The sequence below is a fragment of the Heteronotia binoei genome, chromosome 19 (genome assembly GCF_032191835.1).
Source record: "Heteronotia binoei isolate CCM8104 ecotype False Entrance Well chromosome 19, APGP_CSIRO_Hbin_v1, whole genome shotgun sequence".
NCBI lineage: Eukaryota > Metazoa > Chordata > Lepidosauria > Squamata > Gekkonidae > Heteronotia > Heteronotia binoei.
This window is the reverse complement of record NC_083241.1, coordinates 27,175,102-27,432,419: the sequence shown is the minus strand read 5'-3', so window position 1 is coordinate 27,432,419 and position 257,318 is coordinate 27,175,102. Positions and strand designations below refer to the sequence as shown.

Here is a 257,318-nt window from a genome sequence, read left to right as displayed (position 1 = left end):
CAGTGTGTATGCGGAAAAATAAACAAAATACAAAACCTTTTGTCTCTGTGTCAATTTCTCTATTACATATACAGACACCACATCACACAGTAGGAATTAATTTCATTCACAAGGAAAGGTTCCACTGCAAGAATAAGACAGTCCACTTTCACTGATGAAATCCAGGTTCAAATACAAAAGTTCATATAGGCCACAGTCTCATGTAAAATTCAATAATTTCTGCGTGGAATCTTGTAACTTCCTAAAGAGATTTGGCTCCAGAGGTAAAGGTTCTCCTTATGTGTCAGTCGACTCAGGACCATGTTTTGTATAACAATGCTTTTTCTAGAGCCAATCTGTTCTATTGCATTCACAATTTAACGTCAAGCAAGAAGTCTTAATACATTTCCAGTAGGCACAAGCTTGGATTTCATCAGTGAAAGTGGACTGTTTTATTCTCGCAGTGGAACCTTTCCTTGTGAATGAAATTAATTCTATAATAGAGAAATTGACACATAGACTAAAGGTTTTGTATTTTGTTTATTTTCCTGCATACACAGTTGTTTGCTCTTTTCTTCTCTCTCTCACCTGGAGTTTAGCAGATGTGTCCTAAGAAGAAGGCACAGGAAGGAATCCCTGATCTAGATCAGGCCCAAGCACCAGGGAAGAGGAAATTAACATCTCCCATCCACCAAGAGCCCCATGGGGCAGAGTGTTAAAGCTGCAGTACTGCAGTCAGAGCCCTCTGCTCACAACCTGAGTTCAATCCCAGCAGAAGCTGGGTTTTCAGGTAGCTGGCTCGAGGTTGACTCAGTCTTCCATCCTTCCGAGGTCAGTAAAAGGAGTACCCAGCTTGCTGGGGGGAAAGCGTAGATGACTGGGGAAGGCAATGGCAAACCACCCCGTAAAAAGTCTGCCGTGAAAACATTGTGAAAGCAACATCACCCCAGAGTTGGAAACGACTGGTGCTTGCACAGGGCACTACCTTTACCTTTTCCCCCCTTTTATCTACCACTTCCCCAATTGAAACGTTGCCTGTCTGTCCCCCCACCCATCTCTGAGCAGTGGAGAGCTAGCCTTCCCATCACCAGGGCTCTGATCCATACTGGAGCTCCCTGCAGCTGCTTGCTACGGCTGGAAGACTCACCTGCAGTTGCACCCAGGCCTCGGATTCAGCAGGAGCTCACAGGAGCACAGCTCCTGAACCTTTCTGAGGGTTCCCCCTCCTCCTCCCCACCTTGTCCATTGAATAGTAGGTGCAGCTGCATAACAATCCCTGGATGAGCTCCACTGCCTTGACCAGTTCCGCAGGGCCTGCAAGACCACTCTTTTCAGGATGGCCTTTGCCGGCTGAGCGACTGATGCTAGGTGACCTCTACCACCATTATTTTTATGAACAGAATTAGCACCTGAAATGTTTTTGTTTTAAATTGGAATGTTTTAAGATTAATGTGATTTTAAACGCTTGTATAATTATATGGACATGTTGTTAGCCGCCCTGAGCCTGCTTCGGCGGGGAGGGCGGGATAGAAATAAAATTTATTATTATTATTATTATTATTATTATTATTATTATTATTATTATTATTATTATTATTATTATTATTATTATTATTATACAAAACGACCCCTGGTTGCACCCATGGCACTCCAATATAGGTCAGCCTGTTTTTGTTCGGTTTCTTCCTCTCTGCTATCTGGCCCTTGTTCCGAGAGGTTTCTTGGCCTTGAATTCCTCAGAGATGGTGCTCTGGTGCTCTGGTTGAAGAAGAATTGCTGGGGGAAGCCACTGATCCTTTACGTCTCAGTTGAATTTGTATTTCGGGACGTGGTGTTCTCAGTTTTCAATTATAAGCTATGCAGAAAGAAGGCTGGGGTCTCTCGCATGAGTAAAATCTGAATGCTGAAGGAGACAGCATAAAGTACAATTTGAAACCAGCTTCGAATCACCCAAAGGATATTACTTGGAGAATTTGAGTTGACAAAGGAAATGTTTGGCAGGTAACCGTTAGCTATGGGGTTTTGCTCTGTGGGCTGGGTTCAGTCAAAGGGCATAACCAACCATAGTTCAGCTCCATGGGGGAGTTTCAGTGCAGTCCAAAGGACCAGGGGTCATTTTGTAGAAAAATAGGTGGTGGAGCTCATCCAGGGATTGTTCTGCAGCTGCACCTACTATTCAATGGAGAAGGTGGGGAGGAGGAGGGGGAACCCTCCGAAAGGTTCAGGAGCTGCGTTCTTGTGAGCTCCTGCTGAATCTGAGGCCTGCTAAGGACACTTTCCTGGAAGTAAGCCCTACTGAATAGACCATGGTAAAATTCAGAGTAGACCTGCATAGGATTGTTCTCCTTGGCTGATTCTGCACTCACCTTTCTCTGGGGCAGGCTCCCGTTTCTGGGCGGAGCAAAATGGCGATTTCGCACCAATTGCTCCACGCTGGCATTGTGCATGGGACAAACCTGTGATTTGCCCCGCCACAGTGTAAACCTGTTTTTTTCAGGTTTACATTGTGGCGAGGCAAATCGTGGGTTTGCCCCACACGAAATGCCAGCACGGAGCAACTGGTGTGAAATCACTAGTTTGCTCCGCCCAGAAACGGAAGCCTGCCCCAGAGAAAGGTGAGTGCGGATTCAGCCCTTGTGTTTTAAAAATGAGACAGGGGAGCTTTAATTCTGGAATTTTTCATGACTGTAATGAGAAGATCTGCGATTTGTAGACTTTGAAGATCTTGCTTTGGCCTGCTTTTTTTATAGCCACATTATATGAGTTGCATCTTTAGGATGACTGGAGCTCTGGTGTCAATTTCAGATCCTTGGCCCAAATCCTGCTGTCCCATGGCTGTAGAAATGAGATTCACCGGGCAACCAGAAACAAGGCTTTTTCAGTGGTGACTCCTCGACCCTGGAAGGCTCTCCCCCTTGAGCCTCACCTGCTGCCTGTCTTTCTGTCCTTTAGGCACCAGGCTCAAACATATCTCTTTACCTAAGTTCTTAATTGAAGGGTCCTATCTTTTCAGTGATTTGTCAGGAAGAACCACAGTCACTCCTAGACAAGCCTCGGGGATAGGGGTTGTTCTCAGTGGAATGCCTTCTCCTGTTCTACCCTCATCATTGGTTCAAGTAAGTCTTTATTGATAACCAGGGGTGGAATTCTAGCAGAAGCTCCTTTGCATATTAGGCCACACACCCCTGATGTAGCCAATCCTCCAAGAGCTTACAAGGCTCTTTTTTTTAAGCTCTTGGAGGACTGGCTACATCAGGGGTGTGTGGCCTAATATGCATTGAGCTCCTGCTAGAATTCCACCCCTGTTGATAACTATGGGTACTTTACAATAAACATGGTCTGCCTCTTTAAACATGGGCTCTCCAGCTCTTCTTCCTAAATCTGGAGCCTGCCCTCACCAGAGACTCTGCCCACCTAAGCATCGCAGCTGAGATGCTCAGGTCTTTAGAAGAGTGCTCCTCTATACTAAAGCCCTCCTTGTCTCTCAAGAGCCATGCTGAGACCAGTTGTCTCCCTCCTTCTCCTAGCAGCTCCTGGTCTGTTGGAAACATGCACAGAAACTTCAGACTAGTCTGTTTTGGTTGGATAATGTCACCAGGGTTTGTTTTGTAGAAAAATAGGTGGTGGAGCCCATTAGCATATGCCGCCCCGCCTCCCAGCCAAAAGCAGCCGGATGCAAGAGAGCCTCAGGCGAGTGAGGCCTGCTTGGGCTGGCAAGAGATCCAGCCAGCCCAAGCAGGCCCCACTCTCCTGGGGATCTCTTTGGGCTTGACGGAGGGTTGCCAGCTCCAGGTTGGGAAACATCTGGAGATTTTGGAGACGGAGCCTGAGGAGGGCAGAGTTTGGGGAGGGGAGGGGTTTCGATGGGGTATAATTCCATAGAGTCTCTCTCTGGTATTTTTCGTATTTTGTATTTGTGTGTGTGTGTGCAAGCCTAAAAGTCAAGGCAACGTCTGGTGACCCCTACTGGGGTATGGAGGATGTTCAGAGAAATGGTATGATATAGCCTGCCTCTGCCTCCCACTCCTGGTATTTCCATCCAAGTACTCGCCAGAGTCTCCCATCCAAGTACTTGCCAGGGTTGACCCTGCTTAGCTTCTGAGACTAGGCTTGCCTGGGCTATCCAGGTAAGGGCAAAGCAGCCATTTTCTCCAGACGGACATCCGTTGTCATCCCAGGAGATCTCCAGCCAATACCTGGAGGCGTGCAACAAACAGAGAAACAGCCAAGAGTCACGGCAAGACTTTTTGAAAATTGTAACTTAATTGTGTGCAAAGAATTGGAATCTTGCCGTGCTCTGATAGAGTTATTGGAAGCTGGTCAAAGCTTCTAGTGAAACGAGGGAATACAAAGTACTACCTCGTTGCTGTGTTATGCTGTGTACATAACATATTTGGAATTGGGACTATTCAGAAACACAAGGGGTCTCCTCAGGAGCAACTGGACTGAGGATGCCTTTGAATGTGGAAGGACTGAATGTTGACTAGGTGGGGCTGCTTATTATTAACTTTCTAGATTGTGTCCTTCCTTTGTTTTCACTTTAGGTGTTCTGTATATCAGGGTATGTTTATAAGATGGTTGGTCTGAGAGTGTTTGTAATAGTATAGAAGTGTGTTTTGCATATCTGTATAAGTGTCTTTATGCTTCTTTGGAGGCTGGTTATCACGGAACCTTAGAGTTTTCTCCCGTCAACACTTGGGGGCTGACAATGCTAGCTAAATAGCTCCACTGCATACTTTGACATAATACCAGTATCTAAGTTAGAAATGATGCAAGGGATCTAACCCACAAATAACTTCATAAAAGTACGGCCCTCTGAGTTCCGTATGAGATTTGTATCTGTCCCCTATCATGAAACCGTGTCTTCTTTTCCCTACTTCTGGAAAGGACAGAGTACATTGAAGCATCCCAGTTCAATGAGAATTGACATGAACAGAATTTTTTTTTAATCAGAAGAGGCCACCAGGAGATGGAGGAGAAAAGTCTAATGGAGGCAAAGACCTTCCCATGAACTGGCCTGCTGAATGCAGGCGGTCTCTTCCATACATAATGCTTGCTGGGCTAATTTTAGATTGGATATCTTTGCATTTCCGTTATGCATCCGGAGGGCAGCCTTGTGTCTGAAATGGAACGTCGAATCTCTGACTGCCGCTATTTGTAGCCAGATTGATTCCTTTGTCAAAAATATGAATGTGAGCTCTTTGGATTGCTGCCCCCCCTCCCCCCTCAAGCATGAAACCCGTCCATTCCCCCGCCACGCACCTTGCGTCAGGCTTCACTCCAAGGCATAATTTATTTTCCATGTGTGGAAAATCAATGTTGCTGGTTTTACTTTAATGGGCAACCTCATACGTTTTCTGGGAGGCTTGGTGAAAAATGGGACTTAGTGAGGGCCTCACGTCCCACTGTTAAATGGGAGGTCTGTGATACATCAATCGCTGAATCCCCCTCTTGAATAATGGGCCCATTTAAAGTTTTATTTTTTGTGGGCTTTAGCCTCTCGCTTGAATGTGTCATAAGAAGCTCTTCGTGGAGTGAAGGAAAGAGGCACTTCTGGGTTTAAATGAATACAGCTAAGCAGGGCTTTCTTTGTAGCAGGAGCTCCTTTGCCTATTAGGCCACACACCCCTGATGTAGCCACTCCTCCTGGAGCTCACAGGGCTCTTAGTACAGGGCCTACTGTAAGCTCCAGGAGGATTGGCTACGTTGGAGGTGTGTGGCCTAATATGCAAAGGAGCTCCTGCTACAAAAAAATGCTCTGCAGCTGAGTATCTTTTTTCGTGTATTTGCAGAGATGTTCTGGGACGCCCTTGAGGAGGGGTCCGTTATTTGGTACCCAGCCTTTTCTGGGGATCTCTCAGTTTCCCGTTGTGGCCGTTATGCCGTTCAGTATCAGGTAGAAATGGTGACCATTAGGACTTTTTTTGGTAGTAGGAACTCCTTTGCATATTAGGCCACACATTCCTGATGTAGCTAATCCTCCTGGAGCTTACAGTAGGCCCTGTGCTAAGAGCCCTGTAAACTCTTGGAAGATTGGCTACATCAGGGGTGTGTGGCCTAATATGCAAAGGAGTTCCTGCTACCCAAAAAAAAAGCCCTGGTGACCATGCGCCATTTCAGCCAGTTCAGTCCAGTGGCTAGTTACAGGAAGAATTGCCAGGTGGCCACCACCCATGGCAAGTGAATACCTGCTCTCAACCTCTATTCAACTGAGTGATCAGTGGGGGAGAAATGGACGAGACATCAGGAATCAGTGATGCCATAGCCCTCTCCTTCGTGATGCTGTAGGAATGCTTCTAATCTCTATAGTGATTGGAGAAATTTACAAATTGTGTGTTGGGAGGGAGTCTTCTGTCAGTTTGGTGTAGTGGTTAAGTGTGTGGACTCTTATCTGGGAGAACCGGGTTTGATTCCCCACTGCTCCACAAGCAACTGCTGGAATGACTTTGGGTCAGTCTGTCAGAGGCTGTTTCAGAAAGGATAGTTTCTGTCAGAGCTCTCTCAGCCCCACCTACCTCACAGGGTGTCTGTTTTGGGGAGGGAAAGGGAAAGGAGCTTGTAAGCCACTCTGAAACCAATTCCCCACTCGCCTTGCACCATTCTGACACTCCTCTTCTCTGTGGGGCTCTCCTCCGATTTCACACTATCTGCCCTGGGGCTGCAACTAGCGTTGGCTTTTTTGCGCAGCAAACAGAAACCTCTGAAAATCAGTTCCTGTTTGCTGCATGAAACAGCCGATGCTAGTTGCAGCCTCGGGGCAGATATTGTGAAATTGGACGGAAGCCCTGCTGAGAAGAGGAGTGTCAGAGCGGCATAAGGTGAGTGGGAAATCGGTCTGAGACTCCTTTGGGTAGTGAAGGGCAGGGTATAAGTCCCATCTCCTCCTCTTCCTCATCCTTCTTTTTCTTCTTCGCAAAAAGAGGTTCCTAGGAAAGTGGTCTGTTTTAGAGGGTTAGCAACTAAGCAGGAAATGTCTGTGATATTATTATGAATTCCAGGGAGGTGGTTGTATATTAGTCTGCTTTGACCAAAATAACAAAGACTCTTGTGGCACCTTGAGCAAATCCTGCAGCAAATGCCTTCTGTTCTTAAGGTTCTGCAGGTTCCTTAGGTTTTTGTTTTTCAGCATTGTTGTAGGACTCTCGAGTTGTTCTCAAAGGTTCGTGAAGCACAGTATCAGTTTTAGTGGCTTGCTCTCTGCTGGTCGTTGGGTTGTGGGCCGATCAGACCAATGATGATCAAATTCACCCTCACCCTTTGCTTTTAAAAAAAGAATCATTCTTTTGTTTTCTCTCTGAAGTCAGTTTGGGAAGGGGGAAAAGCCTTCATCTCTGGCTGGGTCGCAGCTTTACGAAGGGAAAGATGCTATGGAAAGAACCTGTCACCAGGGGGCACTGAAGTTTGATAAGCCCGAGAACAATGCACTTTAGACACCTCTTTCTTCGCTCAGCATTCTCGGCTATGAAGGTTGAGTTCAATCACGAGGGGGAGATGTGATTTTAATGTCTGTTGAAATTGAGAATTAAAGCATTCTGTGACATGATAGAGGCACAGATGAGCTAGGGGGATCCTCAGACTTGTGTCTTCTCTCCTCCCTCTCCATCCTTGAGGAATGAGCCAATGTTTCCTAATTCATTGGTTTAAATACCCATTTATATCGTTGTCCGTAGTTTCAAGTCTGTATGCTTGCCGCTGTTTAGTAGTAGGGTTGCCAACCCCCAGTTTGGGGCAGGGGATCCCCCAGTTTGGAGTGATCAGAAAATGGGGATGGGTGGGAAATGTCTGCTACGCACTCCATTATACCCTGTGGAGACCGATAGGGTATAATGGAGAATCGATCTGTGCGTTTCTGGGGCTCTGGGGGCTGCTCTTTGAAGTAGAGGCACCAGATTTTCAACATAGCATCTGGTACCTGTTCTAAAAACAACCTTCAAGTTTCTAAAAGATTGGACCAGGGGGTCCAATTCTATGAGTCCTCCCAAAAAAAGTGCCACATCCTTCATTATGAGCCTGCTTTGGTGGGGAGGGCAGGATATAAATTTAAAAAAAAAAATTCCAAATGGAGGAAAGGCATTTAAAAGGTGTGCAGTCCCTTTAAATGTGATGGCCAGAACTCCCTTTGGAGTTCAATCATGCTTGTCACATCCTTGCTCCTGGCTCCACCCCCCAAAGTTCCCAGATATTTCTTCAGTTTGGACCTGGCAACCCTATTTAAGTAGGTTTGTTTTCTAATCAGTGCGGTATATTGTACATTTTTAATAATGTAAGCGATACACATAAACATAGGTCATGTATATGTAATATATACAGGATATAATTCATATTATGCATCTAGGGTTGGATCCAGACTCAGTTGGCAATCCCCATGGATCCTCACTCGTTGCTATAGAACAGGGGTGGCCAAACTGTGGCTCTTTCACACATATTGTGTGGCTCTTGGCCTGCTTGGAGAATGCATTTAAAGCTAAAGTTAGTTTCTTTCCATCTCTCCTCCCCATCTATTTCCTTCCTTCCTTCCTTCCTCCCTCCCTCCCTCCCTCCTTCCTTCCTTCCTTCCTTCCTTCCTTCCTTCCTTCCTTCCTTCCTTCCTTCCTTCCTTCCTTCCTTCCTTCCTTCCTTCCTTCCTTCCTTCCTCCCTCCCTCCCTCCCTCCCTCCCTCCCTCCCTCCTTCCTTCCTTCCTTCCTTCCTTCCTTCCTTCCTTCCTTCCTTCCCACTCTCAAACATCTGACAGTCATGTCTTGTGGCTCTCAAACATCTATGCCGCTCTTACGTTAAGCAAGTTTGTCCACCGCTGCTATAGCGGCACCTGGTGTTTTTCCTCTGGCTCTCCTGTTTGCCCAGAGCAAAGCTTCATGAAGGTCAATTGGCCGCCTTTGGAGGAGGGAGGCAGAGAAGTTCTGTTCCAGCAATGAAAAATCTAGCTGAGATCCAGCCTGTAATATGTCTATTTTGACTGCTTTTCAACAGTTTACAGTTACTTTTGGCGGCTCAGTCTGTGTAACTGCTGTGTGATCAAGGCTGAAGAACATAATAAGAACATAAGAGAAGCCGTGTTGGATCAGGCCAATGGCCCATCCAGTCCAACATCCTGTGTCACACAGTGGCCAAAAAAATTTATATATACACACACACTGTGGCTAATAGCCACTGATGGACCTCTGCTCCATATTTTTATCTAACCCCCTCTTGAAGCTGTCTATGCTTGTAGTCGCCACCACCTCCTGTGCCAGTGAATTCCACATGTTAATCACCCTTAGTCACATACACTAAATAATGCACTTTCAATTAGGGTTGCCAGTCCCCAGGTGGGGGCAGGGGATCCCCCAGTTTGGAGGCCCTCCCCCCACTTCAGGGTCGTCAGAAAGCGGGGGGAGGGGAGGGAAATGTCTGCTGGGAACTCTGTCATTCCCTATGGAGATTTATTCCCATAGAAAATAATGGAGAATTGATCCGCGGGTATCTGGGGCTCTGTGGGGGCTGTTTTTTGAGGTAGAGACACCAAATTTTCAGTACAGCATCTAGTGCTTCTCCCCAAAATATCCCCCAAGTTTCAAATAGATTGGACCAGGGGGTCCAATTCTATGAGCCCAAAAAGAAAGTGCCCCTATCCTTCATTATTTCCTATGGAAGGAAGGCATTGAAAAGGTGTGCCGTCCCTTTAAATGTGATGGCCAGCACTCCCTTTGGAGTTCAGTTATGCTTGTCACAGCCTTGATCTTGGCTCCACCCTCAAAGTCTCCTAGCTCCACCCCCAAAGTCCCCATATGTTTCTTAAATTGGACTTGGCAACCCTACTTTCAATCCACTTTCAATGCACTTTCCAAGTGGATTTTACTGTGTGAAATGGCAAAATCCAGTTGGAAAGTGCATTGGAAGTGGCTTGAAAGTGCATTATCTAGTGTGTGTGGTTGCAGTCAAAGATGGGTAGCCATGTTAGAAATAGAAAAGAGCTAGAGTCCAAGAACGCCTTCACGACTAACAAAGTTTGTGGCAAGGAATGAGATTTTCTGAGAAGTGAGCAGCGTTTCACAGAAGTTCCTATCTTGCCACAAATCTTGTCCATCTTTAAGATGCTCCTGGACTCCAGCTCTTGTCCTTGCTGTCAGGGCCGGATTGAACCCTGTGGAGGCCCTGGGCAGTCAAAATCTCAGGAGCCCCCCCTTGCAAATTATCTTTGAGTTGGAGTGGCCGCCCCACTGCCTGAGGCCCCTGGTGCAGCCTGCAGGCACCTTCTCAAAAGCCCCTTTGACAAAGCTGCATCAGCCGCACCAGGCAAGTCGGGCAAAGAGTGGCTCCGTTGCTGGCTGCGTGTGCAGGCTGGGAGGGCTGCAAGCAGGGGGGAAACGGGGAGGGATGCCAGCCCTGGGTGCCTAAAGCCATGGGGGCCCATAGGCCAGTGCCTGCTTGACCTAATTGTTAATCTGGCCCTGCTTGCTGTGTGTGTTGCTAAAAGTATTTTAAGCATTGGCGATATGCAGGTTATTGTTTTAAATGCGGGGGAGGGGGTGTCAGACATTATTTTGTTGTTTCAACTGCTGCTTGGGCTGTAAATTTGTTTTGCAAGCTACCTCAAATATGCTGCAAATAGAAGAGTAGAATATAAGGGTTTTCCTTTATATTTTGTTGGTGTAGTTTGGTGTAGTGGTTAAGTGTGCAGACTCTTATCTGGGAGAACCCGGTTTGATTCCCCACTCCTCCACTTGCACCTGCTAGCATGGCCTTGGGTCAGCCATAGCTCTGGCAGAAGTTGTCCTTGAAAGGGCAGCTGCTGTGAGAGCCCTCTCAGCCGCACCCACCTCACAGGGTGTCTGTTGTGGGGGAGGAAGATAAAGGAGATTGTGAGCCGCTCTGAGACTCTGAGATTCGGAATGGAGGGCGGGATATAAATCCAATATCTTTTTTCATCTTCATCCTCCCTTACTACTTTATTGGCTGATTTGTTTTCAGTTTACTTCCTTGCTTTCCAGGATCTCTGGCCAAGGTCTTCCCATCCCCTGCTGCTCCTTTAAAGCTAGAAGTACCAGCCATGGAACCTTCTGCATGAACATGTGAAACTGACTTACACTTGAATCAGGGCCATGGTCCATCAAACTCAGAACTGACCTCAGAATGGCAGCTGCTTTCCAGGGTTTCCGGCAGAGATCTTTCACAGCATTTGTTGCCAGATCTTTTAACTGGTGATGCCAGGGATTGAACCTGGGACCTTCTGCATGCCAAAGCAGATTCTCTACCAATGAGCCATGGCTTTCCCTGAACACCTACAGCTGCCTTATACAGAGTCAGACCATTGATCTCTCAAGGTTAGTGTTGTCTTAATGTAAGAGCCGCATAGAATAAATGCCAGATGTTTGAGAGCTGCAAAACAGGAAGGAAGGGAGGGAGGGAGGAAAATAGATGGGAGAGAGAGAGAGAGAGGTGGAAAGAAAGCAACTTTAAATACATTCTCCAAGTTGCCGGCTGGCTTGTCTTGGTGAAGTGAGTTAAAGAGAGAAATGTCTTCTTCAAGATGGCTGATGGGATGGTGGGGGCTTTGAAAGCCACACAATATGTGTGAAAGAGCCACAGTTTGGCCACCCCTGGTGTAGTCTATTCCAACTGGTAGTGGCTCTCCAAGGTCAGGCAGGGGTCTTTTCCATCGTGTACTACTGAATCTGCAGCCACAGAGTCCATTAGGCCAATCACCCTCTCTCAACCTCACGGGGATCTTCTGAGGGCAAAACCTTCATACATGCTGAACATACATGCACTTTCAATCCACTTTCAATACACTTTGCAACTGGCCTTTAGTTTGTGTGAAACTGCAAAATCCACTTGCGGGCAGTTGGTAGAATGCATCAGAAGTGCAATGAAAGTGTGTTACTCAGAATGCGTGAAAGTATCCATGGCAGAAAGGTGGACTTTTCTCCTCCTCTAAATACAATGAGAACAGAGCTTCCTTCCTTCCTTTCTGCTGGGTTTTGCCACAATGAGGCCCAGAGAGCGTGTAGACACAGCTGGAGAGACTCGTCTTGCAGTTCCAGCACTATAAGGTCATGACCCAGTTCCCTCTTTCTCTCTCTCGGATCTTGTAGTATTTCCTGCATATGTAGTGGATGATCCTCAGTCAACTGAGATGACTCATACACACATTTAGGAGTGCAGCCTTGGATTGTGTTGCCGCTTGGAATAGTCCCTTACAAATGCCATGAAATAGTCTTTTGCTGTACCTTGGACAGAGCTGCCCTGCGGCTTACTGAGTGTTAGCATTTCCCACAAATCTTCTAAAATGTAATGCAACAGCTTTTTTAAAAATCTGAACATGGCATAGAAAGGCAATTTGGTCTGTTTCAATGGGAGATGGAAGAGTTTAAACCAAGAAAAGATTGGATCGTTGCCCTGCCCTTCACTCAGAGTCTCAGAGCAGCTTACACCCTCCTTCCCTTCCTCTCCCCACAACAGACACGCTGTGAGGTAGGTGGGGCTGAGAGAGCTCTGCAAGAACTGCTCTTGAGCAGAACAGCTCTTTCAGGAACTGTGACTTACCCAAGGTCACTCAGCTGGCTGCATGTGGAGGAGTGGGGAATCCAACCCGGTTCTCTAGATTAGAGTCCACAGCTCTTAACCACTACTCCAAACCACTAAAAGGTAAAAGGTATTTATTTATTTATTTATTTATTTGATGGACTTATATCCCGCCCTTCTCACCGAAGTGTCTCAGGGCGGCTCACAACACAATGATTCATACAATTCCATTTAAAACATTTACAGATACAATAAAAGCATAGTTAATAAAACAAGATAAAATAAAGGCAGCGGTCTATAAGAGCATTTTGTTCCATCCAAAGATGTTCCATCCAAAATATCAGTTAGGTGTTATAGGCCTGCCGGAAGAGGGCTGTCTTGCAGGCCCTGCGGAACTGCCCTAGGTCCCGCAGGGCCCGCACCTCCTCCGGCAGCTGGTTCCACCAGTAAGGTGCCGCTGTTGAGAAGGCCCGATCCCTGGTGGATTTTAGGCGGGCCTCCTTTGGTCCAGGGACTACCAGCAGATTTTGTGAGCCGGAACGTAGTACTCTCTGGGGAACGTGTGGGGAGAGACGGTCCCTAAGGTAGGCAGGTCCTAGGCCATACAGGGCTTTAAAGGTAATGACCAACACCTTGTACTGGACTCGGAATGTTACTGGCAGCCAGTGCAGATCCCGGAGCCCCGGCCGAATGTGCTCCCATCTTGGGAGCCCTAATAGCAGCCGGGCAGCAGCGTTCTGCACCAACTGCAGTTTCCGGGTCCGGCACAAGGGTAGCCCCATGTAGAGGGCATTACAGTAGTCCAGCCTCGAGGTGACCGTAGCATGAATCACTGTTGCTAGGTCGTCGCGTTCCAGGAAGGGGGCCAACTGTCTCGCCCGCCTAAGGTGAAAAAAAGCGGACTTGGCAGTGGCTGCTATCTGAGCCTCCATCGTCAGAGAAGGCTCCAACAGCACCCCCAGGCTCTTGACCCTGCCCGACGCTGTCAGTGGTGCGCCGTCAAAAACTGGCAGGGGGATTTCCCTTCCCGGGCCGCAGCGACCCAAGCAAAGGACCTCTGTCTTCGCTGGGTTCAGCTTCAGCCCGCTCAGCCTAAGCCACCTAGCCACTGCCTGTAACGCCCGGTCCAGATTTTCTGGGACGCAGGCGGGCCGGCCGTCCATAAGCAGATAGAGCTGGGTGTCGTCTGCATATTGATGACAACCCAGCCCATACCTTCGGGCAATCTGGGCAAGGGGGCGCATATAGATGTTGAATAACATCGGGGAAAGTACCGCCCCTTGAGGCACGCCGCAGTCAAGCGTGTGCCTCTGGGACAGTTCCTCCCCAATCGCCACCCTTTGTCCCCGACCGTCAAGGAAAGAGGAAAGCCATTGCAAGGCCAGCCCCTGAATCCCAGCGTCGGCAAGGCGGCGCGCCAGAAGCCGATGGTCGACCGTATCGAACGCTGCCGATAGGTCCAACAACATCAGCACCGCCGAGCCACCTTGATCCAGATGCCGCTGAAGGTCATCCGCCAGGGCGACCAGCACCGTCTCCGTCCCATGGCCCGGGCGGAAGCCAGATTGGTAGGGGTCAAGGACAGAAGCATCCTCCAGGAAACTCTGTAGCTGCAACGCCACTGCCCTCTCAATAAGTTTGCCCAAAAAGGGCAAATTCGAGACCGGCCGATAGTGTGCCAATTCGGCCGGATCTAATGTTGTTTTCTTCAAGAGGGGACGGACCACCGCCTCCTTAAGCGCTGATGGAAAATGCCCCTCCAGTAGGGATCTGTTTATGATATCCCGTATAGGATATCTTAGCTCCCTCTGGCAGGTCTTAATAAGCCAAGAGGGGCATGGGTCCAATTTACAAGTTGTCGGGCGTGCAGATAGGAGGATCCTGTCAACTTCTTCCAGGCTGAGCGCACTGAAGCCGTCCAGTACACAGTCCGAAGACAGGCACGGAGCCTCAGGTTCGCTAACTGTATCTAATATGACAGGGGAGTCGGAACGGAGCGATGCGATTTTATCCGCAAAAAAATTCGCAAAAGCCTCACAGCCAATTTCCAATTCATTAGCGTTTGGTCTGCCCTGTGGCAGTGTTGTAAGGGTCCGAATTGTGTTGAACAGTTGTGCCGGGCGCGAAATTGCGGACGCAATCTCCGCCGCAAAGTATGTTTTCTTTGCGGCCTTGACTGCCATCTCATAGGACTTCATAAACTCTCTATAAGATGTTCGAGTCGCTTCGTCTCGAGTACGCCGCCATTGCCTCTCTAGTCGTCTGAGTCCCCGTTTCAACCGCCGCAACTCCTGGTTATACCAGGGTGTCGGCCTTGAACGAGGGCGCAGAGGACGCCTAGGTGCGATCTCGTCGATGGCCCCAGCGAGCCTGTTATTCCAGGACTCCACCAGGTCATCGAGGGAATCGCCAGGGGGGCAGGGATCCCGCAGAGCCGTCAGGAACCGTTCCGGGTCCATCAGGCTCCGCGGGCGAGCTAAAATAAGCTCGCCGCCCAAACGGGTTTGGGGTGGGACGTCCACACGAGCCTTGAGGGCATAGTGATCCGACCATGGCACTGCTATAGAAGCAAGATCGTTCACTAAGACTCCCGACGCGAAGATCAAGTCTAACATGTGACCTGCCTGGTGGGTGGGTGTCGTAACTACTTGGGAGAGTCCTAGTGTCGCCATGGAAGACACTAGGTCCATCGCCTGATTGGAGGCCACGTCATCGGCATGAACATTGAAGTCACCCAGGATCAAAAGCCTCGGGTGCTCCAATGCCCATCCTGCTGCGGCCTCCATCAGGGATAGTAAGGCGCTGGCCGGTGCGTTAGGCGGTCGGTACACCAGCCAGATCGCCAACCCCTCCCCAACATCCCACGCCAGGCCGGCACATTCAATGCCCCCGATCTCCGGAGTCGGGAGGGCCCGGAAGGAGTAAGCCTCTCGAATGAACAGGGCCACCCCTCCCCCCCGCCCGCTAGTACGCGACTGGTGAAAGACCGAGTATCCTGGGGGCGCCATCTGGGAGAGAGCTACAGTCTCCCCATCGCGGACCCAGGTCTCGGTCACGCATGCCAGGTCCATGTCCTGCTCAAGCAGGAATTCCCGAAGGATGGAGGTCTTATTATTGATGGACCTGGCATTACATAACACCAGTGACGGAGGCGAGTAATTTCGCCTTGTCCCCCTACCTGTCACCATCGGGATGGGACGCAGGCTGGAAGGTGGTCGAGCACTATCTTGTCTCGATCCCCTTCCCTTCCATCTCCGCCTGTTCCCACCGTCATACCTTCCCCTCCCCAGGAGTACCGGAATCCCCAGACCAGTCATCTCTCACTGGTACCACCAGTCCTTCTACTGACAGATATTCAAAAATTTGTCTCTTCTCCGCCCTCCCACCTCCAGTTGGCCTATCAATAAGTTACCCACTAATATTCTAGTAGTTATTTAATATACATTCATCCCGGCCCATCCAATTCACTAGCTAACAATAATAAATTATAAATCCAATTGGCTCCTTAGTTGAAATCTGCAATCATTATCCCCTTTTTCTATTAATTTGCCACAAAAAAGGTAGTCCCCTGTGCAAGCACCAGTTGTTTTCGACTCTGGGGTGATGTTGCATCACGATGTTTTCACAGCAGACTTTTTAATGGGGTGGTTTGCCATTGCCTTCCCCAGTCATCTACACTTTCCCCCTAGCCAACAGGGTACTCATTTTACCGACCTCGGAAGGATGGAAGGCTAAGTCAACCTTGAGCCAGCTACCTGAACCCAGCTTCTGCTGGGATTGAACTCAGGTCATGAGCAGAGAGTTCAGACTGCAGTACTGCAGCTTTACCACTGTGCCACGGGGCTGCACCAAACCACTACACCATAGCAAAACAACCAGAGAGCTTCAAGACGGAAGTGTCAGATGTTTGAGAGCCCATGAGTCGGGATGGATGGAAGGAAGGAAGGAAGGAAGGAAGGAAGGAAGGAAGGAAGGAAGGAAGGAAGGAAGGAAGGAAGGAAGGAAGGAAGGAAGGAAGGAAGGAAAATAGATGGGAGAGGGAGAGGTGGAAAGAAAGCAATTTTAACTTTAAATGCATTCTCCATGCTGCCAGCTGGCTTGGCTTGGAAAAGTGATTAGAGACAAATGCCTTTTCCAAGATAGCTGATGGGGTGGTGGGGACTTCGAGAGCCATACAATATGTGTGAAAGAGCCACACGTGGCTCACAGTTTGGCCACCCCTGATCTAGCAGTTCTTAAAGAGAGAGAGACACAAAGAGTCCAGTGCCCTCTCCTCCAAAGGAAGAAAACATTTGGTAGTTTGGTCCTGGATTCCCTCATCTCTAGGGGAAGTGTTTAAATGTTGGTGTATATCCAGCCATTCACAGACTTCTCTGAGTGAGGCTTTCCTTCTTCTGCCTCCCTCCACAGTCCCCTAAAATGCTGTTCCCGGGGTGGGGGTATCTGTGGATTCTCAGCACCACCCAAGTAGGGGTCTGCAGCAGGAGGGGGAACCAGCTAAGATTGTCTTCCCCTCTTCTGCAAGCAGAGAAGCCATAAGAACATAAGAGAAGCCATGTTGGATCAGGCCAATAGCCCAACCAGTCCAACACTCTGTGTCACACAGTGGTCAAAAAACCCAAGTGCCATCAGGAGGTCCATCAGTGGGACCAGGACATTAGAAGCCCTCCCACTCCTGCCCACCCCCTGCAAGGACCAAGGATACAGAGCACCACTGCCCCAGACAGAGAGTTCCAATGATAAGCTGTGGCTAATAGCCACTGATGGACCTCTGCTCCATATGCTTATCCAATCCCCTCTTGAAGCTGTCCGTGCTTGTATGGCATTCTTTTGGAGGAACCGTGTGATTGCATATGTACCAATATACATCTGAAATCTTGGCACAAATTCTGGGTGCTGTTGTTTTGTTTCCAGCCCTCCAAACCATGCAGGCTGTGGGGGTCACACCTGCAGCATCACGGAGAAGGGTGTACAAAGTGTGAGTTTTCTAGCTCCCCCATCCTGTTGGCAACTTGGCAGCCAATGACCATCTTTTTTTTTTTTAAAACTATGCCAGTCACTGGGAGCTCAATGGCTATTATTTACATCACACCGACCTGTGAAGTGTGGTACAAGACATGCTGTTCAGAAGCTTGGCATGATAAATAACTAATTGCCTGAATGATGCCGTCTCTCTCCCTCTCTTTGCCTTTTGAAAGAAGAAGAATACAGCAAAATGAAAGATTGGCAGGATGTTCCGCCTGGAGGTCCCCTCATTCCACAGTGATAACTTTTTAACGCTCTCCAAAAGCACAGGCTATGATGCCCAACTTTGACACCTTTTCAGATTTTTTAAAAAAGAGACCCTCTGAGTAATCACAAAGAATGACTTCCCTGATGGACGATGATTTCAAGTTGTACCTGTTTTGTTCCAACCAATTTTTCCCCCAAATGGAGAACTGGAGGATCATTAGCCCGTAATAGCCATTGAACAGAGAATTAGAAGCCGGTGTGCTCGCTGGGAAAGAATCTACAGACACCTACACAGCTGCTTGCCCTCTCCCCCCCATTAAAGCCCCCTCCCCCAAACCTGCCCTCTAATCTCTAAGCTTCTTCCTCCATTTGAGATTTGAATCATTATCTGCTATAACATAATTCGTCATTATCGCTCCCACTTGCTGTTCTGAAAGAAGACTGCAGATTTATACCCTGCCCTTCTCTCTGAATTAGAGACCACTGTGAATAGCTTGAAAGTTTGTAGAAAGTTCGTGCCAGTTGATCTGCCACAAACTTCAGCTTGCAAACCACAAACCAGCCAAAATCCAAAATCAACTTTTGTCCGTGAGCCAGTTCGTGACCATCCTCACTTACTGAATAGAACGAGACTTCTTAGGTATTGTTGCAAGAATGCACAAAGAAGATGATGATATTGGATTTATACCCTGCCCTTCTCTCTGAATCAGAGACTCAGAGGGGCTCACAATCTCCTATATCTTCCCCCCCCACAACAGACACCCTGTGAGGGGGGTGGAGCTGAGAGGGCTCTCCCAGCAGCTGCCCTTTCAAGGACAACTCCTGCGAGAGCTATGGCTGACCCAAGGCCATTCCAGCAGCTGCAAGTGGAGGAGTGGAGAATCAAACCCGGTTCTCTCAGATAAGAGTCCGCGCACTTATCCACTACACCAAACTGGCTGAAAATCTCTTCCATAATAACCATCAAAAAGTTCATTTTCAAAGGGCAGGAAGGGCCCTCCGTGCTTCTCTTTCATTCACTGTGCAATGATCCCCTTTCTGCCTCCACCGGTCAACGGGCTTAGAAGGCTGTAACTCTGCTTAGGATGGCACCGTAGATTTTCTCTAATGACAGGGAGTTTTGTTCCCCTCAGGGTTAAAGACATGAAAAGCACAAAGAATCCTGGAGCAGGCTCTACCTGAACTAAAGAAGAGGGCTAGTCCACAGAGAGACTATTTATAGTGCGGTTACACCAGGCTAAATCCATAGAAAACAAAGCAATACACCATTAACATTTCTCCTCCAGACTTCATTTTTTTAGCTCAGAATCCCCTTTCCCAGCCTGGTTTTTCTCCTATGGGGGCGGGGGCGAGGAGAGATGATGAAGATTGGATTTATACCCTGCCCTTCACTTGGAGTCTCAGAGTGGTTTACAATCTCCTTTCCCTTCCCCTCCCCACAGAAGATACCCTGTGAGGTAGGTGGGGCTGAAGGAGCTCTTGAAAGAACTTGAGACTGACCCAAGGTCACACCAGCAGGTGCATGTAGAAAATTGGGGAATCAAACACGGTTCTCCCAAATTAGGATGTGTACTCTTAACCACCACACCAAACTAGGTCCATAGGACCTGTGGTTGTTCCCCTTGACCTCTTCTCCCATGAGAGAAAAAACACACGGGAGGGGGATTTTGAGCTGAAGGACAACAGTAAGGGATAAAGTTAAACCACCTTTCCCCACCCACCCTTCTTCATGCATCCTACATTAGCCTGAAGAGCCCCGTGGCACAGAGTGTTAATGCTGCAGTACTGCAGTCTTAAGCTCTGCTCACGTCCTGAGTTTGATCCCGGCGGAAGCTGGGTTTCAGACAGCTGGCTCAAGTTTGACTCAGCCTTCCATCCTTCCGAGGTTGGTAAAATGAGTACCCAGCTTGCTGGGGGGGGTGGGGGAGGGGGAAGTGTAGATGACGGGGGAAGGCAATGGCAAACCACTCTGTAAAAAGTCTGCCATGAAAATGTTGTGTAAGCAATGTCACTCCAGAGTCAGAAACAGCTGGTGATTCCACAGGAGACTACCTTTACCTTTTTTTACATTAGGCTGCTTTGTGTTGAGAATATAAACAGGTGAAAGAATCTGAAATGCTGCCGAATGAGACTGCTAACTCAATGGTGCACATCTTATGTTCAAAGTTGTTTTCCAGCACAGGCAACAACACTGAACAGGCACAATCACTCCATAAAACCTCTGCTCTCTCCCTCTCTCTGCCATCTCCTGAAATTTGGATTTTGCCAGTGGAACTCTCAAGTGTCTTTTGCTTTGTTCAAAACACTTTATCATCAACTCCCCCTTTTCTCTTCCCATAACAGGACAACAGATTAAAGCAAAGTAATCAGAAGCAGTTTGTAAAGACTTCCAGAATGATTTGCATTCAGTGGACGATCTTTCTTGCAAGCTTCATCTTTTTGATGTGTACACTGGTTTTTCTAAGCTTGGCTTCAAGCCAGTACCTCGTTTTAGTAACCAAATGAATATATCCAAACTAGGAAGAACAGAAATACCAAAACAACAAAATTAACTTTTACTTGGAATCAGAAGAGAGGAAATTCAGTTTAGGAATTGCCCCTTGTCCTATGGAAGAGGCTAACTCACATTGTCCAAAAACAGAGAACATCACATAAAGACAAGTCTATAGGTAGCCTCCCAAACCATCATTTGAGGATCATCAGATCTTTATACCTCTCCAAGTCCTCTTTTGCCCGAGAATCTTGTAACAAACATGAATGGTGTCGATTACAGAAACAGAAGTTTCTGTTTCATTAACTCCTGCTTGAACCTCCCCCTTTCAATTTAAATCACCTTTGGAGGAACATTGCACTCATTGGAATTTGTGTAGGATGAACCCTCCAAAAGCTTATTTTTTTTGACTAATGGAAATAAATAGAAAAAAAATGCAAAAAATAACAAAGCAGTTTGGACATCCCATGCCTGCAAAATACCTCTAGGTTAAAAGTTACAGAATTACAGTGCAACCCTAATATGTATATTCAGGAGTAAATCAATAGGACTTACTCTCTAGTAAGTGTGTTAAGAGTTGCATCCTAAGCCTCTTCTAATTTCAGCTCAAGAAGACCTGAGCAGGAGAAATCCTTTCTGCTCTGAGCCCAAAGGAAGCTTAGAAACAAATGCTGGTCTTCTTTCAATCATAGAGTCAGCCTTGCACAAAAGAAAGTTAGCTATATCAAGACAACTTAAAAAAAGAGACAGAGAGAAAGAGCTACAGAGACCCCAATAGCTTTGCATTGTGGCTTTTCATCTGAAATAGAAAAAGTTTAAATCAAGTTACCTTCTTCTTCTCCCACTTTCCTTATGTTTAGGTCCTATTCTGGAAGTCGGCTACCTTTGCTAATGATTCGGTCCTGTTTAAAGATCAGAAAAAGACTTTCTGATGATCACTCTTTGTGAAGCATCTTTTTATGAAGGTGCTTCTTGTTGCTAAGAGATTGGTTGCTATGAGATTATTTTGTGTATGTCTGTGTGTGTGTGTATGTCTGTGTGTGTAGGCATGTATGTGTTAGGGCAGGGGGCTTTGCAGCTAAAGATAGGGTTTTGGTTGTTTTTGTAATTTAACCTCTAGAGCAGAATGTACTTAAGCCAAAGTAGCAAGTGTGAAGGGGAGGGAGAAGAAACTAGTTGGGTGTGAATCAACCTGTTGGAACACTCAAAAGCTTGAGGAAAGTTGGTTAAAAAGGCTGAGATTGTTCCAGGGGAAGGGAAGACGAAGACCAATGGGATAATGTCAGTTTGACAGAAACTTTGAAGCGACTCATGGAAGATGGATCTAGAAGTCTTTGGATCGCCTCATATTCTTTCCCTTTCGTAGCACAGTGTGATGCAAAACTCATGACGTCATGGCATTGCGAGTTTCCCTAGTGAAGTGGAGGACAGGAAGGGACCACACTATATGATGATGTCATATAACATGCTTTGCATTGCTTAACCTTATACAGACAGAGGGAGTGGGAGGGGTCGTGATTTAACTTCCTGTCGCACAGAAAGTCCCCAGTTCCATTCTCAGTGTCCCCCATTGTGAAGGAGCGTCCCAGGCAGCTGGTGATAGAGAAGCGCATTCTCTTTTTGGGACCTTCCCAACCAAAGGGCACAATACTGATCTTGATGGATCAATAGTCCAACCAGGACTTTTTTTGTTGCAGGAACTCCTTTGCATATTAGGCCACACACCCCTGATGTAGCCAATCCCCCAAGAACTTACAGGGCTCTTCTTACAGGGCCTGCTGTAAGCTCCAGGAGGATTGGCTACACCAGGGGTGTGTAGCCTAATATGCAAAGGAGGTCCTGCTACAAAAAAAGCCCTGAGTCCAATTAAGGATAAGACTTCTTCATAGTTTAGAGTAGTAAGCCACCTAGAGCTGCAAGGGAAAGGTGGAGCCTTAGCAGTTTAATAAATAAACAAGGCAGCCTTCTAGGAAATCCATTTGGGATGTAAATAGGTGGCATGAATTTTGCATGCAAGACTTTTGAGAATCAAGCGCTCCTTGTTTGCAGTGCCCATTTTCTCTCAAGCCAATCACTTCCTACGAAGGCTGCCAACCCCAGGTGGGGCCTGGAGATCTCCTGGAATTACAACTCATCTCCAGATGACAGAGATCAGTTCCCCCGGAGAACGTGGCTGCTTTGGAGAGTGGACTCTGGCATTGTAGCCCCCTGAAGTCCCTCCCCAGTTTCCACTCACAGAATTTCTTGGAATTTCCCAACGCAACAGTCCTATATTCATATTGACATGGTGTGTTTTGAGTAACTGTGCATCTGTGCAACAGTGACATTCAGCATGGCAGTGTTTGCTGATGCAGACACGCGATTTACTCACGTGCTGGACTTACGTGTGCCCTCTCTGGTCATCCAGCTACTCTGAAGAACAGCTGTGTTTCAAAGGCATGTGCTGTTTTGCATCTGTGCAGCTGACAACATTAATCGCTTGGCAGCATTCCTTTGATTCCGTTCTTAAAAGTATTCTTATCCTGCCTTCCTCCTCCCCTCGAAGAGGGACTTAAAGCAATTCATAAAACATACCTGAAATAGCAACTATTTGCAACTGCTAAGGCCCCAGCACATGTAGTTGTTACTGACACAAGATAACACACTGCCAGCAAAACTCTGGCTGTCTTCCTCCCTAGCAAAATGCCCTCCTGAACAAAAGGATGGGACAGCAGAAAGGTATTTCCATGGACAGCATGTGTTCGTTCGTTCACTGTTCTGGCATATGCTCCGGATTTCCTGGTAGGCACAAACTGGGAAAATGTGGTTCCATCGTGGTTCATGGCATGCCCAGGTCATGAGCCACAACCCATCCCGAACTTTCAGGCACCAAGCGAACCGGTTCGGTAAATGAGATTCGTGATGTGGTAGAACACCCTCCCCCTCCTCGTGTACTAGAGACAGCAAACTCGCCAGGGATCTCTGGCTGACTCTCCTGCACCTGTCCTCCGAGTTTGGTGAAGATTAGATTTACAGGGGCCAAGTTCCACCCCTGCTCCAAAGAAGGTGCCTCCAGGGAAGTGCTTTCTGAGAATATGATAGGTGCAGGTTCAGGAGTATATAGGATGGACCCTGTGCAAGCTGGAGAAATCAAACTCCCAAGGGAATTCCCCTGATGCTCCTCTACACGCCCTCCAACTTACGTACAGATTGGATTTAGGGAGTTTATGGTGGCCCCCCCAAAGAAGAGGCCCCTGGAAAGTGCTTTTGGGGAAAATGTCAGGAACGAGTTGAAAACTGCAAGTCACACACACCAAATGCACAGGGAACCTCACCCTGCTGCCCACTCCTCTACAATCTCTCCCCTGTTGCTTGGAAGTTTGGTAAACATTTTGACTGAGCAGATGCTGTCTGCTGGAAATGTATCCATTCACAAATTGCCACGAACCGCTATGCATCACTTGAAAGTCTGTGGAAAGTTCATGCCGGTGGACCAGCCACAAACCTCAGTTTGCAAACCACAAGCCAGCCGAAATCCAAAACGAACTTTCATCCGTGAGCCAATTCGTGCCCATTCCCACTTACTGAATAGAACTAGTCTTCTCAGGTATTATTGCAAGAATGCACAAACAAGATGATGACAGTGGATTTTATACCCCACCCTCCACTCTGAATCTCAGAGTTTCAGAGCGGCTCACAATCGTCTTTATCTTCCTCCCCCACAACAGACACCCTGTGAGGGGGGTGGGGCTGAGAGGGCTCTCACAGCAGCCGCCCTTTCAAGGACAACTCTGCGAGAGCTATGGCTGACCCAAGGCCATCTCAGCAGGTGCAAGTGGAGGAGTGGGGAATCAAACCCGGTTCTCCCAGATAAGAGTCCGCACACTTAACCACGACACCAGACTGGCTCTCCAGTTTAGAACATGGTTAATATGAACATGCTCAACTTTGGGAGCTAGGCAGGCAACAAAGACAAGCCTGGAATGCCATTGAGAGAGAGCAACACTGTTTTCTCCAAGCCAAAACAGGCACCAGATAACGGAGGACAACAATCTTTCATAAGGTGATTTGTTTTCTATTGGCTGGCTGATAGTGGAAGGTGGGCAGGAAACAAGGGCAGACTTGGGAAAGCAGTGTGAGAATGCACACACACAAGATTCACAGTACAATTCCTGGTATTCCAAAAGTGAGTAATTTCCCAAGTGTTCATGAGTGGTGCTCACAACTTGCAAACATCCTGTGATTTGAACGAAGGCGTATTCAATCCATTAGTAATGTGAATTGTATTTGTGGAGGATGGAGACACGGACAACCAAGGGAAAGCAGTACATGTTTGCACAAGAAGCCTGCAACACAGTTTTTAGCATTATAGTTTTTAGCATTCACAGTTTTTAGTGAATGACTTTTCGAGCGTTCGAAGCCGGGCCTCGCACTTTGCGAACAAAGTGCAATGCATTAATGTATTAGAAAAATGTATACGCTGCTTCTCTAGAGAAACTGCTTAGTTTGAACAGAGGGGGCATTCACTTGGATATGAATATCAATTCTGTCTCGTTACAATGAGGGAAAAAGTTGAACAGTTCAAAGTGGCATCTTTGGGGGGAGCTGCTGCTAAATTTCCAGCATGTTTCTGATAAGCAAACAACATGAAAAGAAAACACATCATTGAGCATCCCTGGGAAGGCAAACAGGATGCTAAACCTTGGATGCCTCGGCATAACAGCATATTATTCCCGCTTTCTGAAAATACTCCATACATGTGATCATTTCGCCTCCTCTCCCCCTGCCCCTATTGCGGCTTTCTTATTCCCTGGATCAGCACAGCTGTGACCACCCAGATCAAAATAGACAATGTGGCAGCTGTATAAAAATTGTTTAGCGGCACAGAATAATTGTTGGTATTGCATTCCCATTGTCCGAGCGTTCCATTTACTTATCTCTGCGGAAAGATGTCATTTGGGGACCGCGATGACACGAGGGAGGGGGAAGTATCTTTGAATGCATCTCGTAAGGTCAGCATTAAAGAGGTTAAATAATGTGAAAACTTTTTTTGTGTTGTTTTAACAAAACTCGGTTGAGCAAAGGCTCCTTTCACACCAAAGAATTCCTGGAACTTTGTATCATAAAATCCGAATAACTGGTGTTTTGTTTGCCGCAAAAGATCTCTGGCTCAGTTTGAGAAAATTCTTCAGTGTGTGTAGGCTTGCGAGAGAATTCACAAAGTTCCTTCTTATGCTATTAAAAAAAAATGAGGCAGGTCTCTTCTAAGTTTACAATGGACCTTTGTGGCACAAAGATGCAAGTGGTTTTCTGTTATGGCAATGATAGCGCTCCCCGCCATTCCATAGTATTTTGCTGGTCTTTAACTCTGAATGGCACAAGGTACTGATTGGAGCTCCAGATGTGGCCCAACAGAACAAGCGTAAGTGAGACCTAGTCTGGAGCCATGGTTGGGGCTGCCAAGCCCCTGGTCCGGGGGGGGTTGCCCCGCCCAGGAGGTTCCCATCCTGCCAGCCCACATTGGGCCAGTGAAAGGAACCTCCCTCGACATTGGTGCAATGACATCACCTGGAAGTGATGTCATCGCACCAGCGATGTTGCACCGCGACTGCTCTAGGCGTTTCCGGGAAACTCTATGGTTTTCCCAGATGCTCTAGCCATTTGGGAGGGGAAACTCTATGGTAAAGTCCCTCGCCGGAGACTTAAAGGAACTTGGCAACCCTAGCCATGGTAGTAGGCATTTCTCCTATTGGAAATGTCCCCACCCCCCACCTCCCAAACTGGGCTGTTTTAGTCTCAATGTGTACAGTCCCATTAAGTCATAGTTGGCTAATGGGAAAGCTCCATAGGTAAGGGCAGGACTTGAATTCAGCAGGGGCTCGCAGGAGCAGAGCTCCTGAACTTTTCTGATGCCCCCCTCCCCACCTACCTTGTCCATTGAATAGTAGGTACAGCTGCATAACTATCCCTGAATTAGGAGAGCGGGTAGCCAGCCAGCCACCAGGTTCTTTGCCACATCCCCAGCAGCCCTCATTAAGCCCTGGAGAAGCTCGCACCACCCTTTCTCCACTTCTTATTTGATTTTGGGCAGTGGGTGGCTTGCTGGTCTTTTGACTGTGGGGGAGGCAGGCCAAGGAGAGCCCTAAGTGAGCGAGGCCTGTTTGGGCTGGCTGGATCTCTAGCCTGCCCAAGCAGGCCTTGCTCGTCTGGGGCTCTCCTTTCTTGCATTGGGCTGCTTTGGGCTGGAGGTGGGGGCAGCATATGCTAATGAATCATGCTAATGAACTCCATCACCTATTTTTTCTACAAAACGACCCCTGGGTAAGGGGCATTCAGAGGTGGTTTGCCATCCCCTGCCTCTGCATAGAAACCCTGGTGGTTTCCCACCCAGTAACCAGGGCCAACCCTGCCTAGCTTCTGAGAGCTGATAAGATGAGGCTAGCCTGGGCCGTCCAGTTCAAGGTATAGCCTCAGTTGAGGGGAATAAAAGAAAGACAGCACATAGCAGGGGTCATTTTGTAGAAAAAGAGGTGCCAGAGCTCATTAGCATGTTCCCCAGAGAGCACCGCGATCAAGCTCTCGAAATCTTCTGGCTGTACCTGGGCTAAAGGAGGCTTGGCTCAACTCCACCAGAGCAAGAGCCTTCTCAGTTGCGGCCCCAATACTTTGGAACACCCTTCCAGAAGCCATCAGGGCCCTCCGGGATTTATCGCAGTTCCGCAGGACCTGCAAGACTGAACTGCTTCGGATGGCATGGGGGGGGGGGCGGGTTTAGAAAGAAAAAGCACAATAAAATGTAGAGGTTCCAGAGCTCTGCTCCTGAGCCCATTAAGTCATTCCAGAGCTGAGCTCCTGCCCAAAATGAGGCCTGCCATATAGTTATTAAGAAGAAGACGACGACTGCAGATTTCTACCCCACCCTTCTCTCTGAATCAGAGACTCAGAGCGGCTTACAATCTCCTATATCTTCTCCCCCCACAACAGACACCCTGTGAGGTAGGTGGGGCTGAGAGGGCTCTCACAGCAGCTGCCCTTTTTTCTTTTTTAGAATGCAGAGTGTAGAAAGAAGTAGAGCCGGTGGCTGACTTTTGGCCATTTAAAAATGGCGATTGAAATGCTGAGGCTTGGAAAGAGCGGGATCAGGAAGTAGCTGCCTCTGCTGGCATTCCCGATCCACCGCTCCAACTCCCCTGCTTTCTGGGACCCTCCCTGGGCCCCAGAGTCGAGTCTGCCTTCGGGGCGACCCCTCAACGCAGCAATCTGAAGGCGGCTCAGGATGCGACGGTCCGAGCCGCTTTCAAAAGCAAGCCGCCGAAACCGGAAGTCCCCAGCAACTGCCCTTTCAAGGACAACTCCTGCGATAGCTATGGCTGACCCAAGGCCATTCCAGCAGCTGCAAGTGGAGGAGTGGGGAAGCCAACCCGGTTCTCCCAGATAAGAGTCCGCATACTTAGCTGCTACACCAAACGGGCTCTCAGGGTATGCTCTTTGTGCTTTAAACTGTTGCTCCTTCCCTTTATTAAGGAGAAAGGTGGGCTTAATATTTCAGTAAATAAAGCCCTTGCCTCTGGTCCCTGCCAGGGTTTGAGCTGCCCTGGGGGAGGGTGCAAGCAGGGAAACGCTGCCTTCGCTCACACTCGGAAGCAAGCTTTCTTGGCCTTAAAGGTGCCACTGGACTCCAGTTTTGTTCTGTTGCTTCCGACCAACATGGCTGGCTGCCCGCCTGAACCTATCTGCGCGGAAGAAGAAGGGGTCCTTCTTTTCTCCAGTCCTATGGCCTCAGTCCAGGTGCTTGCAGCTGCTCTGCTACAAGCCCTCAGAAGACAAAGCACAGTTTGGTGAAGGTGCCAACAATTCTGTTAGGTACTGTTAACCTTCTTGACAGAATACTGTTTCCCAAGGTTCCCAGCAGAAGTTTACTGTCAACCCGGGGTGAGTCTGTAGCAAAATAACGTAAGGTTGCTGGATCATATGCTTCTACTTAGGGGTGTGGAAATTGGATAGATCCTACCCGTATCCTGTCACTTGAGTGAGTAATGTTTATGTAGGTATAAGGTTACCAGCTCTGGACTGGGAAATAGCTGGAGATTTTGTGGGTAGAGACTGGGGAGGGTGAGGTTTGGGAAGAGGAGAGGCCTCAGGAGGCTATGGCTCCATACAGGGGTGGAATTCTAGCAGGAGCTCCTTTGCATATTAGGCCACACACCCCTGATGTAGCCAATCCTTCCAAGAGTTTACAAAAAAGAGCCTTGTAAGCTCTTGGAGGATTGGCTCCATCGGGGGAGTGGCCTAATATACAAAGGAGCTCCTGCTAGAATTCCATCCCCGACTCCATATAGTCCACCCTCCAAAGCAGCCGTTTTCTCCAGGGGATTTGATTTCTGTAGTCTGGAGATCAGTTTTTAAGAATGGGGGATTTCCAGGCTATACCTGGAGGTTGGCAACTCTAATACACACACACGTGCCTTATACTGAATCAGACCATTCGTCCACTAGAGTCAGTATTGTCCACTCAGACTGGCAGTGGTTCTGCAAGATCTCAGGCCTAGAGGTCTTTCCCATCACCTACTGAATGGTCCTTTTAATGGAAATGCTGGGAATTGATCCTGGGATCTTCTACACGCCAGACAGAAGTTCTTCCAGTGAGCTACAGCCCCTCCTCTATTAAGATATTTAAATTGATTATTATAATTATTAAAACATTTATACCCCGCCTTTCCTATTATCTATTGCCAATCCTATTGCCTATCCTGGGGCTTTCAAGGCAAGTGAGAAGCAGAGGCGGTTGATCCTTGCCTTCCTCTGCAGAGTCTTTCTTGGTGGGTACTCATTTTACTGATCTCGGAAGGATGGAAGGCTGAGTCTACCTCGAGCCGACTACCTGAAAACCCAGTTTCCACCAGGGATCAAACTCAGGTCGTGAGCAGAGCTTAGGACTGCAGTACTATTTATTGTCCGTCCGATCCCTTTATTAAAGCATTCTTTCTGAACTATTGTGTTGTAATAAAGCTCTTTTACCTTTACAAAAATGCCCTCCTGAATAATTTAGTTTTTTGCATAGTTGGTGACCTGCCAGCCCAGTGGGAGCCTTCTTGTGACCCGGCTCCACTTTGCAAAATCTTGAATTGTTCACTAAAGGAACCAGATATTAGGAAGACAACGGCAAGCCCAGAGCAGAAGCAATTTCTTTCTGATGTTGCACGAGTAGCTCTCTGCTCACAAGGAGGGCCTCTCTGGGTTGCAAGCCAAGTACAGTAAATCTAATTTGCTTTTCAGAGCAAAAAAAAACGCCCCCCCCCCCCACTTGTATCAATTTCTCCCCTCTCCAATCAACAGTTGGAAGGTTTAAGCATACTTCTTCTGGCTTTTTATTTTACCAAAATATAATGCTTTGCATTCTTCAACGCGTGGTCCTCAAGTTGTATTATTCTCCCCCCTCTTAAAAAGTTGTCATTTCCCTCTCTTTTTCAAGGTGCAGTTTTACTCTCCAGGTATTTTTTTTCCCTTCTCTGCTTTCTTGTTCAAAATTACTTTCATACTTCATGAGCTCAGCGGAGGTCGAGATGACCTCTGACAAAATCTGGCACTCAGCATCTTCTGCGGGGACCTCTCCTTCCATTTCGTCCCGTTCTTCCCTCTAATAGGTATCTTTGGCCTCTTACTACCTCGAGAAACGGGTGGCCTTGTAAGCTGTATTTCAGGGCGCGTTTCTATAATCAGGTATATGTACTTAATAATAAAATCTTAATGCAGTGTAAGCTTTGATCTATGACTAATAGGTTCATCCTAAATGGGAACTCTTCCTTCAATCGCATGTAATGTATCCTGAAATAGACCCACAGCAGGATCATTGTTTCAGTGCAATTTTCCAAGCAGAAGAGGAAGAATAGTTGCTTTTATACCCTGCTTTTCTCTATTGTAAGGGAGTCTCAAGGCAATTTACAATTCCCTTCCTCTCCCTGCAACAGGCACCCTATGAGGTAGGTAGAAGAAAAGTAGTCTTTTATATCCTGCCCTTCTCTACCTGAAGGAGTACCAGGGCGGCTTACAATTCCCTTCCTCTTCCCACAACAGACGCCATGTGAAGCAGGTGTGGCTGAGAGAGCCCTGAGAGAACTGCTCTTGAGAGAACAGCTCTGAGAGAACTTGTGACTGATCCAAGGTCACCCAGCAGCTGAATGTGGAGGTGTGGGGAATCAAACCCGGTTCTCCAGATTAGAGTCTGCCGCTCTTAACCACTTCACCATGCTGGCAGGGAGCAAATGCCCTTTACGACCTAGAACCCACTTATCCAAAAGACCATTTCTCCCCATATCAACCCCCATGCCTACTATATCCCAAAGGGAGTTCTGGCCATCGCATTTAAAGGAAGCAGACATCTTTTAAATGCCTTCCCTCCATTAGCAATAATGAAGGCTAGGGACACCTTTTTTTGGAGCTCATAAAACTGGACCCCCTGGTCCAATCTTTTTGAAACTTGGAGGGTCTTTTGAGGAGGGGCATTGGATGCTATGCTGAAAATTTAGCTTCTGATTGGCCACTGGAAATCTGATTGGCTGTGTAAATTAAACTAACATTGCTTTGATAGCAGCTACCACTACAGAGTTGGTTCTGCTCTCCTTGCCAGTTTGGTGTAGTGGTTAAGTGCATGGACTCTTATCTGGGAGAACTGGGTTTGATTCCCCACTCTTCCACTTGCACTTGCTGGAATGGCCTTGGGTCAGCCATAGCTCTCGCAGAGTTGTCCTTGAAAGGGCAGCTTCTGTGAGAGTGCTCTCAGCCACACCTACCTCACGGGGTGTCTGTTCTGGGGGAAGAAGATAAAGGAGATTGTAAGCAGCTCTGACTCAGAGAAAGGGGTGGGGTATAAATTTACGGTGGTCTTCTTCTTCTTCCCAGTGTATTTTTAAAAGTTACTTATTTTGCCTCTTGCACTTGGGCTTCCTTTTTATGTGGCCCCACCTCTCCTGGCAGCCATTTTTTTGACTGGCACCACCTTTCATGGTGGTCATTCTGTGGTTACGCCCACCAACGTGCCTGGTTTCCAAATGTGTCCACAAGCTCAAAAAGTTGGAGACCCCCGGTCTAAGGAAATATGGGGATACATCCAACCTTCCTCCAGCTTAAGAAGTTCCATCAATTTCAGCGGCTTTTCCTCAAGTGGAAGAGCCAGTTAATTTGGAGGAGGAAGGCTTGATACTTGAGCCAAAAGGAAAGGAGGAGAATAAATAATTAGTAAGACAAACACACTTTTGTTGGTGGAGTTGTGGGAGAGGGGGTAGGAGCCACCCCTTGCTGTGCTATCAGTGTTCTGAATGCATAGCCATCTAGTTTCATTTGTACCGAATCTTTTTGCAGTAAGGCTAGAAGGGGCTATGCTTCTATGATCAATATGCAGAACCGCACTGAGAAAAAGTGGGTGTCCTGCATAATCTCTCCCCCTTGGACCCTGAATAGAAGAGGAGGAGGAGGAGAGATTGGATTTATACCCCACTCTTCACTTGGAGTCTCGGAGCAGTTTACAGTCTCCTTTCCCTTCTTGTTCCCACAACAGACACCCTGTGAAGTAGGCGGGGGTGAGAGAGCTCTTGAGAGAACAGCTCTGAGAGAACCGTGACTGACCCAAGGTCACCCAGCAGCTGCATGTGGAGGAGGAGTGGGAAATCAAACAAATATCACAGATTGGGATGGATATCTATTCTATTACACAAGGCTTGTGGGAGATGGATATCTGTTCTATTACACAAGCACCACTGCCAAAGCTTGTTCCCCTTTTGGGAGGGGAACTATCCAAACAATTTCATTTATTTATTTCATTTGTATTCCACCTCTCTCCCAGTCGGGGATCCAAAGCGGCTTCCATCATTATCATCTCCATGGTTTCCCTGCACAACGATCCTGTGAGGTAGGTTAGACTGAAAGGGCGTGACTGGCCCAAGGTCGCCCAGCAAGCTGACATGGCAGAGCAAGGATTCAAACCTGGGCCTCCCAGATCCTAATGCAATGCTCTAATTATGAGATCACGCTACCTCTCAGCAACATGGGCTGAAAGAAGGGACCTTGCCAGTGCAGCTGGTTGTTCATTTGAAGTTGCCATGAGAGCCTGCCGATTCTGTGAACTTAGGCAGATCGTGAGAGGGAGGGCAAGAAGGGCTGCGTCGGCGCTTCGTTCTCCTGGCCCTTTCTGACATGCCCAGGGAAATGCTGATGGCCACTTTGGGGTCAGACAGATCCTGGAGGGGTTTTTGCCATCTTCTGGGCATGGAGCCTGCAGGGGTCACTGGGGATGTATGTATGGGGAAAGGTATTTTTAAATCTCCTGCATTGTGCAGGGGGTTGGACTAGATGACCCTGTAGGTCCCTTCCAACTCTATGATTCTATGATTCCGGTCCAGAGAAAGATAGAAATGAGCTCTTCTCCTCATGCACATATTCCTTCATTGGACCCTGGCTATTGGAAACAATGGTCTACTCAACGCCTTTGACTTTGTGCCGAGAACACCTGCCTATCTGCGACTGCAGCAAAAACATCTTCGCATGTCCGACACAGCCTGCCAAACAGATGTCTCAACGGCAAGGCCATTTTTGGTCCCTGCCCAAACTACACCACGTTTATACTGCTGACCCAGGGTCAAAAGGTCCTCTCGCTCGTCCACTCCCTGCACTGTTCTCCCCGCAGTTCCTCTTTGCACGCAAGAATCTTGACATTTTGATTTTCGTCTCCTACTCCTGCCTCTTTGCTGCTTCCCTGGCACAGGAGAGGGAGGAAGAAAATGCTGCCCAGACGGCTTTTTATCGCCCTTTCCCCAGCATTGTCGAGGCTGCTGTTAGACCGCAGCTGCTAAGAATACTTGACTCGAGCCAAACAGCTGGGCTCCCATCTGCAGCACAGAGAAGCGGCATTTTCGCACACTTTCCTCTCGAGGGTACTCCCTTGGTGAGAAGTTCTTCAAAGCACGTTCCAGCGGCAGACAAGAAGGAAGAGGAGTATTTGGGGCTTATCTCCTTGAGTAAACAGCCAACAAAACCTGTTCCCCATAATTAATCTCGAGCTACAAGAAAGACTCGTGCCGTCAACAGGAAGGTGCTTGGAGTCCTTAGCAGGTTAGAAAGGAGCTTCGAGTATCCAAATGGCCTCCTAGAATGGAGGGAGAATAAAAAGGAAACCTAACAAGAAGGTGCCCTTCGTAGATCTTCTGGTCTGCCTTGTTAAGAGACTGGTTTTCTAAGAGCACTTGAGAACTTTCCTGCCATTTCCTAGGATAAGTTCTGCAGAAAGAAAGAAAACTTCTAAGAGTTTGAAAGGAACTCTGGGATACGAGCTGGGGCCGTTGCTGTGGCTGGGGAAACGTTGACAATTTTCTGTGTCTAAATTATAGTGTGTGTGGGGGTGGTGGTGGTGGTGGTGGTGCTGGGTTGTCATCTGATTTGAATCCCAGTGGGGAGAAGGACAGGATATTAATTAATTGCAACCATACTTAGGCCACTGTATTTGGTCACATGATGATAAGACAAGACTCCCCGGAAAAGACAATCATGACTGAGGCGAACCAACACATTCAGAGGCCTCAGTCCTTTAAATCTCGGAGCCAGGAGGCAACATCGGGAGAAGGCTTGTTGGCCCTCCAGAGGAACTGGCTGGCCACTGTGTGAGACAGGATGCTGGAGTAGATGGACCACTGGTCTGATCCAGCAGGGGCTCTTCTGATGTTCTTAGAATCATAGAGACGGAAGAGACCTCCAGGGTTATCTAGTGCAACCCCCTGCACAATGCAGAAAATTCACAAATAGCTTTCCCCCACCCCCCACCCCAGTTACTCCTGCTCGATGCCCGGAAGATGCCCCTTCCCAGGGGTGGAATTCTAGCAGGAGCTCCTTTGCATATTAGGCCACACACACCTGATGTAGCCAATCCTCCAAGAGTTTACAAGGCTCTTTTTTGTAAGCTCTTAGATTGGCTACATCAGGGGGTGTGACCTAATATGCAAAGGAGCTCCTGCTAGTTCACAGAATCAGCATTGCTGTCAGATGGCCTTCTAGCCTCTGTTTGAAAAAATTCCAAAGAAGGAGAGCCCACCACCTCCCGAGAAAGCCTGTTTCACAGAGGTACTAATTGTCAGCTCTGTCAGGAAGTTCTTCCTAATGTTTAGCCCAAACCGCTGGTTCTGGTCCAACCTTCTGGGGGAACAGAAAACAACTTTGCACCATCGTCTATATGACAGCGTTTTATGCTAGGAAAAGGTGAAGGCTGCAGGAAAGAGGAAGACCCAACGTGAGATGGGTTGACTTAGTCAAGGAAGCCACAGCCCTCAGTTTGCAAGGACCCGAGCAAAGCTGTAAACGGTAGGAGGATTTGGAAGTCATTCATTCCTAGGATTGCCATAAGTCAGAAGGATTTGAGGCATGTGAACACAGGCAGACAACCGTGTTGGGTTGGGCCATGGGTGTTATAAAATGTAATACCAGGTAGTAGAGATATAAACTTTATAAGGGACACAGACAAAAACAATTAAAGATGTTTTAAAAACTTAAAAATGCTTAAAAGATTAACACTCTTGCAATATTATGCTTATTTAACAGTCTCTGATAACTAACGCCTCTTGCTCTGAATTATTGCATCAAAATCTGGAAACAATGTTTGTGCTGTAGCAATCTTGAGTATGCTGTCCAGGTGTTTATCTGTAAGTTGCAAACCTACTTTTGATTTAGAATCATAGAGTTGGAAGGGACCTCCAGGGTCATCTAGTCCAGCCCCCTGCACAATGCAGGAAACTCACAAACTTTAAATGATAGGTAGATTTTTGTCCTCAGGAATTAGGAAATCAGTTGTTAGCACTGAAAAATGTTGCCCAGCTTCAGAGAACTACCAGGATGGCTGAGGGGGAGGGAATCTTTCACAACTAACAGCAATTGTAAGAGTCTGAACTGGGCCTTGAGAAGGGTTCTAAAACTTCAATTTGTACAGAATGCTGCAGCCAGGATGTTGACTGGTGGGTCATTGGGATGGCAGCAGGTTTAAACCCCTGCTTTCTGCTCTTCACGAACCACCGTGAACTGTATCAACATTGGCAAAAGTTTGTGGTGGCTCTTCAGTTCGCGAACGTTGCTTCGGGAACCACAAACCTGCCCAAATGCATGCAATTTTTAGTTTGTGAGCCAGTTCATGCCCATTCTTATAGTCGGGAAACTACTGGAGATTTGGGGATGGACCCTGGGGAGGGCAGGGACCTCAGTGGGGTGCCATGCCATAGAGTCCATCCTCCAAAGCAGTGGCTCCCAGCCTTTTTGGTACCAGGCACCGGTTTCGTGGAAGACAATTTTTCCACAGACCAGTGGGGGGAGTGGCGCTGGGGTTTTTGCCACCCCAAGCTGCCCCCATGCCCCGTCCCTGCCGCCATGGGGGTCTCTAAATGGGGGGGGGGAGATTGGGGCTGTTTCTGCTGCCTCCCTGCTAGGTGGCCAGGAGGCAGAAGGCAAATCTGCCTCCCCCTCCCATTTAAAGACTCCCGCCTGAGGCTGCGCTGCTCTTTCGTCTGCCCAGGTCCTGGGTGGGTGGGGGCAGTGCAGTGCCTCTGCCTTGCTCTATGGCCAAGTTGCTAGCAGGCCATGGACCGGTACCAGTCTGTGGCCCTGTGGTTGGGGGACCCCTGCTTCAAAGCATCTGTTTTATCCAAGTAAATTGATTTCCTGTAGTATGAAAATGAACTGGGGTTCCCAAGTCCCACCTGGAGTCTGGCATCTCTACTAACGCCCCTTTGGCCTCAGAAGGACTTACCTTTGAGTAAGCATACATAGAAGACGAAAGGTATTTTACACCTGGAACTCTTGCATTGATGCAGGGTCACCTGGTCGCTCCAAGCAACCGGTGTGTGTGGGGGGGCTTACTTGAAAGAGAAAGGCCCAGGTCTCGTCAGTGTTGCACAGGAAGTGACATCGTCATGCTGTGATGTTCAGATGACGCTCTGGTATTTGGGAGGAAAGCTCTATGGTAAAACCAGTTTCTACAATAGATTTCTTTGCCAAGATACCAGAGTGTCACCTGGACATCCTTGGTGTGAGGACGTCACTTCCCGTGCAACACTGGCAATGAGCCCTGAGCCTATTTTTTTGCCAGTTAAGTTCCCCCCGCCCACCAGCTGATTGCCTCCACACGGGAGGGGGGGTTATCTAGCAGCACTACATTGATACATCCCAAATATTAAACAAAGGGTTAAAAATTCAGAGGTCTTTTTAAAACTGAAAGTAGTCACATTACAATTTTGTCTGTTTTGCCTAACCACACAGGATGGTCAAATGGTTGTGTAGCAATCAAATGGAAAGATTGGCGCGCCCTTTTAGAATGTTTCCAGCCAGTGTTCTGCGCAAAGGAAGTCATTGTGCTAATTGGATCACTTTATCTGTCTAGATGCCGCAGCTTGGCTGCATTATCTCTGAACTGGGCCAGGGTTCAGGAGGAAACGATTCCTTTGGATGCCTTCTAACAACACAGCCTGAAGGGAGAGCAGGTTTCTCAAGGGCTTTCTCAGCACTGAACACGACTGCTTACCATGTTCAGATTCTTCAAAGTGGCACTTCCCGTGATAGAAACTTGTATTACAATTTTGGCACTGGTTTGGTGTAAGGGCCTTTTTTCATATTAGGACACCCCCCCCGACATCACCATTGTTTAGCATAGGCCTAGCAGATGTTCATTTGCATATTAGGCCACACCCTCTGATGCCAAGCCAGCATCGTTATTTCACACATGACTTTTTGGTAGAAAAAGCCCAGCAGAAACACTTAGTATTTGCATATTAAGCCACACCCCCTGACACCAAGCCAGCCAGAATTGCGCTCCTGTGTGTGCCTGCTCCAAAAAAGCCCCAAGGGTTGCAAATGAGGCTGCACTGTAAATCTACACAAGGGGGTTAGATTTTTTACTTTCACCCTGGACTTTTTTTGAGTAGGAACGCAAAGGAACGCATTTCCGGCTGGCTTGGTGTCAGGGGTGTGTGGCCTAATATGTAAATAAGTTCCTGCTGGAATTTTTCTTCAAAACAGGCCTGTGGGAAACAATGGTGGTGTCAGAGGTGTGGCCTAATATGCAAATTAGTTCCTGATGGGCTCTCTCTATTTTTTTTACAAAAAAGCCCTGCTTTTACCTACCGGGAAGCTTGAGCCAGTATCAAAGGCGTGGTGGTGGTTCATAACTATTAGATATTATTGGCAGGTCAGCTTAAATTGGGAATTGATAGATTGGCTAGAGAAGGGAGGGTTGAGGAGGGAGTTGGATCAGCTTATTTCACTGGTCTGAAGCTGTGGTGGACACCGGCAGGAGACGATTGGCCTGGGGATTCCAGTACTCCTGGGGAGGCGAAGGTATGACGGTGGGAACAGGCAGAATTATAAGGGAAGGAGGCCGAGACATGACTGTGCTCGACCCCCTTCCAGCCTGTGTCTCATCCCAACCCCTCCCCAACATCCCACGCCAGACCGGCACATTCAATGTCCTTGATCTCCGGGGCTGGAAGAGCCCGGAAGGAGTAAGCAGGTGGCAGGTAGTGAGGCCAGGTTGAACTACTCGCCTCCGTCACTGGTGTTATGCAATGCCAGGTCCATAAACAATAAGACCTCTACCCTTCGGGAGTTCCTGCTTGAGCAGGATGTGGACCTGGCATGCGTGACCGAGACCTGGGTGTGTGATGGGGAGACTGTAGCTCTCTCCCAGATGGCTCCCCCAGGATACTTGGTCTTTCACCAGTCACGGACTAGCGGGCGGGGGGGAGGGGTGGCTCTATTCATACGAGAGGCTTACTCCTTCCGGGCTCTTCCGGCCCTGGAGATCAAGGGCATTGAATGTGCCGGTCTGGCGTGGGATGTTGGGGAGGGGTTGGAGATCTGGCTGGTGTACCGACCGCCTAATGCACCAGCTGGCGTCTTACCGTCCCTGATGGAGACCGCAACAGGCTGGGCATTGAAGAACCCAAGGCTTTTGATCCTGGGTGACTTCAATGTCCATGCCGATGACATGACCTCCAGTCAGGCGATGGACCTATGTCATCCATGGCGACTCTAGGACTTTCCCAAATTGTTACAACGCCCACTCACCAGGCGGGGCACATGTTAGACTTGGTCTTCGCAGTGGGAGTTTTAGTAGATGATATTACTGCTGAAGCAGTGCTGTGGTCGGACCACTACGCCCTCAAGGCTTGTGTGGATGTCCCACCCCAAGCCCGTTTAGGCGGCGAGCGTATTTTAGCTCGCCCGTGGAGCCAGATGGATCCGGAATGGTTCCAGATGGCTCTATGGGATCCCTGGCCTCCTGGTGATTCCTTGGGTGACCTAACGGAGTCTTGGAATGACAGACTCTCCAGAGCCATCGACAAGATCACACCTAGGTGTCCTCTGCGCCCTCGCCCAAAGCCGGCACCTTGGTATAACCAGGAGTTGCAGCAATTAAAGTGAGGACTCAGACGACTAGAGAGGCATACTCGAGACAAAGTGACTAGAACATCTTATAGAGAGTTTATGAGGTCCTATGAGACGGCAGTCAAAGCCACAAAGTAAACATACTTTGTGGCTAAGATTGTGTCTGCAATTTCGTGCCTGGCACAATTGTTCAATACAATTCGGACTCTTACAACGCTGCCACAAGGCAGACCAAATTCTAAGGAATTGGAGATCGGCTGTGAGGCTTTTGCGAATTTCTTTGCAGATAAGATTGCGTCGCTCCGCCATGACCTCCCCGCCACATTGGAGACAGTATGCAAACTCGAGGCCCCGTGCCTGTCTTCCAATTGTGTTCTGGATTGTTTCAATACTCTCAGCCTAGAGGAAGTTGACAGGATCCTCTTGTCTGCACGCCCTACAACTTGTGATCTGGACCCTTGCCCCTCCTGGCTTATCAAAGCTTGCCAGAGGGAGCTCAGATATCCTGTATGGGATATCGTGAATAGATCCCTTATGGAAGGGCATTTTCCAGAATCTCTTAAAGAGGCGGTGGTCCTCCCTCTCCTGAAAAAATCAACACTAGATCTGGCCAAATTGGCACATTATTGGCTGGTCTCAAATTTACCCTTTTTAGGTAAAATTATTGAGAGGACAGTGGCGTTGCAGTTACAGAGTTTTCTGGAGGATGCTTCCGTTCTCAATCCCCATCAGTCTGGCTTTCGCCCGGGCCATGGGACGGAGACAGTGCTGGTTTCTCTGGTGGATGACCTTTAGCTGCATCTGGACCAAGGTAGCTCGGCAGTACTGATGTTGTTAGACCTATCGGCAGTGTTCGATACGGTCGACCATCGGTTGCTGACTTGCCATCTCGCTGACGCGGGGATTCAGGGGTTGGCCTTACAATGGCTTTCCTCTTTCCTTGATGGTCGGGGACAAAGGGTGGTGATTGGGGATGAATGTCGTGCCTGCCCCTGCTGACTCAGAGCAGGTGCCTGCTGCTGACCCCGCCCCTGCTGTGCAGATGCCTTCAGCAACAGAGGACGTAAGTCCTGAAGGAGCCAGCCAGCAGCAGGGGCCACCTGAAACCAATCTGGCCACACCAGGTACTAGCTCATCTCCCCCAGACTCACCAACACCTGGGGCCCGCCTGCGCGAGAGGAGACGCCTGGAATTCAGGAACAGGCGTAGAGAGGCGCGCATGCGGGCTAGAAGAGATCTGAGCCCGGAGTTCTAACGAGCCAATTAGCCAGCAGTATATCTGGGATCCTGGCCTCAGGCCAAACTGTGCTGGCAGCAAGCGAACACCCTTGGATGTGTCTGCGTCTCGCACCCCTTGCTTCGGAAAGAACCTGTGCATTCCTGACCCGGCCTGACCCATAGACTGGTATTCTGGACTCTGGCTTTGCTTATCGGACTGGCTTAGGTATCGTTTGATCTCGGCTTTGCTTCCCGGCTTCTGACTCTCGGCTCTGTTTCCCGGCTTCTGACTTTCGGCTCGGCTCCCCGGCTCCTGACTCTCGGCTTCCCTGACCAAGCTTCCGTCTCACCCTCCAGCCTGCCTGTTTACGTTATCAATCAACTGGACTGTTTTACGACCACTCCCTGTGCTTCGCCTGGGCTGTCTGCGAGAGGTCCGGGCTCGTTGCCAGGACGATAGCAGCCGCAGCTTCGTGTCAGAGACTCGGGCCGTGACAGCTTGCCAGCACCCAAAACTCACCAGGCACGCTCATGACGGACCAAGCGGCAGGAGGCATGGACCCCTTGCCGGGGCTCCTAGACCAGGTGCAGCAATTAACCCAAGCGGTGATTACTCTGCAGCAGCAGACTGCGTCCAATGCCGTGGCCTTGGCTGCCGCCGCTGCTCCCCGCTCTCGCTGCCCGGTGAGCATTCCTGAGAAATTCGCAGGAAACTTGGAAGAGTTCCCTGCCTTCCTCGCCCAGTGTGAACTATACATGGAGATAAGGCAGGGCGACTTCCCTACAGACAAAACAAAAGTCTGTTTTATCCTGAGCCTGCTTAAAGGGCCAGCGGCCAAGTGGGCCACTCCTCTGCTGCTAGAGCCCTCGCCGCTGCTAGCAGACTACACACGGTTCAAGGCACACTTCCAGGCCGCCTATGCCAACCCTGTGCGTGCTGAGACAGCTAATCGCAAGATACGGGCTCTGCACCAAGGCCAGAACTCTGTGTCTCAGTATACCACAGAGTTCCAGCTGCTGGCTCAAGACCTGGCCTGGAATGAAGCTGCCTTGGTGGACCAGTACACTGAAGGCCTCTCCGATGCCGTCCTGGACGAACTGGCACGCACCGACCGCCCAGCCGCCCTCCAGGACCTGATCCTGCTGTGTCTACGCATTGATGGGCGACTGCAAGGTCGGCGCCAGAGGCAGAAGAGGGGCACTACTCCAACAAGGCCCCCCCCGGCGGCTCCCGTTCCAGGTACCCCAGCTTTACCGCCGGCTGTAGAACCCATGCAGCTGGGCGGCGCCCGCCCTCGCCTGACCCCTGAGGAGAAGAACCGACGGCGCACCCACAACCTGTGCCTGTATTGTGGAGGGGACGGGCATTTTGCAAGCTCCTGCCCGGCCAAATCAAAGCGCACCCCGAGCTCCGCTGCCTCGGTAAAAGGCCAGCCCCAGGTCTAGCCGGATCTCCTGGCCTGGGGCACTCCTTGAGGTCCTCTAGCTCCGTCCATCCACCACCCACCCCGTTCCTGGTCCCGATCCGCCTGCAGCTTCCCGACGACCGGTGGATCTTCGTCCATGCCATGTTGGACTCAGGGGCTGCCTGCTGCTACATGGACAGCCACTTTGCCAAGGAGCATGGCGTCCCCGTTCGGGAAAAGGGAACTCCTACACTGGTCGAGGCAGTGGATGGTCGTCTGCTGCGCTCGGGGCCGGTCCGCCACGAAACTCTACCACTCGTTTTGTGGGTCCAACAGCGCCAAGGGAAGCAGACCTTCGATTTGGCCCGCATGCCACGCTTCCCTGTTATCTTGGGCCTGTCCTGGCTGCAAGCCCACAACCCCCATGTGGACTGGGTGCAACGTGAACTGAGCTTTTCGAGTACCCTCGCACCCTGTTCCCCGCTACCACCCGACTCGACTCAGGTGCCGCCTGTCAACCAACCCGGTTCCCCACGCACCACCAGCCTCCTGGGGGCCGCCACCACACTCCCAACTCCCTACCAGGAGTTCGCGGACGTCTTCAATGAGAAGGAAGCAGACCAGCTTCCCCCACATCGGCCCTACGATTGCGCCATCGACCTGGTGCCCGGCGCTCCGCTACCCGCGGGCCGCCTGTACCCCATGGCAGACCCGGAACTGGCTGCCCTCCGGGAGTACTTGGACAAGAACTTGGCCCGAGGGTTCATTAGACCCTCCACCTCGCCCCTGTCTTCACCTGTCCTGTTCGTTAAGAAGAAGACCGGGGACCTGCGACTCTGCAACGACTACCGGGCCCTCAATAAGATTACCATTCGGAACCGCTACCCGCTCCCACTGATCCCTGAGCTCCTCGACCGCGTCAAAGGGGCCACGATCTACACCAAGCTCGACCTTCGCGGGGCCTACAACTTGGTTCGTATCAAAGCCGGGGATGAGTGGAAGACCGCTTTTGGCACCAGGTATGGCCAATACGAACATCTGGTCATGCCCTTTGGGCTCACCAATGCCCCCGCCGTCTTCCAACATTTTATGAATGACGTTTTCCGTGACCTGCTAGACCGGTTCCTGATCATTTATTTAGATGACATTTTGGTCTACTCTGCATCCGAACAGGAGCACATCCACCACGTCCGCCAGGTGCTACAGCGACTCCGAGCCAATCGCCTGTATGCCAAGCTGGAGAAATGTGCTTTCCACCTCCAGTCCGTTGAGTTCCTGGGGCACATCATTTCCCCCCAGGGAACCCAGATGGATCCGCGGAAGGTCGACGCCATCCTTCAATGGCAGGCCCCTCGAAGTCGGAAGGACATCCAGCGCCTCCTGGGCTTCGCCAATTATTACAGGCAATTCATCGCGGGCTACGCCGACCTCACCAAGCCCTTGACCAGACTCCTCCGACCGAAGGAGCCCTTTCAGTGGACCCCCGAAGCCGACCGGGCCTTCCGCCAGCTCAAGCAGAGTTTTTCCTCCAGTCCCCTTCTGCGGTACCCTGACCCGAGCTTGCCCTTCATGGTGGAAGCGGACGCCTCCAATGTGGCCCTCGGAGCCGTGCTCTCCCAGCGGGACGAGCCTAGCCAGCCATGGCAGCCCTGCGCCTACTACTCCCGGCAGCTCTCGGCTGCCGAACGCAATTACACCATTTGGGAGAGAGAGCTCCTGGCTATCAAGGTGGCCTTTGAGGTCTGGCGCCACCACCTTGAGGGGGCCAGGCATCCGGTCCAAGTCTTCACCGACCATCGTAACCTGGAACATTTGCAGACCACCCGCCGGCTGAACCAGCGGCAGATCCGGTGGTCCCTGTTCTTCTCACGATTTGACTTTACCATCACCTACGTCCCGCACTCCCAGAACCAGAGAGCCGACGCTCTGTCCCGCCGGCCGGACTATAACACCTCTAGTGCCACCGAAGCCCCCAGGGCTAGTATTCTGCCACCCTCGGTCTTTGCCGCCACTCTGACCGCACCCGCCCTGGTGGCCGAGATACAGGCCAGCCAAGACACCGACCCGTGGGCGCAGAAACACCTGCAGGAACCGCAGCAAGACCCTGCCGGAGAACTATCCACCCGGGATGGGCTGCTCTACCATCGGGAGCAGTTGTACGTCCCTCCCGGGCCTCTCCGATCCCGCATCCTCCGGCTGGCCCACGATGCCCCCCCGGCTGGGCACTTCGGGCAGCACAAGACCGCCCATCTGTTGACCCGGGACTTCTGGTGGCCTCGCGTCCGAGCGGACGTTAGTCGCTACGTGGCTTCTTGCGAGGTCTGCCGCCGAGCCAAGAACGTACCGGCCAAGCCCTCCGGTCTCCTGCAACCCCTGCCGACTCCCGCCGGTCCCTGGGACGTGGTGTCCATGGACTTTATCGTAGACCTGCCACGATCCCAGGGCCACACCTGCATTTTCGTTGTGGTGGACCTGTTCACCAAAATGGCCCACTTCGTCCCCTGTGCCAGAGTACCATCCGGGCCGGAGACTGCCCAGCTGTACCTAAACCACGTCTTCCGCCTGCACGGGTTACCCACGCAGGTCATCTCGGATCGGGGCCCACAATTCACATCCCGCTTTTGGCAGGCCTTCCAGCACGGTTTGGGGACAGAACTACACCTGTCTTCCGCCTACCATCCCCAGACCGACGGGCAGACCGAGCGGACCAACGCCACCTTGGAGCAGTACTTGCGCTGCTATACCAGCTATCAGCAAGACAACTGGGCCACTCTGCTACCCCTGGCAGAGTTCGCGTATAACAACGCAGTCCACAGCTCTACGCGGACCACGCCGTTTGCCGCCAACTATGGACTGCACCCCCGATTCTTCCCTCCGCTCGGCCCCTCCGCCAACGTTCCCGCAGCCACCGACCGACTTGAGGAACTCCACGCGCTCCACGCCCTCCTGCGCACTCAGCTCCAGCGCGCCAAGGACGCTTACAAACTGGCCGCGGACCGACATCGCCAGGACGGAGCCCCCCTCAAGGTCGGAGATTCTGTCTGGCTCTCGACCCGGTACCTCCGGACTCCTGGCCGGTCCTCCAAGCTAACCGATCGGTTCATCGGGCCCTTCCCCATAGAGGCGCAAGTCAACCCCGTGGCATTCCGCCTACGCCTTCCGGCCCACCTCCGGATACACCCCGTATTCCACCGCTCCCTCCTCCAACCAGCGGCAGCGCCGGACCCAAACAGGGACGTTCCACCACCGCCTCCGCCACCGGTGCTGGTGGACGATGAGGAAGAGTTTGAAGTCCACCAGATCCTAGACTCCCGGCTGCACCGAGGTCAACTCCAGTACCTGGTGGACTGGGAAGGCTACCCTCCCGAGGATCGCTCCTGGGAACCGGCTGCCCACCTGCATACCCCTGACCTGCTCCGGCAGTTTCATGAGGCCTACCCAGATAAGCCAGGCGGCTTGGATGAGGGGGGGCCTGAGGGGGGGGATAGTGTCGTGCCTGCCCCTGCTGACTCAGAGCAGGTGCCTGCTGCTGACCCCGCCCCTGCTGTGCAGATGCCTTCAGCAACAGAGGACGTAAGTCCTGAAGGAGCCAGCCAGCAGCAGGGGCCACCTGAAACCAATCTGGCCACACCAGGTACTAGCTCATCTCCCCCAGACTCACCAACACCTGGGGCCCGCCTGCGCGAGAGGAGACGCCTGGAATTCAGGAACAGGCGTAGAGAGGCGCGCATGCGGGCTAGAAGAGATCTGAGCCCGGAGTTCTAACGAGCCAATTAGCCAGCAGTATATCTGGGATCCTGGCCTCAGGCCAAACTGTGCTGGCAACAAGCGAACACCCTTGGATGTGTCTGCGTCTCGCACCCCTTGCTTCGGAAAGAACCTGTGCATTCCTGACCCGGCCTGACCCATAGACTGGTATTCTGGACTCTGGCTTTGCTTATCGGACTGGCTTAGGTATCGTTTGATCTCGGCTTTGCTTCCCGGCTTCTGACTCTCGGCTCTGTTTCCCGGCTTCTGACTTTCGGCTCGGCTCCCCGGCTCCTGACTCTCGGCTTCCCTGACCAAGCTTCCGTCTCACCCTCCAGCCTGCCTGTTTACGTTATCAATCAACTGGACTGTTTTACGACCACTCCCTGTGCTTCGCCTGGGCTGTCTGCGAGAGGTCCTGGCTCGTTGCCAGGACGATAGCAGCCGCAGCTTCGTGTCAGAGACTCGGGCCGTGACAATGAACTGTACCGGAGACACACGCTTGATTGCGGGGTGCCTCGGGGGGCGGTGCTTTCCCTGATGTTGTTCAACATCTACATGCACCCCCTAGCCCAGATTGCCCGGAGGTATGGGTTGGGTTGTCACCAGTATGCTGATGACACCCAGCTCTATCTACTAATGGACAGCTGGCCTGACTGTGTTCCAGAAAATCTGGACCTGGCGTTACAAGCCGTGGCTAGATGGCTTAGGCTGAGTAGATTGAAACTAAATCCAGCGAAGACAGAGGTCCTCTGCTTGGGTCAACGTGGTCCAGGAAGGAAAATTCCCCTACCAGCCTTTGACGGTGTGCCACTGACCATGGCACACAGGGTCAAGAGCTTGGGGGTACTACTGGAGCCTGCCTTGACAATGGAGGCTCAGATAGCAGCCACTGCTAAGTCCGCATTCTTTCATCTTAGGCGGGCGAGGCAGTTGGCTCCTTTCCTGGAGCATGGCGATCTGGCAACAGTGATCCATGCAACAGTCACCTCAAGGTTGGACTACTGTAATGCCCTCTACATGGGGCTGCCCCTGTGCCGAACCTGGAAGTTGCAGCTAATGCAGAATGCCGCTGCCCGGCTGTTATTAGGGCTCCCCAGGTGGGAGCACATTCAGCCAGGGCTCCGGGGACTGCACTGGCTGCCAATAATATACCAGGTTTGGTACAAGGTGCTGGTTATCACCTTTAAAGCCCTATATGGCCTAGGACCTACCTACCTTAGGGACCGTCTCTCCCCACATGTTCCCCAGAGAGTGTTTAGATCTGGTTCCCAAAATCTGCTAGTAATCCCCGGGCCGAAGGAGGCCCGTCTGAAGTCAACCAGGGATAGGGCCTTTTCAATTACAGCCCCCTGCTGGTGGTACCAGCTACCGGTTAGAGGTGAGGGCTTTGCAGAACCTTGGGCAGTTCCGCAAGGCCTGTACGACAGTCCTCTTCCAGTTGGCATATAACTGACTGGTACCTAAAAACTGCGAAGGAAGGTTGTAGAATAGCACCGCACTGTTAGATCGTTTTCTTGTTTTAACTGCTGTAAATTATTCAATTGTATTTTAATATTTATTAACCTTATTGTTTTGAATTTTATGTTGTAAGCCGCCCTGAGCCTGCCTCGGCGGGGAGGGCAGGATATAAATCGAACAAATAAATAAATACTAGAAGATATGAGCTACGATTGCTCTCTCTCAGGAGCAGTCGTACAGTCCCATTGACTTCAATGGGATTAGAAGGGTGGGACTGTTTAGTATTGAACTGTAAGATGCCCCTATCACAATAATGAGATCTTCTCTCTCTTTTCCTCCAATCCATGGTTTCATAATTCAGTCCACGGTTGCTTTTTAGACCTCCTGGCTTCTGTGTGGAGAATCCCAGGATTTGATTTGGTCGCCAAGCATGTACGACTGGCACTTGAGGAGGGGAGGAATTTAACTCCACCCTACAATAAGAGCCCCGTGGCGCAGAGTGTTAAAGCTGCAGTACTGCAGTCCTAAGCTCTGCTCACGACCTGAGTTCGATCCCCGGTGGAAGCTGGGTTTTCAGATAGCCGGCTTGAGGTTGACTCAGCCTTCCATCCTTCCGAGGTTGGGAAAATGAGTCCCCAGCTTGCTGGGGGGAAAGTGTAGATGACTGGGGAAGGCAATGGCAAGCCACCCTGTAAAAAGTCCGCTGTGAAAACATTGTGAAAGCAACGTCACCCCAGAGTCGGAAATGACTGGTGCTTGCACAGGGGACCTTTCCTTTCCTTATAATAACAGCAAAAGAGAGGCAGTTTGGTGTAGTGGTTAAGGGCAGCGGACTTTGATCTGGAGAAATGTGTTTGATTCCCCCCTTCTCCACATGCAGACAGCAGGGTGACAGTACTGGGGTGGCTGCTGATCCCGAAACAATGTTAATTAATCTACAGTATGTAGATGAACACATCTTTAGAAGAGGTTGGATTTATACCCCACCCTTCACGACCCGAAGGAGTTTCAGAGTGGCTTACAAATCTCCTTTCCCTTCCCTTCCCCACAACAGACAGCCTGTGAGGTAGGTGGGGAGAGCTCCGACAGAAACTGCTCTTGAGAGAACAGCTCTGACAGAATTTGTGGCTGACCCAAGGTCACCCAGCAGGTGCATGTGGAGGAGTGAGGAATCAAACCAGGTTCTCCCACTTAACTACTACATCAAACTGGCTTTAGTGGCAAGAGCTGCACCTGGCCCCACCCACTTTGTAAAAACACTTGGTGGGCACCAAGAAAGATGGCGGCAGGTGCCACGATGCCCATTGGCACCACATTGGACACCCGTGATCTATACAACTCAGAGTAAGGAGATGCATTGTAGATATCTCATATGTTAAATACTGAACAGTTTGCTTGGTATCCTGTAAATGTACAGTCATGGTTCACAGTCTTTAAGAGCCGCAGGTAGAAGAAAAGGTAGTCCCCTGTGCAAGCGCCAGTCGTTTCTGACTCCGGGGTGACATCGCATCATGATGTTTTCACGGCAGACTTTTTCCGGGGTGGCTTGCCATTGCTTTCCCCGGTCATCTACACTTTCCTCCCAGCAAGCTGGGGACTCATTTTACTGACCTTGGAAGGATGGAAGGCTGAGTAAACCCTGAGCCGGCTACCTGAGCCCAGCTTCTGCCGGAATTGAACTCAGGTTGTGAGCAGAGGGCTCTGACTGCAGTGCTGCAGCTTTACCACTCTGCACCATGGGTAGAAAAGCTGCCTGTTAAGACCAGCATGTTCTTTCGTACGCCTTAATTAACTCAGGATGAGCCAAGTTTTGGAGGGTTTAGGACACTCTGCTTATCATCTCTTGCCAGTTTAAAAAGAAGTCTGAAGAACCTCCTTTCAAAGAGGCTCCCTGAATCTTTCAGCAGACACTTCACTGGGGAAGAAGAAAATGCACAAGAATAAGTTCAGATTCACACTCTCCCCAAAAATCAGCTGAACAGCTACAAACGGATGACCTGATCTCGTGGAAAGAAACAGCAAGCGATTTTTTTTTCTGACTTCGCCTCCCCAAACAAATCCAAGGCTTTAGATTTGGATCCAATCACTATTAGACTGCTGTTTTACTTTGGCTGACAAAGTACATCCAGGGGGTGGGTCTGCAAACATCCAAACAACAGCGCCCCATTTTAAATGGGGGAGCTTGCTGCAAGGAACCACTAAAAGACAACTTGCTAACCTTTACAGGAGACCATTGTCCCCTCACTGTGAAAACAGTCATAGCAATTTAAAGGTAAAGGTAGTCCCCTGTGCAAGCACCGAGTTGTCATGGACCCATGGGGTGACATCACCACAGTGTTCCCTCTAAGCTGAGTTAGTGTGAGCTAGCTCACCGATTTTTAGCCTCCAGCTCACACATTTTTGTCTTAGCTCAGGAAGGAGGACCCCAAAGCACACTAATTTACGTAGTAGCTCACAACTTTAATGCCAGTAGCTCACAAAGTAGAATTTTTGCTCACAAGACTCTGCAGCTTAGAGGGAACATTGGACACATAGCTATTCACCAGCAGATACATGTAATTTCTTAAAAAAATTACTGGACTTATTACAGAAGACTCTAGATGCCCACAACCAGGAGATATTGAACCTTACCTCCCTCCCCCGGAACTTGCGATGGAATTGTGGCAAGACCGACTATACCGACTGGTCGACACCCCCCAGCTCAAAGCTTGCAGAAACCACACAGCAAGTGTTTGGGAGGAGACAGGAGCGAGGGAAGGAAAATATTTGGTTCTGTGCGGTGCCTCCAAAGAAAACCGGTTGCTCTGTATATAGCTGAAAATCACCTAAATAGAGGCCACTGGACAGATGAGCCAGTGTTCTCTTTGAGTCAACTGCGAAGATCGGAGGTGCAGTCTATTGGTCTCAGGAAAAGTGAAAAACTTACGAAAGCACCTAATTTGAATTTTCCTGACCTTCGGCCACCCCATAATTCTGACAATGCTGCTTAATATGTGGAGATTCCTCACCACATTTCAAATCCTTGTTAATAGAATTTTTGTCCATGGATGTGTCCACCTGCTAATGCCTGCCCAAAGAGGCAGAATATCTGTCTCCTCTGACCTTGAGGCTGTAGCTAAGGGAAGCCTGGCTCTTCTGTGTCTACCAAGCTTCATGCTTCAATTATCACCCTTGACCCATGTGGCCCTTAGGCCCAGGCAAAGGTTATTAAATCTAACCATCATAGCATCATGGTTGTTAATTAATATCTATCTTCCTTTGGACATCAGACAGAGTTCAAGAAATCTGGACCACCTTTGAGGAGCATCTAAATAAGCGCTTGTTCTTCCTTCCATAAAGAGCCCCCTGGCGCAGAGTGTTAAAGCTGCAGTACTGCAGTCCTAAGCTCTGCTCACGACCTGAGTTCGATCCCCAGTGGAAGCTGGGTTTTCAGGTAGCCGACTCAAGGTTGACTCAGCTTTCCATCCTTCCGAGGCCGGTCAAATGAATCCCCAGCTTGCTGGGGGGGAAGTGTAGATGACTGGGGAAGGCAATGGCAAACCACCCTGTAAAAAGTCTGTCGTGAAAACGTTGTGAAAGCAGCATCACCCCAGAGTCGGAAACGACTGGTGCTTGCACAGGGGACCTTTCCTCCTCTTCCTTCCAGATGCTTTCATCGTAGTTACGGGTGATTTTCATGTCAGACTTGAATCCTCAGATGAAGCACTTTATACTCATTTTAACTGCATCCCCCTTCTATGAACCGGCAAGAACGCTGCCTCCCAGATCTTCTAAGGATGTTAAATCAAACTGGAAGGGCCTTTGCCTCGTACAGGGGTGTAAGAGCTTAATGTAAGAGCCACATAGAATAAGCCTCAGATGTTTGAGAGCCACACAAACATCAGATGTTTGAGAGCAGGGAGGGAGGAAGATAGATTTAAGAGGGAGGAGGGAAGGAAAGGTGGAAAGAAAGCAACTTTAACTTTAAATGTATTCTTCAAGCTGCCAGCTGGCTTGGCTTGGAGGAGTAGTTTAAAGAGACAAATGTCTTCTCCAAGCCAGCCGACATGGTGGTGGGGACTTTGAGAGCCTCACACAAATGTGCAAAAGACCCACATGTGGCTCCCAAGCTGCATTTTGGCCACCCCTGGCCTGGTACAACTGGCATACAGGCTAGATCACTTCATTCTCAATGGAGCAAAAGAGGGTTCCTGGCCCTGATAAGGCTGCCAGCCTCCGGGTGGGGCCTGGAGATCTCTGGCTTTTACAACTGAGCTCCAGCTGCAGAGATCAGCTCCCCTGGAGAAAACTGGTATTCTAACAAAAGGGAAAACTGTATGGAAGTAACAATTGTTAATACAAGTCTTTGCTTCCTGTTCTATATTTTGAAACGAGCAATTTAATATCAGTATTATTAACAAAAACCCTTGATGCCAGAATTTAACAATTGGCAGAATTACAAGAGAAGGTTGAGATTACAGCAACGGCAGCAATGGATTGCTTAGGTAACATTGCATTTCATTCGCCTTCTTCAAGCTGCAGTACACTAGGTAAAACCTTGAGTTCACTGACTGAATAAGCCAGAATTTCCTACAAATTTGTGCTAAGGACACTCTCCAGCTTTTACAGTTGCTGTGCAGATAGTTGCAGTTGGAGCCTCAGAGATCAACAGTCTTCCATTAGGGGTTACCCTTTGTCAGAATCAAAATGTCTCCGTGTTCTAGGCTGCTTTGAAGGGTGGACTGTAGGGCCTTGTACCCTGCTGAGGCCCCTCCCCTCCCAAAACTCCACCCTCTCCCAGATCCACCCCCAAAGTCTACAGAGGTATTTTCCAACACAGACCTGGGATCTCTAGGCCCCGGCACAATGAATCTGCTAGCCTTTAAGGCAGGGATATCCAACGCGGTGCCCTGGAGTGCTACGGTGCCCATCAGCACTTTTCCTGGGCCCATCAAGTGTTTTTAGAATGTGGGGGTGGCCAAGTGGCGCAAAGGCTCCAATGGACCACCGGAGAATTGATTGGCTGTACAGATTTTTAGAAATGTTGCTTTGGTGGCACCTGCCACCATGGCACGAAGATCTTCCCATGCAACTGAAGGTAAACTGCAGCAGCCATTTTGTTGCTGGCTCCGCCTCCTGCGGTAGCCATTTTGTGGCTGTGCCAACCATGTTGCATCAGAATTCCAAAAGTACCTGCAGGCTTAAAAAAGGTTGGGGGCTCCTGGTTTAAGTCGCCAGACTCCCCACCAATGGTCCTTCTAAGCTGTGGAGTCTTGTGAGCAAAAATTCGACTTTGTGAGCTACCGGCATTAAAACCATGAGCAAGTGATTTGGCTACTGCATAACTTAGTTTGCTCTGGGGCCATTCTTCCTGAGCTAAGACAAAAATGTGTGAGATGGAGGCTAAAAAACTGTGAGCTAGCTCACACTAACTCTAACTTAGGGGGAACGTTGCTCCCCACATCATATGGGCCTCCGTGCTACATGCTTGTGACTTGGTGCTGGTACAACAGAGGTTGAGATCAAGCCAGAAATCAGCTCAATTCTAGACTATTTTGTCGGCTGCGCCCCCAATGAAGTCACGGAATGCAGTTGGACATAGCACCTCTGCATCAAGCCCTTTCATTCCGTTTTGTGACCCGACTGCTTTCATCCCTTGGTTTGAATCCATGAATAGGCGAGTTATAATCCTGGCTTTGGGTTCCGTTTGATTCATTCATTTGCATGGTGCACTTTGCTCCTGTCTGATTGCTCCCCCCTGGGTCACCTTTCCTGTCTGATTCATCTTTCCTTTTTGTGAACAAACGGCCAATTGTTTGCAGGAATTCTGTGCAAGTTTTCTGGGAAAAGTGTCCTCTGGCTGCCAGGGAGCTGGGTCTTATTTTTAACCATAACATCCAAGTTCTTTGTTCTCTGGACACTTGCTCCACTGAATAACTGGCTTTCTTCGATGTATCCCTTCTGCAGCTTTGCACTGAACTTTAATGGCAGTTTGGGACATTTTTAGTTTTGGGGTAGGGAGATTTAAAGGGGTATGAAATGTTAGGTGATAATGGGAGGGGAATGAAAGTTTTCTTGCTGTCTCCTAAAACCAGTACTCTTTACTAATGGCTGCCCAAAGAAAGTATGGCCCTTTTCACACTTACCAGTGGAAGCCGGAAGGGAGTCGGTATTGTGCCGCCTTGCAGTAATCCGAGACAGGGATGGGAGTTTTCAGACATGTTTTTTTTTCCCGGTAGGGTTCCGTGATTGAAGCAAGCCATTTCACACTGTTCCGCTTTTATCTCGCTTCCACCAGCGCCAGCCGTTTTCGCCTGCCGGCGCGCAATCTCCGGCTTATTTTTTTTTTGGAACATCGGGCAAAGATCGCTATAGTGCTATAACATCGTATCACAACAGCAACACCATAGAGGTGGCTAGGCTCCATTGAGATAAGTTACCAAGTTTCAGCGGTGGCGATCTATGGTGATGCTGTTGTGATATGTCGCTATAGCGCTATAGCGATTTTAGCCGACGTTCCAACCCCCCCCCCAAAAAACCGAAGATCGCGCGCCGGTGGGAGAAAAAGGGCGCGGAAACTGCTCCCGGTTTAGATACTGGACATTTCCCACAGCGCCCCATAGCGATTTCAACCCGGAAGGAGGGGATGAAAAGTGGAAGAAGCTGCTCTTTGTTAGTAACGACTCAGGCATGCCTCACCATCGGGACAGCCGCGGGACTGTGTGAAAAGGTGAGAGTATTCCGGTAGCAGCCAGTTACTGAATCGGGTCTGTCTGAAATGCCAACAGAAACCCATTACTGTTCAGTAACTGACCAGCTGCCATACCGGAATACTTAGGCTGTGTGAAAAAGATCTATGTCTGCGAGCTGATGGAACTCACTGCCACAAGGTATTAGCCTGGAGAGGAGGGAGCTGAGAGGTGATATGATCGCCATCTTCAAGTATTTGAAGGGCTGTCATCGATGGTGTGGAATTGTTTTCTGTGGCCCCAGAAGGTAGGACCAGAACCAATGGGTTGAAATTAAATCAGAAGAGTTTCTGGCTCAACATTAGGAAGAACGTCCTGTTAGAGCAGTTCCTCAGTGGAACAGGCTTCCTCAGGATGTGGTGGGCTCTCTTTCCTTGGAGGTTTTTAAACAGAGGCTAGATGGCCATCTGACAGCAATGAAGATCCTGTGAATTTAGGGGGAAGTATTTGTGAGTTTCCTGCTTGTGCAGGGGGTTGGACTAGATGACCCTTTCAGCTCCATGATTCTATGTATGGTGACAGTCATCAGCTTAAATGGCTTGAACATCAGAAGAGCCCTGCTGGATCAGACCAGTAAGGGTCCATCTAGTCCAGCATCCTGTCTCACACAGTGGCCAGCCAGTTCCTCTGGAGGGCCAACAACAGGGCAGAGAGGCTGCGGCCTTCATAAGAACATGGCCCTGCTGGATAAGAGACCAATAGTCCATCTAGTCCAGCATCCTATCTCACAGTGGCCAACCAGTTCCTCTGGAGGGGCAACAACAGGGCATAGAGGCTGAGACCTTCATAAAAACATCAGAAGAGCCCGGCTGGATCAGACCAGTGAGAGTCCATCTAGTCCAGCATCCTGTCTCACACAGAGGCCAACTAGTTCCTCTGGAGGGCCAACCACAGGGCAGAGAGGCTGAGGCCTTCATAAGAACATCAGAAGAGCCTTGCTGGATCAGACCAGTGGGCCATTTAGTTCAGCATCCTCACACAGTGGCCAACCAGTTCCTCTGGAGGGCCAACAACAGGCTGAAGCCTTCCCGATGTTACCTTCTGGCACCAAGATTCAGAGGTTTAGTGCCTCTCAAAGTGAAGGTTCCCCTCAGTCACCATGGCCAGACTTAATCCTCCATGAATCTTATCTAATCCCCCTGGCCCTCTCAACATCCGCTGGCAGCAAATCCCACACTTTAATCAGCCTCTGCTTGAAAAGGGGGAAGTGACAATTATGGTGGAGGCCTGTTAACTATTATGATGACTACATGGGACCGACTTTTGATACACCATGCGGGGAACAGACAATAGTTTTCACCCCCATGTCCTATTTCAGAGCATCCAGGCAAGCAGATAGATTGTGTGAAGTAATGGCTGGGGTACCAGGCAGGAGAGACCTGGGTTCAAATCCTGGCTCAGCTATGAAACTCCACTGCTCAGTCTGAATTCAGTAGGGCTTGCTCCCATGTAATGATGTGCAGGACTTCAGTCTTCGTTTCTTTCCCTGGTCATATCCTTTTCTTTGCTCCCTGATGAAGACCTAGAGCAGCTTGCAGCATCCTTCTCCCCTCCCCACTTGATCCTCACAACCACCACCCTGTGAGGTAGGCTAGGCTTTGGCAGTGTCCTGCCGCAGCACAGTGGAGAGTTCAACCGGGCTCTTCCAGATCCTAGCCCAACATGCCACATCTGGTCCAAATTTTATTAGCTTAAAATATTTGGATGCTTTTCAGTATATATCCCACCCTTCTCACAACAAGCCTGTGAGGTAGGCAGAGCTGAGATGCAGTTTCAGAGTTTTACTCAACACTGTAGCTGGTTTCAGAGCTTTCTGAGAAGGGATCTGAGATCAGGTTACCTCCTGTTGGGCATCCTCATCGCTGCAGCACCGTTTTGTCAACAGAATGGAATTTGTCTAAAGTGGGGCAGGTTTTCAACAGCTGTTAGCTAGGGTAGCAAAATTGATCCTCCGCAGCTAAATGCAGTATACCTGGGAAACTGCAAATGCTAAACACAGGAACATTTGAAATCCAAAGGGCAGGTAAGATGTGTGGCTGCTGTCTTGTTTCATTTGTCTACAACTGAGGGGTTGGGTGATAATGCACTCTTTTAAATACAGATGAAGGTGGGTAGCCGTGTTGGTCTGAAGCAGCAGAACAAAAGTGTGAGTCCAGTAGCACCTTTAAGACCAGCAAAGGCAGGCACACTTCATCAGATACTAATAAAATGTGCTTGCCCATGAGAGCTTATATCTAGAATTAAACTTTGTTGGTCTTGAAAGGCACCACTGGACTTAAACTCTGTTCTTGTAAATATGTATAGTATTTAGAAAACATGTGATTTTTTTTTTTTAAAAAGCCAGATCTACCCCCAGATTAGACAGATGGGAAATCTGGAGTGCTATTTCCCTCCTGCTATGCTCCAAATGGCAACCTGTGATAACTATTTTTTGCCTAACCCTGTGCTTTAAAATGGATAATAAAAAGATTTAGAATATCAAGAATCCAATCTCAAATGTAGCCCAATTTAAGGTTTGCTTGTGAACTAAAAGTACTTTTACTCAGCACCTCTGGTGGGTCTGTATTGCTTTTGTTATTAGCAAGAAATAAATATATGCTTTACTGGTTTAGCTATGTATACTCTGTTCACAGTTGTATTTCTGGTTAGTTTTTGCAGGGCTAATGCAGAATCATGCTCAGGGGGTAATGGGTTTCAATGGAAGAGGATAACCACTGTGCAAATGAAATACATTTTCATCAGTAGCTCTAAACAGGTGAAACCTCTGGATGGGTGGGAAGTTCCCACCTGCTGGGAAGTCTCCACTTTGTGCTCCAAATGCAATTTTTCATTTGGAAAAAATATGTAATCTCATCTAAAGTTGTCCATTGGCCCATCTACTTCAGCTGAGTTCTCTGATTGGCAAGGGCTCTTCAGCAGACTTCAATTCTTCAGGCTGCCTGGACCAATCACAGATCACATTGTGTCTTGGAAACCACCTGTTATATAGCAAGGTGGCCAAACTGTGGCTTGGGAGCCGCATGTGGCTCTTTCACACATATTATGCGGCTCTTGAAGCCCCTACTGCCCCATTGAAGAAGACTGCAGATTTATACCCCACCCTTCTCTCTGAATCAGGGACTCAGAGCAGCTTAGTCTTCCCCCCCTCCCCCCACAACAGACACCCTGTGAGGTAGGTGGGGCTGAGAGGGCTCTCACAGCAGCTGCCCTTTCAAGGACAACTTCTGCGATAGCTATGGCTAATCCAAGGCCATTCCAACAGCTGCAAGTGGAGGACTGGGGAATCAAACCCGGTGCTCCCAGATAAGAGTCCGCACACTTAACCACTACACCAAACTGGCTCTCCAAAACTGGCCAGCTTGGAGAATGCATTTAAAGTTGCTTTCTTTTCACCTCTTTCTAGTTGCTTCCTTCCCTCCCGTCTTGTGGCTTTCAAACATCTGATGTTCATGTCTTGCAGTTTTCAAACATCTGACATTTATTCTATGTGGCTCTTTTTACGTTCAGCAAGTTTGGCTACTCATATGGGGTGAGCTACAAAACTTCCACATAAACAATACCTGTATATATATATGCAGAAGTCAGCCCCAAATGGGCAAGCCAGAAAATCCTTTCCCATGAGCCCCATTGAATAAAATGACTTGCTTTTGAGGTGACCTGCTCAGGTCTGCTCTCTAAATGTTTGCAGGAGCGTGAACTTTATTTCACCTTTTACACATTCAGGGTAGCTTAAATGCACAGAGCATCCAGGCGGGCTCTGATTCTTGCAGGTCTGTGAAGTTGCTACTGTATTCTGGAGAGGTAAGCTGTGATCCATGCAACGGTCACCTCAAGGTTGGATTACTGTAATGCCCTCTACATGGGGCTGCCTCTGTGCCAAACCCAGAAGCTGCAGCTGGTGCAGAACGCGGCAGCTAGACTGTTATTAGGGCTCCCGAAATGGGAGCACATACAGCCGGGGCTGCGCGGACTGCACTGGCTGCCAGTTGTATACCGGGTTCATTACAAAGTGCTGGTTATCACCTTTAAAGCCCTATATGGTCGAGGACCTGCCTACCTGAAGGACCGTCTCTCCCCATATGAACCCCAGAGAGCACTGAGGTCAGCTGGGAAGAACCAGCTGACTACCCCCAGGCTGAAGGAAGCAAAATTAAAGAATACCCGTACACAGGCCTTCTCCATTGCTGCTCCACATCTATGGAACCAGCTCCTGGAAGAAGTGCGGGCCCTGCGGAGCCTTGAACAGTTCCGCAGGGCCTGCAAGACCATCCTTTTTTAAGATGGCCTTTACCTGACAACAACTGATGATTTGCCTTAAGTGATTCCACAATAATATTTATACCTAATAGAATAGCACCAGGAATGTTAATTTTAAGTGGAATGTTTTAAGTGAATGTGATTTTAAAACCTGTTGTATAATTTATTGTACAGATTGAGATGTTGTTAGCCGCCCTGAGCCTGCTTCGGCAGGGAGGGCGGGATGTAAATGTTGTTATTATTATTATTATTATTACAGAACATCATCTCCTCAGATGCCAAGATCGACAAGGAGATTGACAACAGGCCGACTGCACAAAAGAGTGTGGAGCAACAAGCATCTGAAAAAAGGCACAAAGATCAATGTTTACAAAGCGGTTGTGATGACAACCCTCATCTATGGCTCCGAATCGTGGGTTTTATACCGTCATCACCTGCGACTCCTTGAGCGCTTTCATCAGCGCTGCCTTCGCACCATCCTCAACATCCACTGGAGTGACTTTGTGACCAACACTGAAGTCCTCAAGTGGGCAGAGGTTACCAGCATCGAGGCACTGCTGTTGAAGACGCAGCTGCGCTGGGCAGGGCATATTTCTAGGATGGAAAACCACCGCCTTCCCAAGATTGCCCTGTATGGCGAACTCTCCACCGGCCATCGAAATAGAGGGGCACCAAAGAAGAGGTACAAGGACTCCCTGAAGAAATCCCTTAGCACCTGTCACATCAACCATCACCAGTGGTCTGACCTAGCCTCAGATCGCAAAGCATGGAGGCACACCATCCACCAGGCTGTCTCTTCCTTTGAGAATACACGCATAGCTGGTCTTGAGGACAAAAGGAGATTGAGGAAGAATCGCACTGCTACAGGACCAACGCTAAATCAGACTTTTCCCTGCAGCCGCTGTGGCCGGACCTGCCTGTCCCACATTGGTCTTGTCAGCCACCAGCGAGCCTGCAGCAAACGTGGACTATTGCACCTTTCTTAAATCTTCGTTCGCGAAGCCAAGCCGAGAGAGAGAGAACAGAACATCACTTGCAAGTCCTCCTCAGGCACCACTGGCTGGGGCTGGCGAAAAATACAGTATATACCCGAAAAGGTGGTATTTGGGGTTTCTGAACCGAAAGGGTTAAAATGACGCCCACCTCCAATAGGGACTATCAAAGCCAGGTTTTTGTTCTTGACAATCCACCTGCAGATTCCAGGCTCCCACTGCAAGCCTTACCTAAGAGTAAGCCCCACTGAGCGACATGCAACTCACTTCTGAGTAAAGATAAGCAGTTTGACTCTTTTCTGCTGGCTTGTGTGTGTGGGTAAGCGTTCTACAATGCTGTTCTATCTACAGTGGGTTTAGACAAGGGCTGTCAACTTTGGCTTGGGAACTTCCTGAAGGGAGATTTGGAGGGGGGGGTGGAGCCTGGGGACAGCAGGTTTTGGGGAGGGGAGGGCTCACAGCTGATATAAGTCCACCTTCTGAAGTAGTCAAGAGAACCAAGCTCTGTAGCCAAACTTGCTTAAGGTAAGAGCCACACAGAATAAATGTCAGATGTTTAAGAGCCACAAGACAAGGAAGGGAGGGAGGCAAATAGATGGGGGAGGAAGAGGTGGAAAGAAAGCAACTTTAACTTCAAATGAATTTCCAAGCCACTGGCTGGCTTGGTGAAGTGATTTAAAGAGGCAAACGCCTTCTCCAAGCCAGCCGACAGGGCGGTGGGGGCTTTGAGAGCCACACAATATGTGTGAAAGAGCCACAGTTTGGCCTCCTCTGCTCTGTAGCATGTGGAGGAGTTGTGTTGGTCTGCAGAGAGCAGCTTGATTCAAGCCCAGCAGCACCTTTAGAGACCTCACGAGATGTTCAGGGCATCAGCTTTTGAAAGTCAAAGCACCCTTGATCAGACGGACATTGTGACCCCAGATCTCCAGACCCCACCTGGAGGCTGGCATCCCTAGTTTAGATGGGAGAACCCTGGCATGGGCAGGTACATTTAAATAAGGTTGCCAACCTCCAGGGGGGTGCCTGGAGATCACCCAGAATTACAACCGATCTGAAGACTAAAGAGATCACTTCCCTGGACCAAAGGGCTGCTTTGGAGGCTGGACTCTACCACACTGTGCCCAGCTGAGCGGCCTCTCCAAGCTCTGTCCTCCCCAATTCTCCTGGAATGTCCCAACCAGTGTTCCCTCTAAGCTGAGTTAGCGTGAGCTAGCTCACAGATATTTTTGTCATAGCTCAGGAAGGATGACCCCAGAGCACAATAATTTATGTAGGAGCTCCCAACTTTAACACCAGGAGCTCACAAGGTAGAATTTTTGCTCACAAGACTCTGCAAGGTAGAGGGAACATAGGTCATGACCCCTTCCCCTGCAGCAATTGGCTCATTGGTGGAAGTGCTGATTTTGTCAATTCTTGAATTTAAAGTGAACCACCAGCACCAGTTGCCACCTCAGGAGGCATTCCCTCTTCTCTCACACAGACCAAACGGCCAAGCCACAGTTTTCTGTGGCCATGTGATCAGTTAGTTTGCCCTCTTAAATCAACAGACTGCATGTATTCCAGCCGCAATACCTGATCCCCTCGTCTGATGAAGTGTGCTTAGAGAGCACACGAAAGATTACGTTCTAAATAAAACTTGGTTGGCCTTAAAGGTGCCACTTGACTCCTGCTTTGTTCATCAGCTTAAAGGGAACGCTAAGAGTTGAGCCCCCGAGGCAGGTGGGCGAAGCGCCTTGCAAGTAGTTGAGCCAAGCGGCTGCCCGCTGGCTCCCCCGGCCTTCTCACGCCCGCTCTTCCCGGTCGGGGGGGCTCGCCGCGTGCTGACTCCTTGGCCGTCCGGCCTCTCCCTCCCGGGGCCAGGCGCCCGCCTCTCCCGTTCATTCCGGCCGGGCCAGCCGCCCACGGGGCCTAAGACCCTCCCCGGGGCGCAGCGCAGCGCCCAGGGCGCGCCTCGGGCCAGACGTCGCTGGGCAGGCGGGCAGGAGTGCGCACGATGCGGGCCCAGGCGGCGGCGGCAGAGGGCGGCGTCCGGGCGCTGCGCTGCCTCGTGGCGGCGGCGGGGCTGCTGGCGGCGCTGAGCGCGGCCGGCACCGTCTTCCTGCTGGGCCAGTGGCGGGAGCTGAGCGCGGCCGTGCGCCAACTGCAGCAGGACGCGGCGCTTCGACCGCCCTCGGAGCCGCCACCGCCTTCGGAGCCGGCCTTGGCCAGCGCGCTGTTGCGGCACCGGGCCGAGCAGCCCACCGCCCCGTCGGGCAGCGACCCCACGGCTACGGCGGGCAGGAGGAAGCGGAGCCAGCGGGGCCGCGGCTGTGGCAAGCTGCGCGGGGCGGAGAACGACGACGCCTTCCTGCTGATGAGCTACTCCGTGGTGCCGGTAGGGGGCACTCTGGGCTGGCTGCCCTCTCCCAAGGTTCGGGTCGCCGCCGCCGCCGCCGCCTTCCCTGGCAGAGCCAAACCCCCGGGGCCCGGCGGGGGTGGGAAGGCCAGGTAGGGTTGGGAAATACTTGGAGGCTTCGGGGGTGGGGTTTGGAGAGAGGAGGGTGTCTCTGCAGGGTACCGTGCCATGGCAGACAGGTCACCCTTCCAAGCAGCCATTTTCTCCAGGGGAGCTGATCTCTGCCAGCGGGAGATCAGTTGGAAACAGGGCCAGCTCTACCGCTAGGCAAACTAGGCGGGTACCAAATTGGGCACCCCCAGTGTGACTTGGTGACGTTGCCAGTGCAGGGGGACACCAGAAGTTAGCCTTGCCTAGGGTGCCAGACAGTCGAGGGCCGGCCCTGTAGGGAAAAGCAGGATATCTCCAGGCTCCACCTGGAGTTTGACAACCCTGGGCGAGGTGGACTTCCGCCCTGTGGGCAGGAGCCGTGGAAAGCACAAGAGCGGGGCCAGGTCGCAGCCCTGAGACAGGAAAAACCAGGGATGGTGGCTTTGCCAGGATTCTTGGGCAGGGCTATTCTGGTGGGCTTTGCCTGTTGGTAGCAAAATTGGGATGGAATCATAGAATCATAGAGTTGGAAGGGACCTCTAGGGTCATCTAGTTCAACCCCCTGCACAATGCAGGAAACTCACAAATACCTCCCCCTAAATTCACAGGATCTTCATTGCTGTCAAATGGCCATCTAGCCTCTGTTTAAAAACCTCCAAGGAAGGAGAGCCCACCATCCCCCAAGGAAGCCTGTTCCACTGAGGAACCCCTCTAACGGTCAGGAAGTTCTTCCTAATGTTGAGCCTCTTTTGATTTAATTTCAACTCACTGGTTCTGGTTCTGCCTTCTGTGGCCACAGAAAACAATTCCACACCACCCTCTAGATGACAAACCTTCAAGTACTTGAAGATGGTGATCATATCACCAAAGCTGGCGGAATGGCATAGAGAGCCCTGGGCTGGGGCTTGGGGATCTCCCGGAACTACAACTGGTCTTCAGATTACAGAGATCACTTACCCTAGAGAAAATGAACCAAGTAGGAGTCCAGTAGCACCTTTAAGACAGAGTTTTATTCAGAATGTAAGCTTTTGTATGCATGCACACTTCTTTAGACAAGGGAGCCCCATTCCCTCATCTTAAGAGTGCATGCATACGAAAGCTTACATTCTGAATAAAACTTTGTTGGTCTTAAAGGTGCTACTGGACTCCTACTTTGTTCTAATGCTTCAGACCAACATGGTTGCCCACCTGGACCTATCTACCTGGAGAAAATGGTTGCTTTGGAGGGAGGCATTAGGCCCCAGTGAGACATGCTCCCCCCTCCCCCAAACCCTGCTTTCTTCAGGCTCCATCCTCAAACCTCCAGGAATTTTCCAATCCAGAGTTGGTAACCGTATGAGTGGGAACAAGCAGGTGCTAAGCTGCAGAGTCTTCTGAACAAAAATTCTACTTTGTGAGCTACTGGCATTAAAGTTGAGAGCTACTACATAAATTAGTGTGCTCTGGGGTCATCCTTCCTGAGCTAAGATAAAAATGTGTGAGCCGGAGGCTAAAAATCTGAGCTAGTTCACGCTAACTCAGCTTAGAGGGAACACTCGTGCCCACCTTTTTCCTTGCTGGAGAGTGCTGGCCCTGTTGAACTGCTACCTGCTATGTCCTGGCTAGAAGCCCTATTGAAGCCCCATATCTGGAATTGCCTGTCCACCCCCCCCCCCCTTGGGGAAGAGCCCCGTGGCACAGAGTGGTAAAGCTGCAGTTGGAGCCCTCTGCTCACGACCTGAGTTTGATCCCCACGGAAGCTGGTTCAGGTAGCCGGCTCCAAGTTGACTCAGCCTTCCATTCTTCCGAGGTGGGTAAAATGAGTCCCCAGCTTGCTGGGGGGAAAGTGTAGATGATTGGGGAAGGCAATGGCAAACCACCCCGTAAAAAGTCTGCCGTGAAAATGTTGTGAAAGCAACATCACCCCAGAGTCGAAAACGACTGGTGCTTGCACAGGGGACTACCTTTTTTTTTAACCTTTACCCCACTTGGGGACTGGAAGTAGTGCAGCTTGAATCCGATTGGTTAAGCAGCACAGACAGCTTGTCCTACCCAATCTGGTTATTCCCCCTCTCCTCCCAGGCCTTGCAGGGTTCCAGGTGTGCTGCTCAGAAGGTACAAGAAGCTACAAGATGATGTGTCTGCCGCATAATCAGTGGTTTTGAATAGACAGCCAATCTCTGGGTTGAAGTTTTCAGCAGGTACAGCTCGTTCTGTACCTCACAGAGGAGAAGCAAATACTTTCTTATTAATGGCCAAAAGCACAAGAGCCCTGCCTTCTTGTCTTGCTGGTCTCCTGCTGGGCAGGTGCACGTGGAAGGACACTTGTTGGGGCCCGGGGTTATGATTGAGCTAGAGACACCACCGTGCAATCTGTTTGGGGGCCAGAAAGTTGGCTGTTAACAGTAGAAGTGTTCCTCTGTCCATCCCTCGAAAAACCCCACACTAATGTTATCCAAAGAGAGCCCCGTGGTGCAGAGTGGTAAAGCTGCAGTACTGCACTCCAAGCTCTGCTCACGACCTGAGTTTGATCCTGGCAGAAGCTGGGTTCAGGTAGCCAGTTCAAGGTTGACTCAGCCTTCCATCCTTCCGAGGTCAGTAAAATGAGCATCCAGCTTGTAGATGACTGGGGAAGGCAATGGCAAACCACCCTATTAAAAGTCTGCTGTGAAAACTTCGTGATGCGACGTCACCCCAGAGTCGGAAACGACTGGTGCTTGCACAGGTGACTGCCTTTACCTTTTTAAAAACTTTGGATCTTATCCAATCTGATGCTGTACATACTCATAATCTGAAAATATTGCCCTGGGAGAGGCAGTCTTTGGTTCCAAAGCTGCAACAGGTAGGTGCTTCTCCTGGCAGACGTTCAAAACAATTGCCAGCTCTTCAGCTGTCCCTTAAGGCCTACTGAAGAAGTTTCTCATAGGATAGAGGTAAATATTTTTAAAAGGTAAAGGTAAAGATAGTCCCCTGTGCAGGAAGCTGTCATTTCCGACCCTGGGGTAACGTCACATCATGACGTTTTCACGGCAGACTTTTTACAGGGTGGTTTGCCACTGCCTTCCCCTGTCATCTACACTTCCCCCCCAGCAAGTTGGGTACTCATTTGACCGACCTCAGAAGGATGGACGGCTGTGTCAACCTTGAGCTGGCTACTTGAACCCAGCTTCCACCAGGATCGAACTCAGGTCGTGAGCAGAGAGCTCAGATTGCAGTACTGCAGCTTTACCACTCTGCGCCACGGGGGTTCCTCTAGGTAAATATTAGCACTTATGTCAGGCAGATCAAATAGAACAAAGTTAGAGTCCTGCGGCACCTTTTAGACCAACCAAATTTTAATCGGGGTGAGCTTTTGTGTGCCGAGCACGCTTCGTCAAAATGGAATGGAATTAGCCATTGTGTTGTTTGATGAAGTGTGCTTGGCACACAAAAGCTCACCCTAAATAAAGTTTTGCAGGTCTTAGAGGTGCCACTGGACTCGTAACTTTGTTCTGGTGCTTTAGACCAACACAGCTACCCACATGACAGATCAAATGCTAAAGACACAGTAGCAGAAGCTGGTTTAAGGTGGCATCCCTAATGTAAATGATCCCTTGGATTTTTGGCTTCTCCCCAGTGAGATCCATCCCACCAACATTTAGTGTTCAATGCTCATGAGTGGATTTTCATATCCTACCTGTGAATGCTGAAAGTCTGCAAATTTGACTTTGTGACTTAAGCAAAGTTAGACCTGTTGAAGTCCACTGATTTCAGTGGTGTGTCTGTGCTTAAGATGGCACCTTTAATGCCTTAATTAATATCCATCATCAATCTGCAAAAAAGCCCCACGTGAAGCAATGGTGACATCAGGAGGTATGGCATAATATGCAAATGAGTTCCGGCTAGGCGGTTTTTACAAAAAAGCCCTGTGCGAAACAATGGTGGCATCAGGGGGTGTGGCCTAATATGCAAAGGAGCTCCTGCTAGAATTCCACCCCTGGTTTTAGGTAAAAGCAGATTCCCAGTGGCTTGTCACGCTGGGTACTTTTTGCTTCTCTAAATCTGGATGACTCAGGCTGGCCTGATCTTGGAAGCGAGGCAGGACGGGCCGTGGTTAATATTTGGGTGGGAGACCACCAAGGAAGTCCAAGGTCACAATGCAGAGGCTGGTAATGGCAAACCACTCTTAACATCACTTGCCTTGAAAATCTCACCTGGGGTTGCCATTAAGTCAGCTGTGACTTGATGGCACTTTCCACCACCAAATGCTGGAGAGGACTAAGCAGATGTGTTGGATCGTTTGATCAATGCTTATAGGCAAAACTGGTCAGGGATGCTCTAGGCTGATCCCGCATTGAGCAGGGGTTTGGACTAGATGGCCTCAATGGTCCCTCCCAACTCTGTGGTTCTATGAACATCAATAAACTAAAACGCAGCAGCTCAGAATAGTCCTAACCAGGGTCACTAGGAAGGAAGGTGCTCAGATTATTTTACCAGAGCATTTATTTGCTTCTACCACCTGCCTTCTGTCCTGTCTGCTTTCTGGCATCTAAACCTGAGCTCTCTTCTCTTGCTCACTCAAGTTTTCGCCCATGAAGGTGGGTTGTCTCCTTAATTGGAGCAAGCTGTATTTGCTAAGTTCTTTTTGTCTTGTCCACTCCCTGAGTCATATAAACTATACATAACACTTGTACAGCCTGTGCACATAGGGTAACCCAACCTGCAAACCAGTGGTCAAAAGCAGAGGATGGAAACCATTCCCAGAAACAAAGATGGGGAATGTTTGCTTGTCTTTCAACTTACACCCCATGAGAGTTGTATTATTTATTTAATTTACTTGTACTCCACCTTTCTTCCCAGTGGAACCCAAAGTGGTTTACATCCTTCTCCTCCAATTTTCCCTCACAACACCCCTATGAGGTAGGTTAGATAGGGAGTGTGTGATTGAGCCAGTTTGGTGTAGTGGTTAAGAGCAGTGAGCTCTGATCTGGAGAACAGGGTTTGATTCCCCACTCTTCCACATGCAGCTGCCGAAGTGACCTTGGGTCAGTCACAAGTTTTCACAGAGCTGTTTTCTCAAGAGCAGTTTTCAAAAGAGCTCTCTCAGCCCCACCTGCCTCACTGGGTGTCTGCTGTGAGGAGAGGGAGGGAAAGAAGATTGTAAGCTGCTCTGATACTCCAAGTGAAGGATGGGGTATAAATCCAATCTCCTTCTTCTCCTCCTCTTCCTCCCCCTCCCAAGTCACCCATGGCACAAGTGGGTAGGGTTGCCAATCCCCAGGTGGGGGCAGGGGATCCCCAGTTTGGAGGCCCTCCCCCCGCTTCAGGGTCATCAAAAATGAGGAGGGGGGAGGGAAATGCCTGCTGGGCACTCCATTATTCCTTATGGAGGCTAATTCCCATAGGGTATAATGAAGAATTGATCTGTGGGTATCTGGGGCTCTGGCAGGGCCTTTTTTTTGAAGTAGATGCACCAGATTTTCAGCATAGCATCCATTGCCTCTCCCCAAAATACTCTCCAAGTTTCAAAAAGATTGGACCAGGGGGTCCAAATCTATGAGCCCCCAAAGAAAGTGCCCCTAGCCTTCATTATTTCCAATTAAAAGGTGTGCGGTCCATTTAATTGTGATGGCCAGAACTCCCTTTGGAGTTCAATTATACTTGTGACAACCTTGCTCCTGGCTCCACCCCCAATGTCTCTTGGCTCCACCCCCAAAGTCCCAGATGTTTTTTGAATTGGACCTGGCAACCCTACAAGTGGGGATTTGAAGTCTGGTCTCCCAGATATTAGTCTAACCCCCTTAGCCTCTACACCACACTGGTTCTTAAAGCCCTATTAATGTTAAAGCCCTTACAGTTAAATCAGACAATCATTTGCCTTCACATATGAAGATATGAAGCTGCCTTTTACTGAATCAGACCCCCCTCGGTCCATCAAAGTCAGTATTGTCTACTCAGACTGGCAGCGGCTCTCCAGGGTCTCAAGCTGAGGTTTTTCACGCCTACTTGCCTGGACTCTTTTTAGTTGGAGATGCCGGGGATTGAACCTGGGACCTTCAGATGCTCTTCCACTGTCCCTCCCCAATCATGCATAAACAAAAAAGACAGTTATCTGATTGTGTCTATTTTATTGTGTTGTTTTTGTTTGGCACCGCCACAACCAGGTGTCTGAGGAGGCAGCATATATATTTTCTAAACAGAGCAGTTTGACCAGGCTTTTAGATTCTCTGGTTGGAATGTGTCTCCTTTTACTGTCAGAGCCAGTGGAGGGGCTGCAGGGTGCCCCCTTGTGGCCACAGATCTCTGCATTAGCAGGGTTGTCTCGCATGCTTCTGGGGTGACTTGAGTTTTTCATCGGGAGGAATTGGTGTTCACTCCAAAACAAGTGGCGGTCAAGGGCCTCTCTTGTGGCTTGCATAACTTGCACAGAGCTCTGGGGGAACGCCTCGTTCTCAGGGCTGAATATTCAAACCAGATGCTGCCTGGTGGCTTCCGATTTGCGAACCTGGGACGGATGATGGAGTTGACGCTTTGGTTAGTTGTGGGGGCTTCAGCAGCTGCTGTGCGCATTGAGAAATGAGGGCCGCTGTGCCAGGAGTGGGCGCCATTGAGGTAGTTGGCAGGCCAGGTCTTTGGGCACGGTGGTAAGCCTCAGGGACTATTGCTCTGCCGTGATTTGCAGAGATGCCAACTTTAAAACTGATTCCCCAGGACTTTCAGTAATAGTTCGAGCCTTCAGCAGTTCACGAAGGAGGAGATTCAGCGATTGCCACGCGACAGGAGTAAGCCGAGCTGGTTTCCTTATCTTTTCCTGTCCACTTTTTGCTTATTTTACTTCATTTATACCATGCTTTTCTCCCCACCAGCTCTGGGTGGGGAAATACGTAGAGATTTGGGGTGTGGAGCCTGGGGAGTACAGGGCTTGGGAAGGGAAGGGATTTCAGCAGGCTACAATGCCATAGGATCCACCACTAAGGCAGCCATTTTCAATAGGGGAACTGATTTCTATTGCCTGGAGATCATTTATAATAAGGAGAGATTTCCAGGCCCAACCTGGAGATTGGCAAGCCTACCGATGGAGCTGTCATGTTCAAGATGCTAGGGGCTCATGCATCTATGCTAGGGGCTCATGCATAGACAGCAAGATCACTGCCTCTTTTCTCACGCACTCTTGGGAAAGTAGTGGATACTCCCTACAGACACATAGTTGATAACTTGTGAGGTCTTTTGAAGTCCTTCCTACTCCAACAAGGTACAGGAGAGCCAGGATTGACTCTTTGTTTTAAGGAAGAAGGAAGTGAGAATCATGCTGTTCTCCTCTCCTCTGTTTTATCCTCACAACAACTCTGTGAGGTAGGCTAGGTCGAGAGTGGGTGACTGCCCCAAGGCCGCCCAGCAAGTTTCATCACTGAGTGAGGATTTGAACTCCGATCTCCTAGTCTGGCCTTCTAACCACTGCACCACCCTGGCTCTCTGGGGAATGTGTTTGACTGCCCCTATTTGTGTATTTCAAACATGCTCTACCCTGCTTTCCTGGGACAATGCTTTTGAGTCAGCCTCAGTACACAATAAGGCAGAAGAAGAATAAAATGCAGGCTTGTGGGCCGTTACGGTCAGCAGTTATAGCAGCACTGCAGAAGAAACATAATGATGGAGAAAGTGTAGTGCCTGAACAAATCGGAACAGGGAGGGAAGCAGCTGGAGAGAAGGGCCCTCCCACACCAAACAAAACATCTGGGAGAAAAGGGCTGTTTTTGTCTTGCTGTCTGAACACCAAAACGTTAAGGGCCAGGGGAACATCTGTTTACTGACCTCAGATATCTGTTCTGCATTGGCATGACTTGGGGGCACCAGGCTGCTAAAAATTCCACATTTTCTCTTGTCAACCAAGCTGAGGCGACAACAGGGGCAACACAAAAGGGGATGTTGTTCCAGGGATAGGTAGAAAGAAGGCAGAAGTTGAACATCTGTTGTGTGGGGAATAGAGACGTCATCTGAGACACCCCTCTTCTGGACTAATAACTTTGTTGACTAGAATTCTCTAGAGACATCCAGGGTAAAAGACAAGACAAACTTACTCAACGTAAGAACCACATAGAATAAACGTCAGATGTCTGAGATTCGTAAGAAATGAACATCAGATGTTTGAGAGCCGGAAGGAAGGAAAATAGATGTGGGAGGAGGTAGTGGAAAGAAAGCAACTTTAAATGCAGTCTCCAAGCTGCTTGCTGGCTTGGCTTGGAGAAGTGATTTAAAAATGCCTTCTCCAAGCCGGCTGATAGGGCAGGGGAGCTTTGAGAGCCACACAATATGTGTGAAAGAGCCACATGTGGCTCCCAAGCCACAGTTTGGCCATCCCTGGACCAGGAGTTCCTAATGTTGTACCAGTGGACACCACAGTGCATGCCAACACTTTTCTTGGTGCCCCCCAAGTGCTTGTAGAAAGTGGGTGGAGCTAGGCGGGCATTTGCCTAGCAAGACTTCTAATTGGGTGTGCACATAAGAACATAAGAGAAGCCATGTTGGATCAGGCCAGTGGCCCATCCAGTCCAACACTCTGTGTCACACAGTGGCCAAGAAAAACCCCAGATGCCCTCAAGAGGTCCATCAGTGGGGTCAGGACAGTAGAAACCCTCCTACTGTGCCCCTCCCCAAGCACCAAATTAAATGTAGATTAAAAAATTCCCTGTTAAGCAGGGGTTCTACCTGAAATGTTGAAAGGGTACTATTAGAGTTATATAGGACCTCAGTCCTGGACATCTTGTGCTTGGCTCCATCAACTGTGGCCTTTTGTTTGTGATTGTGCCCACCACCTTGTGGCAGAAATCCAGAAGTGCCTGTAGGATTAAAAAATTGAGGACCCCTAACTTAGATTGGTGCAGTTGACCACAAAACAATTATTTTATTCCTGACTTCTCCAACATCACCATCTCCAGCTGCTTTTAGAATGTGGGCAGGGCCAGGTAAGGCTTTTGCCCAGCAGGGCTTCTGATTGGCTGCACAGATTAATAGGCATCTTGTCAAGCTTCTTCCTGAAATGTTAAAGACTTACTGTTAGCATTATACATCACCTTGCTCCTTGTGGCGTCGGAGAGGTGATATGATCACCATCAAGTACTTGAAGGGCTGTCATGTTGAGGATGGTGTGGAATTATGGTCTGTGGCCCCAGAAGGTAGGACCAGAAGCATTGGGTTGAAATTAAATCAGAAGATCTTCCGGTTCAACATTAGGAAGAACTTCCTGACTGTTAGAGCAGTTCCTCTGTGGAACAGGCTTCCTCAGGAGGTGGTGGGCTTTCCTTCCATGGAGGTTTTTAAACAGAGGCTAGATGTCCATCTGACAGCAATGCAGATCCTGTGAATTTAGGAGGAAGTATTTGTGAATTTCCTGCGTTGTGCAAGGGGTTGAACTAGATGACCCAGGAGGTCCTTTCCATTATTCTGTGATTCTATCGTTGGCTCTGCCTCCCGTGGCAGCCATTTTGTTGTTGCAACCACTGTCCTATGTCAGAATTCTCAAGGTGCCACAGGTCCCAAAAGACTGAGGACCTCTGGTCTAGCTCCTCCTGTGTCCCTTGAGGTGAAAAATGCAGCGTCAGCTGCTGCCTGAAAGCTGCGTGCACATTGCTAACTCATGGCTCTGCAAGGGCTGTAAAACTGCTTGAATTCAATAGCGGCAGCCTGAAAAGCGTTCTGAGTGCAGGATTGAGATGAGCACTAAGACACATCTTAACTTTCTTCCTTTACAGCGGGCTCTTCTCCTATGCCTTCAATAGCAGCCTAATACAGAGTACATAGTGCAGTATTCAAACCAGAATCATAATGCCCCTGTATAAATCGATGGTGTGGTCTCATTTGGAGAACTGTGTTCAGTTCTGGTCACCACACCTCAGAAAAGATATTATATTGGAAAAAGTGCAGAAAAGGACAACTAGAATGATTAAAGGGCTGGAACACTATCTCTATGAAGAAAGGTTAAAGCGCTTGGAGCTCTTTAGCTTGGAGAAACGTTGACTGTGGGGTGACATGATAGAGGTTTGCAAGATTATGCATGGGATGGAGAAAGTAGAGAAAGAAGTACTTTTCTCCCTCTCTCACAATATAAGAACTCGTGGGCATTCAATGAAATTGCTGAGCAGTTGGGTTAGAACTGATAAAAGGAAGTAGTTCTTCACCCAAAGGGTGATTAACACATGGAATTCACTGCCACAGGAGGTGGCGGCAGCTACAAGCATAGACAGCTTCAAGAGGGGATTGGATAAGCATATGGAGCACAGGTCCATCAGTGGCTATTAGCCACAGGGTATTGATGGAACTCTCTGTCTGGGACAGTGATGCTCTGTATTCTTGGTGCTTGCGGGGGGGCGGAGCAACAGGGGACAACAGGCTTCTAGTCTTGGCCCCACTCGTGGCCCTCCTGATGGCACGTGGGGTTTGGCCACTGTATGACACAGAGTGTTGGACTGGATGGGCCACTGGCCTGATCCAACATGGCTTCTCTTATGTTCTTATGTGACACAGAGTGTTGGACTGGATGGGCCACTGGCCTGATCCAACATGGCTTCTCTTATGTTCCTATGTACAGACTTTTTAGCAGGCAAAACTGTTCTTGGTGTGGAGATAATTGGTGGGGGAAGCAAAGTCAGGCACTGTTCCCCGCCCTCCCCGATTCTTTTGCCAACACCACACAGCCAGGCAAATCCCGCCCACCTTTTTATGCTTTCTTTTAACACAATCTCACAGCCATTGCCATTGACAAAATACCCTGATGAGGAGGCGCTCCTAAGAGTGAGCAATCACACTGCCATTGTGTGCAAAGGCGGGCAGATCAAAAGGCGCAAGGGATCCGGAGTTCACCCGGCGTCCCGACAATGACGGTCTTGGCGGCTGTGAATGTTCTGCCTGTGGAAAAAGGAAGGCCCAAATTTGCAATAAGTTGCCCATTGTTAGTTAGGCAAAAAGCGCAGGCTGGAATGTAAAGTGGGGGCACAGCCCTGATGCAATGCTCATCACAGCGATCTGTTTGCTTTTTGTTATGTCAGTGAATATCACTCACTCGATCTTTGTTCTCTTCTCAAAGCCAGCCGAAGGAGAAGAGCAGAAAAGGTTGCCCAGTGTGGCAGAGTGGGCAGAGTGATGTAGTGTGCCCTGCAGGAGATCAGGGTTCGAATCCCTCCGCCTCCGCTATTCCGGGAAGCTTGCTGGAAGACCTTGGGCTAGGCTGAGAGGGGCTGTGGTGTGAACAAAATGGAGGCAGAGGAACATGTCTGCTGGCCTGAGCTTCTGGGAGGGAGGGAAGGTGGGCTCGACATGTATGAACTAAACGCGTTTCGTAAATGAGCAGAAGAGAGATTCAGCCCCTGGGATCTCCAGTGTGGTGTAGTGGTTAAGAGTGACAAGACTCTAATTTGGAGAACCGGGTTGAATTCCCCACTTCTCCACTTGCAGCTGCTGGGTGATCTTGGGTTCGTCACAAGCTCTCTCAGAGCTGTTCTCTCCAGAGCAGTTGTCTCAGAGCTCTGTCAGCCCCAGTGACCTACCTCACAGGGTGTCTGTTGTGGGAAGAGGAAGGGAAGGGGACTGTAAGCTGCTCCAAGACTCCGAGTGAAGGGTGGGGTATAAATCCAACTCCTCCTCCTCCTCCTCCTCCTCACGATGACATGAAAGGCGTCTCCTCTCCCTGAGAACCTGGAGAGCTGCTGCCAGCCAGAGTGGGCAACACTAACCATAATAAACCAGGGGTTCAACTCAGAAGGCAGCTTTGTAAGTTATAAGATGGAACTGACGTTCCCTTGCAAGGCTTAGTTAACATGCGGTGAGAGAGTTGTACCCAGAAACGTATGAACCCCTCTCCCCCCCCCAAAATATGCTCACAGTTCTTCAATTTGTAATTATGCACACTTCTTGACATCTTCTTGACGACTGAAGCAATCAAAATTTTGCAAGCATGTGCATCCTAGGGAATGCTGTGCAAGGGTGTGTGTTCACTAGCACCACTAGGGAGCCCTGTGTAATGAAACCAAGAAAACCGGAAAAAAGTGGGGGAGGGAAGTTTGGTGTAGTGGTTAAGTGCACAGACTCTTACCTGGGAGAACTGGGTTTGATTCCCCACTCCTCCATTTGCACCTGCTGGAATGGTCTTGAGTCAGCCAGAGCTCTGGCAGAGGTTGTCCTTGAAAGGGCAGCTGCTGGGAGAGCCCTCTCAGCCCCATCCACCTCACCAGGGTGTCTGTCGTGGGGGAAGGAGATAAAGGAGATTGTGAGCTGCTCTGAGACTCTGAGATTCGGAGTGGAGGGCGGGATATAAATCCAATATCATCATTATCATAATCATCTCCTCCTTCTGACATGACTCCCAGGCTTTCTCTTAGTCATGCAGCGAAGAATGCAGTGGCCTTCCTGTGCAGTTGCCTTCCAAGCAACTGCTGTTTTAAGGTATACTACCTTTGAATATTCAGGTTCAATTTAGCCATTGCAGCTAATCAATCAATGGCTTTCCCGTATGGATTTCTCTCTTCTACTATTGAATGCCTATTCAATAAACGGTCTGCCTTTGGGAACCTTTTGGCCACATTAGTGTGATTTTGGAGGAAGCCCTGTGCGCTACAGATGCTGGGGGGCTGGGGGTGGGTGGGTGGGGAGACACGCTCTTGAGTTATGTGTGGGTCCAGCCTAGCTTCTCATTATAACCTTTCAGTAGTTTATTCAAATGTGCAGCTTCAGCCCCACCCCCACCCCAAGGAGGGTGTGTGTGTTATTCTGGAGTGTGCCGAACATCCTGGTCCAAGCCACAACATCACACGCCACAGCACTGCAAGTCACAACACTGAGGAAATTGCTAGGACTTTACTCAGGCATGTATGTTTGACCTAATCATTGCGTGGTTGGATTTTAAAACATGGCACTTTTTTTTAAACGGCCTTAGTGAATAAGGTCAGCCGGTGGCCTTCTTTCAAAAGTTAGTTTGGCTTCTACGTGAAAGCATGGCCAAACGTGCCCTTATTTGGGGTCGTTACAATTTGTTCCATGTAAGCGCTGATATCTGCACAAAGAGCAACCGCCACAACCTTCCGGAGGAAATAAGCCATGGCCGTAGGGGGGTTTGGGGACCACTGATGGATGTCAAGTGGGAGATCCAACCAGCGGCTCAAGTTTGCACCACCTTTATGGCGAAAACTGTAAAAGTTACTAGTCCTCAACAGGTCTTTTTTTGTAGCAGGAACTCTTTTGCATATTAGGCCACACACCCCTGATGTAGCCAATCTTCCTGGAGCTTACAGTAGGCCCTGCAAAATGAGCCCTGTACGTGATTGGTGGATTGGCTACATCGGGGGTGAGTGTGTGTGTGTGGCCTAATATGCAAAGGAGTTCCTGCTACAAAGAAAGCCCTGGTCCTCAGTAACAAATTACTGGCCTATCTGCTAATGCACGGTATGGTAAAAGGATGAGTTATCTTTTGTTTCTTAAACATAGGCTTTTTCTGGAGGGAGAATCAGCTTTTAGCTATTAACGGTTGGCTTTGTACATCGGGTTATACCTTGTGGCCTAAACCTATATGCTACATAAATAATTTGATCACCATGACTGGTTCGAGGGGAGATGAGGGTCAGCCTTCTAAAAAGAAACAGGCTTTCAGTTCAAAGCTGAGTGGCTAAGAGTTGTTGTAACAAAACGTTAATGTTCAAGGTGGCAAATGGTCGTGAGTAGATGGATAGTTAAGCCTGGTATGGTGACAAGGCCCAGGGGTTTCATAAGAAGCCCAGGAGGAACACATTGTATATTAGCCCGCACCCCCTGACACCACGTCTGTCAGAACTGCGTTCCTGCTCAAAAAAAGCCCTGAGTTTTCATAATGTTATATTGTGTTTAAGTCAGCGTTTCCCAAATGACAGCAGCTAGGTCAGTGTTTCCCAACTGTTGTGTATTTAAGTCAGTGTTTCACAAGTGATGGCAAGTGTCAGTGTTACCCAAATGATGGCAGGTCAGTGTTTCCAAGCGATGGCACTTAAGTCGGTGTTTCCCAAATGATGGCAGTTAGCTCAGCATTTTCTTATTTATTTATTTGGATGAGAAGAAGAAGAAGAAGATGATGATGATATTGGATTTATATCCCACCCTATACTCTGAATCTCAGAGTCTCAGAGCAGTCACAATCTCCTTTAGCTTCCCCTCCCCCCCCCACAACAGACACCCTGTGAGGTGGGTGGGGCTGAGAGAGCTCTCCCAGGAGTTGCCCTTTCAAGGACAACCTCTGCAAGAGCTATGGCTGACTCAAGGTAATTCCAGCAGCTGTGAGTGGAGGAGTGGGGAATCAAACCCGGTTCTCCCAATAAGAGTCCCCGCGCTTAACCACCACACCAAATTAGCTGTTTATTTAGATGTTTACACACACTTTTCTCCCAAAATGGGGTCCCAGTGAGGCTTAAATCTTTCCTCCTCCAGTTTGTTCTCACAACAACAACCCTGTGAGGAAGTTCAGGCTGAGTGAGTGGCCTCCAGTCACCCAGCAGGCTTCCTTAGCAGACTGGGGATTTGAACTGACATATCCCAGATCTTGGTCTGACATTTTAACTGCTCCATGACAGGGGTGATCTAATCAAAGAGGGTTTTTAAAAAGTAATAATACCCAAAGTGTGAAAGCAATAGTTTCAGATAATAATAATCAGTTAATAGATAAGTCAAAAGTATTACTGAAAGTAAGTTTTAAAAAAACACAAGTAACAAGAAAATGTAAGCCAGCGGAGATAATAGAAATGAAAACCACTGAATTAAAATAACCCCCAACAATCAGAGAGCCTTCAGTGAAAATCCCCATTGAAGTCTGTCAGCATCTGTTAAAATCGGTCAGCACCTAAAACATCCCATTCAAAACAAAGATACTAAGAGGAAAGTCTTAATGTATCTTTTAAAAGACAGGAGAAATGATGCCAGGGGGGTGTCCATGAGATGAAATTCCATAAAGCTGAGGTGATGGCAGACAGATGCTTTTATTCTGTATTCTAAAAAGGAGATCTCTGTCATCTTTGCACTTCAAAGAGTTTAGTTTTAGAGCAAGGAAGAAAAAAAACCTGCCTATTTTCATAGGAGCCTACCTGTTGGATATCTGCTTGAGCTGTGCATCTGGAAGCCTCCAATTTCGGGAAGGCAAGAACAGAGACACATGCAGAGACTCAACAGGGAACCTCCTCCAAAGGTGGTCTGTTCAGGAGTAATCTAATCATCTGATTACACCTGATGCAAAGTCAAGGTGCTGTGACTTTCTACATGCTGTAACAGATCAGAAGGAAGGCAGCATGTACAGAGATGGTAATCATGCAGAGATGCAGTAGGGTAGCCTCCTGTGTGTATGGATACTGTCCACAGGAGCCTTTAAGGAAGTGAATGAATTTATGTCTTGTGGCATGTTGGCATGCCCTCAGGGCCTGCTGGAGAACTACAGCATTAGAGGCTAGAATTGAGGTCCAGCAGAGGGAGAGGTCTCTATGAAATGTTTACCCTGGAACCTATGAAATGTTTGCCTTGGAACACTAACCTTGTGTCTTGCTTTCACGCTTTTAGGTCCGAGTGATGTTGGAGCTCTGCAATGGCACCAAAGGACTATGTTTAACAGGTAGGTTGTCAAAAAAGGGCCCTATGAACTGATGGGCATTCTTTGTCCCATTGACATTGCCACTTAGAGCTCAAACCAATAAGACAATCATCATGTGTCCTTGGCCCATCCCTAACTTGCAGATTGCCGCCTCAGTTTGCCTTAGGACTGTGCAAGAAAGCGGTTTAATCCTTTAGCCTCTCATCGGCTCTTGGCACTGTTCTACTTTGGCAGCGTTTAAATTTTGCTGTGCTGCGAGGCAAGGTGCAGAGAGCTGGTTCAGGGGCACAAGATAACCGAAGCAGAATAGTTATTTGGGTGGCTTTGGGCGGTGTCTGTGGAAAGGCACATGTGCCCTGACCTCCAGAGCAATTGGTTTCACTGCCATGAGTCTCCCTTGCAGAACATGTGCTCTGTCCAGGCGAGGTAGGTGGCCGGCTGGGGTGCCACCTTGCCTACAGGGCACGGCTGGGCGCCCCCTCCACCCTCCCTGCCGCTCTCAGCTTCCCAGGTCATAGACGGTCATAGAGAGCGACCAGACGGTGCACCAGTGTACACTCTCCTCCAAGTCTGGCTTCCTAGCAGAACGGCCTCACTCCGAGGCTGCCTCCTCTTGCAGGGGAGACAGCCTGGGAGTGAGGCAGAACAGCCCCGTGGCCCCTTTCGCCCACCCGAGACTCTGGCAGACAAAAGCGGCTGCGTGGCCTCACTCCTGGCTGCCTCCCCTTGCAAGGGAGACAGCCCTCGGAGCAAGACAACAGCCCTGCTGCCGCTTTTGCCTGCCAGGACCCCAGTGGACTAAAGAGGTGGCATGGCCTCACCCTGACACCCATGGGGAGTTGCAGGCATGCGGGTGGCCTGGGGTGGCAAAATTCCCACCACCGCCCCTGACTCTGTCCAAGAGCAGCCCACTGAAATATAAGTTGCCTCTGATCTGGGGATTGAGTGTGAGTTGTTTGCTTGCGTTTAAAGATTAGCTTTCAATGAGCAGCGTTTTTTCAAAAGGACTTAACGCTTTTTCTGTCCCTCCCTCCCCTCGCATGCTGTATTGTCCTGCTTAGGTTCCATAGTTCTCTGTACAAGTGAAGCAGGAAATACATGTTTCTTGACAGTTAAACCAATTGTGGATGGCTCCTTTATCAAATCGTAATCACCATGATTTTCTGGTTGGTTGCTATGAAGTGAACCAGTTTGGAAATAAAGCTGGGCTCCTCAGCGTGGTGGCGTGGGTGCCATGGCGTCCACAGGCACCGTTCTGGGGTCTCCAGCTTTAGAGCATGTCTGCATACTGAAATGCAATGACACCGGGGTGGAATTCTAGCAGGAGCTCCTTTGCATATTAGGCCACACCCCCGATGTAGCAGAAACTCCCAAGAGCTTACAAAAAAGAGCCTTGTAAGCTCTTGGAGGATTGGCTGTATCATAGGATGTGGCCTAATAGGCAAAGGAGCTCCTGCTAGGATTCCACCCCTGAACAGCCCCTTAATTGGTGCCTGCTGAGTGTTTCCAGAAAGTGGGTGGAGCCACTTCTGATTGGCCATTGGACATCTGATTGGCGTGCTGATGAAAATAATGTTTCAGCAGCCGCCGCCGCTGCAGTGTTAGTTTTGTCCTCTGTGTCATTCCTCTTTCCCAGGATATTTTAAAAATTGCCCCTCTATCCCCTTGCACTTGGACTTCCTGCGTGCCTGTGTATGGCTCCACTTCCTGTGGCAGCCATTTTGTGGTTGCGCTCTCCACCCTGTGTCAGAACTCCAAAGCTCCCCACAGGCTCAGAAGGGTTGGGGATTCCTGCTCTAAAGCTTACGGGTATGTGAAAGTTAGGGATTCCTTTTCGAACTACTGTGAACTCCTATTCAGTATTTGTCTGGTGCATGCTCTCCAATTCAGCTGGCACAGACCTCACCAGTAAGAACCTTCTTCTCAGTTTCAGTATCATGTCATGCCTGCTGTTTAATTTCTGTTCTTTGTTTGGTTTTGTTCTAGGGTCCCCAGGATTGCCAGGTAATTTGCCTTTTTTCCTCTTGTGTTACTGTCAAACTGTTGATGTAGCTTGTACAGTGGATATTTGAGGTGAGTTGCTGACGCCCCAATCCCATGGGAGAGCCGGCCACTATACAGCAACAGAGATCACAGCCTGCCCTTCTTCTCTCTGAATGGCTGTAGTGCTGGCATTAGACTAGGGTTGTCAGCCCTGCACCAGTGAATGCTGAGAGTTTTTTGAAGTGGTGCCTGTGGAGAGTGGAATTTTGGAGAAACGTGGTATCACTTTCTAGGTGATGCTCTAGGAATTTTCATAATTTCTATGGTCTTTACCATAGAGACTTGGGAAATTCCTAGAAATTCGCAATTGGCACCATCTCCCCCATTTTCCTTCAAATTATCGAAGGCCGATGAAAAACCCACTTTTTCTTCTTTCTAAAAGTGGTTCCTGAGTGTTTCTTCTTCTTTGGGAACGGAATGTTTTCTAAATGACCTCTGGGAAAAAAAAAGTTGTCAACAGAGTATCAGTAAATGTCTTTGCACAATGTAGTACTCAGAGTCTTCACAATGGGTTTTAACCACCGATATTACAGAACCATCCGAAACTGCCAACTCCCACCCAAAGCCATTTGAAAGCAAGCTGAGTAGATCTGCTTTCAATTTCTACTGCAGACGGTGTCCTTTCCCTCCATAAGGCGTCAATTAAAATCCCAGATATTATGAAACTCTAAGGATGCAATTACTGTGTTGGCACGGCTTAAGAAGCAGTTCTTCCTTTCATTGCTGCTTGCTTCATAACATTCAATGCTCCTTCCCTGTCCTTCAGTCTTATATGGGGATTCATACATTTAACAATCACATCACACATCCTGGGGGAAGGGAGGTGCGGGGGGTTGTATGGTTCTGCAGAATCCATAGAGATCCCAGATGCATGGTGGTGGTGACGTCAGTGTTGATGATGGGAGAGGAGGAGAGGGTCATTCCCCATCTACTTGGTGGGTTTTGCTCTTCAGAGTTTGCTAACTTAAAGTGAAGATGTTGGAATGCATCTCCAGCAGTCAAAAAACAGATTGACCCAGAAGAAGAAGATGCAGACGAAGAAGAAGATGATGATGATGGATTTATATCCCACCCTATACTCTGAATCTCAGAGTGGTCATAATCTCCTTTACCTTCCCCCCCCCCCCACAACAGACACCCTGTGAGGTGGGTGGGGCTGGGAGGGCTTTCACAGCAGCTGCCCTCTCAAGGACAACCTCTGTGAGATCTATGGCTGACCCAAGGCCATACCAGCAGGTGCAAGTACAGAAGTGGGGAATCAAACCCGGTTCTCCCAGATAAGAGTCCACGCACTTAACCACGACACCACACTGGATCTCTTAAAATAGGTGGAAATGGGGGAATCTGATCATCCTTAGTGAAGGTGCTTCTTGTGGAAACATAGAACATGGAGCTGGAAGGAACCCCAAAGCTCATCAAGCCCAACCCCCTGCACAATGCAGGAAATTCACAGCTACCCTCCCCCAGTGCCCCCTGCTCTGTGCCCAGAGGAAAGCAAAAAACCTCCAGGATCCTTAGGCCAATCTGGCCAGGGGGGAAAATTCTTTCCTGAAATACCCAAAGTGTCGATCAGCATTACCCTGGGCATATAAGAAAGGGTCACAAGGGCGGAGCACTGGCTCATTTCTTCCTGCCCTCCCTCTCATGATCTGCCTAAATTCACAGAATCAGCCATCTAGCCTCTGCTTTAAAACCTCCAAGGAAGGAGAGCCCACCACCTCCCCAGGAAGCCTGTTCCACCGAGGAATCGCTTTAACGGTCAGGAAGTTCTTCCTAACTTTTAGCCAAAAATTCTTTTGATTTAATTTTGACTTGTTGCCTCTGGTCCATCCTTCTGGGGCAACAGAAAACAACTCTGCTCCATCCTCTACATGACGACAGCCCTTCAAATACTTGAAGATGGCTGTCATATCACCTCCTCCTCCTCTTCTGTTGCTTTAGGTAAAACAAGGAAATACTGGAGGAAAAACGGCACACGGTTAATGCCACATGTCCTTTGAGCTCAAAACAAATCCATGAATGAACACGTGAAATTACATCTTTATTCAAGGCTTGTAAATAGGGCTTTTTTTGTAGCTGGAACTCCTTAGCATATTAGGACACACACCCTTGATGTAGCCAATCCTCCAAGAGCCAGTTTGGTGTAGTGGTTAAGTGCATGAACTCTTATCTGGGAGAACCGGGTTTGATTCTCCACTCCTCCACTTGTAACTGCTGGAATGGCCTTGGGTCAGCCATAGCTCTGGCAGAGGTTGTCCTTGAAAGGGCGGCTTCTGGGAGAGCCCTCTCAGCCCCACCCACCTCACAGGGTGTCCGTTGTGGAGGGAGAGGATATAGGAGATTGTAAGCCACTCTGAGTCTCTGATTCAGAGAGAACGGCAGGGTATAAATCTGCTATTCTTCTTCTTCTTGCAGGGGCTCTTAATGCAGGGCCTACTGTAAGCTCTTGGAGGATTGGCCATATCAGGGGTGCGTGGCCTAATATGCAAAGGAGGTCCTGGTACAAAAAAAAAAAAAGCCTTTCTTGTAAACAGTTCCTTTCTGGTTCACCTGCTGACAACCAAGCAGGGAAGTCTATTTTGATTATGAGAAAGCTGATTCTTTTTCTTTTTAGACTCTCAAAGGATCACACATAAATATGTGCGCAGTCTGTCTGTGAAAGTTTTCCTTTCATTCTTTACCGTTGGGCTCTGGGCTGGAAAAGTCCTGGAGCTGCTGGGGGTGGAGCCATGGAGAGGGGATGGACTCCAGCAGGGCATAATGCCACAGAGGCCAACCTCCAAAGAGGAACTGATCTCTGTTGTCTGGAGAACATGTGTAATTCTGGGAGATCTCCATCTGCCACCTAGAAGTTGGCAACCTTATTTGCTGTATGGAAGCCCCTTCCCCTGCTTGCTTTTGAGAGGGTGTGGGGGGGGGAATAGCATCCGTTTCCCCCAGCTTTCTTGGATTATCCCACAGGCAGGACAAAAACAGGTTGTCCCTGAGTACATTTACGAGTTTGCTTTGCACAGAGCTCCTCCAGACGTGGCATTTAATGAACTTCCTATTTCTTGGAAAAGGTTCGCGTTCCACCCACTTGCGTTTCCCCAGCGCACTCGAGAGTGTGAGTAAATTGTGCTCGGAATATGTAATTGGGACAGATGTCAGGACAGCGAAGCTTTTCTTCCTCTCCTCTAAGGATATTGGATCAGATCCCAACTGGATCCAACTCTTCAGTCCTTGTGAGACCAGGCTCGTGTTATCCTGCATCTGTCTGCTTGACCAATGATGGCTCAGCTGCAGCACAGCATCCTTCTTGTTTGGTTGTTCAGTATATTTTCATCCTACCAGTCCCCAAGGAGTTCAAAGGGGCCTTGTTCTTTCCTCCCCCCCCCCCCCCATGCAACAGCCCCTGTGAGGGGAGGGACGGTGGCTCAGTGGTAGAGCATCTGCTTGGTATGGTCCCAGGTTCAATCCCTGGCATCTCCAACTAAAAAGGGTCCAGGCAAATAGGTGTGAAAAACCTCAGCTTGAGAAGGTCCCATGTTCAATCCCTGGCAACTCCAACTAAAAAGAGTCCAGGCAAATAGGTATGAAAAACCTCAGCTTGAGAAGGTCCCAGGTTCAATCCCCGGCAACTCCAACTAAAAAGGGTCCAGGCAAATAGGTGTGAAAAACTTCAGCTTGAGAAGGTCCCAGGTTCAATCCCCGGCAACTCCAACTAAAAAGGGTCCAGGCAAATAGGTGTGAAAAACCTCAGCTTGAGAAGGTCCCAGGTTCAATCCCCGGCAACTCCAACTAAAAAGGGTCCAGGCAAATAGGTATGAAAAACCTCAGCTTGAGAAGGTCCCAGGTTCAATCCCCGGCAACTCCAACTAAAAAGGGTCCAGGCAAGTAGGTATGAAAAACCTCAGCTTGAGAAGGTCCCAGGTTCAATCCCCGGCAACTCCAACTAAAAAGGGTCCAGGCAAATAGCCGTGAAAAACCTCCGCTTGAGACCCTGGAGAGCCGCTGCCAGTCTGAGTAGACAATACTGACTTTGATGGACCCAGGGTCTGATTCAGTACAAGTCAGCTTCATATGTGAGGTAGGTTCAGCTAAGCGAGAATGGCCCAAGATCACCCCCGCAAGGTTTGTGGTTAAATTTGGGGAGGGGGCACAGTTTTGTGCAAGTTTTGATGGAGGGCATCAGATTGAGGGTCCTTCTAGCTCAGCATCTTGTTTCCAATGATGGTCTGCCAAAGGGTCCTGAGCAGGGCTTTTTTTGAGCAGGAACACACAGAAACGCAGTTCCGGCTGGCTTGGTGTCAGGGGGTGTGGCCTGATATGCAAATGAGTTCCTGCTGGGCTTTTTCTATGAAAGAAGCCCAGGTCCTGAACGCATGAAAGCACCTGCCTTCCCCGTTGGCAGCTTTTTCCATGGAGCCTTCTGAAGCAGAAGCTTCCGATTTCAGTATTCTAGCTGATAGCTGCTGATGGATTTCACATTTGTAAATGTTTTTAGTCCCCCTTTAAAGGCACCTAAGCCAATTTACCATCCTCATATGCTTGGGTTACCAGATGCCCTCGTTTTAGAGGTCATGCCCTCTGTTTCTGGTGTCTGTGCTCTTTTGGGCTTTTTTTAAAAAAATGGTTGAAAATGTCCTCTTTTTGGAACGTTAGGAATATTCCTATTAAGTACAATGACCGCAGCTTAAATAGTAAGGGTAATTAACATGAGATTTGTCATAGTGATCACTCGTTTAAAGTAGTCAGTCGGGAAAGATGTCCTCTTTTGGGGGTTTTGAAATGTGGTAGCCCTGGCATATGATTATTTACTTTTGTTATTTATAGTAATTTATTTATGTATGTTATGTTATTTATAGTCTGCCTTTTATCACTGAGGCTACAGGGGAATTATGTAATGTAAATATATGAGAGCAGTTTGGTGTGTTGGTTAAGTGTACAGACGCTTATATGGGAGAACCAGGTTTGATTCCTCACTTCTCCACCTATACCTGCAGGTATCACCTTGGGTCAGTCATAATTCTCTCAGAACTGTTTTGCTCAAGAGTGGTTCTGTAACTCAGCCCCACCTGCCTCACTGGGTGTCTGTTGTGGGGAGGGGAAGGGAAAGGCGATTGTAAGCTGCTCTGAGACTCCAAGTGAAGGGTGGGGGCATACATCCAATCTCCTCCTCTTCTTCTCAGTATAATCAGTGGGATGAGGAGACATCTAATAAGCAATGTAACAGGACTGCGGCTTCAGAAGTCTGAAACAAGGCATAAGTATTAAGCTTGACATGTTAATGTGAGGAATGGTATGGCATTAAGTAGAAATATAACACAATGAGAGCTGCATAAAAATATGCATCAACAGTACTTTGAAAGGCTGTATTTGAAGGGCTGTCATATAGAGGATGGTGCAAAATAGTTTTCTGTTGCCCCAGAAGGTCAGACCAGAACCATTGGGTTGAAATTAAAGAGTTTTGACTAAACATTCGGAAGAGCTTCCAAACAGAGTGGTTCCTCAGTGGAACAGGCTTCCTCAGGAGGTGGTGGGCTCTCCTTCTTTGGAGGTTTTCAAACAGAGGCTAGATGGCCACCTGACAGCAATGCTGATTTTGTGAACTTAGGCAGATCACAAGAAGGAGGACAGGAAGGGTTGCATCAGTGCTTAGTTCTCATGGGCCTTTCTTACACACCCAGGGAAATGCTGGTTGCCACTTTGGGGTCAGTCAGCAATTTGTCTCCAGGCCAGTTTGGCAAGGGATCCTGGAGATTTTTTGCCATGCTCTGGGCATGGAACAGGGTGTGTATGTGTGTGTGGGAGGTATCTATGAATTTCCTGTATTGTGCAGGGGGTTGGACTAGATGATGCTGAAGGTCCCTTCCAACTCTGGTTCTGTGAACAGATAATACATGTTAGTAGTATAGTCCTCAGTCTTGTTCCTTGCATTTCTGTGTCTTCCTGAATCATTCTGTTCCAGTGCAGCTCAGTTACCTTTATAAGAATGGCTTCCCGCACGGTTCTTTTTTATGTAGTTGGCAGAAAGCCGAAAGGGTGGGGGTCTTCCAGACTTCTTCAGACAGGCCATTCCATAGCGTGGGGGCTACTACAGAGAATGCACATGTTTAGGCAACTGTTGATCTTGCCTATTTGCAGGATTGCCTAAGCTACTCCAAAATAACAAGGCATGAGTCCTTTGGGGCCAATTTTAAACTGAAATATTCTGGCTTGATTAGTTTGTGTGTGGCTGATTTTCATGACTTTGGAGATCCCATGTTGGCTTCCATTGACTCTCAAACCAGAATGCTGAAGCTTGTGTGGTGTAAGATTTCCTGTTCTCTGGGGTGGGATTCTCAGATATCACATTTTCTTGATTTCATCAGGTCCTCCTGGTCTTGATGGAATGCCTGGTTTTAATGGATCTGATGGAATTCCTGGCATTCCTGGGCAAAAGGGAGAACCCGGAAGACGAGGGAAACCAGGTACGTTTCCATGTGGACAATACTATTTCCTTTCTCTCCGTTTTCCCCTCTTCCAGTTCCTTGAGGCTGACTCAGAACTCTAGCAAAATCACACAGTATTGCCCTCCTTTGTATCACTTTCGTCTGCATGCAGTGGACAGCATGTTGGACTAACACAGTAGAATCTCCACCCCCATCCCTTGGAGTCAACAGTGTTGAGAGCATCCAGGCAAAATCTCAAGTCTGATTCCCCACTAGCCTTACCCCACTCACACTCTCCTCTTCTCCGCGGGGCATCCGTGGGATTTCGCACAAGCTGCCCTGAGGCTGCAACTTGCTCCGCCTCTTTTGTGCAGCAAACAAGATCCTCTAAAAACCAGTTTCTGTTTGCCACGGGAAAGAGGCAAAACAAGTTGCAGCCCCGGGGCAGCTTGTGCGAAATCCAACAGAAGCCCTGAGGAGAAGAGGAGAGTGAGAGCAGGGTAAGGCTAGTGGGAAACAGTCTGAGTCTTGGAAGACAGTTGTATTTCCAGGTGAGGGGGAGCCAGTGGCCAGCCTGCGTGAGCAGAGTCACTTCAGGGCTTAAGGGCCCCACTTTTTCCCGGGGATATATTCTTAAGTCCCAATGTACTCATTCCACTGAGTAAATACAATGCTGATTCATAATGAAACATCTAGCAAAGGAGGTTTAAATCAGGCATTTATTTATTTATTGCACTTGTATCCCACCCTCCCCAAACGGGCTCAGGGCGGCTAACAACAGTCGTAATTCGATGACAGATTCACATTATAACAATAAAACATTATTAAAACATTAAAATATTTTGCTGGGACTTCATCTGAGCCAGGTTCTTCAATGTCAGAAGTCTGCAAATAAGGCCCGAAATTTATTGCTAATTCCAAGATTCTTAGAAAATATGAAGTGCCAGAAAATATGAAGTACCTGTGAACCTGCCTCTAAATATATGCAGAGTGAATTTCCTTTGTCAATGAGCATATGATGGGCTTTAATAAATCCAGGGGTGGAATTCTAGCAGGAGCTCTTTTGCATATTAGGCCATACACTCCTGATGCAGCCAATCCTCCATGAGTTTACAAGGCTCTTTTTTGTAAGCTGTTGGAGGATTGGCTACATCGGGTGTGTGGCCTAATATGCAAAGGAGCTCCTGCTAGAATTCCACCCCTGAATAAATTCCTAGATCCTTTGTGTTTGTTTGGAAACTGGCACCAAAAAACACCTGCTGAAACATGACGGCGGAAAGCGAAAATCAACGTGTACTTTTGAGAGATATCTGCATGCAAGGGCCTAAATTCCTGCAACATCCTGCATGATCTAAGTGGTTTTTCCAAATGTGTGTTCTAAGTCATGCCTTTTTTTAAAACCAGGACCAAAAGGTGACCCTGGAGAGAAAGGAGAAAAAGGAGATCCTGGTGAAATTGGCTTACCTGGGAAAAATGGGACACCAGGAGAAAAAGGATCGAGAGGGGCCAAAGGGGATAAAGGCGAAGCGAGCAACGATTTAACAGCAGAAGGTGAGAGGAGACAAGCTGAGGAACTCCCCTGGAGTTACGCAGGAAGCTCCCTATTGCCATCAATTTTTTTGCCAGCATTCAGATCCTTGTTTTTAATGATGCTGGGGACTACAAAGGGCGTTTTCGCACTGACCTTACGCCGGAGCGAGATCCCTCTTCACCGCACAGCGTCTGTGCGGATTTTGCACTAATTGCTCCGCAGAACCCGGAAGAGCCGCAAAGTCCTGCAGCTTTTGCATCGCAAATGTAAACCGCCAAAAACCAGTTTACATTTGCGACGCAAAAGCCGCGGGACTTTGCGGCTCTTCCGGGTTCTGCGGAGCAATTAGTGCGAAATCCGCACAAACGCTGCGCGGTGAAGAGGGATGTCGCTCCGGCGTAAGGTCAGTGCGAAAACGCCCAAAGTGTGGGGAGAAGTAGTTTCAGCCTCCCCACACACTGTTGTCTTTGTGTCCTCTAACTACCCGGTGGAACTTCTATTAGCTCCATTGCGAAAATTCGGGATTTCGCGGTGGAATAAGTAGCGGCTCCATGGATCAGTTTGTAGATGTGAAAATGGCACTCTGTGTGGTAGTGTTGGGTGGTATCTAGGAGGGACGAAACTCCCACTGCATGTCTGATATAAATTCCCAAACAGGGGGACTTTGTATTATGAAGCTCGGCCCCAAGTGACAGCAGGAAAGTCACGATCAACCAACCTCCGATATCTCTAAGTAACATAGAAGACCATTTAAGTTTTAGGACTGTTTCACCACTGGGTTTAGTGTCCGCCTATCTCTTTTATGTTCTCTATCTGATACTGTGTTGAATCTTGATTGCAAGGTATTTCTTGAATGGGGTATATACATGTCTTAAATAACCAGGGGTGCAATTCTAGCAGGAGCTGCTTTGCATATTAGGCCACACCGCCCTGATGTAGCCAATCCTCCAAGAGCTTACAAGGCTCTTTTTTTGGTAAGCTCTTGGATGACTGGCTACATCAGCGGGTGTGTGGCCTAATATGCAAAGGAGCTGCTGCTAGAATTCCATCCCTGTAAATAACAGTAACGTGTGTATAACAGACTGTGTATGAGAACAGCTTTTCCTAGAGAAAAGAAGCTTTGGGTGGGACCCATGCTGCCCTCTCCAGTCTGGCTTTTTGTGCGGCTGCTTTGAAGTTTAAAAAACAGCAACTGCTTTGGGAGAAGCAGTCCCAGATCACCCACAGATCAGAGTTGCAGCTGCAGATGTCTGAGCCAGTTCTTGGTTCAAGACCAGGCAGTGAAAGAGACTCCACAGAAGCATCAAGCTCAGCCGATCTGATGGATCCAAAGTTGGCAGGAACCACCTGTGTTTTCCTTCTTTGCTGGCCGGAAGCATCCATTGGAAGACTGTTTCTTTTTCCTTTTCTGTTCTTATGAGGGCTTGTGTGCCCAACACAGAAGAATTAATGTACACAGCATGTTAAGAGCCATACATGGGAATTGCATAATTTCCTGTAGCTAGTGGTTGGAAGAAGAGCCCCATGGTGCAGAGTGTTAAAGCTGCAGTACTGCAGTCCAAACTCTCTGCTCATGACCAGAGTTTGATCCCGGCAGAAGCTGGGTTCAGGTAGCTGGCTCGAGGTTGACTCAGCCTTGCATCCTTCTGAGGTCGGTAAAATGAGTACCCAGCTTGCTGGGGGGAAAGTGTAGATGACTGAGGAAGGCAATGGCAAACCACCCCGTAAAAAGTCTGCTGTGAAAATGTGAAAGCAACCCAGAGTCGGAAAGGGGACTATCTTTACCTTTTAGTGGTTGGATGTTGATGATGTGTGAAATAGGAATGACCTTGTCTTCTGCTGCGGATCTTCTGGAACTGTGCTTTCAAGATGTCTCTGGTGGTGTTGGGGCTCATGGGGAGAGGATCAAAGACTAAAGAGTGACGGACTATATTTAAATTCACCTCCAACCTAGAGGGCATCCCCCCTTTAGATGGGTTATCTTGAAAGCATCTCAAGCTGGGAACCGCTTTGCTGTGCTCAAAACACAGAACCTCGTGTGTCTTTTTAGGTGTGAAAGGCGAGCCGGGGCCTCCGGGACCCACTGGCCCTCCTGGTCCCCAAGGGCCTCCAGGACCTCCAGGGCCTCCAGGGAGACGAAAAGCAAAAGCCGAGGTTCAGGAGAACATGTTCAGTACCCAGTGTGTAGGTGAGTGACTCTCAAGTTCACAATGTTTTCATCTTCACTGCACATTGGAAACTCAGAGCTCCAACTTGCACTTTGTGTTGTGTGGGCCTTTAAAAAAAAAGGTGTTACCTGGCATTTGTTTTTGGGATCAGCTGTGGACCGACACGGTGGCCCACCTTTTTGTCCCCTTCTGCTGGTCTGTGTTCCTCCCTTGCAACCAGCCTCCGTCTCTTGAAGACTGAATGGCAACGCAGGACTGCTGCTGGAAACAGCATCTCTGTTTCAAGTTCTTGCCAGTCAAGTTCTTGCCAGGGAGAGATGGTGGCTCAGTGGTGGAGCATCTGCTTGGTAAGCGGAAGGTTCCAGGTTCAATTCCTGGCACCTCCAACTAAAAAGGGTCCAGGCAAATAGGTGTGAAAAACCTCAGCTTGAGACCCTGGAGAGCCGCTGCCAGTTTGAGTAGACAATACTGACTTTGATGGACTGAGGGTCTGATTCAGTATAAGGCAGCTTCATGTGTTCGTATGTGTTATAGAACGTGGGCCATGGCATGCGTTTCTCCACTCCCATTCTGCCTTGTTGCCTGGCAAGTGGGTGGGGAAATTATGACATTGGGAAACAGGCCAAGTGATCCTAGGCATCATGGGGGAGGACTCGACACATGAGTGCCATTTTCGGTGGCATCCCTGTTATCATGTAAAAGGCATCATGTCTCCTATAGCCAAGTTCAACAGGATCATAATACCATTTTGTTCAGACCAGCCGAAATATTGCAAAATAGTGAACAAGGGTTTTTTTTTGCATCCTCCAGAACTTCTTGTCCCCGAACAAAACGCGTACGTTTGGCAGAGAGTTTTTCTGGTTGTGATTAAAAGATCTCTTGGTCTGCTGTTTTTAGACCCTTAAAATGGGATTAGAGGATGGGTTTAAGAATTTAATTGCTTTGATGGAGCTGGGTGCAAACAGGGTTTCAAGAGACATTGGAACGGAGAAGCAATTTCTGCCAGAAATTAAGGACTTTCCTGCACCCCCCCCCCCCGCTGTTTACAAGGGACTGGCATGTTCTGTTTAGTGCAGAGGAAAATCAGGGCTTCTGCATTCCTTTGGTGTATCTCAAAATCCATTTTGCATCAGTCTCATCTAATCTAATTAAATTTGCAGCCACAACCTTAATTCCATTTGAAGCCTCTAAAAACTGCAGGGGGGGGGGATTTCATCATCATGACCTGTTATATTTTTTTCCAGGGCTTTTTTTTTGTAGCAGTCACTCCTTTGCACATTAGGCCACACACCCCTGATGTAGCCAATCCTCCTGAAGTTTACAGTAGGCCCTGTAAGAAGAGTCCTGTAAGCTCTTGGAGGATTGGCTACGTCAGGGGTGTGTGGCCTAATATGCAAAGGAGTTCCTGATACAAAAAAAAGCCCTGTTTTTTTCTCCCTCTTTTCTTCCCCTCTTGGATTTTTGTACTGAATTGGCCAAGAGTCCTGGGGAACCCAAAAACCTGCTACCTGTTCAGTGATATTCGTCATTAAAAATATATTGCACAAACAGGCAATTTCCACCCTTCGACAAAGAATAAATGAACAAAGTCTGACATCAGAAACCACAACATTCAAAAACCAGTGCAAAGAGCATTTTAACCTTTCAGGACATTAAATTGCTGCCCTAAGAGCAGCAGTTCTCTTACAAAGAAATTTCAAAGGAGACTGCCGAATTGCAACTGATAATGAAGCTCAAGACAATGCATCCCCTTGGACTGAATTGGGACTGGGTTTCCTGTCTCATTACCAGTGCTGATTTCGCCATGCCTACTACCTCTCTGCTGTTGTCATTCAGCATCTGAAATCGCTACACTCTCCAAGAAATAAGGACAGATGGATTCACATTTTAGCTGTATCTGAAGAAGTGAATATCCCTGCCACAAATTTTGTTAGTCTTTAAGGTGCTCCTGGATTCTTCCTATTTTTTGCTGCTTCAGACAGACTAAAATGGCTGCCCATCTCGATTTATCTACAAGATTTATAAGCAGGGCTTTTTCTACAAAAAAAGGAACTAATTTGTGTATTAGGACACACCCCATGACATCACAATTGTGTCACACAGTATGAACTCATTTGCATATTAGGCCACACCCCTGATGCCAAGCCAGCTGGAACTGCACTCTTGTGCATTCCTGCTAAAAAAAAAAAGCCCTATTTATAAGTGTTCTTGTTTGTTGGAGGAGGGAGACTAATCTAGAAACTTCAGTGCAGTCTTGGAGTATCTCACATCTTGGTCCATATTTGTCTGGTACATTTTTGTCTCACCCTTCTTCCAAAGAGCTCAGAGGGTACATGGTTCTTCTATCCTCATTTTATCATCACAACGATCTTGTGAGGTAGATTAGGCTGAGAGCGAGTGACTGGTCAAAGCTCACTGAACTCGGGTCAAAGCTCACTTGAACTCGGGTCAGCTTGATTTTGGTCCTTTACCATAACCACTATCCCACATCAGCTCTCCTGTTTGTAATGCTGCAGGAGCGACAGAAATCTGTTCCTTCAAAGGGGGAAAACAAGCTGATGGCGTTTCCCCCCTGTGTTTTGTGCTGTTAATTTTCTCTCGCTTTTATGAGTCTCTGTGGGAAACAGTAGAAGCTTCAGGGAAATAAACAAGTTTAATGTTATTTCTGCATCGATGCCTGAAAAAGAAGGATAAAAAAGCAGAAAAGGCGATTCCTTTGGTTGGGCCATCTGGAAATACCACCCAAGAATGTTAAGCCTTTTGAAAAGGCTGTTATGTAAAGGCTTTCTTTTCTAAGTTGTAATTATACCTTGGTGATAAAAACAAGAGAGGGAAGGCGGCATGGCAGAGCCCAATTGCATCAGATCTCAGAAGCGAAGGATTGTTACTGGGATGGGAGACCACCAAGGAAGGCTGTGCAGCAGGAGACAATGGCAAACTCTCTCTGCTTCTCGGGGGTGGAATTCTAGCAGGAGCTCCTTTGCATATACAAGCATAGCCAGCTTCAAGAGGGGATTGGATAAAAATATGGAGCAGAGGTCCATCAGTGACACAGAGTGTTGGACTGGATGGGCCATTGGCCTGATCCAACATGGCTTTTCTTATGTTCTTATATTAGGCCCCACTCCCCTGTTGTAGCCAATCCTCCAAGTGCTTACAAAAAAGAGCCTTGTAAGCTCTTGGAGGATTGGCTACATCAGGGGTGTGTGGCCTATTATGCAAAGGAGCTCATGCTAGAATTCCACCCCTGCTGCTTTTAGCTTGTTTTGAAGGCCCCTTGCTGGGGTTACCGTAACTCGACTTACATATGATCAAGACACTGGTCGTACTAAACATTCAGAGGAGGTGATGGAGTGACATTGTGGACATGCTCTGTGACATTGTGGACAGTGGAGACCAGACGCAGGGGTGGCCAGACTTGCTTAATGGAAGAGCCACATAGAATAAAGTCAGATGTTTGAGAGCCGCAAGACAGGGACATTAGGTAACTGAGAGCCACAAGATGTGAATGTCAGATGGAAGGAAGGAAAGGTAGAAAGAAAACAGATGGGAGGGGGAGGGAGGAAGAGGTGGAAAGAAAGCAATTTTAACTATAAATGCATTCTCCAAGCTGCCAGCTGGCTTGGAGAACTGATTTAAAGAGAGAAATGCCTTCTCTAAGCTAGCCAATGGGGTGGTGGGGGCTTTGAGAGCCACATGTGGCTCCCAAGCCACAGTTTGGCCACCCCTGGACCAGAGTTTTGGCTTGTGGGGCAGAGCACAGGCTCTGGATAAAGAAGGTCCCAATTTCAACCCCTGGCCTCTCCTTTTCTGAGCCAGACACTCTGGAAAACCAACAGCCATTAAGTGTGGACAATACTGATTTACGCAGACCAGTGGCCTGACTTGATAGACGACAGATTCCTAGATCACCTGGCCAAGCAGGAGAGCCATCTATGCCACCTGCTCTTAATTTTTAACCTCCTTGCCCTAGTCAATATGCTGTCTCTGGAAACGACAATTGTGTCTTTGGCTACCAAGTTCAGTCACCACTGTTAGGCCAATTCTCTGTACATTCACAACATGCTAAAATGATTTACTTCATGTAAGTTCCCCAGTCTGGCCCTGGCCTAAATGCTGAGGCTAGCCTGATCTTACAGATTTTGGAAGGTTAGCAGGGTCAGTCCCGCCTAGTGTTTCAGTGGGAGACCTCCAAGAAATACCAGGGCCATGACACAGAGGCAAGCAATGGCCAACCACCTTTGATCGTCTCTTGCCTTGAAAAGCCCACGATTGGTCACCATAAATTGTCTGCATCCCCACCAATGTTCCCTCTAAGCTGCAGAGTCTTGTGAGCAAAAATTCTACTTGGTGAGCTACTGGCATTAAAGTTGTGAGCTCCTGCATACATTAGTTTTCTCTGGGGCCATCCTTCTTGAGCTAAGACAAAAATGTGTGAACTGGAGGCTAAAAATCTGTGAGCTAGTTCATGCCAACTCAGCTTAGAGGGAACACTGGTCCCCACCACCAGCCCAGGCTTCTTTCAGGCCACTCACGACAGCGTGGTGGGAGCTTCAAGGCAATCTCCCATCCAGCAGTGGGTGGGGTGGTGGTGTCTAAAGCTCACTCACCTTCCAGCTGCCCCCTTTCAGCTCACTGCGACTGCTCTTCCAAGTCTTCATTCAGTATGATTTACTTCTTCACAGGGGTGGAATTCTAGCGGGAGCTGCTTTGCATATTAGGCCACACCTCCCTGATGTAGCCAATCCTCCAAGAGCTTTCAAGGCTCTTTTTTGTAAGCTCTTGGAGGATTGGCTACAATGGGGGGGGGGTTGTGGCCTAATATGCAAAGGAGCTCCTGCTAGAATTCCACCCCTGCTTCTTGGACAAGGTCCCTTCAGTTGTTGGTCATGTGGTTGGAGATGAAGGCCTCTGAGGAAAGGCTGAGGGACTTGGGAATGTTCAGTCTGGAGAAGAGGAGTGGGGGGGGGGGGGAGACCCGATTGCTGTTTTGAAGTATTTGAAGGACTGTCACTTAGAGGAGGGCAGGGGTCTGTTTCTGTTGGCAGCAGAGGAGAGGACTTACAATAATGGGTTTAAATTAAGGGTGGGAAGGTACTGGCTGGATATAAGGAAGAACGTTTTTATGGTACGAGTTGCTCAACAGTGGAATCAGCTGAGCTCCCCCTCTTTGGCAGTTTTTAAACAGTGGCTGGACAAACACTTGTCAGGGATGCTGTAGGCCAGGGGTGGCCAACGGTAGCTCTCCAGATGTTTTTTGCCTACAACTCCCATCAGCCCCAGCCAGCATGGCCAATGGCTGGGGCTGATGGGAGTTGTAGGCAAAAAACATCTGGAGAGCTACCGTTGGCCACCCCTGCTCTAGGCTGATCCAGCTTAGAGCAGGGGGTTGGACCCAGGACTTTTTTTTAGCAGGAACTCTTTTGCATATTAGGCTATGCCCCCCCTGATTTAGCCAATCCTCCCAAGAGTTTACAGGGCTCTTAGTACAGGGCCTACTGTAAATTCTTGGAGGATTGGCTACATCAAGGGAACACTGGTCCCCACCACCACCCCAGGCTTCCTTCAGACCACTCACAACAGCATGGTGGGGGCTTTGAGGCGATCTCCCATTCAGCAGTGGGTGGGGTGGTGGCGTGTAAAGCGTGGCCCCCCTCAGCTTCACACACCTTCCATCTGTCCCCTTTCAGCTCACTGTGATTGCTCTTCAAGTCTTCATTCAGTATTATTTATTTCTTGGCAGGGTGGAATTCTATCAGGAGCTGCTTTGCATATTAGGCCATGCCCTCCTGATGTAGCCAATCCTCCAAGAACTTACAAGGCTTTTTTTTGTAAGCGCTTGGAGGATTGGCTATATCAGGGGTGTGTGGCCTAATATGCAAAGGAGTTCCTGCTGCAAAAAATGCCCTGGTTGGACCAAATGTATGGCCCCTTCCAACTCTGTGATTCTGTGATTCTATTCTATGATTCTTGACACCCCCCCCCCAAAAAATTTCTGGTAGCTGTTTGGCGCCCTTAAAGTGAAGCCTTCGAAGCGAAACACCGCAAGGCACATCTGTGCTGTTTTCTGAGCGGTCTCACCTTTTTGTTAAGAGAAGATGGATGCTGTGGCGGCGAGTTGAGTAATGAGCTTGTGAAGTGGGAACATGGCCCTCTTCCAGTGTTCGGAACAGACCATGCCACTTCAAGGATGTTGCAGGAGAACGTTGGCCTCTCCTCCTTGTACTATTTTGGGGGCTGTTTGATAGCTTGCTGTAGGAACTGGCGCCCCACTGTTTCCCTTTCCCTGCTGTGTCTAGCTTCTGGCTTATCTAACGAGAAGAAAAAGAGATAATTTGTCAATACGGATTGTAGCAGCCATTTGCAAGCTGGGCCTTGACTCCTAGGAGACGACTGCCCAAATCTGGCTTAGATTTTGCTCCTTTTCCCATACCTGGCCATATCTTTCTTGTGATTTTTGTGAGGAGAGACACCTTTGAATTTCCCCACATCCAATGTCCTCCCCTCCCCCCAATCTGAAGTTCCAAATCACCTGGTTTTCAGTCTGAAATGCCTTCCTTTTTTATTGTTAGTTTCTGAATTTTGTGTAGAGTGCAAGAGTTGCTGCCCCTCCCTTTCTTCATAGTTGCTGAGATACACGTGAGCAGGTGTGGAATTCTAGCAGGAGCTCCTTTGCATATTAGGCCACACCCCCTGATGTAGCCAATCCTCCAAGAGCTCACAGGGCTCTTAGTACAGGGCTTACTGTAAGCTCTTGGAGGATTGGCTACATCAGGGGTGTGTGGCCTAATATGCAAAGGAGCTCCTGCTAGAATTCCACCCCTGCACATGGGTATTAATAAAACACTACAACAAAGCACTCCTGATGAATGATTGTATTCTTGCAACCAGGGTTCACGTGTGAAGAAAACACTGCACAAGAAAGAACCTGTGTGCAGCCATGAATATGATCCAGTCAAGAGTGCTTTTTCTGCATTCTCTTCTCCTCCCAAGAGTGCTTTTAAAAAAGTGTTTGTATCTGTATAGTCTGGCACTTAGCTAATGTGGGGGTTTGGGATGTAAAGAGCAAATTATCCATGTCTCAATTCTGGAATTAATTTCTGAAATTCTCTAATGAAGGAAGAGTTGAAATGTAACCTAGCATGAACTTTTGGAAGAGCAGTAGCCAAATTAAAATGCCCTTGTCCTAGTTGAATGGGTGGAAGATTTTCTAGGCCAGATTTCAGAGGAACGCCTGGATTTCCTGAAGAACTAAATATTCAGGCATAGATAGAATTTTGTGTGTGTGTTTGTGCGGCCTGCTAATGGAGAAATTAACTGATAGAGTTGGGGGAATGTAATAGTTAGAACACCCCCCCCCCTGTCCAATTTTTGAGAAGGGAGGGGTGCTGGAAATTTTGAGAAAAGGTATCTGGTGCTACCCTAAAATGAGTGTTGGGGGGAGTCCTCTTATTTTTCTTGCTTTCTTATGTATGGGAAGTATAGACTAGATGCTGGCTTAGAATAGCCCAGGCTAGCCTGATCTCGTCAGATTTGGAAGCTAAGCTGGGTGAGCCCTGGTTGGTCCTTGGGTGGGAGAGCCCTGAGGAAGTCCGGGGATGCTGTCCAAAGGCAGACAATGGCAAACCACCTCTGAACATCTCTTGCCTTGAAAGCCGTATGGGGGTCATCGTAAGTCGGCTGCAACTGGAAAGCACTTCCCACACCCACAGACTGTGCCGGCAACCTTCTGAAACAACATTTTATCTTTTTCTGTGGAACAGTCAAGGCCCGTGCCACCTTCGGCCAAAAGAGACAGCCTTAAGGCCGGTGATGTTTTCTGCTGGATGTCAGCCAAGGCCTGACGATCTCTTTGTGTGATTTCCCCCTCTCATCTTGGACATCTGTCTGAGAACTGTAAGCAGGTCCAACGCTCCAATGACTCTTACGACATTAAGGCGGCAGGACAGTTTCCTTTAAGAAGAAACTTACACAGCTGGGTTCCAAATTGGCTCTCACGCTTTGTGGACAAAGGAAGCCCGACCAGAACAAATGGGTTGAAGGTTGGACCAGATTGAAATGAAATCAAGAGGAACTTCTAGACCAGGGGTGTTAAACATGCAGCCTGGGGACCGAATCAAACCCCCAGAGGGCTCCTATCAGGCCCCCAAGCAACTGGCTGTCATCTGCTTCCTTCTCCCTCTCTCTTGCTTCCTTCTCCATCACAGCTTGCTTTCTCAGGCTTGCTCAGTCCCACTGGAGCTACAGAGGAAGGAGGGGAGACAGAGCTTGCTTTGCCAGGCTCAATCACACAGCAGACCTACTGAGCCAAGCCTCTCTTCCTTCTATTGGCTGAGGCTCCTCCCCATCCTGGTCCCCTGGGAAAAGAAAGAGAGAGCCAGAGCTTCCTTTGCCCAGTTCCCTGGATCTCATGGAAGAAATACAAAGAAGCACCTTTAAGACCAATGAGCGCTAATGTTTTAAGCATGTTTTATTTTAAGTTTGGTTTTTTTTAAACCCTTTAATTGTGTTTGTGTCCTTTATAAAGTTCATAAATAGACACATGGCCCTGGCTTGACCTGGCCCGGCCCAACAAGGTCTCATTTATGTCAGATCTGGCCCTCATAACAAATGACTCACAGGTACTCCTTTCTCTCTCCTGCACAGATTTAGGGGAGACGTGTGCAGTTCCAAATGATGATACTCTGATAGAAAAAGTGGAAGAAAAGGCAGACCTCTATCATCGCAAAAAATCAGGTAAACTTTTTTTGCGATCTGTTTGATTACTTTGTGATGTTGGGTTTTAAGAACACAAAAAGAGCCCTGCTAGATCAGACCAGTGGTCCCTCTAGTCCAGCATCTCATCTCACACAGTGGCCAACCAGAATGGCTAAGGCTTTTGTAAGACCACAAGAAGAGCCCTGTTGGAACAGACCAGAGGTCCATCTAATCCAGCATCCTGTCTCACACAGTGGGCAACCAGTTCCTCTGGAGGGCCAACAACAGGGTGTAGAGGCCAAGGCTTTCCCCTGATGTTGCCTCCTAGCTTTGGGATTCAGAGGTTGAAGGCTTCTGAATATGGAGGTTTCCTTTAGTTATCATTGCTAGGAGCCATTGATAAACTTATTCTTGTTTCTCTCTGCTAGACTGCATCATAAAGTCAATAGGAAGCCCTGTCGAGATTAAGAAGGTGAAAGAGACTTTTGGAGTATGGATGATGGATGCCGCAAACCACAGCGACGAGCGGATTTGGATCACAGAACATTTTACAGGTATCAAGGTGTCTCTGGAGGACAGAAGGGACATTCTGAGGACAGGGCACTACGGTTATAGATCCTCCCAGATGCATGCGTGATACCCACTATGCAGGGCTTTTTTTGTAGAAGGAACTCCTTTGCATATTAGGCCACGCCTCCCTGATGCAGCCAATCCTCCAAGAGCTTACAAGGCTTTTCGTACAGGGCCTACTGTAAGCTCCAGGAAGATTGGCTACATCAGGGGGTGTGTGGCCTAATATGCAAAGGAGTTCCTCCTACAAAAAAAGCCCTGCCACTATGGATGAAACAAAGAACAGATATGCCCTTTCCCCGGGAAGACGTACAGGATCCTGCGGGCAAGACAGGGACAGGCAAGAAGTTTAAATTATGGGCAGAAAGGTACTGGCAATATATTAGGAACTATTAGGATTCCTTTTTTTACAGTAAGAGTAGTTCAGCAGTGGAATCAGCTGCCTAGGGAGGTGGTGAGCTCTCCTTCACTGGCAGTCTTTAAGCTGCAGCTGGACAAACACTTGTCAGAGCCAGTGTGGTATAGTGGTTAACAGGCCTCAGATTCAGCAGAAGCTCACGGGAGTGCGGCTCCTGAACCTTTCTGAGGGTCCCCCCTCTTCCTCCCCACCTACCTTGTCCACTGAATAGTAGGTGCAGCTGCGTAACAATCCCTGGATTAGGAGAATGGGCAGCCAGCCACCAGGGGCTTTGCCAGCAGCCCTGGAGAGAGAGCCAGAGCTTCCTTTGCCCAGTTCCCTGGATCCCATGGAAGATCCCATGGATCCCATCCACTTCTTATGGGTAGCGGGTGGCTTGCTGGCCTTTTAACTGGAGGGAGGCAGCCCAGGAGAGCCCGGGGCTCTCCTTTCTTGCATTGCGTTGCTTTTGGCTTGGAGGGGCGGTGGCATATGCTAATGAGTTAGGCTAATGAGCTCCACCACCTATTTTTCTACAAAACAACCTCTGGTGGTTAAGAACGGCAGGCTCCAATTTGGAGATCTGGGGTTGATTTCCCCACTGCTCCACATGCACTTGTTGACTTTGGGTCAATCGATCACAGTTCTCTCAGAGCAGTTCTCCGAGAGCTCTCTCAGCTCCCACCTACCTCACAGGGTGTCTGCTGTAGCGAGAGGAAGGGAAAGGAGATGGCAAGCCGCTCTGAGACTCCTTCAGGTAGTGTGGCCATTTGATATTTATCCTCAACTTTGTATGAGGAAATTATAGTAGCTTATGTAAAGCTTATTCTCTTTTTTGAATGAATTTTATTAAATTTTTAAATAAAAGAAGGATAAAAAAAAAACAGCCCAAGAATAAAGTTATAACAATTGTGAAAAAACAGCAAGGAATAATTTCCAATTTTCTCTGTAACAGAAAGATAAAAAAGGTAAAGGTAAGTCCCCTGTGCAAGCACCAGTCGTTTTTGACTCTGGGCTGACGTTGCTTTCACAACATTTTCATGGCAGACTTTTTACGGAGTGGTTTGCCATTGCCTTCCCCAATCATTTACACTTTTCCCCCAGCAAGCTGGGTACTCGTTTTACCGACCTCGGAAAGATGGAAGGCTGAGTCAACCTTGAGCTGGCTACCTGAACCAGCATCCGCTGGGATCGAACTCAGGTTGTGAACAGAGGGCTCCGACTGCTATAAACTTATTATTTTTTGACTCTTTATCTTCAAAACCACAAATCATCTGTTCATTTTTTTGTTTCACGCAATCAATTTATAAGCGATTTCCGTATACCCATGTAAAAGCTTATTCTTGATGACTCTTTATACACCCTGATATTCAGGCCCTATGTTTTGAATTACATTATTGTGTTTGTGTATACTATATCATGAATATATTTCTTTTGATACAGATTTTTTTAATTTGGTGTCGTTCAACCTTTGTAGCATTCTCAGTACATTTCGGATTGAGTTTGTTTCCCCTTCTCCTTTGTTAGCAGGTGATAGGACTTGCAATAGTGGGTTTAACTTATGGGCAGAAGGGTACCGTCTGGATATAAGGGCTTTTATTATTTTTTTACAGTAGTTCAACAGTGGAATCAGCTGCTTACAGAGGCGGTGAGCTCCCCCTCCCTTGCAGTCTTCAAACATTGGCTGGACAAATTCTTGTCAGAGATGGTTCTAGCAGGAGCTCCTCTGTATATTAGGCCATGCCCCCTGATGTGGCCAATCCTCCAAGAGCTTAGAGGGCTCTTAGTGCAGGGCCTACTGTAAATTCCAAGAGGATTGGCTACATCAGGGGGGCGTGGCCCAGAGGAGCTCCTGCTAGAAAAAGAGCCCTGCAGGGGGTGGGGGGGGGATTAGAAGGCCTGTATGGCCCCTTTCGGCTCGACGATTCTAGGTTAGCTGTAATCTAGCTCGGCTCACTCCACACTTTTCTCCCTCTTTCTGAACAGGCAAAATGGTAAAAGAATATGCTGACATGGCCGCCTTGCTGAACGACAGCTACGAAGTCATCGAGCTGCCGTGGCACTTTTACGGATGCGGCCACACTGTCTATAATAACGCCGTATACTATCAGAAAATAGGGACCAATAACATTGTGAAGTAAGTAGGTGGTTCGGGGGGTTACAAGAGACATTGCTGAAAGTTGTCTTCAATGAGAGGATTTTCACTGTGTCCAAACACTTAGATACAAGGCTGATGTGGCGAGCTTTATTAATTTTTTAAAACTGTGACGTTGTATTAGTGAGATTCTGCCTTTCAAAAGAAAGGCCGTGCCCCCCAAAACTGTAAAAACAATGCAACAAGCCATCAAGTGTAATGGGGCTCATTGGGGAAGCCTCTGCTTGGCGTGCCGAAGGTCACAGGTTCAATCTCTGGCATCTCCAGTTAAAAGGACCAGGACTCATGGGTGATGTGAAAGACCTCAGCCTGAGGTTCTGGAGAACCGCTGCCAGTCTGAGCAGACAAGAGTGACTTTAAGTGGACTGATGCAGTAGAAGCAGGGCTTTTTTTGTAGCAGGAACTCCTTTGCATATTAGACCACGCACCCCTGATGTAGCCAATCCTCCTGGAGCTTACAGCAGGCTCTGTAAGAAGAGCCCTGTAAACTCTTGGAGGATTGGCTACATCAGAGGGTGTGTGGCCTGATATGCAAAGGAGTTCCTGCTACAAAAAAAAGCCCTAAGTAGAAGGTAGATTCATGTGTCCGTGAGTCCATCTGTGTTTGGTCCCAAAGCAACTGCAAAGGACTATGGCCCTTTAGTAGTGCTCCTTTACTTTTCAATGCTGCTTAAGTTTTTTTTTGTCTATCAGAGTCCCATTCCAGCTGGTTGGACATGATAACGATAGCTCTGTTCCCTGTTTATGCACCTGACTTGTTGTGACCAAGGTGCCTGTTGCACTGACTGGTCTTCTGATCGAAAAGTTTGCATTTCTGATTAGGACTACTGTACCAAGTGGCTAGCCACTCAGAAGATAATCCCCCAGCCACAATTTGGTCTGGATCCTCAAACAGTTCCCAGCTCCATCCCAAGCACAGTGGGAAACAAAACACATGCCTAGTTCTGCAAATCCCCAGGATGTCCAGGTGTTCTGACATTCTTTCCCCCCCTTTGGCAGCGTAGACTCTGAATGTGTAAATTAGCTGCTATCTGTTGCCCTCCAGGAAACCTATTCCGAAAACAAACTTCTCCTTTTTGTTCTGAATTATATGCTGCAAAGGGCTGCCACACTCGGCTGCCAGTCCGGGTGGGGTTTTCCTCTGCCCCGGAGGTTCCCAACCTGCCAGCCCACATTGGGCTAGTGGGGGGGACCTCCCACAATGTCGCCAGCGCGATGACGTTACCTGGAAGTGATGTCATTGTGCTGTTGCCGGCATGCGGCAACTGCTCTAGGTGATTCCGGGAAAACTCTATGGTTTTCCCGGATGCTCCAGCCATTTGGGAGGGAAAACTCTGTGGTACAATAGAAGCCAGGGGGTTCAAGGTACTTGGCAACCCTAATGATGCAAGTTCTTCTGTTTTCTTGGAAGGAGAAGTTACCATATGACTTGTTTTCAATTCCTGTTGGGAATTCCAATAATAAACCTTCTGACTTGGAGGGAAGGGAGGGGAGGAAGAGACTTTCATATTAAGTTTTTAATTGCTCCCCACCCCTTCCCTTTTGACTCGGCTTTCCCTGTTCAAAAAGTTTGTGTCCCAAGTGTTGTGCCAAGTCACGGTGTTCTCTGTGCGCTGCCTTTCCTCCAGAGCTCACTTTGGCCCAGAGGCCATCTGTGCGTAGCTCGCTTGCCTAGTCTGAAGAGGGTGAGATCACAGCTGTGGTTTTGTTCGGGTGGCTCAGTGGGAAGGAGCCAAAGCTTGGGCTTGAAGCGCGAGCCAACGAAAACATCCGCCCTTTTGCACGCAGGTGGGATGCTGTCCTTGGCCTCTCCCTGGGTGAAAATGGGCCAATGAATGAGAAGATGCTCCTTGCATTCTGTTTTGCTCAGCTAATGGGACTCCCGCCCTGCCCTGAATGTCCCGCCCTGACCTAAGCCCAGTGTTGTCAGATCTCAGAAGCTGATTCATGGGTGTTCATGCAGGGCTTGAATTCAGCAGTGGCTCCTGAACCTCCAGCCAGGGTTTGCATGCAGCGGGGAGTTCTCTCCCCACTGCACACAGATCCGGGGGCATATGCAAATGAGATATGCTACTGAGCTCCTGCACCTTTTTTCCTACAAAATGACCCCTGTGTTCATGTATTTTTAAAGCCCCTTCAGAGACCTGAACAGAGTGGGAAAGTGAGAGCAAAGGGAACAAATGTTTCCATTAATAAATCCTATTCATTTTAAAATAAGCCATGCAGCTTAATACTTAGCATTTATAGAGTGCGTTCTGAATGTCCCCTTCTAATTTCTTGTGGAGCACTCACCTTACGCCGCTCTCACCTCTGTCTTCTCAACGCGACATCCTCCCGATTTCCCACTATTTGCGTTGGCGCTGCAGTTTGGGGCAGGGAGAAGGGGGATAAGGGCTGAGGTAGTAGTTGGGAGTCTGGGAGAGCATTTCCATGGCTGGAAGGATTTCTTCCACGCAGAATGTGACCGATTTCACACTCACCCTTACGCCGCTCTCACAAAAAACCAGTTTCCGTTTGCTATGCAAAAAGCGCAGTGTTTGCTGCAGCCCCAATGCAAATATTGGGAAATTGAGAGGATGTCGCGCTGAGAAGACGGAGGTGAGACGGCGTAAGGTGAGTGCAAAATTGGCCTGTGACTTTCTCGCCTCACCCTCTTCCTACTGTATCCCAAAACCCGCCCTTGAATGCTGTTCCTGGAGGTCCCCTCTCCTCCATGAAGGAGGTTTGGAGAAATGTCGACTGTGGGGTGACATGATAGAGGTCTACAAGATTATGCATGGGATGGAGAAAGTAGAGAAAGAAGTACTTTTCTCCCTTTCTCACAATACAAGAACTCATGGGCATTCAATGAAATTGCTGAGCAGTCGGGTTAGAACGGATACTTCTTCACCCAAAGGGTGATTAACATGTGGAATTCACTGCCACAGGAGGTGGCAGCGGCTGCAAGCATAGACAGCTTCAAGAGGGGATTGGATAAAAATATGGAGCAGAGGTCCATCAGGGCTATTAGCCACAGTATATTATTGGAACTGTCTGGGGCAGTGATGCTCTGTATTCTTGGTGCTTATGGGGAGGCAAAGTGGAAGGGCTTCTTAGCCCCACTTGTGAACCTTCTGATGGCATTTGGGGATTTTGTTGGGGTTTTTTTGGCCACCGTGTGACACAGAGTGTTGGACTGGATGGGCCATTGGCCTGATCCATCATGGCTTGTCTTATGTTCTTAGGTTAGGCTGAGAGAGTGTGACTGGCCCACAGTCTCCCATGGAGCTTCCATGACAGAGTGGAGATTTGAACTCAGGTCACCCTGAACTCTAGTCTGACACTTTAACCCAGGAGTGTCGAACTCATTTGTTATGTGGGCCAGATCTGACATAAATGAGACCTTGCCAGGCCGGGCCATATGTGTCATAAAATGTAATGCCAATGTAAGGACACAGACAAACACAATTAAAAAAAAACAACCTTAAGATAAATCATGCTTAAAACATTAGCACTTGTTTGTCTTAAAAGTGCTTTCTTTGTATCTTTCATGTGCATTCCAGGCTCTCTCAATCGCACAGCAGAGCTACTGAGCCAAGCCACTTTTCCTTCTATTGGCTGAAGCTCCTCCCCCTCCTGGGGAAACAGCCAGAGCTTCCTTTGAAGCAAGCTCCCCCTCCCTCCCCCCCAAGAGAGGAGCCTCAGCCAATGGACAAAATAGTCGGGAACGGGTGTGGCCGGGCCAGCCGGTTGGTCAGGTGCCGGTTCGCCTGGTTCTCCCAGCCCTCCCGCCAGTGGCCCCGCCGGTGGTTGATCGCCCAGAGCTCTCGGTAGTTGCTCCCGGATCAGGTCCAGTTGTCTCTGGAGTTTGTGCGTGATCTGCATGTGGCTCGCGTGGACCTCGTTCCGGATCTCTCTCACCCATAGCAGCATCTCGTTTCTGATCAGGAGGGCTTCATCGCCTCCTCTCGAGGATTGGCTGTTCCTGTCCTCTGGGCCGTCGCCTCCTACCGCTCCCTCTTCACCCTCCGCTCCCGTGCCGGTGAGCAGGGTGGTGTATCGCCCGGCCGCCTTGTCCATGAGGGACGTTGATTTGCACTGCTGCCACTGCTTTGGGGTGTAAAGCAGCGTGGAGAAGTGCACCGGCTATTTCGCCCTCCTCCGAGTCTCTGTGACTCCGCATGGGACTGACCGCTCGTCTATCGGTTCGGTGAGCTCTCCGTTATCCAGTACTTTGGCAGCCATCCAGCTGGAAGTTGCCGGTTCGGATAAGCTCCAAAAGTGGATCAATTCCAAAATGTCAGACCGTGTGACACAGAGTGTTGGACTGGATGGGCCATTGGCCTGATCCATCATGGCTTGTCTTATGTTCTTAGGTTAGGCTGAGAGAGTGTGACTGGCCCACAGTCTCCCATGGAGCTTCCATGACAGAGTGGAGATTTGAACTCAGGTCACCCTGAACTCTAGTCTGACACTTTAACCCAGGAGTGTCGAACTCATTTGTTATGTGGGCCAGATCTGACATAAATGAGACCTTGCCAGGCCGGGCCATATGTGTCATAAAATGTAATGCCAATGTAAGGACACAGACAAACACAATTAAAAAAAAACAACCTTAAGATAAATCATGCTTAAAACATTAGCACTTGTTTGTCTTAAAAGTGCTTTCTTTGTATCTTTCATGTGCATTCCAGGCTCTCTCAATCGCACAGCAGAGCTACTGAGCCAAGCCACTTTTCCTTCTATTGGCTGAAGCTCCTCCCCCTCCTGGGGAAACAGCCAGAGCTTCCTTTGAAGCAAGCTCCCCCTCCCTCCCCCCCAAGAGAGGAGCCTCAGCCAATGGACAAAATAGAAGCTTTGCTCTGTAGCTCCTGTGCAATTGAGCAAGTCTGGCAAAGCAAGCTGTGATGCAAAAGGAAGCTAGAGAGAGGGAGAAGGAAGCAGATAACAACCAGTTGTTTGGGGGGCCTGATAGAAGCCCTTCGGCAGCCTGATTCAGCCTCTGGGACACATGTTTGACACCCTTGCTTTAACTCCTGCACTACCTTGGCTGTCTTGTGTGCTGTATCACACTCACCTTTGTAGAACATTGCTCTCTTAACTGCTTTTGAACACCCATTGCAGATTCGACCTGATGACAAAGTTGTCCGAAACCCTCATGCTAGAGCAAGCCTGGAGCCACATGCGCCATTACCTCTTCGCCTACTCGAAAACCTACTTCAACATCGCCGTGGATGAGATGGGATTTTGGGTGATGTACGTGGAGAGGTTCCATGAAAACATCATGGTGGCCTACGTGGAAGAGGAGAAGTTTTCAGTGCTGCTGAACATCAACACCACGTTCCCGAAGTCCAAAGCTGGCAATGCCTTCATTGCCTGCGGGGTGCTCTACGTCACCGACAAGGATGACTCTTACGTGACGTTTGCTTTCGACTTGCTGAGCGAAAAGCAGGTCGATGCCAGTTTCGAGCTGAAACGGAGCCCGTCCAACCTGGCCATGCTCACCTACAACCCGAGAGATAAACACCTTTATACCTGGGAGAAGGGCTCGCTGATGCAATACCCCGTCCATTTTACCAGCTGAGCTCATCCTGTTGGAAACTATCCATCGCTCAGCCTGTCTTGGCCTCTGTTAAGCCATAATTCAGAGCAGAGATCCTTCTCTGGTCTCCTGTAAATTCATCTCTCCACTCTAAAGAGAGCAGAGATTTGGAACTGCATACGTGCAGGTCTCACTTTGGGCAGGAGCTCACTGGAGCAGAGCTCCGGAACCCCTAAATGTTATTGTGCTCTTTTTTCCTTACCCCCTCCCCCAATACTTGCTTCTGGGCTCCATTGTTCAAACCCTTTGTGAGAAATTTGCTGAACTCTTAAGATTTGACAAACTTTCTAATATTCCACCACCCCCCCCATACACACACAGAAAGGGAAAATAAGCAGACAGATGGAAATCTTCCTCATGCCACTGTGGCCATAGGAGAAAGTAATTTTAAAAAGTATGATGAGAGTAAGGTTTTATTATGACCATTATAATTCAAGAAGCATTTTAAGGTTGATGCTGAGCTGATATAATTTAGTACACCTGCTGGTGATGTCGGGTGTGTGGCTTATGCAAATGAATAGTGCTAACGAGTTGTGCTAATGAGCTCCTGCACCTCTTTTTCTACAAAATGACCCCTGCATACGTGTATGTGCATTTTAGGGCGAATTATGATCCCTGGTGTGTCAATCGTTCCTGTTCGAGTTTTGAAGTCCATTCCTGGCTCTCTAGAACAAAGGATTGTGTAATATTATATTCCACCCTACATGTCGGTGAACCCAAGAAGAGTTTGTTGTTGTTCGACTGCAGGAGTGCACAATGTATGGTTCAGAAGCCACACAAAGCCTACCAGTGCCTGTAACTCCCCCAGCTTGGTCACTTGGCAGGTACTATTTGGTCCATGCTCACAGCTCGTTGCCTCTCTGAGCAGTTTAGCAGGGTCAAGGGAACTGGAGACCAATGAAGTTCATAGGTGGCTGTCCAAGGCAAGCTGCTGACCTGGGGCATTTGTATCCCCTGTAAAATGGTAGACCAAAACGGGGGGCTAGCTCCAAACACCCAAACCAATTGGAGGTTGAAGGTCTCAACCCCTCCTTGGACGAGCCAGCTGTGTAGTTTTATCTGTGAAACAAGATGGTGGGCAATTCATCTCGGCTGCTTGAGGCCTTCGGAGCTGCCAAGTCCCCAGCATCCCACCCCCTGAAATTCATGATGATGTCATGAGGTGGGGCCTGGTGACATCACACCTTCACTGTATTGCCCCATTAGTCCTGGTCAAGGTCAATTATGGTTAGGGTTATCGGCTTGGGGTTGACTAATACCTCGTGATTGGGGGTGTGGAGCCTCGGGAGGGTGCGTTTTGGGGAAGGGAGAGGACTTAGTGGGGTCCTCTCCAAGGTAAATAATCTTTTTTACTTGAGAGACCAGTTAAAATTCTGGAAGATTTCCAGCCACCACCTGGAGACTGAAACCAAGCAAAAACTGAAATAACGAAAAAACTCAATACACAACTTAATAATCTTTTGCAAAATATTTTAAAGACAAAAACTTATTAACTAAATTACAATTACTTAAAGATATACAACACGAGAAATCATAATATCAAAAATTTATCCTAATTACAATCAAGTAACAATTGACAATACTATCAAAGTTTCCTTATTTCATTTATTCAAGTCCTTTTAATAACGTCAGTTTCCAACTTCTTAAAAACTCACGATGATCCACCCGTTTCAACGGGCTGAATGAAAGTGCTGGTGCTCCAGATATGAGTTTTTGTCTTTAAAATATTTTGCAATAAGATTATAAAGTTGTGTATTGGGTTTTTTCGTTAATTATTTCACAGTTTTTGCTTGGTTTCAGACTTTCATTGTGATACTCTAGGTGTCCCGACCACCTGGAGACTGGCAACCTTAAATTATGGCCCATGTTTGTGCTGTGCACCCCTCTCCCTCCCCCCCCCCCCCGCTTTAGCTCCTCAGAGTACTTATGATATTTGACCCCATTCAGCAGAAAACACTTTAGCTGATCTACTAAATGAAACCACCACTGCAACTCCTGTTAATAGTTTACTTGTGCAACTCCTCCTTTCCTCCCGTATCCCTGGAAGTCATGGGGTCCTCTCCTGCAGGATTCTAAAGCAGTCAGCTGCTAGCAACTCCTTGGACCTGTCTTCTCCATGCTCTTAATGTGGTGCGTGGTTTGGCTCGCAGAAACCAGCAGCGGAAGTCTTTTGCTGTGTGCAGTCATCAATAGGTCGCAATTGTTTTGGTCCACAAAGTTCTAATGGTTGTAGGTGTTCCCTGAGACCCACCAAAATAGGCCAAAGCAGGGTGCGAACTCTCAAGTTATGAAGGAGTTGCAAATGAAGTACCCACCATTGTTGTTGTTTTTAACAGCAACTGATGGTGTAAAAATTCTACTGCTGTAGGAAGCCACTTCTGTTTCTCTGCCATCTTCCAGACCACTCCTCTTAGCTGAGGTTAAACTTAGAAGCAAGCAGTGTGGAATCTTAGTTCTTCTTTAAGTTGCCCTCAAGGTATGAGATTTCATGTGCAAGTGCCCTTCCTCAGATACATTGAAATGGAAGTTTAACATTTCATATATAGAGACAGATGCCTTTACATAGGTGAACAGCAAATCCTTTGCATATGTCAAAACATCTTAAGTTGCATGCTAGTTTGCTGTTCACCCACGTAGAGGCATCTGTCTCTATATATGAAATATTAACCTTCCATTTCAATGTATCTGAGGAAGGGCACTTGCACATGGAAGCTCGAACCTTGAATAAAACTTTGTTGGTCTTAAAGGTGCCACTGGACTCTAACTTGGTTCTACTGCTTCAGATCAACATGGCGACCCACCTAGATCTATCTATAGGTTCTGGTGTTATTCTCCTGTGTTGAGTCTCTGTAACAAATATCCCTGTAAACATCTCTTGCATTTCTGTTGTGTGTTGATGCCTGGGGCCATTTCTATAATTCTTAAGAGAAGCTATCTTTGTGTTCCCTTAGATGCATAAGGTACATTTCCCAAAATTTCACCAGCTTGGAAGCAGAAAGGAAAAAAAAAATCATCTGTTCTGTGGCTTGAGATCTTAGCTCAAAAAAATGTTATTTAGGGGAGAGATGTGGTCAGTTAATCTGGCCTTCCATGTTTCACGTGGATTCTCGATTCTGTCTGTATCTGGCTGACGGCATACAGGGAATATGTTTCTTTGTCAAACTCCAGTTTGGCTACCCTGCCCAATGTCTGTAAACTGCCATGATGGCCTGCCGCTAGAGATGTAAAATTTCTACAAATTGTTAAGCTGTGGGAAAGTTTTCTTTTGAGAAAAAAAGTGAAAATTTGTAGGAAAAATTGAAATATATGCATTTCTTTCTTATCAACCTAAGCTTATTTTAGTCCTTTAACAGCATATAAAGTGCATTGTTTATGATGTATAGAATGTAAATACTGTCCAAAATGATTTGACATAACTAAGTATAAACGCCTTTGTTTTCCACAAGCAAAACTGTGCCTATGTAAGGACCCCTGTCACAGAACACATCACCTTGAACACATGCTCTTTGATGGAACCTGTGTGGATTTTGATGCCCTCAACCATGGGACCTTTCGGGGGGGGGGGCACTGACTGGGTTGGGAGTAGGAGTAATGGCTACTTCCAGAAGGTGCTACTCAGCTCTGCGGCAGTTGAGTTGTGGGGTCCTGCAGGGGTACATCTTATCCTCCGGCTACATGACATTCATATGAAACTGCAGAGAGAGCTGTGGTGTGATGGTCGACCACTGGGATGGTGACACATGGATGTATTTGTTCCCAGTGCCTCAGTTGAGAGGGTTGTGGAGGTCCTGAACAAACACTTGGAGAAGTCAATGGGTTGGATGAGTAAACTGAAGCTCACTCTAGACAAAAACAAGGCACTGTTGAGCATGAGAAAGGCCACTCAAGAAAGGAGAAGTGTGGCTTGGTGAGGGGTTTTGCTGAAGAAACATAGCCATAGTTCCAGGGGGTGCAGCTGGATCCTGGCATGGTGTTGGAGGTCAATGGGATTCTTCAGGTCATGCAGAAGCACCCTTGAAAAATTAGTCCAGGGGTTACTTTAGGTCACTGAGGTTATTAGAGGTCTAATTAGAAATCTCTCAAACTCCAGTTTAAGAGAACATACGAGAAGCCATGTTGGATCAGGCCAATGGCCCATCCAGTTCAACACTCTGTGTCACACAGTGGCCCAAAAAACCCAGGTGCCATCAGAAGGTCCACCAGTTTGGTAATCCTGATTATTAAAGGTTTATTATGTTTGCAGTTATGATAAAACATTGAGGTTACTTGAGGTCATTCACTGAAATTTCCAATTACCTTTGGGGTTACTATAAGTCATTGGGATTACTTTAGGTCATTTGCCAAAATTTCTTATTGTTCTGGGGGTTACTATAGGTCATTGGGGTTACTTGAGGTCATCTCCCAAAATTTCCAATTACCTTTGGGGTTACTCTAGGTCATTGGGGTTACTTGAGGTCATTTCCCAAAGTTTCCAATTACCTTTGGGGTTATTCTAGGTCACTGGGGTTACTTGAGCTCATATCTCAAAATTTCCAATTAACTTTGGGGTTACTCTAGGTCGTTGGGGTTACTTGAGGTCATTTCCCAAAGTTCCCAATTACCTTGGGGTTACTCTAGGTCACTGGGGTTACTTGAGGTCATTTCCCAAAATTTCCAATTACCTTTGGGGTTATTCGAGGTCATTGGGGTTACTTGAGTTCATTTGCCAAAGTTTCCAATTACCTTTGGGGTTATTCTAGGTCACTGGGGTTACTTGAGGTCATTTCTCAAAATTTCCAATTAACTTTGGGGTTACTCTAGGTCGATGGGGTTACTTGAGGTCATTTCCCAAAGTTTCCAATTACCTTTGGGGTTACTCGAGGTCATTGGGGTTACTTGAGGTCATTTGCCAAAGTTTCCAATTACCTTTGGGGTTATTCTAGGTCACTGGGGTTACTTGAGGTCATTTCTCAAAATTTCCAATTAACTTTGGGGTTACTCTAGGTCGATGGGGTTACTTGAGGTCATTTCCCAAAGTTTCCAATTACCTTTGGGGTTACTCGAGGTCATTGGGGTTACTTGAGGTCATTTCTCAAAATTTCCAATTAACTTTGGGGTTACTCTAGGTCACTGGGGTTACTTGAGGTCATTCTCAAAAAGTTCTAATTAGCTTTGAGGTTACTATGGGTCATTGTTTGCTTAAGATCAGTCTCCAAAATTTCTAATTAATCCATGTGTTTGTTTAGGTCAGTGGGGTTACTTATGGTCACTGAAGGTGCTGCATGTGCATTTTCTAACCTATAAAGTGTAAGAAGAACGAAGTTTGTGTGTGTGCACACAAAAACGTAACCTCCGAATTAAAATCAGTTGTTCTTAAAGGTGCCACTGGACTCAGACTTCATTCTATTGCTTCAGACCAACATGGCTACCCACCTGAATCTAGTATGGTGTCAGCTGGGGGAGGGGTCAGTGAATTCTCAGATTATAGATTTCCTTACTTGCAGATGTCTAGTGAGGTTACTGGAGCTACAGGCTATACATTTTCTACATAATACACATTTTGTGGTTATCAGGGGGAATCCTATGCATTAGACACTGAAGCATGAGTTGTGTATTATCTTGGTACACATGACAGTTTGGGTGCCCGTCGTCTGGCTTGCTCTACTGGGGCTCTACTGTGCAGCCTGACCATGGCCAGACTTCTCCCCACTGCTGAACCTCCATGGGAAACACCTCGCCATATCCCTTTTGAGATGCAAGAAGGATCAAAGCACCACCATTCACAAGAGAGGTCATCTTTTGATGTTCCCATCCCCAAATTATTAATGCATTCCAGAGATACAGCAAGAAGTTGTCCCTTTAATAACCCAGACATTTACACTTGCATGGAGAAACTTCTTGCATTCACACACGCTTACAAAAGCAAGCTCCTTCTGTTACATTCTGCAGTATTGCAGTCAGAGCCCTCTGCTCATGACCTGAATTCGATCCCAGCGGAATCTGGTTCAGGTAGCCAGCTCAGGTTGACTCAGCCTTCCATCCTTCCGAGGTCGGTAAAATGAGTACCCAGCTTGCTGGGGGGAAAGCGTAGATGACTGAGGAAGGCAATGGCAAACCACCCCGTAAAAAGTCTGTCGTGAAAACGTGAAAGCAAAGTCACCCCAGAGTCGAAAACAGCTGGTGCTTGCACCTTTACCTTTATGTCCACATTTTACAATCTCCTGCTAATGCAGCGAAATGTGAAAGACAAAAGGGACTGAGGTGTGTCCGTGAAATAAAATGTATTTATTTAACTTACAAAGGTAAAACTAACAAATTACATCTGCTTTCTTTTCATATACATACTTCACATCTTGCAATTAAAACTGTCTTTAGACAAAAAGGTGCATTTTTATCCTGCCATAGTAGTAGCATATTTATTTTTTTACAGTACACCACAGACACCAAAATTCTCATCGGAGAAGGGAGGAAAAATACAATTTGTTAACATTTAAATACACAGACATCAGCTCCGGTATCTTAAGTAAGAACATGTCTTCCTGTTTTACAACAGAGAAAAATACATCTAGATATGACAAACAATAGCTGGTATATTACAAAGCAAACAATATTGACCTCTGCATAGTTTTATACAATATGCTGTGGTAATTCCAATTACCAGGTTTGTCAGCTACTTGGCCACATGAAAACCTGACATTCATCCGAAATGTGGCGTTGTATGGGTCTAGCTGTAGGGTTTTTTTTCTATAGCTTTTTTCCCCTTGGATAATTGTTTTTGTTTCAAATCAAAGTTCAGAAGAGGGCTAGAAATAGGTTATTTGTTCACTACAAACATTTAACGCTCACAATACATTCCTAATGCCAAGGCAGGAGACGGGGGGGGGGGGGGGGAACAGGGTCAAAAGGCAAAAATAAACGTCATACAAGATACAGAGCTGCCCCTGAAATGTCACCCTGTGTCCAATTCCTCTCCCCCTTATGCAATAGAGAATGAAACCCGAATCCTGATGTCATTTTGCTGTCTCTCTCTAGAAGCCAATGATAAGGCTAGAAGCGGAGGAGGGCAGCACACAGTAGGGCTAAGGTATGCTAAACACTGTGGAAGGGGGGAGAGGGGAACGCCATTTTCAGTGGCAGCCTTGTGTCTTTCGTCATGTCCATCTCTACCCAAAGACCCGGGAAACAGAAGGGAGTGTGCAATTTCAGGAAAACCCCTCCACTGCTCTTGCGAAACGTGCTTCTGTGCATTTTTACAGCATAAACCGTATATTAATACTAAGTTAGGAGGAGGAGGGGGAAGAGGAGGATTCCATTTCAGCGTTTGACAGTGAAGGTACTTTAGCTCACAGCACGTTCCTCATTGCACATAAGTCCCGTTATGTGACCATCCCCACTTTTTGGATATTCCCCCAGTGATCATCCATAAGATCACACTGGCATCCCATACCCGCTTCGTCACACTGAATTGTTTCCAAAGGGGGAAAAAGTGGAGGAGAAAGCAGCAGACATGCTTGAAATCAGTGGCAAAGACTTGGAAAAAATATTCAGAAATTACACTTAAAAAAAAACCCAGAGAAAAAGAGAACTTGATCGATTTGCGTCAACTGTACATCTGCAAACACGTGTGGCGCTTGCTTAATAAACGAGGCTTGTGGGTCAGGGTACTGGCCATGTGATCACTTGAATGGGGACTTCTATTCCAGTACAGTGCATGCATTCCCAGCCCATCAATCCATAGATGCAGTGCTCAAAACGATACAAGTGTGGGTTTGTTTTTTTAAAAGTCAAAATGTGGCTCATCTTTGCAAATTTCAACTATAGCGTCAAACACTGCAGGACGACTCTAAAGCAAAGTACGGGCAGCGTCCCTCCTAAGAGCCCTAGCTACGGCCAGCCTCGCACTGTTTCCCCTGGGATATATAGTTTAGAAAAAAACCTGCTTAAGCCGGGATCAACGGCAGCACGAAGCCTACAGCATTTCGCAAAGGCCGGAGGGGAGGCTGAAAGCGTTGGGCAGCACCCGCATTTTCAGGGTGCCATCCGCTCCACAGGAGAAGATGCGGTTGCCGTGCGCCATTTCGATTTGCATGACTCCGGCGCTGAGGTTCCGAAAGAGGGACTGTTTGGCGTGCTCGTGTTTAAAGGAGTGGATCAAACCGTAGCCCGTCAACCTCCACACCTAGAGGGACAGAATGGCAGAGAAACATCCCATCAAGAGATTATCTGGGTGGAGGAAAGCCTACTGTAATCCTGTGCACATAAATGAGTGTCTGTCATAGAATCATAGAGTTGGAAGGGACTGCCAGGGTCATCTAGTCCCACCCCCTGCACAGTACAGGAAACTCACAAATACCTCCCCCTAAGATCACAGGATCTTCATTGCTGTCAGATGGCCATCTAGCCTCTGTTTAAAAACCTCCAAGGAAGGAGAGCCCACCACCTCCTGAGGAAGCCTGTTCCACTGAGGAATCGCTCTAACGGTCAGGAAGTTCTTCCTGGTGTTGAGCTGGAAACTCTTCTGATTTAATTTCAACCCATTGGTTCTGGTCCTACCTTCTGGGGCAACAGTATATTGAATTTTCCCTGACCTGGATGGCCCAGGCTGTCAAACCCAGAGCCAAAGAAAAGACAAGTAGAGTTCAAGGTCTTTATTCCAGCTTCATGGGCATACACACACGTTGCCAGAAATGACCTTCCTGCCAGTCCCTCCAACTTATAAACCTTTGCCCTGACTATTATAATTCAAGCCAAAGCGCGCCAAGCTAAAGCGGGCGTTTTGCGCAGGGTTTCGAATAAGCTCTCATCACCACAGGTGTCGTTATCAGTTCTCCGGATCGCATCTCTCCAGTCCTCAGCCTTGGTTACTTAGCAACTAACCAGCTCCCAGACATACCATCCTCCCTTCAGATAAGCAGCAAGTAACAGGCTACATCAAAACAGCATAGGTAGCACAAGCACAGCATTGTTTAATTGGATACATATGGCAAGAGGAACAAAATGGAGTGACTTTTGACACAGGCTAGACTGATCTTGTCAGATCTCAGAAATTAAGGAGGGTCAGCCCCGGCCAGTACTTGGATGGGAGACCACCAAGGATATCCAAGGGGCAAGCAATGGCAAACCATCTCTGAGTGCCTACTGCATGGAAAGTCCTATGCAGGGGGGTCAAATTCAATTGTTATGAGGGCCGGATCTGACATAAAAGAGACCTGGTTGGGCCGAGCCATGTCAGGCCAGGCAGTGTGTGCACCTATTTAGGTAGCAGAGATATAAATTTTATAATTTATATTATGAGATTCAAAGATTCAAAGTATAGGGTGGGTTACAAATCCAATATCATCTTCTTCAGACCAACAAGGGGTAAATCTGGGTATAAACTTTTGTGTGCATGCAGACGTCATCAGATTCAATGTTGCAGTTATTTGATGAAGTGTGCATGTCCACGAAAGTTTATACCATGAATTAAACCTTGTTGGTCTTAAAGGTGCAGCTGGACTCAAACGTTGTTCTACAAAAATGAAACATTTGTCGGCCTACAAAGCGTTTAGGAGGGAAGATGGCGTGGTAGAGCCGAATCTCGACAGGTCTCAGAAGCTAAGCAGGGTCAGTAGCTGCAGGGCTCATTTTGTAGCAGGAGCTCCTTTGCATATTAGCCCCCCCCCCCCGATGTAGCCAATCCTCCAAGAGCTTGCAGCAGGCCCTGTAAGAAGAGCCCTGTAAGCTCTTGGAGGATTGGCTACATCAGGGGCGTGTGGCTTTATATACAAAGGAGCTCCTGCTACAAAATGATCCCTGGGTCTGTGGAAGGAAGACCACCAAGACAGACCCTGCAGAGGGAGGGCTATGGGAAAACTTACCTCTGCTTCCCACTTGCTTTGGAAGCCCCTTGCTGGGGCTACCATTAGCCAGCTGTGACTTGGCAGCCCTTGCCACGCACAAAAAGCATTTATTCAACTGCCTGCAATAAACAGCTGCCTCAGAAATCAAAAGCATCACTCATTTGTACAGACAAACCATTTGCACACGTGGACCTTCCCAGGGGTGGAATTCTGGCAGGAGCTCATTTGCGTATTAGTCCACCCCCCCCTGATGCAGCCAATCCTCCAAGAGCTTACAAAAAAGAGCCTTGTAAGCTTTTGGAGGATTGACTACATCAGGGGTGTGTGGCCTAATATGCAAAGGAGCTCCTGCTAGAATTCCACCCCTGGACCTTCCTTACCTTCATGTTGCCTTCCGCCGAGCCCGTAGAGAAACATTCTTCGGAGGTGTCCAGGGAAAGGGCCTTAATGGCGGAGTCGTGAGCCTGGAAGGTATGAAGGACTTGCCTCTGTCTGATGTCGAAGATGGAGATATAACCTTTCCTGCCTCCGGAAATCAACAGCTGGTGCTTCGGCGCATACTGAAGGACTGTAGCACCGTTGTCGTGACACGTGAAGCCTGGGAGAGAAACACAGTTGGGAAGAGAGCCAGTCTGGTGTAGTGGTTAAGTGCGCGGACTCTTATCTGGGAGAACCGAGTTTGATTCCCCACTCCTCCACTTGCACCTGCTGGAATGGCCTTGGGTCAGCTGTAGCTCTCGTAGGAGTTCTCCTTGAAAGGGCAGCTGCTCTGAGAGCCCTCTCAGCCCCACCCACCTCACAGGGCATCTGCTGGGGGTGGGGGGAGAAGATATAGGAGATTGTAAGCCGCTCTCTCTGACTCAGAGAGAAAGGCGGGGAATAAATCTGCAATTCTTCTTCTTCTTTTGGGGTGTGCATTATGAACCTTATGCTGTAGGCCAATACTAATGGGGTTGCTAGCAGTGTGGTGGAAGGCATACTGATTTAGGACTAGGGAGATTCAAATCCCCCAAGCCTGCTGTTTTATTTTTATTTTATAAAGATTTTATATCCCACCCTCCCCTAACGGGCTCAGGGTGGCTCACAACAGTTAAAAACAAACACAAAATCTGAAAATAGAATATACGGTAAAATAATTTCCATACATTTTACAATCCGTTATGTCCAAGATGCCCATTGATATTCTGATTATTCTGATGTTTTTGGTATCAGGTTTTTTTTTTCAATTCAGTGAGACTGGAATAACAGACACCTCCCCTTAACCTTTCCAGCCAGGTTGGCTACTCTGGAACCGACTTGGCTGGTAAGTGAGATGTGAGGTCATCAAAGCAAAGAACCACCCAGGATCCAATGCCCCGTTTCCAGCAACGTCAACTTCAAACTGCTCAGGCCAGAAATGTCTATCTGGTAGCTCTCCCAGAGAACCACCGAAATATAGCGGTCGAGTGTTGGACTAAGATCTGAAAGACTTGGGCTCGAGTCTCCATATCACCATGAAGCTCACAGAGTGATCTGGGGCCAGTCACTCTCAGTCTGACCAGCCTCAAAGAATTGTCACGAGTATGTTTGTTCGTTTGTTCAATTCGTCCTTTCAATTTTAATACGGTCAATGACCAACCCAAATCAGAAAAAAAATTACAAAAGCTAAAAACAAAGCTAAAATACAACCTATTCGAACATCGCATAAGATAACAGTGGGCAGTTATATAAAATAGCAATTAAAATTTGGCTTCAGAACATAACATATGCAGGGGTGGCCAAGGATAGCTCTCCAGATGTTTTGTTGCCTACAACTCCCATCAGCCCCAGCCAGCATGGCCAATGGCTGGGGCTGATGGGAGTTGTAGGCAAAAACATCTGGAAAGCTACCCTTGGCCACCCCTGGAATATATCATTGCGAACTTTACATGCAGTTGAAAAGACCCTCGCACAAGGCCCTGTAATCTGTGGGTTCACTCCCATAAGAGACTTCCTAGTGATCTCAAAATTAGAAAGACTGAAATGGCCCTGAAATCGACTTATTAAGGGACTAATTAACCTTGCCTGTATCTCCTGGTAAAACTGGCACGAGAGGAGAACATGTTCAACACTTCCGATGGCCCCTGCTCCACAAGGGCAGACCCGCTCATTCTTAGGGTTCTTTCTATATCTCCCCTCTAAAACTGTCACTTCCAATGTTTCCTCTAAGCTGTGGAGTCTTGTGAGCAAAAATTGTACTTTGTGAGCTGTTGGCATTAAAGCTGTGAGCTGCTGGCATCAAACTGAGAGCTGCTGCATAAATTAGTTTGCTCTAGGGCCATTTTTCCTGAGCTGAGACAAAAATGTGTGAGCTGGAGGCTAAAAAAATTGTGGGCTAGCTCACACTAACTCAGCTTAGAGGGAACACTGGTCGTGAGGATGAAATGAGAATGGAGGACTCGAGTTCCCTTGGAAGAGGCTGGGATAAAATTCTACGTAACAGACGGATAGAGGAAACTCTTTCCAGGTTTTGTGACTTGAAATCTGGAAAAGCCAAAGGTTTGTCTTGGACACCTTCTGAATTCAAACCCAATGCGTTGGTTTTGAGATGCTGTCCCTGCGCAGGTCCACCACTTATTTAGGGAAACCTCCCTCACCTTTTGACACGGAGTATTAAACTTACCATGTATGAGGTTATTCGTTGGTGACACCAACGTGTCCCACAAGCACACGTTTCTGCAGGATACAAATCAACACAGAGGTTATTCTATGAGAGCCAGTTTGGTGTAGTGGTTAAGTGTGTGGACTCTTATCTGGGAGAACCGGGTTTGATTCCCCACTCCTCCACTTGCATCTGCTGGGATGGCCTTGGGTCAGCCATAGCTCTGGCAGAGGTTGTCCTTGAAAGGGCAGCTGCTGTGAGAGCCCTCTCAGCCCCACCCACCTCACAGGGTGTCTGTTATGGGGGAGGAAGGTAAAGAAGATTGTGAGCTGCTCTGAGACTCTTCGGAGTGGAGGGTGGGATATAAATCCAATATCATTATTATTCACCAAGTTGCAGTGCTGGCACAGACCTTCCTGCTCTTTTGACTTTGCCCAATATGACCCACCCTTGCCTCTTTCAGTCTTCATCATGGGGCCTCTTGCAGGTGTCTGGTCCACAAATAGGCAGCGTGTCATCCACCGGGGCCTTCTCAGTGGCTGCCCCTCCCGTCTGGAACCAGCTCCCCAAGCAAGTTGGTGCCCTCTGGGATCTATCAAAGTTTCGTAAGGCTGCTTTGTTTTGTGCAGCATTTTATTATACTGAGAAGACAATACTGACTTTGATGGACCAAGTGTCTGATTCAGTATAAGGCAGCTTCATATGTTCATTAACCAGGAGTATGGGTGAGCCATCTGTCAGTCCAGATTTCTTCCAGAGCTGATGACCACTTACATTTTAATTAGAATCCATTTATTTTATTTGTATTTATCAGCTTTACAATCTATTTTAAGTTTTAATGCTATGTGGCGTGTGGCATGAACCACTCTGAGTCCTTTGTTGAGGAGAGGATGTGGGCTACAAATTAAATATCTGTATTTTTGGTGTTTGGGGAAAGCAACAGGGGGAGGGTTTCAGGAGTTCTGCCCCACTGGTGGATCTCCAGCTGGTACTTCGTTTTTGGCTACTGTGTGAAATGGAATGTTGGAGTGGATGGGCCAATGGCTTGATGTAATGTGGCTTCTCTTATGTTCTGGCCCTACTGGTGGACTTCCTGATGGCACCTGGGTTTTTGCCACTGTGTGACACTGAGTGTTGGATGGGATGGGCCCAGGGCTTTTCTTGTAGCATTAGCTCCTTTGCATATTAGGCCACACACCCCTGATGCAGCCAATCCTCCAGGAGCTTATAGGGCTCTTCTTACACGGCCTACTATAAGCTCTTGGAGGATTGGCTACATCAGGGGTGTGTGGCTTAAGAACATAAGAGAAGCCATGTTGGATCAGGTCAATGGCCCATCCAGTCCAACACTCTGAGTCACACAGTGGCCAAAAAACCCCGGTGCCATCAGCAGGTCCATCAGTAAGGCCAGGACATTAGAAGTCCTTACACTGTTGCCCCTCCTAAGCACCAAGAATACAGAGCATTACTAGCCCCAGACAGAGAGTTCCATCTATACTCTGGCTAATAGCCACTGATGGATCTCTGCTCCATGTTTTTATTTAATCCCCTCTTGAAGCTGTCTGTGCATGTAGCTGCCACCACCTCCTGTGGCAGTGAATTCTGTGCATTAATCACCCTTTGGGTGAAGAAGGACTTCCTTTTATCAGTTCTAACCCGACTGCTCAGCAATTTAATTGAGCAATTTCATTCTTTTGCAAAAGAGTTCCTGCTACAAAAAAAGCTCCGAATGGGCCACTGGCCTGATCCAACCCAGCTTCTCTGGTGTTCTTAAATACACAGACACACCTGTTGTCACTAGACTGCCCAGACGTCGCCACCAGACTCGAAGAGGTAATGAATGCAAAGTCACTTGTGGTTTTGCTGTGGCACTGCCAGCTCTGTCAAGACAAGACATACAGATATCAGCCGCACAGGACAGACCATTAGCAATTGGAACCATTCTAGGCTGAGCGCTTCTTAAGCCAAGTGGCTGATCTAAAACGTCCCGGGAAGAATCCTCAGCAAGGTGTCAGCTCCGAATCACGGGCCACGGAGGAGGAAGGAATTTATGCTTCCATAACTCACTCTCTGGGCTGCAACCGTGTGACGTGACCTCAGAGCCACATGACAGGAAGAGGGGACAGAGTTAAGACCCTGCTGGTGTTAAGGTTCAACGCATGAGCAGGAACAGGAAATACAAGCTGAGCAGCAGGAAGTGCATCATCATAAGTCACAAGCCCAGTGTCAGAGCTGTGGAGGACTCCTCTCTACCGCTGAGTGGCCCTGCCTTGCCATTTTGCCGTCCTTCTTGGAACTCATATAAAGCGAGACTGGAGGCGTGCTGCCCTGGCTTTCAACTCAAGGCTCTTCCCAAAAGCAGCAATAAAATACGGTGGCTCTGTGGGGCAAGGTGGGGTTCTGTGACCCACTCGAGGGTCCTGACCCACAGGCTGAAGACTGCCATTCTAGTCAATGAGCAGTGACTGCCTCTGTTTGCAGGTTGCTAACCTGGTGCTCTTTACAGAGATACTCTGGCCAAGAGCAAAAGGGACCAAGAGATTTTAAGGGCCCCTCAAACTTAGTTCTATAAGAGCCCTGTGGTGCAGAGTGGTACAGCTGCAGTACTGCAGTCCAAGCTCTGCTCATGACCTGAGTTTGATCCCGGTGGAAGCTGGGTTTAGGTGGCCAGCTCAAGGTTGACTCAGCCTTCCATCCTTCCAAGGTGGGTAGAATACCCAGCTTGCTGGGGGGAAAGTGTAGATGACTGGGGAAGGCAATGGCAAACCACCCCGTAAAAAGTCTGCCAAGAAAATGTCATGACGTGACATCACCCCATGGGCCGGTAATGACTCAGTGGTTGCACAGGGGACTACCTTTACCTTTTACCAGAGGTGGAATTCTAGCAGGAGCTCCCTGATGTAGCCAATCCTCCAAGAGCTTACAAGGCTCTTTTTTGTAAGCTCTTGGAGCTTGGCTACATCAGGGGGTGTGGCCTAATATGCAAAGGACCTCCTGCTAGAATTCCACCCCTGCCTTTTACCAGCTTAGTTCACTCTTAACATTTCCATCAGTAGCCATGCAGCTGTTCCTCTCCCCCATGCGTCTACATGGAGTAGCGCTACTATGAGGGAGGCCACAGCAAAAGAGTGAACTGGAGGCAGCAACCCTGCCCTGGAAGTGGCAGGCCACAGCCTGGTGCCCTTTGACCTTCCTTTAAGCGGCAACCTTCTCATGAACATAGCAAGGAGGGGCGTTGTTGGAGAAGCTGCTTGTCAAATACAGACGTGGCAGCTCTGAGGCTGCCTTCAAGCAGAGGAAGTGGCTCCCAGGAGACAGTGAGGACAAAGGGGGGCTGGGAACACCTTGCCTTTCCTCTGGCTGAGGCCAAAGTCTCCCCACCCCGATCCCCTCCCCAGGACATCCGAGAGCATCACCAGGAAAGAGAGAGAGACCTGGAGCTCCTCTTCAGCTGCCCCAAACATGGGGAAAATAAGAGATACAAAAAGGAATTGCTCTGACTGCTTACCATATAAGGTTTAGGATTAGTTGCTGTTTGGTTTACTTGCCACACACTTAAGAAGCCTTCTCCATCCGCCACGCCGCACTGCAGAGAGACAGATTTGATTTGTTCTGTTGACAGCATTCATGGCTTTATGAAAACAGAGGCAAACTTTTCAACAACAGGATTGTTAAAATATCTGGCACTCTCGGCAACATACTTTTTCATAAAGTAGCTTTTAAACCTTGCTATAAATTAGTACAGAAATGTTGTCCCCATCTTCAAGAAGGTGGGAAAGGAGGACCTGTGTGAGCCCACCCCCTTTTAGAAAGGTAATAGAAATGTCAAGCCTTGAACCTACAAATCTGGAAAACTGGTTCCCCTTTGCTTCTGACCGCAAGTGATTCTTCCAGAGAGAGTCCTTCCCAACGTTTGTTATGGGAGATCTTTTAAGCAGAGATGTTGGGAATCGAACCTGGGAATGACTGCATGCAAAACAGGAACATGGACTCTTGACCCCCCTCTCCCAATGAGTCTTCCTGCAACAGGTGGCCAGCTCAAGGTGGAAACTATCGGGCTGAAAAATCCCACCCACCTACTTGGTGTTGCTTCCTGGATCAAACGGCCCCTCCCCTGCTAAGAACTCCCCCCCATCTCTGCAGCACTCAGAACTCCGCAAGCTGGTTTCTTAACCAGAATTATCTGAGCTGCAGTCCCTTCCACTTCACACCTTCCTTTTCTTCCACACTGTGCCGAGAGAAGACTGAGAACTTCCCGAGTGGGCTCCTGTGGAGCTTGGCAGGATCTGGTCTTCCTGCTGAGAGGCATTATGGGAGTATTTATAGCCTTCTGCCCAGGCAGGAGAGACTGGTGTTCTTGCTCATCAAGTCCCCCTGACACAAAGGCTGCCCAGTGTTTTGTAATGAACTGCTTTAAATCAAGAGCAAAAAGTGATCCAGGACTTATGGAAAGATTATCTAAGAGTTTGCAGGACTGCACCACACGCCAAGGGGATGATTCACCAGAAACACCGGGAAGTGTCAGGGAAGGGCTCTGGCTTAGTGGCAGAGCAGCTGCTTTTTGCATGCAGAAGGTCCCAGGTTTGAATCCTGGCATCTCCAGTGCAAAAGGATCAGGGAGCAAGTGATGGGAAAGACCTTAAGCTTGAGGCTCTGGAGAGCCCCTGCCAGGCAGAGTAGACCGCGACAGCTTTGACCAGCTCTGCATAACGCAGCTTGGTGTGAGCTAAGGGTGGGAGGAACATCACTCATTAGAGAGGCTTAAATGGGAGGCAGACAAAGGGCTGAAGTCGTGACCCAGAACACTCCCCCCCCCCCCCCGCAATATGCTCACAACTCTACAGTTTACATCGTTCGGCTTTATGCAATTCTCCAAAACATCTTGATGCAACCCACATTTCAGTTATGTCACTAAATAATAATATTCAGGGCCTTTTTTTGTAGCAGGAACTCCTTTGCAAATTAGGCCACACACCCCTGATGCAGCCAATCCTCCTGGAGCTTGCAGGGCACTTCTTACAGGGCCTACTGTAAGCTCTTGGGAGCACCAGCTACATCAGGGGTGTGTGGCATAATATGCAAATGAGCTCCTGCTACCAGAAAAGCAATAACAAGAAGCAGAAGTAGTAGGTTTTATACCCTGTCCTTCACTATCAAATGGAGTCTTGGAGTGGCTTACAATCTTCTTCCCTTCCTCTTCCCACAACAGGCACTCCCTGTGAGGTAGCTGGGGCTGAGAGAACGCTAAGAGAAATGGGACTAAACCCAAGGTCACCCAGCTGGCTGCATGTGCCGAAGTGGGAACATATGAACATATGAAGCTGCCTTATACTGAATCAGACCCTTGGTCCATCAAAGTCAGCATTGTCTACTCAGACTGGCAGTGGCTCTCCAGGGTCTCAAGCTGAGGTTTTTCACACCTATTTGCCTGGACCCTTTTTTGGAGATGCCAGGGATTGAACCTGGGACCTTCTGCTTCCCAAGCAGATGCTCTGCCACTGAGCCACCGTCCCTCCCCGAAATCAAACCTGGTTCTCCAGGGCTGGCGCATGGGAGTCGGTGAGGTAGGCAGCAGCCTAGGGTGTCACCTCGCTGTGGAGGGGGGCAGGCGCCCCTCCCCCACTCATGCTGACTGTGCCTCCAAAGCGGGAAAGGGCTGATGGGGGGGTGGCGGTGGTGGAGCGTCCTTCCTTGCTCGATCTGAATAAAGGAAGAACCAGGCAGCCCCTGCTCAGCTGTTTCCAAAGCGGGAGAGGGCTGGGCAGGGTGGAGCGTCCTTCCTTCCTTCCCTTGTATCTGACGAAGGCAGCACTGACTCTCGAAAGCTAACCCCCCCAAAATCTCTAGGGTACTACTGATGTCTAAATAAGCCCTCTCAATTTGCAGTGGTGGTAATGCATTCCTCCCTCCCACTCCTTCACTTTCTTGTGCCTCTGTTCCTGCTAGAGGTGAGCTGTTATATTCTAAAGGCTGCAAACGCTTTCGTTTTAATGGGCTCGGCATCTGTCGAACAAGTAAATGCTTATTTAGAAGTGCGGTGAAAGTGCTGACCTTATTCCCCTGAGAATTGAAGTACATTCGAGTAACCCTCGCGTTGCCTGCTTGCCGGTAGCACACCAGTTGCTGTGGCCTCGTCCATTCGAACATCCGCACGCTCCCATCCTGGGCTCCCGTCAGATCTGGGGGACATAAGCAGGGGCCATATCATCACGTTACTGACACAGAAGAAAACAACAGCAGGATCTGGTGTTGTATCCTCAAGGGTTTCCCCTGCCGTTTGGATAACTTTACTTACAATATTGATGGACCGGATGCGAAGCCATTCGTTTCACATTATTCAAGTTCCGCTTGATTAGCTTCATGCAAAAGAAATATTGTGTGAGGTTGATGACCACCTTCCTCCACACATGGCAAAAAAACACAGCAAATGACATTTATGGCCAAGAGGAAGGACTGCATGTGAAACATCCCCTTCTACAGTGTTATGTTTAAGGTTGGAATCCTATATAACCCTTACTGTGAGTAAACTTAGATCAGCATTTACAGTTCTGCAGTTTCAGACCGTGCCAACAGAATACCTCCTGGGGTGATGCTCTAAAACCCCTCGGGAACAGCGTATTTGTATAAGCAAAACCTCTATAGAGGACCTCTTCCATTATGCTGTGGTTTGCTCACTGTATTCAGAACCCAGACGCAAGTTCCTGACTGAAATAACAAATCAATTGTATATGGCTTCTGATATGGCCAAGCTAATATTTCTGTTATCAGATATTGACTCTACGGTTTCTTATAAGGTAGCACTTTTTGCTTTGGCTGCTAGCAAAAGCAGGGCAAAGGCAGTATCCAGTAAACAGTAAAATGATGTTGTTAACTAGACAGTTAGAGCCTGATTACGGATTCACGGGGATGCTGTATGTAACTAAGATTGTGAATAATCTAAATTTGAATGTGTTAATTTTAGAATCTTTGACTGCTTTTAACTTGTAAGTTGTTGTAATGGTAATGGCCAATGGCTTTACGCAATACATTTTACTGAACTAAAGGTAAAGGTAGTTCCCTGTGCAAACACCAGTCGTTTTCGACTCTGGGGTGACGTCGCATCATGACATTTTCACGGCAGACTTTTTTACAGGGTGGTTTGCCATTGCCTTCCCCAGTCATCTACACTTCCCCCCCCCCCCCCAGCAAGCTGGGTACTCATTTTACCAACCTCGGAAGGATGGAAGGCTGAGTCAACCTGGAGCCGGCTACCTGAACCCAGCTTTCGCCGGGATCGAAGTCAGGTCATGAGCAGAGCTTAGGACTGCAGTACTGCAGCTTTACCACTCTGCACCATGGGGCTCTTACTTTACTGAACTATATAACCCTTATTAGAATTTTCAATTTTGCAGGGAGGGGGAATTCGTATTTTTGGGTGGTCATGGAAAAAAACCTGAGCACTAAAACTCCCTGTAAGCAGAAACAAGACGCCTTCTTCTAGCTGTGGCAATTTTTATACTTGTGGGTGATTTTATTTTTGTTTTAAAACAATGGGACACTCACAAATGGGACTGGTCCTTGCTTTATGACACTGGGTATTGCTGAACTGGATAAGCTCACTGGAAAGGTAAGTGTAAGGCCAGGAAGAAAGCCTCTGGTCTTCTTTGCACAGAAATGGAATTAACTGCAACACTCATCCTAATTTTATTAAATCAGTTTGGACTAGGGTTTTTTTGTTTGTTTGTTGCTGTTATAATATAAAAATAAACTCATAGCATTTTTCCTCTGGGATTTTGCATTGTTTCTTTATTGATTTATGTACAAAAATTTAAAAAGTGCTTCTCCTAACATCCGCAATTGTGTAAGTGGCAAAGCTCACAACCAGTTGAGGGACTCCACCACATTTTCCCACTACCTGCGAATCAATGTGTTACTGGATATCATTCGGAAAGAACGGGGAGCACACAGTAATGTACATACTAGTGTTGCCCCAATAAACCATACAGGACTATTACATGATTCCTAAAAGGAGGCAGTTGCTTTGGTATTTCTTGCCATGGCTTAATTGGCACCGTCTTGTAATTTTTATAGAAAAAATGAAAGAACACAAAATGTGTTGATGGCTATAGCAACACACAAGCCCAAAGGTACATACTATGCCTGCTCCGGTGCTGGTCTGCCCGCTGCCTAACCATGGCATGGATGACGTTGAAATAGAAGGCGGTGGTTGCATCTGAGCCATGCCAAAAGACGCAGTGCTCTGCGTGAGTGTCGTGGTGGAACCACGGAAGTCGACGTCGTCCGAACTGGAAAAGGTGACAAAGAGAACATCCTACTTTTCTCTTCCTGGTAACCGGTGGTGGGAAATGCTGTCAAGTCACGGCTGACTTGTGGTGACCACGTGGGGTTTTCAAGGCAAGAGACCTTCAGAGGTGGTTTGCCACTGCCTGCCTCCATGTTGTGACCCTGGACTTCCTCGGTGGTCTCCTTTCTAAATACTGGAAAAGGCTGACCCTGCTTAGCTTCTGAGAACTGATGAGATCAGGCTAGTCTGGGCTATCCTGGTCAGGGCGTCCTGGTACGCAGGTTCTTATCTATTTGTTCATCTTCAGCTACGTTTCTTACATACCCAGGGAAATGCTGATTGCCACTTTGGGGTAAGGAAGCAATTTTCTTCAGGCCGCTTTGGCCTGGAGGCTTTTGGGATTTTTTTTTTTGCCATCTTCTGGGCATGGAGCAGGGGTCACTGTGTGTGTATGTGTGTGTGGGTATTTCCTGCATTATGCAGGGTGTTGGACTAGATGACTCTTGGAGGTCTTTTCCAACTCTATGATTCAACATGCAAGGTAATGACAAAGTAGGCTCTTTCCTTGAGGACTTTCCACTTGAAAAGGAGATGATATAAGCCCTGTTCAGTTGTTACAATTTTCGCAACCAGGCCAAACATAGGGGAACAGCATGATGTGCAATCTTCTCTATATGTGTGGGTTACTGTTGTGGGTGAATGAGACAATGTGTGTGGTTTTCCAGCTTGGGCACAGGCAAAGGGGAGCCCATTAAGGGGAGGGCTGGATATAGATAAAATAATTTAAAAAAATGTGGGTTTCCAAAAACATGTACCAGTTTGTACATAGTGGTGAACATATGTATTGAGAGGATTGTGCATGTCATTATTTCCTCTGACATGTGGCTAGATCATCAAAAATTATAAAGATTGAACAGGGCTCTAGGGAAGAAAGAAGGAAAGATGGCTCAGATAGCTGTCACTAGGAGAAGGGCCTTCTCAGTTGTGGCCCCTACCCTGTGGAATGCACTCCTGGATGACACCTGTGCCCTGCCGAACACATTAGTTTCCACAGAGCATGCAAAACTGAATTGTTTAGGTTCGCCTTTGGAGGGTAAATAATCACATTTGGGCTGTTTCAACAGTGGCATAGTGATAACATTAAAATATTAAAACATGTGGCTAGTATTTTATATTTTTGATTTGTTTTTACCTTATTGATTTTAATGTTGTAAGTTGTCACGAGACCCTTTGGGTGGGTGGAGACTAAAAACAACAACAACTAATAAATAAATAAGCAGCAGAAAAGTATAGGCACACCCAGGGCTTTTTTTTGTAGAAAACGTCCAGCAGGAACTCATTTGCAATTTAGGCCATATATGTACATCTATATGTACACTCTGGGCATACCCTTCCAGAAATGTATGCTGCATCCCTCAGCCTTTCCTGAAGACCAAGCCCTCAGAGGAAAGGCTGAGAGACTTGGGAATGTTCAGTCTGGAGAAGAGGAGGAGGGGGCAGAATTGCTCTCTTAAAGTATTTGACGGGCTGCCACTTAGAGGAGGGCAGGGAGCTGTTTCTGTTGGCAGCAGAGGATAAGTCTTGCAATAATGGACTTAAATTAAGGGCAGGAAGGTACAGATTTGTACTTAAAAGCATTTGTAACTTTCCACTTAAATATGGCCGCTGGGTAAGCACAGCCAACCTTTTAGATTCACGGTCGTATTCTTCCCCAATCCATATGTATGACTGAGCAGCCAACAACGCCGTCACGTCCAGTTCTTGAACGTCATGCGTAGATGCTAGAACGATCTCGTTGATGTTGGCCTGAGCAGAAGAAACACAAAAGCGAGAGCGGCAATTAAGACCCCTTTGGCCAACAAGCACTCTCAGCGCCAACAAGCACTCTCAGAACACTGCTCTGGCCGCCACTACCCCACAGACCGAGGAGGGGGATGGGCAGGGCTTGTCAGCAGCCTGTGGATGGGAGGGGGGCAGCTGTCTGGCATTAGTGTGTGCAGGGGCACTGCATCAGAGGCGGGCAGGTTGGGGGGATTTAAAGAGTTGGAGGCTTCCCTCGCCTTTTAATCTTGAGGAGGTACCACACTGCAGTGAGAAGAAGCCACGTGCACGGATCACGTGGCCTTGGTATGTATCCAGTCAAGGCCCTTGGTGATTGGTCTCCCCAGCACCCACTGGACCTGGGGAGCATGGGAGACAAGAGGCTGGGAGTGGGCCCATTGGGCAGAAGAAGAATCTTTACCTTATTGATGGCAAATGCCATGATCATATCCGACTCCTTGTGTATAATTTTTGCTTTTCCCCCTGGGTAGCCGAGTTCTGCCTCCACCTATGAAACATCATTAAAACACTATCGTTTAAAACTGAGACCTTGGAAAGTTTTGCAGTTGCACAAACAGACGATGGGAGACACAAGAAGCAAGCGTGCAAAGAAAAAAACACAGTAGCGATGGCGTTCTTTAAAAAGAGATGGTGTGTAGGTAGGGTTGCCAATCTCCAGGTGGGACCTGGGCATTTCCCAGAATTACAATTTACCACCAGGAGATGGAGATCAGTTCCTCTGGAGAAAAATGGCTGCTTTGGAGGATGGAATCTATGGCATCGCATCCGTGCTGAGATCTCTCCCTTCCCCAATCCCCACCCTCCCCAGGGTCCATCCACAAATCTCTGGCACTTCCCAACTGAGAGCTGGCAACCCCGTGTGGAGGGATTCTTGTATCTCCTCCTGGGTTTCCCAGAAACCACACAAGATCCCTTTTCAAGCCCAGCCCACAAACTGGTGTCACATTCTAGCGTGCAGAAGCAGCTTGTGTGGCTCTGGTTATTGAATTTTTTGTTCACAGATTCGGCACCGGCCAGAAATGTTAACAAAGACCACAGATCTTGTTGGCGACTGAGAGAGAAAGGAAAAAGCGAGAGACCCGCAGAAGCGCTCAGGAGGCAAAAACACTACCTTGTTTTTTTCATCTTCTGCTAGGCTGTTTTGTGTGACCTGCTCCTCACGGTCTTCTACAGACTACACAAACGCCACAGGGCCACAAACACAAAACACAACACATGCACAAACAAATATATAAAAGAAAAAAAATGAATGAAAAATGTTCCAAAACGAGAGTTTTACAAAGGCCACCCAGTTCTGTCTGCAAACGACAAATGCCGAGCGGTTCATTTTTCCTCCCCTTTGTCTGCTAAACGACAAGGGCTTCAACAGCGGCATTTGAAACGCAGTGCCTCTCGGATGAACACAAAATGGTACGGCATAGTAAATGAACTGAGGCAAAACACGCACGCACACAAACTTCACGCTAGCAGGGAGGTTATTTTTAGCTGCTAAGCAGCTGACTTGTGGTCTCTGCAGTGGGAGAGAAGCAGAAGACAGACCGGAATGGGATAGAACAGGGGAGGGGACTAGGGGAGGGGACTAGCAGTGGGTTGGATGGTTCTAGACTAAATTTTCCATTAAAAGAATGGAATTTTCCCTTATTCTCCCTCCACATCACTGCAGCCCATGGGTTTTTGCACAATTGGTGATAGAGGATGTCATGATCCTGGGCCTAGTGAGGCCTGCAGGCTCCAGAGAAGTCTGCCTAGGAGTTACAAAAGAGTCTACATTTCCCAGGATCCCTTCTGTCCCTCTGATTGGGTGGCAAGGTTTTGGAGGGAAACTGGCCCAGAAAGCGGTGGGACCTGGGAGGAGAACATCAAAGGGCCAAGCCCAGGCAGGGCGTGTTCTTTTCTTGGAAGACTGAGCTGGAGGCAGGCTGTAGCATAGAGAGCTTGCAGCAGGGGGAAGATCCCTTACCCAAGAGGGTGAGTGTTTGTTATTATAGTATAGTTAAACTCATCAGGGCTTTTGTTTCTTTGCACCAACCTTTACTGTTTTCATATTCACTTTAGCACGAAATCTTTATCACCCACTTATTATTTAGGCACTATAAATAAACTGTTGTTGTTATACTCCTTGGGTCCTCACGTCTTCTTGGTCACAGTTAAGAGGTATTTCTTAATATGGAAGACAAGGGTGATTGGGTGCTCTGGGCCCTCCATACAGACCCTTGGTGGCAGCCAGTAGAAGGCCCTGCTAGGCCCTTGCTGTGTGATAGGGGACCTTGAAGAAAAACATACGGGGGGTCTGCAACCGGGAGAGTTGGTGGAAGATGCCAATTTCACACATGTGCATCTGGCCAGATGTCCAAGCTGTGCACAGAGAAAGCTTTGAGTTTGCATTGGCGACCCCATGTACATTAATTGATAACATCAAGCCAATCCGTAGCATCAGCTGATAACGTCAACCTAACCATGCTTACACACACGTAACAGTATTCTAAAGCTCATTTATGCTTGCCCAAGAAAAATAATTTCTGCAAAACAAGAAGACACTGCCATGCTAAAATGGAATAATCAACCCACACAAAAAGCACCACAGTTTTTAAAAAGGGAACACTGGAAGAATGCTGTTAGGACATCGGTCAGTTCTGTTTGCCGCGGCTTCCATGTACCTCACTTTGTTTCCTTTTCTTGGCAAAGGTGTACCGGAGAAAGGTGTCCTGCAGTAGTTCTTGTTTCACCAGAAAATGCCACAGTCTTTTAGCTGGCAGCGCAGAGTAGTCTTTTGATCTGTAAGGAGGGAGAAAGGAGGGCATTTGTGTAGAATTCATCTGTGACATTTTTTTAAAATATAAAGAGAATATAATTTGATGGAATTTTAAACAGAGCTGAATGGAATGTTGAAAGTCGTCCAAGTAAGTCCGGTCCTGTAAATCAGGGGTCCCCAACCTTTTTCGCACTAGGGACCAGTTTTGTGGAAAACAGTTTTTCCACAGACCAGGCGGAGGGGTGGGGTGGGGGGGATGGTTTTGGGATGATACAATTGTGCACTTTATTTCTATTAATTTGGTGTGGCAGTTAAGTCGGGGAGAACTGGGTTTGATTTCCCACTCCTCCACTTGCAGCTGCTGGAATGGCCTTGGGATAGCCATAGATTTTGCAGAGTTGTCCTTAAAAGGGCAGCTTCTGGGAGAGCTCTCTCAGCCCCAACCACCTCACAGGGTGTCTGTCTGTTGTGGGGGAAGAAGATAAAGGAGATTGTGAGCCGCTCTGAGACTCTGAGATTTGGAGTGGAGGGCAGGATACAAATCCAATGTCGTCTTTTAAAATTATTATTACTACATTGTAATATATGAAATAATTATACAACTCATGGCCCGGTTGCTAACAGGCCACCGACTGGGACCAGGTCATGGCCCGGGGGTTGGGGACCCCAGCTGTAAATCATCTGCAAAGCTTGTGTTTTCACAAATTATCAAAGCCAGCAGTGGGGTCTAAAATTGTACAGAACTCAAGAGGCAATCCTGAAGCGGCGCTACAGAGAGCTGCCATCAAATAATGGATTCTTTTTTCCATGAAAGGACAACGTTCATTGAACAAAAACAACAACAAAACTGCTGGAAAAAAATGAAGCAAAGATGGACTGTGCATAAGTCTTCATCACATGAATTCACAGAAACTGAAAATAAAGAGTAACGTGATTTCTATTTTTTAAATGTTTCATTAAAATAGTAGCTGTAAGTTAGTTAGCAGCTGTGTATAGTACTGTTTCCAAAAGGGATGTGGCTTTTAAATTGGACACCTGAAAAGATGAACTGTTCAGCAGGAAAGATAAAATACTATGGTAATTAGGGAGTTGTACAACTATCAGCAACTCTGTTCATTGTAGTCTTGAAAGTCTAAATCTGCTATTAAAAAATGTCAAAGCTAAGAAACCAGGAGGAAACAGAAACAGTTGCTAATCTAAAAGTCTTCATTGTCCAGCAAAGGAACTTCAAAAGGAGACTCCAGTGTAGAACTGCTGAATTAGAGTTCATTACTAAGTTAAAAATACCAGCTCCCCCAAAGGATCTGGGATTTCTTTAGGCATGACATGTTACCCCGTTTAGCAAAACTAGGCAGATGATGTTAGCACCAATTGCTGCTGTTCTGAGTTCTCTCTGTACTTTCCTGGAGCACATACGAATTTTATATAATTTACATCTTATCTTGTAATTCCTACATTTCACTGTTCTCTGGACCATGATTTTGCAATCCCCCCCTAGTTAGAGTGTAACAACAAAAGAAGAGACTTGCTGGTTTAGACCAGTAGCCCACCTACTCCAGCATCCTGTTTCACGCAGTAGCCAACTAGTCACTCCTGAGGGCCAACACAGCACAGAGGTCTAGGCCTTCCCCGGATGCTGCCCTCTAGTACAGGTGTGGTAAAATGAGTACCCAGCTTGCTGGGGGGGGGGGGAATGACTGGGGAAGGCAATGGCAAATCACCCCGTAAAAAGTCTGCTGTGAAAATGTTGTGATGTGATGTCACCCCAGAGGCGGAAACGACTGGTGCTTGCACAGGTCATTACCTCTACCTTTAAGTCCATAGGGCATAAAAATAATATCATTTCAAAGAACCCCATGTGTTCCTCTTTCAATTCCCTCTTGAGAGTTCTGGCACCCCTTTTTCCAGAAAAAAAGTCCCGCATAACCTTATATCTATCCATCTAGATCCAAGAGGATTCTAAATAACAATAACAGCAGTAACAAACAATTTATTCCACCTTATCTTTCAGTTCAGAGAACAGTCAACCCATGAAAGCTTATACTAGAATAAACATTTATCAGTCCTTAAGATGTTATTTTTGCTGAAATACACTAAACAGGGCAACCCTCTAAAGGGCAGCCGTTTGCTCATCACCAACATTATTCCCTTCACAGAAAAATATAATCTCTCATACTTGAATGGGGTGTTCTCAGGGTCGACCATAGCTTTTATTCGAGCAGCAGCTGCTCCGGCACCTGTTCCAAGCTCAGGGAAATAAGTATTCATGTAGTTCGGTGGTGGACCTTCAAACTGGTCAATTCTTTCTTGCAGGATCTGTTCCCAGTTCTCCAAGTTTTTAATCACGGCAATTCCCAGGGGTGACTTGACTGGAAGATCTGAACAGCGACAGGAAAACAAAGCAAACTCTGCTCATCCAAAACTGAATTCTTGCAACAGTCAAACGTCTCCTTGCACAGGGCTTTTTTTGAGCAGGAACAAACAGGAATCCAGTTCCAGCTGACTTGGGTCAGGGTGTGTGTGGCCTAATATACAAATTTCACAAACCCTGAAACTGTGAAACCCTGGTGACAATCAGGGGGTGTGGTCTAAAATGCAAATGAGTTCCTGCTGGGCTTTTTCCTATAAAAAAGCCCTACCCTGCAGCAAAAGAATAGTATTATGACAATCCATGAAATGGGGCTAAGAGCACCAGCTGGTAAATATACTACCAATGGTATTTGATGTCCACTTGCCCAACTCTCTGGTTACTAGCTAAAGCTAAGCTACTTTTGAAGAAACCCCAAAAGGAAACCCTAAGTTTGAATAAAAGAACAAAATGTTCAAAAGCCTTTTTTTTTAACCTTACCCGCTGCCCCCCACCCCCGGACAAACCATCTCTGTGCATAAGGAGACCCTGAAGTGCATAAGGAGACCCTGTGCATTGGCACACAATGTCTCGTGAAAGCACATCTTGCAAGGCAACCCAGAACAATGCATAGATCTCTGCCTCGTTTGGAGTACAAGTGTGAGGAAGAGCTGAAGGTAAGCTGGGTAAGGAGAGGGAAACCAAAATAGAGACAGCAACGTAACAGTGGAAGGCAGAAGGGAAGACTGAGGTAGAGGGTGGGGAATAAAGGCAGAGAGGAAAGGACTGAAGGAGAAAGAGAAGAGGTGGGGATGGAGACCAGTAGGGATATGGAGCAAGTGCCATCAAGAGATTGCGGAAGGAAATGATTTTCCCTGCCTGTCAGTCCCCTGTGGGCCCCAAACTCATGAAAACCTGTACTGTGTTGAGCTCAGGGTTATGACACCACCAGCACTGAATGACTGATTTGTTGTAGGTGGCACCGAATGTTCAGCTGCTCAGGAAACTAACCAGTCTTCCGGCTTAGTTGTGAGGGAAGGGAAAGTTGTCAGTTTGGATGGCATTGACATTTTCCACAAAGCAGGCTGAGAAGTGGAAGGGTGTAAGGCAGAGGAAGCCACAGGCAAAAAAGCTGAATGTGAGGCATGTAGTAGGGCAACATTGAATACCATCAGATTCAGGTATGATGTGGTCTCTGGGGCTGTCATATCTGCAGGACCAGCTCTCCCTATATATTTTCCCTAGAGAGCCATGTGGTCTTCAGAACAGCATTTTCTGGTGGTCCCCAGCCCCAAAGATATCTGCTGAGCCTCAACCAGGGCTGAGGCCTTTTCAGCTCTGGCCCAGGCCTAGTAGAACACTATTCCGGAGTAAATCAGGGCCCTGCGTGACTTATTACAGTTCCACACTCCACAGGGCCCGTAAAACAGAGCTGTTCCAACAGGCCTTTGGTTGGATGTCCATTTACACCAGCCTCCCCTGCTCCATCCCGCTCTTTTCTATCTGTATGTCACTATAACTACCGGTGGTGTTTGCTGTCCACTCGCCCAGCTCTCTGGTCCATCTGGGCATACAGGCTCAGGCCTCATTTTAGGCAGGAGCTCACAGGAGTGGAGCTCTGGAACCTTTAAATTTTAATGTGCTCTTTCTTACCCCGCCCCCCCATTGCTTTTGGGCTCCATTGTTCAACGCCCCTGTGAGAATTCTGCTGAACTCTAAGATCTGACAAACTTTCTAATATTTCCCCCCACAAAAAATGGGAAAATAACCAAAACATACAAGGCAGGCAGATGGAAATCATCATGCCACTGCGGCCACGTAGGAGAAAGTCATTTTAAAAGTATGGTGAGAGGAAGGTTTTAGTATGACAATTATAATTCAAGAAGCATTTTAAGGTAGATGCTGAGCTGATCTAATTTAGTAATGATCTAATTTGCATATGCCACACACCCCGTGATGTCAGGGGTGTGTGGCATATGCAAATGAGTCTGTATATGTCACAGTCCAGCACCTCTTTTTCTATGAAATGACCCCTGTACAGGCTCATCTGGGAACTCTGCTGATCACCATCATCTTGGGAGTTCTGTTATTAGATGTTAAATTAGATTATTGCAATGTTTTAAAACTGTTTTTATTTGTCGTAACCCGCCCTCGGCCCACTTGTGAAGGAGGGCAGGATAGAAATGTCATAAAAATAAATAAAGGACTAAGTATCTGAAGAAAAGTGGAAAATGAGATGAATGGGGGGAAAAGGAGACAAGAAAACAAGAAGGGGCTACCCGGAAAGGGCTCTCAGAACAGAAGCAGGAGAAGCTGTGTGATTTCAGAGCTACGTAAGGAAAACAACACAACTCACCAGATATTTCTAAACCAGTAATGGGGAAAAAGGTCTTAATATTGTTCAGTGCCAGTTTTACCATCGCCAAATGGATAAGGGCCCAGCTGCGGAAAGAGAAGCAGGCGTTACACGTTGCAATGAGCATTATTTCTGTACAAAGATTCCAGTTTAGACCAGCCACCCTACCCATATTTTTAGAGAAATATTTCTCAAAATTAATCATAAACAGGCAACGAGCGCTTGCAGCGGAGCTGGTGCGTCCATTAGGCAGCTTGAGGCGGCTGCCTGGAGCCCGGCTCTGGGAGGAGGGTGCAAGTTTTGCCACTCCCGCCCCCCGCTGCTTCCTCAGTGAAGGAAATAGCAAGCTTGGTGGCTGTTGCAAGGCTTGCAGCCTCAGAAGGCATGCACACCACTCGTTGTCACTTCGTCCTTTGCGGAGGGGCGGAGTGACAGCATGTAGCTGAGTCCAGAGGCCCTGCTGTGGCTGACACCAAGCTTGCCCTCATCGAGGAAGCGGGGGGTGGTGGAGGGCCTCTGGCCTGGGGCGCTAGCCTTGTACTGGCTCCCCGGCACCAGCACTGGCTGGCAGGCATGTATGCTTTACAGGCTTGCTCGCCGGAACACTGCATTCCAGGATTAGACAATTCCTCTTCCGCAAACTATTTGAGCAGGGTTGGCTGCCAAATCCTATTAAGAGTTGATTTCAGACTATCATCTCTGGGTCCCCCCTCCTCTGTGGATTGTGAACTGAGCTGAAATGCGATCTACAGAACTTCAGATAAACTGCCTGACCAAGTTTACGCTCTGCTCCTCCCTCCCAGAGACAATGAAAACTGAGGGATCTTTATTTTTAAGTACTGTGAGTGAGCAGCGCTTGGGTCCTCTGAGTGTTCACAGAGGACACCAGGGAAATGAGACATTTTCTTCCCTCCCCAGGTGGGGTGTGTCTTTCTTCTTTGGGTTCTTCTCCGTGAAATCTGCTGGAAGATCACTGGAGTACATTATTATAGAGAGAGACTGAATCCCAAACAGGATGGAGACGGAGGACCCAACTGATAGAGAGTACTGTGGACTTGAGACTGTGGGGTACTGATGCAATCAAAAGCCATCTTAGTGCGCTAGGTAATTAAGAGCCCTGTGGCATAGAGTGGTAAAGCTGCAGTACTGCAGTCCTAAGCTCTGCTCACGACCTGAGTTCAATCCCAGCAGAAGATGGGTTCAGGTAGCCAGCTCAAAGTGGACTCAGCCTTCCATCCTTCCGAGGTCGGTCAAATGAGTCCCCAGCTTGCTGGGGGGAAAGTGTAGATGACTGGGGAAGGCAATGGCAAACCACCCCATAAAAAGTCTGCCATGAAAACATTGTGAAAGCAACATCACCCCAGATTTGGAAATGATTGGTGCTTGCACAGGGGACTACCTTTAATTATATTTAGTTTATGAATTGCCTGATCCCTGCACTCCCGGAGATGTACAATACAGTTAAAAACTTTAAAAATCGCAAATCAGAAGTGGGGATTACAGTTTCCTCCCAGTTCTGGATTGTGATTGCCTCACGAGCATGGAGGGAGAGGGACAGGTAGTCTAATAGAGTGGGGACTAAGAGGAGGGTGCCAGCCAGAATAAGACCATCACTGCCCTCAACTGAAAGGCTGGCAGAATACCTATGCCTTACAGGCCCTACAAAATTGCAGGGCTCTGATGGTATTTGGCAGACAGTTTCACCAGATTGGGGCCAGAACTGAAAAGGCCCTGGCTCTGGTCGAAGACAGCCAGATATCTCTGGGATTAGGGAACACCCATAGATTGCTCTCTGAGGAGTGTAATGCTCTCTGGGGACATACCAGTCCTGTCAATAAGCACCTGTTAGCCCAGTTACTGATATTTTTAGCTCATTTATTGCTGCTACCTACCTGTACGAGTTGGGATCCTTGTGCTCCAGGATCTGCGTATCAGAGAGGAAGGCGTCCTCGTCTTCATCTTCGCTATGAATGCTTTCGTCGGAATCATATATCACCCCGCTGTCAGATAAAGGAAGGAACGGCTGCAAATATAAGATTATAATAATGATAATGCTCCATGCTGGAGGGTTCTAAGAACGCTGCATCCCTTTTCTTGGAGTGATCCTTGCCAGAGTATTCCATAACTCAAGGCAGTGTTATTGAGGGGAAAGTGACAGAAGGGGTGAGGACAACTCTCACGAGGCTCATCTAGAGAGTTTGCGTTGGGATAGTAACGAGTTCGCTCCCTGATATCATGAAAAGAGTTAACCTGTTTGCTTGTTTGTGGTAATTGTTAGTTAGTTAGCTCTCGAACCACTCAGCTGTTCTGCACATAGTTCCCACCAGAGAAAAGGAAGCTTTATGCATAACTGGAGAGCCAGTTTGTTGTAATGGGTAAGTGTGCAGACTCTTATCTGAGAGATCCAGGTTTGATTCCCCACTCCTCCACTTGCACCTGCTGGAATGGCCTTGGGTCAGCCATAGCTCTGGCAGAGGTTGTCCTTGAAAGGGCAGCTTCTGTGAGAGCTCTCTCAGCCCCACCCACTTCACAGGGTGTCTTTTGTGGGGGAGGGAGATAAAGGAGATTGTGAGCCGCTCTGAGACTCTTGAGTGGAGCGTGGAATATAAACCCAATGCCGTTGTCTTCTTATGAAGTGATCTTTCGCCTGGCTATAGATCAGTTCCTAGTTGGGTGATGTTACCTGATATTATGCATTTTGGGGTTTCTTCTTCCTCCTTTTGTTTAGAGATTATTATAGGAGTCTCCATTTTGGCATTAACCATCCCCAGAAAGATGCAGCTAGATAGATAAACCTACCTAAAACCTGAGAATCTGAACCTATGTAACACTTAAGAATCTGACACTATGTAAAACGTAAGAATCTGAAAACGCTGGAAAGCTCAACCTCTGCAAAACACATGTGAAACAATGTAAAACAATCTGAAACACGAGAATCTAGAAAAATTACCAATCCAAACCAACCAGGGGCTGGTATCAGCATACCCTGAGGGAGGCAGTTGCCAGAGCCCAGGAATTCTAGGAGAGCCCACTGATGCTGACTCACTCCCTGCTCACTTGCTATGCTCTGTCACTCATGCCGTCAGACGTACGTACTTCCCAGTTCCACCATAGAAAGGATGGAGAGGAAGGTGGTGGGAGATATCTCAAGCAGGCAGGGGAAGGACACACAGGAAGGTGGGAGACATGAGATCCGGAGGGCGGGGATGAGGGTGTGAGCAGGGACTGGTGGTGGGCAGGGGGGCCCTGGAAACCCTCTGCCTGAAGCATCACAAAACCCAGAACTGGCATTGAGGGCAACTCCCTCATTTTTACTACCCTCTTGATTTGCCAGCTACCTTGATACCATCTTCGAGACGCTGGGTTTGGCAGGAAACCTGGTTAGCGCTAACTGGCTCTGAGAATGCATGCTCTGGAAGTACTTTGCCATGGCTGAGAAGCAGGGCTTTATCGTAGCAGGAACTCCTTTGCATATTAGGCCACTCCCCCCTGATGTAGCCAATCCTCCAAGAGTTAATACAGGGCCTACTGCAAGCTCCAGGAAGATTGGCTACATCAGGGATGTGTGGCTTAATATGCAAAGTTCTTAGTATGGTCTGCTGTAAGCTCTTGGAGGACTGACTGCATCAGGAGGGTGTAGCCTAATATGAAAAAGAACTCCTGCTACAAAAAAACACCCTGCTGAGAAGTGTCACATCTGCATTAGCCACAAAGGTGGTTCTAGAAATGCCAAGGAGAGGACAAAGCTCAGGGGCTGCTGATAGACAAGCACCACCCATGCTCCAGTTTCCCAGAAAACATGCCTAGATGAGCCAATGGTGAGACTCGATAGATAGCTCTGTATCCATTTGGCAGAAATGTTGCCTTCTTTCAAAGGCACAGAACCCCTCAGACTTTCTCACAATATGGACAACAACCTACCTTGGCAACAAAATAGTCCAGCATGCTGAGCTCTGGAGGGATGAATTTTTCTTTGTAGGATGGCCTTTCCGCAGGCACGGGGGGAGGGACAGCACTGTCCTTCACTGGTCTCCCCGGCACCAGCATCCTCATGTTGAACCGACGGCGATGCTTATCCATCTCTTCGGAAGGTACTGGAGGTGCTGAACACAGAGGGGTTAAGAGAGCCTTGAGGGCAGCTATCGGCCAGCACCTTTGCTGTTATTTAGAAGGTCTTGTGCAAATTTCAATCTTATCGGATGTGCACCGATAATCAAAGCGGTTAGACTGATAACACGCCCAAAAAGAGCTAAGCTATTTGTAGCTAATCCATAGCTAAAAAAAGGTAACTGCAATCTTCAGATAGATCCTACACAAGTAGAAAAGCTATTTTGAACCCAACAAAAGTTAATTGGAGTAGCAACCATGAGACGAATATATATCAGATAAATCTTTGAGTCTAAAATGAGAATCTAACAGTGTAAGCCTTTTAAGAAAGCTTACGTTGAAAATACTACTAGAGCGTTGCAGAGATTTTAAAATATTAATATGTAAAATCAATTTTTTCCATTCATATCAGGTGAGGCAATACTGAAGATTACAGCCACATCATTCCAAACATGCTCAAACTCTGGAGTATAGTTTTCTCTACCAAACGCAAAGGGCTGGGTATTGAGTCAGCCAAAATATTAAACCAAACTGATTTTGTTTAATACCAGACATTGTCAAAAGCCAACTATTGTCAAATATTGGTCAAATACTTTAAAAAATAATTGGGAAGGAGACCCAGACATTGTTTCCAATTTTTTTTTAAAAAAAGTGTTATTGTAAACAACAAAAATCCCACCCCCAAATTGTAATGATGCATATTAGTAATGTCAGATTAGCACGATTGTTAAAAGACTAAACAGTTTCCCACTGTACTTGGCTTTTAGCCTGGAACTCCAGGGCCCTGAACGGTTATAACATATTTTAAAATACGCAAAACCTAACAGCAAGTACAGCAAGCACAGCAGAAAACTAGTCTGTAAATGCAGCTAAACAATTCATGTAGCAACAAACCATGTGCTATAGCAGGGGTGGCCAAACTGTGGCTCAGGAGCTGCATGTGGCTCTTACACACATATTGTGTGGCTCTCAAAGCACCCCCCCCCCCACACACACTGTTAGCTTGCTTGGAGAAGGCATTTATCTCTTTAAATAATTTCTCTAAGCCAAGCCAGTTGGCAGCTTGGAAAAGGCATTATAGTTAAAGTTGTTTTCTTTCCACCTCTCCCTCCCCTTTCTCCCAATTTATTTTCTTTCTTTCTTTCTTTCTTTCCTTCCTTCCTCCCTCCCTCCCCTCCTCTCTCAAACATCTGATGTTCATGTCTTTCAGCTCTCAGACATCTGATGTTTATTTTATGTGGCTCTTATGTTAAGCAAGTTTGGCCACCCCTGTGCTATAGTATTAGGGGCTCTTGTGTTCTGTTTCACTCAGGAGCTTTGGAAAAGAAACTGCCTGCCTCTTTGAAGCAACTCGGAGCACATGAGAATATAAGAATATCATGCAACCATCATGCCTGGGCTCCTTGAATCCTGAATTCTTTGGAGGTGCCTGCAGTTACAGCAGGTGATCAACAGGGGGGGGGAACGTACTATGCTGCTGGGCCTCTCTTGGCTTCACGGGATATTTGACAATGTTTGGTTGTGGTGCAAAATAATGGGCCATCATCATCCCTTGATCAATTAAGCTGGCTGATTACCCAACCATTGAAACAAGTCAGTTCCGTCTGCTCTGCACACCTTTACAGACCTTCGTTAGTGTCCTTTGTTTCACCAGAAACTGGATCAGCTACTACATTGAGAGAAAGTTCACTTTGTCAGACGGGAAGAAGGCACTTAGGAAATTAAGTATGAAGCTTGTCATTCTTTTCAATAATTTGTGGTAGCTGTTTCATCAAGTTGAAGCTGGAAATCTCCAAGAATGAACACTGCCAGCCAACAGTGACTTTTGTAAGGATAAATTCAGCACACACACACGTTCACACGATGGCTGCAATCATAACACACTAAATAATGCACTTTCAAGTGAACTTCCCAACTGGATTCTGCCAGTTCACAAAGTAAAATCCAGTTGGAAAGGGCCCTGAAAATGCATTATTTAGTGTGTTTAATCGCAGCCCTTATCCCATGTTTTATGCTTGCTATTTTGAAGAATTCAGTTAGAGGAATTCTTGATGGTTTAACTTACACGCCCTCCCCCTCAGACTGCTGTGACAAAATTTGTTTTTAAGTTGCATTTATGTGCAGCACGTAACGAACACAATCAGCTAATAATAAAGGACATGTCTAAACTGTTTCACACGCTTGTCACTCTTAGAGCCATGTACCAAGACATGCACTACGGTGGTCATTTGTAACCAGGCTTTGCAAAGTTTAGGAGAAGTTAAAAAGCCGAACTCCGGTGAACATCTGCACAATTTAAACACAGTGCCATGATTGAGACCAGGGGTGGAATTCTAGCAGGAGCTCCTTTGCATATTAGGCCCCACCCCCAATGCAGCCATTCCTCCAAGAGCTTACAAAAAGAGCCTTGTAAGCTCTTTGAGGACTGGCTACATCAGGGGGTGTGGCCTAATATGCAAAGGAGCTCCTGCCAGAATTCCACCCCTGGTTGAGACTAAGAAAGGAAAGGACAGCAGAGGGAGCCCAGCTATGGCTAAAGGTCTGCTGGTGCTGAGTCTTCCCCAGGCTTGCTTGATAACACAATCCTGATTTGATATGCCGACATGTGGGCTGGATTCTGCAAGCAACACCCAAGATTCAGCATGACACAGCTAGGCTGTTTCCATATGGAGATTTTCTTCCAGTATGGAATGCAGAGTCCCTGATTTAAATGGGAGTGCCCACACTATGTCAGCCACCTTGAGCTTCGTGAGGGAGACAGGTGGCTGATCAACGTTTTAAATGAGCAAAATTAAATAAATTCTATTGTTTGGGCTTCCAAGGCTTTCCCCTCAGATCAAAGGAGGTGAATGGAAAGATCAGGAGCCTGTCCCTTCGAGCAAAACCTCGGCAAGATTGAAGAGCTTGCAGAGAACCAACAAAACCGACAATCGATCCCACAGCCTGCTGAGGATCCAAAAATGATAATCTGATGCCTGAATATGAAGTTGACAGCCAGCCCAAATTTATGTCCCAACTACAGACCACGAAGTAGGTAAAGAAGAGAAGCAGGCTGTAAACAATCCAACTAAAATTAAAGTTGAATATTCAGTTTGTAAGGAAGGGAAAGGCACAGCAGTCAGCACACACAGCGGCTCACCATCTTTCGGGCCAGGGTGCTCTGGGCTGCAGCCCGTTGCAGTTTCATTGCTCTCTGGCAAAGCTGTTTGTTGCGACAACTGAAGATTTTTAAAGGATGTGACATTTTCTGTGTTGGCAGGTAAACACTGGGGGTTATCTGAATTAAATCAATTAGAGGACTGTTCACGTTATTGTGCAGGACAGAGTCACATTCTTGCAACCTGATTGCAAACAAACTCAGATAGCTTATACCAAGCACTGAATAAAACTCTACAGCAAGAACCAGAAGACGACTAAGGTGTGCAAACACGTCTAGGGTACATAAACTGAACATATTAATATATATTTAACTATTTTAAATAGTCTGCTCTTTGTTCATTTGTCTACAGCCGTAGAAAAGAGCAAGAGCCCAGGAATGCCATCAGCACTAACAAAATTTATGGCAGGGCAGGAGCTTTCCTGAGTCACTGCTCACTTCTCCAAAAAGTATCTTTAAGCATCTAGTCTTTAAGGTGCTGCTGGACTCTTGCGCTTTTCTGCTCTTTCAGCTCTGACTTAAAAGATTTCACCAGGCACTGCCCACAGATGTCAAAACTCTCTCATCAAAAATATAAGGTTTAGAAACTTGGGGGGGGGGGGAGTTGACTTCTCAGGACAATGTGATGCCTAATGCCAAAATAATTCAGTGTTGCAATGGGATTCCCGTTTCTTCGTCTGCAACACAGTACCCTTGGAAAACTGTTAAAACTTAGTTTGGATAGTTGCAAAAATTTGTTTAGATATCATAACATATATTTAATTTTAAAAAAAACTTTCTGTACTTGGTGACGATCAGGGCTTTTTTATAGCAGGAACCCTTTGCCTATTATGCCACACCCCCTGATGTAGCCAATTCTCCAAGAGCTGACAGGGCTCTTAGTACAGGGCCTACTGTAAGCTCCAGGAGAACTGGCTTCATCAGGGGTGTGTGGCCTAATATACAAAGGAGTTCCTGCTACAAAATAAAGCCCTGGTGATAACCACTTCCACACTGATCTTCCATGTTTGCTACATCCAGGGTTGCTATCACAACAGGTCTTCAGACAATAGAGATCAGATCCCCTGGAGAAAATGGCTGCTTTAAAGGATGGACTGTATGGAACTGTACCCAGTTAAGGTCCTTCCTTTCCTCAAACCCCACCCTCACCAGGCTCCGCCCCCCTTCTCCAGGTATTTCTACCTGCATCATATGCATAACATTAGTTCGGTATCAGTGAGACAATTTTTGTGTGAACTGAATTGGCTGTTCATGAATCCCAAGGGCACTATCAATGCAACATCCTTAAACTTGAGATGTCAGGCCTTTGATCAGAATACAGATCCAACTAACAGCCAGATGCTAAGCATACTTAGAAAGAATCCTGTTGAATTTAATGGGGTTTACTACTAAGGACAGTGTTACTAATGTAACAAACACGAATCTGAGCTGACTTCAGAGGATGGTGGAAGACAGGAGGGCCTGGCGTGACTTTGTCCATGGGGTCGCGAAGAGTCGGACTCGACTGTGCGACTGAACAAAAACAGCTGCTAAGGATTAAAATGTAATTTTGACTGCAAAACTTATCAACAGTAAGATGAGTATTTTCAAATTTCCCACGTATATACTATACTTAAAATGTCAGTATACCAGCATTCTAAAAAACCGAGGAAGCCCTGCTGAATTTAGGCTTAAAAGTCAACTCAGAGTCAACTTGCCTCATGCTGAACAAGCCCAAGTTTTTTTAGGACAATGAGGGTCGGCCATTTAGTCAATTAGATTAACATTTCACAATGCTGTTTTCAAAAGCAGACACCGGTCACAAACAGACATCAAGCAGTTCCTAGCTACAAAATACAAAATAGTAACCAGATGCACATTATAAGCAGACTTTCTAGTATAAAAAAATGCCAGGATGATACACATCTCCTTTCATTAATGTAACTTAAATTAAACAAATGGGAGGGTAAAGGGTGGTGGGGGGGGAAGGAACGATGGCTTGCCAAAACCATTCATCATATGTTTTGCAGCACGGTCACCTTAGCAGCATGGCAAAAATGTTACACTGCAAGATTCCACTTTCTGCTAACTAGGTTTTGGAGTAGGACAATTTTCCCTAATAAGAATTTTACAAGTTAGAATGTTGCAAGAAAAGGCAATTAGGGGAAGCTGCAATTCTTAACTGATAATTCTTCTGACTTCTTATCATTATGCGTTGAGGCAGTAATATTAGAAGCAGGGGAGGAGGAAGAAGAATTAGTTTTATAACCTGCCCTTCACTCAGAGTCTCAGAGCAAAGTTTCAGAGTCTTCATTTGGAGTCTCAGAGCAGCTTCCAATCTCCTTCCCTTCCTCTCCCCACAACAGACATTCTGTGAGGTAGGTGGGGCTGAAATAGTTCTTCTTAGAACTGCTCTTGAGAGACAGCTCTGCGAGAACTGTGACTGACCCAAGGTCACCCAGCTGGCTTCATGTGGAAGAAGAAGACTGCAGATTTATACCTTGCCCTTCTCTCTGAAATCAGGGAGACTTACAATCTCCTATATTTTCTCCCTCCACAGCAGACACCTTGTGATGTGGATGGGGCTGAGAGGGCTCTCACAGCAGCTGCCCTTTCAAGGACAACTCCTGCAATAGCTATGACGGACCCAAGGCCATTCCAACAGGTGCAAGTGGAGGAGTGGGGAATCAAACCCGGTTCTCCCAGATAAGAGTCCGCACACTTAACCACTACACCAAACTTGCTCTTAACCACTACACCAAATAGGCTGCAGTCCTAAACATTTCCCACAAATAAGCCCTCAACAAACCACATCTTACTAGTAAATACATTTAGAATCATCTGCTGGTTTCCACGAAACAAACTTTTCTTAAACATTCTTCAAATGTCCTCCAAAATAAATATAATCGGTGTGGAATTCTAGCAGGAGCTCCTTTGCATATTAGGCCACACACCCCTGACGTAGCCAATCCTCTAGGAGCTTAGAAAAAAGAGCTTTGTAAGCTCTTGGAGGATTGGCTACATCGGGGGTGTGTAGCCTAATAAGCAAAGGAGCTCCTGCTAGAATTCCACCCCTGAATATAATGTAAGTGCAGTTAAGTTGCAGCTGACTTACGGTGGACCCTCATGCAGTTTTCAAGACAAGAGACATTCAGGGGTGGTTTGCCATTGCCTGCCTCTGCACAGCAGCCCTGGCCTTCTTTTGTGGTCTCCCATCCAAATTAGGGCTGACCCTGCTTAGCTTCCCAGTTCCGAAAAGCTCTGGCTATTTATTGCCTTTCTATCCTGCCCTTCCCGCAAGCCGGCCACGGTGGGTCACATCAGACATTAATAAACATTAAAAACCAGCTGATACAATTGATTCTTTTTTAAAAAGCAATTAAAAGATGGCAAAATATACATTGCATGAAAGGATAACCCCATGAGCTGGACAGATAGCGACAGTAGTCACAACCAAGTTAATCATACCAGTATTCCACATGGGCAGATGAATAGGGATATTCAGGGGTCGTTTTGTAGAAGCTCATTAGCATAACTCATTAGCATATGTCGCCCCTCCCAGCCAAAAGCTACCCGATGCAAGAAAGGAGAGCCCCGGGCGAGTGAGGCCTGCTTGGGCTGGCTAGAGGTCCAGCCGGCCCAAGCAGGCCTTGCTCACCTGGGGCTCTCCTTGGCTGCCCCCTCCCCCACAGTCAAAAGGCCAGCAAGCCACCAGCTGCCCAAAATCACATAAGAAGTGGAGAAAGGGTGGCATGGGCTTCTCCAGGGGTTAATGAGGGCTGCTGGCAAAGCCCCTGGGGGCTGGCTGGCTGGCTGCTCTCCTAATCCAGGGATTGTTATGCAGCTGCACCTACTACTCAATGGACAAGGTAGGCGTGGGGGAGGAGGGGGGGACCGTCAGAAAGGTTCAGGAGCTGTGCTCCTGTGAGCGCCTGCTGAATTCAAGGCTTGGTGATATTCATCTTGAGTCTGAACTACTCAGACTACTACACATAACAGCTCCTTAAAGGTTCCCATCCAAACAACAGAAGAACTGACGAGATACATGCTCGTAATTTGCAGTACCCTTCCTGTGCAATTACAGGCTGCTCCTATGTATATATATATTACCTGGAATATTTTCAGACTGCCTTCTTGGCTTTACGACAAGCTTCACTCCTCCACCAAAAACAGCAGCCCACATGCGACCGTTCAAAGGGTGGGCCGCCAGCCGAAACATTTCATTGCACGAATTAGTGGCCAGAGCGTGGATCAGCAGACTCAAGTAGACAGCCACGACCGCTTCGCACAGCAAGACGTTTAACTTGGGTTGGTCCTCGTCCTGGGCTGTGTTTAGGAGACTGATAAGTGAACTCACCCCTGCAGAAACGGAGGATGCAATTAAAAAAGAACAGCAGCAAAAAGGGATCTCACAGCATCTTGGGCACATGAAGCTGCTTTCTACTGAATCAGATCACTGTAGCTATAGGCCTGGACCCTTGGTCTAACAAGGTCAGCCTTGCCTACTCTGACTGGCAGAGGCTCTCCAGGGTCACAGACCGATTATCTGATTCTTTACACTGGAGAGGCCAGTGGTTGAGCCCGGGACCTTCTGCATGCCAAGCAGATGAACACATGAAGCTGCCTTACGCTAAATCGGACCCTGGGTCCATCAACACCAAGATTGCCTACTCAGGCTGGCAGCAGGGGCCCAGGAAAATCTTTCGCATCACCAAACTACTTGCTCCTTAACCAGATATGCCTGGGATTGAACCTGGGATCTTCTGCACGTCAAGCAGGTGCTCTACCACTAAGCCACGGCCCCTAAAAAGCTAGGAGGTTTATTGTGGTAAAAGCTCTTATGGACCAGAGAAGAATCGAGCACTGCTTTCCCCACATAATGGTAAACCAATCCTGCTGTGTTAACAATTCCTAATAATACGGAACCCAGGAGAAATTTAGTAGAAAGGGCACTGTGGACATTGCTGCGAAAGTATCTTTGTCATTAAGACGACACTTTCAGCTAAAACATGTCTGAGCATGCTATATGGAAACAAACAAGTTATGTGAATTCTACAACAAACCCAGGGCTTTTTTTGTGGCAGGAACTCCTTTGCATATTGGGCCACACACCCCTGATGCAGCCAATCCTCCAAAAACTTACAGGGCTCTTAGTACAAGGCCTACTGTAAGCTCCAGGAGGATTGGCTACATCAGGGATGTGTGGCCTAATATGCAAAGGAGTTCCTGCTACAAAAAAAGCCCTGAACACCCCACAGGGGCAAAAAATCACTATTCCCTTAAGTCAGAAAGCTATGTGATACCTGTGCATGGGAATCTTGCATGCTCTTATTCATAACTTATCCAGGGCAACAGTAAATAACCAAAAGAGGAACTTGGAAGATTATACATGGGATATTACTGGCAAATGTGACTTTTCTTACCAGGCCACTGAGCAGGCAATGAATTTGGTGTCGCGTGCTCTTCAATGCTTTCTGTCCTCAATCTGCGACGGTCACTTAATAACAGTCCTTGATAAACCATTCCGGTAAACTGATTTGTCAATGTTTGACTGCTATAAAAAGAGAGAACGCCCCCCTCTCGGTTTAATTTCCCTTAATGTAAGATGATGCAATTTTTTGTCAAAAGAAAAAACATATGACAAGTTATTTACAAGCCAAGAATCTGGGTGTCAGTAAAGATTCTAGATACCTGTTGTTAATTAAGCGAGTGGTTTTAGAATCCAGGTACATGACCAAGAAACAAACTCTTAATTTATTAAAGTGTCCAGATGCAGACAGTCTAATTAACTGGAGCTGGATCAAAGACTTCCATAAACCAGGAAGCAGGGGTGGAATTCTAACAGGAGCTCCTTTGCATGTTAGGTCACCCCCCTCCACCCCCGATTTAGCCAATCCTCCAAGAGCTTACAAAAAGTCTTGTAAGCTCTTGGAGGACTGGCTACATCAGGGGTGTGTGGCCTAATATGCAAAGGAGCTCCTGCTAGAATTCCACCCCTGCCAGGAAGTATTTGTCTCAGCTCTTGGGGGGTGAGGGAGAGGAGAGACCTTGTGAGATGCAGGATTTCAGGACTGCAGACACAAATTATCGCCATGCAAGAATGCGGCCATTTGTGACTCTCCTTCACTGAAGTCAACATGATAGACAATTGACTGGTGGTTGCGTCATGCCCAAAATTTATTTATTTTTTTGCCACTTTTCCACCTGATCAGGGTCCCCAAGGCATCACATATACAAGCATTAAAACATTCAAGCAATTAAAAACATTTAAAATTGTAAAATAACTCAGTAAAAACACTGAAATGACACCAGAACCGAGAGTGGAAAGTCACCATGCCCAACAAAACAAAGAAGTCTTCACCCGCTGGTGGAAGACACCGATAGAAAGAGACAGAGAAATCTCTCCGGTGAAGAAGTTCCAAAGGTTTGGTGCCACAACCGAGAAAACCCTTGCATTATAAAGGAGAACAAAGTACATCTGAAACACAAATGCCGGAAAGGGCAGATATGGGCCTTACCTATAGCTATGGCTGTCACACAGTGCTTGGTAAATAGATGCAGAAAGTGAAGCCGCTAACGAATAAAGAGTATGAACCTAAAGGGGGGAAAAGAATAATTTTCTACCTTATGTAAACGCAAAACCCACCAGACAGAAATTCTCAGCTGGGAGATACAAACTGCTGAATAATGAAAGCTCTCTCCCCTCCCCCCTCCTCCTTTTGCTCTGCTACAGTTTGAGATGAAAAGATCCTCTAAGTTTGGCAAGACAACAAGTCGCATGCTTAGCGCCTGCTTGGAAGCATTCAGGACTTTTTTGCCCACCAGATAACATAACAATGCAACCTCTAATATTTGAACACGACTTTACTTCTCCGCCTCTACTATCATCTGCTTCCTCTTTGCCCTAAGCAGATAACATAATGGTGCGTAGAGCTTAAGGGCCACGTTGCACAGAAACTGTACTGTTCCGTTTGACATCCGCACACTTGACCCCACTTTCTATTAGGGGCTTAGATGTGGACTGTTTAATGCCCTCATGAAGGTGCCTCTCAGCTCTATGTGCTGGAGAGTAACTGCAAACCAGGCTGATATGCATAGGGCACAATGTCCAAAGCACAAGCAGTAAGGAAGCCCAAGGTAGATACAACTTTAGCCTGTCCATACAAAGATTATATATAGTTAGAACCTTGGCTGCCCACAGTTCATTCCGTGCTTAGAATCATAGAGTTGGAAGGGACCTCCAGGGTCATCTAGTCCAACCCCCTGCACAATGCAGGAAATTCACAAACACTGCCCCCTAAATTCACAGATGCATTTACACTAGTCAAATTACTATCACACTTTAGGAGAGATCCTCGCCCTGGTTTCACAACACTTAGAACAATAGAACACCCAGGGCTTAACAGAGATATCAGTTTCATATCTAACAACACATGCTAACTCTTTCATTATGCTGTATGCTTATCTGCTGCTATTCACAGGTTTTACCAATTGCCTTAATCCAATGTTAGCTATATTTATTGCTCAGTTACTTATGCATCTTGACTCTATTTAGCCCTTCATGGAAACACCCTCCCCACTGTCTACCTATATGGCATGGCTGGTGACTTCTGTTTCACTGTATCTGAAGAAGTGTGCATGCCCAGGAAAGCTCATACCAAGAATAAAACTTTGTTGGTCTTAAAGGTGCCCACTGGACTCAAACTTTGCTCTGTGGGTTCTTACCTTGACATCTTCAACGTTGGGATGCGGAGGGGTTTTCATCTGCACGATGGTGTGAAGAACATCATGGATGTGGTTGTTTAAGTACAACACGGGATTGGCTATCACGGTTTTGGTGGAAGCGATGCTTGCCGAGAGCAACGGCAGGGTTGTGGGCAATGGAAGTGGGGACTGAAGCTGCTTGACGGTCGTCTCCTGGTGAAATAAAATAAAACATATCTTTTGTCCGTGGTGGCCCGCACTTTGTGGAACGGGTTGCCTGAGGAGGTTGGTGAGGCTCCTGCTCCCCTGGCTTTCCGCAAACTATGCAAGACTGAATTGTTCAAGAGGGCTTTTCTATGTAGGCAAGAGAGTTGCACTGTATTAAAGGATTCACAAAGTTACCTGGATGAATGATTAGGGATTGTGTCTATACTGCTGTCTTTAGCTTGCTGAAACTAGGATCCTTCTGTGTAATTCTTGCATTACTTGATATGTTACGTGATGCATATCCTATGTTATGGAATGAGCCCTGCAGGACTTCCTTCAGTTTTGCAGGGCATGTAAGACCGAGCTTTTCCAGATGGCCTTCAGCTAATATCTCAGTGCCTCTGGAAAGAGTGATTGGTCTCCCTGTGGGTTCTTTGCAATAAGAATACTTAGATCAACAGGCCACATGGCCACTATTATTACTATTGACAGTAGTCTGCTGTATACGATGCTGTTTTATAGTATGATGTATGATTTTATTGATATGTAACTATTTTATTGTATTTATTGTACTGTTTTTAATATTGTTGGAAGCCACTCTGAGCTGTTTTGGGAGGATATAAATGTTCAGAAATAAATAAATAAATACTTTGCTTCAAAGCCAGTTTGGTGTAGTGGTTAAGTGTGTGGACTCTTCTGGGAGAACCAGGTTTGATTCCCCACTCCTCCACTTGCACCTGCTGGCATGGCCTTGGGTCAGCCATAGCTTTGACAGAGGTTGTCCTTGAAAGGGCAGCTGCTGTGAGAGCCCTCTCCAGCCCCACCCACCTCACAGGGTGTCTGTTGTGGGGGAGGAAGGTAAAGGAGATTGTGAGCCGCTCTGAGACTCTTCGGAGTGGAGGGCGGGATATAAATCCAATATCATCATCTTCAGTATTTTTTTAAAAATTGTTTTGCTTAGTTCTACAACCCAAATCCCATTCCACTGTTTATTGAATCCCCCATCTGTCAATTGTCTTGATTCGTCCTGTGTAATTTGTCTTGAGTCCCGGAGAGAAAGGAGGACAATAAATACAGTAAATAAATGTTAATACTTCTGCTTCAAATTCTGGTTTTTAGATTTCTGATTGGTTCTACAATACTAATCCTATTGACTTTTTAATTGAATGCCCCGTACTGTCAGCTGTATTGACTTACTCTGTTCCATGTGGGCTAGAAATAACTTGAATAAATAAATAAAACATGTCAATTTTAAATTAATGTTATGACAGATTTCTTGCTCGTAGCTCATAAAATCTATGCTTAAAATTGCATTGAGATGGCTCCCGTTTTTGTCTCTAGCTTCAGAAGACCTTCCTTCCTTCTTTCCATCCTTCTCTCCCATCTCAAACAGCCATTGAGAGTTTATGTTTAGGCAGCTAGTGGAAATCTACTCAGATAATGGGATCTACCCAACAAAATATGATAGGGTTTATGCAGTTGTTTTAGACCATTTCTGCATTTCTATAACAGCAGCCAAAAATCTAGTGACCCTGTATGTAAATCATCCATCTACCTTGCTCAGTAGCCTAGAAGTCTTAGCAGGTGGAGAAGCAGAGCCTTTACTAAGTAGGGGGAAAATCAGCGCCTAAGTTTTAAAAATTCGGGGCAGTTTAAAAGCAGGACATGAACGGATTCAATGCGGTAAAGGTGCTGTTTGGTTCCACCCAGGTGAGTACTGCCTCCTCTGATTGCCAGCAGCTCTCCAGGGTCTAAAGGTAGAGATCTTTCTTGCCATGTAGCCCCTAACTTTTTCACCTGGGGCTTTCAGCGTGAAATGCAGACACTCAAGCACTCAGCCACACCTCCTGCCCCCAACTCTAAAGACAGCCTTCCCTCAGCCAGGCATGCAGTTTTCCTGTAGGAAAAGGAAATGCAGCAGGAGTAACATGGAGTGCAGCTCCAAAATAAGCAAACAGTTACCAAATTGCAAGCAAGCCTATCGACTGAACAGGGATTTGGGATAGATACAAGGTCTTCTGACATCTACCGCTTGACCAGGAGAGGAGAAAGAAAGTTTGTTTATTAAACAGGCCTTTTGGTTAAAAGAAGTCTTCGAGGCACATGTCTCAATAAACTTTTAGAAAGAGGAGGAGGAGAAAGAAGAAGAGGAGGAGGAGGGGGCAGCTACTACCTAAACAATGTTATTATAATCTATCCAGCCAATCAGATCTCCAATGGTCCGCCAGAAACCCAGCAGGGCAGAATCCCACCTGGCTCCACCCACTTTCTAAAACATTCGGAGTGTACCAGGAAAGTGTAGGCAGGTGCCATAGTGCCCCTGGGCAACATGTTTGTGGGGCGGGGGGGGGGGGGGAGGCTGGATTAAGTTATTACTTCAGCTTTTATCATTCAAGGGAAGTCAAGTGAAATTGCTAGCAAAGCTGTTAGCAAAATAAAGAATGCCTCAATAAAAAGGATGGCCTTACTTGCTGCGATTCTTGCAACAAAAACTTCAGCTCCATCCTCACGGATGCCAGGCCGCCCCCCTGCGCTCCATGGAGGCTGCAGTAGCTCAGAAAGACCCTCAGGAGCGCCTGATTCCTCTGCAGCCACCACTTCCGCCGTTCGGCGTGTTCGCGCTTCGCTTGCAGCCTCCGCCTTTCGATCTGGTGCCGCTCGTACGAGCCGATCTCCGGCTTATCGGACGCTTCTTCATGCTCGAGCAAGTCTCCGTTGATCCGGGCCTCCGTGTAGCCTTTGCTACGTGCTTCGTGGTTGGAGATTTCGTGCAAAGCTGCGATTTCTTTTTCCAGCCAGTTGTACAGCTGGAACCGGAGCTTCCCTCCGTCAACCTCATAGCCCGTGGCCAACGTTCTCAGTTCGGTCATGAGGATCTTGAGACACGCTCTGAACTTGAGCTGCTCAGCGATCACGTCGACCTCGGTTTCCTCTGTGTCCGTGTCCGGGCTTTGATCGGCATCTGGGCTCTTCTCGGCTTGCTTTTGACTTTCAGCTTCCAGTTTTGAATCCTTCAGGAGCAAGCCTTCCTCCTCTTCATCTTCTTGTGAACCGCTTCGGTCTGTGTCCCACTCAAGTTTCAAAGGTTCATCCTCAAATGTTACCACTGGCTGGCTCCAGTCGATAAGGTTTACTGACTCGGCCGATGGCTGTGACCAGTCTGCAGTGCTCTCTTCTCCCAATGCCTTTGGCTCTGATTTCACACCGTTCTGCATAACGGGACTCGGGCTGGCTACCTCTTTCTTGGCAGAAAGCATGGCTCTGTGGCTTATTTGGGGAAGTTTGGAAAGGACTTCAAGAGCTAAGACGGGACACCCCACTTTGAAATGAGCATTGGCGGTGGTGAAAAACAGCTTCCTCTCGATGAGATTGATTTTATCCACAAAGCTTTTCTCTGTCTGTAAACCTACAGTGGCCAAAGCCCCCTCAGGTGAGCAAAAATTCCTCCGAATCAGCAAGGGGTGGGTACGAAGGTAGTTGTAGAAACTGAACACCACCGGATTGCAAGACTTGATGATGACTAGAAAAGAAGAAGGAGGAGATACTGGATTTATATCCATGGACTAGAAGAAGAAAAAGACTGCAGATTTATACCCCGCCCTTCTCTCTGAATCCGAGTGGCCACAATCTCCTTTATCACCTTCCCCCACAACAGACACCCTGTGAGGTGGGTGGGGCTGAGAGAGCTCTGACAGAAGCTGCCCTTTCAAGGACAACTCCTGCAAGAGCTGTGGCTGACTGAAGGCCATCCCAGCCACTGCAAGTGGAGGAGAGGGGAATCAAACCCCAGTTCTCCCAGATAAGAGTGGAGAAGAAGAAGAAGAAGAGAAGAAGAGAAGAAGAAGAAGAAGAAGAAGAAGAAGAAGAAGAATTGCAGATTTATATCCCGCCCTTCTCCCTGAATCAGAGACTCAGAGCGGCTCACAATCTCTTTTACCTTCCTCCCCCACAACAGACACCCTGTGAAGTGGGTGGGGCTGGAGAGGGCTCTCACAGCAGCTGCCCTTTCAAGGACAACCTCTGCCAGAGCTATGGCTGACCCAAGGCCATTCCAGCAGGTGCAAGTGGAGGAGTGGGGAATCAAACCTGGTTCTCCCAGATAACCAGATAAGAGTCCGCACACTTAACCACTACGCCAAATAGGCTCTCCAGTTACATCGGAGAGATGTAAAAATGTAGTCCCAGAACGGGTGCTTTGCAATACTGGGGATGCAAATGGGACCCTGGGGAGAGGGAAAGGGGATGGTTTACAAAACAGTCTCCCAGATCTTATCTCAGCTGGGTTCAACCCTAATTTTCTAGCCCACTATACATAAAGGCACTGGAAATACCACCAATTTTATACTGCTCTTGCAAAGACAGCCACCATGCCAGTACCTCTTTTGAATAGAGGTAACCATGGGTGCTGTCATGCAAGGAGAGAGAGAAAACCTCCAGAACTGCCCTTAAAATTATTCAAGTGAAGAAATTCTGCATGCCATTGGTAACACACACAATGTAATTTAGAAAGGACTTCAGGGGTACATCTACAAATGCCTTCTATACACACTAGGAAGCCATGACCAGTTGGGGTACTAAAGCAAATAACCCCTTCACATTTACAAGAATGTGGATCCCCCCCAAACCCTTCACATTTTATGACGTTCACTGGGAAACATATAGCTCAATGTGCATACTCATCCTTAATGTGCAAGCTTTTACTTGCAAGGTTGATATTTATCACACAATTGCAATATTTCTTTACCTGGATTTTCATCGTCTTCCTTTGGTGTCTGTTCTAGCAAAGTGTCAAGTGCTCGGGTGTACTCTTTCATGACCCAATAAGCAAGGCTTCTCAGGAAAGGATCGGGGTGCAGCTTACTACACCTGAACCCAGTTCCGTCCTTTTCACAGCCCAAAATTTTTTCATAAAGGATGGCTGTGTAGGTGGAGGAGATCTCAAATTCAGACTCATACAAACGAGCAATAACCATAGCTAACTGGATGTCTTCCATTTTCTCAAGGCACACCTGTGAGACAAAGCATGACACATTGTAATGATAGAATAAAGAACATAAGAGAAGCCATGCTGGATCAGGCCAGTGGCCCATCCAGTCCAACACTCTGTGTCACACAGTGGTCAAAAAAACCAGGCACCATCAGGGGGTCCAGAAACGGGGCCAAATTCTAGCACTCAAATGAATCTACATTTGCATCTTAGGTTTCTTCCGACGGCCAAGCCAGTAAGCAAAAAACATACCTTCTCTGGAAGCTGGCTTGTTTTCCTGTTATTACATCGCAACCATATCTACTATTTATTGCCAGATGACAACCAATGTATGAGACAAATGCTTATGCAAGTATTTCGCCGCTGGATTGACTCATTTTGCATTACACAGAACAGAAAACAAAATCGGTGTCCTGTCTGAACAATTAAAATGGTATCTAATGAAACAAAGAGCTGAAAGACAAATAGATCACTCCCAACAATGACAGTGTGGGCGAACGGGGATCTCTGATAGCTCAGCTAATTTTTTTTCACTGATGCTGCGAGAAAGCAGCAATAATTTCACTGGGTGAGCTTTGCAATGCAATTTAGTTAAATACTTCCAGGGCTTTTTTTTTGAACAGGGACGCACAGGAACGCAGTTCCGGCTGGCTTGGTGTCAGGGGGTGTGGCCTAGTATGCAAATAGTTCCTGCTGGGCTTTTTCTACAAAAAAACCCCTATGCGAAACAATGGTAATGTCAGGGGTGTGTGGCCTAATATGCAAATGAGTTCCTGCTGGACTTTTTCTGCAAAAAAAGATCCCTGAATACCTCTATAGCATCTTTTAGCGACCCTGCTAATAAGAAAAAGGCGGCAGACTGTTCAAAGCGCTGTTTCCCCAACAAGGCAAAAGCATTTTTTAAAGCTGCTTTACGCCACCGATCTTCGCTGAAATTATGGCTGAAAAACTGCGTCATCTTCTCATCGTGCTGAGACCTGTTTGCAAACACAAAAGTAAAGGATGCTCAGCTACGTGAAACAGGAAGCCTGCTCCAGGAGAGAAACAGGAGTTGCTACAATTTCCATAAGGTTTTTCTTAAGTTCTAGCAGTCTTGGTGGGCCAAGGCAATGGAAGGGACCTACCGAAACAGACCCCACACCACCGCCTTCTTCTTCATCGCAAGGTAAAAGAGCGCGGCATCCAAGGCATCATTGTTCCTCTGGAACGCTGCTTTTGCGACCTGTAACGTTTAGAGAAAATAAGGAAACGAAAACTCCACCATATCACCAACTTGACAGGAACGTTCTCACCCTCCCCCAAAGCAGGGTGGACATGTGAGATTTGGAACTTTATCATCTTAGACAAATCATCACAGAAATATCAGGACTTCACAAGAAAACTGATAATTGTATACACAGCAGGAGTTCCCAACCTTTTTGAGCCTGTGGGCACACTGTAATTCAGACAAAGGGTGGTGAGTGCAGCCGCAAAATGGCCGCTACAAAAAATGGAGCCAACTATATCAGGGGTCCCCAACCCCTGGGCCGTGGACTGGTACTGGTCCGTTGCCTGTTAGCAACTGGGCCGCAGAGTGAGGAAGAGACCTTCGTCTACTCATTATTTAAAGACCCCCATGGGAGGCAGAGATGGGGTGTGGGCTTGGGGGCAGCAAAACTCCCAGCACCCCCACAAGTCCGCGGAAAAGTTGTCTTCCACAAAACTGGTCCCTGATGCCAAAAAGGCTGGGGGCCACTGAGCTATATAACTGCAGATGCAGGTTATTTCCAGTCATACAGTGCAGATCCTTGTGCTATGGTGGCAGTTGCTGCCAAAACAATGTATTTTTAAAATCTGCACAGTCAATCAAATGTCCAATGGCCAGTTAGAAGCTCTGCCAGGCAAAAGCTGCGCCCGGTTCTGCCCACTTTCTGAAAAACTTGATGAGCACCAGGAAAGATGTGGGCGGGCACCATTTTGCTTATAGTTACCATACTGGGGATCCCTGGTATAGAGGAATGACAACCCACTGTTATTTTGGGGGAGTGAAAAGTCATCAATTGCAAAAAGGAAACAAAGACAAAGACAAGAGGTAGCAGTTCAAACAGCCCAGCTGGATCTAGTCACTGACTGTAATAATAAAACTGAGACAGCCCAGACTAGCTACTGGTAGCTGGATGGGAGACCACCAAGGAAGACTGCAGTCGCTATGCAGAGGAAGGCAACAGTAAACTACCTCTGCTCATCTCTTGCCTTCTAAACCCCACAAGGCAGAACTTTGTGGGGTCACTAAGAGTCAGCTGCAACTCAATAGTTTACTTTTACAAAACCAAAAGTCTGTACTGAATCCTTAACAACAAATACCATTTTATTGATATGTTTTGTTTTGTGTAGGATGACTAACTAGGAAGAGGAGCAAGACCTTTTGCTTACATTGCTATAAAGAAGACGACGATGACATTGGATTTATATTCCGCCCTCCACTCAGAGTGGCTCACAGTCTGGTGTAGTGGTTAAGTGCGTGGACTCTTTTTTGGGAGAACCCGGTTTGATTCCCCACTCCTCCACTTGCACATGCTGGAATGGCCTTGGGTCAGCATTAGCTCTTGCAGGAGTTGTCCTTGAAAGGGCAGCTGCTGTAAGAGCCCTCTCAGCCCCACCCACCTCACAGGGTGTCTGTTGTGGGTAAAGGAGATAAAGGAGATTGTGAGCCGCTCTGAGACTCTGAGTGGAGGGCGGATAAATCCAAGTGTCGTGCGTCTTCAATCTCCGTTATCTCCTTCCCCCCAACAGACACCCTGTGAGGTGGGTGGGGCTGAGAGGACTCTCACAGCAGCTGCCCTTTCAAGGACCACCTTTGCCAGAGCTATTGCTGACCCAAGGCCATTCCAGCAGGTGCAAGTGGAGAAGTGGGGAATCAAACCCGATTCTCCCAGATTAGAGTCTGCAACTTAACCACTACACCAAACTGGCACCAAACACCAAATTTAAGATGAAATTTTTAAAAATGAGGTTAGAAAAGAAACGAACTAGGCTCTTTCTACTATCTATCTGTCTTTCTGTCTGTCTGTCTACCTACCTACCTACAGAATGGTTTTGATTGTCCCAGTCCAGCCATTACTGGTGATGTCACAAAATTTGAACTGGGAGAATAATTCATTTGAGGTTTTGAAAGCAAATCTGAAAACAGTTTTTTTTTAAAGAAGGGGTGAATTAGCTCTACACTGGGCATGATGGGCACTTTCACACACACTAAATAACACACTTTCAATCCACTTTCAATGCACATTGCAATTGGATTTTACTGTGTGAAAGGGCAAAATCCACTCACCAACAGTCGCTGAAGTGGACTGAAACTGTAGTATTTACCATATGCAAAAGCACCTGATAGCTTGCATTCAAGGACAGTGCTTGAGATTTTACACTGCTCACCTCAACAGAAAGAATCCGTGTTGCACATGGTGAACCATATTGCCTTGGATTAATTAAACCCTAAATTAATTGAGAATGATAAATACATAAGCCACTGCCCCAGACCAGCTGATATATACTGGCAGTTTGGATACTGGTGCTTTACAGGGAACAAGTTCAAGTTTATTCAAGGTTAGCAGCCCATAAGCCATCCACTGTAAAATAATTTAAAATTGAGAACTGAGAGTTAAAAAACACAGTTAATGCACGGCAGAGCAGAAATTTGCCACGTCCACAATTCAGTTTTTTCAGAGGCTATTTAAGAGTAGTCTTAGTGACAGAAAAGGTCAACAGTTTTGATAACCATTTTGTAAGAAATTTTTTCTCTGGCTATTGCATACTTTGGACAGTGAAAAAAGCTTTGGGACAATGAATCCACCATGGCCAAAGGACAGTCACAAAAATGCTGATCTGATCTGGGGTATCTTTAGGAAATGACCCTTCGCCTTGGCAGCTGGAAGTGCATTGCGGGATGCAATCACATATGACTGCCTCAATTTTGGAACCACCAATATATCAAAATAATGAGGTAAAATCAAATTTGGTTTGATACTTGATTCCCAAATGAAGAGGAGAAAATTTCTGCCTGGCATCTTTTTGGAGGAAACCCTGATCTTGTTCATAGGGAACAGCAGTTCTTGGGTTTACACCAATGTGGGGTAGTGGTTAGAGCACTGGACTAGAATTTTATTTACTTATTTAATTTATATCCTGCCCTCCCCACCGAAGGCAGGCTCAGGGCGGCTTACAAACCGAGGGTCGACACAAGCACATTAGTGCGACCGCTAAAACAGACAACAATAAAAACATAAAAACAATTGTTAAGACATTTGCATGTGCTACTATCATAGTTTCAGGCAGCGATTGAATTCTGGTGGTTAGCTGTGCTCAGAGGTCTCAGGATCACCACAGTGTGGTGAGGTAGGCCTTTGGTGGTGTTCTTATGGGCCAGTCCCGTTGCTGCAGATGTTACTATCATGTAAATGCCTGGCGGAAGACTGCCGTTTTGCAGGCCCTGCGGAACTGTGAAAGCTCTCGCAGAATATGCCTGACCAGCATATGGGTGAACTTGGGCCAGTTCCACCCCCTCCGCCTACCTGCCCTGACAGAGCTGTTGCAAGAATGCAATAGAAGATAGGAGAACAAAGTAAGGAGGAGAAGAAGAAGAAGAGGAGGAAGAAGAAGCAGAGGAGGAGAAGATTATGATATTGGATTTATACCCCGCCCTTCACTCTGAATCCCAAAGCAGCTCACAATCTCCTTTATCTTCTTCCCCCACAACAGGCACCCCGTGAGGTAGGTGGGGCTGAGAGGGCTTTTTACAGCAGCTGCCCTTTCAAGGACAACCTCTGCCAGAGCTATGGCTGACCTAAGGCCATTCCAGCATGTGCAAGTGGAGGAGTGGGGAATCAAACCTGGTTCTCCCAGATAAGTGTCCACACACTTAACCGCTACATCAAACTGGCTCTCAGAATCCCTTGGGGAGAAAGGTGGGATATCAACAGAGTAAATCATTTCCTATGAAGGTAGGCAGAGTTGGGGGCAAATTACCTTTTCCATGCACCTTCGCAGGGTATTAATGTTCCTGACCCACCAGCCTATTCCCATGGCTCTAAGTTCGGACCACTGTGGGTCTCCTCGTTGGATGGCAGGAATCATGTTGATCAGCTCTTCCTCAGCTTCTGAATGAAACGCCCAGGCAAAATGGCAGGTGGAAACACCTGAGCAATGACACAAGAAAATCCCTTTGGGTAAACCAATTAAAAACCAGGATCATTTCATACCAGAAATAATATTGACCTGGGTGCAAGCTAATTATAAACATATATATGAACATATGAAGCTGCCTTATATTGAATCAGACCCTTGGTTCATCGAAGTCAGTACTGAAGAAGATCGCAGATTTATACCCCATCTTTCTCTCTGAAACAATCTCCTTTATCTTCTTCCCTCACAACAGACACACCCTGTGAGGTGGGGGGGGGGGCTGAGAGAGCTCTCACAGAAGCTGCCCTTTAAAGGACAATTCCTACGATAGCTATGGCTAACCCAAGGCCATTCCAGCAGCTGCAAGTGGAGGAGTGGGGAATCAAACCCGGTTCTCCCAAATAAAAGTCCACGCACTTACCCACTACACCAAACTGGTTCTGAGTACTGTCTACTCAGATTGGTAGCGGCTCTCCATGGCCTCAAGCTGAGGTTTTTCATGCCCATTTGCCTGGACCCTTTTTAATCGGAGATGCCGGGGATTGAGCCTGGGACCTTCTGCTTACCAAACAGATCTTCTACCACTGAGCCACTCTCCCTCCCCCAAATTGTTTGCCTGGGCCAGGTGGGCAACCTAATGTTGGTTTAGCCCACTCACCTGGGCCTGGGCCAGCAGGAAAAACTTAAGGGCTGAAAATGATGTCATGCAATGCAGTGATGTCACTTCCAGGTTTTCACCAGGAAGTGATGTCAACAAGTGATGCAACATCATTTCCGCCTGAAGCTCCCAGGGGTGCAGGCCAACAGCCTGGCTACCCCAAGCTGGGAAACAGGATGCAGTTATCTTAAAGTTCTTGCTGATTTCTGGCTGGTCAGCTGCTAAGGTCATAGTATGCTGAAAATAACTTTAGATCTTTGAACCAGCATGTATACCAAGCCTAACAATAAAACAAAGTACAGCTTTCAATTCCACTGCTGCAAAAGGCTAATGAATCATTTCCTCGCCTTCCTTCCCAGCTTGCACACAGGGGGCAGTCTTCGTAATTCTTTGAGCCCTGGGCAAAAGTCCATGATGAGTCCTCAAAACTACTTCCTCGTGCAGAGTCAAGCAAAAGCTGGCAAAGCAGGTGAGAGCCATGGCCACTGTATGGCCATCTTCCTGAGCCCTGGATGGGGTGAGAGTAAGTGGTGGCAGGAGCCTGCTCTTCTTCCCCCTTTCCATTAGGGGGCACATGGGGTATCCTGCACGGCTCCAGAATTAGCTTCTGAGATTGCCCACTGGCTAGAACGAGGGATTTTTTTGTAGCAGGAACTCCTTTGCATATTAGGCCACACACCCTGATGTATCCAATCCTCCAAGAGCTTACAGGGCTCTTAGTACAGGGCCTACCGTAAGCTCCAGGAGCATTGGCTGCATCAAGGGGGTGTGGCCTAATATGTAAAGGAGTTCCTGCTACAAAAGAAAAGCCCTCGCTAGACCTATCACTGCTCATAGAGTTGTTCTTTGCACGAGCCACAGAACTAAACTGGAAGTTAGCGCCATCCATAACAAAAACTTACTGCTGCAACAATCATTCCTTGACATAACATTACACTGTTAATCTCAAAAGTTACTTGCAGATTTCTGATTAAAACAATTTTTATTTAGTAACATATGGTAACAATATCTTATTCCTGCATCATTAATAACTTCTTTTTATCTATCCCATATATTACTTTCTAACCACCCCTCCCCCTGTTACTTGACCCCCGCCAGTGTTATTTACTTATAATACTAATATTAAAAGTTACCCTTAACTAATAAAAACAAAAATTTACATTCTTCTTCCTTCTAAGACTTAATCATTATCAAAAATTGTCCAATGTTCTTTTATTTTCCACTCCTTTTCTACATATCTTCTGAACTTTTCCCACTCCATCTTAAAGTAAGTAATAGTAAGAGTAGTAGTAAGAGACTAAGTAATAGTCTCTTAAAATTCTTGCTAATTTGTCCATTTCACTCTATGTCATAACTTTTACAATCCAATCCCATTTCTCTGGTATTTCTTCTTGCTTCCACAACTGTGCATATAATGTCCTAGCAGCTGAAAGCAAGTACCAAATTATAGTTCTTCTTTTGGAAATTTTTCCATTTGTAATCCCAACAGAAAAGTCTCTGCAATTTTATTAAATTTATATCCCAAGATCCTAGAAATTTCTTGCTGAATCATCTGCCAATACTTTTTTGCTCTTTCACAAGTCCACCACATATGGTAGAAAGAACCTTCATGTTTTTTACATTTCCAACATCTGTCTGGCATCTTATTGTTCATCTTTGCCAATTTTTTAGGAGTCATATACCATCTATACATCATTTTAAAACAGATTTCTGGATCACCTTTTTCAGCAACCAGAGCATGCTCAACGTGGTTTATGGAGATCTGAAAAATGTTAACTATGTATCAGATCTCACACATCTCGGAGAGGTCTGAGAGAGAGCAGAGCAGAGCAGCTGTGGTAGCTGGGGAACTGCTGTTTGTTTGGTTGAGTGGGCTGAAGGTGAAGGTGATTGAAGTGATTGGTGCTGATTGATTAGGAGTGGCTGTGTTCCCCACCCTCTTTGCATTTTAAGCTGTGCCTTGCCAAAGGCGAGAGCTAAAGGGCTCTTGGTCTGGGGGCTCTGTAAGGATCAAGAACCCAGATCCCTAATTTCCTTGTTCTCCCAATAAGTTAAGTTGACCTCCAGAAGGGGAGCCACTTAAACAAACAGGATTTAAAGAGGACTGTATATTAAATAAAAAAACCAACATGAAGGTAGAATGCCAGCAGGGGGGGTGGGGGCTTTCCAGTGTTTTGCACTGAGTGTCACATGTACGACTATCTGCCCACAGGACAGAAGTCTTGGGTGTGTGCTCGATGTAAGGAGCTCCTGGTCCTTAGGGAATGAGTTTGTACCCTTGAGGCCGAGGTGACTGCCCTGGAGAAGCAGAGACGGTCAGTTAGGCACTCGAGGAAGACTCTCGAGGGCGTATTAGATGAGCCCCGCTCTGAACGTGGCAGCCCCATTGCTGACAGGCAGCATGAGGGTCGAGAGGGAACAGGGCACCGTGCTGAGGATAAGGGGAATGCGCCCTCAGAAGGGACATCTTCTTCAGTTGGTGAGCAGGAATCCTTTCGCGCCAAGGAACCATCCCTGGGCAGGGAGAGAGGGGGGCGGGTCTTGGTAGACCGCACCTCAAAAAGGATATTATAGCATTGGAAAAAGTGCAGAAAAGGGCAACTAGAATGATTAAAGAGTTGGAACACTTTCCCTATGAGGAAAAGTTAAAACGCTTGGGGCTCTTTAGCTTGGAGAAACGGCGCCTGCGGTGTGACATGATAGAGGTTTACAAGATAATGCATGGGATGGAGAAAGTAGAGAAAGCAGTACTTTTCTCCCTTTCTCACAATACAAGAACTCCTGGGCATTCGATGAAATTGTTGAGCAGTCAAGTTAAAAGGGATAAAAGGAAGTCCTTCTTCACCCAAAAGGTGATTAACATGTGGAATTCACTGCCACAGGAGGTGGCGGTGGCTACAAGCATAGCCAGCCTCAAGAGGGGATTGGATAAAAATATGCAGCAAAGGTCCATCAGTGGCTATTAGCCACAGTGTGTGTGTGTGTGTGTGTGTGTATGTGTATATATATATATATATATAATTTTTTTTTTGGCCACTGTGTGATACAGAGTGTTAGACTGGATGGGTCATTGGCCTGATCCAACATGGCTTCTCTTTTGTTCTTATGTTATCCATACAGCAAAAGTCAGTTTTTACAACCCCCTAACAAAAGCCACAATAGCATCTTGTCACAAATAAAAATAAGCCTTTTCAAATAGCCCCACAGTACTGACGAAAGTCACAGAGCAGGGTTGTCCAAACTTGCTTAACTAAAGAGCCACAAAGAACGAACGTCAGACATTTGAGAGTCACAAGACATGAACATCAGATGTTTGAGAGCTGTGAGGAAGGGAGGAAATAGATGAGTGGAAGGAGGATGGAGGGAGAGGCGGAAACTTTAACTTTCAATGCATTCTCTAGTGTGAAAGAGCCACATATGGCTCCCAAGCCACAGTTTGGCCACTCTATCATAGAGAGACAGTCTGTACCACTAAATACATGCCTGCCGAGTGCATCTTGTCAGCACTGAAAAGGCTGTGGGATGGACTAGAAGAAGAAAAAGACTGCAGATTTATACCCTGCCCTTCTCTCTGAATCAGAGACTCAGAGCGGCTTACAATCTCCTATATCTTCTCCCCCCACAACAGACATCCTGTGAGAGGGCTCTCACAACAGCTCTTTCAAGGACAACTCCTGCAATAGCTATGGCTGACCTAATGCCATTCCAGCAGGTGCAAGTGGAGGAGTGGGGAATCAAACCTGGTTCTCCCAGATAAGAGTCCGCACACTTAACCACTACACCAAACTGGCTCTCCATGAACATCAAATGTTTGAGAGATGGGAGGGAAAGCAACTTTAACTTCAAATGCATTCTCCACCAGCTGCCTTGGAGAACTGATTTAAAGAGACAAATGCCTTCCTCAGGCCAGCTGACAGGGCAATGGGGGCTTCAAGAGCCACACAATACGTGTGAAAGAGCCGTATGTGGCTCCCGAGCCGCAGTTTGGCCACCCCTGCTCTAGACCTACCTCAAATTATTTCTGTATCTCCTCTCCCTGCCCACTGCATGACTATTGGATAATCTTTAAAAAATTGAAACTATGCATTACCTTGATGGAGCAGCTGCACACGGTACAGAGGCGGGAGCCTGCTCCAGACCTACCTCAAATTACTTCTGTATCTCCTCTCCCTGCCCACTGCATGACTATTGGATAATCTTTAAAAAATTGAAACTATGCATTACCTTGATGGAGCAGCTGCACACGGTACAGAGGCGGGAGCGATGTCAGAAGACAGGTGTGTAAACGCATCGCTAACAAATACCGCAAGCCACACTCGTCTAGCGTGTCTCTCCCTGTAAAACAAACGTTTTTGTTGTACGTGCATTTATGAACTATCAGAACACAACATATATAGATGAGCAGGTGCAGGTGTGCAGAAAAACACGCAGAGGGAACTAACAAGATGCCTCACTTTGGTTGGTCTTAATAAATGGTATGAAGTGGCGTTTCTCGTTAAGATTTTTCTTTGACTCATCTCAGCTCCTCTGAAACGCTGCCTGTCAAATCCCTTACCGCCATATGGAATTTTTTTTGGGCAGAAATCAAATCTGCCTGGATGAAAATCTCAGATTATTAAAAAGAAAAGAACATTGCATTGGAAGGGATAATCTGCCAAGCTTGCATTTGTACATAATTACTTCAGATTTAATTCTGCTTTTATTTGTTCAAATGAATGGAATTCTTAACAAGAAATTCAGCCAGCCATTTACCTGAGTAATGCTTCTCCCTGTTTTCGTCAAGTTCAGTGCTCGTCGTGGCCACGGTGTCTGCCAAGGCGACCAAGAACATTTGTTCCAGTCGGGTGAGTCCTGGCAAACTGGAGTGCATTAGATGGCTTGAAAGGACACTGGCGTGTTCTCGGCCAAAGTAAGTTGGCCCGTACTGAGAGAGGTTAATGACTTTGGATCTATTCTCTCTCTTTTCTGGCTCAAAGTCGATGAAGTCATCAGTTGTGACTTGCTGAACCTGGAAAAGGTCTGAGTACTGGTCCTCTGCTTTCCTTTTTACACGATCTTCTGAGACTTGTGGTCCTTTGGTGATTTCCTCGGTTTTATACGTGGAATCCTGGTCTGCTGAGAGGAGCGCGTATAAGGGCAGAGGCGGAATAGAATCTATCTCGGTGTAGTCCCGTGTGCCGTCTTTCCCAGTGGTGATGGCATCTTTAGCAGTGCTGCCGCTGACGCTAATGGTACGGGACAGATGCCGCTTGGAACCACCATCTCCTGCCTCCGGATCTTTAACAATTGCAACTTCCCCGGCAATGCATTTCACTAAATGCGAAAGAATGGCTTTTGCTCGGCGAACTTTGCCCAAATCCATCAGTTCTAACAGTTGGGTTGGGTGATACTGAGGGAGAGTAGGGGAAAGGACGTGAGCGGCTTCAAACAGGCCACCGTCTTGAATCACAGTGGGGGTACCAAAGACATCGTCCACAATTCCAGCCCCGTCGATTATACTGGCCTTCTTTGCAAGCAGGCTTGTTTTCGTCAGATCCAGCATGGGCGAATCTTCGACCACAAAGGCATTGTTTCCCCCGTCTCCTGATTTCGCGGCATGTTTCCACTGCGCGTAGACGTGCATTTCACAATCCATCCCAACGACCAGAATTCCATCTCTTACCCAAGACAGAGAGACAGGCAAGGAAGGGGTACCATCCACAGAGGAGACCAGGTCAATTGATCTCAGCAGTACCCATTTAGATTTGATACCTTGCTTTATGCTACCACCTAGTGGTAAAGTAATGACAGCCACACCATCCTTGCTGCTGGTTTGTTCTGTCACGATTCCCGAAAGACGCCCGTACATGAAAATGTTGGCACCCACCCCAACCGTAAGGATGTGTGAGCCATCTTCCTTCGAAACCCAGTCCAAATGGACCAGATGCTTGATATTCGGCATGAGGTACCTGTCCTTGTTCAAGAACACATCTGATTTACTGTACACAAATAAATTACTGTCCACGCTGACTCTCGAGTCCAGGACGCTCCCCATTTTCACCAAATCATCCAGGTGAATTGTCTGCTCCAACACCCACTCGGATCCTCCAGTTGACTCACATTCAAAAATACAAACGTGCATAGAAAACTCTTTGGAAAGAAACCCGTTATGCTGGATGGGTTGCTTGTACGCCACAGCTAAGCGCCCCGTGTAGGAACAGCTGACCGCAACCGGCCTTCCCACGACTGACACTGTGCTGCTGTCCTCATCTCTTTCGTCATTCATTAATGGCCACTTCTTCCAGTGGTAGGTCTCCTTTGTACCATTTTTGCTGCTCGCCACTGTCTCTATGGAACACCTCCAGAACCGCACTTTATTATCAGAACAGGAAGTCACCAGCAAATAAGGGGCGAGACAGACGGGGTAGATGGACGAAGAGCTCAGGTGCCCTAAGTTAATCACATGACAGTTTAGGATTAGTGATGGGAAAGATGAACATTGAAACAAATGCAGCCCTGAAAGCAAGGAGCAGGGATCTTTTGTAGCAGGAACTCCTCTGCATATTAGGCCACACACCCCTGATATAGCCAGGGGTGGAAATCTAGCAGGAGCTCCTTTGCATACTAGGCCACGCACCCCTGATGTAGCCAATCCTCCAAGAGCTTACAAAAAAAAGAGCCTTGTAAGCTCTTTGTACAGAGCCTACTATAAGCTCCAGGAGGATTGGCTACATCAGGGGTGTGTGGCCTAATATGCAAAGGAGGTCCTGCTAGAATTCCACCCCCGGATATAGCCAATCCTCCAAGAGCTTACAGAGCTCATAGTACAGGGCCTACTGTAAGCTCCAGGAGGATTGGCTACATCAGGGATGTAGAGTCCAGGTGCCACTGGACTCTAACTTTGTTCTACTGCTTCAGACCAACATGGCTGCCCACTTGGCTCTCAGATCAATGGCTTTAGGCACCAATTCTGTTTGCAAGACCTAAGCGAGGCTGTTAACAATAGGATATTTCGAAGGTCATTAGCTTTTAGGGTGGCCATAACTGAGAAGTCACTTGAGGACAGTTAGCACACACACAGAGAATAGGATTGCACTGTAATTCACTTCTGATTTACAGTGTTTTCCCAGCCGGAAAACCATTCTTGTTGGCAACAAAACCAGCTGTTTAGTTACAAGCCACCCAAAATCAGAAGAAGTTTGTGACTCTTTCGTGGCATCAGATAAACAAGAATTCCAGTCCAGGAATTAACTATTAACTTTCACCAAACCAACTGTGACTACACAAATGTGAGAATCATGTCGGAGCAGCTGTGGTATGGTTAGAAAGCACAAGAAGATCTGTGTCTAGTTAGTGCACGAACTGGGAACATTCCCGGAATTACAGAGCACACATGAGCAAGCTGTCAAAGACATGAGTTAAATACCATACAGCCCATTTGTCGCGCTTGGGTACCTGCAGAAGGAGTTGCTCTTATAACTTCTATGCCAGCAGGAAGATCCAGCGGGTAACTGTACACGAGGCAGGAGCTCAGAATAAGTTTACTGGCTGTCTGAAGATTCGCAACGGATGAGGAACGCGGCATTGGGGTGGCACCAGGGGACGTGTCTGGGGATGACTCCACCGTCTTTTGACCAGGGACAGTCAGCTGGTTTTCAAATGAATTACCTTCCATAGATGTTGCTTTTAAAAAAGCATAATGCATAGTCAGTACCATGATAAATAATCACAGCAGATTTTAAAAAACACACAGATTAAAACCCCTTTAAGATAACAAAACACAGGCTGGGGAAAAAAAAAAACCACCCAAGTTCTTAGAAATGAGCTGATCTCTTTTGCAGGTATCTTTTACTTAATGGACATTAAGGCTAGGTTCAACTGTAACACTTTTTTTGTTGCAGGAACTCCTTTGCATATTAGGCCACACACCCCTGATGTAGCCAATCCTCCAAGATCTTACAGGGCTCTTAGTACAGGGCCTACTGTAAGCTCTAGGAGGATTGGCTATATCAGGGGTGTGTGGCCTAATATGTAAAGTTCTTCCTGCTACACAAAAAGCCCTGTGTAACTCCAAACTACAGTGTAATGTAATAAACCCAGAAGGCTCTTAAACCGGGGTCCCCAGCATGGCGCCTGTGAGTGCTATGGTACCAGCCAACACCTTTCCTGCCATCCAAGTGTTTTTAGAAAGTGGGAAGCTTTTGCCCAGCAAGGCTTCTGATTGGTCACTGGAGATCTGACTGGCTTTGCAGATAATTTTTTAAGTTGCTTTGGCAGCAGCTGCCACCACAACACAAAGGTCTTCACTGTGATTGAGGGCAAACTGCTGCTGCCATTGTACGGCTGGCTATACTTCCTGCAGAAGCCATATTGTGGCAGCCATTTTGTGGCCACACCTTGTGTTTGAACTACAGCAGGGGTGGCCAACAGTAGCTCTCCAGATGTTTTTTGCCTACAACTCCCATCAGCCCCAGCCATTGGCCATGCTGGCTGGGGCTGATGGGAGTTGTAGGCAAAAAAAATATCTGGAGAGCTACAGGCCACACCTGAACTACAGCATTGCTGGTAGGCTCAAAAAAGTTGGGGATCCCTGACTGAAAGGCTCACTTAGGTGATCCACTTTCCCTTAAGCACAGTGAGCTATTTGTTCACCTCTGAGACAAACTCTGGCTCATTTTGACATCCAAATCAGTAAACCATGTTTTCAAGGACATAACCAGGTTTCTGGAACAAGCCTGGCAGATTTAGGGGAATTCCAGGGGACCAGAGGGAATGTTCCTGGGGTGCTCAGGCTGTCAAATCTATTTCACATTTTCTGTTTTGCCGTAAGATGTATGATGAGCAAAAAGCTAATACGTCAGCTTTGTTTACGGCTACCTTCCCAGCCGCTCTGTGGATTGCCATCTGTTAAATCTCCTTTTGGGATCTGATGAGAGGACTACAGAAACAGGGGCAAAATGTAATTTATTTCATCAGCACCAAAAGTCCATGACCAAGTCCTAAAGGGGTGGCCAAACTGTGGCTCGGGAGCCACATGTGGCTCTTTCACACATATTGCATGGCTCCTGAAGGCTGAGGCAGAACTTAATGCAGGCTTATTCTCAAGTAAGCATGTGTAGCATTGGGACCTCAGTCAGCCTCCAAGTGCTGACCCATAGGTAGGCAACTATTTTTTTCATGTGTGAAGCAGGGAAAGAGGGGGAAATAGGCAGGCTTGCAAGCTCTTCTCCTCTACCACAGAGGTCTCCTGGAGATCAGCAAAAAAATAATTCCCTACCCATTTCCTATGCTGGTCTTCTGGGGACTGTTATTTCCAGCTTTTTATAAAAAGTCTCATTCTAGCATGTTCATGTTGTGAAATGCATACATATGCATTTTACCTTTCTGTGCAAAGAAAGGATTAAGAGTTTTGATAAAGATTTGTGCGTAATATTTGTTCATGTCTTGAGGCTCACAAACATCTGATGTTTATTCTGTGTGGCTCTTATGCTAAGCAAGTTGGGCCACCCCTGCCCAAAACTATCTAGGATGATTGGGTTCTGAGGACCATCTAATTCTTATAGTAGGCTTGCAGGTATTTTAGCTAACTTTTAAAAGGTGTTAGTTCCATCCTTTTATTACGCGATTGACAAGCCTTGGGTTTGTATTCTGTGCGCAGCTGGCCTTGTGAAACCCCTCTGAAGACAAAAGCCACAACCCCACAGAGTTGCACCTGGTGGTTTTAGTGGACTGAAGCAGGTCGAGCTCTGTGTTGGAGGGTGGCCAGTATCTCAGCCATCTGCCCAATGCATCATCAACATGTGCCTGCCATTGACCTTGAAAAACACAGTGGTGTTTTGACACACAGGATTTCACGATCCCTGGGCTCTGGTCCAGCGCGTACAAATCTTACCCAGGCTGAACTTTAATACCTCTAGACCGACTGACCTCTAGTCTGGGATCAGACACATAAACAAAGCTCTGCTGCATGCAAATGTTGCATCACTAAAACGGATGGATTTTGCTGAGTACACAGCGGGTTTCTGTGGATGGCTAAAAGCAGGGCTCAGCACTGGAGGCCCTTCCTAGAAACACGCCTTCACTTTTATCTGTGGAGCTTAATTCCAAATGGCAGGCTGAGTCCTGTAAGCTTCTCTACTGAAAAAAAGCAGGCAAAGAGGTCCCACCACCAAAAAGCTATTCCAGGAACCATGAGACCTGCATGGAATAAAGACGTGCGGGATGGAAGCTGAGGTGAAGAAGAGTATCAAACGAGACTGAGTGGAAATTTTTATCCAGGATCACAGGGAGAGGCCCTCCTGATTGTCCCACCGATCAAAGAAGTGTGTTTGGTGGGTACGAGAAGGCCTTTTCAGTGGCAGCCCCACAATTATGGAACAACCTCCCCAGGAAGGCCCACCTGGCCCCCTTGCTTTTGACCATTAGGAGGCAGTGAGGGCAATGGATTTAGTTAGGAACACATTTGATTGACTAGTGGTTCCAAGTTGTGATTTAAAAATTTTTTTGGGGGGGGGGGGGTTATTTATTCTATTTTATGTATTTTACCTATATTGTAAATTGCCGATCTCCGTATGGGAGAAAGGCGGATAATGAATGTTTTAAATAAATCAATAGAATAAATAAATAAAAGCTGGTCAGAACCAACCCACAATGTTTAGGATGAGTTACAACACAGGCCCAGAACAGAGATGCCAAGGCCAGGGTTTCTGTTTGCAAGAGAACAGTTTTCACAAGCACTGAACCAAACATCAATTTTAACCTCCATTTGACAACTAAACTGCCACAGAAAGAATAACATTAGAGTCCCAAAGGATGTCTGAAGCCACAACCCTTTGGAAGAAAAAATTTCTTAAGAGTTACAGTAAAAAGCTGTGTTTTACTGGGAAATTTTGACTCACCTACACACGCCTGCACAGATCTGAGGTGTAGATGCCACATATGAAGGACTGAGCGGCCACTGCTATCTTTTTCGATGACTACAAGATAGAACTTCTCAGAGAAGGGTGGTGGGCGATAACCTTTTCAATAAAACAAATATTATATTAAACTAACATTTTAATACTCAGATTTAATGAGGTTATTTTAGAAACCTCCTCACCCAAAAAGATCACACCTTCTTTTCTTAAAAATAAGAAAAATGTGTACATAACGATTCATGTTAACATTTTATAACTTGCAGGTAATTTAAAAAGTGTTCATGACACAACTGCATCTACAAGAATTGAACAGTTGTAGAATGCTTAATCTATGGGTTATTTATGAAACAGAGGCCATGGGCTCAGGGATGGAGCATCTGCTTAACCCACAGAAGGTCCCAAGTTCAATCCTCAACGTCTCCAGATATGGATCAGACAGTAGGGGATAGAAAAGACCTCTGCGTGAGACCCTGGAGAACAGTCAGAGAAGGCAATACTGACCAGCATACAGCAATAAGTCTGATTCCGAAGATGGTAAGTTCATATGGTCACCACATAAATGATACAGCGGTTTGGATTCACTGGAACATTTATGATGATGATGATGACTTGATGAATTGCCCCATCCCAGCTAGTGCCAGGCTCTGGGCGATGTACAACATTAAAATAGAATACATATAGAAGAAGAAGACATTGAATTTACATTCCGCCCTCCACTCCAAAGAGTCTCAGAGTGGCTCACAATCTCTTTTACCTTCCTCCCCCACAACAGACACCCTGTGAGGTGGGTGGGGCTGGAGTGGGCTCTCACAGCAGCTGCCCTTTCAAGAACAACCTCTGCCGGAGCTACGGCTGACCCAGGGTCACCCAGCAGCCTGCATGTGTAGGAGTGGGGAATCAAACCCGGTTCTCCCAGATAAGAGTCCGCACACTTAACCACTACACCAAATTGGCTCTACAGTATTGATATTAATATCAATAAAATCAGTTACATTAAAAACAGATTACAAAACCCCGATGGTGCCTCGTTTAGTGCATCAGGGGTGGTGGGATCCCCCCAAGAGGGGGTGGGGAGAAGAAGGTGCCAGCATGGCAACTGTTGGTGTCTATGCAAAGGCTTGGCAGAACATCTCTGCGGAATTGTAGAAGATCACGCAGGGCCCTGATGTCTTCTAGCAGAGCATTCCACCAAGTTGGGGTCAGGACAGAAAAGGTTCTGGGCCTTGCTGAGGATAGCTGGACCTCTTCGGGCCATGGATCACCAGCAGATTTCGACCAGTTGAACGTAATGCCCTTCCAGGGACATAGTGAAGGAGGCAGTCCCAAAGATACACTGGTTCCAGACCGCTCAAGGCCTTAAGGGTCATAACCAAAACCATGAATCTGACTTTAAAGGTCATAACCAAAACTTTGAATTTCTGTGGTCAGGAGGACTTCTGCCCACAAAGCACAATGCTCTCCCTTGAAAAGAAGTATTTCCACCAGTGCAACATAGCTGGAGGGTGGGTGAACAAGAAAGTCCTGCTCCACTGGCAGAAATCCTTTCACAGAAATGCTCTGGTGAATTCAAGGCATTCTAAGCCATTCTTTGCATGGGAGGGGCAATGTTAGCTTTCAGTGACTTCATTATACCTTTTGATGGCTGGAAAAATATCTCTGTTTCTTTTATCTCGATATCTTCCTTATGTGGCTTGTATCCCAAAATGAAATCCTCTTGGAAGACGTGAAGTAATTGTGTGTTCGACCCACACTGGAAAATGCCACAAGACAGCTAATTAACAATCTTATCCAGTGAAGGAATGAAACAATGCTAATTTTCAGCATATAGCATATCCCTCCCTCCCTTTCTTTCTTTCTTTTTTTTGCTTCAAGGTTTAATTATGGGAAAGGATACAAGTTATGACATTTCAAAAGAGAGAGACAGAACTAAAAAATTATTAGCCTGCTATGTTGGTACTAAGATCCTTAAAAAATTCCAAAACAACCTTGAATAGTATAATTGTTTATTGTAAACATGACGTTCCTAGATAAAGCACAAAATAAAGCATATTTAAAAAAAAACAAATTTAGTATTCATTAGTAAAAGTTTATTATGGTTCTCACGCCAAGGACTTTCTTGTAGAAATACTCTTCTCTCTTAAAAAGAAAACAGGCACAGTCCTAAAAACCAAAAGAGATTCTGGGAATTCCAGAACAAGGAGTTTTAAAACTCAATGATTGGGCATAGACTAAAGACCCAATCTGGATCAGGACAAGAGGGAGATGGTGGTGAAGCCCATTTTTGGCCTAAAACAGCCCTGGGGGAGTCAACCTTTGTCCTTATGGGGTAATAACATTGCTAGGCCTCTGTTCTCAATTCCCAGAAGATTTTAGGGGCAGAACATGGGGAGGGGAATTGTGGCGACCCCATGCATGGGTGAGGACATGATACTTTAGGAATTTCCCAAAACTCAATGGTAAAACCACAAAATCGGGGAAACTTCCTAGTGTATTGTGACATCACTTCCAGGTGATGCGGGAAGTGATGTCATGGCACCAATTGGCCTCCATAAATATAGCCCCTTTCTGAGATTCCACACTTATGGATATCTGGTTGGCCCACAGAAAGCCCCTCTTGGTGGCTGCCCCTGAAAATCACAGAGATGACAATCATTTGACGATATATTTACGCAGGGGTGGAATTCTAGCAGGAGCTCCTTTGCATATCAGGCCATACACCTCTGATGTAGCCAAACCTCCAAGAGCTTACAAAAAAGAGCCTTGTAAACTCTTGGAGGATTGGCTACATCAGGGGTGTGTGGCCTAATATGCAAAAGAGCTCACACTAGAATTCCACCCCTGCACTTACGTCACAAGGCTTTAAAAGTAATTTGACTATTAAACCTGCATTTTTAAAATTGTACATTTATTGAGTTGTTTTGCTTACTGTTAGTGGGTTTTAAAGGTTTCACTATTTTTTGAATTGCTGAGGACATTCCTTTTAAAAAATGGTGGCAGAGAACTCTGCTAAATAAGGGAGTAGCAGGTACCCCTTAAATGATCCCCTACAACAATTACCCACTATTTACCTGGTCAGTTATGACATCTAATTCAATAATGCACCCTGGTCGAGCTGTTGACTGCTGACTCACAATATTAAACACCTCACCGATTAATTTCTAAAGCAGAAAGAAGGAAGAAGGTAGCAGAACATCAGTTATTTGCACAGAAAGCTGGTTGTTCCATGTCAGTTTCAGTTCTTGGTAATCCCATGAAATAGTAAGAAAAGTAAATGATTAGAAATTAAAATGATGCAACTGATTGTGAGCCTCCTTTGCTGCTTACAAGTCTGATCTTAACACAGTCTTCTCTGCTGTAATGTCTCTCAACCTAAGAAATCCATCTCATTACCTGATCTCTGCAAAAAAAAAAATTAAAAAAACAAACAACAACAGGTAGTCCCCTGCGCAAGCACCAGTCATTTCCGACTCTGGGGTGATGTTGCTTTCATGACGTTTACTTGGCAGACTTTTTAGGGGGTGGTTTGCCACTGCCTTCCCCAGTCATCTACACTTTCCCCCCAGCAAGCTGGGTACTCATTTTACCGACCTCAGAAGAATGGAAGGCTGAGTCAATCTTGAGCCGGCTACCTGAACCCAGCTTCCGCTGGGACCAAACTCAGGTCATGAGCAGAGCTTGGACTGCAGTACTGCAACTTACCACTCTGCGCCATGGGGCTCTTTCTCTGCAGAACATTACCTATTATCGGCAAATGCTGGCCCCTTGCTTAGTTCTTTCATTTGACAGTACAATCAGTATTGTAGCCAGACAAAAACCATGGACATTGGTTTTGTTGAGAAAATAATGGACTGCAAGCCACAGAAGAAACAGCAAACACCATTGACTACTGACAGATCAAGATAGGCAGTAGTAGTAGTAGAAGACTGCAGATTTCTACCCCACCCTTCTCTCTGAATCATAGTCTCAGAATGGCACAAAATCTCCCTCCCCCATGACAGATACCCTGTGAGGTGGGTGGGGCTGAGAGAGATCTTACAGCAGCTGCCCTTTCAAGGACAGCTTTGTGAGAGCTATGGCTGACCCAACGCCATTCCAGCAGCTGCAAGTGGAGGAGTGGGGAATCAAACCCGGTTCTTTCAGAAAAGAGTCCACACACTTAACCACTACACCAAACTGGCTCTTGTGAGACTGCCTGTAGCAGCAGAAAGCTAAAGTCCACCAGCAGCACCTTAAAGACTAACAAAATTTGCGGCAGGGGATAAGCTTTTTTGAGTCACTGCTCACTTCTTCAGATATAGCTAGAATTCTGATTCTCTAGTGAAGGATGCAATACCTGCTTGGCTGACAGCCTGCTTCACTGTTAGTTAGGCTACACCCTCTTGAAGTAGGAACAGGGCTGGTTGTTACAGCACTGGCTGCTCACAGGTTGTAACCAGTGTTCCCTCCTAGATGAGTTCGTATGAGCTAGCTCAGTTTCTTAGCCTCCGGTTCACACATTTTTGTCAGGCAGGATGGCCCCAGAGCAAACTGATTTATGCACTAGCCAAATTGCCCGATCACAACTTTAATGCCAGTAGCTCATGAAGTAAAATTTTTGCTCACAAAACTTCACAGCTTAGAGAAGGGGTGGCCAAATTGTGGCTCGGGACCCACATGTGGCTCTTTCACACACATTTTGTGGCCACTCCTCCATTTGCACTTGCTGGAATGGCCTTGGGTCAGCCATAGCTCTGGCAGAGGTTGTCCTTGAAAGGGCAGCTGCTGTGAGAGCCCTCTCAGCCCCACCCACCTCACAGTGTCTGTTGTGGAGGAAGAAGACAGAGGAGATTGTAAACCACTCTGAGACTGTGATTCAGAGAGAAGGGCAGGGTATAAATCTGCAGTCTTCTTCTTTCAAAGTCCCACTGCCCTGTTGGTTGGCTTGAAGAAGGCATCTGTCTCTTTAAATCATTTATCCAAACCAAGCCAGCCAGCGGCCTGTAAAAGTTGCTTTCTTTCTACCTTTACCTCCCTCCCGGCTCTCAAGAACTGTGACTGACCCAAGATCACTCAGCAGTGTATGTGGAGGAGTGGGGAACCAAACCCGGTTCTCCCAGATTACAGTCTGCGCACTTAACCACTACACCAAACTGGCTCTCAAGACAAAAACATATTACACCTTAAGGACAAAAAAAATAAATAAATTACACTGTGATTGAAAGAAGAATCATAGGACAAAACTTGGTGGGATTTATTCAAGAATTTACTGTATTTAAAACTTACGGAGGACCCAGGGTCACTCAGTTCATCCAGAAGTTTCCGTGCATCCACCACAGCTTGGTATAACCGCAGGTTTTTGCCATCCGAGGCCACGAAGCAAGCACTGGCAGAATTGCAGTAGGTACCTAATTTAACAACACGCCAAATGTCAGCATGACACGCGATGCAATTTTTAAAGCTTTATTAATTATCACCATGAAGAGCATGAAGGCATTAAGTAATTTCATTATGTTCCGCCAGGCAACAAATTAAATGATGTTCCTACTGCTGCAGAATCTTGGAGCTGAGTTTGAAATAAGATTAGTTCTTAGCATGTTTTTTTTTTTTGAAAGGTTAGACAAACAAATGAATCAGCACTACCTAGATTTTATCAGCAAGACTGTATAGATGATGATGAGGAGAAGATGATGATGATATTGGATTTATATACCGCCCCATACTCTGAATCTCAGAGTGGCTCACAATCTCCTATACCTTCCGCCCACCCAACAACAGACACCCTGTGAGGTAGGTGGGGCTGAGAGAGCTCGTACAGCAGCTGCCCTTTCAAGGACAACTCGTATGAGACCTATGGCTGACCCAAGGCCATTCCAGCAGTTGCAAGTAGAAGAATGGGGAATCAAACCCCGTTCTCCCAGATAAGAGTCCGCACACTTAACCAAGCTCCCTTAAATGGCACAAGGTAAAGATTGACTGAAAAATAAGACTAGAAAAAAAAAATCTCCCCCAAGCCTTGGAAACCTCCCCGTTCCAGCCTCGCCAGGGAAACATCATACAGGGATGCCAGTCTTCAGGGGGGGCCTGCGGATCCCCTGGAATTACAGCTCATTTTCAAACTACAGAGATCAGTGGCCCTGGAAAAAACGGCTGCTTTAGAGGGTGGACTCTGTGGCACTGTACCCCACTGAGGTCCCTGTCCTCCCCAGCATCCTGTCTGACACAGCCGCCAACCAGCTCCTCTGGAGGGCCAGCAACAGAACATAAAGGCCGAGGCCTTCCCCGGATGTTGCCTCCTGGCTCTGGGATTCAGAAGTTTAGTGCCTCTGAATGTGGAGGTTCCCCTCAGTCACCATGGCTACTAGCCTTTGATAGATCTCTCCTCCATGAATTCATCTAATCCCCTTTAAAAGTTGTTTATTCCTGAAACCATCACTCCATCCTCTGGCAGCTAATTCCACATTTTAAACATTCTCTGTGTAGACAATTATTTTCTTTTGTCTGTCCTGAACCTACTGCCCCTCAGCTTCATTGGACGCCCTTGAGTTCTAGTAGTTTGTGAGAAATTTCTCTTTGTCAACTCTCTCCACCCTATGCATCATTTTATAAACCTCTATCGTGTCCCCACTCAGTTGTCTCTTTTCTAAACTGAGAAGCCCCAAACTCTTCAGCATTAGAGTGCCAGTTTGGTGTAGTGGTTAAGCGTGCAGGCTTTTATCTGGGAGAACTGAGTTTGATTCCCCACTCCTCCACTTGCACCTGCTGGAATGGCCTTGGGTCAGCCATAGCTCTAGCAGAGGTTGTCCTTGAAAGGGCAGCTGCTGTGAGAGCCCTCTCAGCCCCACGCACCTCACAGGGTGTCTGTTGTAGGAGAAGAAGATATAGGAGATTGTAAGTCTCTCTGATTCAGGAAGAAGGGCAGGGTATAAATCTGTAATTCTTCTTTCCTCACAGGGCAGGGGTCAACTCTACCATCATACTTGGCTTCTAGAACAAAGTTTCCAGTCTCAAACTTCATGGAAACATAAATCAAACCAGAATCAGCAACTGTGAAAATAGCATTTGTAGAGAAGGGTCTCCCTAATTTTGAAAACGAGCAGAGTTCTCTGAGGCATCAAGAGAGAAATGTTACCCTCATCAAGCACTGAAGAGTCCTACACCAATTTTGTGAGAAAACAAACAAGCTGAGACAAGAGCTCTTTACAACAGTATGCACAACATTTCACAGAGCAGTATACCATTGTTGTATTACAAAACCTTCTCTGTTTTGCTGCTTGCCTATAGAAATAAATTTTCAGTAGCAAGATTTACTTTCTTGTTTACCTCCCTAACAAAAAAACAAGGAAGGTTTTTCTAATGCACTTCAGTAACAAACTCCAAGAAGAATGTATTTTTAGAGAGCAGGTTAAGTGGCAGCATGATCTTTTGGTTCCAGAAAAGACAAAGGCCCTTGTGCTTGGAGGAAAAACAGGTCCATGATTGCCAAGGATTTCCCTCGTGAACAACGCTGCATCCCACTTTGTGCCCAAGAGTCATACGGCCCTCAGCAACAGGTTTCAAGACTCATTTTGGGGGAAAGTGGTTTGCAAAGACATGGGGGGAAGGCAATGAAGATCCCTCGTATGAACTCTGCTTGCGGTTCTTGTAATTTGACTCAACATTATTTACAAAAGTGGGTATCCTATCATCCAGCCTTCTGGATGGAACAGCATTTTTGCAAGAGAAAGAGAGAGGGGGGTGATCACTGATTCCCCTCCTCCCACTGCAGACCCCCCCCCCACATACAACTCCTGAGCATCCACTATCTCCTAGGAAAAAAAATTCTGAGGGGAGAGCTGCAGCAAGAAGAGGAACATGGGACAGTCCAGGGTACCCATTCCTAATTCATGGACAGTTGGATATACATGCCAAAATCCCCATTATCTGCTTCGCACACAAGCCCGTAAGCACTCACCAAGACAGTAGCTGGGAATCAAAGTCGGAAGCCAAGCCACATTAGAAAAAGCGGAGGTATGAAGAGAATTGATACGAGCCAGCTCTGATACTCCTCCAGTGTACGATAGGGGACCGATGGGGTCTACCCGCCACAGAATCAGTTCGCTGTAGATTGCGTTTGGGTCGTGGAATGTCCGAGTGGCCGCGTTTCGGAGCTGCTGCCTGGAAGAGCCTTTGAGAAGCCTCATAGGATCCACCATTTTGTTGAGGCCATCTGAGTCCCACGGCTGGTCGGAATCCGGGGTTAGCAGAGCATTGTGGTGGGAAGATGTTAGCAGCAAGGGTAGGACCGAGTGGCAGGCCAGGTCGTTGAGATGAAATCGGTGTCCGCAATACCTAAATTTGTGAGTGACAGTGTGCACTGCCGTAAAAGCGGATGTGTCTGCGAAGGAGACGGCCCACTGATTTAGGGAGCCATCAATGTGTTTGGAAACCATCATGACAGTGGGAACGGTGATGTTTAAGCTCAAATTGTCCTGGGGACTGCTCAGCCTCAATACCGACATGTCATCGGGGATGCTGGATCTCCTCTGTTGCAGGGCATTACTGATTTCTTTTGCGGAGGTAGTACAGGCATACATCATGATATTTTTACTAAGGGAGCTCGCATCTCCTGATGGAAATGCAACAGGGATCTGAGAAGAAAACGAAACCTTAAAAGAGGGGGGGGGGGAACCAGAAAGAATAGTAAGATAAACAGTGAGGAAGAAGACCAGAGATTTATACCCCACCCTTCTCTCTGAATTAGTCTCAGAGTGCCTTACAATAAGAACATAAGAGAAGCCATGTTGGATCAGGCCAATGGCCCATCCAGTCCAACACGCTGTGTCACACAGTGGCCAAAAAAAAAAAATTATACACACACACACACACACACTGTGGCTAATAGCCACTGATGGACCTCTGCCCCATATTTTTATCCAATCCCCTCTTGAAGCTGGCTATGTTTGTAGCCGCCACCACCTCCTGTGGCAATGAATTCCACATGTTAATCACCCTTTGGGTGAAGAAGTACTTCCTTTTATCCGTTTTAACCCGACTGCTCAGTAATTTCATCAAATGCCCACGAGTTCTTGTATTGTGAGAAAGGGAGAAAAGTACTTCTTTCTCTACTTTCTCCATCCCATGCATTATCTTGTAAACCTCTATCATGTCACCCTGCAGTCGATGTTTCTCCAAGCTAAAGAGCCCCAAGCGTTTTAACCTTTCTTCATAGGGAAAGTGTTCCAACCCTTTAATCATTCTAGTTGCCCTTTTCTGGACTTTTTCCAATGCTATAATATCCTTTTTGAGGTGTGGTGACCAGAATTGTACACAGTATTCCAAATGAGACCGCACCATCGATTTATACAGGGGCATTATGATACTGGCTGATTTGTTTTCAATTCCCTTCCTAATAATTCCCAGCATGGCGTTGTCCTTTTTTATTGCAATCGCACACTGTCTTGACATTTTCAGTGAGTTATCTACCACAATCCCAACATCTCTCTCTTGTTTGTCTCTGCCAGTTCACACCCCATCAACTTGTATTTGTAGCAGGGATTCTTGGCCCCTTTATCTCCTTTATCTTCTCCCCCCACAAACAAACACCCTGTGAGGCGAGTGGGACTAAGAGAGCTCTCACAGAAGCTGCCCTTTCAAGGACAACTCTGTGAGAGCTATGGCAGACCCAAGGCCATTCCAGCAGCTGCAAGTGGAGGAGTGGGAAATCAAACTCGGTTCTCCCAGGTAAGAGTCTGTGCACTTAACCACTACACCAAACTGGCTTGGTATTTGTACCAAGTCTCCTCTCCCAAATGTACATAAAAATCCCTCTCATAAGCCAATTACCAAAAATCCCTCTCAGAAGCCAATTACCAATTAACTTCATGTTAAATCAAAACATATTTCACTCATAAACTGATAAAAGCCAGAGCTACTGAGCTTTTGAAAGCCAGTATGACGTTGTAGTTAGAGTGCTGGAATAGAATCTGGAAGACCCGGGTTTGAATCCTCACTCAGCTATGGAAGTTTGCTGGGTGACCTTGGGCCGGTCTCACACATTCAATGTGACCTACCTCACTGGGATGGTGTGAGGATAAAACAAAGAATGCTGTGAGACATTTTGGGTCCCCATTGGAGAAAGGCAGGGTGTAAATAAAGTAAACAAATAAATGGATTCAGGTGTTCAGTAATAAATGGAACACTATGTAGTTGATGAATAAACCTATCTTGACACACAAATGAAGGGTGGGGCATTTATTTATTATTAAATTGGATTTTTAAACCACCTTTCCTGTAAAAACAGGGCACAAGGTGGTACACAGCAGCGGAATACATTCATATAATAAATACATAATGAAAACAGTAAAATACAGTAAAAAGCACAACAATCCGCGAAATAGATGATGCTAGAAATTTCCAGTTGTGATTATGGATTATCTCTGATGTTAAAACTATATGGTCCAGTGCCTTACATATCCGTGGGTAATGGATTTACGTATTGAGAGAACTGGAGAATACTTTGTTAAGAATTTGGTGACTTTATTATAAAGATTATTGTATTTGCTATAACAGACTCAAGAGGTGTTCTTGGACACGGTGCCTTGTGGATTTACTGCTATGCATGGGGTGGGGTTCGGGAGGCAGGGAGTAGACAGATGGAACCATCACTGCCCTCATCCAAACACCTGGTGGAACATCTGGAATTCTAGCAGGAGGGGTGGAATTCCAGCAGGAGGTTCTTTGCATATTAGGCCACATACCCTTGATGTAGCTAATCCTCCAAGAGCTTACAAGGCTCTTTTTTGTAAGCTCTTGGAGGACTGGCTACATCAGGGAGGTGTGGCCTAATATGCAAAGGAGCTTCTGCTAGAATTCCACCTTTGTCCCTACCTAACAGGCTGTGGTAGTGCAAAAAGTCCCACAGAGCACAGATGTTATTCAGCAGAGAGTTCCATCAGGTTGGAGTCAGTGTAAAAAACACCCTAGATCTGGTTGAGGACAACCGGATCTCTCTCAGGGACCACCAATAAAAGTTCTTATCTGCCAAGTGCAATGCTCTTAAATATAAATATTTAAATGCAATTAAAAACACCTTTCATTGATAAAACATATTAAAATACACAATTTAAAACATGAACTTGAACTTTTCTAACTCCTGTACCTGAACTTGTCTGAAGATCCCAGGGTTGTATTCATCCAAATATTTCACGTGCCACACTAGAAAGGTGCCATCGATAGGGTGGATGGTGAACAGCATGTCCGGGTTCTTGTTCCATTCTTTCAAGAGCATTTCTATCTTACGGTCAAGCAGCACGGTGGGAAGCGGAACAGGCAAGGCGGCTGGAGAAAGGATTTTGGGGCTCCCCTCTCTCTCCCCGTCTTCGTGTTCCGAGGAACCTGTCCCTGTCCCTGTCTCAGATTCTCTATCGAGAGACAACTCTGGAATAAGATGTAAAATTCGTACATTCAGAGAACAAGTCATGGCCAAGCCCACTCCCATCCCTTTCTCAGATTCTCTATTGAGAGACAGTTGAGAGAATTGAGAGAGAGAATAGTCCACTGCTCAGGTAAACATGGCTGCTGCGCTACTTACCATGGTCAAGTTTCATGTGCAAGCCCCTCTCTTTCTCTTCCTGCTCATCCAGCTCCTCAACCTCCTCCTCTTCTTTCCTTGTCTGCTCGTCAGTGAGTTGCCGGAGGTGTTGCATAAAGATCTCGATGCAGGACGTAAAATGGAACTCTTTATTGTTCAGCCAGTGAACAACGAAGCCTTCATTTCCTTCATCAACACTGAAAGCTGTCTTAACCAAAGCTGGTGGGATGTCTGAGAAAATACAGCCATTTTCATTCCAGGACGGAGTGGGGAGAAGAACAAAGGTTGAATTAGATATTTAAGAGAGACCACTTTTAAGTTGGGGGTGGGGGAACAACAGATTTTTAAATAAGGAAGGAAGGGGGCGAGAGAGAGAGGATGAAAACTACCACAGACTAGGGACTTAGGGATGCCAGCCTCCAGGTGGGACCTGGGGATCCCCTGGAGTTACAGCTCATCTCCACATTACAGAGATCTTGGAGAAAATGGATGCTTTGGAGGGTGGACTCTGTGGCATTGTAGATCATAGATAGATTTTATTTACAGCAACAGCCAACATCTCAAACAAAAAGGATAACTATACATATCCATAAGAACTATCTGTAAAACATGATAAAAGTATTATAATATTATTAAAATTGAAAAATATACAGAAATGGCCATTACAACAAACTCTTAGGCTACTAGTAACTTTCTTAGGCATCTTAGGCTACTAGTAACTTTCTCATCCTAAAAGCAAATCAACCAAATTTAGCTGTTTTAAGAGTAACTGCAGGATATTTGCCCTCCAGGAGTTCTTTAAGTTGGCGTATTTTTTGACTGCTAGTAGGGGCAGTAATCATGGAAGGCAGGAGGGATTCCCTATGGCTTTGTATCCTGCTAAGCTTCCCCCTGCCTTCCCCAGCCTCCACTCCCAAATATTCCCAACCTAGATTTGCAACTTTACTCCTGGGGTACCTGACAGAGGTGCCGGCCTGCAGGTGAGACCCGGGGATCCCCTGGAATTACAGCTCATCTCCAGACTACAGAGATCAGATTCCCTGGAGAAAATGGATGCTCTCGACCAGAGGCCTGTGGAGGATAGTGACCTCAGTGGGATACTATGACATTGTATCTCACTGAGGTCACTATCCTCCACAGGCTCCATCCCCAAATCTCCAGGAGTTTCCCTGCCTGGGTCTCGGAGACCTTCTCCCCCCATCCTGCTATGCCAATAAAAGTGTTGTTGTTGTTATTGCTACTCCCCCCCAGCCAGGGGGGACCCAGCACTCCTAACTGTGACTGCCAATCTCCAGATGGAGGATGGAGTTCTTTCAGACCTACAGCTGATCAATAGATCAGGGAACCCCAACCCCCGGTCTGTGGGTCAGTACCAGTTCGTGGCCTGTTAGCAACTGGGCCGTGAGTTATATAATTATTTCATTATCTATTACAATGCAGTAATAACAAGACGACATTGCATTTATATCCTGCACTCCACTCCAAATTTCAGAGTCTCAGGGCAGCTCACAATCTCCTTTAACTTCTTTTCCCACAACAGACTCCCTGTGAGGTGGGTGGGGCTGAGAGAGCACTCCCCACAAGCTGCCCTTTCAAGGACAACTCTGCAAGAGCTATGGCTGACCCAAGGCCATGCCAGCAGCTGCAAGTGGAGGAGTGGGGAATCAAACCCAGTTCTCTCAGATAAGAGTCTGCACACTTAACCACCATGCCAAACTAATAGAAATGAAGTGCACAATTGTATCATTCTAAAACCATCGCCCCCCCCCCCAGGAAAAATTGTCATCGACAAAACTGGTCCCTGGTGCAAAAAGGTTGGGGACCGCTGCTCAAGATGACAGATCAGTTCCCTTGGAGAAAATGGCTGCACTCTATGACATCATATCCCTCCCCTCCTCAAACTCCGCCCTCCCCAGCCTCTGCCCCCAAATCTCCAGAAATTTCCCCACCTGAAGTCAGCAATGAACATAAAAGTAACGAGCATACAACAGGAGGGGCAACGTACGCATGTCAAAACATTAAAGAAATGCTGCTTTAAGTAGAAAAGTGGTTTCTAGAAACTACAATTAATATACCGTAGTTGTTGTTGTTGTTATTATTATTATTATTATGTTGAAGTCAATGTCAGCAGACCAAAAAAAAGAAACACACATTGTCCCTTTCGCATTTTCCCCCAAGGCAAACTATCCAGCATTAGAGGCCTGTGTACCCAGAGAGGACATGGTAGAAAAATTCAAATAAATTGGGCCCCTTTGCTCCCAGCAGGAAATGACAGAACAGAATTTGGGATCAACTGAATGGCAGATTCAAGACAGTCAAAAAGAAGTGCTTACTGCCCTGTGCGCAGAATGGTAAAGCTGCAGTACTGCAGTCGAAGCTTTCTGCTCATGACCTGAGTTTGATCCCTGTGGAAGCTGGGTTTAGGTAGCCGGCTCAAGGTTGACTCAGCCGTCCATCCTTCCAAGGTTGGTAAAATGAGTACCCAGCTTGCTGGGGGGCAGGGAGTGTAGATGACTGGGTAAGGCAATGGCAAACCACCCCGTATAAAGTCTGCAGTGAAAACGTCATGATGTGACGTCACCTCAGAGTCTGAAATGACTGGTGCTTGCACAGGGGACTACCTTTATCTTTTTTTTTACTTTACACAATGGGTAGCTGGACTTATGGAACTCATTGCCACTAGATGTGTCGATGGATTTTAAAGGAGATGTCTAGAGGATGGGTGCATTGCTGGTTTTTAGCCCTAAAAGACCTTGAAGTGGTAACCAGGCTTCTGAAGGAAGAACAGCTTGACTCACCTGTGGCCGGATTAATGCTCGCAGCGATATGGAAATGGCAGAGGGCGTTAGCATGGTGTGAAATGTGCCGCTGGACTTCATGCGTCCCCAGCTGGTCAGCCAAATCTTCCGTGTGTGTGATGAGGATGGAACATCTTCGCTGCCCCTTCCTCATATTTTTCAAGTGATGAATGGTCTAAAGAAGTGGGGGGGGGGGGGAAGAGAGAGAAAACACACAGTTTTATGCCCACAAGGGGAAAAAAAGATAGGCTCATTGCTCATGAGAATTTGCTTCTGAAAAACTGCAAACGTGATCTCTTTCTAACACATGGATCAAACAAGCAATTAAAATAACCAGCACCAAAAGTTTGAAAGATTAAGGCATACCCTTAGGGTTGCCAACTCTGGCTTAGGGAATACTTGGAGATGGATGGGGAAGCCTGGAAAGGAGGAGGAAGAGGGAGAGAAGGAGGAGGAGGTGATGGAGATTGGATTTATGCCCTGCCCTTCACTTGGAGTCTTCCAAATGTCCAGAAGCTTTCAGGCATCCTAAATTCAGACAGAGTCTGCTTCTAGATTTATGGATGAGGTACAGAGACAGAACTAAGAACATAAGAAGAGCCTTGCTGGATCAGACCAGTGGTCCCTCTAGTCCAGCATCCTGTCCCACACAGCCAGCCGGTTCTTCTGGAGATCCAACAGTAGGACATAGAGGTTGAGGTCTTCATAACAATGTAAGAAGAGTCCTGCTGGATCAGACCAGTGGTCCCTGTAGTCCAGCATCCTGTCTCACCACAGTGGCCAACCAATTCCTCTGGAGGTCCAACAACAGGGCATAGAGGCTGAGGCATAAGACGAGTTCATAACAATGTAAGAAGAGTCCTGCTGGATCAGACCAGTGGTCCCTGTAGTCCAGCATCCTATCTCAACAGCAGTCAGCCAATTCCTCTGGAGGGCCAACAAAAAGGCATAGAGTCCTTCCTCTGATATTGCCTCCTGGCTCTGGGAATTCACAGGATTAGTGCCTCTGAATGTGGAAGTTCCCCTCCATCACCGTGGCTAGTAGCCATTGATAGACTTATCCTCCATGAATCTATCTAATCCCTTCTGAAAGCCGTTTATTCCCGCGGCCATCACTACATCCTCTGGCAGTGAATTCCACATTTCAATCACTCACTAGCTGGTCAATGTTCCTACATTGTTTGTCCCACTGTTGATTTGGACAGGGCGTAGTTCCTCTTGGGGTTACAGACAGACAACCCTACAGTTAAAGAAACGAAAGGAGGGTGGGGGAGAAATCTTGGGAATCTGAGCATTCCACAATACCTCCAATGCATGCTGAATGTTGTCTTTGTGTCTCCCGGAATGAGAGAGGCTGCTGCTGGTGCTAATGCTGGATGTGCTCGTCTCGCAGATCTGCTCCCCCAAAAGGCTGTCTTCTGGCAACAGAGTCTCTGCCCAGAGCCGGCAAATGCCGTCGAGGCACGAAGTAAGCAGCACATTGCAAACTGAGCCCCTGCAGACACAAAGAAGGAAAAAACAATCCTCTTAAGAACATAAGAGAAGCCATGTTGGATCAGGCCAATGGCCCATCCAGTCCAACACTCTGTGTCACGTAGCAGCCAAAAAAACCCAAGTGACAACAGGAGGTCCACCAGTGGGGTCAGGACACTAGAAGCCCTCCCACTGTGCTCCCCCCATAAGTACCAGGAATACAGAGCATCACTGCCCCAGACAGAGTTCCAACAATATGCTGCAGCTAATAGCCACTGATGGGCCTCTGCTCCATATGTTTATCCAATCCCCTCTTGAAGCTGTCTATGCTTGTAGCTGCCACCACCTCCTGTGGCAGTGAATTCCATGTGTTCATCACCCTTTGGGTGAAGAAGGACTTCCTTTTATCAGTTCTAACCCGACTGCTTAGCAATTTCATTGTATCTTGTATCATGCTCTTGTATCTTGAATGTCTCACTGAACGGGCAGAGCTAAATGCTTTGATGACTAGACTGATGCGGTTGCTAGTAACAATAAGTGGGAGTCTTGCAACACCTTCAAGACTGAGCATGATTAATCAGACTAGCAAATGAAAACTGCCTCCTCCCTTGGGTTGAATAGGGATCCAATCCATTCCCCCATCTTCCAGCTTGCCCCCTGCTGGTCAGCCCACACACTTGCAGCACCATTGGCTTTGCCTTCTCGGCGGCTCCTCCCACTTCCCCTTCTTGCAGTGCCACCTCTTCCATTCCTGCATATGAGCGGCCGATAATGTCACTGAATCACATGGGGGCACCCAATTTTGTGCCCCCAGAAAGCCGGCGCCCTAGGCAATCATCTAGTTTGCCTAGTGGTGGGGCTGGCCCTGTGAGTGGCTCATGCAGTGATATGGAGGGTCCCACTTTTCCTGCCCATCACCTGCTGGCTCCCTCTCTTCCCCAGTGGAGTACCAGCCTCACCTATTGAGCTTGGGCAACGGTTCCCCCTCCCTTCTGTTTACTTAAAATGACAGTCAAGATTTCATGGTGTATCATCATAAGATCTTGGGTTTTCCACTTGCAATTTTCCTTCTTTTGGGGAATGTTTGTGAAACCACCGATCCAGGTTTGTATAAACATCCCCTGCTCTGCACTCGACTCCAATGTGCAGATTTAACAATTCATGTACCAGTCTTCGTTCAGCATTAAAAGCACGATTTTCCATAGCTTCATTTCATAAATAACAGTTTTCCCTGAATATACTCACAGATTTACAATATGTATAGTTCAAAACCCACCATCTACATCAGGGGTCCCCAACCCCTGGTCCACGGATTGGTACCGGGCTGCACAGCTCCTCTCCCCACAACACGCAGCCTCACCGCCCCGCCTGCCCCCACGGCGCCTTCTCCTCCCTCCATTTGTACAAGTTTAAGGCCGGGGAAAGCGGCGGTGAAGCATCTCCCCGGCTCTTTAAAGGCCAACCCTTTCCCCCCCTCCCACCATCAGCTGATTGGCGGGGAAACTGCGGCAGCAGCGACTGGCTGAAAAAGCCACGCTGCCCATGCCTCCTTCCCATGCCCAGGAAGGAAGTGGGGAGGAGGCAAGGGCAGCACAGCTTTTTCAGGCTCGCTAGCGCTGTTGCGGCGGCTCCCCTCAACGATCAGCTAATCAGTGGGGGGTCAGCCTTTAAAGAACTGGGGAGACGTTTCATCACTGCCTTCCCCGGTCTTAAACTTGTACAAATGAAGGAAGGAAAAGGTGCTGCGGGGGCAGGCAGGAAGGAGGAAGTGCCACGGGGGGGATGGGAGGAGGAAGCACTGCAGGGGGGTGGGGGAGGCCGAATTCGGTGCCCCTACCCTGCTGGCCCTGGGGCCGTGGTGGGCGGGCCGACCCTGGGGCTGGTCTCTGGGGCCAAAAAGGCTGGGGACCACTGATTTGGTCCCCAAATAAACATCTGCTATTCAGATATAAGGGGTGGACCAACATTTCTTGTAGGATCCATCTAACCTGGGCATAAACTTGCTGGTGTTTCGCCACGAAAATCCAGTCACTGCTCGAGGATGCGCCAAATACACAAAGGCAAAGTGAACCGATGCAGAGATCTTCTTTTGCTCTTCTCTGTCTTGGGGTAGGAGAGATGACTTCCAGCCCGTCATTGGATACCAGACTTTTAAAAGACAATCGTCCTAGACAAACCGATAGACAAAAAAACTGGCAGAAGGCATACATAAAGCAAAAGGCAAACCCAGCTCTATGCCATTGGAACAATTTTCATTAGTGTCGGAATGTTCTGCTGAAACTATTGCAGGCTGAAGAATTTTAACGTGATTTATGAGATTATGATTAATATATGGAACAGGCCTCAACAAGCTCCTTTCAGAGACCGATCTCCAGTTAATATTTCAATACACAAATCTGGGTAATTAAAATCCATCTTATGTGACAAACACATTAAATGAAACATTAAACAGTTAAATATCTGCAGTGGCATGGCTGCTATTATAGATTACACGGCTTAACTCAACGCAACACAAGAGACAGCCATAAAGCACCAGCAGCTCTTGAAATTTAGCTGGGAGGCGAAAAGAACTAAGTACTCATCCTCCATGGAGATGGGGTTGACAAATCAGTCAACCTTTAAGCCTTTAAAAGGCTGCTGGTTCTTTAAGGTTGGCAGGGGGAGAGGGGAGGGGAGGGAGGGAGATGATAGAGAGAAAGAGAGGAGGGAGAAAGAAAGCAACTTTAACTTTAAATACATTCTCCAAGCCACTGGCTGGTTTGGCTTGGAGAAGTGATTTAAAAAGAGAAATGCCTTCTCCAAGCTGGCAAATGGGGCAGTGGGGGCTTCAAGAACCACCCAATATGTACAAAACAGCCACATGTGGCTCCCAAGCCACAGTTTGCCCACCCTTGTTCTAGGAGCTTATAACATAAAAACAGCAAGTGGTCATGGGCCCAGTTTTTGGACTTTCTGATTAGACTGCCAGAGAAAGGAAAGCGAGAGATCTACAAGCTTCATTCCATTCCTGGTTCATTCCATTCCTCTTGGTTTTCTAATTTGATTTTCATCAGGCAAGATGTGATTTTGCTACAGCGTATCAGGCGGCCTACTTTTGTTAATTTCTTATTAAAACTGTGCATGAGTCCAACACCCCTGATCTTAGCCAAAAAGGCCAAGAAGCAATTATACTACCTATGCTGAAAAACTTGGCTGGGGGATCGAAAGCAGGATAATAAAATCCTTCAACAAGGTTACAGTGTTTGCAAAAAAAGACAAGCTAAAGATAGCAGATCCTGAAGGAGATTTTTTTTAAAAAAGGTAATTTCTTCCCAGGAATACTGAAAGTGACAGGAAAAAGAAAATATAACTTTACACTCATCTCAGAATTGTGATCAGCCAGCTTAATCTTTACAGAGCTCAGTGCAGTAACTAAAATGGAAACCCTCAAGACAAAGCAAAAAACGGCTTCTGGGGACCATCTGTTTCAGCTCTTGTGCAGCAGAACTCTGGCGCTACACACAACTATGAGAGCAGATGGGGATCAATGCAGAAACAGCCTTTGAAAACCTAGCTTTTGGTCTGTTACTACTGGGGTGGAATTCTAGCAGGAGCTCCTTTGCATATTAGGCCACACACCCCTGATGTAGCCAATCCTCCAAGGCCTCTTAGTACTACTGTAAGCTCTTAGAGGATTGGCTACATCAGGGGTGTGTGGCCTAATATGCAAAGGAGCTCCTGCTAGAATTCCACCCCTGGTTACTACTACTAAGAAGAAAGAGCCTTGGTCAAGTGGAATATTACTGAACAAAACAGTACATGAAGGTCTGGCGTTCCAGGGCACCAATCCTGTAAATGGACTCAACAGGAGAGCTGAGTACAGAGCACATGTACAGATCCATCCAGAGCAGTGTTACTTCAGTATCTGATCCACAGATATCAATGGGCTTACACTGGAGTAACTCTGCATGTGACTGAGCACTCATAGTGCATTCCTAAGCAGACTTACACCCATACGTTATCTTCGGGACTGCCTCTCACACTATGTCTCTGGAATAGTATTATGCTCTAGCAATGAGAAACTTTTGGTGGTCCCTGGCTCAAAAGAGGCCCCACTGTCCTCAACTAGGGCTAAGGTTGTGAGCCTCCAGGTGGGGCCTGGAGATCTCTTGCTTTCACAACTGATCTTCAACTGGCAGAGATTGGCTCCCCTGGAGAAAATGGCTGCTCAAAAGGGAGGACTCTATGGCACCATGCTGTACCATGCTGAGGCCCCTCCCCAAACCCCACCCTCTCTTGGCTCCACCCCCAAAGTCTCCATGTATCTTCTAACACAGACCTGGCAACCCTAGCTATGGCCCTTTTGGGCCTGGCTCCCACTTGGTGGAATTCCCTGTGCCTTACAGATTTGTTACCTTTCCATAGGGCTTGTTCCACCAGGCATTTGGCTGAGGAAAGCAACACTTTGGCACTCTCATACCTCCCTCCCACCTCCTTACTTATTGTTCCACATACCCATCAACCAGGGGTTGGTGGGCATAATTTTTTTTCTCCACCATCTGGATATTATACTGATTTACCGTCCATGTTTAATTTTAATGTTTTGTTATTATCTACTGTATATATTAATGATGTAAGCTATCTTGAGGGAATGGAAATTCTCCATTTAGGGAATGGAGGCCAACAAATTGAATTTAATAAAATAATCTAAACCCACTGACTCCAGTGGACTTAGAAGAGAGCAGCTCTTATTAGGAGTGTACATGCAGTCTGGTGTAGTGGTTAAGTGCGCGGACTCTTATCTGGGAGAACCGTGCTTGATTCCTCACTCCTCCACTTGCACCTGCTGGAATGGCCTTGGGCCAGCCATAGCTCTGGCAGAGGTTGTCCTTGAAAGGGCAGCTGCTGTGAGAGCTCTCTCAGCCCCACCTCATAGGGTGTCTGTTGTGGGGAAAGGAGATAAAGGAGATTATAAGCCGCTCTGATTTAGAGAGAAGAGCGGGGTATAAATCTGCAGTCCTTTTCTACTTCCTGCAATCACTACTCCATGCAAAATGCTGGACAGAACATCACTTCCTTTCTCAATCTGGGCCTCCTCAGCTGTGACTTTAAGGGGGGCACAGACACAGCTTAAATCTGGACCTCCACACGGGGCTGTCCAGAAGTGGCCAAACTGACCCTGGTGTGTGAACTGCAGAATGTCCGGGTTTCACCAGCCACTTCTCCCCATCTCCTCATCACCACGTCATAGCATGTGTGAGTCAGCGCTGCAATCCAACAATATAACAGCCTTGTAAAACACACACATTTGTCACCCCCATTTCTGCAGAAGAAGGGCAGGGTGAAATACGCATTAACTCGACTGGACACCAACACTTACAACATGGGGTACGTTAGGCAGAGCTGCCCCTACCTGAGGCCATGGAACACTTTTGCCTGGTCACAGTAGACAAGATGGAGATATAATAAGGCAGCTTCATAGGACAAACAGCTCTAAATTTACAAAGCAGAGAGAATGGTGAAGATGCTTCAAAAACATCCCTTTGCTCACCCTTACCTTACCAGCTGTTGCAAAATATTCACCATCTGGTGACCACTCCATCAGATGCACAGACACCGCTGTCCTAAATCAGAAAGAATGTATGGGATCTCAGCTTAAGCAAAATCTGAGTCCAGTGGCACCTGGACTCAGGATATTATTAAGTCAAAGCATCAGATTTAAGCAGAAATTACTATATTTTAAGTACTCCTTTCTAGGGATGGGCAAGAAACCAAACCACAAAGCAAAATTCGTCATTAATTTTGCCCTGTTAATGGTTCATGAACCTAAGTTCATGAGCTTCTGCAGACTTTTAAAGCAGATGGTGATGGTTTGTGGACAGAGTAGAAAAGCAGGAGTTTAAAGGGACTGAGTCCCTTTAAATCTCTGCTTTTTCTTCTTCACAAGACCGTCAAGAGCACCTGAGGGGAGGGGAGCAGCATGCTCCCTGCCACTCAGATGTTTTTCAGACTTTTTGCAACCTGGTTTAAAGGGGCAGCGGGCTCTTTCAATTGGGTTTGTGGGACCATAAGCCATGAACTGATTCGGTTTGTGAACCAACTTCTCAGTTCCATTTGAGGTTCAGCTATGAACCGCAGTTTTCTGATTCATGTTCATTCCTATTCGTTACTGCAAATGTTAAGTAATATTTATAGCAGAGAGTTAAAACAAAGTACTGTGGCAGAGTAAGGTGACAGTCGTAATCAAAATCTCATTACAAGCTAGCTGAACAGCTACATGGCATGATATAATTCATTTTCTAGAACAAAATACATCATCAGTGTGAGGTTAGTCTTAACTGCTTTGGTGCCCCAAAGTAATAACTTTAAAGAGTTTTGCTGAAGAGTGCGGGTTTTTTGGAAGAAGGACTCCTCTCAGTTATGAATTTTGTGCATAATAAACCTGTGGACCCCCACTGAAGTTTGATGCTAGACTTGCTGGTCAGATATTCAGAACAGAGGATGAATTTTACCAGTTTGCAGCAATGTTCATGGGTGATCGAAATTTTTTTAAAATTGCTTATATAAAAATAATTTGCTTAGAGTATTTATAATAAGCAATTGTAATTATAACTTGTAATCAATTAATCAAATAATGGCAATAACTTACTGTAATTATATTTATTGTAATTAATGATTCATGTATAATAATTATCAATATCCTCATGCTGCAGCCCTACACATGCTTCCCTAGAAGTAAACCCAACTGAACACAAAGGGAGGAGTTGTAACCCATCTCCTGCTATCTGTCAACTTACTTGCACTTTTTCTAACCCATCTCCCATCTAATCCATCTTTTACTAACTCATCTCCTATCCAACCCATCTCCCACTAACTGCCAGCTTACTTGCATTGCCAGACACATTTCCAGTCATTTAGAACAGGATGAATTTTATCTTCTTTGACAACATCTTCTTCCTCCTCTTCTTCAAGGGTATCGCTAGGTGGAGGGGCCCATAATTGCAAGAAATCTGTTGCTGTCAGCAACCGGTTACCTGGAAGCAAAGGATATTTAACCACAGCAGGAGAGGAAGATAAAAAAGAATTCTTATTATACATTCATTTTATTGGAAGGGGGGAAAGTATACATGATAGACTCTGCAAAGTGTTAAAAAACTCAGAAAACGAAACTTCTGTCCTGAAAAGCCAAACAAAGCAGAAGAAAGCCACGCAAATAGCATGTTCTATATGCTGATATCAGAAGATGAAGGACCAATCTGGAAGTCACATCAATTAGCCCATGCTAAACTGAACACTTATACCAAATTATCCTAACTGCTAATCTCCCTCCTGGCTAGTGGGGTCCCCCCTAACTGCTAATCTTCACTTTGCTCAGAGACTTCTCTCATGTCTGGCTGATAGGGCTACATGAACATTCTAACACACGCAGGGCATACAGTTTGGTCACATCCTGCATTTGTGAGCACATCTTTAACTGACTTTTTGGTCAAAACATTTGTAGCCAGCCCTTCTCGCTATATAATGGCAATTTAATGGAGCCTGCAATGGTAGTCAAGTAGCAACAAAATTCAAGCCAGAAATTCGAAACCAGGGCTTTTTTTGAGCAGGAACGCAGTTCCGGCTGGTTCAGTGTCAGGAGGTGTGGCTTAATATGCAAATGAGTTCCTGCTGGGCTTTTTCTACAAAAAAGCCCTATGCGGAACAATAGCGACGCCAGGGGTGTGGCCTAATATGCAAATGAGTTCTTGCTAGGCTTTTTCATGAAAAGCTCTGCTTGAAACTAAAAAGCAGAACAAACATTGCGACTGGTAGGATTCCCAATAACATAGTCTAAGGTTTCATGGTGAATTTTATATTCAAAATTTTCTGAATTTCAATATATATTTTTTTCCAAAATTTGCTAGGCTTTTTGCAGGACCACCACATATGGTAAAAAGTCTCTTTCCACTTCCAGCACATTCCTTTGTAATCTCTTTTTCCAAATTGCCGGGGGGGGGGGGGGGAACCTCTTGCCATTGAAGACATTCCTTAAAAGCCCATTTAGCTGTGAAGAAGAAAAGGAGATTGGATTTATATCTCACCCTTCTTTACCCAAAGGAGTCTCAGAGCAGCTTACAATCTCCTTTCCCTTCCCCTTCCCACAACAGACACCCTGCAAGGTAGGAGAAGCTGAGAGAGCTCTGACAGAAACTGCTCTTGAGAGGAACAGCTCTGCGAGAACTTGTAACTCACTCAAGGCTTCATCAGCAGGTTTATGTGGAGGAGTGGGGAATCAAACCTATTTCTCCCAGATAAGAGTCCGCACACTTAACCACCATTCCAAGCTGGCTCTCTGATAAGTAGTCCCAAAATTCTAAAGATCTTTCCAAGTCTAATAATGTCCTGCTAAGTAGGGTTACACCTTTCTAAGACCACTGGCTTAGAAAGGCACAGTTGCACTTAGGATGGTCCTCAAGCTTTCTTGTTATGGTCTCCCTGCTCCATCCTCCCAGACTGCCAAGATATCCAGAATACCCTTCTGGACTATGAATGGATCACACAAACTGCACTTATGCTGTGGCCCTTTGCATACATAAGCCTGGGCCCACAGGAAAAAGCTCATTTCAAGATTGTTGGCATGTTACACAGATAATCTACACACCAAGATTGTGTACAATCTAACACTAAGATACACAAGAAAAGTGTACATGCATCTCCACCCAATATTTTACACCTGTGCTCTTCCTCCATCCGTTGGAATCAAAATAGTCTCCCTGGAGAGAAACCCAACAATAACATAATAACACAGTCACTGAAGATAATTTTATGTTACCTTGGGGGTCCCATGCTAAGTTGAAGGTCATAGAACTGAGGAAAAACTGCCCTGTTTTCAACCACTGACACTTCAGTTGCTGGAAGAGAATAGTTGGAATTAATACTTAAGGAAGGAAAAACATCAGAAGAGGCTGGATTAATTATGGCGATGGATAAGACAGCATTTTACCGACGGATGAAAGGGGGAGAGAGAAATATGCACAGTCACTCTTTATGCAAAGATGGTCTTTGTTTGGTGTAGTGGTTAAGTATGCAGTTTAAGTGTGGTTAAGTGTGTTGTTAGCCACACTTAAACTACACACAACCACTGCACCAGTGTATAGTTAAGTGTGTAGTGGTTAAGTGTGTAGTTTGTTTGGTGTAGTGGTTAAGTAGTTAAGTAGTTAAGTGTGTGGACTCTTATCCGGGAGAACCGGGTTTGATTCCCCACTCCTCCACTTGCAGCTGCTGGAATTGCCGTGGGTCAGCCATAGCTCTAGTAGGAGTTGTCCTTGAAAGGGCAGCTGCTGTGAGAGCTCTCTCAGCCCCACCTACCTCACAGGGTGTCTGTTGTGGGGGGAGAAGATATAGGAGATTGTAAGCCGCTCTGAGTCTCTGATTCAGAGAGAATGGCAGGGTATAAATCTGCAATCTGCAGTCTTCTTCTAAATTGTACCTCAACAATTGCACTCTTCTGATCAGCGTCTACTGGTGATTCCTGGCCCAAAGGATGTACACCTGGCCTCAACCAAAGCCAAGCTTTCTCAGCTCTAGAGCTGGCCTGGTGGAACACTCTCCCAGCTGAGATCTGGGCCCTGTGGAATTTAATGCAGTTCTGCAGGACCTGTAAAATAGAGATCTTCCACCATGGTTGAGGTGGCAGCTATTGATCTATACAGACCTTCCCTGCTCTGCCCTGTTTCACTCCATCCTGGCTGATTTTCTTCCACCCACCCCATTTGCTCAGCACTGTGCCACCTATGATTACCCACAATCAGAATCCCTCTGGATTTTAGTTTAATTTTGCAGCAGACGCCGGTAAATGTTTAAGCGATTCCTTGCAATTAACAATTGTATAGTTTTTAAAGTTGTGTTATAGTTTAATTATGTTAAATATTTTAATCATGTCATAACCGGCCCTGAGACTGAGCACACGGGAGGGTGGGCAAAAAACCCAAAGAAATAAATAATAATAATAATAATAATAATAATAAATTACTGGAACAAAGTTAAGCCAGAGAAGGTGACAAAGCTTGCAGTCTTAAAACATACTTTAATGGTTGGGTTTAAGGATGTTCGATTCCAGTGGAAGCTGGATTCAGGTAACTGGTCCAAGGTTGACTCAGCCTTCCATCCTTCTGAGGTCGGTAAAATGAGTACCCAGCTTGCTGGGGGGGGGGGGGGAATGTAATGACCGGGGAAGGCAATGGCAAACCACCCTGTAAAAAGTCTGCCGTGAAAATGCTGTGAAAGCAACGTCACCCCAGAGTCGGAAACAACTGATGCTTGCACAGGGGACCTTTCCTTTCCTTTCCCTTAAGGACAAATGAATGATTTCTTTAACTGTGGCTTCACTTATCTATGCTTTGCATTTGTAAGCTATGGGTGTTATAGACAGAGCTTTTTTTGTAGCAGGAGCTCCTTTGCGTATTAGCCCCCCCCCCCCCCCCCCAATGTCGCCAATCCTGAGCTGACAAAAAACCTTGTACTAAGAGCCCTGTAAGCTCTTGAAGGACTGGCTACATCACAGGTGTGTGGCCTAATACACAAAGGAGTTCCTGCCACAAAAAAAGCCCTGGTTACAGGTGACTGTCAAAGGAAAGACAGTTTCAGAGGACCACCGGGTTGGTCCACAGGGGAACAATTAGATTTGATTCCAGCTGCACCTTAGAGACCAACAAAAATCTTGGGGTAGACGCTTTTGAGAGTATCTGATGAAGTGAGCTTTGATTCACAAAAAAGCTTATATCCCAAAAACTTTGTAGATCTGTAAATGTGCTGCTGGACTGTCAAAGGAAAATAATTTGATGTATGTATCAATGTTGTATTACAATGGTTTATAAGAATTCTTAAAAGGCTAGATCCTGCCTAGGGAAGTGATGTGCTTCCCCCCCACTGGCAGTCTTCAAGCAGCAGTTGGCCTGAGCCTGCATTGACCAGGGGGCGGAACTAGATGGCCTGTATGGCCCCTTCCAGCTCTATGATTCTTGGTACTTCAGGGGCGGGGTGCAATAGTGGGAGGACTTCTAGTCTCCTGACCCCACTGGTGGACCTCCAGATGGCACCTGGGCTTTTTCTGGCCACTGTGTAACAGTGTTGGACATGATGGGCCACTGGCCTGATCCAACATGGCTTCTCTTATGTTCTTATAATTCCAGCCCCACCCCTCCACTACCGAAGACACCGCCTCTACGTTGAAGATACCACTCTATGCGGCCCAAACAAATTTTAGAGACTACCAGCACCAGTTTTGGAGACTATAGACAGGACAAATGGTGCAATCTGTTCTTAATGTTGTTGTTTAAATATGTTTTAATTGTTTATTAATGTATTATTGTGAAGCTGAATGGCCTAATTATCTATTGTAACCTGCCCTGAGCCCGCTTGTGGGGAGGGCAGAATATCAACCTGATACATTAATGAATGAATGAATGAATGAATGCATGAATGAATATGTAAGAGCGTGTTGCACCAAGGAAGGCTTCTTTGGTTAGAGGAAAGCTCCTCTGCTAGTGGAACAGAACTGCAGGGCCCAACCTTGGGGGAAAAATATTTATTTCTAAACAAAACCACAAAATAGTGCTTTAGACCTTCATTTTCTACAAGCTTGTTTGACGACATTAGGCCTTCGTGCTCCTGAACACCAGAATTTTGCAGCGGCAATGCTTAGAGCCAAATAATATGGGCAGATTAAATACTGCTCAGTAATGAGGCATAGTTACTGCTTCGGTGTGAGCAGCGGAAAAATGTTCTCAAACTCCTGCTGTTTGGCATGAATGGCTCATTCTCTATATGCCACTGAGGAGGAGGAGGGGGAAATCAGCGTATTTCCCAATTCATCACAAAGAGCAAAACGAAAGACTTCCATAGAAGGAAACAAAGAAGAAAATGTTTCCTTTTTTCCTACAGAAACGTCTTGGTGGGCACATAAACATCACCGCAACCTACTTCCCCCAAGTCCTGTCAGAGCTATCCCTGTAAAAATCAACTCCTGAAAATATGTTTGAAAATGATTCAGGACACATAATATACATTCCCAGACCAATCAGTGTTAAAACGCTTGGGGCTCTTTTGCTTGGAGAAACGCCAACTGAGAGGTGAAATGATAGAGGTCTACAAGATTATGGGTGGGATAGAGAAGTCAGAGAAAGAAGCACTTTTCTCCCTTTCTCACAATACAAGAACGTGTGGACATTCAATGAAATTGCTGAGCAGTCAGGTAAGAATGGATAAAAGGAAGTACTTCTTCACACAAAGGGTGATTAACATGTGGAATTCACTGCCACAGGAGGTGGTGGCAGCTACAAGCATAGCCAGCTTCAAGAAGGGATTGGAGAAACATATGGAACAGAGGTCCATCCGTGGCTATTAGTCGCAAAGTATTCTTGGAATTCTCTGTCTGGGGCAGTGATGCTCTGTATTCTTGGTGCTTGCGGGGGGGGGGGGACAATGGGAAGGCTTCTAGTGTCCTGGCCCCACTGGTGGACCTCCTGATGGCACTTGGGTTTTTTGGCCACTGTGTGACACAGAGTGTTGGACTGGATGGGCCACTGGCCTGATCCAACATGGCTTCTTTTGTGTTCTCTTAAGTTAAAAGCCTCAGCCACTGCTCCTTTGCAAAAGGACTGGGAAAGGGCATTGGTAGGCAGACAGTCCGCAGGGGACAGGCAGCAGGTAGCAGGAGAGACCTCTATGCAGTGTATTTCTAACACCAGTTCCCCCCTGCCCCACCAACCACCCACTCTGCTTTTCCACTGCCGGTTATCCTCTTGCCACAGCAGAGAAGCAGTCCCAAGGGTCTCAGAATGCAAGAACATCAGGGGGTGTTACCCTAACCTGGGTAGCCCAGGCAAGCCTGCTCGCATCAGATCTTGGAAGCTAAGTAGGGTTGACTCTGGCAAGTACTTGGGTGGGAGACCTCCTTGGAATACCAGGAGTCGGGAGGACTGGGGCAGGCTTTATTCAGCCACCTCTCTGAATATCCTCCAGGCCCCAAGTAGGGATCAGTCAACGTGACTTCCAGGTGCAAGCACACACATAAAAACACAAAATACAAAAATACCACACACACCCCGGCCAAAAAAAAAAGAGAACATCAGAGGGCGCCAACCCCTCCAGACTGGCTGGGAGTCTATGTGAATTGGAACAAAACTCCCTGTGAGCAATCCAAGAGATTCTTAATTGGAATTTCTGAAAGTTGGGCCCCCTCTGAGTCTCAGCTACTATCCGTTTCACCATCTCACTGTTGGCCACTCTGGAATGGGAGCACTCCCTGTTTCTTCCTACTTCATTTCCACTACGGGGCACACTTCAAAAATGTTCATATTAATTTCATTTTGGGGATTTCAGGGAAGGCATCTTTTTCGTTATCCCAGATTTTGGGGAGTGCTGCTACTTCTTCTGTATTTCATTTGGGGTACATTTTCTGGGATTCTGAGATAATTTCTTACCCCATTCCGGCCCCCCAGCAGGCAGCAGTACCGGAGATGGAGAAAAAGGAAGCGTGCCCCAGCAAACAGCCACTTGGTGGCACATGTACCCTATAATTGTAAAGGGCCATTATTTTTTACAGGTGTAGACCTGGTCTCTGGATTTTGGAGGCCAGATCTTCCCACAGAAAATAGTGGCTGTTTGTCAGAGACACTTGCTCCCCCTCACCCTGTGCCCCCCCCTGCTTTACTCATTTCCGATAGCCCAGATATCAGCTCATAACAGCTCATTTCGCGTCAGTCAGTCAATTTATTTATACAGTCATAGACCAGAACAACTCATTTCATGTTAAATTTCAACTCTGGTATGTCTGAATGCACAACCCTAATCTGCAGGGAAGCTCCATAGGGCACAGACAACTTAGAATTATAGAGCTGGAAGGGACCTCCAGGGTCATTTAGTCTAACCCCTGCACTATGCAGGAAATTCACAAATACTAGTGGTAGATTTTTCAGGCTATATGGCCGTGGTCTTGGGATTGTAGAACCTGGTGTTTTGCCAGAAGCTGTGACTGGCATCCTCAGAGGTTTAATATGGAAAGCTAGAGCTCTCTCTGTGTCAAAGTGAGAAGAAGATGGTAGGCAAGTAACCCACTTTCCTGAGTAAATATAAATTACCTGCCTACCATCTTCTTCTCACTTTGACACAGAGAGAACTCCAGTTTTCTGGGTTATACCACTGAGGGTGCCAGTCACAACTGAAGGCGAAACATCAGGTTCTACAATGCCAAGACCATGGTCATACAGCCAGAAAATCTATAACAAGTAATGAACTCTGGCTGTGAAAACTTTCGACAACATAATTCACAAATACCTTCCCACACAACCCCCCCCCCCCCCCCACAGTGCTGTGCTGTCTTGAACCACTTCCAGGAACAAGATGGGCAGTTTTACTGGGTACTTAGGCACCTTGGGCAAAGGGGTGGCAGCAGAGGCACAGTGATGGTGGTGGGCGAGAAGTCCCCAAATAGCTTTATCCAGTGTTGGTGACTCTACAGAATGTACCAGTTGGCTATGGAGCATGAGGCTCTGGCTTCAGCAGTGCCTTTTTTGAGCACAGGCAACCACAAATGCTGTTACCTGCTTAAAGCCACAACCAACCTCTCCCTATTTTATAACTTTTAAAGAAAAAATACTTACACAGTTTCTCTTGTGGGAATTTATACCCAGGGGCTCAAAGATGCACACGGCGTTTCCGTAAGAGGCTGCAATCTAGAACAGATTGAGTGAACCAAACGTTAAAGCTGTCCTTAAAGCGCGAGTGAATCATTTGCTATTTATAGGCACAGAAACACATTTCCTATACAGTGTTGTACACAGGGATGGATTGTAACAGAAAGCAAAAATGGAGAAGAGTGTTACTTGACTGTCGTACCAGAGGGTGGATTTAAAAGGAACCCGTTGCATTGTGCTCCCTCTCTCATGCAATGAGACAACTGGGAAACAAAACAAAAAAAATGCAACCTATGTCCAATGCGCCCTCTAAGCTGTCGAGTTTTGTGAGCACAAATGCTACTTTGTGAGCTACTGGCATTAAAGTTGTGAGCGAGTGATTTGGCTACTGCATAAATCAGATTGCTCTGGGGCCACCCTTCCTGAGCTGAAACAAAAATGTGTGAGCAGGAGGATAAAAACCTGTAAGCTAGCTCACACTAACTCATCTTAGAGGGAACACTGCCTATGTCCTACATCCTGTAACCTTCCAGGGCAAATTCTGCTAGCATACAATGAAGAAGGGACTAATAATCCAGCTGACTATCCAGACCTCCATAGGGATCCAAGAATGCGCATGAAATAGTTGTGTTCCCTCGAAGATGAGTTAGTGTGAGCTAGCTTACAGGTTTTTATCCTCCTGCTCACACATTTTTGTTTCAGCTCAGGAAGGGTGGCCCCACAGCAAACCAACATATGAAGTAGGTGTTAGTTCTTACCTTTAAGGCCCTTTACAACCTGGGGCCTGCATATCTTCGGGACCGCCTCTCCCCATATGAGCCCGCCCAGGCACTGTGATCAACTACACAACGTCTTCTTGTGATCTCTGGGCCTAAGGATGCCAATCTATCTTTGACAAGGACCAGGGCCTTTTTGGTCCGGGTCCCTACCTGGTGGAATGAGCTCCTGTTGGAAATCTGAGCCCTGAGGGACCTATCCAAGTTCCACAAGGCCTGTAAGACGGAGCTCTTCCACCAGGCTTTTACCTGATCCAACGGGCGTCCTACGAAGTCTACTTCTCCCCCAGCACCCTACCATCAAGGTGCTCAATTTGTGTTGAAAGCTTCCAGCCTACACAGTGTTGTGTGGTTTGTTGTACTGATTATTGCTCTCAAATCTGATCGACATATCTGTGGTTATGAAGTTTTTGAAATGATTTATTTTAAATGTTGTTTTAATGTTGTAAGCTGCCCTGAGCCCGCTTGCGGGATAGGGCGGGGTATAAATTGAAAAATTAAATTAAATTAAAATAGGGTGCACACCGCACAGCAGCCTATCCAATGCGCTGCTTGCAAGGCAAGGCAATGCAACGCATGTGCATTAAGGACTGGCAACTATAAACCAGGCAGCCCTCCTTGAAATAAAAAGAGCCCACGGTTCCCACTGAAAATGAGAAGCTTAATGCTTTGATTAGAGAATGTAGAACGGGGTTCCTAAACAACTGAGCTGTTAAAACTGAAGAAGGAATTGAAACGTCATCAAAATCTAGAGAGACTTCTTTTTTAAGAAAGTGGCTGCGTTGAGGCTACGTTCCTTAGGAGCACCCTCCTCATGAGTTTCAGTTGGACTATTGCCAAGTCTGGACTTATGTCTATTCATTTGGGGATGGGGTTTTTGGCCCCCCTTGAGTTTTCTGTTACTTTAAAAGGCCTTAGCACCACTGGCCTCTATCAATATTGTATTGTTTATTATGTGTTGTACACAATCCTTGTAATATATTTTTGCAAACTGAAAGACGGTGTATTACTTGGTGGCTTTGATCAGTCTCCCTGAAATAAAAGCTGGCAAATGGGGACTCCCTTGCTAGAGGTCTATCTAAGCAAAGTCTGGGCAGCCATCTGTCAGGAATGGTTTGGCTCTGGATTCCCCGCATTGAGCCGGGAGTTGAATGAGATGTCCTACAAAAATCCATCCAACCCTCAGACTACGAGACTGGCGTCTGGGGCATTGCTGAGATTCTCAGCTCCATCCGCTGTCATCTGCAATAAAAGTCTGAACTCCAGGCAAAGGAAATGAGGGTGGTTTGCAAGAACTCTAAGGAGACACGTTCGGTCTAATGGGAAGGTTTTGAAGCCATGTCGGGAAACATAATCACAAAACATGTGTGTTTAGACGGGACTCGCACATGGGTTCTTCTGTAAAACAACCGCCACGCAAGAAAGCCTGCAATTTTAATGGCAACCTTCTTAGAAGAATGCCTTCTCGGGTTACAAAGCCATGACGCTGGAACGGAACAGCAGTTCTGTCTGTCTACTGAGATACCTGCTGTTTATTTCTGTTATCTGTGGTAGGCGATGAGGGCACTCCAGATCCTTTCAGAACTGAGTCAGTAGCTACTTTTGGTGCCTGAACACAGAGCCCTCAATGAGCAGGGAGAATCATAGGTAGTGTGGGGTACGAGAACTAGTATGTGGAAGGGCCATGGCTTTTTTTTTTGCAGCAGAAGCAGGAACTCCTTTTCATATTAAGCCCCACCCCTCTTATGTAGCTAATCCTCCAAGAGCTTACAGGGCTATTATTACAGGGCCTACTGTAAGCTCTTGGAGGATTGGCGACATAATGGGGGCATGGCCTAATATACAAAGGAGTTCCACCTACAAAAAAGCCCCTGGGAGGCGCCATGGCTCTGCAGCTCAGTGGCAGGCTACCTGCTTCATATATATAAGGTCACAGGTTCAGGCTCTGGCATCTCCATTAAAGAGCCAGTTTGGCATAGTGGTTAAGTGTTCAGACTCTAACCTGGGAGAACCGGGTTTGATTCCCCACTCCTCCACATGCAGCCTGCTCGGTGGCCTTGAGTCAGACACAAGTTCTCGCAGAGCTGTTCTGGCTCAAGAGCAGTTCTGGGAGAGCTCTCTCAGCTCCACCTACCTCACAGGGTGTCTGTTGTAGGGAGGGGAAGGGAAAGGAGATTGTAAGCCGCTCTGAGACACTTTTGGGTAGTGAAGGACGGGGGATAAATTCAATCTGCTCCTCCTCCTTCAATACAGCAGGTGAGAGACTTCTGCATGAGATTCTGAAAAGCCACTGGCAGTCAAAGACGACAGTACTGACCCTGACAGAGCAGAGTTTTGATTCAGCATAAGACAGCTGGGGGGGGGGGGTGATGGGAAAGATCAGGTTGTGGTTAGCTGCAGAGAAAATTAATTCTGTACAGTCAGAGTCCCAAATCTTTAGGGCAGGGGTGGCCAAACTGTGGCTCAGGAGTGCCCCATGTGGCTCTTTCACACATATTGTGTGGCCCTCAAAGCCTCCACTACCCCATTGGCTGGCTTGGAGAACACATTTAAAGTTAAAGTTGTTTTCTCTCCACCTCTTCCTCCTTCAATCTATTTTCCTTCCTTCCTTCCTTCCTTCCTTCCTTCCTTCCTTCCTTCCTTCCTTCCTTCCTTCCTTCCTTCCTTCCTTCCTTCCTTCCTTCCTTCCTTCCAACATCTGACGTTCATGTCTTATGACTCTCAAACATCTGACTTTTATTCTATATGGCTCTTGCATTAAACAAGTTTGGCCACCCCTGCTTTAGGGAGATGCCATGGTTCAATGATCCAGCATCTGCTTGACATGTCAAAAGTCCTTCATTCAATCCCCAGCATCTCCAGTTGAAAGGACCAGGCAGAAGGTGATGTGAAAAACCTCTGCCTAAGACCCTGGTGAGCCACTGGCAGCCTGAGGAGGCAATACTGACCTTGCTGGACCAATTGTATGATTCAGTATTAGGCAGCTTCATGTGTCCAGTGAAGGGGTTAGACAGCTGGAACAGGCGTTCCATTCATCTGCCAGTATCTACCGCATTTTCATCCTGCTCTATCTCTGAGGAACTAAAGCGGGCATATATGTTCCTCCTCCTCTCTTTTATCCTTACAACAATGCTGTGAGAAAGAACGGGCTGAGAGACAGAGTGACCCGACCCAGGTAATGCAACAATCTTCATGCCCAGCTGGAACCTGCATCTGTCAGATTCGAGTCTATGGAAAGGAAAGGTCCCCTGTGCAAGCACCAGCCGTTTCAACTCTGGGGTGACGTTGCTCTCACAGTGTTTTCACGGCAGACTTTTTACGGGGTGGTTTGCCATTGCCTTCCCCAGTCATCTATGTTTCCTCCCGCCCCCAGCAAGCTGAGTACTCATTTTACCGACCTCAGAAGGATGGAAGGCTGAGTCAACCTTGGGCCGGCTACCTGAACCAGCTTCCACTGGGATCGAACTCAGGTCGTGAGCAGGGAGCTCAGGATCACAGTACTGCAGTACTGATGCTTTACCACTCTATACAGGCTCTCAAAATCCCCCACTCGCTTTCCCTCAGACAACCGTACCGTGCAGGATTGCTGTGAAGATAAATGGAGGAGATGATAACAACGTATCGTGATCCAAGCTTCTTGGATACAAATGGAATAGGGCACTTCCCATGGGAAGTTGGAATTAGACTCGAAAGCAGGTAAAGGACCCCTGGAAAGAATTGCTAAGGGACCGGATTCTCTTTCCATGGTGTACATCTTAATAGGTACTACCGTCTGCCCAGGAAATAAACCTTGTCAAGTTTTATCCAAGAGACATTTGATATGTATGACCGGTAAATAAATAATCCGTCTAGCCAGCTAATATTAGCATGGTTTTCCACAACAGAGGACTTGATCAATAGCGGCAGGATCAAAGCAATCAAGAGACCACAGCATGGTTCACGACTTAGCACTTAAAACACTAGGAGTAATTTGCAGTTCATTTTTCCACGTGCCTATTCAAAAAGCCGGGTGGACTTTGATGATTTAATTTTTGCCTGGCTTCTCCCAATGGAGATCAGAGAAGTTGATCGATAAACTATTTATATTCAGAGTTGAAGGGAGGCAATTTCGTTCATGTAAAATAGTCCCACATTTACATGGTATGACAACAGAAAGGTTATGAAATAGAATCAGGTAATATTTTCTAGTAAGCCAGCATTGAACTTCAGACTCAATCCCCCTTTAATATAAACTACACAATCTTTAACATAAACTACACAATATTCTGTATTTCCATTTGTGAAATGAGGAGAAAGAATTTACACAGGATATTTGCACTGAAAACTTATACTTTCACAGCCTTGCTTGGTTATAAAATCGACTAAAGTGGGTTATCAAGTAGAACCACAAACCACAACTTTAAAATTATCCATGAAAACCAAACTTGAATGTATGAAGCTGATCTTGTAAAAGGTACCACAGCCCTACATTTTAATATCACAAATCATCATGATTTTGATCTTAAATTAGGCCCAGTTGGAGCACTCTCCCTGCAAAGAAATGTTAAAGAGGTTGCAGCTTTTGAATTTGAAGAAGACAGCTAGCAGGCAGGGGGGATTGGATGAAGGTTTAGAAAACTTAGACATGAGGTGAAGACGACATATGGAATTTTCTCATGTCTTCCATAATAATGTAGTAGAACTTTCAGACACCCAATGAGATTGATGCGATGTAGGCTCAGGCCAAGAGGAAATATTTCGTTGCTCAAAGACCAATCAATTTATGGGACTCACTGCCACAAGATGTACTAGTGCCTAGTAGTTTAGCTATCTTTAAAAAGGGATTAAGAGAAATTATTCATGGTGGACACATCTATCAATGGATATTAGCCACGGCTTTTTTTTTTTTGTAGCAGGACCTCCTTTGCATATTAGGCCACACACCCCTGATGCAGCCAATCCTCCTGGAGCTTGCAGTAGGCCCCGTACGAAGAGCCCTGTAAGCTCTTGGAGGATTGGCTACATCAGGGGTGTGTGGCCTCATATGCAAAGAGTTCCTGCTACAAAAAAGCCCTGATATTAGCCATGGTGACTAAATGAAACCTTTGCGTTCAGAAGCAGTTACCCCTCTGAAAACCAACGCTGAGAATTGTGGGTAAATTTTGGCCTCTGTGCCCCACTTGTAGGCTTTCCAGAGGCATCTCAGTGTATGAAACAGGATATTGGATTCGATGAACCACAACCACATTTGCTGTTGGGCAATGTTAGTTCCACAACCCAATCCATCAGCAGTTTACCACTCCCTTGGCATTGCACTAAGTGCTCCTGAAACCTACCTAAATAGGTTTGTCTTATAATGTTTTTAAAAGAAAGTTTGGCCCATCTTCACCAAGAGGGAGCTCCATAACTGAGCTCCTGTAAAAACAGGCTTGTGGGAAATACCCTGGCTCAGTGGCAGAACATCTGCTTAGCCTGCAGAAGGTCTCAGGGTCAAAACCTCTGGTTTTTCAAAGAAAGGAACTGAGATAGAAGAGATTCACCCAAGACACTGAAGAGCCACTGTTAATCAAAACAGATCATACTAACTAGACGACCCAATAGTCTAATTCGATATAGAGCAGCTTCACTTCCTCCCATAGGAATGCATTTCCAATTTCAGTTTTAGACCTTCAAAACACATCTCGCCACTTTCCGCATATGCCAAATGCTTTAAAATCCTTACCCTTCCTTGATGCTGGGAGCACTCCACACAGCTGACTTGGATGTTTCCATGCTTAGCACCGGAAATAATCTGCACACATTCGAAGTCATGTGCCAAAATCACAATGTCGCAACCGGAGCCATATGCCTGGAAGAAATTTGCCAAAAAGGAAATTCAAGGTTCACCTTAATTTTGCAAACACAACATTTATATTTATATCTTAACCTTACTTCTTTACACAGAGAGTGATTATAATGTGGAATTCACTGCCAGAGGATGTCGGGATGGCCACAGGAATAAACAGCTTTAGAGTGGAACTGGATAGATTCATGGAGGAGAGCTCTATTAGTGGCTATTAGCCATGTTGACTGAGAGGAACCTCTATATTTCAGAGGCAGTGAATCCCAGAACCACGGGCTAACATCAGGGGAAAGTCTTGGACTTTTGTTGGCCCTCCAGAGGAACTCGTTGGCCACTGTGTGAAACAGAATGCTGGACTAGATGGACTGTTAGTCTGATCCAGGAGGGCTCTTATGTTCTTCTGAAGACCTCATCCTCCATGCCCTGTTGTTAGCCCTCCAGAGGAACTGGTTGGCCACTTTGTGAGACATGGATGCTGGACTAGATGGACTGCTGGTCATATCCACCAGGGCTCTTATGATGTTCTTAGATTTTTATCAGGGGAAGGTCTTGGCCTCCATGCCCTGTTGTTGGCCCTCTGGAGGAACTAGTTGGTCACTTTGTGAGACAGGATGCTGGACTAGATAGATCACTGGTCTGATCCAGCAGGGCTTATGTTCCTGGATTTTCATCTGGGGAAGGACTTGGCTTCTATGTCCTTTTATAGGCCATTTTGGAGGAACTGACTGACCGCTGTGTGAGACAGGATTCTGGACAAGACCACTAGTCAGATCCAACAGGGCTCTTCTAATGTTCTTGTGAAGGCCTCATCCTCCATGCCCTGTTGTTGGCCCTCCAGAGGAACTGTCTGGCCACTTTGTGAGATGCTGGACTAGAGAGACCACTGGTCATATCCACAAGGGCTCTTATGTTCTTACATTCTTATCACGGGAAGGCCTTGGCCTCTATGCCCTGTTGTTGGCTCTCCAGAGGAACCGTCTGGCCGCTTTGTGAGATGCTGGACTAGAGGGACCACTGGTCATATCCACAAGGGCTCTTATGTTCTTACATTCTTATCACGGGAAGGCCTTGGCCTCTATGCCCTGTTGCTGGCTCTCCAGAGGAACTGGCTGGCCGCTTTGTGAGATGCTGGACTAGAGGGACCACTGGTCATATCCGCCAGGGCTCTTAGGTTCTTACATTCTTATCACGGGAAGGCCTTGGCCTCTATGCCCTGTTGCTGGCTCTCCAGAGGAACTGGCTGGTCACTTTGTGAGACAGCATACTGGACTAGAAGGACCACTGGTCAGATCCAGAAGGGCACTTCTTGCTCGGAAAAAAAACACACTATGTCATCAGTGAATTTTAAATCCTGTCCTGTACTGTAAATCCGGCATAAAGTAGGCAAGCTTCTTTTGGAAGACCCTTCTTCATTCACTTGCTTAAAACCTTGCTCTCCACAATACAAGGCTTTCATCACCAGTTTAAAACATACAAAATCAACAGTTAAACACAGCAAAAAGCAATTGCCCCACATATGACAGTTTTGCATTTGCCAAGATGTGACAGCCGTTAATATTCCGAACGCCTCTCTGTTCTGATAAACATGCATGAATGAAGAACGGTCCAGCCGTCTCTGACCTGGAGATTCTCTCTTCAGCTATTCTGGATTTAATCAGACTTCCTCCATGTCAAAAACGATAGCTGAGCCCTGCTGAACAAAGATGGAATTGGCCGAGGCACAAACTCTAAACCAAGCGGCTTGCTTACAAGATGGTTCAAGAGAATCGTGCCAGACCTCCCATCTTCTCACCATACTAAGGGACTCTTTGTTTCTCTGGTCTCCAGTCTGCCAGTAAGAGGGGCACTGACTCAGTGCAGACGTTCACATTGCTAAGTGGGGCTGCAAACTCCAGAATGGGGAATCCCTGCAGAGCTGGATTAAACCCTGTGGAGGCCCCTAGGCAGTCAAAATCTTGGGGGCTGCCTCACAAATTATCTCAGAGTCATCTGCAGCCTGCAGGCACCTTCTCAAAAGCCCCTTTGACAAAGTTGCGGGGGAGAGGCAGAGGGAGACAAACTTGGCAACAACGCCAGCAGCAGCCACACCAAGTAAATCGGGCAAAGAGTGGCTCAGCTGCTGGTTGCGTGTGCAGGCTGGGAGGGCTGCAAACAGGGGGGAAAGCTGGCCTGGGGACCCTAAAGGCATGAGGGCCCACAGACCAGTGCTTACTTGGTCTAATTGTTAATTCAGCCCTGAATCCCTGGAAATTCGGTGGGTGGTGCTGAGGAGGGCGACATTTGGAAACTCAGTGGAGATGTGAGACTGCAAAGCTCACCCTCTTAAGCTGCCATTTCCTTCAAGCGTACTGATGGTCTCTGTGGTCCAGACCAATGTTCCCTCCAAGCTGTGGGGTCTTGTGAGCAAAAATTCTACTTTGGGAGCTCCGGGCATTAAAGTTGTGAGCTGCTGCATAAATTAGTTTGCTCTGGGGCCATTTTTCCTGAGCGGAGACAAAAATGTGTGAGCTGGAGGCTAAAAAATTGTGAGCTAGCTCACACTAACTCAGCTTAGAGGGAACACTGGTCCAGACACCACTTGTAATTCTAGGAGAAATGTTAGACCCTGCCTGGTAGTCGGCAACCCTGCGGGCTATGATGCCAAGTACTAAACCATGAAAAGAGAAAGCATATGCATTTCCTTCAAGAGTACTGATGGTCTCGGTAGTCCAGACCAATGTTCCCTCCAAGCTGTGGGGTCTTGTGTTATGTTCAGAAAGATTCCTGAATGCCGGAACTTCAAGCCTTCACATCTAATTGGACAGCCTTATTTTGTAGTTTGCTGCCTCTGATGGTTTTTGTTCTTCTACAATAGTTTATTTATTTATTTAGTAGGCTTATATTCCGTCCTTTCCCATAACTGGCTCACAACATGTTGTGGACCTACAATTCAAATTTAAAACAATACAATAAAACCAAAACAGTAGAACAATAAAATGGAATAAAGTCCATCACTGGCAGAAAGGGCACATTTCACAAAGTACAACAGTTTTGGACCCAAGAAGAAGTGATGGTGTTAATAATCAGATTCAGCACCACAACAAGGCTATGAAGCATGATGTCACATCAAGGGAGGTTGATTGTTGGAATAGTTGGTGGAATAGGACGCCCACTGCCTCAACCAAAAGCCCAGCAGAACAGCTCCGTCTTAAAGGCCCTATGAAATGGCAGTAACTCAGGTAGGCCCCAGATCTCCATAGGGAGCTGATTCCACCAGGCAGGGGCCAGAGCCGAAAAAGCCCTGGCCCTGGTTGAGCCAAGATGGACATCCTTCGGGCCAGGGGTGGTCAGGAGATGCTGTGTAGTTCAGTGTAGCATTGCCAGCCTCCAGATGGGCTGGAGCAAGGGTGATCAAACTGTGGCTCAGAAGCCACATCTGGCTCCTTCACACATATTGTGTGGCTCTTGACGCCTGCCTGCCTTGCCTTCCCTGACATTCAGTCTGATGTTTATTCTACGTGGCTCTTACGTTAAGCAAGTTTGGCCACCCCTGGGCTCAAGTAACCAGAGTGATTGCAGGATGGGTAAATGAAAATTAAACAATAACAACTATGATATTTTCAAAAAATAAAAAACCATTAATAAGCCCAGTCCAGTAACATGCTATTCCTTTCTATTGCTGGACACTGCCAGGTCCTCTTCATTTCCAGCATTATGTAGACTCCACAAAATCTAATCCTGTTCGGTTCCTTGGCTACATTGACATGAAAGTCATAGGCATGAAGAAGCTATTCATGCCTATGAGAGTCAACATAGCCAAGGCACTGAACAGGACTAGGTTTTGTGGAATCTACATGTATTCTGCTTTGAGGAAGCACACTGTGACAGGTGCTTAAGCTAGCTTGTCTTCAGAATCATGACTACTTATGCTACTTGAACATAACAGCAATTTGCTTGTCCTTTTGCACTTTGATTGCTTTGGATGACACTGGAAGTGAAGAGGACCAGGTAGTCTCCAGCAACAGAAAGGAGTATCATGTCAATGGACTGTGCTTATTACTACTGAATGAGATTGCTGTTTATGTAAATTCTATTAAGATTTTTCCAAACTTTAAAATTTTAATTTGTTTTTCAGAACAACAAAAAAATCACAGTTGTTATTGTTGAATTTTCATCAAGCCTCCAGATGGGGCCTGGAGATCTCCCAGAATTACAACAAATCTCCAGAATACAAAGATCTGTTTCCCTGGAGAAAACAGTTGCTTTGGAGGGTGGACATGAGGGGTTGCCAGCCTCCAGGTGGGGCCTGGAGATCTCCTGCTTTTACAACTGATCTCCAGCTGGCAGAGATCAGCTTCCCTGGAGAAACTGGCTGCTTTGAAGGGTGGATTTCACAGTATAGTACCCTGGTGAGGCCCCTCCCCTCCTCAAACCCCGTCCTCTCCCTACTCCACCCCCAAAACCTCCAGGTATTTTCCAACACAGATCTGACAACCCTAACTCTGCGACACTGTACCCTGCTGAGGTCCCTCCCCTCCACCCCCCAAATCTCCAGTGCTTAACCAGGAATATCATCTAGGGTTGCCAACTCTGAGTTGAGAAATTCCTGGAGATTTGGTGGTGGAGCCTAGGGAGGTAGGAGTTTGGGGAGGGGTAAGGATCTCTGCAGGATTTAAAGTCTCACAGTCCACTCTCCAAAAGAGCCATTTTCTGCAAGGAAACTATCTCTGTAGTCTGGAGGTTAGTTGTAATTCTCTGAGATCTCCGTGCCTCGCCTGCATGTTGGCAACCGCACTATTACTGTATGTTCAATGCCCAGATAAAAGGAAAAGGTAGTCCCCGGTGCAAGCACCAGTCATTTTCAACTCCCGGGTGATGTCGCATCACGATGTTTTCACAGCAGACTTTTTACGGGGTGGTTTGCCATTGCCTTCCCCAGTCATTTGCATTCCCCCCCCCCCGGCAGGCTGGGGACTCATTCTACCAACCTAGGAAGGATGGAAGGCTGAGTCAACCTCGAGCCAGCTACCTGAACCCAGCTTCTGCCGGGATCGAACTCAGGTCGTGAGCAGAGCTTGGACTGCAGTACTGCAGCTTTACCACTCTGCTTCTTGCTCAATGCCCAGAGGGAGGCAGTATTGTTCCTGCAGCAGAGGCAGACAGAATAGAGAACCACCCTAGGCTGGAGCCCTCCCCCCCCCACCATGTTTTAGACTGTCTAAAACATGACACCAAGTGGCACCATGCCAAGAACACCACAGTGCCAATAATACAGAATTTCATTTACCAGCCACCTTTTGCTATCCCAGGATGCCCTGTCCCCTAGGTTTACTAGGAAGCCTGGTGCCCATGTGAACTGAAAACATCATCCAAGCATTGCTCAACAAATTATTTTGCCCACTTGGCTGTAGATTAACAACCGAGCGTTCCTCCTCCCGCCAAAATAACCTTGAAAGTGCTGGAGTAATCTCAGAGGAAGTTTCATCTGCCATCACCTCACTGCAAATTTACAGTGCCTTCCACCACCAAGAGAACTTGCACTGGGAGGGGGGAAGAGGGAGAGAGAGAAATCTAGAAGAGAGTTTTCAGCTCTCTCAGAGAATCCCTATCCTAAAGTTTCTTGCAAGAACAGTGTCGCCAAAGCAGTTTTTTCCTTTCCCAGCCTAGAAGCTGCATTGACCAAAGCTTTAACCTCTTTAACCACTGTACCTCATTCCTTGTCTGAAGAAGTATGCATGCATACGAAAGCTTACATTCTGAATAAAACTTTGTTGGTCTTAAGGTGCTACTGGGCTCCTACTTTGTTCCAAAGCTTTAACTGTGTCTCTTCTTCCCAGCTGTTTTTCCTTCTCTCTGCTTGCAACTCCTGAATGGGTTTTTCTCTCTTGGATTTCTCCTTTTGCCCAATGACCCTGGCCAATTATAAGCTATCATGATTCTAGACGATGCTGTGACAATGTCACAAAGCTAATGAAGAGCGAGATTCCCCCCTCTCTCCGAAAGGGTGATTATTTTTAACCTTTCCCTTCCTCCCTTCAATGGTGCGGCTTTATTGGCCATAATAGCCCTGGGCCTAACCACACTAATTTGAAGATAAAGGGAAAAAACTCTTTTTCCCATTCTAAGGCTACCCTAATTATATAAAAAAGTTTTGTTTTGTTTTTTACTTTATGCTGAATTACTAAAAGATAAGAGGTCAAGGACTTAGTAATATTGGGACCTTTCCCCTGCAGAAGAAAGGGGAGAGGGGGAAGGATGATTGTTCATAAACTCCTCCTTCTCTACAATGGGGTTATTCACTTCTATCTTCACTAAATAAAGGGAATTCAAGGATTAAGTGAGGAAAGGTCTCCATCTTCCCTGTGTTACAAAAGCACCAACATTCTGAAAAAGGGACTCCTACGTCTTTTAATTCAGGTGACAGTATGGCATTTTATCCGTCAGCCAACAAAGATCACAGTACCTGGGAACAGCCCAAAATTTTCAATATGCCGGAAAGGGCAAGTGAAGGTCCCAATCCATTACGGAAAACAGAACACACCCTTCCTTGCTTGCAACTTTGTACTTCTAAAATCTAACTTTTTTAACCCACCCCAATGCCACTTCATTATTCTCCACAGACAATAAAAAGTAGAGGTAAAGTCTAGCTGCTCCAGTCTTTGATCCACAGACCTCTTCCAGTTACTCTGAAAGGTTTGCCAACTATAGTTCGTGTCATGACAGTGGGGTATTGGGAAGAGTTTTCAATTAGCAATAATTGGGCCTCTGAGAAACCTAACGGGCTCCGATACTGCCCTTGTGCAAAGTCATATTTTAAACTCTCCTCCATCTTCCTTCACAACAACCCTCTGAGGTAGGTTTGGTTGAGAGGGAGACAGAGAGGCACAACATCTCTCAATGAGATTCCACAGCAAAGTGGGTAGGCACATCCATGTCTCTCAGATCCTTGTCCAATACTCTAACCATTATACCACACTGGCTTCACAAAGTCCACTGGGAAATCAGAGGGAATCCCAGGAGCAGAGAGAGATGGAATCCCATATGGCACCAGAGAATCTGACCGTCTTTACCATGACAGACCGGAGGAGGAGGAAACAAAACAACGCAACCCCCAGGGAAAGAAAGCCAGAACAAAAATATATAAATATACCAGAAGAACCCACAAAAAACTGTCGCTCTTAAGACATTAAGTGCTATGTAAAGTATGCAGGTTTACTTGGAAGTCAGTCCAAGTCCCAAGGAGTAACTGCATTAAATTCAGTGGTATTTGCTTCTGGATAAAGACATGTAGGGCCAGACGCACATTTGTCTTTACAGCAGTTAGCTGGTTGCAAAAGAAAACAGTGGTGAAGTTTACCAGAAGAACAGGAAACTGCAACCAGTCTCAAACCAACTTCATGATGAAACTTCAACAGTCACAAAGGTTTTGTGCTGCTAGCAGCACCTGAAAATCCATCCTCTAACAATGAAGACAGAAGAAAACAAAACACAAGCTGCATGTTGCTACTTCCTATCCCCCAATCTGTTAGAAAAAAATGCTTAAAATGAAAAACTTACATGTCTGTCACAAATTTGTGTCATGCACACTGCTTTAAAAGCATGATTTCAGGTTAACTTCTGCAAGGAGGAAAAAAGTGCATTTTGAACCTTTGGCCCAATAATCACCCAAATACAAGCAGTGTCCTGCAAATCTTGGATGCCATGAAAATACAGTAATGTCCTTTTCAATATACAATTTCCTTCTGCAAAGGACAACACTGACGTTATTTTGTTGCAAGGCTCTTCTCAAAAAGAAACTGATAGATAACGCCCCAGTTATTACACCAAAAGGTTGGGTGTTTCTTATCAGCTGTTATCATATTTCTGGCTCACCCTCATTATAGAATGCTGTGTCTGAAAAAGAAATGATAAAAACATATTCCTTTGGTATGGCAAAGAGTCCTGGCTACTAAAGATAAAGAAAAGTAACTAAGTACAGTGTTCTCTAGCTACTCCCTTCATCCTTTCTCCCCAGAAAGTTCACAGCATCATAGGATAAGCAAAAATACTTTGGGACTCAAGAGACAAGGAAAAAATAGAAACACCAGAACAAGAATGTGCCGGATTGATTTCCCCCTCTTTAGATTAGCGATCATCACATATTTAGCATCCCACTTTGGAGACAAATGGAAGAAGCTAAAAAAATATAATTTGAGGCCAGTAGTGCCTTAGCGATCTACCAGATTTTCCAGGGTATTAGCTTTCATGAGTCAAAGCTCACTTTAAGCTCACACAAGCTTATACCTTGGAAATCTGACTGGTCTCTAAGGAGCTACTGGACTCAAACTCTGTTCTGCAACTACATAGCAACATGGCTACTCCAGAAACAATTAAGGGGAAAAATAGTTTTGTGTTCTCTTTTATTTATTTTTTTTTTCCCTTATATATTCATCATTTATTGAAATTAGTATATGTAACAGATCCATAGTAATAATAAATATTTAACAATTAAACAAACAAAAAATTACGTAGTTCACAATTATCCACTCATCCAGCACCCTGTGACCCGTCACCCTTGTTGCCCATACTTATCTATCTCTGCCTATTGTATGCCTAATACTTGATATAGCTCTCTGGACCACCTTGGCCCCCACAGCCTAGAGGGAACTATGTTCAAATTCACATCTCGGACCCTGTAAATTATTGACAGCCGCCAAAAACGGTGCCCAAACGGTGTGGAGAACGGAATTTTCAGGAACCGTAGCGCAATGGCTGGAGGACATGCTGCGATTGGCGGTGGATGAAAGGCTGGTCTACCGACGAATGATGCAACAACAACAATTCGAGGACATTTGTGTTCTCTTTTATTATCTGCTCTCATTTCATTCTCCACTCTCTCGATGGCAGCAACGAGGACGCTCAAGATTCAAAACATTCTAAACATCCTGATAATTGCTACCAGGGTGGAATTCTAGCAGGAGCTCCTTTGCGTATTAGGCCACACACACCTGATGTCGCCAATCCTCCAAGAGCTTACAAAAAAGAGCCTTGTAAGCTTACAAAAAAGAGCCTTGTAAGCTCTTGGAGGATTGGCTATATAAGGGGTGTGTGGCCTAATATGCAAAGGAGCTCCTGCTAGAATTCCATCCCTGATTGTCACACAGTCTTCAAATCAGCTACTCGCCTAGGGGGAGCAGATGCATCTTCCAGAGCAGCAGCAGAATCCAGGGTAGCTGCAGGTTTTTATGGGCCCTTGGGACTGTGGCTCAGTCGGTAGAGTACCTGCTTTGTATACAGGAGGTCCCAGGTTCAGTCCCCGGCATCACCAGTTACGCGGATCATGGAAAGACACTCGTTTGGTGCTTGTGACAAGCAAATATAAACCAAAGATGCTCTTTAACAGGCTTGCAGGAGCCTCAGAAACCAGAGGAAACTTAATGTGACTCTACACATGATGGTATCAAAATTCTGTTTGTGGGAGAGTTTCACCAAAGCAAGTAGGTGCCTCAGTAAAATGTCACAGAAATATATTTATGCAATTTCAAGTAAATATTGATGAGCCCCGTGGCGCAGAGTGGTAAAGCTACAGTACTGCAATTCGAGCTCTCTGTTCACGACCTGAGTTTGATTCTGGCGGAAACTGGGTGCGAGTAGCCAGCTCAAGGTTGACTCAGCCTTGCATCCTTCTGAGGTTGGTAAAATGAGTACCCAGCTTGCTGGGGGGAAAGTGCAGATGACTGAGGAAGGCAATGGCAAACCACCCCGTAAAAAGTCTGCCAAGAAAACATCATGACGTGACGTCACTCCATGGGTCGGTAATGACAAATGCTTGCACAGAGGACTCCCTTTAAGTAAATACTGATACATGAACAGCACTTCTGGCACATGGATGCAACAGGCCCACCAATGGAATGTGGATGCTATTGTAACACAATCACATCAAGGCTGCATGCATGGGCGGGGGGAGGAAGTGATAAATGGAGCAAACTGAAATTGCATATGGCTCACGCTCTGATTTTGGAATACATTTTTGTTAAACTGGATTTCTTTATTTATATCCCACCTTTCCCTCCAAAGGCAGCCCAAAGTAGCTGACATCCTTGTCCTCTCCTCCTTTTCATCCTCACAGCAAGAGCCCTGTGAGGTAGGTGAGGCTGAGAGGGGGTGAGTGGCCCAAGGTTACCCATCAAGTTTCCACGGCAGAGTGGGGACTCGAACCCGAATCTCCCAGATCCTAATCTGACACTTGAACTCAGAGGTGTCAAACTCACTTGTTATGAGGGCTAGATCGGACATAAATGTCAGTTTGTTGAGTTTGGGCCTTGTGTGCCATAAAATGTAATGCCAGGTAAAAAGGTCAAGGTAGTCCCCTGTGCAAGCACCAGTCGTTTCCAACTCTGGGGTGATGTTACTTTCACGACGTTTTCACAGCAGACTTTTTACGGGGTGGTTTGCCATTGCCTTCCCCAGTCCCCAGTCCAGGGAGGGATGGTGACTCAGTGGCAGAGCATCTGCTTGGGAAGCAGAAGGTCCCAGGTTCAATCCCTGGCATCTCCAAAAAAGGGTCCAGGCAAATAGGTGTGAAAAAACTCAGCTTGAGACTCTGGAGAGCCGCTGCCAGTCTGAGAAGACAATACTGTCTTTGATGGACCGAGGGTCTGATTCAGTATAAGGCAGCTTCATATGTTCATATATATGTTCTACACTTCCCCCTCAGCAAGCTGACCTCGGAAGGCTGGAAGGCTGAGTCAACCTGAGCCCACCCTCTTGACTTTCACAGCCCATGACTCTCTAGCACTGGGATGGTAAACAGGGACATCATGCACAGCCTCTGTCCTCTGGCAATAAAGATGGCAGATAAGAGCCCAGGATGGGCTGGTGCTGGCCGGCCTGCAGGACGGAGGTTTGACACTCCTGCTTTAACTACTCTGTACCAACCACAGCCAAATCTGAGGCTGGGAGGAAAATCCACATTTGGGGCCCCCTGAATGACTAACACAGACTGAGGGTTGCCAGGTCTGACTCAGGAAATCTGAGGAATCTGGGGGTGGAGCCAGGAGACTTTGGGGGTGGAGCCAGGAGCAAGAGTGTGACAAGCATGACTGAACTCTGAAGACAGTTCTGGCCATCACATTTAAAGGGATTGCACTCTTTTTAAATGCCTTCCCTTCATTGGAAATAATGGAGGATGGGGCACCTTCTTTTGGGGCTCATAGTCTAGGATCTCCTGGTCTAGGGCTTTTTTTGTAGCAGGAACTCCTTTGCATATTAGGCCACACAACCCTGATGTAGCCAATCCTCCAAGAGCTTGCAGGGCTCTTCTTACAGGGCCTACTGTAAGCTCCAGGAGGACTGGCTACATCAGGGGGGTGGGGCCTAATATGCAAAGGAACTCATGCTACAAAAAAAGCCCTGCCTTGGTCCAATCTTTTTGAAACCTGCGGGATTTTTTGAGGAGAGGCACCAGATGCTATGCTGAGGTGTCTCTACCTTAGTAAAACAGCCCCCCTCCCCAAGCCCTGGATACCCACAGACTGATTCTCCATTATACCCTATGAGACCAGTCTCCATAGGGTATAACAACAACAACAACAAAATTTTATTTGTATCCCGCCCTCCCCGCCGGAGCAGGCTCAGGGCGGCTAACAACATCATTCGGGTTTAAATTATACAAATAGATAAAATTACGTTTAAACATCATAAACATTTTAATTAAAAATCTGCTTAAGTTTTAAAATTAAATTAAGTTAAATTAGTAAAAGTGCTAATGCTATGTTTACGTTTTATGATGGCGGTTTCCTTAGCAATTTCCATTTTCATCAGCGAAAGCCAGTCGGAAGAGGAAGGTCTTGCAGGCCCTGCGGAACTGTTCAAGGTCCCGCAGGGCCCACATTTCCTCTGGAAGTTGGTTCCATAGGCTCGGAGCTATGGAGGAGAAGGCCCGGTTACGGGTACATTGCAGCTTCACCTCTCTCGGTCCGGGAATAGTCAACAAGTTTTTCCCGGCTGACCTCAGTGCTCTCTGGGGTTCTTATGGGGAGAGACGGTCCCTAAGGTAGGCAGGTCCTCGACCATATAGGGCTTTAAAGGTAATAACCAGCACTTTGTAACTAACCCGGTATATAACTGGCAGCCAGTGCAGTTCGCGCAGCCCAGGCTGTATGTGCTCCCATTTAGGAAGCCCCAGCAACAGTCTGGCTGCTGCATTCTGCACCAGCTGCAGCTTCCGGGTTTGGTACAGAGGCAGTGCCCAGTGGACATTCAACTCCACCCCTCCTGCTTTCTGATAACCCTGAAGCAGGGGGAGGGCCTCTAAACCAGGGGATTCCCCTGTAACCCTAGGCCTGTACAGACAACAATGCTCACCCCCCCAAACCCCTCCCCCTTCCAAACTCATATAGGCTAATAAATGTTTCTTGAAAGAAGTATGCAGTCAAAGCTAAGCAGGGTCTTAGACCTCTCATATTTTGAAGCCTGGAGAAAGCCAAAGCGAACTAAATTGGGAGAGACCCCTAAAAAGAGAGAGCAAATCCTGTGGCAAGCCAGCCAGCCAGCCAGCCTCCCCCCCCCCCCCGCCCGCTCCTTCTGACAGCAATGTGTAAGCACTGCAGATTAGCAGGTTTGGGAATGACAAAAAAATCCTCTCTCAACAAAACACTCGAGGAAGTCAGCAGAAGGACCACCCACACACGGAGTCTGCTATGCTTTTCTGTCACGACTGCTACCTGCAACGGGAAAGGAGACGGAGCCCTCCGAGCTGACAGAATGACTTTGCAGGAGGCTCAGAAACCAGCAGATGCACTGCAGGCTTTGGCAAAGCCCAGTGGGAGGGCTGATGTCTGGCCCTGTCTGAGCCCAGGGCAAAGACCCAGTAGGGTGCGGAAGCTGGCTTCAGAGAAGTGCCAACCAGAGAATCTTCCAACTTATAAATATGGTTCAGACGTTTGCAACAAGTGTGCCATTTCTCACCTGCCCAGGAAAACAAGGCAGAACCACCTTCCGACATGAGGCCCAGTGCTGAAGAAAGCCGCTCTCCAGATGACAAGCAACACGTGTTGAGTGCCCCTGGGCTGCACGCTCATCTGGAGAGTGCGTGTGCCCAGAGAGGCCGACACGTCCTCCAATTGCACATGAAGCTTGGTAGGTATGTTGCCTTTACAACATATTGGCTCTCTGAATCCACAACCATGTGGGCAACCTCGCAAGGCAGCGGAGCAACGAGCTTTGCTGCCAAAATTCTCTCCCTTGCATGTTCAGACCTAGGGGAAACAGGCGGTAAATGGTCCCCAGTGCCTTGAAACTGTGGCAGGGAAGGCCAATGCCTGCCTGCCTGCTCATCTATCCATCCAGGGGTCATTTTGTAGAAAAATAGGTGGTAGAGCTCGTCCAGGGATTGTTATGCAGCTGCACCTACTATTCAATGGACAAGGAGGTGGCACTCTCAGAAAGGTTCAGGAGCTGTGCTCCTGTGAGCTCCCACGGAATCTGAGGCCTGCATCCATCTATCCAGGGCTTTTTTTTGCAGCAGGAACTCCTTTGCATATTAGGCCATACACCCCTGATGCAGCCAATCCTCCTGGAGCTTACAATAGGCCCTGTACTAAGAGCCCTGTAAGCTCTTGGAGGATTGGCTAAATCAGGGGTGTGTGGCCTAATATGCAAGGGAGTTCCTGCTACAAAAAAAGACCTGGTTACACTCACATTAGGTACATGGAACTCTTCAGCATACATGCCCATTGCATGACCACAAGCTGAGAAAAGGGTTTTGTTGTTGGACACTGGCAATCTATGATCCATGCTTGTAAAACATAGCATTTTAAGTATGAATGGCTTGGCCCAGGATGATGGGGCAGTGTATGCAGCTGCCATACCCCAGTTTAATGCTTAGAGAACAAGTTTCAGTGCTGGGGCTGAATGCTTGAAGGTGCCTTACACAGAGGTTGGGCCCAGGGTTATTTTTGTAGCAGGAACTCCTTTGCTTATTAAGCTCCAGGAGGACTGGCTACCTCAGGGGTGTATGGCCTAATATGCAAAGGAGTTCCTGCTACAAAAAAACAACAACACCATCCATTCATCTATCTTGGGTCAGTGTTCCCTGTTTTATCCTCACAACAGCCCTGCGATGTAGGGGAGGTGGAGACCAACTAGCCAACACTCACCCTTTTGTTTATGCCTGGTTGTTCCTTTGGGATGCTGCAGGCAGTTCTGGGGCTTAAGGGAAGTGTGAAAGGATCACGTGCTGCTTGCTCCTCCAAGAGACGAGGGTGCAAGTTTTCGGAGCAACTGGGGGTGGCACTGGAGGACCGCTGGTGCCCCCCCTTCCCACCAACCTGAAGCCAGACTGAGAACAGGCTCAGAACCACTGAGGCCAACAACCATGACTCGCAGTTGAGAATGTTAAGAGACACAGGGTGGATTCTCTCAACTGCCTCCCCGCCGGAGACGAACCTCTAAGTCCATGAAGGAGATCTGCAGGGGAAGTCCCCTTGTGAACAGGCTTCATCCATGGGCCCGCCACACCATCCTCTTCAAAATCATCAGATCAGATCTGCTAGAGGAGTGAGAGAAGGCGAGCACAAGAAGGCCCTGGGAATTCCCTTCACAATCGCTTCATGCCCGTCTCCAGCAAAACAGCAGTCAGCAACGCACTCTGGTGCCACGGAAACATGAGATCAAGCCAATGTAAGCATCCTAGGACCCATTCTGCTTAGGTTTACTGGCTGCACATTCTCCAAGGCCTGCACCGTCACAGAAAGACCAAAGCTTTCCCCTGCATGAGACGCTGCTGGTTTTTCAGAACCAGCAAGAAACGGACAGATTCCTTAAGACACCTACGTGATGCAGTAAGCCAGCAGCCCACGTCCTCTCCCTGGCTGCAGTTATGGGGTGCAAACCAAATGCTGGTGCAGAAAAAGCTACAGCGGGGGGGTGTGTGTGGGGGGGAGAACAAAGGTATCTCGTTTGATTATAGAAAAGCCCCTCCCGTCTGCACCAATGATAGAAAACTGGGGCAACCTTCAGGACCCAGTCAGAGTTGTGCCGTCTTTATGGCTGGTGTGCCAGTCAACTGACCATCTGTTATCTCACCATGGCAGAGTGGGGATTATTGTATATTATTCATTTGTCTCAATGCTGGAAGCTGCATTCACAAACCTATATTCTTTAAGAGCATGGGACAGAAGGGTGGTGGAAAATGCTGTTAAGTCACAGCCGGTTTATGGCAACTCTGTAGGGTTTTCAAGGCAAGAGACTTCGGAAGTGGTTCCCCATTGCCTGCCTCTTTGTAGCAACCCTGAATCAGGCTAGGGTCAGCTGTCCAGCTCAGGCATGGGACAGAATAGATTACTTCTTTAAAAACAAAACACCCTATAATATTTATTGGAAAAGTGCTTGTTCTACAAAAAAGGCAAACATAAACAGAACGAAGAACATAGTCTAGAAAGCCCATCCATCCATTTGAATGCTACAAAGAAAAAATCACCTTTCGGCAGGGCTTTTTTGGTAGCTGGAACTCCTTTGCCTATTAGGACACACACCCCTGATGTAGCCAATCCTCCAAGAGCTTACAGAACTGTAAGAATAGCCCTGTAAACTCTTGGAAGACTGGCTACATAAGAGGGGTGTGGCCTAATATGCAAATGAGTACTTGCTACAAAAAAAAGCCCTGGAAAAGACAGTTTAGCCAGCTCTCTCTCTTCCTTGAAGGACTATGAATTCTAGAGTCATCTGGACTTGCTAGCATTCCTGATAAATTCAAGCCAAAGTCAATGACATATCAGCTATCTATTGAACATAGGAGAAGTCATGTTAGATGAGGTCAATGGCCCATCCAGTCCAACACTCTTCATCAAGAGGTCCACCAGAAGGGCCAGAACTCTAGAAGCCCTCCCATTATTGGCTCCCCAAGGACCAAGAATACAGAGCATCACTGCCCCAGACAGAGCATTCCATCTGTTCCTTGTGGCTCACACAGCCACTGACGGACCTCTGCTCCATTTCAATGAACCTGAATGTGGCCGCATATCGATGCTGTCTCCCTTTGGATATTCAGAACTGTGGCTGGTTCTTCTAGCAATGACCACACACAAACCTGCAGCCAGTTTGGTGTAGTGGTTAAGTGTGTGGACTCTTATCTGGGAGAAACGGGTTTGATTCCCCACTCCTCCACTTGCAGCTGCTGGAACGGCCTTGGGTCAGCCATAGCTCTCATAGGAGTTGTCCTTGAAAGGGCAGCTGCTGTAAGAGCTCTCTCAGCCCCACCCACCTCACAGGGTGTCTGTTGTGGGGGAGGAAAGGAAAGGAGATTGTAAGTCACTCTGAGACTCTGAGATTCAGAGTGAAAGATGGGATATAAATTCAATGTCTTCTTCTTCTTCTCTGTGCACAAAACTTAGCATAGTCTGCTCTGACCTAGCAGCTGTGCACAAAACTTAGCATAGTCTGCTCTGACCTAGCAGCAGTTCATAAGAGCCTGAGGTACAGAGAGGCCTCATCCAGTACCTGCTATTTGAGATCAGGGACTGCTGCTGGGTCATTTGACATTCAAAGCACATGCTCTCCAAAGTAAACATTAACTTCAAATTAGTTGTGGCGAAACAGACATTTAATTGCACTTTCAGCAGCTGATGCTGACCCAGACTGCAAAAAATATCACTATCTGAACTTCAAGCAACTGTCCAATATTCAGGTGAACTGAGCAGAAACTGCATGATTCTGCAACGGCACCAGGTACATCTCTGCAAATGTACAGCTTGTTCCTGTTTGGCTGCGCAAGAGAATGCTGCATTATTATACCATCCGTGCACATCTGTGCTCTGTTCAAGAACACTGCAACAGATTTCCACACCAGCATTCAATAGGTATTTACATTCCTAATTAACCATCACAACTAACTAATTAATTTTCTGAACGAATAGCCTTTCACTGCAAAGTAAGCCACTCAAAAAAACCATGCTGCAATACTTGAGGACTTAAGAACAACCATGATGGATCAGGCCAGTGGCCCACCCAGTTCAACACTCTGTTTCACACAGTGGCCAAAAGAAGGTGCCATTAGGAGGTCCACCAGCGGTCCAGAACTCCTGAAGCCCTCCCACTGTTGTCCCCCTCTCAAGCACCAAGAAGACAGAGCATCACTGCCCCAGGTATCTATACCTTGTGGCGAATATAACCACTGATGGAACCTCTGCTCCATATGCTTATCCAACCCCAAGTTGAAGCTGCCTATGCTTGGAGCCACTGCCACTTCCTGCAGTAGGAAATTTCATGTGTTAATTATGTTTTAGGTAAAGAACGGCTTCCTCTGTTCTAAACCTAAAAAGAAAAAAAAGGTAGTCCTGTGCAAGCACCAGTCGTTTCTGACTCTGGGGTGGCACACTTTTTACAGAGTGGTTTGTCATTGCCTTCCCCAGTCATCTACGCTTTCCCCCCAGCAAGTTGGGCACTCATTTTACCCACCTTGGAAGGATGGAAGGCTGAGTCAACCTTGAGTCAGCTACCTGAACCCAGTTTCCGCCAGGATCGAACTCAGGTTGTGAGCAGAGAGCTTGGACTGCAGTACTACAGCTTTATCACTCTGCGCTACAGGGCTCTCTAAAAAAAGGTAATCCCCTGTGCAAACACCAGTTGTTTCCACAGCAGACTTTTAATGGGGTTGGTTTGCCATTGCCTTCCCCAGTCATCTACACTTTCCCCCCAACAAGCTGGGGACTCATTTTACCAACCTTGGAAGGATGGAAGGCTGAGTCAACCTTGAACTGGCTACCTGAACCCAGCTTCCGCTGGGATCGAACTCAGGTTGTGAGCAGAGAGCTCAGACTGCTTTACTGCAGCTTTACCACTCTGTGCCACTGCTCATTAATTTGAGTGTCCACAAGTTCTTGTATTATGGGAAAGGGAGAAAAATACTTTTTTCTTTATCTTCTCTATTTCATGCATAATCTTGTAAACCTCTATCATGTCATCCCTTAATCATCATTTCTCCAAGCTAAAGAGCCCTAACCTCTCTAACCATTCTTCATAGGGAAAGTGTTCCATCCCCTTAATCATTTTAGTTGCCCTTTTCTGCATTTTCCCCTACATTATATCTTTTTTGAGGTGCGGTGACCAGAACTATATAACATTCCAAATGAGGCCACACCACAGGGACATTATGATACTGGCTGATTTGTTTTCAATCCCTAGCAAAGCATTTGCTTTTTTTAAACTGCAGTCACACACAAAGTTGACATTTTCAGGCACTTATCTACCATGACTCCAAGATCTCTCTCCTGGTCAGTTACTGCCAATGTATATTTATAATTACATTTTTTGGCTCCAGCTTCCATTACTTTGCACTTGCCCACACTGGATCAGAGTTGTCCACTGAGATGGTGATGACAAACAGTATGGACCGTCTGCCAAAGTCTCGAGGCAGCAGGAGGAAGGTTGCGGGCCTAACTTGCCTGGGAAATTATAGATGTTTGTATACAAATGCTAGAAGTGTTCAAAGTAAAATTGGTGAGTTGAATATTTAGTGTTGGGGGGAAACATAGACATTGTGGGAATTTCAGAAACTTGGTGGAATGAGGAGAATCAGTGGGACACAGTGATTCCTAGATATGTTATATCGGAAGGATAGGGAGGGAAGGGTAGGAGGTGGGGTGGCTCTGTATGCCAGAGAGGGTATACAGTCCAGTAAGACTGAGGTCAGAGAATTAGATTCCCTTCTAGAAATACTTTGGGTCGAAATAGAGGGTCCAAAAGGAAATTTAACTATGAGAGTTTGTTATCGCCCACCAAATCAAAAGATAGAGGACGATTATAATATGATGGAAGAATTAAAGATAGTGGCTAAATGTAAAAACTTTGTCATAATTGGTGATTTTAACTACCTGCAGATTGATTGGGTCAATCTGTGTTCTGGTCGAGAGAAAGAGATTGAGTTTCTAGATACTCTCAATGATTGTGCTATGGAGCAAATGGTCACAGAACCTACCAGGGGTGGAGAGATCCTGGATTTGGTCCTCAGTAATGCTCAAGACTTGATGAGAGATGTAAAAGTGATCGCATCGCTTGGGAGCAGTGACCATAACGTTATTGATTTCACCATTTGTATAAATAGGGAGTTGCCCCAAAAGACCAGAACAACCACGTTTAACTTTAAAAGGGGTAAATTCTCTGAGATGAGGAGGCATGTGAAGAGAAACTGAAAGAAAAGGTAAATACAGTCAAAACCCTTGGGGAAGCTTGGAGGCTATTTAAAACTACAATCCTAGAAGCTCAGACAAAATATATACAACAAGTTAGGAAAGGCATGAACAGGTATAAGAAAAGGCCTGCATGGTTAACAAAGTAATGGAAGCTGTAAAAGGTAAGAAGGATTCCTTTAAGGGGTGGAAAGCTAGTCCAAGTGAGATTAATTAAAGGGAACACAGGCTGTGGCAAATCAAATGCAAGACTGTGATAAGGCAGGCAAAAAGGGGCTATGAGGAGCATATAGCAAAAAACATAAAGACCAACAATAAAAATTTCTTCAAATATATTAGAAGCAGGAAACCAGCCAGGGAGGCAGTGGGGCCCTTGGGTGACCAAGGGGTCAAAGGAGGATAGGGAAATGGCTGAGAAGCTGAATGCATTTTTTGCCTCCGTCTTCACTGTGGAAGATGAGAAGTGTTTGCCCACTCCAGAACCACTAATTTTGGAAGGGGTGTTGAAAAACCTGAGTCAGATTGAGGTGACAAGAGACGAGGTCCTACAACTGATTGACGAATTAAAAACTAATAAGTCACCAGATCTGGACGGCATACATCCAAGGGTTCTGAAAGAACTCAAAAGCGAACTTCCGGATCGCCTGACAAGTATATGTAATCTTTCATTGAAATCTGCCTCTGTTCCTGAGGACTGGAAGGTAGCAAATGTCACCCCCATCTTTAAAAAGGGTTTCAGAGGAGATCCGGGAAACTACAGGCCAGTCAGACTGACTTCAATACCGGGAAAGTTGGTAGAAACCATTATCAAGGACAGAATGAGTAGGCACATTGATGAACACAAGTTATTGAGGAAGAATGGGTTCTGTAAGGGAAGATCTTGCCTCACTAACCTGTTACAGTTCTTTGAGGGGGTGAACAAACATGTGGACAAAGGGAACCCAATAGATGTTGTTTACCTTGACTTCCAGAAAGCTTTTGATAAAGTTCCTCATCAAAGGCTCCTTAGTAAGCTCAAGAGTCATGGAGTAAAAGGACAGGTCCTCTTGTGGATCAAAAACTGGCTAATTAATAGGAAGCAGAGGGTGAGTATAAATGGGCAGTCTTCGCAGTGGAGGACGGTAAGCAGTGAGGTGCCGCAGGGCTCAGTACTGGGTCCCATGCTCTTTAACTTGTTCATTAATGATCTGGAGTTGGTAGTAAGCAGTGAAGTGGCCAAGTTTGCAGATGACACTAAATTGTTCAGGGTGGTGAGAACTAGAGAAGATTGTGAGGCACTCCAAAGGGATCTGTTGAGGCTGGGTGAGTGGGCGTCAATGTGGCAGATGAGGTTCAGTGTGGCTAAGTGCAAACTAATGCACATTGGGGTCAAAAATCCCAGCTACAAATACAAGTTGATGGGTTGTGAACTGGCAGAAACTGACCAGAGACTTGAGGTCGTGGTAGATAACTCACTAAAAATGTCAAGATAGCGTGCGGTTGTAATAAAAAAGGCCAACACCATGCTGGGAATTATTAGGAAGGGAACTGAAAACAAATCAGCCAGTATCATAATGCCCCTGTATAAATCAATGGTATGGTCTGTGTACAATTTTGTATGATGGAATACTGTGTACAATTTTGGTCACTGCACCTCAAAAAGCTTGGGGCTCTTTAGCTTGGAGAAATGTCGACTGTGGGGTGATATGATACAGGTTTACAAGATTATGTATGGGATGGAGAAGGTAGAGAAAGAAGTACTTTTCTCCCTTTCTCATAATACAAGAACTTGTGAGCATTCGATGAAATTGCTGAGCAGTCGCGTTAAAACGGATAAAAGGAAATACTTCTTCACCCAAAGGGTTATTAACACATGGAATTCACTGCCACAGGAGGTGGTGGTGGCTACAAGCATAGCCAGCTTCAAGAGGGGATTGGAAAAATATATGGAGCAAAGGTCCATCAGTAGCTTTATTTGACTGTTTTAGTTTTACTTATTGGAAGTTTTCAATTATGGTCTTTCATCTATTTTTAATCATTGTTTTATTTATGTTGAAAGCCACTTTGATGTCTGTAGGGTGAAAAGGCAGCTAATTAGGATTGCCAGCTCTGGGTTAGGAAAAACCTGGAGATTGTAGGGGGGGGGGAGCCTGAGAAGGGCGTGTTTGGTGGAAGGGAGAGACTTTGGCAGGGTAGAAAGCCAGAGACCCCACCCTCCAAAGCAGCTGTTTTTTCCAGGGGATCTTGGTCATCCAGAAATCAACTGTAATAGGGGAGCTCTCTAGGAGGGTGACAACTTTACAGCTAATAAATGCTGTATCTAAATAAGCAAATAACATGTTTCCTGATTTTATCCTCATTAGTCAGAGATCGGGGGAGCCCTGTTTGTGGCTTCCTCATATGCGCAGATTCTTTTACTAAGCAGGGAGCTGAACTAGGTCCTTCTAGAGTTGGGAAGGGTCTCCCAAGGCAACCCCATTTGGCAAAACCTGCTCTCTCTTTTTTTCAGTGAACCAGGATGCATCGCGATGTCTGCCTCATCACAAAACTAGCAACGGTCCTCTTCAGACCACAGTCTGCAGCCAAGATATCAAGGCTGCTTGAAAATGCAAGTTAAAGAAAACCACAGCATTAACCTCAGCGCATGTGTCATTCTACTCCATCGATAACACCAGACATCAACAAAAAAAGGGCCATATGCTTGGAAGATAGGGCAGCCACAGACTTCCCATGAGATAATTCTGATCTTTGAACCAAGGCTAAAAACTAATGCTATATTTTTATTGGGCCATATACCAGCAGAATTCAAGTTGCCTAAGTTTGCAAGACCAGAGCTAGGCTGTCCATCATAGGACATTTTGGAGGTTGGTGATTGGAAGTGCCTTCATGGCACACAACACACACGTAACTTTAATTATCCTTGAATATTCACACATACAATATTATTTATGATTCCGTCTGTAACTGAGGAGGTTGTAGCAATAAAGGATTTACCCAGTCTGAGCAGTAAGGTATAAAAAGGTAGGTAGTCTCCTGTGCAAGCACCGAATTGTTACCATGGGGTGAGATCACATCAGGACATTTTCTTGGTGGACTTTTTATGGGGTGGTTTGCCATTGCCTTCCCTAGTCATCTACACTTTCCCATCAGCAAGCTGGGTACTCATTTTACTGACCTCGAAAGGATGGAAAGCTAAGTCAACCTTGAGCTGGCTACCTGAAACAGGGCCAACAGCATTGAAACAAACAGATGAGTGCTAAAGAACTTCAGAGACCAGAACCCTGCCATTTCTGCTAAATTCAGTTTTGAGCAACGGTACATGGATGCTTTATGTTGTGATGGATACAGAGTTTTCATGGTCTGGTTCTATGGTTTCTAGAGTCTTGCAAGGAATAGCTACAAAAGACACTAGCTGCTAATGGATGTAATGAACTTTTGTTGGCAAGACTTTTAAAGTGTTCTCAGTGAACAGCTGCTTTGATATCTTGCATTTATATATGTAGGTCAAAGGCACATCATTTATTATAGTCACTGGACACAAAGAGCATGATCTGTAAAAAAGTTGCTTCTAATACGTTTTGCAAACTTCACGTGCTCTGCCACTCCCTGTATTTTATTTTCAGCACACTGAGGCATCACAACTTTACTAGAATCCACCATCCACTAGTAGCATCCCTTCTAAGAGACAAACAGACATTCAAGGCCAAAACAATATAATGGTGCAAAATACCTTTCAGCCAAAATAATTACAGCTTCCTGAATGAATATGGCTGTACCCTCTTGACTAAAGGGACTACACTAGTGGAGGGGCTGTAGCTCATGCAGAAAATCCCACATTCAATCCCTGGTATCTCTATTTTAAAAAAGGGATCAGGTAGCAGGTGAAATGAAAGACCTCTGCCTGGACCTCTGAAGAGCCACCGCTGGTCTGACTTTCGTGGACCAATGTTCTGACTCAGTATAAGGCAGCTTCGTGTGTCCAGGGCTTTTTCTGGAGAAAAACCCCAGCAGGAACTCATTTGCATATTATGCTACCCCCTGATGCCAATAATAATGATACCATAAGGAAGGCTGAGAACAATAGATGCTTTTGAGATGTGGTGCTGGAGAAGACTCTTTTGGGAGTCCCTTGGACTGCAAGAAGATCAAATCAGTCCTAATGGAAATCAACCCTGACTGTTCCCTGGAAGGTCAGATGCTGAAGCTGAAGCTCAAATACTTTGGCCACCAAATGAGAAGGGAGCACTCCCTGGAGAAGACCTGATGCTGGGAAAAACAGAAGGCAAAAGAAGAAGGGGACGGCAAAAGATGAGATGGCTGGACAGTGTTACTGATGTAACAAACACGAATTTGAGCAGACTTCGGAGGATGGTGGTGGACAGGAGGGCCTGGCGTGACTTTGTCCATGGGGTCGCAAAGAGTCGGACTCGACTGTGCAATTGAACAACTGATGCCAAGCCAGCCAGAACTGAGTTCCTGTGCGTTCCTGTTCAAAAAAAGTCCTGCATATGTTCAAAACACTATAAAAAACCCAGGAGGTTATAGTGACCAAATAACTATGCTATAATAATAACAAAAACAGTGAAATACATTACACAGCAAGTATCAAAATTCTTGTAGGAGTCCTACTGCAAAAAAAATTCAACAATCCAAAGGGACTGAAAAGTCTCCAAGTAAATTTTATCCAGCACTACACTCAAAATGTTTTTGCAGTTTTTGGAATGCAAATAAGACTCTTGTGCAATTGACAATGAACTTCCACATCTTTTACGAACAAGTTTATTATGGAGCACCCCATGCTAGAAGAATAATCGAAGCAGGACTGGTCAAGTTGACTTCCTGTACATCGGGACTCCTCCTACAAGAATTGTGATGCTTGCTGTATAACGTATTTCACTATTTTTGTTATTATTATAGCATAGTTATTTGGTCACTATAACCTCTTGGCTGTTTTTTTATATTGTCCAGTTGTGACCTCTCTCCAATTTTCCCTACCTCTTGAGAGTTATGTTCAAAACACAACTGCCCCAATGCAGGTCTTATTGCTGCACATTCCCTTCTGCATAAAATATAGAAACTCCGAACTTTCTATTAGGCCTACTGAAAGCCTAACTGAGATGAAGACAGAGGCAACAATTGCTAGTGAAGGCAATAATTGCTCATTTCTGCTGCCAAGGCATTGTGTAAGATCCATTCCACATCATATATAACAGCCGGAAGGCACCCTAAAGGTGAACCAGCTAAAGCAGCAGCCTCTTCTGCTTCCCCTGCTGCGGGGATTGCCAGACAATTGATGACCAGGACCTGCGACGGAGAGGTCTGGAAACTCCTGCCTTTATAGGTCAGTTGCAAGGTCACCGTTGGATGCTTTCATTCCTTCAAAGGGTACCGATAATCTGCAGGAACAGGACACTGTTGCTTCTCTGAGGAATTAAGATCCTCCAGATGACCAACCCGCAACTGGTCTGTGAGACCTGAGCTCAGGAATGCCCAGGGCTTTTTTTGTAGCAGGAACTCCTTTGCATATTAGACCACACATCCCTGATGTAGCCAATCTTCCTGGAGCTTACAGGGCTCTTCGTACACGGCCTCCTGTAAGTTCTTGGAGGATTGGCTACATCAGGAGTGTGTGGCCTAATATGCAAAGAAGTTGCTGCTACAAAAACAGCTCTGGGAATGCCTCTGAAGAATCCTCCCCAAAGGACTGGGAGTCTTCCCTTTCACTGAAGAAGCAGCAGGGTTAACCTGCCCAGCCGTATGCGCTGAAAAGCAGAGACCCCAATGCATAGAACTCAGTTCTGCCTGCAGAAGTCTGCCTTGCTTCTCTCCATTCGAGTGACAGTTCTGGAGGCCTGATCCCCAGACACTGGGGAGGGAAGGATACAGAAGCAAAATAATCTGACTACAATGTGCGAGTTGTTTTTGATGCTTAAATTCATGCATGGGGAAATAAAATATGACAAACGGGTTGGAACTGGCACTCAGCAGAGATGGCACTGTGTAACTTTTGATGTGACCCCAATACTACAGCAATGAGACTAGCTAACATAAGAACATAAGAGAAGCCATGTTGGATCAGGCCAATGGCCCATCCAGTCCAACACTGCATCACACAGTGGCCAAAAAATTTATATATGTATACACACACACACACAGATATATATACACACACTGTGGCTAATAGCCACTGATGGACCTCTGATCCATATTTTTATCTAATCCCCTCTTGAAGCTGTCTATGCTTGTAACCGTCACCACCTCCTGTGGCAGTGAATTCCACATGTTAATCACTCTTTGGGTGAAGAAGTATTTCCTTTTATCCATTTTAACCTGACTGCTCAGCAATTTAATCGAATGCCCACGAGTTCTTGTATTGTGAGAAAGGGAGAAAAGTACTTCTTTCTCTACTTTCTCCATCCCATGCATTATCTTGTAAACCTCTATCATGTCACCCCGCAGTCAACGTTTCTCCAAACTAAAGAGCCCCAAGTGTTTTATCCTTTCTTCATAGGGAAAGTGTTCCAACCCTTTAATCATTCTAGTTGCCCTTTTCTGCACTTTTTCCAATGCTATAATATCCCTTTTTGAGGTGCGGTAACCAGAACTGCACACAGTATTCCAAATGAGACTGCACCATCGATTTATACAGGGGCATTATGATACTGGCTGATGTGTTTTCAATTCCCTTCCTAATAATTCCCAGCATAGCGTTGGCCTTTTTTATTGCAATCGCACACTGTCTTGACATTTTCAGTGAGTTATCTACCACGACCCCAAGATCTCTCTCTTGGTCAGTCTCTGCCAATTCACACCCCATCAACTTGTATTTGTAGCCGGAATTCTTGGCCCCAATGTGCATTACTTTGCACTTGGCCACACTGAACCTCATCTGCCACGTTGATGCCCACTCACCCAGCCTCAACAGATCCCTTTGGAGTTCCTCACAATCTTCTCTGGTTCTCACCACCCTGAACAATTTAGTGTCATCTGCAAACTTGGCCACTTCACTGTTCACTCCCAACTCCAAATCATTTATGAACAAGTTAAAGAGCATGGGACCCAGTACTGAGCCCTGCGGCACCCCACTGCTTACCATCCTCCACTGTGAAGACTGCCCATTTATACTCACTCTCTGCTTCCTATTAATTAGCCAGTTTTTGATCCACAAGAGGACCTGTCCTTTTACTCCATGACTCTCGAGCTTTCTAAGGAGCCTTTGATGAGGAACTTTATCAAAAGCTTTCTGGAAGTCAAGGTAAACAACATATATTGGGTCTCCTTTGTCCACATGTTTGTTCACCCCCTGAAAGAAATGTAACAGGTTAGTGAGGCAAGATCTTCCCTTACAGAACCCATGCTGAGTCTTCCTCAATAACCCGTGTTCATCAATGTGCCTACTCATTCTGTCCTTGATAATGGTTTCTACCAACTTTCCCGGTATTGAAGTCAGACTGACTGGCCTGTAATTTCCCGGATCCCCTCTGGAACCCTTTTTAAAGATGGGGGTGACATTTGCTACCTTCCAGTCCTCAGGAACGGAGGCAAATATCAATGAAAGATTACATATTTTTGCCAGAAGATCCACAAGTTCAACTCTGAGTTCTTTCAGAACTCTTGGATGTATGCCATCTGGACCTGGTAACTTATTAGTTTTTAATTCGTCTATCAGTTGTAGGACCTCCTCTCAAAATTCAGTTTGCTGTAGTGGTTAAGTGCGCGGACTCTTATCTGGGAGAACCAGGTTTGTTTCCCCACTCCTCCACTTGCAGCTGCTGGAATAGCCTTGGGTCAGCCATAGCTCTGGCAGCTTCTGGGAGAGCTCTCTCAGCCCCACCTACCTCACAGGGTGTCTGTTGTAGGGGAGGAAGGTAAAGGAGATTGTAAGCCTCTCTAAAAATCCAGGTGAACACTGGAGTATAAATTATCACTCAGATTCAGAGCGGAGGGCGGGATATAAATCCAATATCATCATCTTCACCATCCCTCCCTAAACCCAGTTCAAGGTTTTGGTTTTGTCCTTTAAAGCACTAAGCAGCTTGGGACTGGTGTATCTGATGAACTGTCTTCTCCTATATGTTTCTGCCCAGGAATTAAGATCACAGAGAAAAGCCCTCCTGACTGATCAAGCTCACCCAGCGGGTTTCACACGTTGTCTGGCTCTTGAAGCCCCCACCACCCCATTGGCTGGCTTGGAAAAGGCCCTTAAATCACTTCTCCTAGCCAAGCCAGCCGTCAGCTTGGAGAATGCATTTAAAGTTAAAGTTGCTTTATTTCCACCTCTCTATCACTCCTTCATCTATTTCCTTCCTTCCCTCAAAACATCTGACATTCATGTCTTGTGGCTCTCAAACATCTGACATGTATTCTATGTGGCTCTTATGTTAAGCAAGTTTGGCCACCCTTCTGCTAGCTTAATACAGGGGTGTGTGGAGGGGGAGGGGGAGAGAGAGAAGTGCCGTAGGCAGGAGGTCACACACAGCTCAAACTGGTTCAATGCATCATTAACGACCTACAGCCTATGCTGGACAACGCTACTTGTCTCTTGCAGCCATTGCCCACAAACAGCCTCTTAATCTTACACAACTTCTCACTCACAACAATGCCCTTCCTAACATGGACCCAGACTCTGGGTCTAGGGCCTGCAAGAAACCAAGGTGGCAACTCTGTCCATATATCTGCTCTGACAACACGATCGTCGGACTTAACAACACCAGCCATATTGTCTCAGATTCATTCACTTGTCAATCAAATGCCAGCAACGCCCTTCCACTCTACATCAGACAAACAGGCAAAAGAATACGCAAAAGAATAAATAGACATAAATCCAACATCAGAAACTGCATTTTAAAACAAATGGTGGGAGAACATTTTTAATCTTCCAAGTCATTCTGTTGGTGATCTAGAAGTGGCAGTCCTCAAACAAAGAAACTTCAAGGGGAAATTGCAAAGTGAGATTGCGGAACTTGAATTCATTCACAAGTTCAGAACAATGGAAACACCACCACCACCACCACCACACCCTCCCCCAGCTAAATAAGGACACACAATTCGTATTTCACTACAGATGCTAATTTTCTACCCCCATCCCCAGCATTTCCCCTCTGCTCCAGTCAAGCTGATTACAATATACACTGTACCTTTGCATCCTTTAAAGGTATGTGCAAGCACCAGTCGTTTCCAACTCTGGGGTGACATCGCATCACATTTTCATGGCAGACTTTTTTATGGGGTGGTTTGCCATTGCCTTCCCCAGTCATCTACACTTTACTCCCAGCAAGCTGGGTACTCATTTTACCGACCTCAGAAGGATGGAAGGCTGAGTCAACCTTGAGCCGGCTACCTGAAACCAGCTTCTGCTGGGATTGAACTCAGGTCATGAGCAGAGCTTGGACTACAGTACCGTAGTTTATCACTCTTGAGCCACGGGACTCCTGTACATCCTTTACAAAAATTCTTTACAACACCCCTCCCACCTTCTGAGTGGGATATGAGGACTCTGAGATCTCCATTCCTACCCCCGTCTGATGAAACATGCAGCAAGACTTGAATAAGTGTACTTCTAGACTTGAATATATGTGGTTTGTTGTATACATTTTTATGCTGTAAGCTGCCTGAGCCCACTTCAGCAGGAAGGGCAGAATAGAAATTGGAAATAATAAGAATATCTAGCTGTTCTACTGCAACCAACATGGCTACCCTTCGAAACTTTCTTCACACACTAGATCAGGGGTGTCGAACTCATTTGTTATGAGGGCCAGATCTGACATAAATGAGACCTTGTTGGGCCGGGCCATGTGGGTTATAAAATGTAATGCCAGGTAGCAGAGATATAAACTTTATAAAGGACATAGGCAAACACAATTAAAGATTTTTAACAAAACTTAAGATAAAATATGCTTCAAAGATTAGCACTCTTGCAATATTTTGTTTAACAATTTCTGATAACTGACACCTCTTGCTCTGGATTACTGCATCAAAATCCAGAGACAATGTCTGTGCTGTAACAGTCTTGAGTATGCTGTTCAGGTGTTGTTCAGGTGTGTGCCTGTAAGTTGTAAACCTACTTTTGATTTACAGAAATCTCATGGTCAACGTTTTGAGCCTAAGACCCAGGGAAAAACATGAAATGGCTGGGCATTGTGAGCTTTTGTACATAAGCCACTTCATGTGCTGGTCAGTCAATGCAGACAATATCTGCTTTGCTCTTTAGTTCATGTGCAACTGAGCAAGCCGCAAAACAAGCTGTGATGCAGAAGGAAGCGAGAGAGAGGAAAGTAGATGACAGTGAGATGCTTGGAGGCCTGATAGGAGCCCTCCAGGGGCCTATTGGGCCCTTGGGCCACATATTTGACACCCCTGCATTAGATAATTGACCCTAGAACATGTAAAGTCCATTTTAAGAGTCAGACTCTGAGGCTGCCAGACAACTGGGGAAAACCAATCATTAGAATACAGCACTGAAACTAAAAAGAACAGCCAACAATGACAATTCAGAAGATTATATTATTGGATGAGCCAACTCACAACAGAGAAAGACCTTGAATGCTTATAATTTACAACTGAGGCTGGACTAGGTTTATTTCAGCAGCACAACGCATAAGCTCAACTACAATGATTTTGACATTTTCTGATAGAGAGTTCTAGCTGTGGTTCCTTAATGGGGGGTGGGGATGTATGGGTGGCTGGAAGGACAGACTATAGCCCTGGCTCTCCTCAACCTCTCCGGTTTCCGGCCCGCTTCTCTGCAAACCGAAAGAGCTACTGGGGAGCGTTTCACAATTGTCTGGTCTGCAAGACAGTCCGTTCCTTTGGAGACACTGAATGCTGGAAGGAAGCGGGTGGGGGGAAGCACCCAAACAAAAACTGCTCCATAATGCAGCCTGCAGGTGATTAACCGGGTCTGAAATCCACTGTGAACGGACTGCTATGGCACTTCGTTCCTTTTTTATAATATAATGCTACAAGTCGCAGCAGCTGTGCAATACCTTGAGATATGGGCAGAGAGACACAGCGGCAAAAAGAGGACCCCAAGGTTGCTGCCTTGTGTGTTTAGAGAATTTGCCACAAGCCCACCAGCTCAGAAAAAGAGCCCTGTCACTGAGCCATTAAAACAGCCTTTCCGGAAGATTCCCACATCATTTGCAGTGCATTACTGCCTGGGTTAACATGTCCGTGCTCCCCCCCTCCCCACACTTCCCCTTCAAAGAACAGCATTGGTTAGCGCAAAGCTTTTCCCAGAGCTCTTTTTCTCACTTCAAAATAAGAATCTGGAAATTTTTTTTTAAGAAAAATGTTTCCTTCAGCAGCCACTGAACAAAGGGAGACCTCTACAACCCTATCGCCCTTCTCCCACTGCAAGCGAGTTGTCACCGCCAAGGGTATGCCATGTCCTCTCTCTTCCCATGTGGACCTCCCAGGGGATTCTGGGAAATACAAGTGCCTCATCTCCTCCACCCACCATCACAGACTGGAACCACATCCCTGGGCCTCAGGACACCGACAAAATGAAGTGGAGTTTCACCCTATTCCCCAGGCAGCCCGAATGAGGGATGAAGTAGCCATTACCAACTTTGTGCGCTCTCACCTACACCCCTGGCTCACCAGTGACAGCCTCTGCCTTTTCCCATCTATAAATAACCCCACACAAAGAATAGCTCACTCAACGCCATTAATAAATCATCTCTCCCCTACCTAAAAATAGACATGGCAAAGGAGGGTGGGGGAGATATTACCGTCATTAAACCACACGCATGTTCCCAGGCACATCACAGGCCGAGAAAGCCTCCAAGTCTGGCTGCACCCAAGCAAAAGCCACTGAGATCCATTTACTGAATAAAAGGTTCGATTTGGATCGGGGAGCCCCAGGTCTCGCTGGGCCACAGAACTCCCAGGGAGGCCTCCCGCTTTGCTCATTCTCAGCCGAACCTACCTCACAGGACCGTTGTGAGAAAAAATTAAAAGATGAAATAGAAGTCCCAATCCCACCCGGGGTTTTTAAACAAATACAATAAAACCTTCAATGCTTCCATCCCAAATACTGATTCCATAAGTTATCAGTTAGGAATCATTGAGCAGGCTTTCGAATGGTTTTTCCTTTACCCACCCCACCCCCAATACACCTCTGCTCCTTCCCATTCCATGCAGGAGCGCCACATGATTCTTAACAGGTTGGCCACTGGATTTTTTTTTAATTGCCCCACACCTGACCTTTTAAAAATGGCATATTGCCAAAATCTTCCTCACTCCCCCCTCCCCAAATTCCCTAGGAATATTGACTGGCTCTTTTGGTTTCCCCAACAGGAATCTAGCTGCCCCCTGGAGATTAGATACAAATACGCTTGGTTCCAGCAATAAGCTTTCATGGCCTGGTGCCCACTTCTTCAGAATACATGGAACGCTGGCACAGCGGCAATAATAATAATAATAATAATAATAATAATAATAATAATAATAATAATAATAATGCCTTGAATAGTGCAGGAGCTTACAGGAGCACAGCTGCTGAACCTTTCTGAGGGTTTCCCCTCTTCCTCCCCACCTTCTCCATTGAATAGTAGGTGCAGCTGCATAACAATCTCTGGATGAGCTCCACCACCTATTTTTCTATAAAATGACTAATAATAATAATAATAATAATAATACCAACAGCTAACTGCTTAAGAGTCCTTGCTTATTTGGGGGCTGCAAGAGACTTCCAATGCACGTTTGCTCAGAAGTAAACCCCATTCCATTCCATTGCACTTGCACCCGGGCAAGTGGAACTGCAGTCTGAGGAAGGCATGGATCGTTTCAGGGTGCCCATCATCAGGATTTTGATCACAATAGTAATGATGATCATTCTAATCCTGCGAAGGCGCCCTCTCCCTCACCCCCCCCCCGGCCCTCGCCCCTCCCCCCTGCGGGCCCCGCCCTCACCGTGAAGGGGGTGTCCTCGACGCTGCCCACCGAGTAGCAGTTGTCGCCCGGGTTGACTGCCCCGGTGAGCACCTGGTGCAGATGCATGGTGGCGCGGCCTCCCTCCCGCCCTCCTGCCCGCCCGGCCCTAGGCTGTCCTCTGGGCGGCTCCGCCGGCGAGAGAGGAGGCGGCGGGCGGGGGCTGGGGAGCGGCGGGCCGCGGCTGACTGGCTGGCTTCGCCTCCCGCGCCGACTGGAGGGGAAGCGGCGGCGGCGGCGAGGGGCGCAGGAGGGAAGCCCTTTGCGGAGAGATGGAGCCGGGCAGAGGGGAGCACGCGCGCGCAACGGGAGGGAGGGAGAGGCAGGGAGGAGGAAGTCGGAGCGCGCCGGCGCGGGTCGGCCGGGGAATCTCCGGAGGCGCGGGGGCGCGCGCGCTCCGCCGGCGAAGCAGCGGCCGGCCAGCCGGGCGGGTGGGCGCGCTTTTACTGGGCTTGCGTGCCTGGCCAGGTGAGCGCTCGGGGGAGAGAGGGGGCGGGGCTGGCTTGGGGCAGCGGGAAGGTCACGCGCTTGGTTTGCAGAGCCATCTGGATGGTCAGGTCGTGAGGGTTGTCTTTGCTCTAAGGACCTGGGTGCCCCTTCCGTTTATTTTAGCCAGCCTCTCTGTGAGGCTCGGCTTGCATGGCAGAGGGGGGATTTGAACTCAGGTCCTCCTAGCCCAAAACTCTAGCCCTTGCGCCAGGCTGGTGCAGCCTACTCAGAGTGCTCTTTACTATTATTATTATTATTATTATTATTATTATTATTATTATTATTATTATTATTATTATTATTATTATTATTAATTTCAATTTTGTAGGGTTTTCAGGGCAAGAGACATTCGGAGGTGGTTTTTGCCATTGGCTGCCTCTGCGTAGCGACGCTGGGCTTCCTTAACTGGTCTCCAGTCCTAGGTCTAGCCTGGGCCAACCCTGCCTGCTATCCAAGATCTGGTGAGGACGGGCTAGCCTGGGCCATCTAGGTTACAGCTATGCAGGTCAGGAGTGGGGCTCTAGCATCTTTGGGTTTGCGGGCACTTTCTAAATCCACTCGAAGCTGGAATCTCTTGCTTTGTGGTGTAGATGGCCCATTTGACTACCCAATTCTCTTGTATGCCTGAACCAAGCCTCCACTCTGTAGGAAGCCCTTATCTGATTCTGCGCTCCCAACTTCTCTGATTCTGCACTCCCAACTGGTGTGTTGGCGGTTGGGAGAAATCTTGTCATAGAGTCAACTTTCTGCTCAACAGCTGAATTTAATAGCCCAAAGTATTCCTTTTGACCTGTAAAACTGGCAGCATTGTGTGTGATCAGTGTTGCATTTATTTATTTTAAAGGATTTCACAGGAAAAGGTTCTGCAGGGCCTGTTTGGTAGATCGTGTTGACATTATGGACAGTTCCAAAAGGCCTGCAACACTCTCCTCTTCTGGTTAGCATACAACTGGCTGGCATTTAAGAACTTCGGAGGAAGCCCGTCACCATCAGATTAATAGACTGTTTCTGTTCCTTTGTCTTAACTGTCTTAATTGTTTTAACTACTGTAAATTATTTAATATGTATTTTAATATTTATTAAAGTTATTATTCTATGCTTTTATGTTGTAAGCTGCCCTGAGCCCGCCTCAGTGAGAAGGGCGGGATATAAAGCAAATAAATAAATACATTGTATGTTTTTCTATTTTCTGCTTTAGTTTCCCCCCTAGCTCTCAAGATACATGTGCTAAGGTCAGGGCTTTTTTGTAGCAGGAACTCATTTGCATATTAGGCTACACCCTCTCCAAGAGCTTACAGTAAGAAGAGCCCTGTAAGCTCTTGGAGGATTGGTTATATGGGGGGGGGTGTAGCCTATTATGCAAAGGAGTTCCTGCTACAAAAAAAGCCCTGGCTAAGGTACCAAAGGCTGCAAAGGTACTTGCTTGGGAGGAAGCCCCACTGAATGGCACTTAACTTTTGAGGAGACCTGTTTAAGATGCTCCCACTGGGGGCAGCAATACGCAGAATTCTCTCCCCCCTCCCCAGTATGGTGTAGAAAATGGAAGGAATTTACACTTTAAGGTTCCATTAATATGCACAATAGTACCATTTCAACGCTAAATAAAATCTAACTGGTGCCATTTTTGTAGATTCTGGTGGGTAGTCAATCATATTGGTCTGAAAGCAGAACAAACTTTGAGTTGGCTGGCACCTTTCAAACCAACGAAGCTGGGCATAAGCATTCGGATGCAGGCCCATGTCTTTATATGCATTCCAGCGGGTTGCCGTGTTGGTCTGAAGCAGCAGAACAAAGTTTGAGCCCAGTAGCACCTTTAAGACCAGCAACGTTTAATTCTGGGTAGAAGCTTCCTTCTGCACGCTCGTGTCTTTATATTCATTCAAGTGGGTAGCTCGGTTGGCCTGAAGCAATCGAACAAAGTTGGGAGTCCAGTGGCACCTTGAAAGCCAAGAAAGTTTAATTCTGAGTAGAAGCTTTTGTGTGCATGCACGCTTCATCACAGGCACGCATGCATAGAATTAAACTTTGTTGGTCTTAAAAGTGCTACTGGACTCGAACATTTTTCTGTTGCTTCAGATGCCTCCCCTCTTGAATGCATCTGAAGAAGGGTGCCTGCACGTGAAAGCTTATGCCCAGAATTAAATAGATCCCAGTAGGCAGCCGTGTTGGTCTGAAGCAACAGAACAAAGCAGTAGACGAGTTTTATTCAGAATGTAAGCTTTCGTATGCTCTTAAGCAGAGTCTGCTTAAGAGCATACGAAAGCTTACATTCTGAATAAAACTTAGTTGGTCTTAAAGGTGCACTTGTCGACTGCTTTGTTCTATTACCCAGAATTAAACTTCGTTGGTCTTAAAGGTGCCACTGGACTCGAGCTTTGTTCTGATGCCATTTTTGTGTTGCTAAAGCAGTAACATAAGTTTAGGCTTGATACAGAAGTATTAGATATGTTTCAGTCCCTCCCCTCCCAATTAACTTCCCCAGTAACCCCACACTGCTTTCCCCCACGGGGTGGGGGTCAACGCTTCTGGAAAGGTTACATTGCTGAGAGATTCGAGAAGAACCTTTTTTCCCCCTCCACACCCTCAAGGATAGGAACAACTAAATACAGAAAAAGACATGACATCGATCAGTATTCTGGATTTCCACTCCCCCACATCTGACGAAGTGCGCTGCTACTCAAGAAAGCTCATGCTGGGATAAATGTCAATCTTTTGGATGCCACTGGACTCCTGTTTTATTTCCCCAGAAGTGGTTTTATTTCCCCAGAAGTGATTTTAGTTGGGTTAATAGCAATGTTAAAGATGGATTTGTTTACAAAGGACTTTATAATGTGATCAGGGCCAGAGTACTGGTGACCTCTGGACTTTGGAGATGCAAAAGTCAACTAGCTGATCAAGATAATACCAAAAAACAAACACTCTACCCTGCCACACATACACACACACAAGAAAAGGCCAGGGGGTAGGGGACGTGGCTTGAATACAGTGGAATGATTGTGGAAATGCCAAACAAAGTTTGGAGTTTCTCTTTGTTATTCAACGCTGATTTTATTCAGTAGAAAAGGGCAGGAGACCAAGAGCACCTTAAAAGCTAACAGAATTCATGGCAAGGTAGGAGCTTTGGTGAGTCACTGCCCACTTCTCCAGATACAGCTGGAATATGAGTCCATCTGTCCTAACATTATGGAGAGTGGAATGATTTCATATATAAGGATGGATGGGCTCACATTCTAGCCATATCTGAAGAAGGGATCAGCGACTCTCAAAAGATCCTATCCTGCCATGTATTTGGTTCATCTTGAAGGTGCTCCTGGGTTCTTGCTCTTTTCTACTGCTAATTTAACGAGCTGCAGTGATGTAGTCCAAGCTCTGCTCACGGCCAGAGTTTGATCCTGGAGGAAGCTGGGTTCAGGTAGCCAGCTCCAGGTTGACTCAGCCTTCCATCCTTCCAAGGTCAGTAAAATGAGTACCCAGCTTGCTGGGGTGGGGGGGAGAGTATGGATGACTGGGGAAGGCAATGGCAAACCACCTCATAAAAAAAAAGTCTGCTGTGAAAATGTTGTGAAAGCAACGTCACCCCAGAGTTGGAAATAACTGGTGCTTGCAGGGGACTACCTTTACCATTTTTTTACCGTTAGCAGCCAGGAACTAAAGCTGTGGTTTGAAGTTGGTTTACTAATCACTGAGTTCCAACTGGACCATACGACCGCGCTTGGGATAAGTTTCGTGAGTGTTTGAGGCACAGCGGACAGGATTCCGGGGTCCCCTGAATCCCAGCTCCAAGGGTGTCGTAGTGGTTCGAACATCCAACAGGGATCTGGGAGACTCCAGTTCAAATTCTCAGTCTGCTGTGGAAGCTCGCTGGGTGACTTTGGGCCAGTCACACCCGCCCCCCCAGCCTAACATACCTCTCAGGTTTGTTGTAAGGAGGAAAGGAGACCGACGTAAGCTGCTTTGGGTCTCCATTGGGGAGAAAGGTGGTAATGAGGCAAATAAAGAAGGTAAATAAATTCGCATGAGAGAGTCCACACATTCAGTTGAGAATCATAAGCCAATGCATGTAGCCAGGGCTTTTTCTTGTAGCAGGAGGTAAATAAATTCACATGAGAGAATCCACACATTCAGTTGAGAATCATAGGCCAATGCATGTAGCCAGGGCTTTTTCTTGTAGCAGGAGGTAAATAAATTCACATGAGAGAGTCCACACATTCACTTGAGAATCATAAGCCAATGCATGTAGCCAGGGCTTTTTCTTGTAGCAGGAGGTAAATAAATTCACATGAGAGAATCCACACATTCAGTTGAGAATCATAAGCCAATGCATGTAGCCAGGGCTTTTTCTTGTAGCAGGAGGTAAATAAATTCACATGAGAGAATCCACACATTCAGTTGAGAATCATAAGCCAATGCATGTAGCCAGGGCTTTTTCTTGTAGCAGGAGGTAAATAAATTCGCATGAGAGAGTCCACACATTCAGTTGAGAATCATAAGCCAATGCATGTAGCCAGGGCTTTTTCTTGTAGCAGGAGGTAAATAAATTCACATGAGAGAATCCACACATTCAGTTGAGAATCATAAGCCAATGCATGTAGCCAGGGCTTTTTCTTGTAGCAGGAGGTAAATAAATTCACATGAGAGAATCCACACATTCAGTTGAGAATCATAAGCCAACGCATGCATCCAGGGCTTTTTCTTATAGCAGGCACTTCTTTGCATAATAAACTACACCCTCCAGGGCTTTTTTTGTAGCAGGAACTCCTTTGCATATTAGGCCACACCCCTCTTATGTAGCCAATCCTCTTGGAGTTTACAGGGCTCTTCTTACTGTAAGCTCTTCGAGGACTGGCTACATCAGGGGAGTGTGGCCTAATATGCAATGGAGTTCCTGCTACAAAAAAAGCCCTGCATGCATCAGCTCTTACATACTATTTGACTATCATGCTTGTAAATGTAGGAAGCATCTGACTAACTCAGTCTTGGAAGCTAAGTACCGTCAGCCCTGGTTGGTACTTGGATGGGAGACCACCAAGGAATTCCAGGGCTGCTCCACAGAGGCAGGCAATGGCAAATCACCTTTGTTGACTGCAACTTGATGGCAGCTTTCTACTACCAAAAATGTCAGATGAGCCATTTTGGATCAGACCAGTGATCCATCTAGAACAGTATCCTCTTGCACAGCGGCTAACCCATTGCCCTGGAGGGCCAGAAACAGGGCAAAGAGGCTAAGACCTTCCCCTGATGTTGCCTTCCAGTGCTAGCATTCAGAAATTGCCTGGCAATTTAGATGCAAATACAAAAACTGCAAATACATGGAAATACAAAGCAGTGGCACATTTAAGACCAACACAGTTTGAATCTGAAGCTTTCAACGTTTCAGAATTCAACTTTGTTGGTCTCAAAGGTGCCACTGGATTCAAACTTTGTTCTGTTACTTCAGACCAACATGGCTGCCCACCGGAATCGACATCCAACAAAGTTATCCCCGGCCCCACCCATGGCCTTGCTGTGTGGGTGGACAGATGACAGAGTCCCTGCTGCACCAGAGTCTGAGAAATTAGCTGCCTTGATAAAACACTGTTTTTCCTTTTGGGGCGGTTGGCAAAGGCGCAATTTAAAAAAAAAAATTGGCATGCACATTTCCCATTAGCGATTGCACCCTATAGGATTAGTCATCTCTTCCCTTGGCTCAGGATGGATGCTGGTCCCCAGCCCGCTCTTCCATCCTGTAATGATGCTCGTGTCTGCCAGTAAGTCTTGTTCCTGGGTTGAAGGCAAGGTAACCATCGCAACTGATGCTTTCATCCAAGGCAGGGAAAGAGTTCCCTTTCAGGATGCATATTCTTTAGGACTGCTCTACAATGGCTTATGTGTCTGATTGTTTCAGCCACTGTAAGGTCACTTCAATGGCTTGCCCTCTCCATTTTTGGCTGCGTTGTCAAACAGTATCCTGGACCCTGTACTCTCAAAGGCCGGCATATTTAATCTTATTTATTTACTTAATTCATACCACTACCTTTCTCCCCAAACGGGACCCAAAGTGGCTTACATCATTCTCCTCTCCTTCATTTTATCCTCACAACAATCTTGTGAGGTGGGTTAGGCTGAGATAAATTGATCAGCCTAAAGAGCCAGTTTGGTGTAGTGGTTAAGTGTGTGGACTCTTATCTGGGAGAACCGGGTTTGATTCCCCACTCCTCCACTTGCAGCTGCTGGAATGGCCTTGGGTCAGCCATAGCTCTGGCAGGGGTTGTCCTTGAAAGGGCAGCTGCTGTGAGAGCCCTCTCCAGCCCCACCCACCTCACAGGGTGTCTGTTGTGGGGGTGGAAGGTAAAGGAGATTGTCAGCCACTCTGAGATTTGGTGTGGAGGGCGGAATAAAAATCCATTATCTTCTAAAGTGAGCTGCCATGGCACGTTAGGATTTGCACCTGGGTCTGTCTGTCTTTCTTTCTTTCTTTCTTTCTTTCTTTCTTTCTTTCTTTCTTTCTTTCTTTCTTTCTTTCTTTCTTTCTTTCTTTCTTTCTTTCTTTCTTTCTTCTTTCTTTCTTTCTTTCTTTCTTTCTTTCTTTCTTGCTTTATTTCTTGCTTTCACTTTAGAAAACAAAGTCACAGCATAGAGGGGATACAAAAAAGGAAAAGAGGGATTATGTAACAATTGTATACATCAAGGATAATTATATATTAGAGTTTATAAAACAGAAAATATTTCTTCCCAACATCCCCTTCATTATAATTTTTAAAACATTATCTATAAAATACAATGATCCTTACTTCTGTTGAGGTACTTTTACATTCAACAATCTGTTTTCCCCCCCCCTTCCCAAAGAGCAGTTGACCTCCTCCTTTTAAGGATCTGCTTATTCCGACAACTCGAAACTTGCTACGGAATTTAGATGCATTCAGTGCCATATTGCCCCAGAACAATCCTATTATAAGTAGTAGATTTATTGTACTGCTGAAAGGGGAGATTAGAATGTGGGGCTCTTTATTCTGCTGTGAAGTCTTGCCCTCGCATGTAATTGGGCTGATAAAAACCACGACAGTTTTGCAGGGAAGAAAAGAGAGATGGGGGGGGGGGCTGTTGCTGCTGAAGGGAGGGTCAGACTAATCCCCTGGGTTTCTCAAGCTGAGCTTCTACAACTGCTCCTCCTTAGGGAAGAGCGGATTCCTCCATTGCATTCCTTTATCCTTCTGCAATTTTACTTTGTGTTGTTGTCTTCTTGAATTCCTGTCAAAACTACAAATGCTTTAAAAATTAATTCCAAGATTGGAGTGTTCTGCAACTCTGATTTTTTTTTGTTTTGGTGACAATTCGAATTCAGGTCTCTCCATTCACATAGAACACCATCTTGATTACATCACAAAGGCCTGGGCCTATTGGTGTAAGTGGGTGTGGCTAATCTCCTTGTAGTTTCCACTGTTTGGAATGCGTGTAAAAAAACCGAATCTTTGTCTGACATCCCTTGGACCAGGGGTCCTCAAACTTTTTAAATAGGGGGCCAGTTCACTTTCCCTCAGACTGTTGGAGGGCCGAACTGCCGTTACTGTACAAGGCCGCGGGCCATCAGTTCTCCGTCTTCTGCATCTCTCTCCCTTCCCCACACCACACACCCCGGTCTGGGAACTCACCTCACCTCGGTATCACCTCACACTCTGTCTCCGCCGCCTCAGCCCAGTGCCGGAAGTGTGCTTTGCTAACGCGAGTTTAGGTTGAATGTCACTTCCGGTCTGATTTTGCCATAACCTGGCGGGCCACATAAATGTCCTCAGCGGGCCGCATCTGGCCCGCGGGCCGTAGTTTGAGGACCCCTGCCTTGGACTGATGCCTAAGCATCTGACTTGAGACCTAGATACTTAAATCTTGTTAACTTTGACTGACTTCTTGTGACACATGAAGGAATAACAACAAACTCTCTTGCGATGGTGGAAAGTACCATCAAATCACAGCCAATTTATGGTGACCCTGTAGGGCAGGGGTGTAAAACTCATTTGTTATGAGGGCCGGATCTGACATAAATGAGACCTTCTTGGGCCAGGCCATGTGTGTACCTATTTAAGATTAGGTAGCAGAGATATAAACTTTATAAAGGACACAGATAAACACAATTAAAAGGGTTTAAAAAAAAAGACTTAAAACACACTTAAAACATTAGCACTTGTTGGTCTTAAAGGTGCTTTCGTTGTATCTCTCCCATGGGATCCAGGGAACTGGGCAAAGGAAGCTCTGGCTCTTTCCTTCCTTCCCCAGGGGACCAGGAGGGGGTGTAGCAGGCCTCGAATTCAGCAGGAGCTCACAGGAGCACAGCTCCTGAACCTTGCTGAGGGTTCCCCTTCTCCTCCCCACCTTGTCCATTGAATAGTTGTTGCAGCTGCATAACAATCCCTGGATGAGCTCCACCACCTATTTTTCTACAAAGCAACCCCTGGGGAGGAGACTCAGCCAATGGAGAAAATTAGAGGCTATGCTCTGTAGCTCCTGTGCAAGCCTGGCAAAGCAAGCTGTGATGCAGAAGGAAGCAAGAGAGAGCGAGAAAGAAGCAGGCGACAGCCAGTTGCTCAGGGGTCTGATTTGGCCCCCGAACTGCATGTTTGACACCTCTGCTAGGGTTTTCAAGGCAAGAGTCGAACAGAGGTGGTTTGCCATTGCCTGCCTCATAGCAACCTGGGACTTCTTTGGTGGTCTGCCATCCAAATACTAACCAAATACTTGCCAGAGCTAACCTTGCAAGAACAGGCTGGCCTGGACCAACCAGGTTAGGGGAACAAAGTCTTTCCCAGCATAAAAGTGGAGGTAGGATGAAAGATTGTTTTCCAGATTCCTTAAATCTCCTCTTTGTCTTACTCCAACCTCTGGAAGATGCGGCTTGTGCGATCGGATCTGCAAAATGAGATTCCTGCAACATTCACTTTCCAGAAGGGGGGCCATATTAGTAAGTTGCAACAAGACTATGGTGGCATCTTCATGACTTACAAATTTCATCATAAACTTCCATGGACTGGAGTCTGCTTCTTTGTGACATCTGAAGATGGACGCCCTTCGCAAAGATTTATGCTCTGTTGCTATTTGGTCTCTAGCTAGAGCACAGATGCTGCAAACTCCAGTCTTTGTAAGACCATAAGAGAAGCCATGCTGGATCAGGCCAGTAGCCCATCTAGTCCAACACTCTGTGTCACACAGTGGCCAAAGCCCAGATGCCATCAGGAGGTTCAGTAGTGGGGCCAGAACTCCAGAAGCTCTCCCACTGTTGCCCCCTAAGTACCAAGAAGACAGAGCATCACTGCCCCAGACAGAGAGTTCCACTTTACTCCCTCTAAGCTGTGGAGTCTTGTGAGCAAAAATTCTACTTCATGAGCTACTGGCATTGAAGTTGTGAGCTCCTGCATAAATTAGTTTGCTCTGGGCCATTTTTCCTGAGCTAAAACAAAGATGTGTGAGCTGGAGGCTAAAAAACTGTGAGCTAGCTCACACTAACTCAGTTTAGGGGGAACACTGCTTGTGGCTAACAGCCACTCATGGACCTGTGCTCCATACATTTATCCAGTCCCCTCTTGAAGCTGTCTAGGCTACCACTTCCTGATAGGGTTGCCAGCCTCCAGGTGTTTGTGTGAACCAAATGGGAAGGAACACAGATGGATTAGAAACCTAGACAAAACTGTGTTCCAAAATTATAGAAAGTCACTCAAAAAACTTTTTCAAAAACTTAAAAAGAAATTGCACAAGCTTAATGCAAGAAATAGATTTACTTGAAAGCTAGTTCAAAAACTATGAATTGCACTTGAAGCACTAAGCCTATAGCAGAAGCTCACACCACTTACAATAATACATTTGCATCAGGATTAAATCAGGGCCTGAAAGACCATCCTTTTTAGGTTGGCCTTTGCAGACTGCTGATTAAGGATCGCCGAACTGATGGATCCGCCAAAGTGACTTTTGTCTCAGTGATCTTCGCCATCATGCAAACAGACAGAATAGTGCCAGGAACACCACTGTTACTGTTAAATTATGTCGAATGTAAATTAGAATGGTTTTTAAGATAATGCTGATTTTAAAATTATTGTATAACTTTTGTATGAATATGTTGTTAGCCGCCCTGAGCCTGCCTAGGCGGGGAGGGCGGGATATAAATAAAATTTATTATTATTATTATTAAATAATACAAAGAACAAAAGTCACTTAAAGTGTCCACCAGGATGAGCTACTTGAATGTAGCAATGTTGACACACAGGCCTCTCCGTGGAGGAACAAAGTTACTATGTAGGAAACTCTCAATGTTGCAGTGTAGTGAAGACTGGATTAGTGAAGAGAAGTACATTTGATAACACGTTTCCTAGGTAGAGTTACGTGTTTCGATGCCAACTTCCTCCAATCAAAATAGTTCAAAAAATCTGGAACCAATGCTCAAATACAGTATACGTGCAGTTAGTCAATTTCTCAAAATGGCATTCTGGAGATATTGTAATCCCAGGAGATCTGAAGAACCATGAATGCCATTTTGAGACATTGACTAACTGTGTGTAAGCCTTCAGGTGGGGCCTGGAAATCTGCTTTTACAACAGATCTGCTGGCAGAGATCAGCTACCCTGGAGAAAATACAAATAACAAAGCAACTGTGTATGCTATATCCCTATTGTATACTCATCTATCTATCCGTCCGTATCTATCTATCTATCTATCTATCTATCTATCTATCTATCTATCTATCTATCTATCTATCTATCTATCTATCTATCTATCTATCTGTCTGTCTGTCTGTCTGTCTGTCTGTCTGTCTGTCTGTCTGTCTGTCTGTCTGTCTGTCTGTCTGTCTGTCTGTCTGTCTGTCTGTCTGTCTGTCTGTCTGTCTGTCTGTCTGTCTGTCTGTCTGTCTATCAATATTAGGGATATATATATATTCCTAATGCATACTATATCTCTAATGGCAGAAAGTGAGGAGGACCTAAAGAACCTCTTGTTGAGGGTGAAAGAGGAGAGCACAAAAGTAGGCTTGAAACTCAACATCAAAAAAGCTAAGATCATGGCATCTGGCCCCATCACACCTTGGCAAATAGAAGGGGAACACATGGAAGTAGAGACAGACTTCACATTTCTGGGATCCAAGATCACTGCAGATGGTGACTGTAGCCATGAAATTAAAAGATGTTTGCTCCTTGGGAGGACAGCTATGGCTAACCTGGGCAGTATAATAAAAAGTAGAGACATCACCCTGCCAACAAAAGTCTGTATAGTCAAAGCAATGGTATTTCCAGTAGTAATGTATGGCTGTGAGAGCTGGACCATAACGAAGGCCGAGCGCAGAAGAATAGATGCTTTTGAGATGTGGTGCTGGAGAAGAATCTTGAGAGTCCCTTGGACTTAAAGAAGATCAAATCAGTCAGTCCTAAGGGAAATCAACCCAGACTGTTCACTGGAAAGTCAGATGCTGAAGCTGAAGCTGAAGCTCAAATATTTTGGCCACCAAATGAGAAGGGAGCACTCCTTGTACAAGATCCTGATGCTAGGAAAGACAGAAGGCAAAAGAAGAAGGGGACGACAAAAGATGAGATGGCTGGACAGTGTTACTGATGTAACAAACATGAATTTGAGCAGACTTTGGAGGATGGTGGAAGACAGGAGGGCCTGGCGTGACTTTGTCCATGGGGTCGCAAAGAGTCGAACTCGACTGTGCGACTGAACAACAACAACAACATACTATATCCCAATAATAATTCCATACAAACTTTACTAAATTTCCAAAACACTAAAGAAGACACCTTTCATCCAACAGGTAAGTGTACAAAGTTACAACAGGTAAGTATGCAAAATTCATAATACTCATAAAGCTCTCATACAATTGTAAGTATACAAACAGTACTCATGAAAGGTGAGTGTCTATAAATTCCATAAGTTAATGGCCCAATATGACTAGTACAAAACCTGGAGAATATGGTGGCTTTGAAGGGTGGTCTCTATGGCCTTGTACCATGCGGAGGCCCCTCCCCCTCCCCAAACCATGCTGATCCCGCCTTGGTGGGGAGGGCGGGATATAAATCGAATAAATAATAATAATAATAATAATAACCCCGCCCTCTCCTGGGTCCATCCCCAAAATCTCCAGGTATTTTCCAACACAGACGTGGCAACCCTATATCCTGTGGCAGCAAATTCCAAGTGTCCATTACTTGTTGGGTGAAGAAGGACTTCCTTTTATCTGTGCTAGATGTTCTGCTCATGAATTTCATTGAGTGCCCAGAAGTACTTACAAGAACGTGTGGTAGCTGCTGTCGCCCTTCCTCATTCACTGTGACAGCCAAAGGCTTGCTGCTGTTAACAAGTGAAGTGGAGGGAGGTAGCCTGGCTTCCACTTTTCCTGCATTGGCACTGAGTCCTGAAGACAGGCAGAAGATGTAATCAACCTATGGCAAGCAAGGGGCGGGGCAGGGCTGGATGACTCCACCATGCCTCTCTGGGCAGCCCCACCCACACATTTTACAGCTGGTGTGAGGATGAGACTTATATTGTGTGGTTTAGTGTGCTGAATTATTTGAATCAGGTTTGCCACACTTCTTAATTAATCAGGGGTCACCTCAACATGGTTCCCAGGAGCGCCATGGCAACTGCCAATAGCTTTCTGGTGTGTTTTTAGAATATGGGCAGGGCCTGTACAGATTTTTTAAAAGGGTTGACCACAGCATAAGGATCTTCGCTGTGGCAGCCATTTTGTGGCTAGCTTCACCTCCTGAGGCAGCCATTCTGTAGCAGCCATTTTGTGCCTGTGGCCACCATGCTATGTCAGAAGAATTCTAAAGAAGAAGAAGATGATATTGGATTTATATTGATTGGAAGGTGCCGGGTTGGGAAATTCCAGGAGATTGTGGGGAGGGGAGGGACTTCAGCAGGGTATAATGCAGCGGTGGCCAAACTATGGTTTGGGAGCCACATGTGGCTCTTTCACACATATTGTGTGGCTCTCAAAGGCATTTCTCTCTTTAAATTACTTCTTCAAGCCAAGCCAGCTGGCAGCATGGAGAATGCATTTAAAGTTGCTTTCTTTCCACCTCTTGCTCCCTCCATCTATTTCCTTCCTTCCTTCCTTCCTTCCTTCCTTCCTTCCTTCCTTCCTTCCTTCCTTCTGCTCTCAAACATCTGATGTTCATATCTTGCAGCTCACAATCTGCAGCTCACATCTGATGTTTATCCTCTGTGGCTCCTAGGTTAAGACATCACCCTCCAGAGTAGCCATTTTCTTGCAGGGAGCTGATCTCTGCAGTCTGGAGATCAGTTGTGAAAGCAGGAGCCCTCCAGCCACCAACTGGAGGATGCGACCAAGAGAGAATCACAGAAAAGGGTGTGGACTAAAATTGAATCATGGAAATTAGCTAATACAAATAAACACAATTCTCTGTGAATGTGCTTGAGATTTGGCTCTGATTGGAAGGAGGTGGACTTTTGATCATGATCTTTGATGAAGGTTGGGGAGAAACAGATAGTCAACAATGCCGTCAGAATCTTATATTCTGGTCCATGCCTAAGATTGGAATATGAAATTGACAAGACACTACTACAAATGGATTAAAAGCACTTTCTTTGTTATTTGGGATCAGCACAAGCTCTTGGAGTGAAGAATTAAAGAGTGGATGGAAGAGGTAGTTTGGTGTAGTGGTTAAGAGCGTGGACTCTTATCTGAGAGAACCGGGTTTGATTCCCCACTCCTCCACTTGCAGCTGCTGGAATGGCCTTGGGTCAGTCATAGCCCTGGCAGAGGTTGTCCTTGAAAGGGCAGCTGCTGTGAGAGCCCTCTCAGCCCCACCCACCTTGCAGGGTGTCTGTTGTGGGGGAGGAAGGTAAAGGAGATTGTGAGCCGCTCTGAGACTCTGAGATTCAGGGTGGAGGGCGGAATATAAATCTAATGTTTTCTTCTCAATACAGAGGTGTTGGACTCATTTGTTAAAAGGGACAGATCTGACATAAATGGAACTTTGTGGGACTGGGCCATATGAGTCATAAAATGTAATGCCAGGTAGTGGGGATATAAACTTTATAAAGGACACAGACAAAGACAATTTTTTTAAAACTTCAAATAAAATATGCTTAAAACATTAGCACTCTTGCAATAGTTCGTTTATTTAACAGTCTCTGATAACTGACAGCTCTTCCTCTGATGATCCTCAACCAATAGAAGGAAGAGAGCCTTGGCTCAGTAGCTCTGCTGTGTGATTGAGAGAGCCTGGCAAAGCAAGCTCTCCCTCCTCCCCTTCCCCCCCAAGGGAGGAGCCTCAGCCTATGGAGAAAATAGAGGCCTTGCTCCGTAGCTCCTGTGTGATTGAGCAAGCTGGGCAAAGTGAGCTGTGATGCAGAAGGAAGCAAGAGAGAGGGAGAAGGAAGCAGATGAGTTGTTTGCAGATCCACCCCTTGAGCCACATGATTGACACCCCTGCCTTAATAGTTTGAAGAGTGATGCACCTTGGAACTTTACAGACGTTGGAAGCCGTCTGTGAACTTTTCCTCTACATATTGAATTGTTTGGACTTTATATATTTGTAATAGAATCTTGATTGAGACATTTGAGAAAATACATAATTCTTGAATTCTTGTACTTTATTTGTATCAGTTTAATTTCACAGTTTAATTTCAGTCCTCACCAGGGGTGGAATTTTAGCAGGAGCTCCTTTGCATATTAGGCCACACCCCCCCTGATGTAACCAATCCTCCAAGAGCTTACAAAAAAGAGCCTTGTAAGCTCTCGGAGGATTGGCTACATCCGGGGTGTGCGCAAAGGTGCTCCTGCTAACATTCCATCCCTGGTCATCACTAACTGGAGGTTTGGCAGCCCTCAGAAGGTGGCCTGCTTCATAATCTCCCGTCGAAG

General features: G+C 46.9%; 2 protein-coding genes and 1 non-coding gene across 10 annotated transcripts; 1 reads left to right on the top strand and 2 right to left on the bottom strand.

The window, feature by feature from the left end:
• The first annotated feature begins 60,393 nt into the window (after positions 1-60,393).
• GLDN (gliomedin) lies at positions 60,394-106,041 on the top strand. The gene is made up of 10 exons (XM_060259971.1): positions 60,394-60,810; positions 76,402-76,453; positions 78,419-78,436; positions 84,829-84,927; positions 86,293-86,439; positions 88,470-88,607; positions 97,240-97,323; positions 97,713-97,838; positions 100,238-100,388; positions 105,510-106,041. The coding sequence occupies exons 1-10, from the start codon at positions 60,394-60,396 to the stop codon at positions 105,967-105,969; spliced, it is 1,692 nt and encodes a 563-aa protein (XP_060115954.1). The 3' UTR covers positions 105,970-106,041.
• A 6,191-nt stretch (positions 106,042-112,232) lies between these two features.
• Positions 112,233-242,053, bottom strand: DMXL2 (Dmx like 2). Of its 8 annotated transcripts, none has more exons than XM_060260326.1 (45): positions 241,967-242,053; positions 209,808-209,933; positions 203,298-203,369; positions 197,468-197,546; positions 195,542-195,689; positions 194,213-194,279; positions 190,665-190,843; positions 188,509-188,698; positions 187,204-187,378; positions 184,406-184,636; positions 183,974-184,251; positions 180,788-181,481; positions 178,120-178,241; positions 175,926-176,015; positions 174,490-174,607; positions 172,840-172,959; positions 169,397-169,624; positions 166,715-168,391; positions 166,187-166,297; positions 161,149-161,318; positions 157,272-157,369; positions 156,959-157,124; positions 155,905-156,169; positions 153,629-154,680; positions 150,975-151,166; positions 149,768-149,844; positions 148,673-148,803; positions 147,360-147,608; positions 141,741-141,782; positions 139,928-140,109; positions 137,899-138,029; positions 136,007-136,092; positions 133,480-133,681; positions 131,209-131,326; positions 129,663-129,725; positions 128,952-129,038; positions 128,394-128,515; positions 126,560-126,710; positions 124,721-124,781; positions 124,477-124,604; positions 121,934-122,011; positions 120,214-120,305; positions 118,447-118,499; positions 116,186-116,403; positions 112,233-114,145 (listed from the first exon to the last, which is right to left on the bottom strand). In XM_060260326.1, exons 1-45 carry the CDS (start codon positions 242,051-242,053, stop codon positions 113,936-113,938), a joined length of 9,216 nt encoding a protein of 3,071 aa, XP_060116309.1. In that variant the 3' UTR covers positions 112,233-113,935. The 8 variants fall into 8 exon arrangements, with proteins under 8 accessions (XP_060116309.1, XP_060116310.1, XP_060116314.1 ...); XM_060260327.1 differs by having other exon boundaries at positions 148,673-148,800; XM_060260331.1 differs by lacking the exon at positions 129,663-129,725.
• On the bottom strand, positions 216,577-216,714 carry LOC132587994 (U4 spliceosomal RNA). Its single transcript, XR_009556481.1, has one exon. It is a non-coding gene; the product is annotated as a U4 spliceosomal RNA (small nuclear RNA).
• Positions 242,054-257,318: the final 15,265 nt, after the last annotated feature.

Bases quoted from the DNA above. Each gene is read 5' to 3' on its own strand.
- GLDN (XM_060259971.1), top strand. From the start codon at position 60,394: ATGCGGGCCCAGGCGGCGGCGGCAGAGGGCGGCGTCCGGGCGCTGCGC. The intron at 60,811-76,401 runs GTTCGGGTCGCC...TCACGCTTTTAG, and splicing joins GCTGGCTGCCCTCTCCCAAG to GTCCGAGTGATGTTGGAGCT. The intron at 84,928-86,292 runs GTACGTTTCCAT...TTTTAAAACCAG, and splicing joins CGGAAGACGAGGGAAACCAG to GACCAAAAGGTGACCCTGGA.
- DMXL2 (XM_060260326.1), bottom strand. From the start codon at position 242,053: ATGCATCTGCACCAGGTGCTCACCGGGGCAGTCAACCCGGGCGACAAC. The intron at 172,960-174,489 runs GTATAATGAAGT...TTTATTGAAAAG, and splicing joins ATTTTTCCAGCCATCAAAAG to GTTATCGCCCACCACCCTTC. The intron at 140,110-141,740 runs GTCTGTAAAGGT...CTCTGTGTTCAG, and splicing joins AACAAAGGACACTAACGAAG to CACCTCCAGTACCTTCCGAA.